General features: G+C 39.2%; 5 protein-coding genes and 1 long non-coding RNA gene across 11 annotated transcripts in view; 1 reads left to right on the top strand and 5 right to left on the bottom strand.

The window, feature by feature from the left end:
* LOC101796539 (meteorin-like protein) overlaps positions 1–8,078 on the bottom strand; it is an 8,280-nt gene extending 202 nt beyond the window's left edge. Inside the window, exons 1-4 of one of the 3 annotated variants that reach the window (XM_027471621.3) lie at positions 7,943–8,078; positions 5,658–6,067; positions 4,174–4,233; positions 1–1,908 (exon numbers count right to left, since the gene is read on the bottom strand). The exon at positions 1–1,908 is cut by the window's left edge and continues 202 nt beyond it. In XM_027471621.3, coding sequence (XP_027327422.3) covers positions 1,592–1,908; positions 4,174–4,233; positions 5,658–5,991 — 711 coding nt within the window. In that variant the 5' untranslated portion in view covers positions 5,992–6,067; positions 7,943–8,078 and the 3' untranslated portion in view covers positions 1–1,591. Of the gene's footprint in view, positions 1,909–4,173; positions 4,234–5,657; positions 6,068–6,316; positions 6,556–6,934; positions 7,165–7,942 lie in introns of those variants that run through there. The other 2 variants (XM_027471618.3, XM_072025587.1) reach the window with 2 other exon arrangements.
* Positions 8,079–10,660: 2,582 nt separating this feature from the next.
* On the bottom strand, positions 10,661–25,859 carry DGKE (diacylglycerol kinase epsilon). 2 transcript variants are annotated; one of them, XM_038165569.2, is made up of 11 exons: positions 24,825–25,859; positions 23,008–23,167; positions 22,547–22,666; positions 21,486–21,629; positions 19,433–19,590; positions 19,107–19,158; positions 18,856–18,969; positions 18,396–18,467; positions 17,689–17,816; positions 16,731–16,842; positions 10,661–11,990 (listed from the first exon to the last, which is right to left on the bottom strand). In XM_038165569.2, the coding sequence occupies exons 1-11, from the start codon at positions 25,286–25,288 to the stop codon at positions 11,883–11,885; spliced, it is 1,632 nt and encodes a 543-aa protein (XP_038021497.2). In that variant the 5' UTR covers positions 25,289–25,859; the 3' UTR covers positions 10,661–11,882. The 2 variants fall into 2 exon arrangements, with proteins under 2 accessions (XP_038021497.2, XP_005012317.3); XM_005012260.6 differs by having other exon boundaries at positions 11,981–16,413; positions 24,825–25,852.
* A 1,718-nt stretch (positions 25,860–27,577) lies between these two features.
* C19H17orf67 (chromosome 19 C17orf67 homolog) lies at positions 27,578–35,543 on the top strand. Its single transcript, XM_038165572.2, has 4 exons — positions 27,578–27,731; positions 28,424–28,524; positions 31,549–31,688; positions 33,308–35,543. The coding sequence occupies exons 1-3, from the start codon at positions 27,677–27,679 to the stop codon at positions 31,663–31,665; spliced, it is 273 nt and encodes a 90-aa protein (XP_038021500.1). The 5' UTR covers positions 27,578–27,676; the 3' UTR covers positions 31,666–31,688; positions 33,308–35,543.
* Positions 35,544–62,687: 27,144 nt separating this feature from the next.
* LOC106014785 (uncharacterized) lies at positions 62,688–68,598 on the bottom strand. The gene is made up of 3 exons (XR_001186355.5): positions 68,413–68,598; positions 64,617–64,714; positions 62,688–64,336 (listed from the first exon to the last, which is right to left on the bottom strand). It is a non-coding gene; the product is annotated as an uncharacterized lncRNA (long non-coding RNA).
* Positions 68,599–103,728: 35,130 nt separating this feature from the next.
* Positions 103,729–106,065, bottom strand: NOG (noggin). The gene has a single exon (XM_005012255.5). The coding sequence runs from the start codon at positions 105,041–105,043 to the stop codon at positions 104,372–104,374; it is 672 nt and encodes a 223-aa protein (XP_005012312.1). The 5' UTR covers positions 105,044–106,065; the 3' UTR covers positions 103,729–104,371.
* A 19,571-nt stretch (positions 106,066–125,636) lies between these two features.
* On the bottom strand, positions 125,637–265,110 carry ANKFN1 (ankyrin repeat and fibronectin type III domain containing 1). 3 transcript variants are annotated; one of them, XM_021267303.4, is made up of 22 exons: positions 264,343–265,110; positions 258,632–258,698; positions 257,421–257,657; positions 196,169–196,303; positions 193,163–193,243; positions 190,810–191,011; positions 182,618–182,828; positions 178,197–178,391; positions 176,582–176,695; positions 165,838–165,935; positions 164,249–164,339; positions 162,227–162,334; positions 156,036–156,135; positions 154,673–154,805; positions 153,940–154,056; positions 149,491–149,706; positions 147,203–147,369; positions 145,637–145,787; positions 143,665–143,833; positions 140,017–140,183; positions 136,576–136,792; positions 125,637–134,377 (listed from the first exon to the last, which is right to left on the bottom strand). In XM_021267303.4, the coding sequence occupies exons 6-22, from the start codon at positions 190,993–190,995 to the stop codon at positions 133,581–133,583; spliced, it is 3,237 nt and encodes a 1,078-aa protein (XP_021122978.4). In that variant the 5' UTR covers positions 190,996–191,011; positions 193,163–193,243; positions 196,169–196,303; positions 257,421–257,657; positions 258,632–258,698; positions 264,343–265,110; the 3' UTR covers positions 125,637–133,580. The 3 variants fall into 3 exon arrangements, with proteins under 3 accessions (XP_021122978.4, XP_071881775.1, XP_071881776.1); XM_072025674.1 differs by having other exon boundaries at positions 258,636–258,698; XM_072025675.1 differs by lacking the exons at positions 257,421–257,657; positions 258,632–258,698; positions 264,343–265,110 and adding an exon at positions 239,091–239,283.
* Positions 265,111–288,358: the final 23,248 nt, after the last annotated feature.

The raw sequence follows: 288,358 nt of genomic DNA, 5'->3' as shown, positions 1-288,358 counted from the left end.
AAAGATTTTCCCCTGCCAAAGCTTTTTGTTCCAGCACTTGGAAACATTTGGGTACCTCTCTACATGTTACTGGTGTCACAACAGTGATCTCAACTCCATGCAATGTATGGAGACTACAGTGAAACAGAATTAATATATTCAACATCCACAAGCTCTAGTAATCTCTTCATTATGGATCACCGATTGCAGGAATTTCATGTTACTCATTACAATGCAGACAAGCCTGCATAGCTGTGGATTAAATCACTGGATCACATGCACTTCAGAAGTATGTATCTTGTATGATATTTCAATCACACTGGGTTATTTCAGGTTTTCAACCAATTGTTAACTGAAGTACCTATTTGTTGGAAAAAGAACACATTGTTTCAAAGGAACAATGCTCCATGAAAGCTAATATTAATTATAGTATTGATGCCATTGAAAAATCACTAAGGACCCTTTAAAATGAAAAAAAAAAAAAACCAACACACACAACAAAAACCACCACAACACACGTTTGCTATGTACAAATATAGCAAATATACAAAACAAGAAATGCAGTACCTCTAATCTATAGTAGTTCCTCTAATCTATACCAAGACAGAGATATCTCTCACATTTTCTCTCACATCTACAGTGCAAATACCAAAGAGTACCCCATTTAAAATCTCAGATGTAGCAGTGATCTCCAGCTCTCAAAAGCCATGTACTTGGATACCCCTGTATATCCTCTAATACTTTCCAAGAGCCAATTCTCTTAGCTCTTTCCTATTGTGCACTCAACAATAACTAGAGCTAGCTGTAGATCCAGTACTATGAAAACCTACTATTACATTCCAATGCAGACAATGCTACGACCTAAACTTCTGATTATTTCAATGCATTTCTCGAAGAGCTTTCCTCATCTGGTAATGATACCAGTTCATATGAGCTTAGTGCTGTATCTCTCATTTGTCATGTGGAACAAAATCCGATACTATCAATTATGCTGAAATCAACAGAGAATTGTGGAATTACATCAGCTGTGATCCTGCTCCAGAGGGTTAGTTAATATTTCTACTGACATACAGAAGGTGAAAAAAATGGCAAACCTACCAATTGTTTGAGGGTTTAGTAACAAATGCTAACTATGGTTTTAGCTATAATCATAGGAATGTGGAATGATGAAGTGGTGAGATGCCCAGAAATGATCTCGTAGTTAAGAAGATAAATAGGAATCAAATGGAAGGGAAATCAACTGGAGATGGGTGAAGAGAGGAAAAAAAATAGAGAAAAAGCACATAGTAAGTGCCCAGAGTAAAGATGGAGAGAATATCTTAATACTGAGCACTAGCTGCCTTCTAACTACAAAACAAAGATAACCTTTTCAAAATTCACAGTTATTTTTTGAGGCAAAGAGGATTTGAAGAGGGAGAAAGTAATGCAACCCAGTTTATGGATTAGTGGTCAAAGTTTACAGGGCTCACAGAGCCATTATCTCCAAGAAATTCTCCAGGCTCCTGTTTTGGTGAAATTGTTAGTTTTAGCCCTTGGTTTTAATGCTGTTTCAGATTCAGTATCCAAAAACAGGGCCAAACTTTTTCAACTCTCACGTCCTGTGTTACTCCTGTCAATTGAGCTGAAACTCGCATGGGTTGGCTCTTCTTTCTCTGGCAGCATGGTAAATGAAACTGAAATCTTTAAACCGAGGAGCACAGCCCAACCAGGCTTCGCCAAAATGTTCATTTCCAGTGAAAAGAAAATCTCCAGTTCCCTTCTTCACCTTGCACTGTAGCAGGGTTCGTATAGGGCCTCGCCATTCACCACTTGCTTCATCCTGCTGGAAAATTCTGTTTTTCTGTCTGTAGACTTTCTGGACGTTGACATCAACCTGTGACATGTGGTTCTCAGAATCGTGGGAAACATTTCGGATAGATCCTTTCACCACTAAATGTGAAGAAGACAGGAGTTGGTTATGGAGCAGCAGGTAAGTAGCTCATGTATAAGGAGCTCACTGAATGAAATAATTGGAGAAATAAATCTGTTGCATGGCTCGCACTGCAACCACCTACAGGCAGACACATTTCTGAGCATACATTGCTTCCTGTACAAAGGACAGTCCAAAGCCCGACACAAACAGTGCTATGTGCTTGTAAGCATGCTTTATAACTGCTCAAATCGACTACGCTCGCGAAGAAATGTATAACTTGTTTGATAATGCAAATCAGCAGTAAAGAATAAAAAGCACAGGAAAAGAGGTCAGCTCAGGGATTCAGTTTATGTTCCAAGTCAAAGACTGTCACAGACTAAACTCCTTCCTGTCTCCACAGGACTCTCAGTTTTCTTCTTTGACAGCAGTAAAATAAATTGATTTAAGAAGAATTAGAATATGACTCGATTGGGAAAAATAAGAGCTTGTTAAACACTTTTCATTTAAATGTTTGAGGTTTCTTCCCTCAAAAGAAAACATTATCCATCCAGAAAAAGATACTTTCAGAGTCAGTGAACAGCATGCAGAACTCTTCAAGTAACTTTATTTTAATCCCTATTTAAAATCACATAGATTCATGTACCTCTTTCTCCCAAAACAATCCCATTTGGGCTTTGGGCAACTGAGGGGTTGTCAGTGAAACTGGAACTTTGCCATACTTCTGCCACAAAACTCTTTCATTCAGGTACAGAGAACTCGACAACAGATGAAACAGAAAGAACGCATTTCTGAAATTTCCAAGACCTTCCTATCTAACTCAATTTCCAAGGGAATCCAGGATTTTGTGTAACAGATGTCTCTGCTCTCCATCTCTCTCTCTAATAATTTTTAATCAGATGCATCCAAGTCTATTGACAAGCTATAATGCACTTGTTCTTGGTGCTCCAAGTTGCTCCTGCATTGCTCAGGGCCTAGTGACAGAAGACCTCGTCCTGAGATTAACTATAAAGCCCCTATTCACTCCCAGTGTCATTTACACTTTCATTAGCAGCTATTTTCTCTAATCAAAAAAGTTGATGATAGCGATTTGTGAGCTCAGGGCAAGGAAGTCAGGCCATAAATAGAGTCAGTTCAAAGGGCTATTTCTTCTGGTCTGTTGCTGCTCTAAGTGTAAATGCTCCCCATTGTGCTCTGGGCCTCCACATCTGTCAGTCTCTGGTTTTTCAGGCAGTACAGGGGAGAGTGCCTTGCATGGGAACTGATAACTTCATCAAGTAGAAACAATGGGACAGATTGCATCAATTAATTTAGATGAAGAAAAATTACCAGCTAAGGAACATTATTTAAGGGAAGCATGCTCTATGCTCTGGTTTTGTGTTAGCACAATGATGCTGGGGTGTGAGAAAATTATCTGTAGTGTTTGAAGTACAGCAATCTTTAGGAAGAAGTAGGAAAGCAGTTGTTTCGTGTTTTCTTTTAAACACTGAAAAGAAATAAAGGAAATACAGCTACAGACTATATTTACACCTGTTCATAGGCACATTTACAGCAATACAATTGTGGCCATGCGGAGATACAGCTCTACAGCTTCATCTTTCGGACTTCTGTCTCTAAGAGGCACAAATTTTAATTTGTAAAATTATGGGAATAAAACAAATAGCAATCCACAGGGAGAAAAAAAAAAAAAGACAGTGATATTGCAATTGAAGTAAATAAAATAGGAAGAGTTTTTAATGTACCACCAAATCAGCATTTTAACTGCTTTGTTTTCTCATCAAGCCTGAAACTGAAACAGTATGTCACTGAAGGAAGTTGAAATCACCTGAAATCCTTAGCTAAACTACAAACAACTCACTACTTTTGTAGAAAGAGAACTAGGAAGTGTGCAAATTGTGAGGGAAAAGAAAGGACATATTCATCATCTGGGAAAAAATAGATTAAGGGAATAAAAAGGAATGTAAATAGGATGCATCGTTTGTGCATACGTGTGTTATCTACAGGCATGTGACTTTGTGAGAGTCAGCAGTACACTTGTGAGAATTACTTTTAGCTCAGTTTTAGATCACAACCTTTCTGCCTGCAGGAAATGAGGACCTTGAAAGGAAGCTTCTCCCTTTCAGGTTTCCTTCCCCTCCCCCAGTTCAAGTTGTTTTTCACAAAGATATTTTCCTTCTCAGATCAGGGTGCATAGTCATGTCATTACTTTAAGAAATCAATCAAATAAATCCAAATAATCAATATGTATTTATAAAGTCAGAATGACTTCTCTTTAGTCAGCTTACCAAAATCACTGCTGCAAATAGCCATAAGAAGTTCCACGTTGTCACAAGGACGGCACATAGCTTTAAAAAAAAAAAAAAAAAAAAAAAGCCAGTCAGTTACGATACAATACTATGCCTCATTGCTAAAGGGTTTGACATTGACACATGAGAGGAAATGGGGCAGAGGTACTACTTTAAACAGCATTATGATCAGACAAAACAAAATTCTTGTTACGCAAACACAACCAAAACAATGAAATAAGCACAGAGGATTTCTAATAGTCATTGAGTGACAACATGGCCTGACAGCCTATAATCCCTTTAACAACTCATCAAACATGCAAAAGATATAGCAGAAAACATGAGCACCTGGCACATTGCTACCCTCCACCATTTTTGAAACAAGGAAAAAAAATAGGCATCTATGCATGAACTGGGTCCTATGATGACTTCAAACAACACTTAGCTCCACAGTCATGAATACTCTGGTATCGCTTACTGAAACAACATTAGCAATCCAGCATGGATGTGGTTGAATTTTAGTTATCCATACACACATTAGATATCCTGCTTGTTATTGAAAGCTCCTGTATCAAGTATTGAACAGTCAGGCCAACAAGCACTCCCTAAAATAAGTGTGTTCCTCAAGTTAATGCCACAAAGCTCTAGCAAACAGCAAAGCTATGCAAAGCAGTGGCCTGAACAGGTTAACAAAAGGGATATGACAGTCCAGAAGTGCTATGGTTGCTCTTTTATTTATTCTTTCCCTATTTTACAGGGCAGTTGCTTACTATTGTAACGTGGCTTGAACGCTCCCCTTATTTATCTGGCCTTGGTTATCAGGTTTGACTTAGATATTATCTACTGGGGACAGTGAGGACACAATGGCAGCAGTACGTGGGTCCCAACCTTTCAGAACCTGAATTGAAATGAGCCCTCTTCATACATCAATTGGGGGGGGTGGGGGGGGGGAGAGGGCACAGATGCACATATGCACATAAATGTTATTGAGTGCAAGATTTGTTTGTTTACGAACAGGAACAAGAAAGAAAGGTAAATGAAATTTCAAGCAACTTAGGTGTTTTTAAAAGATTGAATTTTCAGTGACCATCTTGGGGAGACCAATTCTTAATGAATTTAAACTTCTCCTAAATATGGTATTTCGACTCCTAAACCACACAGATGCTCTTTGTGACAGTACCTCCCAGGGGCTGGAGTCACCCTGATTGCTCTGCATATATCCACGGCCAAGCTAGCTGCTAAAGGAAGGACTGAGTTTCTCTTTATAATGCAGAATTTGCTCCTGTGCCTACCGGATGCCCCTGACAATGGAAATCTGAGCACACATAACTGGTTATACTGCACCCCTGTAACACTGTGAGCTGGCAGAAGGATTTCCCTTGCCATGACAAACCCCTTCATCCAAACCAGCTTCTGTCACTATATACAGATGTGATCTTGGATCCACCCCAACAACGGAGCCCTGAAGCAGACCCTTCTCTTACCTTTGACCAGTGTCATCTTTTTGAAGTCAGGGCCAGCAGCACTCTGGTTGCCCAGCAGCTCGTACTGGAAGCTGGCCGTCCGGTGGCTGATGTCCTTCTGGGGGCTGGCCTGCAGGAAGAGGGCCACTCGTTGCGGTGTGTGGGCACTGAAGCAAGACACGTGGTGGGGTCGAGTGCCTCCTGCCTCGCTTACCACCAGATGTAGCCGCCCAGCACGTTCCACGTAGATGCTGGCACCCTGGAAGTCGCTGGCTGGCTTGATGCAGACGGTGGTGTGCTGGGCACTGGACAGGTTGGGCTCCAGAACGACACGCAGGGCTCGCGCTGGGTACATCCATTCCAGGGAGCCCTCAGTGCAGCGCAGGTGGACCTGCTCCACTGCACGGGAACGGGGCTCCCAGCTCAAACCACTGCCAAGACAACACCATCAGTCCATCACTAACGATATCCACAGCACAGGTGGAATGTCCAGCAGTTACCGCCCAGAGGTAAGGGTGGTGTCTGTGCAGCTAACACCCTCCAGCTGGGCTGCCTTTCCTCCCCAGCCTCTGAGGACTTGCTGCAGGTGCAGCCGCAGTGCCACGGGACCGCTCGCACCTGGTGCTGCACCGGCTGCAGAAAGGAGCCTCAGCCCCCTATGCCCAACCACAGGTCCACACCTGGATGTTTGCAGCATCCAGAAAAATATTAAATTCCCTCCGTGAAACAGCAGCAAAAGCTTGGTGGGCGGTAGGTCTTTCTAATCTCTCTGGAAAATCCCACCTCGGGGCAGGTGAGAGCACGGACTCGCAGTAGGAGCTGCACAGCTTGTGGTGTTGTGTCTGAAAATCAGATTTAAAAGCCTACATTTTAAAGTTTATTTATTTATTTATTTTTTAATGCTGCTGGCAGGAACTCATCAAGAAAAATGGTTTTATTGGAAGCAGGCTGAGCACCAAGCCGGTGCAATTTTGCTGCCTTCAAGAGAGTTACTTCTGGCTGTACCGCTCTCAAAAACCCCACCGAGCTCCAGCAGCAGCCCTGGCCGAAAGGCACCGACCACGCCAGGCGCTGTCCCCTCGGTGAGGGCTCCGCCAAGCATCCTCCTGCGGAAACGCCGGCGCTGAACCCTCCGGCGGGGCAGAGCCGAGGCTCGCAGTCGCCTCTCGCCACACGGGGCCGGGGCCGCTCCCGCTGCTGCCCCCCCGGCCGGGCCCTGAGGCGAATGGCGGGTCCCTGAGGCGAACCCCGGGGCCGCGGGCTCCCACCTGCCCTGCCCCTACCTGCCCGGCTCCTACCTGCCCCTCCAGCTGCAGTAGTCGGCGGCACCCGGCTGCTGCCCACCGGCCGCCAGCAGCACCAGCAGTAGGGCCGGGAGGAGGCCCCGCTCCGCCTCCATGGCAGCCCGGCCGGCACCCCCGGCGGACAGACGGCGCGGCCGGGCCGGGCCGGGCTCTAAGGGCGGCCGGGAGGGGACAAGGGGGGGGTCCCGGGACCCCGCCGCCGCCCCCGGCCCCGCCGCGAGCACCCCCGAGCGGCCGCAGCGCCCCGTGCAACAAGGGCAGATTTGTCTTTCAAGTATCTTAACGCCATCAGTAACAGCTTCTGAGTGCAGTTCAGGAACAAACACAAGTCGTGTCACTGTAATCAAAGCAAACAGCGAATGATTGATGGAGATTCAAGAGTTTAACTCCTGCTTTCATTATTACTTTTCAGGGGTCCGCGCACAAGAAAGGGTGAGGGCCTGCGATTATCATACTAAAAGGCAAGCCGGGCCTGCCAGTAATTAGATTTCTATATGCATTGCACTTTCCATATTTTCAATGAACGACATGGGGAGCTGCTCTTTTGCAGGTCTGAGAGACTGAGGCTCTTTTCTGCGGCTCTTCAGCATGGAATCGGGATTTTGCAGCAGGGCCGCGACAATGGGCCCCAGCGCTGCTGGGTGGCACAGGCGAAGATCCGTGCAGCATTGTCACCGGGGCTCCATGGCCATCTGTTACCTTGTGGTGAGCAGCACGCTCTCACATTGCCCCCAGCCGCTCCAGGAAACAGAGGCAGAGTTTGCACCTTCACAGCTCTGCACTTACGGCTTTTCCTTAACAGGAAGACATAGATATCCTGAAAAAACAGTTTTAGCCCTCAAATGCTGAAAGCTAGACTACTTGAACGTTGTTTGGACCCTCACACAACCACTTTACTTTTCATTATCAAGTATTTTACAGTTTTATTTTTATTTATCACAGAGCAGATAACCTCAGCCTTGACTTGCACTTCTCTAACACCCCGCAGCTCCCCACACCTACCTGTGATGTGACTCGTTACACTTCAGGCAAAACTGGCTCAATCTGGTGCTGTGCACAGTTCAATCCAGCAGTTCTAAAAACATTTAAAAATGCATTAAACCTAGATCTTGTATTAACATAAGTGTCAGTGATCCTCAGTGCTCTGTGAAACTATTGTCTTACCACATAAGAGAAAAACCTGCTATCTATGCTTTGACCCAATCCTGAATAGGAAACAACACACAAATAGTCTTTAAAAGGTTTGATTGTGGCATAATCTAGGAGCTAAGAGGCCAGAGCCCATTCTCTCTTTTGTGCAAATTAGATCAGGGAACAGAGGAGAGGACTTGGGGAACAGAACTGACATCATGATAAAGAGCCCCCCCAGGAGGATTTATTCACTTCCAAAGGCTCAAACTAACCCATCTGCTGCCATCAGGAAAAAGCATTGAGCCACTTGATCTCTGAACTTCTTCCAGCAGCAGTTTTCCCTTTCTGTGGAAAGCACTGCATGTGTTTTTGCTGACTTGTGTTCAGCATCCCTCCTGCTCCAGTTTATGTTAATACCACGTAACACCAAAACATCTGCTGTTAAAACCCTTATCTGTAAAGAGCAATTTCTAAATAATACAGTTGTACCTATCTTCCCCTTTAGCTAAATAAAAACCACACACTGTTCTAATAACCCTAATAACTAACGACAAAGGTAAGATAGAACAACTGAGACATTTCATTTCACTACTAAAGTCTGTGTTTTTTAAATTATTTTAAATGTTTTTTAAATGACAAAATATCTATTATAAAGCCATACGAACTCAACTTTTCCCCTCAGGTAAATACCTCCACACAGTACAAAACCCGTCTCCTTCAACCCTGTTGTAACCCATTTGAAAAAAAAGCTACAGAACCTTTTAAGTGATAAAATAAATTGTTTTGTAAGATTCAAGCAGGAAACTGCTAGCCATTATAAAAACTTGTGAATGCTTACCCAGGAAGGATGCCCCATATACACAAGTAATAGTTTATTAAAAAGATGTAGCATGCATGCTACATAAGAAGCTGCTGGTCCAGCTCTGCAGCCCAGCACGTTGCCTCAGACAGAATGAATTTTAATGCTTTGGGCCATTTATGTGCTGAATGTTTCAGTTTATTACCTGTAATGAGGAGGCTTGCTGAACAAGCATAAAGGGAAAGGCAGAAACTGAAAGAAGCTTATCATACACCAGCCCCCTAAAGCCAGGCAGCAATCTTCATCACTAGGTTGTTATGGATTCAAAAACTTGCATTTGCTTCTGTGCATAGTGAGGAACAGAAAAAACTGAGTTTAAATATTTTAATCCATACACTTTAGTCTACAGAGAAATACAGTACAAATAGCAAGACAACAAAAAGATGCATTAGGAAATTTAGTAACAGAGTCAGTACTGCGAAAAATCTATAGTTGCAAACTTCTATGAAGAATACAGAGTAGATGTTTCTCAAAAGAGCCTTCTGGGAGCTTAAGACACAAGAAATAGGCCACAATACTATTGACTAAACACAAATGTTTTCTTCAGTTTCACTTGTGTTAAGGTGGAGTGCTGCCACAGAACCTGATGGAGCCTATAGACAAAGCTTGGCCCAATTACTCAAATACTACATATCACCCACATGTAATAATTTGGGTAAACCTGTCACATTTCACATGTCAATGCTAGTATCACCTGCTTCAGTAGTAAGGGATTAAGCCAGTAAGAGCACAAACAAAGCAGCGTTTTATGCAAAGTTCTAGAATCATACTTGCTGTGTGTCTACACAGCAAATAAGACATTTCCCAGCCTTTGCAAGTAGAAGTTGTACATGAATACCTCCTTATCCTCCCATTTCTACCTTCCTTCTTTTAACCAAAGAAAAAAAAATGTATTTGAAAGCAGCGTGATGTAAAGAAAAAATGTAACAACTTTTGTCTTTAGAAGTTTGCATTGGAGGTTCAATATTATGCTGCCTGGCTATTTCTTTGCAAGCAAGATCTCATGCACGTTACTGCTACGAGCATTCAGCTTTGCTCTAAGATTTTGTTTTCTGAGAAGAGAGGTGGGAGAGGTGCGAATGGCTTTTGCTGAGGTTGGACACTAAGTAATACATGTGTGTTAAACTGCACCATAGGGAAACAACTGTTCTGTCAAGTGCAATGATCATTCCTGCGTTAGGGCTCTGCAGCAGGGAGAAAACAAAAAAACCCAACAAAACAACACATGAAAACAAAACACCAAATCCCAAATGTTATCTTGGTTGAAAAAAATGATAAAAATTCTACCTTTTCATCTATTATTTGCATTTCAAGTTCATTTTTCTCCTTTAGTGCAATTTCAGAATATGCATAAACACATTCAATGCAAATTCCAAGTCACAGCATCACAGTATTTCCAAGCTAAAGAATAACTTTTTTTTTTTTTAAATTTTAACATGCTGGTATTTTCATTTAAGTAGTTATTAATTTAAAGTTACAGCTCTTAAGAGTCACATTTTTACAGTATTCTAATCACTAATTACTAAACAGAAATAACTAGTATACATATTGAAGTTACAAGCTACAAAAATAAAAATCCGTTCTGTTTAACTATAAAAATCCTATAAAGAGAAGATGGCTGGAGGTACTCGAAGGATTACAATAGTTGGTAGCAGACAAAATGGCTTTTGAGGGATGTAAACTTTGAAGACACAGAATGCAATAAACTCACAACATTAGTTCCCACTTACTCTTAAGAAAAAAGTGATTTATATTGAAATCTGCAAACAAGTTTCAAATAAACAAATGAATTACATACAACAATAGGAGTATACAGCACAGTAAACAAGGTAGCATTAATGAAAAACAAAGTAAAATTTTGAATACATTCATACTTTCAAACAGTAAAGACCAGAGCCTCAGCGAAAGCAAGTCAGCATAACATCACTAGGTTTAGTTGAGGCATGTGGCTTTACTCCAGCCTAAAGTCTCTCCCTGAGATGTCCAAAACCTGAACTGGGTATTCAGCATTCTTAGTGAGATATTTTGATCTGCCATGCTTTTAGAACTGCAGCCTAAACAATACTGAAATAGTGAATGTGTAAATTCACTCAATCTATCTAATTGCTAAATGAAAATGTGGTCTCATTTCATTCCCGTGTTCAGGAAGCAGCTACAGTTTCTCAGAAAAGAAGTCAGAACGTTTTAAAACAAGTGTTTCACATTCATCAGGATCAGTGATGCTACTAGCATGTTTAAATCTAAAAAGATATCCTAGTCTATTCTTAACCAAGAACAATCTTGTTTCTTTAAAAAAAAAGAAAACTGCTAATACTAGATACGAAATACAGAACAAAAAAGGATTTTCAGTTAGAACACATGCAAAGATTCTTAAGTGTCCTACTCTTATGTGTATATTAACCAGTTAGGCTTCAGTGCTGCTCTACCAAATGTATTTGTTCCTATGTAAAAAAGAAGCATTGTAGCATTGATACTGTTATGCTGTTTACAGCTAATGTACAGTGCTTTTTTTTTTTTAAACCAGTTAGATACAATAATATACACTAAAAAGCTGTGAGCATCAGTTCATGTAATGCAGATCCAGAAGAAATTGGCAGAACCTAAACCAGAAATTACTAATTCTGAGAACCTGTGTAGAAAGTGGAGATTCATCCCCAGCAGCAAAAAGCAAAAACTGTACTTTCAAAATAGGTCTGTAGGACAGGGAACACTACACCTGATGTGCCCATTCTAATATTCTCCAGGTGTCAGTCTGAGTAAATTAGAAATTAAGGTGACTGGAAAGGGCAAAAAAGGTGAGTTACAAATATGCTGTATGAAACCATTCCAGTTTGCGTTTCTGACAAACCAGCTGGCATAAAGTATAAAACAAACAGAAGAGAAGCTCACTATCCTGTTTCAGCAGAGTTTCTGACACTGTCCCAACTGATGTTTTTAGCTAAAGTATACAAACTAAAAATGAGAAGTTAAAATGACTGAGGGGAAAAAAGTACTTACTGAATAGCTGCAAATTCTGTCAAGACAAGATGTACCAAGGAACAAACTCCCAATCTGAATCAGCTGAAATTATATATATATTTTTTTAAAACTTTTGATATAAACATCACTTTAAGATGACAATTTTCTCCAAGCGTGTTCAAACATGGTAGCATTTTCTTGTGCAACCAGGAGAAACTCAAGTCTGCATTCCAAGAACAGTACTTAAAGCTTCTAACTATAGTAAACAGTGTTCCAAGTTACTCAGTGCCTAAGAAAAGCAAGACCTGAAAACACAAAACTATGAAGGGGCAACAGAAAACTGAACATACATGGTTATCACATGCATAAATTAAGCTATACCATCTTTACATTAGGAAAACAAAATGCAATTCATAACAGAGCTGAGAAAAATATTCAAGTTTGAGCATAAGTTCAAATTAATTTGAAACAAATCTCACAATTGCAGTAGAACGAAAACAAAGCTGAATGTGGTTGCCATCCACCTCAGCTGTTTTTAAAGACGAAGAATGCACCTTTGGACTTCAGACACCTTTTTAAATAGTCCATACAAGGATAAAGATACAAAAGGCAGGTGGTATTTGGAACAGTTTAACCTTGCTATGAATTGCTCAAAGTAGAGGATAAAAAAAATGTAAAAACAAAACCTATGACAAATCTCTATGCATATGAAAATGCACACACATACCCCCTCTCAATGAACACGTAAACAAACTAGCTTTGAGTAAGGCAGGAAGCTCACGCACAGAAAGACTCTCCATATAAGTTAAAGTTTGCTGTTTGCATTTCACAGGATTGAGAACCTACAATAAAGGAAATTATCAGCATCTGACCAAACTTCTGTTAAGGTAGCCTATACTGCAGTAAAACTTAAAAATAGTTTTAGTGAATTCATTTTTGAGTGCTTGACAATATATGTTATTATTCACTCTATACATTTTAAGCAAAGTTATACTGCACGAAGACTGCCAGAAGAAACTATTCATTATTTGTCACTATTTTCCCCAACATTAGTCAGTAAGAGGGCATGGGAGAATATTTCCACACAGGGCATGAGCTCCAGCTGCAGAGTACCCTCTTCTGGGTAAAGGACGTACTGCAGTATTTTCAGGTTTCTGATCTGTTTTCAGAAGAGCTATCTATACAGTTGCTATTTGTACTGGTGCTTTATGCACCTACAACATTAAAAAAAACATGTAGCAGTTTTAAAGCCACAACACACATGACAACATTAAGCAACTACAGCTATATTATAAGTTAGAGAAGTTCATTTACGTCAGCATTAGAATCTGGGAGCCTGTGTACTATGTTTGAGCTTTCTCAAGTTGGACTAATAACAACTTCAGGACAATTTGCAACATACTGGAAAGGAGGACACATGTAAATCAAAGGATGGTGTGTTGGACACAGCAAGACTTCCCAAAGACTTCCCAGCAGATTCTAGTGCTAACATCGTATGTTTAAAAAGATTTTTTTTTTTTGTCATGCATATGACAATGATATAATTATAATAGAAGGATGACCACACATCTGCTTAGGAACCGGATACTTACAGAATATTCTCCATACCATAAATACAATTTTACAAGAGGCTTTCCATGCCTAAAAAGGCTACACATGCTGTCTACCATTTCCTGCATTCACCAAGAGTCAAACTTTTTCACTTCCACATGCAAGATGGGGATGATGATCTGTCCAATACAAACAAGACCATTTCTTGGGGGTTCTCCCCCAAAAGTGCTCAATTAGATACATTTGCATTTCCCAAAGAGTATTTCACACATTTAGGACTGGATTCATAACAACCTGCAGTAAGTGTGAGGATCTAGTCTGCACAAACATAGTACAATATCACTGGTACACATTCAGGCAAAACAGATGTGGAAAAGTCAGCTCACCGACTGGAGGAAAAAAAAAGGAAGCTTTCAAAGTCTTCACGTCACATATTTTTCAGGATGTTGGGAGTTTAAGAAGTGAACATTTTGAACTGTTAAAGATTCTTAAGATACAAAATAATTCGAATAATCATCTGATCAACTTTAGATAGCTCTTTAAACTGCATTCTGAATAGTTTAAATTAAGTATACAAAATACTGCCCTTCATAACACATACCCTGCTTTTCCAGAGACTTGTCAGTTGTTTGTAAACAATAGTTACATAGCACAGAACTTAAGTATTTTGGGGATGCTAATGCCTGTAAATTATCCAAATAAAAATAAATAACTAGAAAGACTTTTGAAGCTACAATACAAATTCAACCTCCATAACAACAGCAACAAAAGGTTAGGATACTGGGTTTATCTAACATTGCATGTTTTTGTGTATTTTAAATACATTTTATATAGACTTAACAATAAATTTGTCCTCTGTATTTACATACTATAAAATAATTAAGATGAGGTGTGGGAGGCTAATGAATATGGAATTTACAAGTGGCTTCTGTTTTACAGTTCGTTACACTCTGGTCACATATCCAGACAACTAAAAATTCACTGGCAATCAGTAGTATTTTAAGATCTAGCACGTACACTTTCTAGAGTGAATACCATCAGTTTAAAAATGCTCTCCAAAGATGATTACAATTGAAGATTCTAAAAATACTGACATTTCCAAGGCTTAAATAAATTATTTTAAAATATAAATAGTTCCTTCACTGTTAATGCAAACTTTGTTTTATAGATTGCTGAAAAACAGTTTCATTTTACAAAACCTAGAAACACAATCTACCCAATGGTTTTGCTTTCAGTTAGCATGAAAAAAAAAAAAGTGACTGGGGCAGTTTGACAAAAGCAGCAACATTCAAAGCTATGATCAATGCCCCTCAACTTCTCTTATGATCTTAGCTTATGCAATATACATTCAGCGTAAATTCTCTTCTTATTCAAGAACTCAACTGGACTTAACTGAATTATTAGTTACAAACCTCAAAATCTTAACTCACATGTCTCACGTGCTGCAGGCTTAAAATATCTCTAAGGGAAAACTAAAAAGGAAGCAGGTTTTTACTTCTGTTAGACATGAAGATGTTTTTACCTGAGAAGCTTGGAACCTGAGTAGCTTCAGATATGTCAAATTGACCGTTTACTTGTACTGGTGTGTGTGTGTTCTTAACCTTTACTACCATGATAGGCCACTAACCTTTTCCTGGCCCAGTATTCATATGAGAAATGAAGATTCAGGCCGAATTATCTTTGACCCCCCTAAGAGCCAGTTAGAAAACAAATTTACCCTCCACACACATCAAATGATACACGTGAACAAAAGAACTTGCTAACCTCTGCAAACCTCTCTCTCAATCTCCACAATTCAAACTGAAACAGTTAACAGACTGACTTGCTATTGATTGTTTCCAGGTAACAAAGCGAGATCTTTAACAAGCCTCTTAAAAAAAAAAAAAAAAGAAAAAAAGGTTTGCCAGCTATCATTACTTCTTTAAAACCGTCTTTAAAACACAGCTAAAACAGACAGCTCCAGGTTTTCTTCCAAGAAGCCTCCTCTAGAACTATAACATGTTGCTATTTACAAAAACTAGAATTAATCTCTTGCTGACTGAAGCAGTCAGTCACAGGATCATTCAGTGCAAGTCATGGTACAATTACTTTGATGTTGTATCTTGGGTACTCAGGAATACTCCATCTATGGCTTACAAAGCCACTGAGAAAGTCATTTGCTAACAGACCCTTTCCAGAAACCTTTGGTCCAAAACTACCTTTCCTTGCTAGCTGCCTTTCCAAGAGCCCCCACATCTCCACTCTCCCAGTCAGGCCTACTAGGTATGTACTGCACACACAGGAGCACAAAAAAGTTTGTCCTACTTCCAAGAAGAGATGGCAGACAGGACCAGCAGGCTGTTGACAGAAAAAAAACAGCCCACATTTTACTTGGTCTGTTTTTCTGTTCTGGAAGCATTCCTGGAGAAAATAACAGGTGGAAGCAGGCTGAACTCCAACTGTTCCCCTTTTCAAGGGTATCAAAACTTATGCATACTATATTGTATATGTGCAGAAGATCTGATTCCACAACAAGGAAGGGCTTCTGTATCTGGTCCTTCCCTGACAGAGTAACTGGCTCCTCAGCTAGAAAGGCTGGGTACCACTATCAACCTAAAAGGCAAAGCAGTTGTGGTAATTCAGCTGTGAAAGTTTTCATGAATGTGAAAGCACGGCTTTTTCCTCGACCCTAGTTCATTTACAAGTATGAACCTTACAGCACAATCCTTGATCTAGGTTAAGTGTTCTCAGTGCTTTTAATGGGCTGAAGTTCTTCTTTGTATTACATTACATTCCACAACATCTATACCTCTTCATCTGTCTGTTCTCTCACATGCTCTTGCTCAGACACGCTGGAAGCATCGTCATCTGTTTGCTCACCCGAGTGATACAACATCAGTGCATGTGTCTTATGAGTTATGGTAACAGTGCATGGCCCCTGAGCCCACGGCTCTCCATCCACCTGCATTGGCATCTTTGAACTCTTCAAGATCAGCTAGTATTAAACAGAAGAACACACAATCACAGCAGTTCAATGTAGCTCTGAAGATACCTTTTATAACTACAACGTACTGATGTTGCACAGTTCGAGACTAGCCAGGGAGAAACTTAATACATAATTAGTTGTACTCATAGGTTACCAACCACAGCAACAGAGGATTGCTAATTATAACATAATTAAATTTATTACGCAAAAGAAGCATCCTGCTCAACTGCAAAGTGCAACTTTAGAACATACAGCTGAGTGCTTGAAATTGTATGCTGTGTATTGAAAAAAAGATTAGGGAAAACAGGTTTATAAATAGTACTTACCCTTACTGTATGTGCCTGCCCTAGACGAACAGGATTTGCTAGTTTCACCTGAATCTGGGCACAGTGGAAAGAACCGTGAACTCCAACAACCTCCAGAAGTCCATCGTCATGTCTATGAATTAAGAAAGCAGACCTTTTAGTGATGTTCATGAACTCTGAGATGCCCATTCAAATATTAGTCTTTTCTCTGTTACTATAAAAAAAGACAACTGTTAATCTACAAATGTTTGAACTATTTATTTCCCGGTGAATAAGTCACACTGAATAGGAAGCGCAGCTGTACAAAAGCAGGCCAAGTACAGAGCAATACTCTGGTTGGTACACCCTACACAGTTACTGGTGATCACAGATATATTATTCTCCTAGACTCGAAGTGCATATTTAAGGCCTTTGGTGGATTTCCACTTCAGAAATTTGAAAATTTTTGTCTTGCTGTCTTTTTAGGCAGTTATTAATCCACAGGAAAATATTTTAATTGCCCCCACCTTTTTTTTTTTTTTTTTTTAGATTTTGGTAAAGAACTTTGGCCAAATAATTTTAGAAATGCAGCCTCATAAGCATTTTCTAAAGAAGGAAGTCACAGGAGGGCAAGTCTCATGTGCCCACAATTCAGCACTGCTGCAGCCAACTTATATCCATTTCAGACTATAAAAGAACATGTCTTAATACAAATTAAAATTTAGAACAATAATAAGGTAACAAAAATTTGACTTCCATGATGTAAGTATCTTCTACTTTTTGAAGGCTATTTTCAATAGTCTTTTCAACTCTATTGCCTAATCAGGCCAGACATTTTGAGAAGGTCAAACCTGATGCATGGGATGCACTTAGCTCTAGTCTCTAACAAAAAGAATCCTGACTTTCAGACAAGACTTATTACGTAAGCATAGCCTAGTGGGGGGAATTGTTTACACTACAAGAACTGTTAAAAAAAAAAAAAAAAAGAGGTATTGCATACCTTGCCAAGGGATAAGGTTCATCACCCATTCCTTCCCAGAGCCTACAGCCACCTCCCCAATATCCAATGTTCAGGACAATGATGCCTTCCAAATTGGGCAACTCAATTCTCTCACCATCCAACTCTAGCTTTAAAAGACAAACAGAAGTTAATTACCATGAATGAAATTCAGTACTTCAACATAAGCTAATTATTCTCTTTGTCTAATAGGCCTCCACTTGAAGAAAAAAACATCTGTGAGCAAAATCGGCCCTGTACAAATATAATGTTTTCTTTCCATACTTAAAAAAAAAAATGATTTCTGACTTCACAACCTGTAATCAGTTTCTGTTAATAGAGAAAAGAAAAATGAACTGTCACTTATTTAAGTCTCTAGATTCTACTACAGATTTCATCTACTACTACAGATTTAATCTCAGTATCTGTCTACTACAGATTTCATCTCAGTATCTGTATTTGAACTCAGAGATCTGAGTCAAGACCAGAAAAGTTTTTAGTAATTTTCAGTAAGCTCGAAGGCATGAATTCCACAAATAAAGTTGCAGATAGCAAAGAAGCCTGGAATATCAAAAAAATTCCAGAGTCCAGAGCTATCTCACACAAGTATCATGTAGATGTAAACTGCACAGTTTTTTTCCTTTCCTTTCACAAGATAAATTTCTCTACTTCCCTGACTGTCCAAAGAAAAAGCAAGTTAAAAAACTTACCTCAACTTTCTTGTTAAGATCTTTACATTCTTGTACTAAGCAGTCTTTGGTTCCATAAAAAAAATAAACAGCCTGCAAAACAAACAAAAGGAAAGAAGAACAGAAAGGACTGTTAAAAGAGACAGTTAGTATGAAACCTATTTTAAATGCTCATGTATAGTTATGGTTCTTCAAAGCTTATCATCTAAAATACATATGTAACATTTGCACAAGGAAGCTGTGCAGAGAAATTATATCACTACAGTTCATTAATATCTGAAGACATTTTGTTTCAGAGTAATGCAGTCCCTGACTAAGAGTCCTAAGGGCTGAAAATCCAATAGAAATTAAGATGAAACCAAGATTTAATTGCAATAACTTCTGTCACACTATGCAGAAAAATAATCATGCTGAGTCTTTAAAAATAGCCTTCAGTCAAGTCAGCAACTACAAGGTGAAAGTGTCACTTTACCGAACATACCTTATTAATAATTCTGCTGGAAAACAGAGACGGAGTCTTCTCACGATGAGCATGGAAATTTAAAGCCATCAGAGCATCAGGTCCTATAGAAAAGTAGTTGTTCATTGTGAACACCTGTAAGAGAGAATTTCTATTCATGACCTTCTGAAATATTATTAGGATTTAAAAGCCACTATGTTTAATGGGAAGTAGGTAATCAGAAAATGATACAGATATTCCACAGAACCCATATTTATAATCACAAGCCATACCTTTGGTTTCCTTAGGTTATAGTATCCTTTGTTTGTTACCTGAACTTTCCATCTGAAAAACAACAGCCATTATTTAGATGCATGGCAGGCAAACTATTCTCACTTAGTATCAAAGTTGTAGTTCAGAATCTCAAAAGATTCAGATTTAGCTACACTATAAAAGAGTTAAGCACTTCAAAAAAACTAAATGAAGACTACTTTTGGACCTCAGTTATTCTGCAGTTCCCTAATCCACTGTGTACTTTACATATACTGCTTTAGTGGCGTAGCAGTAGACCTACAGTAATATTTGGTTAAATAGAATTTGTCTTTTCACTGTTACTTACCTGTCTAGTTTGATTCCATCTGCCTCCATGACATTTCGTAAGATTTGTTCTACAGGGACTTCTCCAGCATAACCCGCACCCCAGCCCAGTGTATTAGACAGGTCATTACCTGTTCCCAGAGGTAAAATAGCAACTTGTGGAATAAAGCGTTCTTGCCCCTAGGATACAGAAACACTACATATTAGCTTTATTTTTAGCATAATTTTCTACCTTCTAAAAACAAATGTTCAAGTCTGACAAACAATCTTCAGATCAGCTTGTTACATAGTGCAGTACAGCTGGCAGTATTAGTAGAGCAGATGGCCCATTTAAGTACTTATGGTAGTGATAATGTACAGAAAGGAAATGTGAAACCATTGTGAGGAGAAAAATTAAAAAAAAAAAAAAGGAAACAATGCATTACTGATACTCAACAGAGCATCCCCTCAGAAGAATGAAGCTTTGGAACTAGAAGCAGAAGCCTGAACTTCTCATCCGATTTCCTAATTTTCTACTTGTTGCAACCATGGGTATGAGTAAGTTACTAACAGTATTATTGCATATACCTCTGGGAAAGTGCTCTGCAATGAATGCTAAGAGACAAAAAGAACACACACGGCTGTGGACCATAATAAGCAACAAAAAGGCTCTTAGAAGATTGATGTTAGTTCTAAAAAAACTGATGCATGTAATACTAGAGCATTTCAACTGTGGACAGAAATTCACACACCCAAAGTAAAGTCAGTATCTAAGTTTCTGAATTGCAATAAACACACACAAATTTATCTGTCATGAACAGATTGAGCAGATGATAATTACCTCTGATCACACAGCAAATATCAGAAACAAACATTCAAAACAGCCACTTTAGCAAAGATCTTTGCCCTCTTTACCAGAGAAGCATGAACAATTGTTTCAGACATACTATGACCTTTGACATTCAGCTGTGAAAAATACTTGGAAAATGTAGCATTACGGTTACTACTTTTCAACAGGAGGTTTCTGCCAGGCAACCTGGATTTGAGAGTCAAGATAAATGAAGGGAGCACAATCTACTGCTGATAATCTTAACAGTATCTATGTAACTCCAATGCCTCAATTGAATATCTGTTTTCTTTGCTACCAGGTTTCATCAACTATATTGGCTCTGGGGACAATATATCAAGTTTCCAAAACCAAATAACCACATACCCATATTAGTTAAGCTTTATAGTTCTACTTTGTTCCATTTCCACTTTATCGGTACATAAAAAGTCTCAAAGAAGCTCAATTTGATTGTGCATGGAGTTGTAATAATGGCCTTCAACAACAACATTTCATGCATTAACATGAAAGCAGCATCAAAAAAATAAAGCTTCTAAAAACGCTGCAATTGATTCACAGCCAAAACAGACAAAAAAAGAGATATTGATAAAGGAAGACATTCTTTTATCACTAGAGAAAAAGATTACTAGGTAAAGTACAAGAGCCCTGGTAGTTCTTTACTTTCAATCTTCTCATGGGTTCTTAGCAGTACTCTGTAAATTGGATTATCTTCCCTTTCAAATCAACATATTTTTTCTATTTGTTGTTAATGGATCAGTGCAGACTGATAGGTTATTTAGAATACACCATAAGTAGTAAAAGCACATTACAGCCCTCATTTATGCACTGGCAATATAACCACTGTAGCTGGCAAAAATTACGAGGTTATTATAAAAGTGCTTTGGGATAAATAAACAGAGCAAGTCAGCATTACTAATAATGGCTACTGATAGCAAAATATATCTGTTTAGACAAAGAGGAAAGAATAATGTATAAAATACTCTGCATCTGTTCTTTTCTTGTTCTACAGAAAAGAACAAATTTAAATACATTTTTAATTCTAAAGCTTTTACTTATTTTTCTGAGCTACATGAAAAGATGCATTATTACAAGCTGTTTTTGCCCTGATAAGCAATTCTGCAAATATTTTTCTGTATGCTTATTCAGGAAGATGAAAAATATAAATGCAGGTAAAAGACTAAAGTGTAATAATTCAGCAGCTCCAAAACTCATTTCACCATAACATATCCTTTCATTTAAAGCACAATACCTTTATCTTCATCTCATCGATTGCATCCAGGACCCAGCCTACTGTACCATCCCCACCACAGACAAGAACCCTGACAGCATTGCAAGGCAGTAAGGTACAAAGTTGGAGTGCTTTAGCAGGCGTAGTTTTGCTTAGATCAAAAACCTAGAATAAAGGAAAATAGAGAGTCTCATAGGTTCACGAAATATGAGTCATGATTTGCCTCGTAGATAAACAACTTCAAGATGTTTATTCTAATGTAAAACAAACATTCTCTATTTATAATATTACATAAGCAATTAAGCTGTTTTGATTTTTATGAGCAGGATGTGGCCTGAAGTCACAAAATAGCTTCAGCTGCTTCACTAGGAATAAAAGCCATTGATAAATCAAGCTGACCAAGTCCTAAGAAAAGTCTGTATCTAGTAACATTTTCATGAGTTTTGTTAAGATGAAAGGCTTCAGATAAAAGTTACTTTAAAATATTCAGGATACAAAGAGGTTTATTTTGTAAAGCCTTACTGGGATGTATTTAAAACAAATGTGTAGTGTTTTCTGTTAGTCTGTATTCTAAGATTCAGTTTTAAACTTCAAAGGGAGAATATTAAGGTACAGCCAGGAAATCCAAGGAACAACTAATTGCCTTAACGTCAACATCCTGTGCCATCTCAAGTGGACTTTAAAGGGAAAGCAACAGCACAAAACAGCAATTGTAAACACCAATATTTTCACAAGTAAAGTGAGGATTTAAACACATGTTCCAAATTAAGATTTAAATATTGCAATTTCTAAAAAAAAAATATTGTTAATAAGTACATGACTATCAAAGCAGAATTACTATGTGTATTATTATAAATAGAAAACTGCACAACTATTAAAAGAACCAGAAAAAAAACATGGAAGTGGGGGGACCTCTGAATTTTTATTCTGCACACAACCTTATTCTTTCTAAAACAACAAACTGCATGAATTTGTTTCCTTTACTGACCTTCCAGAAGATCCTACTACTATTATGGAAGCAAAGTGATGCTGATTCTAACTTAAACTGTTATTTTGTTATAGTGGTTTTTCACTGTAATTACCTGAACAGGGTTCAGCAGAATTTTAAATTCTCCCAGTAAAATCTCACCCATGTTGTTTCCACTACGAGTATTAGCCAGTACGATTACTGGGATCCAGTGTTTTCTGCCATAAGGTACTATCTGCAAAAAGATGACGGTAAGTCACATAACACTGCATGTTTGAAAATGTCTAAAGTCTTGCTTCGTAATCAGTTCCCTCCAAATGCTGAAATGAGGAAGTTACCAATTAGTCTGATGTAGTCAAAACAAACAAATACTTTCAACACAAAGGCTGAAGATTTGTTCTACAGTGCTTGGGAGAACAAATGCTACAGTGTTATAAACTCATTTTTTGTTATGTAAAAAAAAAAACAAGCCAAAACAAAACTTCCTACATCTTTATCAAGTTTTCCAGTTTCATTAAAAAACAGAAGCAGAAGCCAGACAATACATTATAAAAACAAGAAGCAGAAGGCAATTACCTTTTCATAATCGGTTCTTTTGTCTTTACGTAGCTGGTTGACTGTGGACAAGTAATATGGTGGAATAATTAAGTCTTTGAATTCTCCAAATGTACATTCCTCAATCTTTAAACAATCCAGCATGCAGTCATCATGTACAGTGCACTGACACCATACACATCTGGAAAAAGAAAAAACAACTGAAATCCTCACACAAATGACACAAATTTTGCTTATGTATTTTAGAAAGAGAAACTAACTTCTAAGAACTACTTATGTTTACTTGTACTGTTATAAGTGATATTTTAAGCACATTTTAGAGAAAAGCATGCATTCTCTGGAAGTTGCAGCAACGATGTATTGGCTACAGAAAATTACATAACTTGATCATGTCCTCAAAAGTCTAGAAAAACAGTTGAATTTGTTAAAATAAAGATACCAGTTTTAAATTAACTCTGACTTTTGGTGTTAAAAATAAGTGCTACAAATACCGTATTGCACTGTATGCAGCAGTTACACTGAAAGCTTGGATGAGAAACTGAATTCCTATCCATTCTTGGAAAGCACATACTAGAGTTCAGTTTAATAATTTCAAGTGTTACTAATACCATGAATTGACTTTGGTGATAAATTTCCCAAAAGTGATAATACCCGTAGGTCTGAAACCTAAAAGGTTACATGGTACTGAGCAAGGCTTATGGGATTTTGCTATGCAAAATTGCTCAGCTTTTTGACCTACTCTAAGAGCTGCCCTGCAAACAGACTAGAACAAGAGGGAACACTGCAATACCTCCTGCCAGCCTCTGCAAAATGTTAATCTTTATTTGCTACATCCAAAGCCTTGGTTTAAGCAGCTGTGAAAGCTATTTTTGGAGTCCTTCTGCTTAATCCAGCACACAACTAGAGAAGCGATGATACTTGCCCTGTACTGTAGACAGTGACTATTGTCAGCTATTTTCTGCTTCTTTTCTCATTCTTCCTCCTTTTGCTTACAGAATCCTGTTCCTTTCCTGCTCTCATAGACATGCTCTCCCTTTCTCAAGGTTTTGTTTCTGACAATATGCTCACGTATAATGGAATTCTGCTAACTTACCATGCAATTTCCCAGTATCACGCAAATGTAGAGCAAAAGCAGACACCCTTTAAGAATGCAGAGGTCACACTCTACGCAGGATGTGCACCACGACCTCTGTGTTCTAGCCTAACATGTCACTATGTGCCATGCCGACAACTTTACAAGCAGCCTTGCTAATGACAGTATGAGCCTTTCAATTTCCTAAAGCTTTTTTATCATTCTTACTACAAACCGTAACAATGGATTATATTGCAGCAACTTTTATGAACTTCCTATTAGCTTCTTTTGAGCAGCCTTAAAAAGGTAAAAAACAAAAACAAAAAGCACCAGTTATAGGAGGGTTGTTTGTTCTAGCTGCACTAAGCAGATGCCAGTTTTGCAGAGATGCATGCACATTTTGGCAATCTGAAATGCGCACTATGCCACTGAAATTGCTCAGGCTATTCACTGTATAAACGACATGTGTGTTAGATCCTTTTTAGGTCTGTCCCATAAAAACATAAGCTCTCTTCGACATTGCCTTTTAGAGGTAATTATACGCTAGCTAGCACATCATTATGGAGAAATGCAAGCAAGACAACAAGTAGACCGAAGATGCAATATCCTGCCCGTAACTTATGAGTCAGGTAACCCACAGGCACCCACTTCATTTTAGGTTCTCTCAAATTGTTTTTGTGGCGATGTGTTCTTAAAAGACTGCAGTTAATTAAACATGGATGTAGCATCACACTTCCACATACAAAACCAAACTCCCTTGCAGTACCTGTAGTCGCAGAGTTTGGGCTGTGTGCCACACTGTTGTTTGCATACCACACAGTAGCTGCAGAGTGGGACGTTGCCTCTGATCCAGTGATGCGGCATAGAGCTGTGGGCTCTACCATCGCTCCTCATCATAATTTCCTTGCAGAGAAAGTGCTGGTCAGCCTTCTTTAGGCATCCTTCACTGACACGCAGCCCACAGCAGTTGCAGAAAGCACCCTGGAGGATGTGCTGAGCACACACGCAGCAGTAGGAGGGCTGACCAAAGAGATCGGTGTAGTGCCAGTCGTGTTTGCTCTTGCGAAAGATGTCACGTATCAGCACCTGCCGCCGGGACCGCTGGAAGCTGCACCACAGCGTGATCAGCACCGGCACGATGACGGAACACAGAGTCCAAAACACCAAGCTCCAGTCCGCGACGACAGAGGACGAGGAAGAAGAGCTGCTTCTGCCCTCCGTGCCCGCCATTCCTCGTCCAGCAAGGTCTTCCCAGCCTAACCCCTCAAGAAGACAGCCGGGCGAAGCCGGGAACGGCTGCCTGGGCCCAGCAGCCAACGAGCAGCTTCGTGAAACATCTTCTAACCCCTCCCTCAGCACCTCCGTGCCCTCAGGGCCGGCACCCAGCAGAGGGATGCCGCTGCTGGCCTCCTATCAGGGGTTCTGCCTCCGCCTAGCACAAGGCCGTCCGCCCCCCGGCACGGAGCCCCCGGGGACTGCGGCTCCTACGAGGGCCCCGCGCCTCCCCTCAGGCCCCTCGGTGGGGGAGGCCCAGCCCCGGGCCGCCCCCCCTCAAGCCGAGACCATGCGCTGGGGGCCTCCGCCGCCGCCCTCCAACCTCCCTCGCCCCGTGCCCGCTTCCCTCGGCTGCTGGCGGCCGCTGCTGGCGGCGGCGGCGGCTCCTCGGGGCCGGGGCCGGGGCCACACGGGGCCGAGGGGCTCCGCTCCGCGCCGGCGGCCGCCGGGGATGCGCGGGGTGCAGGAAGCGGAAGCGGCGGTTCCCAGGCAACGGGCGCCGCCCGGAAGTGGGGCCTGGCCGCCACCGGCTTTGTCGCGACTGTCGCGACTTGTAGAAAGGGGCGGGGCTTGTCGCAAGTGCCCCCCCCCCCCCCCCCCCCCCCCCCCCCCCCCCGACGCTGGTTCGCCCTTCGCTGAGTTTTATCCCTTTGTTCGCAGTGTTTGTCCCTTCGCTGCCCCACCCGTAGCGGCTCTTTGCTCATAAATTCTTTCACGTGGTGCTGGGAAGCTTTCCCGGGAGCAGTTCTAAAAATAAAGCAATGGTTGCTATTAATAGAAACTACAAGTTTTTTTCAGCTATGACAACAAAATACTTCACAGTTACTTAAATCCATACAGTACACATCACATCTCTTGGATTTTAGGTTGTCGGTACCTTAAAACATGCTGGAAATGCACGCACTGCACAGTTGGACAATCCTCATGTTGACATTAACATGAGTTCCGTGACACGATGGGATACAGAACCCAGGAATTGTCCATTGTTTCTTTCAAGGCCCAACTACTGAGCTGCTCTGCTTTGTTTTCGTCACCTAATTCGACTCTGGTCCAGTCCTCACACCTGTGGCACCCCACGTTAGCTCACGGCTCACAGGCTGATACAAACCAACGTGGTACTGACATCAGCAGCTGAACTTAGCCAGCCCAGTGAGCTGAGGAGAGGTCTCTGGTGTTCATTGGAGCCCCTGGTGTTCACCAAAGCTGAGCTCACCCTGCAGGTTTCTGGTCGAGCGGCACTGACAGCACCTCAATCTGACCCGTCTGTCTGATTTCCTGAAACTTTCTGTTTCTTAGTATTGTTGCAACCCACAGCTTTCAGCCAGGTTTCGCTGAAACTGACTGGTTTGCTCAGAAGCCTGTGAACACAGAAAATGCTGCACAGACACAACTGCTTGAACACTGCTTCTCCACGGAAAGAAAAAAGGCAGAAACAAGAAGCCCTGCTCAGGGTCTAGGCTGGCAGCCTGTGGTGCAGCAGGGATGTGGATGTGCTGCACCTTTCCCTCTGAGGGGAAAGGCTACTTGCTCATGTCCTTTGTATGGGAGCGGCTGATGAATTCTGACTGTTTCAAAGGATATATTCAAATGGATGTGTATTTATTTCCCTACAATTTGGTGATGCTGGTGCCCTACGTCCAGAATAGTGCTGCTCAGATGTATGGCCAGTGACATTTCTGAAGGTAGAAACTAGCTCTCTGGAAACATCTGTTAAATTCACATTCATAGTTCACACTGTATTAAATAGTGAGGTCATTTATAATCCCATTTTCCACTAACTTGTCCTGAAAAGAAGAATTATGTGAGTTTTCATTTCTATGATTCTATTAATTTGATGAAAATCTCTCTTTGTATTTCCACAGTGGTAGTTTGGCTTTGCTAGAGTTAAATCAGGTTAATACATACTTCTGTGCTGGAGTAAAGTTAGAGAGAGGAATTTTTAACAAAAGGCCCCTTCTAAGATTAGCATTCAGTAATAGGCAATTGTGTCTTTTAAAAAGGGATTGTTTTTTTTTAGGCACCTGAAACCATGGCTTGCTATGCTAAATGAAAGGTAATGTGTCCTATTTTCACAAATTTAAAATATCCAGCATAACTCAGAAACCTGAAGTGGAAAAATAGTCTTCTATTTTCTTTCCCTCAGGAACAGAGTTATGCTGAGAATGTTTGAACAGATAATAGCCATATTCAAAACTTCAGGCCAGATGTCTTCAAAATCATACTATAAGTCAAATTAGTTAAAGCATAAACAAACATTTGTGACTGACGTAGCTACTTCAAATAGGCTAATGCCTCAGTCAGTGTTATTCATTTTGGAACAGACTGAGAGAAAGCAGAATCAAAATGAAGAAGTTACTTGTGTTTATCTTCTTTCTGGTCCTCATGACCACTTTTACAGGTAGGAGTTTATATAAAATAAAACTGTATATGTATGTAACTATAGAGTATAGCTGCAGAGCATATTAGCATAATATTAGTAATTTGTATTTTATTATCTTCATATTTCATTTTTAATATTTAACTATTTTTATATTACAGGCTTGACATGATTTGTTTTTTAACAGTTGTGCTACTGTATTAGATATTCTATTCTCTGCATTAGCACACTGCAGTCATTTATTTTAAAACCAAAATGCTTTATTTTATGAGCTTACAATTTTAATATCATTTTACCAAGGTCCTGAAAGTTAAATGTTCAATTAAATCTCTCCTTTGCAACAAATTCTAACTCACTACTTAGACAAATAATTCTAAAAAGTAAAGCAATGCAGAAAAGAACAAAGAATTGGAAGAGTTACGAATGTTATTGGTTAGATGGTGCTATTATATTTTCTCATTTTAGATAGTAACATTAATATGTACAGTTTGTTTCATACTGATAGAACCAAACTATAGAAAGCCCAAGTTAAAAAAAATGGTTTAAAATTCCACTAATATCGCCTGGAATGCAATATCCCCTGGGAAGGGGCTGTAATGAAAGGACACTTTGTATATAGACAAAAATAAGGTTTGGAGACATTTGGTTTTACAACTGACAGGTAAAACATTAACTTTATCATAATTTCATAACTAATTTCTGCTTTTCCTTAGACACTTCACCAATTTTGACTGAAAAGGAAGCCAAACAGATTCTGAGAACTCGTCGTGAAGACAGACAAAGAAAAGCTGGTTTCCCTGATGAGCCAATGAGGGTGATTTATGATATTTTTAAATTACATTAACTATATTAAAAGAAAGAAAGAAAGAAAGAAAGAAAGAAAGAAAGAAAGAAAGAAAGAAAGAAAGAAAGAAAGAAAGAAAGAAAGAAAGAAAGAAAAAAAGAAAAATGTGCTTAATATTAGATTTCTATACATGTAATTCTAAGCAGTAAGTTATGAATGTCACCTTTTAAAGCAGCTGAACTCTGCGAAATATTAAAAATCTCCTTTGCATTCTTTCAATTACTGTCACATAGCATTCTGAAAGTGCTGAACATTGCTCAGGAAGCGTATGCTTGCAGAACGTGGAAATTATTTATCACGGTTCAAAAATGCCGATTAAATTATTGAGAAGAAAGTGGCTTTTCATTTCTAGAAATGTGGAGTTCATCAGGTTGTTCCTGAAAAACTAAATAACAGGAAATGTCTTCCACTTACAGTACATTCTGCACTCAAGGCAGAAAGGAGATGCAGGTGTCAGTGGTCAGTGTGGAGATTGAGGTAGTTTTAAACTAGCTGTTAAAATCACTTACTTTCATTCACTTTTATATGAATGCTACAGATTGGATAGTTTGTTACGGCATTGTAGGCATTTTTAGCTGCTAGCTTAATGCAACAGCATTATTTTTTCAAGTAATATTTACATTTATTAATTTCTAAACTATTTTACAACAAAAGAAATAAATAAAAGAATTTAGAAGGCTTCTGTTTTACTTGCTTTGACAAGATGTAACATATAATTCTGCACTTCTCAAGAGCCACTTAAGGTATTTTAAAATTAGTGCCTATTTCTTTCCAAAGTAAATAAACTGTGCAAGAATTACATGGTTCTGAAGAGGCAAAAACCACAGAAGCCAGAAAGCACACAATAGATTGTGCATGTATGATGAATACAAGGAGCTCAGTTTAGCAAGGTGCTGAATGAACACTTCTGAACTCCATAGGGCATGAAGAGCGCTATACACCCATAGGGCATGAAGAGAACTATATACCTCCCAAGACTGAGCTCACTGTCTGCCAGGCTTGTGGAGACAGCAAGTGGTTTTCTCTTTCCTATAGTTAGTGGCTGGCTATACACCACTTCTGATGTACGTACTTTGTCAACCGTGATGTCCAAAACAAATCAAAACTGTCACAAGAATATTACACTATGCTTGTTAACAATCTTGTACAAGTAATGCTATACAACAGAGCCAAGAAACAAGTAGGCATGGGCTTTACGACAGCCGACAACATTCAAGATTGGGTTGGTTTCCATGCTGTTGTTAAGTAAGCCTTGTAGTTTTCACAAATTGGTGGGAATACATCCCATCCATGCTTATGTTTGGTATACCCCCAAGATTACATAGTACATTATATAGTAAATATCTTAAATATAAAATAACTAAAACAGAGAAGATGGATCAAGTTACATTCTGTATTACAGGCAGTTACACTTGTACATGTGGAGAGTAGAGGGAATTAAGGCTAGAGAAGCATTTGATTACTGACCTCTGCTGCTATATCCTGGCCACTTTCCATCCTACCATGATTGGACTGGCATACACTTTGTTGAGCTCTCTTTTGATGAGAAATTACAATTGATTTTTTTTTTTTTTCTATACAGCAACACTCTCTTTCTGTAAGAAAACCCAAACACAAAGTATTTGTTTTTCTCATTAAATGTCAAGATTTTCAGTAGAAAAGGAAATATCTTTCAATAAAAAATCCATCCCCCCTGCCACGTTGAACATAGAGATTTACCTCTGTGAATGAAGGGTCATGGCCACTGTATCCCTGTGCACAATTCTACCACAGTCTCAAAGAGAAAAACTGATTTTGCATGGATTCCTTGTACAGAATGAAGTTAGTGCTGGGATGAACCTGCCTCTGTTCAGCTATTTTAAGCAAAAACTGTTTGTACTAGGCCAGATCATGCTGAGCTAGGGAATTTAATTTGCAATTCTTTGTGAAACAGTTTGACTTCCACAGTGCTGTTTCACTAAAAATGCCTGTTCACTTACAGACAACAAGATTTGCCATCTCTTATTATTTAAAAATGTCATTTATGATATTAGCATATTTTAATCTTCCTTTGACCGAGGCCCTACTTTTATCATGTAGCATCTTCATGGTCGTATAGTCCTGTTCTATTCAAGTTCATGATGCAGCTTCACTGAGGGTTTTGAGCCAAGTTCCTTTGCATGGTGAGGAACACAGAGCACAGTATACGGCAGGACACCAATGCTTCCTGCTGCTGTTCTGTGCACCAACCCTCTGAGCAGCTCAAAGAGCAGAGAACTGGATGACAGCAGGAATACTTGGCCACTGTAAAAGGTTTACACTACAGCTTCCATTGCTACAACGCTCAGTGTGCTAAGCAATGGGGTACATTTTGAAAAAAATATATATTATATACACAAAGGTTATAAGCCCACATGTATTGAGACTGTAACTTTTTTAAAAGCAAATTTTCTTTTTTCATCAAGTTTTTGGCACATGGCTCACTTAATTTGAGTTGTTGTTGCTTACACCATAAAACCTATATGTTACTATGGGAAATTCACATTACTTATCTATCACACAAAGACCAATCAGCACTGATGGATAGTGCTTACTGGACCCCCTCAGAGAACTGCCACATGATCCTGTAAAGATTTAATGTTTTTTAATTAGCAGGAATCAATTTTCAAAAGAGGATGCAACAGACCTGTCTGTGAGACTCCTTCTGTACCCCCAGGACCAACAGAGGTTTCTGTGTAGATATGCCAATAAGAAATGTGCATGTGGAATTCTTAATTTATGAATATTATTGCAAAATTCATGCTCAATATGTTTACTAATATGGCTGCTGATGTCAATCATTAAGTATTGCTACATTGGGACAAACCGACTCATAACCTCATTTCATTATGTTTGATAATTTTCAGGGGTAAATTCATTGCTCTTATAAATGCTGTAAAATTATCCTGGTTCATTGGCCTGACATCAGACCTGAGTGACTGCATAATTAAATTACATTTTCTTGTCTTTAAATAGGAGCATATGCTTTACATCCAGCGCTTGGAACAGAGATCAGAAGAACAATTCCTTGAACACTGGTTGAATCCACATTGCTTCCCACACTGCAACAGGGATTTAGTCCATCCAATCTAACAGTTTTGGCTACCCCGCAATTGGTATATAAATATATATATATTTACAGTGCATGCTTTTTTTTTTTTTTTTTTTTTTTTTTTTTTTAGAATAAAGGCAGAACCATGAACTAGAAGAGGAGAGAATAACCAATGCCTGGAGGAAGCACCTTGCACTGAAAGGTGTCTGGCAATAGAACGGAACAGTGGCAGGAAACATGAGAGCTTCAGGCATCAGCTGTGTCCATGTAGTTCTGTTCATATTAATAAAACATTTGGTCATGCATTTATCTGCTATATGGATATAAGTTGTTGACTGCACAATGTTCTTATTAACATTGCTTGACATTGTTCTGGTTTCTTTCCTGTCTGCTTATGCTTTTTTTCCAACTATTTTTCATTTATTTAAGTCTTGTACTTGTTCACTTAACTTTCAGTAAGACTGTGGCAGGATGAAACTCATAGTCTTCATCCTTGAGATATCTGAGATACAGTCTGACCTGCTAAGAGTTGAGCTTGTTCTTCAGTATCTCATCTGCAATAATCTGCTGACTGCAGATTTTTTTAAATGATTTTTTAAATTTAATTTTAATTTTTTAAATATTTGAATGCTTAGTACACATGCTGGTAAGCATTAACACAGAACATTTTCATGGTGCTTGTATGGGTTACCAGTTCTGTTTATCATTTTCAACATCAGTGTAATAGACAGCGTAATTTGCTTTACTGCCTCTGTTCATCATATGCATCATAAAATTAAATGGGAAAATATACTCCAAAGCGCAGCCAGAAAGCAGACACCACTCATAAGCCTATTGGTAACAATATGCAACATGCCAATAGAATGTCGTGCACATTAGGTTTGTGCTATGGTCATCCTATTTTTTCCTTGTGTATTTTGCACGCAATTATACTTATCACTACATTCAGAAACTGTGAATCTGGGGTGGATAAGACAGGTATAAGCTTGTAAAATACAAGTATTAATCCTAAACTCTTCCAATTCCTAATGGCTGTTTTGGATGCCAAAAAGGAAGATATAACCATGTTTGTGTATTTTTGTAACAGGATAAGCCTTCCCCCTAACGTTCTCTAAACAGACATGAAATTTGTCACTTAGAATTATCACCATAAAGTGATGCTAAGGAATTTATGAAATTATGTTAAGAAATTAACTCAAAGTTAATTTCTTAACATAAAAATTGCAGATTCCGGGCCATACTTTAAAAAGCACTTAAGCATTAAAATACAGAGGTGGTATCTGTCAGGGCTGATCTGAGTCGAAAGATAGAAAGTTCATCTGCTTAAAATTCAACTAGGCATCTACCTGTACTTGTATGTATCTAAAGTTCTTTGAAAACTTGGATGTTGGGGTAGGCTTCAACGGAGCTACGCTAATCCACAGTAAGCCAAAGGTCCGACACTTATTTAAAAACAAAACCACAAAATTCCCAGACCTTAGCCCGAGGAGGTAAGTTGGCAGTTTTCAAAAAATCTTCCAGCTGAGACACAATTGAAAGCTGGCTCACTTCTACCCAGCTCACAATGAGGTGAAGAATTGTTAGAAAATTGCTTAAAAGATTTGATGCCCCTTGTATGTTATTAGTGTGGCCAATCTCTCTGTGTTTTAGTTATATTTTCATTTTTTTTTTTTTTTTCTGCAGGTCTCTTCATGGTCACTGAAGAGGATACGTATTATGATTGCGTTAAGGACAAGGTTATTCCCGCATTGGCTATGTGCTCATTGTAGAGTTGAATCTCTTTGCAATACACTACAACCCTAGTGATATGGCAACACTGCCAAACATAAATGGCTAGATATATTATAGACCAACATATATATTCTACCAGTAGGGAAATCAGGTATTGCATGCACAGATAAATAAATTAAGGGTTTCCTACAAGTTCTGAGGTATGGGCAAGGAAAACTCATCAATTAGTCCTCAAGTAAAGTGAAGGCCACCTTTCTGGACTTTGGAGGAAACATTACTTATAGCTTTGTAGGTTAAAAAAAAACAAAATTGTAAGAAGACACATTTATGCAACACTGATCTATGTTTCACTGCCTGATGAGTATTTCATGTATTACTTCATAATAAATGCTTGGTTCAAATATATTTTCAGATTATTTTGTTACACTACATTCCCATACTCTATGCTGAAAAAGATCAGTGGAAGTGAAGTATTACAAAGTGATATCTTTTTGTATTGCAAGTATTTCAAAGTGACGACTTCCCACGATCAGTAGGTGAGAAGGAGGAAGGTGTAGTATAACCATTTTGTAGTTTCTGTGTACAACTTTTCCTACTATTTTATAATTCTGCCAGATCAGCCACATGTATCCAGCCATCCCTTTTCTTCCTGTGTGCCTTTAAAACTTATGCCTTGGTATAGAATTTCTTATATAGTTAAACATATGATACCTGCAAAACAACATAAGAAATGTTTTGGTGGCTTTTACCTGACAGTTACAATTTGTAATGGCAATAGAATTAGTTATGGACAGAACAAAGTAACTTTCAGAGTTCTTCACTGCAGTCACACTAAGAGCCTGATCACAAGTAACAAAATAAAAAACAATCCATTGAAGATACATATGATAATTACTGCATCAACATAGCATCTGGTAGGCTGAAATAGAACAACTGTCCTTCCAGTAAGACAGCCCTCTTGGATGACTCCAAGGAAATAATTTAAATCTCAAAGCATCAAAGGCTTACTTTCCCCTAATGTCAAGATGGAATCATAGATTAAATCTGGGAGTGTAAAAAAGTATAATCAGGCTGCTATTGTGTGCTTCATTTATAATACTCTAAGCCACATAGATCTCAATTTGCATATCTCCATGGAAGTTAACATCATTAGGGGAAATCCTGGCTCTGTTTTCTCTTGCTTAGAGAAAAAAATCACACCGATCCCAATTATGCCAAATTTCACCCAGTGAAAGTCTATTTAAGTACTTGTCTGAAATAACAGAACACCCACCTAGTTATATTCAGTCACAGGTTAGATAATTAGTAAGGTTAAATTGTAGCTGCTAGGTCTACCTCAGTGACACTTAGCTAATCTTATTGCAAATGTGGAATTGAGATTATTTACTGTTTTTAAGGATTAAGGGATCTCATATGAATCTCCATAGAAAGGCTAAGTATTACTATGCCTAACTTACAAGAAGAAAACTAGGAATAAGAATGAAGTGCTTACAGGTCCCTCCCTGTACTGTGCTCTCTCCCACTTTGTAAAGAAGAAAAAAAAAAGATGTTGTTAGTATTGTTTACCTCACATTTGCCTCAGGCTGATTGATCTGGCCAACAGGCTAAAGAGCCAACTCACATTTGCACTCAGATTCAAATCAAAACCATTACAAGTGTTTCTAAAATTCCATCATTTACAACTCACAAAAATAAATGCTGTCTTACAAGTAGCTGCACTTCTGTTCTGTGGTGGAACAGATCATTGAAGTAATTCCTGATCCGTCAAAACAAGGACAGCAAAAACTGTATAAGAAAGTTGGAAACTGAGAGAGTAAGGGGATAAAGAATTTAATCAAGATATTTCATTTTAAGACATCCATCTGTTCTGCTGGATTTAAGAAGCCAAGCTCTCCATTCATACAAACTAATTTAGGCCCTATAAGTAAACAGAGAAACACTCCTTCAACCTAAATAAGTGTATTCAAGGACTAGCTGAAAGTTTGTATTTGTCCATGTCTGAAATCACGGGGAAAAATGATAGACTTCTTCACATGCATGCAAGCCATTAGCTTTTCTGCTGGGTGAAGATTTTTGATAATCTGTATAACACTAAGTCATTAGAATTTACATCTGAATGCCATGAGAGGGTTTAATATAATGAGGAAAAAAAAACCCAAAGAACAAGTGTTCTGCAAGTTGTATGCAGAGGATGGGAAAATTGGCAGGGTAGTTGATTTCCAAATTCTTTTACAGAAAAGTGTTACAACAGACTTGGGAAAATCTTTCACCTATGAAAAAGATAAAGATAGCATTAGCTTTCATCACTGCCTGACTTGCTTTATATTTAGTGTCTGATAACATTGTCTCCTTTCATGTGAAAAGCTGTCCACTAGATGCCACTGTTTCTGCATAAAACTGCACCACAGCCTTCAACGGCCATTTGACTCGAAATATTCTGCATCCCTCCTTCTCCCCTCTTGATTTTTTACTCCTTTTCTAAAATGTTCAGGTCAAATGACTGAAATTAAAAGGAAAAAAAAAAAAAAAGACCCTTTAGCAAATGGTCAATTTTTCTCCCCTTTGGATCCAAGATTGTAGTGAAAGTGGATGTTACTGTAGTGTCTGCCTCATGATATGGGAGCACCCCATTACATCATAGAAAGAAACATTTGGAAGTTTTTACAGCACACATTGTAGAGGCTTGTGACTTTTTACTGTCTGTCATTAAAATACTTACACTAGGAATGGATTTTTGTGTCTGATGTTGTTTTTCACTCTCACAATGACTCTCATTTGATCTATTTTCAGTAACCCCAAACTGTAAGCTGCAGACAAATTATATAGTGAAAGCATCACCCATTATCTTACTACCTTTGTTATCTTTAGTAGCTTAGGGGACTATGTGTTAGGTTTTGTACCAAGCAGTACTGAAAGATCAGTCTATGCCCAGGGCTTAAAACGTAGTACCCCTCTTAAAAAATGGTAGATAAATAATATCAACTTTAATTTACATATGCAACAACCCAGCAAAAAGAAACAAAGGCTGAGATTTTAAAAGCATCAACTTCAGCAAGGCCAAGACTGAAAGACTTCATCAAAGCCTGATAAGTATTATATGAAGTAGCTATAATATTGCTGCTACGCAATTTGGTAGTTCAACTAACTGGTTATTTCCAGAAGACCACCTTACCTTGCAGAAGAACATGCACTAGAAGAACTTAATTACTAAGACTGGTATTTCCAGAATGGTCACTGAAATCAAGTCAATAACTTTGTTTATTTGAAATCCACTTTCACAGTGGTGAAGGTAATGAAAAATGCAGAATTAAAATTACTGGTTCGTAGTTAAGATGATACAGTACTTGCCCACTTCTCATGGAGGCCAAACAGGTGAGTATACTCTTCTACCTAGGATGGCAGTACTACTTCTCTGCAATATTTCTGAAAAGCAAACATGAAAGAATGAGATAAAGCAAATGCATATGACAATTTGAAATGAAATAATGTGTATGGAAATGTTTCCCTGCAATACTTTGGGGCTTTTTTTTTTCCCCCCAGTAGTTAGAGACTTGTATTGAATGTTAGAATCTGGTTTTGAATGAAGACTTGTGTTTCTCTGTTTTGATGAATGAATACAAAAGCAACCTCTGAAACTGTGAAGGGAAACTGGATTGATTGAATGTGACCACTGAAGTAGGAATCTAGCTTAGATTCTCAGAAAAAACAAACAAACAAACAAACAAAAACTTATTTAATGTCTACAGAGATCAGAGTGGACTTCAGAAGGTTATCTGAGCCTTTTATGGTCTACAACAAGTAGAAAATGTTGTGAGAACTATGTGTCTTGAGATTTCTGGTATGTGATTAGAAATGCTGAGTGATCTGTCTCCTTTCCGGCATTTTAATCCTTTTTCAGGACTGGGAGTAAAGATGTGTACTAAAATGAAAAACAGTAAAAACAGAAAAGGTTCAATGAACTTTGAGCTGATATAACTATCTTTATTGTAGCAAATAGGCAATCCAGCACAGTGTAACAGTGTAGGCTCAACACGAAACCATAGAACTTCTTTTTTTTTTTTTTTTTTTTTTTTTTTTTAGGGAGGGAGTTGTTCCAAGACAAGTGACATACCCTGTTTCCAATTCTGATATTTATGGCCATTTCTAAGGAGGGCCAGGCTGAAGTCTGGGGGCAAGAGGTAGCATGGGACAACATGGTGTTCCATAAATTGCTGCATTCAGCTCTGCTGACCATGCATGTACATTTATTCATTTTTCAATTGTAAAAAACACAATTTCAGTCTCACGGGAAACAAATCTGCAACAAACTTCATATAGAAGCAAAAACAAAACAAAGAAATAAATGAATAATATTTATATCTATGTTTATTTATGTATACAAATGTTTACAGATATTTTTATGTAGTTTAAGATACAGAAATTAAGTTTATGTTTTAACAGTGGATGGATCTGAATTGCATCTCAGCATTCCAGATGCAGAAATTATGGTTTTCAAGAGCCTTTTCTGCCCAGAGTTATTCATTCTCAAGTCCTGAGTATTTGGATGCATTTTGGTGAAACACAAAGTTTTGCTAACATGAAATCTACAGCTCTGGAGGGGATTTGGCAGACGGTTGGTGTTTGGTGTTTTAGATAAGAGCCATAGCAGAAACAAAATATTTCATTTTTACTTTTTCTCCCTCCTTCTCTCTATTTACCATTTGATGCTTTAGAGATGCCCAGGGAAAGTGAGAAAAAATGTTTTCTATTTCATATTGCACAGCTGTGGCACTGCTAGAGAAAAAACATTTTAAATATTAATATGGCTTTGGGACTAAAAGCATTTCTAAAAAGGCACTTCAATGCAATGACTTTCAGCAAAGTGAACAGTCACAAAAATAGAGTCAAAGATCAAAATCCCTTCTGCTGATAGTAAGGCAATTTATTTATTTTTTGGTGGATGCCTACAGAACTTGTTATGTGTGATTGTATCAGATGTTATGTGTGATTGCTTTCTACCTGAGTAAAGAATAGTTCATAGATGCAATAGTTTATGACGGCCTCTGGAGTCAAAAACATCTTTTTCTCACCTCAAACTTTTGGAGTGAAATGGACTGTCTCAGTTCTCTCTCCATGCCAGCTTTAGTGAACCGGGAATACTTCAGCACAAGTTAGAGCACAGCCTCTTCCACCTGCTAAATTCTGTAGTTGTGGTTAACCTGCAAATGGAGACTTTAGTGTTCTTACCCAATGCTACTAATGCGTCTAAGGGTGTATACTGTGGTTATCTCATTTAGCTCTGCCACAAGCCAGCCTGTGTAGTAATCATGCCAGCTGCACCTTGAGGTCACCCACACCAGTGGTACTCACAGTACTTCATCCCATCCAAAAAAGAAGCAGGGGTTTCCCTCAATGAAAACAGCTTGACAGTAGATTTCAGCAGAGGATGTTGCTTTAACTTTGTCTAGGATCCATCCCCAGGAGGCAGGGTTCTAGCACAGACAATACAGTGGGCTTACTAATGGCTGCAGCATTATTTATGCACCTAGACTGCTGACATACCTCCAGTTCTGCTTTGAAAAGGAATCATCATCCTTCATGGTCTGAAATTCATGGTTGCCAGGGGGCAGAAAGAGGCTACTTCCATCATTTTGGTTGCTCATCTATTTCCTATTTACCAGGGATGACAAATGTTCAAGCCACCTAGTTAATTTATTCCCAGGCTTTTAATTCTGCTCCGTGTGCTTTGCTGTCGAAACCACACTCTCTCAAGAGCAGGTCTGAAGTGAACAGCACCTGTGGCTCCAGTCTTTCAGTAGCAGGACACACGTGCCCAGAACAACTCGCCTAAGCAGAGAGAGAAATGGATTACAGCCCTGTGTTACACACAGTAAATCACTAGCACAGACAGAGAAGCACAGAGACAACAGAAGTACCAAAACAAGCTTTTTTAAAACGTGACTTTTTAAATTAAATAAGACAAGGAAATATATGAAATGACAGCAAGGTCACTTTTTCCTTAACTGTTGCTCCGATTTAAGCCCGCACATGTCTTTCATTTATTTTCACCTTTGCTCTTTGGCTACCTCAGACTCGTAGGAGATGGTTAAAAAGCATTATAAGTGGAAAAGGGCTACAAATGACTCTAGGTATTTATCAGCTTATGCTAGTTTTGGTAATTTCCTTTTTTTTTTTGTAATTCGTTTTCAGAAGTGCCTAATGTTCCCTATTAAAACTCAAGTTCCACTACAGCAAGCAGTGTACAAACGTCTCCCTGTATAATGAGGCTACATATTATGTAGGCAAACTTACTAACTGTAGATTGCAGTGCTTGGTTGTATTCACCCACGTTGTGACAGTGCTGATTAGATGTTGCAAACAATTGTAGTAGTTACTGAAAATCAAGATCAGCATTTACCATAACATCAGCATTCCAACATTGTTCACTTCATTTGCCTCATGATCAGATTTTACTGCCTACATACCTCTCCTTCTGATCTCCTTTGCTATCACACAAACAATGCGTGCCACTGCTCAAATTGATTGTTATTAGTCTGGGGTACTTAGGAACTATAAATACATCACTTCAACTGGCCTAAAATTTTTAGGGTGGAATAATGAACTGCATGATCTACACATATTGGTAAATAAAGTAACTTAATTTTGCTCAAATTAGCACTAAGTGTTTGCATTTAACTGAAAAGCTCCATAAATTCTATGTTCTTATTTAGAAGCGTCAGCTAAAATTGAAGATGCAAACATCCAAAAATCCAAGCTCACATTAAGAAACCATGTGCCACTCAATGAATGAAGACCTAGCCTCCCCAAACCCAGGAACAGGGCAGTCTGCATGCATGCGGACATGGAAAATTGCTTTGCCAAGGTTTATGTAAGGAGAATAGAATCCACAATTCTAGAAGTGTCATAAAGTTTGACGTGCACTTCAAAATGTGTGCCTGTTTCAAAAGCATGTTGGAACAGTTATTCTCTCTGTCCCTGATGAGACAGAAATGTCTTTGCTTGCAGCTTTAATGCCTACTCAAGAGGAGAAAAAAGGGAATTGCACTTTCTGGCATTTTGGAGAACATGGGGCAAAGTTGGAAAGAATCCATGTGGAAGAAAGCTGAGGGGGTGGGATAGGAGGGAGTTAGGGCTGGAAACAGAAGACCTTTCGTTGTGCTTTGATTGAATCAGGTGAGGCGAGCAGGGACAAACAGAGGGCTGGTTTCTGAGAGCACAGAGCCCCTGCCTACGGTCTGTGCGGAAACAGTCTCTCAGCTTTGCTCTTTGTTCATTTGGCTTAATTCAATCCGGGGACAAATTGCAGTGAAACTGGGTGTGTGTACGTGCAGGCGTGCATGTGTGTTTGGGGGGGTGGGTGAATGGACAGGAAGGCGGACACAAAAAGCTGCCCCTGTGACAGGGCCCAGGTCTGACACACAGACCACCAGTGACCCTGCTTACACTGGGGCTGCTCAGCACAGCTGTCTGCTCATCTGTCTGTCCATCAGATGGCCACAGCCTGTCAGGCAGGGGGTCAGCCCCCCGGCATCACCTGCCTGCCTCACAACCACCTCGAGTGAAGGCATCGGGCCTGCACGCGGCTGTAAGCCTGCCTGCCTTGTGTCACTGCGCTGCTCCGACGCGTTGAGCAGAGTAAAGACAGGTTCAAACTGACAAATGAACCCCAAGAAGGTTTCCACTGCCATAACAGGCCAAACCAAACCTGTTTATGGGACAAAGGACTTTCACGGTGAGACTGTGCCAGACGGGGAAGCCTAAGGCAGCATGAAGTCCATACCCTCATCTTCTTCCTCCTGCGCTGAGGATCTCTTGGCCCACACTAGCAGTGCCTCCTTCCGAATCTCCTCCAGAGCTGTTGTCCTGTCTCACAAGAGGAAAGCAGATGAATTGGCAGAGAAGGGGCAGTGGATGCCAGGCTGAAGGCACCGAGGACCTGTCTCTCTATTGCATTTGTCCTTTGGTCATCTATAGGGCATACATTATTCCCTCTGGAAGCCCCTGAGTTATGGTCCATGGACCACTGGGAAGAGATCTACAGAAAATAGCTAGCATAGCAATCTCCCTTTTAGTCCATATCATACCAAATGAGGGACCACCGGAAATTTTTTTTGAATGTACATTTGTTTTCTCTGTTGCTAAAATAAGACTCTCACAGTTATATACAAATACCAACAGGCTGATGTAAAGAAGACCCAGAACACTGAGTTTATTGGCTTTTTTTGTGTAGTGTGGGAGTTTACATTGTGTTGGATGGTTCTTCAGTTTGATGTTGCTTCTACTTCAAGCATTGGGAACTGTGCTTAAAAGGAAAATGGCTATTCTAAATTAACTGATTTTTTAATTGCCTTATGTTGCTGTGTCCACTTAGCTCCACTGTCTGTGCATCTTTCTTTGTGTTTTGATATATGACAACAGTGCAGAAATACAGCATTATGGGATGTGAAGTGGCTCAGTGGAGGAGGATATAAACCAGATGTGTAACGTATCCAGTGTGTGCTCAATGTACCTCCTGTGACCTGTCTAGAGATGATACAAATACAATCATTTATTGAGACAAAAAAATGGAAATTAGCTCCGAGAGCAAGGAGGGAATATTACAGACCAGAGCAGCTCAGAGAATACAAAATCATTTCAGGCTACCAAAAAAAGAAAAGGAAAAAGAAAGAAACATCACAATTTTTCTACAATTTTGTAAATAAAAAGAAGCTAAGTGTCTTCCCCCCATATTTTGATTAAAACCACAAAGACAATTCTCTGAGGGGACCTCCAGTTTGTTTCTTAAAATCTTTTGTTAAATTATATGTAAATTATCTCAGACAATGGTTACAATAAAGCTGCAAGCCTATCACCTTTTGTCACCTTACGTTTTATCCTAATAGTGCAAGCATCTCCCACAAGACCAGACTTTAGTAAAATGATACCACTCCCTATGACAAGTCCTACCAAATTGATTTCAGAGGTTGCATCTGATAATAAAACCTCATTTCAGGATGATTTTTTTCCTCCAAGGGATTTTCGCTTGAATTGCTAGACTCATTTGTTATAAACCTGGATAAACTGATGTCATGGATATCAATGGCTGCTAGTCTCCATTACAGCACAGGAAAAAATATGACCTATCTGTGTAATAGTTTATACCCAAATTCTGCTAGAGTTACCAAATGGACTGGTTTGTGGAATACAGGGATACTAATGTCAGCAAGTGTCACCAACTCTTGCCTATTACAATTGAAGCAATGGTAGAAGGATTTGAAACCGGCCACTTTTCATTGGTATTTGGAGAAATGTTGGTTTGTTTGTTTCAGGCAGTGGAAGCTGCTGGCATCTGAAAGCAGGCACATAAGGCTGTCCTAGAAACAACTGGTGCTAGCTCACAACTGCAGGTATTAAAAGCGATACTGGATCTCAAGACAGGTCAATGTAATACCTTTAGTCCAAAATTCTACCTCATTAATACCTTGTCTACCCCCTAAAGATTGTTTTTCATTAATGAGATTTTAGGTTCCTTGGAGCCCATGTCTCAGAGGAGGCTGAAATGTGGGGGGTTTGTTAAGCTGTTTTGCACCAGACAAATGGATTCAGAAAGGTGCATCAAAGCAGCAATAGTTGTCAGCAGCTCAGTGATAAAACTGAAACAAACACAAAAAAGGTGCAAAAACACTGGCCTGGCAGATAGATGTCTTTCCAGGATGAGTCCTCATTATTTTGTTCTGTTACTGGGTTCAATCTTCCTCTTTGTCTGCACATTGCTGGTCTCAAGTCTTGCAATAATGTGCACAAACAAGTTTATTTTGATTTTTTTTTTACAGTCCCATTGTATTAAAGAAGTCACAGATGCTACAAAAGGGATTATTGTCATGAGCCTGAACCTGCCCAGCCTGAGCAGTGGCTATGAGAACATTTCTCTTGTGACAGAGTTTGGGAGTGTGAGTTTTCCCTTTCTTCTCTCACCTTGGCCGCCGGCACGGCAGGTCCCAGCAGTGGCCCTCCCTGTTCCCACACAGACGGGTGGGCTGGGAAGGGGAGCTGAGGAATTTTGGCTTGGCACCCCTCACGTACCGAGGCAGCCAGGCGGCAAGGAGGGGAATGCAGTCGGAGCCAAGCACAATGCGAACACGGATTGCTTCTTTTGGAAAGGAGCAAACCCAGGAGCCACAACTGAAGCACTGCTTTGCTGTTGGGATAACTCAACCGTACACTGCGTTGCCCCTAAGTCAGTCCAGTACAACTAGGACAATATTTCACTAACTTGGGAAATGATCTTTGGGCCGTGTCACAGAACTGAAGTACTCATTGTTTAGATAGTTTGGGAAAAAATACCTTGTTTTTCTTTGGTTGACTGGTCTCTGGAAAGTTGAGGATGGCATGCACATTGTGGTAAAGAGGAAAAATGAGCACAAACAAGGAATTTGAATTAATTTGACACACTGGGAGTAGTATTGCTGGGAAATTGTAGAAATTGCGAACTGTAAAAGAAGGCAACACAAATAACTCTGTTACTGCTGATGAGATGGACAGAGGATTCCCAGGACAAAGCATGGCTGAAAACTGTAAAGTGCTCAGTGGCTGCTGAGAAACAGAAAGGTGCTCCAGCAAAAGGAGCAGAGGAGTTACCCAGGAATGTGAGAAGTTCACAGCCTAGCCTAGATAGTTTCATCTGTGTGGCTTGGATGCTGCTAGTCTAATCAGGCTATCCTTCAATGGCCCTTTGGGCTGCTACTGAAATGCAGTTCTTCCACTCCCTCTTCCCCCAGACACTCATTTCTGTGCTTTCTTATGCCAGCACAAGCATTCATGTGGCTGTACTACCCTAAAAAACTAATTATGCTTTTTTTTCTTTTAATTGGGTTGATATTCAGCTGGATCAGTTCTGTGGTCCAGCTCGCTGCACAGCCACATAAACACTGGTGCCAGACAAGAGTGGGTGAGAAAAGTGACTGGGTGCAGAGGAAGAGGGGAGAGAGGACTGGAACCACCCCTTTCAGCAGCAGCCAGATTTATGCCAGATTAAAGTGACCGTGTAACCGCAGCCTCTTTGAGTAGCCCCCTTAATTTCATTTGGGGCATGTGAAGAATCAGCTCTTACTCCTACCGAGTAAGAGCAGCACAAGCAGGCTTTTATCATCTGATAGGCTCACATTTGCTAAATTTGTGATGTGCTCCATGCTCTGCCAGAATTTTTGGAAGGATCTGTGGCAATTACAAGGAAACCCACCTAGGGACAATATCATTCCAGTGTAAGAAGGCTGGTATGTATGCAGCCACTTCAGCAGCTCCATCTGCTATGAAAGCAAATGAACTCAAGAGCAGACAAGAACTGATATGTGAAGTTACAGTGTAAGTCTGACTGCATAAATTAAAAGGACGGGAATGCAATGGATTTTGAATAGGTTCTTTCACATGACAGTGTTCTCCTGGAATCAGAGGGCAGACATTGCAGAAAAAAAGAAGCTTTACGGTGTTCTGAAATAAATATTAGTATTTTTCTTAGCACAGAGGAGTTAAATGAAGTAGCAAATCAAAACACATGTGTGTATGTGTGTATGCATATACATTAGAGACAGGAAGCATGGACTGTAGCAAAAGGGGATTGATGCAGAATATCGACTAATAGAGAACACGGACAGAATATTGACTGTGTTACAAATTTTCTGCTTTACCCAAGTTGCCTTCTTTCTGGGCTGGAACTGGCAGACATGTGAAGGTCTGAGCTTCCAGCTTGGAATTTCAGCTTCCCTATGCAACCCCCTGCAAACCACTTTGTGGAAAGAGTTTTGAAATGGTGCACCAATGCTTCCCTGAATCAGCTGACAGCCTGCAAGGAAAAGTCTATGGGAAGAACAGCTACGGTCATATGTTCATTCTGATGCTGGGCTAGGTCAAAGCCTCAGGTTAAACGGCTCTTGTACATACCACCAGGGTTAACTAATTCACTGCTCTTCAAAATAGATATAAAAATAATTGGTTTAAAGTTGTGTTTATTTGTTATGTCTAAAGCAAACAGAACTTATTTTGAAGGCAAAGCCTGAAGAAACAACACTAGCTGTTCACCCAGAATTCAACCCCGAGATTTTGGAGTTGATGGGAGGACCTGGGAATGCAGAATGTAGTCAGCACTGGGCAAGGGTAAGTATGAAAAGGTTAATGCTGGTGTTTAAGGCATTCATTGCCTCCCCAGTAAATCTGCATCTGATAAATGGTTCTTCATAACCCAGTGTTGCTTATAGATCTATAAAGAGGCAAGTGTTAATTTCAAACCCATGCGTAAAGACGTGGGGCCAGTTTACTACCCAGTCTGCCACTATCATTCTCCCCAGTTGAAATTCTGGCTTGTGATACCATGAGGTATTGTGAAATCACAGTTACCAAAATAAAATAAAATAAAAATAAATCCATTTACATCTGTACTCACTTGGATCCTCCAGAAGGAAAAAAGACTTAATTTGCAGTAAGGGACATTTGTGGACCATCTGCGCATTTATGTACTCCTAATTTGCACCATTCTGATTCATTCACAAAACATTGCTCCTGCTGATGTGATGGGTCTTGGTGCTGCCTGTGCAAGCCAATGCATTAACTTGTTGCCTTACTGCTGCCTGTTCGGCTACGAGAATTAGAGTAAGAAGTCATTTTAATGCTTTCCAGTATACAGATGGGGGATTGACTTAGCTGCTCCAACATTATACCTTTGTGTGCCATTTCCAATAGGAAAGCACCACACCAACCCTTCCTGTACCCGCTTAACTGGTGGCCATTCATTTTGCTGAAGGAAGACAAAATATTCCCCAAGCAGAGGCATCTCTCAGGCTGAGGATAGGTGAAATGCTGAGTCCAAACTTCTAGGATTTAAACCCCTCTCTGCTGGTCATCTGGAAATGTTCTTACACTTCCAGACACAGCAAAAAGACCAGGCACCTAAATATTTATGGAAGCTTCTTGGAGAATTATGAGCCCGACCACTTCTTCCCCAGTGTCATTACAGTATGCTGTCTGGCCCTGGAGCGATGGTAATGGTTCCCCTACGGGTGACATTGCTGATGCTTTTGCAAAGTGCTTACTTCACTCTCAGTTAACAACTGCTCCGTTCCCTGGGTGGCTGGCAGCTGAGCTCTCCAGCCACCCAGTTACAATTTAGACAATATTTTTGCAGGAATCATAAAAGCAGAATAAATCAGGATGTGTTGAGATCCAAGGACTCCTACAGGGTCTCCAAGAAACAGCATAATGCTATTTTAGGTCACTGTAGTAATGACACCAGTACCAACGCTGGTAACAGAAGTAATTCCATGCCCAGTCTGCAAGAGACTTAGGACTATTTATAAAACTGCCACCTTTAAAAACTTTCCATCTGCCACTATGAAAGTAGCCGTGTCTCAGAGTGTTTATAGAGAACATTATTTTTTTTGCTGTTTTCTTCATTTTTATTTAGGATTTGTACAGTTTATCTCCAATTTTAATGAAATGCTTTAGCTTTTCTGATAGTCTGCTACGAGTTCTGCTCTTAATCTTGTAGGTGTTCATTTGATTTTGAGCAACTGAATACTTTAAGCTTCAGTTTGTCTTCTATTAGTGTAATTTCAGCGACAGCTTTTAGGTTTGTTCTTTCACATTTATTGATTACAATAAATTTATTAAAGTTCGGAATTGTTTTTCTTTCAATAATAGTACAGATCAAAAGCACTGCAAATCCAGTCAAATTGGTTTTCTAGGAGGACATGCATGTTAAAACTGAATCAAGGAAGCATGTTTTCACTGAAAAGATACCTCTAATTCCCTATAAGCTGAATTCTTTTGACATTCGGAATGGGATATTTCTGGTATAGTTTGACTACAGCCTTTTTTTTCCCTAGGCAATTACTTCTGAAGCATTAACATGTTTTCTCTGCGAAGCTGTCCTCTCTCAGCTGACCAGTCCTTCTCTTATAAGCCTGGTCCAAAGCCTGCTGAGGCTGATTTCCATTCCTTTGACTCAGACCCACCATCCATGTCTCCCAAACTTCTGCGACAGTAGAAATTATTCACCCTCTAACTGTCTTATTAAATTTCAGCTGGTCTTGGCTACCAGCCTGCTCCAAGGGTTGCCTTGTCAGGTTGCTTGTTTACCTTCACCAAAACACCAGAAGTAGTTTAAACTGAAAACATACCAGTTTGGAGTTTCATGCAAAACATTCAGTCTAAATGAAAAGAATGATTTAAAAGAAAAATACAGAACGCTGCTGCAATCCAGTGTGTCTCTGCCATCAATAAAAGATACAGCTAGTCACTTCATTCAAAACAAAACATGCAGTCTTTCAAAATACCCTCCCCGATCAGACCACCAAAGCACTTAGCTTCTCTCCTTTGCTCACCAAATATTTTTATGATTTTCCACAAGAAACAGCCAGGCAAAATGCTAATAACCACTCGGCGAGTATGGGAGTACATCATGTCTCCAGACACCATGAAAATAAAATAAATCACTAGAGAAACAAAATTTTATACGGCTTGTTTTTTAAATCATGTTTTTTCTATAAGGCAATGGTGAAGAGAAGTGTGAACCAACCTAGGGAGCAAATGGCTATTCCTGCTTAGATCTTGGAACACTGTTATTATCAGAAGAAGGCCATCTCTAGAAGCAGCCAAGATGTTTAAGATCACTGGCCATGGTCTTTAGAAACCCTTTAAAATCAGAATGTCAACATTAATGGCTGTATCTATACTAATACATAATATGCACAATTTTAACAATGAGGGCCATTAATCACTGTGGTATCTTATCTAGGGATGAACAAGATTCCTGTTACAGTCTCTAAATCAAGACTTGGCATATACATGTCTGTGTCATGCTGCGATGTAAAGCAGAGACTTGAGAGCCATCTTAAAACCACCTAGCTCATACTGACATGAGGCCAGCATAGTGCAAATTAATTAGGCCAATTCATCCAGTTCTTACTAGGGTAAATCAGACCATCCAGGGTTCAGCTGGACTGCTCTCTGTCCCCACCAACTTGTTTACAGCTATCTAGGTACCTTCACTCTTCCCGTGGTCTCCAGTGGAGATGTAGCCTGGCTGACTTCCTACAGGACGTGTTAAAGTGCCACTGGATGTTCTGGGCTCTGTGGAGACACTGCTGGATCATGCTGACAGCCTGGTAGAGAGCCCTTCTCCAAAGAGGACACAGACAAATATATCAGCACTACCACGGAGATCACTCAGTGATACGGATAAAAATTTCTCCCTCTGGGACTGGCTCTGGGTCCCCCCAGACCCCACTGTGGTTTGTGAACTTCAGGCCACACAGGGAGCCAAGCCTGTGACCTTCCTTGGTGTCAAGGTTCACAGAGAAGCAGCTTCCTGGGACACCCGGTGAGGCGCACAAAGCCGTGTGCCTTCATGCCTCGTTGTGCTTCCAGCCTAAGCAGCGTCAGCCAGTACCTGGGAAGTTCCCTTCTGCCTGTTCCTCCCCAACATTGCAGAACAGACTCCTATTTCAGCATCCATTTCTATTAATACACACTGGATATTCCCCCCCCTCCCTCCCCAATTCTGTCTTTCAGTGCTTGTCCTTGGCTCCCCTTACCAACCTGCAGGACAAACTTTCTGCCTCTTCTGCAAGGGCCTGAGCCCAGGAGCCGTGCCGAGCTGGCACAGCAGGCACTTGAGGAGTGGGAACATTTCAATCCCACTTTAGGATTTGCCACCAGAAAGCCAGGCACACACACTGAAATGCTGCCCATGCAGTACCGCAGTGTCTTCTATAAGAAAACATGGATTTCTGCCACTAGACAGACACAGCAGCTAGTAAGCTATTCCCTGCATTCTTCTATCCCCCTGGGCACCCTGTGTAAGGGAAACCATTGATGCTTGCCATCAGATAGACACACAGACTAGTAATAAAGTACCCATGATTCACTGCATTTTTATTCCTTGGGGTAGTTCTGAAGAGGGAGCTACTGATTTCTTACTTATGTTTAAATGATTTGTGAAGGGAAAAAAAAATCTATTTTATAGCCCGTGCCGTTAGCCATAGGGGAATCTGTTTTCTGTGAGCTCTGTATTTCATGTGACAGATAGCTTTCCTCTAATCACTTATCTTTACTTTGGTTGTTTTAGGAAGCTCGAGTTTTCCCTTATCTTGTAATTTTGATCAGTTAAAAGTTGCTGTCTATTGGGTGAAACATCAAAGCCCTCCCGGTTTCTGCATTTACTCATTTCAAGAGGAGATTTCCCACCATGAGGGACAGGATCTTTAAAGCCTCATCATTTAAACACGGTAGCCCTCTCCAGTCCATACAATTACCCTAATGATCATGTAAAAGCAAAGAAGATGAAGAGAAACAGACATGACCAGTAGGCGCTGCTGCTCACAGCTTCCGAGCTCCTGCACAGAGCAAGCCCAGCACGTGTGGAAGGGAACTGTCAGGGGAAGAGCAGCCAGGACGCCCTGTGCTGCCAGCCCTGCGCTGGGGAGGCCACAGCCGTCACCTCTGTCCTCCAAAGCAGAAGGCCACTGCAGGTTCTGCTGTAGCCAGGGGCTTGGACACCACAGAGAAAGCCACAGCGCGGCAGCCTAAATAAAGATAGAGGTCTCCACGTTCTGCCAGCAAGGGGAATCCTATTCCCAAGACAGACTGGAGCCACATCATTGCATAATGCTCTAGAAAGCACATCATCTCCTGGAACTCCCACGGCACGGCACGACCACAGGGCATATTTTGGTGAGTGGTGTGAATATGGCCCTTCTTCGCCATTTCCTTTCCATATTAGTCACATTTAGTCCTGCTCTGCTTGCTGCCTCTGGAAGCCTAGCATAAGCTCTGCGTCTGGTCAGGGAAGAAAGCAAGCAAAGCATTTTCTGTAGGCAAGAATCCACAGCTCAAAACCACCTAATAATACGTCTCAGTTCTTCCTGACTTGGTAGTGTCTGTGCTGGAGAGGCCAAGGTTTGGAATAGAAGGAGTTGGCCAGGACAAAAGTGCACTGGCAGAGCTCTGTGGAGGCACTCACGCAAATCCTGCCCACACTACATCTGGATCCATCCAGGGCTTTCATGATCACTGGGTTTGCCAACCTTTTTTTTCTTTTTAAAGCAAACAATCAATAAAGGGAGAGAAAAAAATTAAGTAGCTGCTTGGCCCGAAGTTTGCTGCTACTCAGGAACTTCCCACATTGTGCTAAGTGAAAGCAAAGCAGGAAGTGTACTCGTTTGGGGCCCAATTCGCACCCAAGTCCTTGGCCTCTGCAGCATCTGCTCTTTCAGGGAGGCTCAAATGCTTGGATGTGGCTGGTGAGCTCTTAAAGCTGCTGGGCCAAACAGGCAGAGTTCAGGGCTGAACTGGCTGAGAGGCAGCCTGTTTCTGTGCATTTCTCAGGGAGAGGTTGCTGACAGAGTCCTTCAGGAACCCAGGCTGGAAAGCTGTTGTTCACACAGGGCAGTCCTTCTGATGATCAGCAGTGAATTAGCAGCTTTCTTCCATGTGCTAACATTTGCTACTGCCACTGCAAGGTAAATGGCAGCCCGGCACTCAGCTCTCACAGCACAGCACCCACACCCACATCACACCCACAGACTTCACTTCTACCAGGCTGCCCAACCAACCTTCAAACCCCTTAGCAGGGAGGACTCTTTATTTGACCGAATTAACGCAGACTAATTTATGAACCACCTGGGGCATCGCAGCCTTTCCTGTTGTCTCCAGGCAGGTTTCTGTGTTACCTCCTTTACCTTGAGAGGACAGCCTGAATCTTCATCAGAGTTATCGGCACACAGAGACCTTATTCAGAGGACTCCTGCTTTTAGGACACAGAAGCAGACACAATAACTTTCTTGGTGAAGGTGCAGATAACACCTTGTGGAACAACAAATTCAACACCACCAAATATTTCAAATATTTCTTCTGTATAGAAATATTCCTTCTCCTTGCTGCCAACTGCTTACCATCATCTAACTTCTGTGGGAACAGCCTCCTTTTCACAAGGCATAATCAGTTTGTCTTTATGGGGCATTACAGTAAGAGTTCTTCTGAAGATTATCTCTTATGTGCAAATTATTAATTCAAGGTAAAGATCTGGAATCATCCAAGAGACACAGAGGCTGCCTGAAGCAGAGGTACAGATCCTGGAACGAGCAACTAAACACCTCATTAACTGAGTTTCATACCAGTTAGTCTGAGTGACTGAATATTTCCAACACAATTGAAACCGTGGTTCTCTGAATTAATGTTATTTTTAATAAAAGGAGGCGTTGAGTTGCCTTCTTTGGTGTGCATTGTGGAATGTTTCTAACTTCGCTACCAGACACGGCTGCATTTGAGTGATATTTGTGAGGCACTTGGAGAAGAAATGTGCTATATAAAATTAGAGATTATGCCAAACCTCAGCGTTGGATTAATACATCTGTATGAATTTAGAGGATGAAAAGCCATCTTCCATTTGATGGCAGGGTGTCAAATTCCATGTTAGTGTAAACTGATGCAGGCAGTTAATTATAACAAAGTCATTCCAGTTATACTGACAAAGAATCTGACCTTGGTCCATTTGCCTGAAATGAAACAACCAAAATCCTGGGTCTGAACATGCCAAAACTCTGTATTTAAACTGGCATCTTAGTTTTGCTTTTTGGGCTTATTTTTGTTTGTTTGTTTTAAGATGGATCTTCTTATAGCAATAATATATTGCTATACAAATATACTGCAATAAATACTAGCAGAGAAAAGTCACAGATCAGAAGAAAATATTATTTATAAATTACAGAATTTTAGAAATATTATTTTTTTTTCAGGTGAAAGATTTGTATGCTCACCTGAAATTGCTAAGTGAGCACATATGGCAGTTCAAAGAAAGAGTAAGTTTCTCTTCAACACTAAGGAATTAATTTCATGTTCTCAAACTCTAAATATATCCCTCCCATGGTTTGGTAAACGGCACACTGTGAAAACTCACTCCCTGCTAGTGCGTGAAATTAGGATGCTGCAGTCCAACAGCATCGATTCTCCTTTGATTAAGAAGTGAGCAGTGCAGTAGCACTAGTATCTCAAGCCAGATCCCTTCTGCTACAGAGGACCCAGCTAATACAGACCTCAGCAAACAGATCTGTGGGACCATTTTCAAAGTGGTTTCAGTGTCTCACTGGGAGATTTTTGCTGGCTAAATTAACAAAATTCAGAGCATACATTAGGTCCGTGACTCCAGTTAATGAGTCCTTTGTTTTATTAGATGAATGGGTAAGAAGGGTCATTTTCTAATACACTTTTTCCCAGCAGAGTAAAATATCCACCACTGAAAACAGCCATAGGCGATCCATTATTTTTTATATTACTCATGTAAGTTGCTCCTTACAAATAATGAACACTCATAACTAAGCACTGCTCAGAAGAATAAATGACTAACCAGATTTTATCAGTACACAAGCTAAATTCAATGATTTATGAAGAAATCTTGGTCCCGTCTAATGGAATTTTCCCAAAATAAATTCATGTAAACAACTTGCCACAAAGAGGCAGTCAGTGCTGGTTGGTATGTGTAAACAGCTTTAACAGTTGAGAATATAATCTCCTTGACTGCTGGGCAGTCTGGGGAGATTCATGCAGAGTCTCCGTTCAGAAAACCACGTTTGGCTCTGATCCTCCTGACATCATAATGCCACCCATTTCAGTAGTTTTTAGCAAATGTTACTGTCATCATAGATGGGCAGAATGATTTTGCCTCTCAAAGCCAGCACAATTTTTACAGTCCTCACCAGAATCTCAGGATGCTATTCATGTGTAGGACTAGTGGGAGGAGGTGAGAAATGGAAAAAAAATCCAACTCCTGAATAAATGTATCACAGTGTGTTCAGCTTCCAGGGGTAGATTATCAATACCTTTTTACATCTTCCTAGAGTCAAGCTGAAAGTCCATTTCAGCTGTATTAATGGGTTGCAGTCATTCTTAACATGTTTCCATGGGAACTTCTGTTTTCATGGTCTCTAACTGCAAGGTGAAGTCAGATATTTGATAAATTATCTCACTGATGTTAATTAGTCCTGCTGGAAGATAACACTGAAAGCAACGCCTGTAAACTAATCTCTGTGAGTGGCTCAAACCGATTTGGACTGGTTCCCAAACAACCTAAAGCTCAGTTCTTTCAAACTGAACCACACCATTTACAAAGTTTGCATCATTATCAAAAATGTTTCCTTCTCTGCCTTAACTCATCCTTAAAAGCAACACATCACAGACAGCATCGGTTCTGTTAGAATAAGAACCAAAAGGGAGCCTGGCTCAGTACCAAAACTGCAAAAGACAGTTAGCTTTTGCTAATAACTATTTGTAAACATAGCATCATTAGCTGTTTCTTGGGGATGAAAGCTACAGTACAGCATGTTCCACTGCTCAATGGAAGAAGAAATCCTACACTACACACACAGATTTTATGGGCACTAATAAGTACCTTTTTTAGCTTCGTAGAACTTTGGAGGCTTTCTACATTAGCCTGGTTTCCCAATATGTCTGCTAGGTGGATGAAGACTGGTGTATTTTAAAAGGGCCTAGTGATTTTACATGCCCCTGCTGGGTTGCCTAACTTGTGCCAGCCCTGAGAACAGCCTGATAGCTTGAGGATTTCCAAAAATCTGCTGCTTTGAGGTATCTCTGCATAACACCTCATCAGTCTCTCCTCAACTCTGCTCAGTGACAAAAAACCCTCCCCAAACCCTCCTTGCTCCTGAAGTTGTCGCTGAAGCCAGACAGGGTGCTTGCTCATAGAGATGTAAGATTTAATTTTCAATTGGAACCAAATGCTGCTGGTAGATGGTTGGTGGTTGTGATCTTGACCGGGAGGTGACTGAAGTGGTTCTTATGACTTTTATCATGTAACTCTAAGTTAGACCAGTGTCAACGGAATCAGTATTTACTTCCACTGCCTCGCATGGCCACCCGATCAGCTTGCTCTCATGTGAGTTGTGAGCTGTTTTGGAATAGATTTGCTTGAATATTGAACTTGTCTCAAATTTTAGGTTCATTTGGTTAAAACAGAAGGAAGTCTCTTTAGCCACCTGAATTAAAGGATATTATCCATGCATGGCTTTTACATTAGAATAGTTTCATTTTGAAATAAGAACAGAATAGTTCAATTCAATCATTGGCACAAAAATAATACCACTATCAGATAATGGAGACTTCCTAGGAAAGATATACCTGATGTCAGACAGCTTCGTAAGTAGGCCAGCAGCCAGTTCTAATGGAAAAACAGTCTGTGAAGAATTCCCAGCATATTATATTCCCAAGCTTTTTAGAAGCTATTTTCTGGCTAATCAAAAAACAGAAGCTATGTCTTCAGCAGATATAGAATAACACCCTTGCTGAAATACATCAGCTCAAGATCTGGCCCACAGCATGTATTTAAGATGTTTAGCTACACTTGAACTCAATTCTTTTTTTTACCCACCTAGCTTTAATCAGGTGTGACTGCACTTGAAGTCGATATGTTCAAGGCAATGTGAATGAAATGGGAAGTGAAGACAGATCAGAATGGTGGCAATTTACAGTGACTTTGCTGAAATGGATCTGTCAGGAGTAAGGCAAGAGAGAAGTCACACCTCTGTGCCTTGCACATACCGTTTGCATACCCGTTGGCCAGCTTATATCCTAGAGCTCAGAGCACTCCAGACAGAGTGGGATCAATCAGCCCTCAGCTGCAAGGCATGCAGTGAACACATGGAATCAGTGCCGTTAGGTTTAAAGCATTCTGTGCAAACATGGATTAATCTACAAAAAGAAGTTAATGAAGCATGAAATGCGAGTGGTATTTTTGTAGCATCTGGGCTAAAGAGGACTGTAACTGTGATAACTTTGAACCTCCCTCTTGGAAAGCTCTTTTCCTAGTCTCCTTTTTATAAAACGTTATTTGAGGTTGTGTACATGTATATGGAGACATTGTACTCTGCTGAGAACTGCGGATGTGCACTAGCTTAGTTTACTGATGCAATTATTTCAGTCCCTTTACAGACTATCTGCTAATCTTAATACTATCCTGAATGATTACATGTAAATTTATGATTAACTTTATACATAGTGTATACACAGAAATAGCACCAGATCTTCAAATCATTTGGGATGCTGATTCCACAGATAACGGATCTTTAGTGTTGGACAGCACTGAGTAGCATATTGGACAGGAAGGCAGGACATAGGAGTGCTTACAACTGTCATCTAAAATGTAAGCTTAAACTTTTATATTGCAGAACGATATTAAGAGTTGATAAACTATAGTTCTAAAGATCATCTGTGACTTGGGTCCTTATTATCTGCATTTTATGGTGGTAGAGAACCTCATCATATACTATAGCTCTAAAGGGCAAGTTGGAATTTCTAATTTTCTACTCAAATACCCAACTCCCTAGGATCTTTTGACATCTGCAACATAAACACCAGTGCTGTCTTCACATCTACAGTGCAGCGTGGCTGAAAAATTGGTAGTCTTTAGCCACTGCTATCCCTGGCCGCCAGTGGCCATGAAGGAGTGTCTTTCACAGCGAAACCTCTTCTCTATAGACATGAGTGCCTTTATTCTTTTTCTCGCTATCATAACTTAGCCTGCAGCTATCAGTTAATTAATGACCCGTTACAGTTTCACACAGAAGCCTTTTTGGAGAAATCATCCTGTTTATACTTCCAAGTGGCCACTCCCGCAGCCCTTTCCTCTATCAGTAGCCCCACTGACTGGTGAGTAAACGACACGGGACCGAGCCCTTAGGGAGTTAGTTTTGGAATGAGCTGACAGCTTGAGGCAGTTCACTGCTTGGTGTGTTAACCCGATTATGTTTGACATCTGAGGTCAGCTAGATCATTGGAAATGTCCCATTGCTGATCTTCTGAGGAGTCTCAGGGTTTCTCTCCCCTGACAGCTGGCTGTTAAACCGCCTGTCATAGATGCCACAACCAGACAAATCTCTTCCTGCAAATGTGGTCCCTGGAGCTGCTACTTTGTGCAATTGTTCCTTATCTGTACACAAAGTGTCTTGCTTTGTCTAATTATTGAGATGGCACCAAAAGCTATTAACTATAAATTCAAAATCTTAGACTACTTATCTGAGCTAGCAAGAAGATCAAAGCTTCTGCATGTTTTACATAGGTAGCTGAGTATATAACGTCACTGAACAGGAGAAAAGCAGTCTAAAAAGGGAAAAGTCACAGGGAATGGCATATATTGTTTTTTAGCATATGTAGCTTTTAATACTTGTCTTTCTCTTACAAGAAAGAAGAATTTATTTCCTTATCTATACTACTGCATTAGGGCTATTTAAAGCAAATTCCAAGGCAATGCAAATTGTTTAATTTAATTTCCATCCAACTAGCAGAGCAGCCATGGGGAACTCCAGGATAATGACACTATTTTGAAAGTCTTAAAATGCAACAGAAAACTCACTGAACTTTTATTTTCCTCCAGTTTGCCTCCTGATATTTATGTCCTTAGGGAAAGCTTGGGTCAGACTATAAAGCTTTTTCCCCCAGAAGTACAGGGGCTACTAGAAATGAAAGCAGAGATTCTTGTGCATCCACACGAGACAGGGCTCAGGGCTCTAAGCAAGGCACCAAGCACTGCTGGACTTCCAATAATGTGAGGCTGTGGATGCCCCATCCCTGGAGGTGTTCTGTGAAATGAGTTTATGATAAGATTGACCAGCACTGTATTGATTTCAGCTGCGTGATGCTGATTTACACAAGGCAAGACAACAGTCCCTGGGTAGTCTGGGAAGCAAGAACCTTGCTTCTGCTCTACGCCCATGGCAGGCCTGCAGGCCAGACACCGCTCACAGCTGGACGTATATAAATGTCTCGGTGTCGTGGCACAGCCTGCAGGAGCTGCTCCCAGGCCTTCTCTTCAGGTTCTCACTGCTGTAGGCCTGGACACCTCCTGTGGCTTGGCCCTGCCATGCCCGTACTGCGTGCAGCCAGGCGAGCTGGGCTGCTCCGTGCTCAGGGGTGCGACACGGCAGCGTGGGGAGAGGCTCAGACTCGTTGAAGGGACTCGGGAATCCTCCTGGCTGGGCTCCAACCCCAACTGCATGCCTGGGCGGCAGCTCTTGTGCCCTGGGGATGCTGCAAAGCAGAGCCTGGCATGAGCAATGTGCGGGACCCCGCTGGTGCTCCTCAGAGCACAGGCTGGAGGTGGAACAGCTCCACGTGTCAGGTAGGGGTAAGCCAGAAAATTGTCCCCTACTGCTAAAACCACCAGAGGCCCCAGGAAAGCCTCGTGTGGGTGGTTGCAGCTGGCCACAAAGTGTCGCTGTTACCCCAGATTTTGGAGCAGATCACTCATCTTTCATGCTACAGCGTTAGGCAGTTGAGAACACAAAACAACTGTCCCCTTAAAATGAAAAATATATGTATTTATCTGGTATCATCTCTTTGTCTTTCCTTTAAAATGCCCAACTTTTTCTCCTCTGTCCTCCCCTCCTCTTTTCTCTTGGGAAACAGGATTCCTAAGCTCTGCTTGGAACCAAAGTTCAGATTTTTTGGCAGCGAGGAGGGACTCAAATGAGAGCTAAATTAAACCTTTTCAAAACTTCCCCAGCCAGCCGGGTAGCAGACAAGAGGCACATTCCAGGACCATGTGGGAGATCTGAGCTGAGGCAGACAGCAGAGGCAGAGGTGATGCTTCCAGCTCGCGCTGAGGTGCCGACCCGTCTGCACTGCCCCAGCAGAGCCCACACAAGGTTCTGTGCTACCGTCCCCACAAAAGTAGGAACCCCCCCAGATATTCTCCTGGCCAGGCAGAACGTTTGTTGATTCCATAAAGCACAGTACAGCAGTGGAGCAGCACACTGGGATTATGGGGTGGATTGATGGAAGTTTAGTACAGATGACAGTGAGCAGAAGCAGCAGCGCTTTCAGTCCGGCTGCAGTCTGAATTTGGGGACAACACGGAAGGCCACACAGAAAAACCCAACAGAAGCAGGCATCCTTACGCCTCCCTGATTGTCTGTTCGAGGCTGCTCAGAACGTACAGAAGACAGGTTTCTGGTTGGGTTGTGGGCAATGGCATCCTCTTGCCATTTCTGTCCTGGCTTTTTTAAAGCAGCTTTGAAGCAGAGCTGAGCAGCACATCCAGCAGAAGGAGGGTTTGAAGAAAAACAGCAAAAAATGTCTTCCTAGAACTGTGCTGAACTTCTGCTGAGAATGCTTAGAAAACTTCAGCTTTGGGAAATTTTACATTTTGTTACAATTTCATAACAGTAGGACATTTATTTGGAAAACATAGAATTTACTGTTTTTTTCTAAGCTTTATACCAAGATTTTCCCCAAGATCAGAGAAAGGGACTCATTTCCATCATTTCCCCATCATTTTTTACACACTGGTTCACTGATTTTTTTTAATCAGTGGGATGGAAACGTTTCATGCAAGATGGGGTCTCACTGCACAGGGGCCACAGCCACATTACACTGACTGCAACTGAGCCACACCTGGGCATACCAACAAAGGAGCCGGTCTATTTTATCCTATTTTCATTGTCTAAATGTTTTTGTACGAACGTTGGAGAAGAATCGCCATTACTGGCCGCTAAGAAGAGGCCAGACAAGCATCCAAAGGCTTGAGGTTTCAGAGCAGGCAGAGGAACAGGACTAGACTCTTTGGGTGTATGATTCTATGGCAACACCACAATCTCTGCAAAACTGTATGGTTTGTTCCCAGAACCATAAATCTAGCCTGGCATCATTGGAAACTCAGTGCTAGAGACCTTGGTTTAATTTCAGATTTACTGCAGTAACCAAAACTGAACAAAGTAAGCCCAAGTCTGAGCCTCCTACCTGAACCTGTGATTTGTGGAGTGAAAGTTGTTTGCATTTTCTGGTACTTACAAATTCCTACTGGATCAGAAATGTCACAATTGTTTTATGTCATGGCTTACAGAAAAAAACAGGAGCCAGAGCTGTTGCCCCAAACAAACTCTTGAGTCTTAGTCTGTTGGTGGGTGATGAAGGAATAGTGCAGTGCACTAATTTTTGTTGAATTATCTAATGTCCTCATGTAAATGAAAGACTGTAGTGTCAGGCAGTAACTGAGCCTTTAATGAGAACATTAATTTCTGCTCTATGATTCAGCATTTTCCTTGATGGTCCCTACCAAAGTTAAGAAGGGCAAAAATATATGCAGCTTTTTATTGACTGATCCCAAGCCCTGTGGAAATGTCCTTCATCTTTAAGAATTAAGGTTCCATCAACTACTGTACCAGTAAGTTAATTAAAATGCATTTACTTATTTTACTCAAATTAATCTATCCAGTTTTATAACTGAAGTCATAGTCAAGTCCACATGCCATTGCTGAACTCTTTACTCTTGGGGTCTGCATACACTAAATAAATATTGGATTCCTAATCAATAGGTCCAAACTAGTGAGTGCCATAAGGCTTGCTGGTCAAAACTGGCATCTCACCACACTGTCTTAAGGCCACCTAGAATTTGAAATTACATTTTAAAAACTGTGTTTAATTTTTACCACATTTAAAGTAGACAATCAAATTGTCTGCAGTAAAGTGTATCTAAAGAGTTCATACCTTCCACTTGAAAAAGCACTGGACAACCTCTTAACGAGATAAGAATCTAATTATATATGTTTAAAATGACATTTAGAGGCCTCAGTACTTTTCATACTCGGTCTCAGATCTTAGAGCTGGCATCTGTTTCTCCTTTTAGTTAAGGAAAGGAAAGACTATTTACATATTCTTAGGAGTATATCTCCAATTAAATCTTTTTCAGAACTGCACTCTCAACATCTCATATTAAGTTTCTTGGCAGACAAGTATCTTTTTCTTTAAGAGATTTATTTATTCAGTTGGATACTTTTTTTCATCCTTTGCCTGGGCATTTGGAGTCTTCAGCCTCACCATCCTATAATTAGAAAAATGACCCTGCTCAGAAGTTTTAGAGCTCTGCTCCAAAATTTATTCACCTTTTTAGTGATGTGGCTTCATCTAGTGACTGCCCTTCTAATAATCTGCAGCAGTAGAGTGGAGTAAATTTAATCAGGGATTTAGAAATTGATGTTATTGTCAAGGACCAACAGCCAAAGCAAGAAACCAGATCACCGAATGATAAATAAGACTTCCACATTTATCATTCAATGAGAGGGGAAGGTGGGTGGGAAAGAAGAGCAGCACAGGGGAAATGCATACTTGTGGAGGACTTTCAGAAGTCACAAGACAGTCCTTTTATAACAAATCCCTTCTATCCAAAGGAAGCATAAACACTTATTTCTACCCCCCAAACCATAGGTACTGTATCCCATTTCCTAGCTTCCCTAATGAAACCTGTATGTATTTTCTATTTAGTTTTCAGATAACGGAGCTGTCTGCTCAGGTGTCTCAGCAGAGACCAAATGATTATATTCGACATCAGCTCCCCGGCGTCTCATCCACCGCCTTCACAGGGTAGAAGAACAGAAGCATATTCTCACTTCTCCAGATATCTGACAAAAGGATGTCTTTTGCAACATGCCAGGAAAGTCAGATCTGGACTACTTTGGACTAGAGTAGGAAGCAGATTCCAGAGTATTTCAGACTCCTCATAAAAGATACTCTGTCAGCACCCTCTGAGTAATGGAGCGGGGCGGATTCCTCCCCCTCTCGCAGTACTGCTGTTGACATCAGCGCCAGCAAGACTCACTGGGTCTGCCCTCGGTGGCACCACTGTGAATCTCATTGACCTCTGAGTTATTCTTCTTTTGCACAACACTGGAATCCAATTTACCAGAAATAGATATTCAGGATTTAGTATCTAAGATCAGTAAAGAGAAGCAGTCTTTGGCCTGTTAGATCTAAACTGCATTTCCTTGTTATAACAAAAGTCCAGATTCAGTCCAAGTCCTTGTTAAGTCCAGGCTCAGCGTTGGTAACACTTCGCTGGTATCCAGCCTTGCCATCCGTACAGCACACAAGCAATGCTATCTGCATTTTCTGACCAATACATGGAGTTCTCAATCTGCCAAAGGTACCAGGGACCAGGTTCAGGTGTGCAGCCTCCATAGCTGTGCTCCCTTCACAGGGGGGGGCCACCAGAGCTACAGAAAAACACGATTCCAGTATGCAGCTGTATAGCCTATAAATCTGACCTGCATTTTCATCAAGGACTTTTGCTCTGAATCGCTCTCGACAGGAACCTCTCTGTTCCCAGCACAGCAGAATGACCATTTTGGTCAGCCCTGAAGTTCGACGAAGTTTTTTCAGCCACTCCCCAGCTCCTGCTTTATGGGAGCGAGGAAATCTTTGTGGTGCTCAGGGACAAACCAGACCACATGATGTCAGTTTAAAGCAAGTCTCTGGCTAAAAACAACAACAACAACAAAAAACAGATTAAACCCCATGACCAAAAAGTCAGCTTGATACAATTTATCATTTGTTTTATGTAAGCTCTGGTCCACAACCAGGAGCTGGAAACCCTTGCCTCAATGTGATGCAGCACATCGATGGCCTGTTCAGAAGCAGGAGGCCTGGAAATAAGCTGTGAGTGATCGGTGCTTTTACTTCTCTTCCTTACTGCTGATTTCAGGGCAATTCCCTCCATGTTACGAACCAGATGAGATTCTGTCTCCAGAGCAAGACAGAGGCTGTAATTCCACCCAGGGGACGGGGTGTGGTTTGCAGACACCGATAAACCACGGCACATCCCCTCTTGTGGTTCATGATGTCATTGGAATGACTCAATACAACTACAGCCTGTGTCAGTCTGCGTGTATATTATTCTACTGAAATTAAAGCTTTTGAAATAGGAGCTTATTGTTTTTAATAACTTCAGTTATATAATTCCTTTCTCATGTTAGTGCTTCAATAAACATTTCTCATGTTAAATTTTACTCCAAACCTATCCTTGCCAGTTTTAGGCTCAGAGCTGATATATTGGAATAATCCTCTTCGTTTTAAGTCCCACAGACACTGCGCTGTTCACATGATGTCATTCTGTGTATATTCCTTCATTTACTACTGGTGAGTCATTATTATCGTAGCTAATAGAAAGAGGATTATCTCTTTATTAAATCAAAGGCATGGCATTTTGTTGTTGGTGGTGGTGTGCCTCCTTGATTTTTAACCCTTTCAATTACATGAGTCAGGATTTTTCGTCATGGGCCGCAGTCAGGAACAAGAACACAGCTGCTGCTAGAAGCTTGCAACAAAGCGGTCAGGGAAATTAAGGTGCAATTCCTTCCTCAGTCATAAACCTCTTGGGTGATCTTGGGTAAGCCACTTGGAACCAAAGCAGCAACAAGTGTCTAAGTCTTTGAGAGTCAGGATCTTAGTCTGACACCTTTTAATTCATAAAATTAATTTGTACCTCAACGGCAGTGTTATGATTATAATATATTACAAAGGCAGCAGCAACACTCATAATAAGGCTTTAATATAAATGAAGTGATCACCATTGTGACAGTCAGAAATACGGCTAGCTGTGAAAGATGTACAAACTCTACCATACAGTTCAGGAAGGCAAATATTCATCCCAGTAATCTTTTCTAGGGAGCAGCTCTCAAGCAATAGAAGTTATTTTTCAGAAGGCTGCAGAGGTATGAAGAACTAAAAGATTAGCTGGAGAAATTAAAAACGTCTGCATTTAATACAGAACCAGTGAGAAACCTGATTTTTTTAATAGGAAATTTCAATGCTTAAAATGTTTTCATTCTAAATTAAAATGACATATTTTCCCCAGGAATCAAGATTTCTAAGGCCTTCCAAGATTTAGAATTAGCTTACTATTTGGCTTAAAGTTAAATCATTTCATTTTGGCAAAGCAAAACCCATTTCAGTACGATTATGTAGAAACAATAAGGTACCGTACTAAACGTGAATACATGTTACTGAATATCTACACTTCCAACCTTAGCATAAACTTAAAACCTAAACATTAATAAAAGTGATAAATTCAAAACAAAATATTTCAACTTCATAAAATCTTCCCTCAAAGCCAAGATGCTTCTTTTTCTTTCTCATGGAAAAAAATTGCCAAAATTGATACCCTCCCTGGAGAAGCATTTCAATGTTAGTGAAACTGCATTTATCAGCAGAAAACTGCTCTGTCAAAAAATTTCAAAGAGCTCTCTAATTTAAACAGTGATTGCTGCTGCGATAGAAACAAAAGCTGTCCATTTGCACTATTGCAAGAAGAATGATTCCAGAAAGCAGCTCCTAGACCGGTGATATCTCTTTACAGTAATCTCAAAGTCTCCATGAATGGCTGGTAAGGAGGCATTAGAATGGCCTGCCATCAATCGTGGCTTTCTCTGCTTTAAAGCAAGAGATGCCAAGTCAGCCATCACCTTAGAGGAAACAGCAGCTGCGGGTAGAATGCACAAGATTGAATGAAATCCTACTGGCACATTTCCTTCTCTTATCTACCCTGAAGCCCATTATCAGACAGCGGATTATAATAAAGAACACAAGGTTGAAACAATTATCCATAGACGCATTTGAGGACTCACAAATCTGCTAATGTTACTAACAAGCTGAGTTACCCATTGCAGAACACTTCAGCACTCCAGACGAAGGCTTAACTGTTAATGAAACCTAAATCTCAGCTCCAGAGATAAATTTCAAGCTTCTTGTGGCTTAAACCTGGAAGCCAATACATCACGGAAACTTTTAAGAATTATCTAAAGAACAAATAATGTTGGTAAGTCGCCATAATGAAATCTCGATTTCATGTCTGAGGGATCTAAGAAGCCAACATATTGTCACCGAAATAATTTCTTATGTTTTTGTGATGGCATGCCAAAATCCACCGTTAAAATACTGTGGCAGTGGTCTCAGAACCAGGATATGAATCCCTTTAACAGGAAAGAACAAGCTTCTGGATTCCCAGCCTTACCAGTATTTTAGTGACCGGTGTCAATCTGATACTGAGAAAGTAAACAGCTTTAAAGACGCATGTCCTCAGAATGATGCCACTTCAGTAACTAGGAGCCAGGAAATCCAGGTTTACAGTTCACTTTTGTAACAGATTTCCTTCATGATGATGGAAAGGTTTTTTCCCTAAAGAGAATTTAACTTTAAAATTATATTGAAGTTATTTTATCATTATTATTATGACACTATTTATAAGAGGTGCTTATTTTGGAATAAGAACGCCTTTTCTGTTAAATAGGTGCATACCATTTTCAAAAGAGCATATACTAAATGGGAAAGAGTGGGGGAAACAAGGCATTCTTATTCCAGAAGTTATCCAGCCAGATCTGAAATGGGATAACTACAGTGGTATAGACAAGCTTTGAGACAAGCTTATGAGACACCTTGGGCCCAGGCCACAAAATACCTTGAGGATTAGGGTCCAGACCTTGAACTTGACTTGATACTCTTGGAAAGCTGGGGCAGAAACCGATGGACAATTTGGTATTCTCATTGCAGTGGTTCCTGAGGAAGTGCATTACAATGTGATCAACAACAAAATCTCTGTCCTTCAGCACTCTATCTGTACAGTAGGTATATGTAATGGGGATAATAGATATCATACATATAACCAGACGCTACAAAAGGTTTTTGTCAATCATTTCTATTTAGGCTGGAAATATCTAAAGATTAATAAGCTTTGTGTATTACAGAAACACTTAAAGACCTCTTGATGGAAATATACCGATAATAAACTGTATCTTAACAGATGCTTTCTTTAACAGACAACTGTACTGTGCTGAAGAAACACCGCACTTAACCTTGACTGCATAAATCAGTCATAAGAAGCTATTTCCCCATCTCCCGATTTCATATACAAACGTAAGGATTTGTGTGAATGTCTACAAAACGTATAGGTAGACACCATGCTGTACTCACACAAGCTCACAGGGAGCTAAGGCACTCCCCACTAGAGGGGGAAGAAGAGCAATTGCTTTGGCTGAACGCATGAAACATAACAATCAAAACCACAGTCAGGAGAGTAACATACAATTCTAAATGGAACTTGAAAACTTGAGAAGTCATTTAAGGGAACCACATTAAATGCTAAAATGTTTAATGGGACCCATGTGTCTCAGGCAGAGAAAGAGAGTGAGAGAAATGTAACAGAGGAAATCAAGGAGACAATATGTCTGTGCGACTTGTTCTAATTAGGGGCACAGTGCTGGTGAGGATCATTCATTATAATTTAGTTAAATCTTTAGCATGGCAAAGGCACCTCTGTATAGTGGTATAAAACAAAAGACCCCCAGTCATAAACCAAGTTAAGGCCCATAGAACAGAGGTTAATTTCAGTCATTTGTGAATGCTAAAGGCAGTACATCACATGAATACCAGCACTTCTTTATTACCGCAGAGTTGTGCTCCAGCTAGCAGATGTCTGCAAATTTGGCATGTGGGGGGTGGTACTGGGGAGGGCAGTGGCGCATTGTCTCCAACTTGTCTGTCGCTTAACTGAGTAGATCTGTCTGTTTCTTTTAGCAGGGGTGGGAAAGGAGTTCAAAGAAAGAATCAAAACAATCCATCCATCCAAGCTTTGGAATATCTGAACTGAACCCAAATATCACCAAGCACTTCCCAATCTCTGCTTTGAAACAAGAGAGCGGACGATGATTTGCAGCCGTTTGGGATGATTTACACGCACGCAGCATGTGTAGCACTTACTGCAGCGTTATTTTAAAACTTATAAAGCATCAGAAGGCTGAAGGGGGTCAGGTTCAGGTTTGTGACACCAGCTTGCGTCACTGCGCAGCAGAGCCACAGAACAGCTTCGGCTGCACTTCCTCAGTGCAAATCAGGGCCACAGCAGACCCAATTCACATCACGTTTGCCATTGTGTATTTCAGGAGTAATTCTATCTAAATATGGGTCAGATTCTTAGCTGGTGTAAAGCAGCTGAGCTGCCTGCATTCCAGTGCAGATAAACTAATTCACACGAGCTGAACGCCGGCCCAGCAGAATTACGTTGCTGTAAATCCAGTGCAAGATCAGAACGGAGTTAACCTGGGTTAGCGCTGGTGGAACTGAGAACAGAATTTAACCCACAACATTTTGACACCGTTCCAAATATTTGTAAAACCCATATTAATTTTGAGTGTAAATGTGCCAAATTCACCCTGGTGTCATTCAGAGTCCAAAAAAATTACACCCTAGGGATAAATTTGGCTCTGCATATTTAATCTAAGTACACGGCATCATCCCAGCAAGGAAAGCAAATGAGCAATAAACATAAGTTTGCTGTTGGATGTTGTCTCTCTGCTCCTCAGCTTTCTAGTACATTTTGTTTTTGGAGCTTACTTAAACGAGCAGTTTATGGTTTGATCAAGCCCTAAACAGGAAACCTAAAGGGTTTATAAAACATTGAGTGTTCTCATTACAACTGACCTAAAAAACTCCAAAGCGGCAATCTTCCTTTCTATTATACCTGCTGTTACTGTGACGGGAATGTTTTCTAGTGGTTAATGCAGACGTCAGGGAGTCAGCACTCTTGAGGTCTGACTCTCAGCTTTGCCACTGACTTGTTGTGTGGGCTAGGGGGAATCATTTAAGTCCTCTGTGCGTGAGTTTACTTATATGGTGTGGGACAATTAATGATCGCCAAAGGGCTTTGGGTTCCTCAGATGGAAACAGAAGGGTTAGTGTTCAGAAGTATGACAGGAATGCCCTCCCCTTTTCTACGTGACATTAGGGTAACACACTAATCAAATTACACCATAAAATAGCCATAATAAACATTACAGTACCATAAAAACAACAATACTACTGCTAAGGCATAAAGATAATAATACAGAGTTATTTATAAAGCTGCTCACTACAACGTTGCCAGGCACCTTAAACACAAATCTGAGTACATCTTGGACCAAAACTGCTTTTGATGCAAGTGGAACTTCACCGAATTCTCGAGAGCCACTGCTCAAGCAGTGCGGATCAACACGATGCAGCTCCTATTAGGGAACTCCAGTAGGTTTCACCAGAAAAAGCTCTGGCCACTTACACACTTTCTGGATGAGAGCAATAAAATTCTGATAAAGAATACTCAAAAAAAATAAATAAATAAATAAAAAAATTGAAAACATAGATGAATCGCCTTTCCCTGGCTCTAGAGCTCCAATCTCCCACAATTTTTGCAATAAGGTCTGGAGGCAGTGCTCTTCACTGTCTTCTTCAAATGCAGCGAGTTATTGTGCTTCTTGCACTTGTGTTGCTGTGAGATGGCAAGGCCCCTTTTTGCAGGGATAGAAGAAATCATACTGCAAAGATGGAGAGTCAAGGTTACCAGCTCACAATTTAGGTTTAGGTCTCCCCAGTATCTAGCCTTCCCCTGCTCCTCCCAGTGCAGAGGTTACCAGCTCAAGCTGGCAGCACCTGGCCAGGACAAGAAGCACAGGACAAGGCCACCACAGCAAAGAGGGGGAACTGGGGGCATAGTAACAGGACTGAAAGTCCAGTCTCACATTGCATCTGCTGATGCCTTAATACAGGCGCTTGGACAAGTCACAACATAGTCTATTTTAAACTAATTCTGCCTCCATGTGCCTTTGAAAGAGGGATTATGAGAGCTGATGTTTGCAGAGTATTTCAGTGATGGACACCGCTGCGTGCTGTGTTCCTTCCCCAGTGACTATTAACTAACCACTTCACGGTGCTCGAACTCAATGGGCCTGTGCTGCCTTTGATCCAGGCAGAAAATATCATGACTGATTATTTTATTTAAGACTTGATGAAAGCAATGACATGGGCTTTTCCAGGAATTATTAAGCCATGTATACATATTACATTGCCTAAGCTATACTATTTGGATGGGGAGATACCAATCCCAGATTGATCTACAGGTGTGTCCCAACCAAGTTGCTCGCTTGCTTGCTGCCTGAGTTGCGAAGTAGACTATTTCTAATTAGAAATGACCAAACATGAATTGACTTGATAAGGTAACTTGAAAGCAATAAATAATACAAATCTTTGATGTAAGGGGCAAAGTAAGTGGTACCAACAGGAAGGCCATGATTTAAAATAGCAAGAAATACCAGGAATTAGAAGCAGGTGATTTGTCTAGCTAACCATTAACAACAAAGAAATGACGTAAAAACTGTTTGAATTAAATGAAAAGAATCTGAGGCTCCCTTTTCCAAATGAGGTAAATGTACATTAAAAAAGCTTTTAACCTGTTTGAGTAGGTAGACGATCAGTTCCGGAGATGAGTCCTATTTCCAGCTTTCCTATCAAGCTACTGCATAAGCCATAGCCCCCTGTACAGCTCTTAAAAAGAAAACTCCAATTCATTTAGATCACAAGTTTGAACATCAAACAGCCAAGCAGAGCTGTGATAGAGCTACAGCCAAGGAGCACTACAGGGTAGCTCAAACAAGGAGAAAAAAGCCCAGAACTGGGCTTAAATGGAGATCCTGGAGCTGTGGGTGGAGGGGGGAGTGTCCCAGGTGAGGCTGGTTGGGACAATGCAGGCTTGCTGGTGTCCTTTGGGGCTTGATGCAGTGAAACATTTGATGTTTTTGTTGGGGGAATTATATAAATCAGAGCTCAATGAAAAATAGGCTTATCCATTTTGTGTGGGAAAAAATAGTATATCTTCTTTTTTCCTCTAAAATTTGGAATATTCAGGGATATTTATCAAGTTAACAACTGGCTAAGGAACAGGAAAAAAAATCTCATTTTCATAAAAAAGTACTGGTGGTTAGGATGTAAGCACTCTTTAACCTATTTATACTGAAATTAAAAATAAATCACATTTTTTTTTTGGAACTGTACTTTTTTAAACAATCCTTTGTTGAAATGGAAAAGGAAAAAAAATCCTGGCTTCTTTATACTGGCTCCTATGATAAAAGGTATGCTCCGATCACTGGCCTCTGAACTGGATACAGGGCTTCCTGTGCAGCTCCTGCCAAACCGGGAATTCTCCCAAACATGATAATCGTTTGTTAGCAAGATCATTACACCAGCTATTTGTAGAAAAATCCCCTTGCTCTAGATAGTTTACAAATAATTTGATTGGCAAAGTGGTAAGATTTATTAGAACTACAGCCTGGTATTTCAGCTGTAATACAATCCAGTTTTGTCTGGTTCCTCAACCTGGTCATCAGGATTCTGGTCCAGAATAAAAGAAAAACATCAAGGGGAGGGATGGCATGTCCTAAGCAAAGCTAGTGGGAATAAAGATAATAAAGCCTCAATGTAGAAATATTAGCATACACAACTGGTTGACTGAAGAGATCTGTACCACCCAGGAACAAATGTTGTGTTTTCCAACATACAAAAGAACGTAAGTAACATTTTCCATCTTGGCTGCTCACAGTGAGATATTCGGGCAATGTTCAAAGTGACGCAGTTTCCCAGATATCTCAGAGGAGACACATGTTTATGAAAATCATGGAAATCACTATAAAGCAGGGCACTTTAAATTATGATGCCTAACTACAGTGGGAATCTATCCCTAGGTGTCAGCCTCTGGAGGTAGACAAGCAAGATTAGAGCACAGGTGGGACATGATCTTGCCTGTTGTAATGTTGGAGAGTACATGGAGAGTCAAGCTAAGCTTCTGCCCAGCTAAATAACATACATATGAGTAAGACCTTGCTCTCTCACAAGGTTTGGAAACACTTTACAAGCATATATGAAAGCTGAGGTATAATGAAATGTTATGATTTAACCATTTTTAGACACTCTGAAAGTGCCCAGACTGGAAATATAACAGCTTCAGCTGCTAAGCATGTGCTCTAACCAAGAGACAACTGCCACCCTCCGTTATCTCATCAGCCTGCTCGGTCTTCTGACCTCCTCTGTGTGGCCGACCATCATCATTTTGGGGCTGATAACGTAATGCTGTATTATTAACCACACAGTAAGAGTAGCGGTTCAATTGTTCAGTTACAGGTATCAACCAGATCTCCAGTCCAGGGCAGGTATCACTGTCCCTGGGAAAGACACTGCTGTTTGATCTTCAGGTGTCAGATTTGGCTGCGTGGGCCAGAAGAAAGCGTCAGCTGTCTGTACAGCCAGCAAGGTTGTGTGGTGTGTGCTGCAAAGAACCGAGAGCCAGAAGTCCCGGCTCCGACTCCGCTGAGGACTCGCTGTGTGAGTTGAGGCAAGGCTACTCTATCATTCTTTTTGTTCTCGGTAGACTGACTGATTCTCCCGTTGAAATCCAAGGGAGTCTGAAAGCATTTAACTGCCTCACAAAGATATGTCATGCGATCTAACATTCTGAGCACAGAACTGGGAGCCAGGAGCTTTTAATGGTGCCTGTAGGGATTGGAGCCAAATCACTTAACCTCTTTGCTTCTCAGCTTCTCATCCATAAAAAGAAAACTATGCTTGTGTTGCTGGCTGGGGTTTTATGAGAGTTAATTCATAGACCTGTATGGAAAATGATTCCTCCTCTGCTGCAGAAATGTAAACTTTTTATTTTAAAACCCCAAAAATGAATAGTGTCACCAGAAACTGAGAGTTTGTAAACAGAAGCTTAAATTTTTGGCTGAATTGTTCTTGAGGGAAATATATTTCTCCTGCAAAGGCAGATCTCCATTGTGAAAAGATGGCTTTTTTTTTGGAAATTCAATTTTCCACTGAAAAAACAGTTTTGACAAAATATTTTTGATCAGCCCTAACATAAGCGAGCCATTTTGCACTTCGAAAGTGCTGCGCTTGCAAAATACTTAGCAATCCTCCCATTGACAGCACACCCAGTGCCAAATAGTTGTATTCCCCTTAGCACAGTGAAATCATCAAGTACTTGCGGCTGATTTGCATCGTTTTTAATTTGTTTGAACAAGCCGGGCCAGATCCTCAGCTGGAGTCAATTAGCAATGAAGCCGAGGGCAGAACGCTGCCTTGCACCACGGCAAGCTGCGGCTCCTCGCCTCGGCACGGCGGCGGGGCCGCTAGAGGGCACCGGCGGGCGGGGGTCGCCCTTGTCCCCGTCCCCCCCTCCCCATCCCCGTGTCCCCGCGTCCCCGGGGGCTGTGGCGGTGCCGCCCCCCTGTGCCGGGGGCTCCCCCGGGTGGCACCGAGGGCTCCCGCAGCTGCCCGGCCGGCGGGGCGCGCGTCGCGCCGCTGAGCTGCTAAGCTGTCAAAAAGTTTCAAACTGCTCCGAGGAGAGGAGCCAATAGAGCTGCTGAAAAACCTCATTCTGTACGGGATTTTTTTTTTTTTTTTTTTTTTTGCTTCCCCCAAAACTGCGCGTGTGTTTGCGAGCCAAGGCCGGCGCGCCGGCGAGGCTGGGAGCGCGTCTCCTCGAGCGCACCTCGGCTGTCCCGCGCCTTGCAGCGAGCCCAACGCGTGGCTTTCCGCCTCGCCAGCCTCTGCTGACGACAACCTGGGTGCTTTGGTGGCTGCTGGGCTCCCAGAACAAATTGCTGCGTGTTTCGGGCTGCCTCGCCAAGCTTTAGCTCACGACGGTAGGTTACTCACGCACGCCTGTTCCCATTGAAGTTAATAGGGGAGCATTAGCCTAGCACGAACGCAAGCGGGCTGCCTGATGTAATGAGCCGCTGCTGTGAGTAAGGCGCTCAGCAGCCAGCCTCTAATTAGAAGATGCCTGGCTACTTGGGAAGAAAAGAAACACGGTTTGTCAGGTCAGGAGAGAAAGGCTGCCTAGGTTCATTGCGTTTGGGGGGATTCTGCTAGTATTAGCGAAGGAGGCAGGAAGATTTTGCTGAAGTCTTCCCGAAGTATGGACACTGAGTCTTAGCTGATAGTAATAGGGAAAAATAAAACAAACAAAATAAAACGCTGCCTGACACTAAATGCAGCTCCCATCCAGATGCAGTCTCTTGAAGGACTTCCAGCTAAAGGCTAGAAAGCAGCAAATAAATACATCCTTCCTCCTCCCCCCAAAAACATTTTTGTTCTGCCTTTATACAAGCCTAGCTTCATTGTGTAGGCTTTATACTTAAATTTTGTAAGATCTTGGTTTGGTAGCTCTTAATTCTTCACACAGATTCCCAAATTCTTGTAATGATCTGTGTGGCTGGGCCTGTGACTGCAGAAGCTAAGCATGGCGTGGTTGGGTGGTACAAGCTCCCTGTGCAGCTGAAAGGCCAAGCGGAGCCTGGGACCTGCACTCCTGGCAAGCTGAGCCCGAGGAGGAACCAGCAGGCCCAGCTCTATGGCCACAAGCTTCATCTTGTGGTCCCTTCCAGTCCCTGACAGTCTGTGATTCTGTGATCTGACAGCTGCTAACCTTCAGTGCCATGGTTGCCCTGGCACCAGGCTCGTGCTTCTGCAGCAGGCAGCCTTCCTTCCTTGTGCTGCTCTGCCACCTTGGGCTCTGAACAGTATTTTTTTGCTTACCCTGAAAGCAGCACGGTGAGAGCTCCACAAGGGCTTCTGCTCTGCCCAGCACTGGGGGTTTTCTCCCGGGCTCTGTGGGGGGCTGCAGGTGAGGGCTGAGCCCACTCCTCGCTTTGCCCTGCAAGTGCCACGTTGCTCAGGTCCTTCAGTGCCTCCCTTCCAAGCCCAAACCAGAATCCACAGCTGCTCCCTGCCTCTCAGAGCTGGGCTAGCATCAAGCATGGAGATCCTTGACGAGACGTGATGGGAGGCACGCAGAGTACACTTGCCATGACACAGGGGAGCCGCCCTGCTAGGCCTGCAGGACAGCAGTGGCAAGCCCAGCAACGGGAAGGCAGCAGGAATGTGGATGTGGTGCGCAGGAACGCGGCGTGTATGCAGCCGTGGCTGGCTGTCACTCTTCCTCGCCACTTCAGGAGCCTGGCACAAGGCAACTACCACCAAGGCTCATTTGAATAATTCCCACATACATTCCAGATGTTGACCACATGGCCTGCTTTTGTAAGGTTTAAAAATAAGGGGTGGGGGAGGAAAAAGGGTGAAGCGTGTTTTTTTTCTTCAGTGTCCATATTTGTTTTCTACACAGATGTTTGTAGTTGCACAGAATAAATAAGCATAAATCAGCCCTCCTTTTTCTTTATTTTTTATAAGTGCACTATATGATTCACATGGATGGAACCTGCACACAGCTCAGCAGAGATGACAGAGCTAAGCCGCAGACTGTTGACATATAGTAAAGGGCGATGTATTCTTTTTAGGGACAAGAAAATCTTAAAATAACCACATTGATCAAAAACACAACCAAGGCCACTGCTGCTCCGCTCCCTCCCTTTTCAGGCAGGGAACCGACCCTGTCTGTCTGTCCACGCACCATGTCCATCCCGCCTTAGGCCAGGCTGTGCCTTATGCAAGGATGAGGCAGCTCTGCAGGGAGAGGAGATGCTGATGTATGAGGGCTGGGCCCACTGCCCGCATGCACAGCTCCTGCATCGACAGCCAGGTCCAGGCTGGATGTGGTGCTGCAGCCCTGGGCAGTGAATGCTTGGGGAGGTGAGCTCAGGGAGGTGAGCTCCTGCTTCCCCCAGGAGCTGGGACGGGTCTTCAGTGCTGCTGCCAAAGGCAGGCTGTTAACAGTGATTAAGCTCAGCTCAAACACAAGAGAGAGATTCCTTTCCTCTACATGCTCCCTTCATTCCCAATTCTCTTTTTTCCTCCCCAATTCAACCTTTTGTAAGTCAAAGATGCAAACCAGTATCAGAAGCTTAATGCTGTAGAGTGGAAATCATTTCCTTCAAGACTGCAATACTGCGTCTCAACCTGGAGAGGGTGGAATGGAATATGACAATATCCCTGCGTGCCACCTCCCCGAAGTACCGTCTCTTCAACATTTATAGCACAGGAACCCCCAAATGGTCCTTTTAATAACATACACTTACTACTTGCATTTTCATTGCTCTTTCGCATACCAGCAGGGTCACAAAAATGTTTTGGCCTCGGGAGCATTAGCTTGCAGGGGAAATCCCTTTCTTCCCTAGCAGTGACTGAGCCAGTGGCAGCTGATAAAAGCAGGGGCAGGGACCAACATAAGCACAACACTGCAGTCATTATCTGGCTTCCTCCTCGAGTTGCTAATGTAACTTTTATGCTGAGATGTAGCTGCTGAGTGCAGAAATGGATGAGGTAACTGTGCCATGAAGGTGGAAAAGGATGAAGGCAAGCCCTGCCAGCTGCGCCATTTCATCCTTTCTGCTACAGGCGGGTTAGCCCGGCTGTGTTTCTACAGTGGCAATTTTTTCTGGCCACATTCATTCTTTTAGGGGCATGTGAGGCTCCAACATTAACAGCTCGTGCCCAACACTATCAGCAAGAACACAATATTTTGACTAAAAAAACCCTCTGTTTTGCTAGAAGTACAATGTGTTCTTGATCAGCTAGAGAAGACCTACTTTAAGCTCTCATCCCATTCCTCTCTGATTCTTGGTTCATCTGCTTTGGAGGCAGAAAAGGTTAAGACGATGCTACTGAGACTTGGATTGCTCATCCTAAATAGCCTGAGAAAAACTAATGCTTGGGCTGCTCATACAGTCCTTCTCCATCCTGCTGAGTCCAGTAAATAAGCTACACTATTAGTCACTGTAAGTGTGAGAGTCCCTTTCTATATAACAACTCCAACCACAACTTCTCTAAAGACATTTTAATAGGAGGAAACTACAAAACACAACCGAAACCGCAACTTCTGTCAGAACATTAGGAAATAAAGGTCATAACACCAGTGATTTTTAAAATATATGAATCATAGACCCAAGGTCTTTCCATGAATCATAACAGAAATGTGGAGTGGTGTGGTATATTTCACACACACACACACACACGTACGTGCACACTGGTACTTACTGCTGTTCTCTACGATGAACGAGATGTCTCAAGTCTGAACTAACACCAAGGCAAAAGGGGTCAGAAAGAGCTCCCCGTGGCCATTCAGCTAGCAGCAGTATGGCTGAAGGAGGGGATGGGAAGACAGGCCTCTCTCTAGAACATCAGGTATTGTCTCCCCTTCCCAACACAAAACGTTCAGCGATTCTATGACAGTTCTATGGTTTGTCACAAAATACAACCAGGAGAGATGCAATTAGGTCTGGAAAATACCACGTTGCCAACATCAGACTAGATACACTGGAATTAAACCCTTCAGATAAATGGATGGAGTTAAACATAGATCTTCATTCCCTCAATGGGGGGGATTAGGGTATAAATAACACTCAACAATATGTAAATTAACCTATTCCAAGCTCCTCAGCCTGGGCTGGAAGTGTGTCTGACAAGTTGGGAAAAAAAAGAGTCAGATAACTCCTGCAGAAAGTTTCTGGTATCCTCATTTGTTAGAAGACTTCTCTGGTGAAGGCTGACTGAGCTGTACCACTTACATTCAACGTTCACACTTCGGGATTAGCATTCACCTTATTCAACACAACAGCAATTATGACTCAGAATGGGTAGATCAATCTTCATCACTTTGGGTATATAGCCCCTTTAGGCACAGCCTCAAACAAGGGGTTCAGCGTTAATCTCACTGTCTTGAAGATAATCCCCAGGGCGCTCGTGACTCAGAGACACACCTCTGAGTCACTATTCTTTCATTACTTCCTCTTGCTCCTCTGGGGTAGAAACTTACTGCTGGTTTACACCAGCAGCAAATTACAACATCCTGCTGTAACGCTGACCTTGCCATTTTGGCTAGTGACTCTAAAATTAGAGCCAACATTCATTCTTCACTCTACCTACTGGAAGAAGGAAGTCAGTTGATGAGTGAATCCTGTTTACTCCATCACACCCAGATCTGAAGCTGTAGGGTAAATTTTCTGAGTAGCCCAGTTCATTGCGATGGAATTATCTATCTGTTGAGTGATGCAATGCTCGGTCTTAGGTAGGATGGCAAAACATGGTTTATAGCTTGTGATCATAGAATGAGATTACATGAAAAGCACTTCAGTGTTGCAAGATATAACAAACACCTATTATAATAAAGACCTAGGAAAAACTAGAAAATAACAAACACTGGGCTTTCCAGTTTGCAACTCACATTGGCTATGAGAACTATCAAAAATTGCATCCATTGAAAGTAAGCTTCTTGCTTTCATTCTCACCTGAAACAGCTGAAATTCAGAATAGCTCAAAGTGACACAAATCTTGACTGTATCTGAGATCAGATCTCCATCACAGACCAGTCCCTAGAGACCCAGGGTAGAGTTTTATTTAGCCAAGCCTGAGAGGGAAAAGCTATCTTTCTGTGTCACGGACTATCACCACTCTAGCAGATGCCACTGAATCTATTTCCTTCAAAGTAATGAAGTGAGATTGTTTATGTGAATGTTTTCAAAGAGCTGAACCTGCAAGGTCCTGCTCACAGTTCAGGAAATAGCAGAATATAAATCTGTCCAAATCAGCCAGGCTCATACAAAATTCAATACTGGAACGCAGCGACACCAGCAACATCTTGTTCTTTTGGTGTAATGACTGTTGATGCTAGGATTTAGGAGGATTATGTCGATTTAGGAAAAAGAGGGGAATATTAATATACAAAATTGTTAAACGTCAAATCAAATCCTTTAATAATGTGTGTGTCTGGTTGAGGATGGGAGTGCTTTCAAAACTAGCTACAAATATTCAAGAAATCCATTTGGCAAGTTCAAACAAATAGCCCAAATCAATTATACACGCAGTATTCTTAAGGGGGCACATTTTCAGCATAGTATGTGGAAAATTAAGCCCTCTGCTCCCATTATTGTTAATGGGATTGGCGCACCCAATTTCTCATTCACATGGTTGTAAGTTTAAAGCAAACAAACAAAATTATCACTCTGATATAACAGAATGTTTTCATATTTTCCAGTCTTTCCTGCATAGTATAAATAAGTTACTTTTGTGTTTTTGAAGAAATCTTAATGCGTACACAGTGGGTTCCCTGGCTCTACACATACTCAAATGGAGATGGAAGAGTGCAGAAACTGTTCTTGACAGTTATGTGGAGAGCTTCAGAGAAAAATTCAAGCTAGAAAATAAGAACTGTATTATGTGGGAATTGTTAAATATTAGCACCTACTCTTAAGCATTGTTTGCAGAACAAAAACAAGTCCTTCTGAATTTCCATGTGCAAAAATCTGAGAAGAAAATGAAAAGCTAACAATTCCAGAGTAACAATTAGTGTAAAGCTACTGGATAAGCTTTAAAGCTCTGAATCAGAGGGATTAGAAGCCAGTTATCTCACGTTCCAAGCAACTGTCTCAGCTACCAATCTACTATTTTGAAGTGTGTGGAAGGAATGACTTCTTTCACTCTGTTTCTTCGCTTTTGATCTGAAATTCCTTCCTAAACATCAGAATGTTGAATTAAAATTAAGTCTTTCCTACTCAGGAATCTGTTTGGATAAACTGGTATCGCTCTATGGAAAAATAACGATTAAGACAGCTGCAGCTAGTGCTAGGCCTTGCTTTTTGCAGAGCACCCATGTCACACCCTGAGTCAGGAATCCCTGCAGTCTCTCCACTGCCTGCAGATCACTGTGGCGTGCCTGTTTCTACTGCCTGGAACCGCACAGATCAAGCCGACATCCTTAGGTGCATCTAGCTGTCCTTATCATCACAGCAATGCATGGGCAAATCTGATTCCATTTTTTAAATAAGGATATCTGTAATGCTCTCATCTGCCCAACTGTGATTAGTTGGATGAAAAGAGATCAAATTCTCATGACCAAAACTTGATGCCTTCCTGCAACAAGTCATGCAGCACTCTCCACTTTGCAATGTTGCCTGTTGGTATGTGTTGGACAGCTGTGGTTCTTTGCACCAACACCCATGTATGTCTCCAGACTTCTTCACTGTAAGTGTACTATTGCTCGAAGGATAAAAACGCATTGTCTATTACTGTTGGAGTCTGCTTCACAGTTGAGTGCTCTACAGAAAAAGCACTCCAGAAGGGCTCTGTGGACTTAGCAGAAGAGCTCTTCAAATTCCACTACCAGAGTTTTGTTCCTGATATTCTGGCTACCTGTTCTATGCTGAGCTCCTATGGATTCAGCTTACAGCTTAATTCAGCCTCCTCATTACACCTGTGTAGTGCAGTGGACAGGGTACTAAGACATCGTTAAAAAACGTAAGCTCTATTTCTGGCTTATTTTCTCTGTGCTGCCATGTTCCCTACTCCCTCCTTCCCCTTCCATACATGAGGTCTTTTGTAAAGCTTCTCATATTTTATTTTACCTATCAGCCAAGATCCTTTGTAGCCAGGTGAGTGAACTTGCACCAAATTATCACCAGCATTAATTGATGAAGGACTAGACCTCATAAGCAATGCTTTATGTAGATCAGAATTACTGAAACTACAGTGACTACTTTAGTGAAGGCACAAACTATTGTTCGGACATCTTCTGAAGCTCACAATGAGGAAAGGGCAGGGAAGGAAAGGGAAGGGAAGGATACAAAAATTACTTAAATACCATGTGCTTCAGTTTTGACTCAGATTGTTTAAGAACAGGGTGTAAAGCTAAGGACTGGTTCCACAGATGGTGTAAATTGGCACAGATCCGTTTACTTCAATCTGAGATGTGCTCCTTAAAGGTCAAAACACCTGGAGTGTGTAAATAATTAGGTCTGTGGGTCAATAAAACCTGCCAACTTGAAGTAGCTGTTGGGCTCTTTGAGTTTAAGCCAAACATTGACTATTCATTGGAGAATGCTCTTCATGCTTACTGTGACATTGGTGCTATTGCAGGGAAATATTTTCTGATAGTCAGTCTTTACACTTTCACAAGGAGCAAATGTTTTTTTTTTTTTTTTTATTATTATCATATCATGAAGATTATTCTTCACTTACAAGGTTTTACATTGAATACACACCAGTGAAAGCCAGGAGAAGTGATGGAAGGCTCTTCATAGAGCTCTGCCATGAGCAATTGTAAAGCCCATTAGCAATCAGTGCAGACGACATAACGTGCACCAGGAAATGAAATCTACAATGTCAATTTTTTTTACTTAATTAGAGTTTTCCTTAAGATACTAAACCTACATTACTGGAAGATTCTTTATAAGCAATTTACATAGCCATTGTCTTGCGGAACATGGTATGAATAAAGGCAATGTGTAATGATTATAGCTTAATCATTGTGAGATCCATATATTCCAAGCAGTATGTGAAAGTCATTTACATAATGCCCTAGAAATAAAGGTGCTGTCTAGTAATCTGGGATTTTAAGGCTAAATATTTAAAAGGGAAAAGAAAATGTGGGAACAATATGTATATTTTTATAAAATATGTACTTGCAGTAACCACATTGCTATTTACTGTGGATGCCTACCTTGCCTAACATTAAATATTCACTGGGAATTCTATTTGTGGTCAGAAAGACATTGCTGCATTTTCCACATGTAAATAGCCACTTCTCTATGAAGTGGCCTAAAATCTGCGCTGAAAATAATGCAGTAAGTACTTCTTGGTACCACTGGTCCAAACAAAATCTTGCAATTCATGATATTCTAATGAGCATCCCGCCTCTGCTTTAAAAGTGCAGGTGTGTCCCCTACCTCAAATCCCACTACAGACCATCACCCTACAGAAGCCAGTTTCATGTGCACCCTACTCCTGTGCCAGCATCGATCCTGGTGTCTGGAGAAGACCTATCAATTACTTCTATGTTAGTGGATCAGCTTGTTTTCAAAAAATGTGTCAGCAACTGTTCTTTATTGGCCTGACCCTACAGTATTAAACAGCATTACTTTTAATCTCCATGGACTCTCATTAGTCTTTTCATTAGACTTTTCATCAAACTTTTCATTAGACTTTTCTGGACTACCAGCACTCTCTAACAACAAATAGCATTAGCAGATGAACCGTCTGAGGCTTGGCTAATTCTGGTCAAGCAGCACAGACATTATTTATACACTGCAGTTTATTTCTCTTCACGTAACTGTAGCATCATTTCATTCTGTCCAGAGCCCCAAGAAGCCTTTTTGCCTTCTGATGGTAATTTATATCTATTACAGCATTATGAAGCATTCGAGGAAATGATGTAGCTGACCCAGAATTATAATTTCTTTTAGAAAAAAAAATATATCTTACAACAGTTTATAAATATTTATTGACCTATGTTTGCCTTCTTGTCCTAAGGACTGTGTCCAAACGTAATAACCACAGTAGTGAGAAATATATTTTTAAATATAAAAACTGCAGATGACTATTCTAATGTCTTCAGGTAAATCCCAAGGCCAAGCCTTTATGTATAAACAGGAAGTGTTAAGAGGGCTGGCAACTCTGCTAATAGAAAGTATGTGCTGAGGAGAGGGCCTATTTTATAAAAATGTGACAGGCATGTAAATGAAATAGAAATGAAATGCTGAAGACTGTCACCACTAAAAGTGCTTTTGAAAGAATTTTTTAAAGGATTGGGGCTAAACTCTGGCTACGGAAAATTTAAGTTTAACTAATATTGCTACTTGAGATTTTATCAGCTGAGGGATGTGTCCGCTGTCTAAAAATAGGAAAAGAAGGACCAGAACAGCTGTCAGGGGAATTTCGCTTTCTAGAAATGCTCTGTTGTGACAGGCACCACAAATGCAAGATCCTTCACCAGATAGTAAAGTCTTTGGGATGTCTGTGAGAGAAATGTCAAAGAATGAGCAATAGTCAATACTATGTGTTCAAAATCATACTGAGTAAAGCTGAGCTGTGCACCTTTCAGAGCTAGTGTAACTTCGTGGTTTTGGTATTGATAGCATTGAAAGCTGCTTGGAAAAATGCTATGAAGGTGGAGCAGAGTGTAGGGTCAGGGCAAGGTTTCTGAAGATGACCCAGACTTGTGTTACAGCCACGAAAGTGGAGGTGCATTTCAGGCCTGACAAGGAGTGACTGGGCCCTACGCTGGTGTTACAAGCAGCTATTCCTACAATCACTTCAGGTCACCTTGTCATAAATGGCCTAGTATTTGTCATGAATCACTCTGAACAAACAAAAAATAACAGCACTCACAAGGAATAGCCTGTAATGACTAACAAGGGAATCTATTTTATTCCTTGAATTTCTAAGGCATGCTTTAATACAGATAGATTAGGATAGACTGATTTCTAGCTGCTAATGCCTTGAGTCAAGTCTCTGTCATGGTTACTTCTCCTGCCTTCCTGCTTCTGAAGCTTTTTGACTTTCATAGGCAACAAATGACTTCAGCACACACTTGACTTTAAGAAGGTTATTCACACCCTTGAGGTTTTTCAGGTGCTGAAACTCCAGACCCGCTCCAAGTGACAGGAAGGTGAGGCTGCTCTCTGTTTGCTTGGGTGCCAAGCACAAGGCTCCTGGCCCAGTTCTCCTGATGCCAGCACAGCACCATGTACGTCAGCACCAGAAATACCAGATCCGTGCCAGCCCCTCACGCTCCAAAGGAAATTTCCTCCTGGGCAGCATGTGACAAAACAGCCACGCCATGTGCCACCAATATCATGTGAGCAGCCAGCCCTCTCTTCAGGGTAAAATAGGTCAAGACCGAGATGCCCTGGCAGAGCCACTCAGGGAGGTTTGCATAACACCTACCCCCCTGCATCTGATTCCAGCCAGCATGATTAATCGCTCACTTTCATGAGCAGTAAATTTACCCATAAAATTTAATTAAAAAGAAATCTGTAAATGCATCCTTAAAATAAGGCATAAAACAAATGCCCATTAAAGAAGTGACATAAACACCCACTCAGAGCTTCACTGGGGAGTCAAGGAGGAGGGTTTCTTTCTTTGTTGCTGTTCTGTATTAAGTTTTTAAATACTGTTAAAAATAAGCATCAAGAACTATTGTTTTGAAGGGGTAAATTATACACCTTCTGAAAGAGGTCTCTGTCAGCTCAGTATCCCAAACTGAACATGCTATTAGGCAGACTAAATAGTAGGCACAACACAACTTTGTATCACCGGAGACCTCTCATATATTTGCCTAGAAGCTAACAGACTGAGGTGAACAAGCCTTCTCCCTACTGTGTTTTAAATAATAATTACATTCCTAGGAGAATTCAGCCCCAAATGTTAACTGTTCCAGGCAGTCTCTCCAAAAGCAGAGGAGCCAGTGCTGCTCTCTAAGTGCTGCCGTACCCAGGAGAGGTGAACGGTGCAAGAGCTGCTCCGCAGGGCACCTCTTCACACCACTGCTGTGCAGGAGGGGCTAACCTGGGCTTGCTGTCAGGGTGGTGTAACGGAGCTCTGGTGTAACGAGGACGAAGCCACCAACATAGTTAGGAGACCTTTTTGGCCCACTTGCCTCTCCCCCCACTCCTGAAAAAATCACTGAACTTTGTACTGCTTGTTTGTACTGCTCAAGACATCTGCAAAATAAACTTTTTCATAGATGATTTATATCCAGGGAAGTTAAAAACAAACTGACCTTTCTCATCCATCAAATAGTCCAAGCTTGTTCTTGTATCCGATTGCCTACTTAAAACATCTGAGATTGCTCTTTGTTACGCATGGATATGCTTTTGTATGTGTCCACTTATAGAAGTTATGGGAGGAAAAGCAGTGAGGGGGTTTTGCAAGATGTTAGGCCACTTAGCAGATGGAACTGCTGGGAAAAATCACCAACTATTTTTCTGGAAAAATAATGTTACATAAGCCCTTCTGTAACTTTTGCTGTTTCATAAGTAACCTGGCAAGTTGAGTAATTCACATTCTGGGTATCATTCTAAAGAAATATTTCTAATAATCCTCTCTGTGTACAAAGCAGTATTGCCTCATCCTGGTCTGGCATTTAATCTACTAGTTACTATTTTCAGAAAAGCTATTTCCAAATCCAAATAAAAACAACAATCTTGCACTTACATAGTGCCTTTCATCCTAGAAGATTCCAAAAAGCTTTGCAGAATTAAAACAAAACAGACATATTGGGCACAAGGGTGGCTTCATTCATCACTGAAATGCAGCCAGCTCTGGGGTGAAGCATGGTTGGTAGCAACAGCTCTGAGCAATACTCTAGAGCAGGGAGTACAGACTGCCTGATTCTCTTCTTCCATATCTTAATGCAGCTACACGGAGTTTTGTGATGTTATTTGTCATTTGCACATGATGGCAAACATGCCAGGCTGTAGCTGAATAGCAAGTGGAAGGAAAACTTGTCCACATTCATTGCACTTTCCTGTTCTCCTGGCCCCTGAAATCCAGAGATGTTACTGCTCAAAAGCTGTCAAGAAGGGAAAAGAAGCAGAGACTTGACAGGCTCCTAAGCGAAACAGCTAAGATAACAATATTTAGACATCATCCCAGTAAAAGTCATGCACAAAATAAAAATTCAGCCTGCATTCTCTTTTACATGGAGCTTTGTCTGCCCAGACATCTGCAGCCCACCCCGGGCAGCACAGAACTGGGAAGGTGTACTGAAGGCCAGAGGCAGCAGAATGGCGTGGCCACACCTTCTGTTGAATCTGTGATCTTTGGGATATCCTTGGCGCCACTCCAGCAGGGGCAAGCTCCACTATCACTGGAGCAGTGTGGGAGCATCTGAGAGGCAGTCGCCCCCCCAGACCTCACCTGCAGTTTCAACACAGCCCGCTACCAGCTCAGGGCTACCTTCAGCACCTGCCAGCGCATAGAATCAGAAATCTCAGCTCCAGCACAACCCTTTATAACCAGAAGGCTAAGGCCCATTTTCTATCCTGCCCAACTTGTGCACGCATGCACACACACACACACACACACACACTTACCAACTTGATAGGGAAATATTCTGTGAACTTTTTTTTCCAGGCTATTTTTCTGCTGCCTCCAAGTGTCACAGCATAACTCAGTCAGGCTGTACCAGGATCCAGAGCTGGCCATATTATAATCTCATTTAAAGATACGAAGCCATAATTAGTGAACTCTGAATAACCATTCTGTGTTATGATGTCTAATTCTTGTCTTGGCTAATGCGAATACAGGGGAAAGGGTATAATCTTATTTATATGTATCAATGAACTGTATATATGTCTTTACGAAATCCCTGCAGTACTTTTGCCTGCACAATTTAATCTGTGTCACCAAAACTGCACATTAACTGCTTATACTAAGTTGTGCCTTGATTAAAAAAACAGAAAAAAAAAGAAAGGAAGGAAAGAAAAAAAAAGCATGAATCTTGTTAACCCTCTTACCAGGCTAATACTTCACTGAAAATCCCCTTGGTTGTAATGGGTTTTTCTTTTATACATACTTTATACTGCACCGTATTACAGTGGCTTTTTATAAACACAGCACATGAGGGTAAGAGCTGGAGCCTCAGTTAGCGCTTTTTTGTACCCTAAATCTCTACCAAGACTGTTATGTAAATGCTACTATTCTAAAAATAAAAACAAAACAAACGATCAGGGAAATGTTACATTATCACTCCACATACTGGGCTATTGATGGCAAACCAGGGCAAGCTATTTGTAGGTCAAATAAAACTCCTTACAAAAAGCATCCATCTTTACCTGGTCAGAACTGCCTCACCACAGTTTATGGCCCGAGTTCAGGAAGCCTTTCAAGTGTATCTTTAAATATACGGCTGTTGTATCAACAGGTCTTAAAGGTTATACCTTTTTGAAATTTCACTGACTTTAAATGGGATCTTAATACACGCATAGGTGGTTTTTTGAACTGGATATCCATGCTCACACAGATACTGGACATAGCAATATGCTTAAGACATTTACAATTTTGACTGTAAGGAAATTCATCATTCCCAGCTACCCTTGCATTCACATCTCTCCTGATACATCCTATGCTGACAGTGCTTACAGTAGTGTCTGTGCTACACCATGTTTCCAACAAAGGGAGCAAAGAGAGATTAAGTATTTTTTCATAGATTTTAGGCCAGAAGAGAATTTTTAAAATCTCACTTACTGTAAAGCACAGCCCAAATAACTGCATGCAATGGAAAAATCATTACCAGCAGCTTGTAGAAACTTCAAGGATGTAGTTGTACCCTTTCTTAAAACTTGCAGGTTACCCTTCTAAAGAAGCTGCTCACGCACCCCTCATTTTATGGAAATTTGCTTGGGCAATGTTTTGTCAGGTACTTAGTGTAATTGGGAGGGGGAAAAAAGCTATAATAAATCTAGGACTATAAAATCAAGCGTCATAAATCAGTTCACCTTGATCAGCTACTGCACTCAATTACTCCAAATGATTATGTTTGCTCCAGGTAATCCTTGCTTTGGCCTTCAGGAACTGCGAAGGAGCAGCCGATAGCTACTTTTCTCTCTCCTCTGGATGATTTTGCAATGATTAGGAGATCCCCTACAGGATGGGATGAGCTGCTCTGGACAAGGATGTTTTGCTGTCCTCTGAATGGGTACAACCCTGTAGTACAGGGACTGAAAACAGGCAGAGTGCAACTGTGGATGCTCATGCAGTGGTGGGCACAGAAGTCCTGGGCAGTGCTGACAGCAGGAGGAACCACAGCCACTTCTGCCTAGGCACGGCTCTGACACCAGCGTGAGTCCACACTTGACTTCCCCAGGTTATTTTTGCTGTGAAATTGTTCGCTAGCCCAAAACACTGTATCCGACAGGGAAAAGCCAATGGTTTCCAAGCTGTCAGTGGAGCTGTCAGAGGTGTGCACCCGTACTGGTGTTTTACTGTGTGTGGCTGAAGATTTGTTGCTCAGTTATGATGGTGACACTAACAACAGCCTTCAATACCCTTGGTGAATTCCCTGGAAACATCTAGATATGTGTCAGCTGCATAACGGGAGCATGCGCAGCAATCTGGAAAGTACTTCAAAACCCCCACACTACGGTGGTGGCCAAACACAGCAACCACAAAACAAAGTTCTCTGGAGCCATATAATTTCCCTACTACTTAATTTTGTACTTCTACCATTCAACAAACAAAACCCACTGAATATGCTGCATTTCAAAGACATCAATTTAATTGTATCTGTTAGAGCTAATTAGGTTTTGTGTTCAAGCAGTCCCACCAAAGACTTAAAATCCCATCTGACTGGGCACTCTATAAAAGCACAGCACCAGACCTGAGCATTTCATAATGTCGGATGAACAGTGAACTGCCTGAGGAATGCTGTAGCTGAATTGAAAATTGAAGTGAGCTCTCCCCAAAGGCTGGTGTACTCTTTTTGGAAGAACAATAGGTACCTTCCATTCCGTACTGAGCCCGATGGCATAGACCCATCTGTACTCTGAGTGTCATCTCCTAACTGTCCTGGGAAGTGAAAGACCATAGCTGGTTCTTTTCTCAGTTTATGGGAGATAAAAAAATCTTTTCATAATGCTCATGGAACTTTCCACAAGCTGAGATATTCTATCTGCACAGCTATTATTCTAGAAGAAAATACTTCAGGCATTTTCTTAAAAGTTTTAGCGTTGTTCGCTCATTTTTCTTTTCTTTTTGCCTTCAATTCCTTTCTGTAATAAGAATAAAAAAAATCCATTCAAAATGGAACATTTTCTTTAATCCTACAAAGAAGGACTATAATTGATTCAACTATAAAATTTATAGGCATGGAATCAATGCTTATTATAGTCAAAACATGCCAGGTCACTTCTTTGTGGCTGCTTTAAAGCTGTTCCGTTAAGTATAATGTTAAGTGAAAATACTTTAGTCTAAACATGAAAAGGTTAGATTATATTTCATCTCTACAGCTCTGCATGACTGTTAGTATCTGATTTCAGGGTTTCACACAGAAGACCCTCCATTGTTTTCTTTGTACCTTCTCTCTGGGGCAAAACTAGCTTGACAGTCAGAGTAAGTAGCTGCTATAATGTAGATACTAATTTAATTGGGAGCTGTATTATTCCTTAAATAGTTCAGTCTTTGTCTTTTCATTTTGATGGTCATGAAAACAGTAAAAAATTGAGTATGAATAGAGCTTAACCATGGCAATGATGGCAAATCTTTTCAGTCCCTTAATTTTCCTGTTCTCAGACACCTACCTTCAGGGCTAATTGAAACGATGCAAGTGTTACATTCAGCCACAGACACTCCTGTAACTACAGCTCTGCTCTTCTGACTGTATTAAACATTTCTACACACTTAGATTTTGCAGTTAATCTACTAAACATTTACGCAAACAATTTTTCTAAGCAGCACAGTGTTTATAACTCTTCAGTTGCCGTAAAATAGTACAGTAATATAAATCTAATTGTGGAACATTTAGTAGTTATATTTATTAGAGCAAGATCCAGACAAACAGAGTAGAGAACCTCAAATTGAGCAGCTTTCCATTTCCTTACTGCTTTGTTATTTCACCTTCACGGCATGCCTGGCTTAGGTGTAAAGCTCTGAAACTAAGCTGAGGCCAGCTTGTGGCTACACGGTGTGGCCGTGCTCTGATGCAGCAGCATCTTTAGATTTTAGCTCCTGAGCCAAAGTTTGCTCTTGGCTCAACAGGTGTAATTCTTGTTGAACCAAGCAAGAATTCCACAGATTTAAATAAAAACAGCTCTTGGCCCATTATGCACTTACATACACTATGCCCAGGGGCCAAGACACATAGAGCTGACAAGTGATTGGGGGTTCCTCAAGAGCGTGAAGCTTTACTACAGAGGACTTAAATAAAGCAGTGTTTCAGACAGCAGGGAGCACATGCCAGTTTCATTTGTCTGAATTTCGTCACTCAGAATAAAGGCCCTTAAAATCAATAGTCACTTTCCAAAAAAACAAACCTCCAAAATTATAAATCCAGCAGTGTCAAAGCCTAAATAAATACATACGTCAGCTGCCAGGATCCTGGATGTCAGTTTTCAAGGCATGTATTGCCCCAGACTAGTCTGTAAATAATTTTTATTTTTATTCGGGACTTTAAAACCACATCACTAGGGGGCTGGACTTGTGGTTCTTCATTTGCATATTCTATGTTTTGACCTAAATTGAGTTAAATGCAGAGGGAGAAGAAACGAGGGTCAAATTTCATTAACAAAATAAAGCAACTCGTGTGAAATCAACGTCTAGTGATGGAAAAATATGTGACCAAACTAAGCCCTTCACTGGTTATTTAACTAAAACAAGGTCTCCTTAATGACAAACACTCCCATCTTCAACTGCATCACAGACACTAATGGAAAATCTTGGCATCTCTCATTGTATGGGAATACGAGGCAGAACTGGTGAGGACTTTTTTCTGCCATCCCCTTGCCAACTGTACATTCCATCTGACTGAGAATTACTGATAATTTTTGGCAACTTCGTGGCTACAGAGGACTCTTCTGTACAACTATTTATTTATCCAGGACTTCAGGAATTTATTTTTAACAGAACTTTAAAAAATGCTGTAAACACAAAATACGCTAACTGTGTTAACAAAAGGATTCCTACACCACTCTTTCTTTTTTTTTTCCTTTCCAAGCATGCTGTGGGGCCAAGTTGCTCGGTTGGTGTAAGCTGGTAGAGCTGCTCTCCCTGTGGTGGACGCCTGCCAAATTTACAACAGTTGAGGATCTTTCCCAGTAAAGCGAAATGTGTATAAAAATCCAAACAGAAGAGAGTATTTAGATGTATGCATATTCTCTCCTTAGTGGTGGTACCAGGGAGCCTTTAACAGCCATGTCCCTGCAGCTGCATAAGGGGCACAGCCCCTTGCATGTGACAGCCTACAGACAGGGAACAGGCTGAGGACATTATTCCCATTTTACAGAAGAAAAGCGGAGGCAGAAAAGCAGTTGATAGATGACTGAGAGCATCTCTGAGGCTGTGGTTGTGCCTCACTGGCAGCCCGCAGACCACCTGAGTGCAGTGGTTGTGAACGCACCTCGCAAAGCCTGGTAACCCACCAGGCACTGTGGGGTCCAGCACGATGGAGGCGCTGCTCCAGCCCTCCACGGGCTGCCCCTGGCCACAGCCTTGGCCTTGGGAAGTGAGGGAAGGAGGGAAGGAGGAGAGAACCGCAGGCAGGCGGCACGGTGTCTGTGAGGAGGGGACAGCAGTGACACGGAGCTGAGCTTGCTCGAAGTGGTTTTGAACCGCCTGTTTGTCAGCTGGCTTTTGTCTTCTACCAAACCAGACAGAGCCGACTCCAGCGGAGCCCTCGGCCACCTCTATCGGGGCACGCAGACATCCCCGGTTGGATCGTGCAGCTTGTCAAAAGCCTCTGACAGCGCCGAGGACGGAGCTCTGGCCTCCTGTGTCCCCATCCAGAATGCAGCCTCCTATTCCCTAAATGTCCTGGAAAATCTCAGGACCAGATTAGAAACTATTACTTTCACCACAAAAAATTCAGTGACAACTTTTTGGTTTTCAGTGACAGAAAGCTGAAATGTTTTAGTTTTGAACACTGTTCTTCCCCTCCGCTTTTGGGTACTGAAAACCAAAGAATTTTTACAAGCAAACCTGATTTTTTCCTGGTTTGAGCAGAAAGCGTGCTACCCAATCAGAGCCTCACAATATTTTCAGAATCTGAACCTGAACATTTTCAGATGTATTCCCGACAGAAAAAAAAAAAACAAAACAAAACAAAAACAAAACAACAACAAACAAACAAACAAAAAACAGCCCAATTTTTGACAAGACCAAGCTTTCATTAAAAATCACAGCAGAGGAGGCAATTCTCTCCGTTTCCTTCCCCTTTGCCACCAGCCCTGTGGGCAGTGCGGAGGAAGCACGGGGCTGTCCAAGCAGCACCTCTCAAGCACGGCGTTGGGTGTCCACACCAAGGTGCCTTGCACGCAGTGGGTTCACCAGCCTTGGCCTTCTCAGCCTCAGTTCCTCGGCAGCTCCCTGCCTCCATGGGGCGGTGGGTGAGCACCGCCGGGCGCTGCTGCAGGACACGGCGGGTCCAGTGCAGGCAGGATGGCTGGGCCTTACCCCAGCCTCTCTGAAGGGTTGGGCCGTGAGGTTTTTTGCATTCATTTAACTTTCAAGGACTCCTGAACTATTTTTGGTGCGTTGTTACAAAGTTTGAGTGAAAATTCGGAGCAGGATTTAGAGCAAATAAGGCAGTAAGCAGGCGGTTAATGGTGCTCTGCCTCTCCTATGCTCCACTGCAACCAGGAACACGAAACCCCTCAGCCAGGAATCCAGCTTGTCTACCTGACTTGACTGAAGCTGGGCAATAGAGCTGGCTCTGCTTTAAATCTCCCGTGGTCAATTTGTAAGTCAGTCAACGTTACCTTTGCTTTGAATTAAGAGTACATGCACAGACTATGACTGAAGCTCAGCACAATAACCGAGCGAGCCATGGCTGCACCAGCACATGCCTTAGTGCTGAGTAGCATGGAGGCTGGCTCACACGGGGCTGTGTCGAGCTGAAGCAGGAAGAGCATTATTTTACAAAGGGGGAAAAAAAAAAAAAGAAAGAAAATTTCTCCTTTAAAAGATTTAATTATTTTTAAATGTAAAATAAAATATCCATAAAGTAACCCAAAGAAATTAAATGTTCCCTTTGAGGGAAATTCTCTCTTTTAAAAATTATCCCTTTTTCTAATAAACTAGTAATTTATGTAATCCATATAAAACCACTAACACTCATTCTTCTATTTTTAAATAACATTGGAGAGTTTTCCCAAGGCTTATTTTATTTTTATGAGAAGGATTAAAAGTCATGATGGGCCAGATTCTTCCCCACGTCTATCTGCTGACAAGTAACACGCTCCTGCCGTAATCCCAGGGACTAGCAGCTGCGGATGCGTCGATGTGCCTAACTTACACCACTCCACTGGCTGCCCGGGAATAATAGCAGGCTGACAGATTCACTGCTGCGAATGCAACGCCATCTGATCTGGAGATTGCTGAACAAGCCATAAATCAAGGGATCTTTATGTCTCTAGACAAACATTTCCAGAAAAACAAGGCTAAAGGATCTCTATAAGGAGCTATTTGTCCTATCCAGTCTTAATATTTTTATTGCTTCACAACGAGCCTGCATATGGTGATTTGTCTAGACTGCCCAGATAGAAGGAAGCTTTATCCTTTCAAAATAAGTTCACGCCGCATCCCTATTTTTTACCCAGAAGAGGACGATGGGAAGAAACTGTGGCTGAGTCCCCATGCTTCCTGGGGCTCACACTACCACGGTTACTGGTGTGCCCCAACACATACCTACACGTGCAGAAAGCACAACCCATCCAGAATTAACCGCACATCCGTGAATTAACAGTGCTTTAGTTTTGGATGCAGTTTAAATCTTGTATTAAGTGCAGCAAGGCTCAGTGAATGCATGGTACTTGTAACAAGACAGCATCTTTGTGCAGACACAAAGCAAGGGAGCACAGCATCCTTGCGCCACTCAGATGAACGGTGCATGAAGTCTACTCAGATAAGCAAATCCCTCCTGCTCACTCAAACTTTCCCTCTGCCCCTTATTTCTCACTCAAATAATTCAGATGTTTTAGCCCTTCCAGACAAAAACTGGACCTCTAAATTAAAATGTCATCTGTTAGTAAAGAAACCAAGCTATGTTTTTCATTCCTGAGAAAGAACTCACTTATGCTTATAACTATAAGTTGCTAGTGATTAAGCAACTGGTATATTTTCACACTCATTAAAAGAAACATGGTGTGTTCGCTTTTCTAAGAAAAGGCATCTTGTTTGTAATACTGTAATACATTGGGAACACCTTCTAATTGGCTTCTAGTGCCCCTTGCCAAAATTCAGACACAAGTTTGTTTATTTACACAAGGAAAAAAATAAAACATTGTATAATTAGTTGAGCAAAGGACTCCTAAATTCAGCAACTCGGAGGTATGCAAAACTGACAAACTTTTTAAGATTCCATTTTGGTTTATGAAATATCTCAATAGGTAGCCCAGACTGCATCATGGCTATTGTAGCAATGTGCTGCTCAATGTGCTGTTTGTGTCGAGATGGAAAACTTTGACATGTTTGATTTTTATGCAAGTCAATTAACTTGTTTTTTAAAACTGTAAGGGCATGCTTTGCAAATAAGATTACTTACTATAAATTATGAGAACATAGGGCTCCATTCAGACAAAAATGTTACACACCCCTTACACATGCATAAGTCTGCAGAATATAGTTCTGCACCCTGACAACCTATTCAGCTAGGGGTAGGAGCTTATTTTGGTCTATTCCATGGGGGCCTTCCTAAAAAGATATGAACAAAAGGGGATAGAGACTTAATTAGAATGTCTCTCTACACCCCACCTTCCTTTGCACCACCCAGGCAATTCCTACAGGCCAAAACCTCTCCTTATGTGGTGAAGGAAGAATTTCTTTTTTCAGTTAAGTCAGCCCACAGCAGAATTAGCAATGGTATGTCCCCCTAACCACAGTACAGACAGACATTTGGCCATTCCCACCTGTGAGTTCTGCTCTCAACACTCACGCTTAGGCATGGTCTCTTGACTGACTGCAGTCATGTCCATCTGGTAACATAACGCCCATTGTGCTTGGCCCCAGCTCAGATGGGACCCTTAAACCAAGACAGCAGGGAAAAGCTGTCCCTGGAAGAAATGACATTGAGCAACAGAACCGACATGCGACCAGCACAAGTGAAGATGCCAGGGGTATTGCAGCCGGCAAGAATCGTTTTAATTTACTGCAACAGGCGCTTAGTAAAGACTTCTCACTTGCAAAACAGATTCTTCGATGGGTGCACGAGAGCTCAGGATGTCTATTTGGCATTCAAAACACAACATAAAGAACTGCAGATATGTACTTGGGGCCTGAAGGCAACCACAGTGCCAATACATACACAAAGCAAATCCAGAGACAAGTATGAGTCAGAGAAAGAAAAACTGCAGAATTTTGTCCAGGTCCTTTCCACTTTTACACATGCAGAGAATCTCTACCTAAGCAAATCATCCCATTGATTACATATGTGAGGAAGAATTACTTGCATGGAGAAAGGTTACTGGATCTGGTCCCTGCTCTATACATGTTGGGATAAAAAGCCAACTCTTACTAAGTCCAAGATTCGCTCCTATTAGTTCTGAATATTAGGTTAAGGCACAGGAGACCACACAGCAGAGTGCTTTGTCTTCCTTGCCAGTCTGTCTAGGTAATGAAGTCATTTTTATTTGAGTTTGATGTGAGATTGTTGGTTCTAATTTAAAGTCTACAGCACAGATAGTCTGTAGTGCAGATTACTCATTTCCTTGAAATGTCTTTTACCTATACAAAAAAGTTGAAAACAGGGAGAGAAGCATGAGAGGATTAAGGGACAAATGGCTCACCTCGTCCCCTGGAGACGTTCTGGGAGAACCCTTCCCCAGCCTGTTTGCTATTAGAGCTCATTTTCAGCTTTGAGTGGCAGCTTCTACCCTTCGAAACAGTTACGCGCATTCTCGGGAACACTTGTGTGCACATTCACATTAAGAAAATGACATTCAGTCAAAAGACCTTCCAAAGTTAGATTCCCATTATTGTGTTCAGAATCAGGGAAGATGCTGGTCTGATTCGAAATCGGCCATGTCATGTACCAGAACTGACCTGCCACGTAAGGAAAGATACCTCCCATTCATCAGGAGAACCAGCGTGGCTACGTGCCTCTGAGCAGCCTTACAATGTCGGGTCAACTGTTGTTACTGGCAAGACACTGCTGTGGAAAGGCTGCAAGAGAATCAGGGACTCATCACTACCAGTATGTGTTGCTATGGACACCATTGAAGAAAAGCAAAATCATTTGAGAAGGAAATAAAAGACTCTTTTCCACCAATAGTGACAGGCACTCTAATAGGTTAGTGATCCTGGTGGAATGCTAATCAACAGCACATAGAGAGTTGGAAGTCATGCAACTTTTAATATGCCTAGCGAAGGAGTATAGAAGTAAATTCATGTAATACATGGCTATGCACACAGAATTTATTCTAATCCTTAGTAGTGAAAACACAGGCATCAAATGTTAATGCCACGGATAAATCAGATAGTATTTCTGTCTTGCAAGTCTTTCCTCTCCAGGATCTCAGCTGCAAGCCACATCCACCTGAAGAGCTCATCCACACAGTCCCACTGAACCAAACACTGAAATGGAGCTGGACTCCTTGCCTGCACAGAACTGAGCAGCTTGCCTGACACCAGCAAAGCTCTGCTGATTTACAGCAGCTATGGATCTGGCATCTCATCCAAGCTGTGAGACAATCTAATTTTTCCATTCCTCACAGCTCTGGTGGATAATTTAAATAAGTGCTTGGAGGCCACCAAAAATAATATATTTTCAAAATTTTTGGTGAACTGAAAAGAACTACTGGCTTAGGACTACACAAAATGTTGTGCTCAATCTTATTGAGATGGGATTTTTGTCTTATATAACTTTAAAAGGAATGGATTTTTTGTAACAGAATTGAATAAGGACTTTGAAAATGTAAAACCATTTAAAATTAAAAAAAAATAAATCAACAGGTAGTACTCTGAAAACATCAAAACAAAATATGTACATTAACAAACAAATAAACAAAAAAAAAGTTTAATGATTTCCAAGCTGGAAAGCAGTCACATTTTTCAGCTGATATGAATCTGTAAAATGTTACATTGCCACTAGGTCACCATTTTTTGCCCCAGGAAAACTGTTAAAAATATTTTTCACAGCTGTACAAGTAGATAAATCCATTGACCTCAGTAACATCATTCGCACGAGCAGGGCCAGGAGCATTTACGGTTTTAACAGAACCTAAAGTACTCCAAGCAATTTACAGCAGAGATAGAGAAACAGAGACATTTTCTTAAATCTAATTCAATCTAATTTCATTTGCAGTACAATGAAACGAATTCAAAATGCTAAGAAGAGGGGCAAGGGTTACAGAATAAGCTAGAGGGTTGCTCAGTAAAGGCTAAAGGGCAGCAAAATAATTTGAAATAAATATTTGATTCACACATTGCAAGTACTTTAGCAAAAATAATGCTCAAGAGTATCTGAGGCAGGAAAAAAATGGGGGTGATTGCAATAGGTCTCTTTAGTACCTGCAGTAGAACTATTCAGGAATTCAAGAGCTTCAGATCTATTATTCAGTGCCATGGTAATTTTTTTTTTTTTTTTTTTTGTCTTTCAAAGAAAATTAGATTTACTAGACTGTGCTGCCTATGTGTCTGTATTCTCTCTCAGTTATGAATATTAAATTCCTGATGGTGATAAAAAAAAACACACTATAGCTATATTGGGAAGAGAGATCTAGTAGCTCTGCACTATGAAGGTGAGATGAAGAATAAGCTCAGCTCTTTTTAAAAATTGGGGAACTACCTCAGCCAGTGGGACAGCCGGACAGGCTGGGATTCAGGACATGCCTCTCGGAGCGCAGCTCGGCTTACTCAGAGTTGATGTCACCTGGCTTGCAGCGCGCAGTAAGACAACACGCCCCAGAACTGGGAGGGTCAGGGTAGTGCTGTCCAGGTTTGGCTCCAGATCGATTTGGCAAACGAGCTCCAGAAATTCGCTTTCAAGACATAAATCCACAGGAAACCAGGTTTCACATGTTCCATGGCTTAATATATTATAAATATTGCTATTTCCCCTCAGTGTTCAAATTATTGTTTCCAATGAGCAGCGCAGCAGGTCACTGGAGGTTACAGCAATAGCTGGCCCAGACTCGACCACAGGAAGACACCTCGCACACTTGGGAAATACATACGTTGCCTCCTGCTCTGACAGCAAGTCTGCATGGAAAAGAGAAGCCTCCTGCTGCTGCCAGCCAAGAGTTTTCTTCAGATCAAGTGGCAGCACACTGCACAGACACTACAGATCCTGCTGCAAGATACTGACAGGGATTGTTATGCCAGGTATTGTAATTAGCAAAATACCTGCTGTGTTCGGCCCCTCAACACCACTGCTTTACACTACGAAGTGACCAAAAGAGTACCTTTAACTGCAGACTTTCATGTCAACTCTGGCAAAATTGCAAATTGCAATTCCTGGAAGTTCCTCATGAGTTCAAGAATAGGCAGTATAGCTTCAGAATTCATTTATTTTACAGGAAAAAAAAAAAAAAAAAAAAAAAAGGTGACCAAAAAAACCCACATTTTGCTTTGCTTTTACAGAAAGCTAAGGAAATTCCATCAAGCTAAACTCACAAAAGAAAACTTGCAATTTCATAAAACATCTGCTATTTGGTCAAAAAATATTTTAATCACAATATTATGACCACCTTCAGGGAGGATGTGCTAACAGACAAAGAGAAACTTCAGTGACAGCTAATTACTCTGCTAAAGGCAGAAGACTTTTAGGCAACAAGAAATAGAAAAAGGGACTTCTGAAAATACTTCATTTATTTTATGAGACTGAGGTCTCTGATCAGTATAAAATAACTGCATCAAAGCGGATACATCTATCCACTCCATCTGCAGGAGCTGATGGAGAGCTGAACTAAGAAGGGAGGGGACTTGGGCACTCCTTCAGCCTGTGACGGCAGCACCCACGCTGGTGGGAGGCAGGAGGAGGGAGAAAAGTGAAGAGAGGGTAATGCTGCCTGAGCTCTACCTCCCCCATCCTCCCTTTTTCCCTACAAATCCATCCTGGCAGAAGACATGGCTTAGAATCTCATTATTTTGCTTTATGATTTCTCTTGCCTGTGAGAAACTGTAAGTCCACTTCTTTTTCTTAGGGTTTCAGAGTGAAGATTTGGAAATGGGATTTTCTGCAGCTCCCAGGGAAGTTATGTACCTAAATCCCACATTTTTTAGTGTGCATCTATTTCTGTCAGCTCTTTTTGATTTTTTTTTTTTTTTTTTTGTAAGTCTTACATTAACCAACTACAACCTTCACGGTATCAGATACAAACTTCAGCAGTAAGGCTACATCTGTTGTTTTTCACCAAGTGGAATATAATCATTGACTCCTACTAGGATGTGTGAATGTCAGCAACCAAAACTCAAAACATAGTTGTTAGTTTTTTTTTTTTTTTTTTTTTTTTTTTCTCCAGTAGATGTCTGATTGTTGAATAAGATGCCGAATCTTACACACCCAGTCCTGAAAATGTTAACCTTAAAGTCTGTTGGCATCTCTCAAAAGCTGAAAAGTAAGAGAAACCTAGTCTGTCTGTCTGAAAAGTTTCATTCAGATTGCTTTAAATATTTTGTGGATGATTACAGTCTGAACATTTGACTACATGCCACTTCATTAGACTTACCCATTTTTTTGTTCATACCATAGATGGGAAATTAAAAATGATCTCTTTAAAAACTCTGATATTTAATTTCCCATAAGATATGAGAGATATTCAGGGCAGTGTCTGGAAAAAAATTAGGATAATAAGGTGTATAAATCTCTGCTTCATTTGAAACAAAGCATAAAAGCCAACCCCACATTAATTTTTTTGCTGAAAGAACTTCAATAAGTTTTAAAGTAAGTGTTTCATTTACTGCCACATGCCACACATACATGGCAAACAGTTTATACAAACCACAACACTCAGCTGTTCCTGGTTAGGTAAAACAGCCCTCCCCTGAACACCCAAGCTGCTCGCGGTTCCCTCGGGACTCTCCGCTGTAGGGTGCTGGGAGAGCTTTCATAGAGGTTTGACTTTAATCGGGTGAAGAGTCTTTCAGAGGAAGTACTCATGAAGCCCAGGTTGAGTGTGTGGTTAGGGTTTTGTTGGCTCAGACCAAAGTGCTCTGCACGAGCTATCACATGCCACTATCCCTGGCCTGGTGGTCTAGCAGTAATGCCTTCTGTGCATAGTTCCTAGTGAACCTCGTTGACTTTTCAGCTAACTAGAAGAATGCTCCACCGTGTACACATGCAACGTCAGATCTGGCTCCAGGAAGCTACCCAGTGAAATGGAGCTCTTCACACCCTTCTGAACCCAACAGCCTATGAGCAGACACAGCAAGACAGCGAATAGATATCTTAGAGTTCCTAAGGCCACAAAAAGATTGGTAATGTAGCACTCGAACTTAATTTAGGATTTAACTATAACTAAGATAGTACAGCTTATTTACAAGACTTTCAAGGTTCGAGTCAATGAGCTCATTTATTGTGCATGTACTACCTACAAAACAAAATTTTAGCCACTTCTTCCAAAAGGACGTGATGAACTTGGAAAGGCACTCAGCTTTTAAAGATATTACTTCAGTTGTCCTCACTGGCCTATAAAGTCCCTCAAATAATTTGTGCATGTTAACAATTATATATATGCACTATTCTTTAGTTTTCTGTTTCTGTATGAAAGACACAAAGTGCCCTTGGAGGGTCAAATCGATGCAAAGGTCAAAGTAAAACTGACTAGATGTGTAGTATCTCTCAAAGTCCAAAGCAAACAAGGAGTGGGAGTGAGGGAAAATTATTTTCTGCCCATTTTTCACTCACAGACAATATTATGAAGTGTTTGGAATACCAGAAGGTTCATTTTGAAACACAGGAGTGATGTTTACACCAGGCCTTATATAAATATGTGTTGGTTTTATGTACTTGTTTTTCCTAATACTTGAAGTTCAACTCAGCTTATGTGCTGCTGAGAAAAGGTGCTGGATTTTTTTATTGCACCAAACAGGTACAACGCAGCAGCTTGGCAAGCATGTTCTGAATCACAGCCTGCTCCATCCTTTATTCAGTGAAATGTGTGGTAAATGAGCTGCATGACTGGAGTGCTATGAAAGGGTAACCTCTACCCTGAGCCCGGCAACGTTGCACCGCCTTACCTAAAGCAGACCAACCCAGCAAACAGAATGTAAGATTAATTTACTGGAAAGTAATTTGCACTGCACTGTGTAGCAGACACTCCTGATTTAACAGCAGAATAGGCCCTTGCATTTGCTGCATCCTCCTCTGGACCATGGTTTGCCATCCAAGCCAGGTAAAAAGATGCCAGGTATAGGTCAAGTATAAAGATATTACTGTGTGAGAAGGAAAATGCTATGTACTATTATTGTTGTGTCCATGTAAGGGGCTATACTGCTTATATTCTCCAATGTTAACCCCCACCCTCTGCTCAAGCAAACAAACAAACCCCCCAAACAATACACCCTTATTGCTCCTAAATCACAAACACAGATCAAAGGTCCTCGTTCCTGTTTCATTTTGCTCTTCTGATTGAGAAACCTTGCAGGCATGTCAGTTCTGGTGGTGGCTTTGTGATCTGGATCCCGCTTGGTAGGATCTACGCTGAGACCAACAACTCATTCTGCACAGCCCACGATGCAGGCATCAGATGACTGTGGCTTTCAGTTACTACCTCTGGACCGAAGCCAGAAGCCTAGCGGTGAAAAGCTCTTTATACCATTACCAATCCCTCGAGCCACCCAGTCCTTCTCCATTGCATACAGGTTTTTAGTGTTGTGCCTTAAGAACTGTTCTGGTTCTGAGTAACGTTCTTTGTGATGGGAGTCTTGCTACTCCCCCTCTCATGAGGGGAAAAAAAAAATACAAGGAGGGAGTGTGAAACCTATTTTCAAACTCTGTTATGATTATCTGATGCAGCTCGCACTCTTGGACTCTAAGAGAGAGATGAGAGTCCTGGGGAATCTCTGCCTTAGGTGAGGAGCTGAGATGTGCGTGCCTTCAAGCTCCCCTAGCTGGTGGGAGCTCTTGCAGCTCTTGCACCGGTGCAGCCACACAGTGCCAGAGGAGGCCCTGACAGGGATGCCTGCTCAGCTTTCCAGGACATCTGAAGGCTCCCCAGGCATACGCACATGCGCAGGTTGGTCTGGTCCTGAGCACTGCCGCAGACCGACACTTAATGGCAGCATAAATACATCCCAGAGAGGGCAGAGGGCTCCACCAATGAGCCCCCAGAACATCTCCTCTCAGCTGCTTTCCACCCGCAGTATCCACCTAGAGAGCCAGAGGCTGAGTACTGCCACCTCTGCAGAGCCTCTCCTGCCGCTCACAAAAGTGAGAGGCTTGCTGTGAAAGCACCTGTGCAGATTTCTCTCCCAATCCCGTTTCCCTCCAACTCTTCAGAAAGCACATCACATACAGATGCAGCAGCTTTTCCCGGCACAGGACTAGCTGCAGGAGACTTAACAGTACTACATTGGTACCCAGCCCTCACGAAAGAGCGCTGTAAGCTGCTGATCCTGCAATAACACCTCGAAGGATTTAGAGTCTTTAATGTTGATTGCTGAATATTTCTGTTCCCCTCTGAACCATTCCAACAGTTGTTTCAAGTGAATGTATTCATTCCCTTCCTTTTAACCATTGGAGCTTCTTGCTTGGTCTGGGAGCAAGGAAGAGGGAATGAAAGGGTCTCTTCAAATTTGCTGTAGCTGCTCTCTTAAAAGAGAGCATTGACATAGATTCTGCAGCTCTCGCGTGTAGTAAGGCTCCCAGAGGACTTACACGCACAGAAAGACTGCAGGATCCTTGTGGGTACTGCAGGAAGAGTGTGGCTATTCTCCTCCCCACGCGATGAGAGTATCGTATCTATTCCTAGCATGGATCTACCAGGTGGCAGCATTCCCCTGCCAACATACCTTTGGTTTGGCTTACCTTGAAAGCGATGATGTTACATTATATGATGACGTCATTATATTTATTTCAACTTTCAATGAAGATTCCTGGCAAACCTCCGAGCTGGAATATCTTCTTTTTAATGGATCCAAGATCCAGCCAACATGGTGCAGATTACATTTATATAACACAACCCAAGTAAGGTGAACTGCTAGGAATTTTTTAATGGCTGTTGACATTACTAAATTAAGATTATTTCTCTGTTAAAACTATGGAAGAGGAAAAACTTGTCCAGTATTTATACAAACACTACTGCTCTAATTTCTCGCTGTGGTTATTTTTGTGATGACTACACCATGCAGTCAGGCAATCTCGAGAATATATCTTTGTAGTGGTATTTTGAAAAGGATAAAACAAATCAAATATATTTTTTCACTTAAGTACAAGTGCAAGGACACCACCCTTTAATGGCATGTATAACAGTTTTCTGAGTTGGTTTGTTTTCTGCACACTTTCTGGACTACTTTTGAATGAGCTTATTACAAACTTTTGGACAACTTACCTCTGGTCTGTATTTTCATCCTTTCATCAGCCATGTTGCTTTTGGCACTTTCAAATTAGCCTACAACTCCATACCTTTCAAGATGTCACATGCTTTTTCTGATAAACAGAGGTATAAAGCATTTGAGAATGCTGCATAAGCTCCTGCTCTGCACTGGCAAAGATAATGCCTTGGGTGCTAAGCCCAGTACCACCAAGGAACCCTCCCCAGACAGTGGGGCTTACTCTACCAGATTTTGAATTAACATGCGATAAGAGAGCACACATTATTCTGGACAAAACTAGCTACAGAGACAAAGGAGGCAAGTCCTGTACACTCCTCACAAGGAACTGCGGCACATAGGTTAACGGACTCACCCGAGGTTACGCATTCTGTGGGGGAGGTGGAAATGAATTAAAATTTCCAGCATTACACTTTAAGACACTAAAATTGCAAAAGAAACCGAAGAGTAACTAAAAGCTCAATTTCAACCTTTCCCTTCTTTTTTCTTCCCCACAGTGGTCTCTGTGAGGTCTTATGATGCCACTACAAAGATGAGCAAACAAAAATTGGCTGTGTTATGAATTGATTTCAATTTAAAAGAGCCATAATTCAATTTTGCTTTAAAAACATATTACAAAATCTAATATTAAAAAGATTTGCATAGAAACATTCATCAGAAAGATATTTTATTTGTTTGGCTTGAAACACTTCCACTACAAGCCAAACATTTCAACACTAGGGCAGGAGGACCAGAAAGTGAACCTGACCAGAAACAACAGTGAAAACTACTCGTTTATTTTTGCTCTACCAGCTGACAAAATTTAGTTATTTATTTTAAAAAAAAATAAAATAAAATCACAGGCCCTGTGGATAGTGAAACTTGATTTTTTTTTTTTTTTTAACCCAAAATATTCTTGTAAATGTGTTAGTACCGGGGCATTACTAGTTGAGAAAGGCTGTATGTCCATACACCTTCCTGACTGAGTGACTACCAGGTTAAGAAACCAGACAGATATGGTGATAGATTACCACCAACGCACTTATTTGACACTCACATAACACCCACAAACACACACATCTCTGCACACGTGAAATTTAAAATCCTCAAGCAAACAGGCAGAGGTGGTTTCCAGATGAAGCCTCTGTTTGCCCCATTGCTCGAATCACAGACAGATAAATCACTGGGTGAGTCCCTCCCTATGTAGTGGGAATATTACTTTAGTGAAGTTTGCTAATGGGGCAAAGGACCTTGTATTGTAATCCAGTGACATTTTCAACCTTCGGAGAACTTTTGTTGACATTCCCGAGTCCCTGGCTGCCATCCCAGCATGAAATAGTTTCTGTTCACATAATTCTCGTGTTTACCAGTCATGAAAAACTCTTGCTTTTGGCTTTTTTTTTTTTAAATAAACTTTTTTTTTTTTTTTTAAGTGAAACTCTGTCTAAAAAAATATTGGCCCCAGGCATAGAAGGTTTTGCATAAATTCATATGTGATGAATGGCTGATTTTAATGTTATTTGGGTATTTGTCAGAACCTAACAAATATACATGGTAATGGTGGTTCATAAACTTAAACATCTCAATATCCCCTTTCTTCTAGAAATAAATTACGTTTGTTTGCCCTGCCTGGAGTCCTAAGGTAGCCGACATTAGGAATATTTTAAATGTGATCATCCATCCAGCATGTCTTTCAGGCGCCACGAAGATTAAATGAAAGAATCATAAGATGAAGGTCTTTAACTTTTAATCCTTTTACAATGAACCCTTAGATAGACATGGGGGCAGGGTGCCTTCTATGTGAGTAATAATGCCTCTGTTCCTCTTCACTAGGTTAATGAATACCCTAAATGTCCCAAGATCTGATTTTTTTTTCAAACTATTGAAATTAAAAGCAAAGAGACTGATGGTAAAACGTACCGAAAGTGTGCGAGAGGGAATGAATATGCATTCAGAGATAGGCGGCACAGAGAACGCAGGGCTGGGCTTCGTCAATGAAAGACCCGCGGGTTTACAATAATTAGCATAGATTCGCTGGGAGTTTTTTTTTTTTTTAAAGTTTTTTGATTCCAAGATAAATAAGGAAAAGGCTTTCTGCACTGTCAGGCAGCCTTTGAAGAGCACGTGGCGGGGCTGTTTGTGCAGTTGCTATCTCCGAGATCCTAGCGGCGGCTCCGGCAGCGCGCACGAGCCGAGCGCTGCGCTCACAACGCCGGGGCCTCCCCGCAGCGCCCAGCGGAGCCCGGGGCCGGGGGCGGCGGGGCCGGGGGGCGCCGGGCGCTGGAGCCGGGGCAGCGGCGTCCCGGGCCGGGCCGTGCCGGGCCGTGCCGAGCCGGGAGGGGCCGGGCCAGCCGGGCCGTGCCCCTCCGGACCGGGCCGTGCCCGGGAGGATGCCCCGGAGGCCGGCGGGTGCCCGCAGGGTTCCCGGGTTGCCTCCGGCCGGGAAAACTGTGCGAGGATCAGCCTAACGCCGTGTGCCCGCTGCAACCCCCCAAAGCCCAAGGGTCAAGTTTCAGCAGTGTCCCACCACAATGGTAGGTGTGAAAGACACGTGTCCCGCTGTAAATGAAATGTCAAGCGGTTACAAAAAAAAAAAAAAAAAAAAAAAGCAGCAGCCCGAGGCCGGCGGGCGGTGCGGGTCCGCCCCAGGGGCGCGGCGGGCAGCGGGCGGCCCCCAGCGGGGCGAGCGGGACCCCCCCGGGGCGCTGCGGGGCTAGGGGGGGCCGGGGGGGATCTGCTGCCCTCCGGCACCGGCGCCCGGCACGTTCCCACCCCCCCGGCGCCCAGCGAGGGGAGAAGAAAGTGTCCCGTGTGTGCGTCCCCCCCCGGGGGCGGCCCGAGCAGAGAGCAAACAGACTGCGGACGGCTCGTGTTTTAGTGGTTGACTTTAATTCTGCGCTGCGCTTTTACTACAGGGATATAAAGAATAAATAGCAGATACTCTTCATTTACATAGGATTAAGTCATTCAAACTGTTCTCTCTATTTACAATAACGTTGTGCTCTAGGCGTTTATTCTTTTTTTTTTTTTTTTTTTAATCTAAAGTCCATAAGGAGGAAGAAGAAACACACACACACACACGCTTTCCGTATAATGGAAAATAGCTTTAAAACGTTTTCTTATCAAAAAGTTTGGTTTGTATTTTTTAATCCTTTTATTAAAAAAAAAAAAAAAAAAAAGAAAACACACAACAGCAACCCCAACCTACTTCGCCAAAGCGAAGCAACTTCTCTCTGGAATATAAATACCAAAAAAAAAAAAAAAAAAAAGATACATTAGCAACGATCAGGGTAATAGTCTTAAAAATACAGTAGACGCTGATTATTTCACGTATAATACTGACCTTTTAATAGTATATTAAAACGGTGCCATATATACACACAATATACATTCTCCTACACGTTACAGTGCATTACAACGTTAACCAGAAAGCAAGTGTCTTTTATTTTTGTTGCAGCAAAGGTCCACGTGAGTCCGCCAGGGAAGGGGCGAGAAGGGCGAGCGGCAGCCCTAGCAGGAGCACTTGCACTCCGAAATGATGGGGTACTGGATGGGTATCCATGTGCACCTCTGCCCTCCCCGACGCTGGCACCTCCACCTCAGGATCGTTAAATGCACGGACTTGGCAGGTTTGCAAACCATGCCTTCTGGGACTGAACAAGACCTTTTACTGTAGCAGCTGCCCACTTTGACGTACCGGGGCCAAAAGCGGCTGCCGAGATCGTTCCACGTGTATAGGACCGGGCAGAAGGTCTGGGACCAGAGCCACATCTGCAGCTTCCTGCGCAGCTTCTTGCTCAGCCTGTGCTTCTTGCCCGGCTGCAGCCCGTCGTAAAACTCCAGCCCTTTGATTTCGCTGGGCATCGCTCCCGAGGGTCTCTGCCTGAGCAGCAAGTCCAGCTCGGCTAGATCGTCCACCCCGAGCCGGTCCTCGGGCAGGGAAATAGCCATAAAGTTAGGGTCGAAGTGTCCGCCCATGAGGTTCCTTAGCAAGGTCTCGTTAAGATCCTTCTCCTTGGGGTCGAAGATAGGGTCCGGGTGCTCGATTAGATCCACCAAGGGCAAGTTGTCGCTGGGAGCCGGTCGGATGTGCAGATAGTGCTGGCAGGCGCCTTGCTCTAGCCGGAGACCCAGCAGAACCACCAAGGCGTATATAGTCACAAGGCACTGGGAATGATCCATCCTTGGGAGACCGGTGGGGGGGGGGAGAGGGGGGCTGGGTTCACCAAACGGCAGGGGAAGAAGGTGCGAGCAAATGCATCAGAAAACTTGTACGGGGATATCCAAAATAGCTTGTCTTTACGGGGGATTCCCTCCGCTCCCCGCGCCACCAGCAAAGACGGCCCCCGAATATGCCAGGAGAGCAAGCCCCCTGCAAACACTCTCTCTTGCAAGCCTCTCTGTAAAATTTCTCCTGGTGGAGCCGCTCCAAAATTCTGCCGCTGCTGCTGCTTCTCTTCGCCCTCCCCGGGCAGTGGAGATGCCGCTTTTTGTTGGGAATTCTGCTCGCTGCTGCAGCTCCGCGTTGTCTGCCCGTGCGTGTGGAAGAAGTTGTTGCCGATTCTTCCTCTCCGTTCCTCTCCGCCGTTCGCAAAGCAGCCTCCTCAGCAGCAACAGCAGCCACGCACGTTGGCACCAGTTTGTCTGCTTTGCAAGGACCCAAAGCCTTTAAATTTCCTGCACTTTCAGCTTCATCTCCATGGAAACCACAGACTCTCTTCTAACCCACCCCACCCCCCTTAAAAAAAGAACCACCACACACACAACGCAACCCCCACTCCCACAAAAGTCCAGGAGAGCTTCCCCCTTCCCACCCGGCAGACACCCTCTGCTGGGGAAGGCTGCAGGCGGGAGCCGCCGCCGCCTCCCCCCCGCCGCCCGCCGCCGCCGCGCCCCGGGAGATGCTGCAGGGGCTGGGGCTGGGGCTGGGACGGGGACGGGGGCAAGGACGGGGGCAGGAGCAGGGCTAGGAGCAGGGGCAGGGGTAGGAGCAGGGCTAGGGGTGGCCTTGGCGCCGGTCACCCCATGGGCGCAGCGCTGCTGGCGGCGGAGCGCAGCCTGCCCCGCTCCTGCTCCCCTGCCCCGGCCAGCGCTACCTGGCCGCCGGGGAGGGGGGACCGGGGGGGTCCTTGCTCTAATTCCCACTGCGTGCCCGGCCGGGGGGCCGCTGCCGGCACCTTCCCGGGCGGAGCGAGCCCTCTGCTGGCGGCGCCGCTCCGCTCCGCACCGCGCCGGGCACGGGCAGGGCGAGCGGGGCCGCCCCGGGCAGCGCAGCCACCGGCACAACGGGGAGCCCCGAGGAGCTCGGCTCGGCCACAGAAAGCGGCTCCGGGAGCGAAACGGGAGGCCGGGGGAGGCGGCGGGGAGAGCCCCGGGGGTGCCGGCGGTTCTGCGGGGGGCTGGGGCCGGGGGCTGCGCGGAGGGATGCCCCGAAGCCCCCCAGCACCGGCGGCAGGAGCGGGCCCGCGGCCGGGGTAAGTGCCCCTCGGTAAGGGCAGGCAGGCGGCCGGCTGGCAGGGAAGGCTGCTGAGATCTCGGGACAATCGCCTCGAGTGCTCGCATGCCGCTGCTGCAGGCGCTCGGGAGTCTGAGTTTAATGGGGCTGAAGCTTTGCCATTTCTCCTAAATTATGTATGCGTTTGTTTAAGTGTTACTCTTCAAACTTAGGGTCTTAAGGAAAGCAATGTATAGACTGTATTAGCCAGGGTGAGCTGTTTGTCTGAGTTAACTGTATTTTTGACACCTATTTTCACTCCCTAAGCTAAACTTCGTGCAATGCTGCTTTAAATCTTACTTTTGTTTATTCCTGAGCAGGTAGGGCATTTTATAAACCCTACAGGACTGAAATAACTGTCATGAAAAGTATGGAAAGCCAACCCACGCTCTGCACTGGAAAAGGAGCCTCATGGTGACACTTGCCACTACCATGTCAGCGCAGGATCTGCTGGAGTTTTAGAAGGTATTTTTTCACCTAGTAATTCAGGTCTCTACCTTCATCCAGAACCTGATGAACGTTCATCGCTGAAACTTGGCATTCAACTTGTCCATGTGCAAAGGGAGAAGCCACACCTCCAGTCTTTCAAAATAAGATCCCCCAAAATTCAAGGAGCAGCAATTGACCAGGAAACGAAGATGAACTTTGTGCTGGATTTGGTCTTCAACTGGATGTGACTTGGTTACTTAACTGTCTGCCAGCAGGACACAGAGGTGCTCAGGTCTGCACAGACCCAGCAGGTTGCTCAGGTGCTGCTGCTTCTGGCTCAGGTTCTCCATGCGGGTCTTGGCCTGTTCACGTGCTGGTTCCACTCCTGCCTGCTGGGAGATGCCTCTTGGAAGCAGGTCCTCTGTCCCAGAGCTGAGCTGGTGAAGGTCTGTTCATCCCCTCTCATTCCTTCACCCTCCTTTTTTTGGTCACCCCGCAGGACAAAATGGAATGGTGTTTCAGAGCCTAAGCCCACACTCAGCACTCATCGGCTGATCCACGTCCCGGCAGCGGAAGCAATGCTGGGTTCTGTCAAGGAACAAGGATGTGAAACCACCGATGTACCTGCTCAGCTGCGCTGCTGCAGCACCGCTCTGTTTTGTAGTATTGCCTGGTGTGCCTTATTTCAGGAGGGAGAGGTGGTGAGGATGGGCGATGAATCCTAGCAAGGGGTTAATGGTTTTTGGGTTGCCTGCTTGTCTGGCTCTTTCCTCACTATCTTCCTTCCTCTGGCCAGTCTCATTTCACAGGGAGAACTGGAACTGTTTGGGGAGGGATTTCATTCAGGCTGTGACTTCTGACCAACTACAAAAATGGGAATGTGCAGTGTTATGTGTCCGAGGAATAGAGAAAGCGTTCCTCTTTGGATCCCCTCCTCCTTTCTCCTTTCTTTTGTGAGTCTTTGTTGACACACTTCCACTTCTTTCTAAAAGAGTTCTATGAAAGTAGTCAAATATTAGGTTGGATCAGATTGTTTTCCCAATGAAATTACTGCGAAAATTTGCTACTGGTACGGGCCAGTTCCTCTTCGTTGTGTACATGGCGATGCTGGCCAAGGAAAAGCTGGGAAAGGTTGTAACCTGTAGCTCTCTGCAAATGTTTGGGAATTTGCTCTTAAACTACCTTGTTTAAACAAAGGCGCAAAACCCAACAATAGGTTAAAGCACAAGTGTTTTGAAGAGAAAGCAAAAATTCTGAAGTTAGAGTGTGATGTCTTGTATTTCTCCTTTAGTAATAAATTTGGTTTTACTCAGCTCAGTTAAAAACACTTTTTTAACTACCAGTCTCAGAGTCTAAAAATAAAGCCTATAAAGCTTGTGTCCTGTCTGCTTCATGCCAGGTGTGTGTTTAAGATTCTAATTCAAAACCACGCTCCCAAGGAGGCACTCAGAGCCCTTATGCTGCTGCCCCCAGTTGCAGGTAGGAGGAAGGACGGACAGGCTGCCTCCCACATGGCCTGAGCGGGGCAGGCTGGGGCCTGGGAACTCCTCCGGCACAGGTGCCTGCGTGGGGAGCACCACGCTCCTGGCGAGGCTGCGAGAGCTCGAGGGAAGCAGAAGTGACAGAAGTCGCTCGTGGCCCAAGAATTTCTTGGTGGAATGGCTGATAGCAGGACTGGGGAAGAGCTGCCAGTAACAGCTCTGCCAGAAGCCTCTGGGTCAGAGGGAAAAGAGATTTGGATGCCCATCAAACGGGTTCAGTGCAGGGTTTGCTGAAAACAGCAGTAAATGGAGCTCAGAGGTAAAGGGCCTGATCCAGACTCTGTGTATGATGCCAGCCCTGCCTGGTATAGGGATAGAGGCCAGCGGCTCATAGAGGCCTTAGCTGGTCACTCTACTGGCAGTGGAGCATGAAGCAGAGGAGGAAACAACTCCTTTCGCCTCAGCTTTATTGGTTCTGGAGTGCTGACAGTAGTAAAAATGTGTTTTTTCAGTAGACAAAGCAAATACAACTTTCAAGGCATGCAGGAAGCCAATGTGGGCAAGGCTGAGATACTGCTTCTGCAGGGTCACATCTCTGATGAGGAGAGAAGAGGTATGCAGCCTGCCCCGTTAGGACTCTGGAGGCACAGCTCTGAAAACACATTATGTAAGGATCTGATTTCAGTCCACAACAGCAAGGATGCACAGAAAGAACTCAGGAGAGATTTGTTTCCCATTAAGTCTAAGGGAAACGGCCCTCCTTACCCACCCAACCCCGTGCTCAACACCGCCACGCTGCTCGCAGCGCATGGGCTTGAACCAGCCTGGTCTGTAAGCAAATAGCAGGGAGCAAACCGCTCAGAAAGTAACAAACCACCACAACACCGGGATGAGAAAGAACTATGCCAGGTGCACTTGGAAAAGCTGTGTCTTCCTTAGGAGAGGAGGCTTCCTTACAACCATCCTTATTTCCCTTACACCTGAAGATTATTTTAACATAGATCATGAATTCCTTGCCTCTCACTTCTTATTTTCAAAAACACGTTGGCATATGAGACGATGGTTTGTTAAATAAAGCAAAACCAGCAACACAACCAAATAAATCCTCTGCATAGCTCTCATGCAAATTTCTCATATGGCTTTGGGCGATACATTTCCTAGCTTTCTGCTTTATTTGTAAAGCAGGAATGCCAGCCCTTGCCTCTTTCACGGAGATGCTGGAGGGCCTGATTAGAGTAAACCTGTATCAGTGCAGACGAGAGTCCAGTATCTTAGAAAAATTACAGAGGAAATCTGTGACTGATAGAGCAGACAACTGATTTCAAATATTACTTGTATGTCCTAGTTAGCTGCTAGACCAACTCCCCGTCTCTTTGTCACACCCCTATACATTTTGTAAGAGACTGCTTAAGATTTCATTTTAAACTTTTTTTTTTTTTTTTTTAAACTGTGAATCCCTAAAATATTTCCTAAGGAGATGCACAGACATTTGATGTAGTTCATATATGCCACATGACATCTACCCAACCCACATTTTTAGCTGTTGCAGGCCATGTGTGACCTCACCCAGCAATCCATGCACCACTGCTCCACTGCTTCCAAGCTGCATCCGCTAGTCCAGAAAGGGTCAGGGAGATATAGCCAGGCCTTTGAAACGCAGTGCTGCATTTCAGGGTACCTCACTCACTTCTCCTTCCCCTTCCAAATTCGCGAAAAGGGCTATGGAATAAGGATTGTTTTAATGGACTACACAATGCTAGTAGGTGATCAGCTACTCTGAAAGAAAACAGTTATGGATCATACGCTTTGGAAGGTAAACATTTTTTTTTGAGAGTACAAAGTTCTGCCCTGAAATCCCAATAGAACAGAAACAGGGATGGATGCATTTGGCCAAGAACCTGTATCTGCAGTGATAAATGGTATATAAATAATGTATTTTGAAACTAAGCTCTGGAATGAATGTTTTATAGCGGAGTAAATCCTAGGGTGACTGATGCATTAAAGCAATAAAAAGGAAAAAAAAGCCCCCCAAATAACAAATACAAGTTATTTTTTAGTATTCTCCAAGTACAGCTATATGTAAAGAACAGACGTGACACTTGCCAAATGTATACATTTCCTTTTTTTTAAAAAAAAAAGGACAGCTGTCAAAGAAAAAAAATCCTGCAAAGTCCTTACAGACCTGCTCTATTTTTCTCATTTCATGATTTCATGTCGTTCATGCTCTTCAAATACCATGCCTCCCTGATTCTCAGCCCGCTCTCCTCTTGCTCCTGCATTTTTCCTAAGGTATAGACTTTTGTCTTGAGAACAGGGCTTGTGCATTCATCTGCTGATAAACTGTTTATCTTAGCTTTTATGAGGGCGCCTTGCTGCAAGCCAGCCAGAGACAGGATCCTGGGTGTTTGTCTTTTTTTTTAAAAGAGGGTCCGGGAAGTGGCGGGTATTTATACCTCCCCTTGGCTCTATATATCATGGGAGGTGGAACTCCACTGTCTCTGTCTCTCGCTTTTTCTCTCAGCAGTGTTTTCTGCCGTAAATCTGAATCTCTCAGAACAGTTTTCTTGGCTGCAACCCCACTTGGAGGAATTAAACATTTTATTTATTTATTTATTTCTGCAAAAGGTTCGCAACAGAAGAAACCCAAAGTTTTTTTAATATTCTCCCCCTCCTTTCACCCCACCTAACCATCCTGCTTTTTGTGCCAAATATTAACATCTCAGCAGTCAAGAGAAGAGACCGAGCTGGCTGAGTGTCTCGCAGTTTACAGACCAATTCATTATGAAGAGAGAGGCCAGTGGGAGAATTGGCAAAGATGAAACAGAAACCAAGGCATTTTTTATGTTAAAAAATGACACTTACATTTACAAGCTATGGCTCCTGACGGGGATTTGATTTTCCACACAGGCAACGTTGTTTATCCAAACAAACTCCCTGTTGCAGCATATATTACACATATACACACATGACAAGTAGGAATGTATTTATCTTTTTTTTTTTTTTTTTTTTTTTTTTCTGCCAGCTAGCTTATTAAGATAAACATCTACAGAGGTAAACCAATTTTTTATTATTCCTTTCTTTATAAAACGGCAAAGACAACTGAGTGACAGAGATTCAATGAAGCAAAAAATACAGCAACCCCCCAATCAAGCCCTGTGTGCATGTGAGTGATTCATTGATGCCAGCTACCGAATAACCCTGATACATAACATTTCCCACCTCTGATATTTAAAAAGACCCTCTCGCCCTTTTAGCACCAATGGAGCCCTTGAAATGTTTTATTGCTAATTGTCTAATGCTATGTGATGAATGGCTGCTTGACTGAAAATGACAACCCCTTTTCTTTCAACTACTTCATTTTCCTGGCTCCAGTGGGGGCGAAGAGGAAAAAATAAATCCGATTACATCATATTTAGCCACTTCGTTGTGAATGAAGGAAAATTAAACTTATTTTAAAAGTGCTTCTATCAACTAAGCCCAGAGCCCCCAGGTCCCCTGAACTCAGAAAATGTTGCCTCAGATACTGGGGCAAAATGTTCCAAAAGACTCACGGGGTTTGTGGAAGCACAGAATCCCAAAGGCAGGGTCTAAACCTGACCAGAGAGCCAGGGGAAGCAGGATCACAGGTATATTGAACTCAGAACCCCCTGACCAAATCTAGAAGGGCTGCACTTTGTGAACACAAGAAGTATTTTGGCTACTGATACTCAAGAAGCACATGTTTACCCCAATATCTATAAAACAACTGACTACCATCTTGCCTCAAGAATAAATGCAACAGAGGAAGGTCCTGCAAAGTAGAAATCACTGCTTTATTAAAGCACTGATTTAAACATCCTTTAAATCTGCTCTGGCTAGGAATTTGCAAGAATGAAGGATTTTGAATAACTAGAAAAAGATTAAGCTGCACGTCTATCCTCAGCATTTCGTATGTACCATTTCTTTTCTGCTTGTTATGCTTTATCCCTTTAGGGAATCTGATCTCTTCAAAAAGAAGTAGATCGCCATGATCAGCCGGAGTTGTGTGCATAACATTATCTTTGCAGCCTCCACAAAATGTCACGAAATACAAATTCACAGTTACAGGGTTGGCTGTGAAAAGCTGTTATGTTCAATGGGATAATTTTCAAAGGAACTTGTACCTTTATTGGCAAATGGAAAGACTTCCACTTTCTCTCCCACATGATGAAACAGACATACACATGGGGGTTTCTGATTAATTCAGATACAGAAACAGACACAAAAGAGACATATTCCAAACTTGCCAATGTTCAGTAGGAACCTCTGGGACATGTTCATTTGGCTTGGGAGTTTCAAGTCTTTGCTTGTGAGGGCAAAGGGACCCAAGCGAGCAAAATAATGAATCTAGGCTTCCCAGACACAGATCTGACATTTGCTCTCTCCCTCTGACTCAGGCTTTGACTGGGTTCAGGGATTAATTAGGCCATGCAAACGAGTTAGGTTCCCTCTTCTGGCAACCTGGTCACGTAGGGAACCCCTACCCCTCCCCTTCCCCACACTCTCCTTCCCCATAATGAAGCATGACTGTAGTAAAACAAGTCTTTTGATGGTGCCTCTTCTCATCACTTTCAAGACAAACAATGTCTCAGAAGCCCCCCAGCTGCTTTTATTTTTCTTATATCTACAGTTACATCTTGGGTGTGTTTACTCATCCTCATTAAATATGTCTTCCCCCCATCCTTTTTAATATCCTTCCTTTATTGCAGCTTACACAACACATCAATTATAGCATAGAGTTAAAAGCTTTTAGAGCCATTTTGGGGGATAGTGCAATATCCCACAACACCACCATCTCTGAAAGAGAATTGACACGGGCTGTAGGACGAATATGAGATAGACACCTCCGCAGCAAACATCTCCACAGCAAAGAACGAGGTGGTTCGCAAATTACTAGTATGCTCAGAGCAAAGCATCCTTTATGCTTAGTCAACTTCCTTCAGTAAACTCGAGTGAGGTGTTTGGCTTTTTTAACCATTCAAAAATATTCACAAGTTTACTACTTTCCTCCTTTTAACACAGGTACTTGGAAATCCTATGCTGGCACAGTAGGAAGAAAGCACCCATCACAGGACTAAAAAGCAGCTAGGCTTTCACACATACACCTTGGTCTTAAGATCATTTTCTTTCAAGCAAGGTTTAGATAATGACACTTCAGCTGAAGCTGCTGTTCAGTGTGCCTTCTGAAGTCACACTGACTTTTAAAGGACTTGTTTTCACAACAAACACATCAGCTGTTCAATAAGATGCCAGGCACAAATTTGGTTTTGTTCTCTCTACGACTACACGTGCACGTGTGCACATGGGTGTGTGTGCATGCGTGTGCAATTGCTTCCCACGCAGGAACAGCCTCTCCGTTACTCCCATTCGTGATGAGATAACATGTCTTTGGAATAAAACTGCGTTTTTATTTACGAAAAGATCATAACCAATCAAAAAACAGAATTGCCTTGACAGCACTGTAAGTTTCACAAGAGTTCTGCATACTTTGAACATGAAGGTTAACTTTTGTAAGCACACGGAATGCTTTAACTCAAATATTAGGGATTGATTTGGACAAGTGATTCGAAGAAGAGACCTGCCTTTGTGACAGAGAAAGTCACACTGCTGCATTTAGTGTCTCATGGCAGAGCTGCCTTTTTATGCCACTCTCATTTAAGATCTCCCCACTTTTCTCATCAAAACAGGAGGTGAGAATAACCTTGCTCTGCAGACCCCAACCTCAGTCACTCATTCCAGGGGCACAACTTGGCTTCAGGCATTGGAGTTTGCCTGTCATCATTCTGCGTTAGCTCTCTTCAACAAATAAATAAATAAACAGCCTTCCCCTTGTGTGCCTGGGCTTAGCTCTTGCCCGGTGGCTTACTGCTGCAGGACCGGAGCAGGGTGGGGGGCGAGGTGGGGGCTATCGCCCTCCAACACCGGGAACCGTTTGTAAATTACCCTAAGCTTCCCTTAGTCATTATTCCATTAACTGCCTCTTGGTAGATCTGTCAGTAACTAAGCTGGGTCTTATTTGTAGAGAATCAGAGGCTATTTGCTGTACTAAGTGAGCCATGAGAGCGAAAGGGTTTGGGATTTATTTGTAATTACAGTCGGGATTTTTTTCTTCTCCTTCTTGCCTGGACCCCACTGGTACTTTCATTCACATTCCCTAAGCTGACGCTGGCGCCAGGATCACAGGCTGGCCCTGTGTTTATGTCATTGAGACTAGGACAATATTTCAGTGTGGAGCCAGACCGCAGGGATCCACTCTATAAAACCCTCACTAAAAATAGACAGCCGCCCTGCCCCCAGGCCCGCGGGCCGCCGGCACCCCACGAGGCGTGCAGCCCTCGGCTGGGCCCAGCTCGGCCCTCCCGGCTGGGCCCCGGCAGCCCCCCGTCCCCGCTCCCACCCTGACGCTTCCCCCGGCCAGGGTCCTGCCCACAGCCCCCCCAGATGGCAGAGCTGCTCAGGCTGCAGCATCCTGAGGCCCTCCCTGCACCCCGCAGCAATTCGCGGGTGGATGTGGCACCTTGGGGTGCCTGGTACCCCCTGCTCCCACAGCCCCAAGCCCCTGTTTGGCTGCAGTTGCTGCCCAGCCCTGCTAGAGCACTGCGCAGGCTGAAATTTGGGCCGGTGAGGGATCCCACAGCTGGGGTGCTGCGGCTGGAACTGGCAGAGAAAGAGGTACCTGAAAGTATCGGTGCCTGGGACGCCTCCTCTCCCTCTGCAGCTTGTGAAGGCGTTCAGAGAGACCCCAGCAGGACAAAACTGGGTCAAAGACTTCACCTCTGTCCGATAAATCTTTCCTGCGGCAAATTAAAAAAAAAAAAAAGAGCTGAACATTTCCATCTCATAGCTGTCAATTTTATTCAAAAGCATGAACCGGGGCAAATCATTCAGCCTTTTCAATGCCAGTGGTGCGTGATACCTCAGCTTGGGAGGATAAATGTAACCAGTAAAGTGTTTATTGATTAGTTCAACAGCTATACAGACACGATACAAGGCACTTAATGCACAGATTTTCAAGGTAAGAGCCTGATCCTGCAGCTTAGATCCTGGCACTGGAAAGGGTTTCATTCCAGAAGCCTGTGAAGGGAGAGAAAAAGTTCATGTGGATTTTAATGGGCAGCAGAGCCTTTCTAAAGACAGTAAAAAGCAATCAGGTCTCCTGATTCCCTCATATCCCCGTTTGTTCAGTTGCTGAAAACGCATACCCAAAGGCAGCAGCCGTGTGTGTGCTCACACAAGCAGACATCCAACAGAGGGATGCTGCTGCCGAGTGCCAGTGAATGCCAGCCTCCCGGGGGAGCAAACCGCTCGGGGAACAGCTTTCTTCCAGATCCCTGCCATTGAGTCATGGTCTTGGCACAGGTTGTGTCCGTGAAGCCAGCAGGAAGCAGACCAGGCATGCACACTTGCTCAGAGCAGTGGCAACACCACGGTGTGTGCAGCGGAGAGCCAGATGCTGAGCTGTGATGTGGAGCAGCTGGAAATGAAGTCGGGAGTTTGTTTCTGTTGAGGACCCTGTCTCGCCCTCTCCACCAAAGCCCATGCTGGCTGCTGCTGTCCTGCAAGGCTCACTCGAGATACAGGTGTGGACAGACACTGCCTGAGCGGAGGTGGTCGCGTTGATCTATGACAACCGAAAACCAAACTTGGGGCTCTGAAACACCAGGTACAGCTTTAAAACCCTGCTGTGCCACACCAGGTGCTGCTTGTAATGACATTTCAATTTGATTGGCTTCAACTATGCCATTCACTGGGCACTGGGCAAACAAACCGTTTTGTAAAAGGAGATAAGACTATTGTACTGTGGGCTAAGAGCACAGGAAAATAATGGCTCTTTGCTGAAAGGCTGCTTTGAAAATCCTCAAATCATCATGAACATGAATAGAGCAGCGTGCGAGGACAGCTGTGGTTTTGGAAAGAGATTTATCAGAGACTTTGGGAAGAGAATTCTTCAAACAAAGTAGTGCACATTTTCTGCATTATGATATGTGTACTTGACACTGGCTCTGTGATTATTCTGTCAAGTTCAGCTTCTTCTGTCAGTGGTTCACTTTGTTTTTTTCAGCTAAAAGTACTAGGTGAATAATGGTGCACTGTAATCAGGATCCCTCTGCAGCAGGCACTATGCTTGGACTGAAGGGTGGCTCAGGTGCATGTACTGGATCACCTCAATAGAAGCCACAGATAAAAGGTGAGAAGATGTAGGCATGCAGAGCACTACAGAACTGGCTTGCCCATGGTCACAAAACAGCAAAACCAAGAAGAGGGCTCACTGCTTAGAACAAGTTCTTAACAGCAAGGTGTTGGCAGAGGCAGGCTGCATGGCCTCACGGGCTGGAGAGCATCTCCTGATTTCGTTAGAGTGGAAGTTATCCATCAACTAGAAAGGGAGATCCCAACCAGAGCCACATGAAAGGCAGTGACAGAACTCCACAGTGCTGCTAGCAGTGGCCTTATCAACTGGCACTGAATATGCACAAATAAGAATGTAGCTCCAAAGAACAGTTGTGCACCGTGAAATACCGCTTGCTCTCTGCACAACTTCTCGAAGTAATCCACACAGCAAGGAAATACTGCACGGACAAAACATTGTTTAGAAGCAGCCTTCTAAATTTAACACAAGTGCTGCTTTTGGAGGGCTTCTCACGGTTTTATCTGAATAGTCACCGTTTCTCAAACACCAGTCCTGGGGACAGAGGGCCCTCAACATCCTTCAGTCCGCAGGGTGATATATAAAGGAATGAAGCTGAAGGGCCTTTGTGTGAGCATGGAAGAAACATTTTTGATAATGATAATATTTTGATAATGTTAATATCAGGTTAAATCAGTGGGTACACGACAAAAGGAGACTTGCAGAAATAAGACTCTAATTTGTTACAGGAATTAGATGCCAAGTAGTGAAGGAACCAGAGGATTGCAAGAAGATAAAGGCAACTCTTGCAGGACCTGAACATCACCCCAGCGCAATGAATTCTCTCCCTGTGTTCTGCCAAAGAATCCCAGCATGGTAGCATGTAAGCCACTGAAAACTTTCCACAGGTGGCCACTTAATGTGTGTGTCTCATTTTCTACAATGCTTAAGCTATGCAGCCTCAGTTGGGACGCCATTCATAGCAGGGCACGCATCCACAACAGCTGCAGTTCAAGCCAACTGGAGCTGTGCTTTGAACATGTGAAGTACTGATATGAAATATCGGCTCCTAGGTGGCTTCAGTAAGCACACCCACAATTAGGGGATATGCAGTAGTTTTGTCTTACTTCCCCAACCATAACAATGACATCACACACATGATGATACTATTAAGATAACACATACATATCCTTTCAAAGATTTATCCTAGTATCTAAGAGCTTGGACATGGACTGACCATGTTTGGTATTGGACAAATGCCTACGAAAAAGCAGTCCCCACCCTACAAAAGTCTACAGCTAAGTTAAAACCAAGAGGCATCACAGCTATGAGAGGAGAAAGACAATGAAACAGTGCTGTATGCTGCTCTGCTTCAGCACACCTATGCTTGGCTCAAGCATTTTGCAAGTAAAACAGAAAAAAAAAAGTTTTAAAACAATGCTTAAAAAACCTGTATGTACTGTGATAAGATACAGAAAAAACTTGTACAGCCCATGCACGAGGCCTGCACTCCACACATTTTGATGAACAGTCTCTTTCAAAAGTCACTGCTGTGAACTGCCAGTGAATCTAAAATTTTTAAAGTGCTGAGGCTGCCTTCAAACAGAAATGATCACATAATTAAGAAGTAAAAAAATGCCTTACATATGGTATGGAAAGGTAGAGTGAATTGAATTTTCCACAGAAAACAAAACAACGTCTCTTCTTTAGTTACTGTTCATTCTTTGCATTCCTACCTGAACAAACCAGTCAGATATTAGAGCCCAGTATCTCTCAGGCCCTAGGGATGCATATTAGAGGGATTGCTCCCACCACGAATACCTCATGTGATGGCTTCCTTGCCTAATTTGAAATGCAAGCATTTATCTTAATTTGAAAAGGAAAAAAAAGTTGTTCTGAATCTGAAGATCTCTGCATTCTCATCAGGTGAACAACAATCAGAATTTAGCAATCAGCTGGACTTCATACATATTTTCAAAGTATTGCAGGTATCTGTTGCAGGAGCAATCTGTGGACTCCCCTGAAACAAGTTTATGGAAATGTATTCTTTCAAATCCTTACCCAGCCCTTCTCCCTACCCTCTACCGTTTCAGAACAGGAGTACATATACAGTTCTCTCTTTTCCTTGGCATCTGGACAACTCTTCTACTGTCACTGCCCTGTAGTCCTCAGCTGGCATAAGAATTCCAAAATAAATGAGTGTGTTGTAATCAGGAGAAAAATATTGTGTCCTTGTGGTGTTGATGTTTTTGCAGCTAAGCTTCTCAATGGCCACCACAAGTTGAGCTGCATATTTCTTTATAAAAATATGCTTGCATTGGTAACTTGGCGGGCCACTCGTTGAATAGACATTTAGCTACTTAACTGCTTACTGTGGCCAACAAAGTTCTGTTCAAGAAGCTGAACTAGGGAAGAAGAGGCACCTTGACGAACAGTACACAGTTAGCAAGCAGGCAGTCTCTATGGCAAGCAGTGAAGAGTGTTTTATGAGTTTCTGCAAAAGCCAAAGGCTAATAGTGAGAGCAATATATTATAGCAAATGTCTTTAAAGAGACAAAGATACTGACTAAATATCTTCTAAGTCTAAGCATGTTTAAAGAAAACACATAAGCAAAATAAACCCCGGCAGATCATTTATAAATCTGCCTACAGACAACTAAAGAAGAGCATCTGAGGAAGGGCATGAGTCAATATTCAAAACCAGCATGCAAGCACTTAAAGGTGTGCTGCTATGTAAACTCACACTGCCTGAGGAAATGTATGACCCACAGAACTAAAAGGGCAGGGATGGGATTTTTAAAGCACTCGCTGTCAGCTTCATTCTGCCAACTTCTAGCCCAGTCAAACTAAATCCAAAAAGGCCGCTCTCACCTGTGTTCATCTCTAAGAAGCTCCCCTCTTAGTGGGGCTGTTCAGCTTCCAGTGTCTTTCACTTTCAGAAGTGAAGTCCTGTCTCAACTTCATTTCCAAGTGCAAAGTCCCAATTTATTTGTTCTGTAGCCTTAGTGCTCCTGTAAATGTTTTTGCCTGTCCCCCATCAACTCACACCGAGGTATCAGCAAACTCTGCTTATTTGCTCTTTCAGCCTGTGCCTTCTTACCAGGCTAGAGGGTATGGAACAGGGTCAGCACCGTGTATTTGCTCAGGCTGAAAGATTTAAGTAAAGATCATGCAAAGTGCCAATAGTTTTCCAGTATCCTTCCCGCAGGTCTCAGGGAATGCCAAGTTCTCTGGCTGCTGACTGCAGCAGGCTCAGCAGGGAGCTGAAGGATTTGCTCCCCAAAACAGGGAGGCTAACACACAGGCAGTGAGGTCAGTCACTGCAGCGCTTGCTCCCAGTGGAAGAGAACATGACTGGTCAGAACACCTACTTGCTCCCTGAACTAGCCAAGGTCCAGACTATTTGCAGTATTTTCCAGCAGGGCTCTGCAGACTGAGACAGGGACAGAAAGGACAGAAGGACAGGTACAGCCCAGCTGCCCAATTTTTTCCATAGCTGTTATTTTTATTACAAAAGGGCAGTTACTTTTGTGAAGTCCACAAAATGCAACATTAGTAATAAACTGCTAAGCATCACGTGGCAGAATTTGTGGAGTCTAAACCTTTTGAGGGTGAAGTACACCTCATTTCAGTGGCTGCTAACATGCAGGTTATTAGACTAATTAATAACGTCTATTGAAATAATTTATGTATGAATTAAAGCAGGAGACACCTGTTACACCACCAAGACTAGCTCAATGTATTCTGAAAATACTTAACATCAAAGGTACATTGTGAAGTTATAAGGGAATGGGGACAATTGGTTCTTTTTCCACTAATCTCATATTAAAGTAGGGAATTGCTACACTACATCATCCAGTATGAGAAAGTATTCAACGGGTATTTTTGAATTTAAAAAATGTCCCAATACAAGAGACATTTTCCAGGGACAAAGTTCAATCCATTCCTCATTTTTTCTTACCACTTTGCACATAGCTGTTTTAAAAAAGCAGACCTTGGGCCCACAAACTGGGCTAACCACCTGATTTTTCTTTTAATGACTTTTTTCATTTCCCTCATCTTTCACAGAAATTATGAATAATACATGCATAAGGCCAAATACAAACTATTTTGCTCCTCATAAAAATTGTTCATGGGAATACATGCTGTGGTATATGTATCTTATGGCAGATGTATTAAAAATATTTCTAGAGATCATCACAAGCCCTTTTTTTTTTTCTTGTCTTTCCCTTACTTAAAAAACTGTATCTGGGGGTTAATTAATTTTTCCATATCCAATCAGAAATGTGAATTTAGAGAAGCAGTTCAATGCAAAGGGCACATTGATTCTCAGTAAAGTTTCCACAACAGTCACTTATACTCGCTACTTCTGCTCAAAACTTCAGTATTCAGACACTGGGTCTCACAACGCAGTTTCTTGTCAATGTTAAGGCACCTTTACAGTCTGAAGCATCCATCTCACAAACCTACACACCGAATAGGAGCTAATAGCTCTTAGTCACCTCTTAGTTAAATGAACTAGAAAGAGTTGCTTAAGTATCTTGCTCCAAGCTATGTTTTCCAATCCCTGAATCATTCTTATAAATCTCTGCTGATCCTTCTGAACCTTCTGAAGTCTGAACAGGACGAAATACTTTATTATGCATATTAATATGCATTAACATGGACCTGTATGTGGTAAATCTGGTAATTTGGCGAAGAATTAAAGTTAAAATAATTCATTAAAACACAAGTGGAGGAGACATTTACCAAGAAAAATACCAGTGAAAGGCATTAATTTGCCACTTCAAATGAGATTTTTAACATGAAAGCTGAAAACTAGATTATTGACGATTTGGAATGTAATCAGGTAGTTGCTGCTCAAGACAGCTGACTTCTCTCCAGCTTTCATGGCTTCAGTGGATGCTAAAGCGAATCCTCAGTTTGTTTTTAAAATTAATTGCCAAAACTAAAATATTTTTCTCAGCATTGGTTGAGCTGTTTTTACGTAAATTGATTTAGCAAATAATGTAGAACTTGTTGAAAGTGAAGTAATAAATCTATTTGTCACAAAAACAATGGACCTCTCACCAGCTTGCTCATTAGTGGGCCCAACAGCATGGATCTCATTGACTTCATACTTGCTCCAAAGTAAAAATTATCATCAAGTACATAAAGAATATTCTACTCATAAATGATAACTAAGGCACTTTTAGTATTATTTTTTCAATGGATTTTAAAGCTACAATACCAAGCATTGGATGAAATTACTATAGAGACCTGTGCATGAGATAATTTTCTTCTGAAATGCTCCTTTTCCTGATACTGTGGGAGTTTGCTAAGCTTTACCTAAGGTAAAATATTGCCATACAAACTCCAGCTGTGTAAATGTAGTTTTAAAAGCTTGTTGCATTAAACTTTTATATTACTCTAATTTTACTTAAACTCTTACCCAAATCCTCCCTTTACAGATGTAGATATCAGAAGAACTGTGGTCTTTGAAAAAGTCCAGAACTGTATTTTCTATGCATCACCTAGTTATATTTTAGCAAATGATACAGTTTCAGTAGCTGAGTCCTTTGAAAATGTTTAGGATCCAATGTGAACACAAGGCTCAACATAGAAATAATTATTATCTGAGATCAAACATGAAAGAAAGCTCAATTTCTTTCCAAGTACAATGGATTAATGAAGGAGGAAGTCAATAGTGCTAAATTAATCCTGAAAGTTAAAAGCAAGGATTGCAATGACATTAAGGGTCAGAGATGAGTTTGACCTGCTGTGGCCATGGCTATTTAATTTAATTAACATTTACATTCTAAAAAAAAAAACACCATTTGCAAGTACTAAGTAATATGGTAAATATGGAACAAATTATCAGCAACAGCAGGGGAGATTTAAAATATGCATCTTGAGTTTGGAGTCACTCAGAAACCTGTGGTGATGCAATCACTCAAACAGAGTAATCTTTATGAGTTTAACTTTGCCAAGAATGCATGTACAAACGGTGTTCCAGAGGCTCATTCAACGCAGATGACACACAAACTGCCCCGGATTGTCGACATACTTCATCCATGTGGGCCCATGCCTGAATGTTTTTGCACTTCAGGTGTTTTCTAGTGACTGAGAGCAGTGGGTTTTGATCTCTTTCGATTTGGAAAGCTTTTCTAAGGCAAGATGTGGATCCCTGTATGGTGAATGATGGCTGGTGGCCATGGCCATGAGGAGATTGAGACGCAGCGACTCCATGTTGAGGCGCTGCGGTGACACCCGCCAAGTCACCATTTCTCTCACGAACCACTTCATTTCTGTCAGAAACCACCACCCCCGGGACCACAACGAGCCCTGAGTACAATAACTACCTGGGGGGCAGCAGCCAGGGCAGTTGGCGATGAGGACGCGATCCACACAGGCCAATTTCTTGCGATGCTCCACCATGTCCAGCGCACGGCCCGCTGTCAGGCTGCGGCTGAGTGCCCTGGAGCTGTGGAAAACATGGGATGTTTGTTCCTTTTTTTTTTTTTTTTTTCACCCCGCTCGTTTATAGGTACTCGAATTAGCCCCCCGCAGAGCCCGTTGGCACATAAAACGACCCGCAGGGTGCCCGAAGCTGAGCCCGGCGCCACCATTACCTCAGGCTGCCCAGGAGAGGGCGCGGCGCAGCTCCCGCCCGCCGCCATTTTGTGAGGGCGGCAGGCGAGGCGCGGCGGGAACGCGGTCCGGGCCAGCAGCGCCTCAGCGGCCACCGCAGCCATGCGGTCAGGAAAATCCTGTAAAAAACAACGTGTAAAACGTGTTTTTTTTTTTGAGCTGCTGCGGGTCTGCTGGTGCCCGAAAGGCCCCCCGACTGTCCACACAAAAAAGCGTTATCTCACTGCATGTTTGCTGCTACAACAGCAGCATAGGCTTTGGGTTGCTCAGGCGTAACTGTGGCTCTGCAGAGCCAACCCAATGGGTGTATTTAGTAGCAAACTAGTTAATAAGGTCATACTGATTAAGGCTAATAAAAATACATTCCTCTTTAACAAAAAGTTAAATCGCAAGGTGTATTAAATTGGTTTGGGGAGTGATTTATTTATGAGACACAGCAAATGTTAAAGCGTAAGGTAGGCGTCTGGTCTCTAGAAGAGGTCATAGCTGTATTTGTATTGAAGTGGAGCTCTGCAAAGCTGAGCAGCAAAACTGGCTTGCCGTCAGCTGACCTGCTGCCCTCGGTAACGGCCTTTTGTAAAATTCACATCTCTGGGCATTTAAGACAGGGTGAGGCATCCTCAAGCTTTGTCCACTCCTGAGCTGCAGCATGCAGCAGTGTCCTTTTTACCTAATTACCACCTGTGAGGATAAAGTCAGAAATGTTCATCTGTTGTCAGGCTAAAGAGTCAGCTGCAGGAGTGTGGATTCAGGCTAGGACCATGAGCACATGGTAAAATGTTCGTTACGCAGTTCTATCCAAAAAGAAAGGTACAGCACTGCTGAAATCATGCAGGGTATGTCCACCTCTGTGAGACACGGTGAGAAGTCAGTACCTGAAACAGCCCCCTCCAGCTGAGCCTGTGGTGCACGCATCTGTAGTTGGTGGATCTTACATCTGGAGACAAGCAGCGTGTAACTCGTGTGTTGGATCAGAGCCAGGGTTAAGCCCCCAGTAGTCGAAGCTGGATCCCTGGTAGCACTCGTGATGGGAGGTCAGGCGCAATGAAAGAGCCCTAGTAGTTTGAGAAGGAACACACCAGCACCTCTCCTGATGGGAGGTCAGGCGCAGTGAGCAGGAGGGCCCCCCTCGTGCTGGCAGCTCCGTTCCAGTGCTTGGCTGGACTCCAGAAGATTAAAATAGAGCCTTAGACTGTCCCCTCGGCAGCACTGCCAGCCAGAGCCCTGACAATCCTGGAGTTGTACTCAAACGTGAGTCCCGCGGGAGCGTGGGCTTTACCCTAACAGCTGAGGCACTGAGTAGGTCGAAGCCGGCAGCCTTATTGCTCTTGTGACTCAGACTCAAGGAAGAGAGGGATCAGGATGGAGCCACGAGAGAGAAGGGGATCAGAATGAACCCACAAAGCACAGAAGGGGGAAGAAACAAGTGTACCCCAGAAGAAAGCTTGAAAAAATCCTTGTTCTTCCGGGGCCAGGTTCAAAGCACGTATAGCCACAAGAATTGGGTATTGAACTATTCAAGCTGAAGTTCTGATTTAGCTCCTTTCTGTTACCATTTCAAAGAATAAAAAAAAAAAAAAAAAAAAGCCAAACAAAAAAGCAACATTTTCCTTTGTCAAGCATTTAAAAAGTAGTATGGGAAAAGGTGAATGCCATACAGGGTCTTGTGAAGAACCTCCAAATAGGTGGCAAAATCTTCTGTGGTCCAGAAATGATCACAGCTGAGGGGAACTAGAGCTACATTCCTGTACATATGTGACTAGTATTAAGCACTTAAACAAAATGCTGGATTTTTAGAAATATGGAGCACTCCTGAGTTCTGCTAAAATCAACCGCAGTGGCAGATACTGGCATTTCTCTGAGAAGGGTATTTCAAGCCAGGTATCTGTTATGTATTTCTCATCACTTAATGTAGGTATCCACACTTAACATGTTTTGCTTCAGTATTTTCAGAAAGCGATTACAAACAGCAAACACCAGAGAAAACCTTTTGGCACTGCCTTTTTTTTTTTTTTTTTTTTTTTTTTTCTTTTTTTTCCTGGGAACTCAAATTTAGTTGACTGGAATTTCAAAACCATTTATTTTGAAAATACCACATTGTTTCAGTCAAAAGAATGCCCATCTATCTCACCAAATTCAAAGATTCTATTTTGATTCTTTCCAAAAATAAGCATTAATATTTACTGGTAAAAAAGACTGGCTTGTCTTTAAATTGACTTTACTGTTAGTTTATAAAGCTCAAGAATTGCTGTTCACCATTTTTTTTTCTCTGCAATTGAGTGTGTATGTGAGTGGAAGGAGGGAGGGGATATTACCTGATTTTTTTCCCCTGAATTATTGCTGTAATAAAAATCAGAATAATTAAATCTGTAATTCACACAGATAGTAACATAAATCCTACTGATTAATTAGGACTAATTAATTAATATTTAATATTTATTAAAAAGCTAAGAAAATAGAAAACAATTAGTAGCTCCTTTCAAAATGAACATATATTTCTTTGAGATTTTAAACAGTGGTCTGGGGAAGGAAATGGTGAAGCTTATTAATAAAGATTTTTTTTGTGTGTTTGCAAAATAAGCAAGCAAAAAAAAATCAAACCCCAAACTTTTATTTAAAGACAAAATTAAAAAATACATTAATAGTTTGCTCAGAGAGATGACAGTTTATATAAGTTAATACATTTGAATGGAACAACAAAATGGTTATCTTTTGCTGTCAGAAGAACAAGTCAAAAACATGCCTATAAGAGTTTTTTAGCTTCTTTCCAGTTGGTTTAAAAGCGTTTCAATAAAACAGCATAGAACACAGAGGCAATTATAAAACAGCACTGTCTGCAAGAAACCATGGCAAACTTGCTATAAAGGTCTGTAGGAATCGCACTGTTCACCCACTTATCTTCTCATGGAAAGATAAAATCTTAGCTCTGGGCAAGCAAAACATGTGAACAACCTGGCCCTAAAAATGCATGGTACATGCGAAAGTGCATCAGTCATTTAAGTACATGCACACAATAAATCCTTCTCTTGTGGTGTTTCTTGTAGTTAATTTCATAGTAGTACTGTACATGACTAAAGGCTCACATTTGTTTTTCTCTTGTACTAACTTAGAAAACGTGGTAACAATCTTAATGTTTTGAAATTAAAAATCAAGGAAGCAGAAATGACCGACAGTCACATTTTATCTTACATTTTAAGAATTATTTTGCTCTGTTGTTTAACTCCACTTTGGCTGCATTTTAGTTCAGATATTTTCCATGTGTGAAAGTATCCACAGATACTCCAGTAGGATGCTGTTATTCTGAAGCTTGCATTGAGTTGGCATGTCATGGCTGAAACACAAACATTCATCAACATTTGCATTACCATATATACTTCTGCACAAGCTATGGATAACAGACTGATGCTGTAGTAAGGATGCTAGCCAGAAAATTGTGTCCCTGCTCTGTCACAAGCTCTTTGTGTGACCTTGGGCATGTCACTTTTTCCAGTTATGGCATTATCTGTACAAAAGGGAGAACAGTGCATGAAACATTGAAAGGCTCAGACAACATGGCAGCTAAAATACATTTAGCAACCTGCCTGTCTTGGAAACAAAGTGAACAATTACCCCAAGCAGAATCCCTCCAGTGTCTCTGCAGCATTCAAAATGGGATTGTTCTTATTTCTCTTGCTTACATAGAGTAACCCAATTTTATACTACATTAGAAATGTTGCTGTGCTTTTCTTTTCCTTGTATAAGAATATATGAAAAACAGAATCACAACAGAAGAGCATGTTTCGCTTTTAAAAGGTAGTTGCCTCAGTAGGTAATATCTGGGGTGTTTCTCGACTACAACCAGATTATATATACCCACAATACCGTATGTTTACAATGTGGCTTGAAAGCATAGATTCACACCAGAAATAAACAGCAGATTCTGTCTGGCTGTCATTGTAAATAGACAGCTGAAAGCTACAGAGCCTGTATGAGAGCCTTCAGGCTTAGAAAAAGAGGGCTCAGTCTGTCAGCCTGCAAGATTTTTATGCTGCTCATTTCTTTGATGTGAAGATGCTTATATGCCAGCAACTTCTTCTGCAGGTATAATACACAGATTAGAAAGATGCTGCTTCAAATACGACTACCCAGATATCACTCCTGTAATAAGGCATTTACATTTATATAAAATGATTTTCAATTTCTGTTGATTTTGATGGGAGATTGTTTTCACCCACAAAGTCTGGAAGCCATGCCCATTCAATTTAGATTTCTGACAATGCAGATCAAAATCAAAATTTGGAGACCATATTTCAAAGCTTGGCTTTAGAAAAAAAAATATTTTCCAGTAAAAATAAAAGAATTCAGAGAAAGAACACAAACTACAGTCAGATTTCCATTGATTGTAAGGCTCACGTACATGGATACTTGATGATGGTCAGAACCTATTTAAAAAATACAGCTTAAAGATTATACAGAAGTACACATGGTATTTAGGATTATGTGAATGCATAGAGTAGCATTTGTTTTTGTTAATGAGAGAGAAGACTTGAAGTACATGATTTTAGTAGATCATAGGAGCTGTAAGAATGCAAGAGCACTTCAGATCTTCTAAAGCTTAAAAGAGCTAGGTTTCTATGATATTAGATCAAACAAAAAATTCTGTTAAGAACATTTTTATGACAATGATTCACTTGAATAAACCTAAGATTTCTTTTACCAACCAATCTTTTTTCTAAAATAGTATTTAATATCTGAAGTTATAAAAAATATTTGTAGTCTTGAAAATTATTTTTATTGTCTATTTTATGTACTATACATGCCTCTTTCAGGAATTATTAAAGAAGCATGAGTCATACGGCACTCATTTACTCTTGGCTCATGGCCATCCTCAATATATATTTTGCTATTTTCAAACCATTTGTAGGTACATATGCATGAAAATATTGTTGTGTCAAGTCCCAAGATCACAGTTAGCACAGCATACATTGTTCATCTATATATTTACAAAGTTTTAAAGCACATAAAATTGTGCATTATTATGTACCAAAGTTTAAACTTTAACATACGCTTGGTTGCATATATAGCAACAAGTTACAATAAAAATCTGAACAAAGACAACCAATAAACAGCCAAATTGCTATGTACAAACAAGGCAGGAAGCAATTAAACACTGCCTTGCACATTTCACTTAAATTACTTTTTCTCTGAGGGGAAAAAAACAAACAACCCCTCTTGCCCTCCCTCAGGCCCCCAATAACCCTAAACAGTCTTCATTTTTTTCAGTGAAATAACTGGAACTCCCATTGCATTCAGTAGGGGATTCATTTGCATAATATGGGAGAGAAATTTGGTCCCTACCACAAAACGTAGCAGTATGTTATGCCCTATGTGTTTCTCTCCCAGTACCACACAGCAGCAGGGTGGGCTCGCTCTCTGCGCCCTTCTCAGACAACAGTGTCTTTGACATCCAGGGGAATATTCCATGAGATAAAAACCCTTTTGTCTTCCTTACACGTATCATTTTTTACACCAGTGTAACTGTGTTGTTTTTATGATGACTCCACTGATCCAGATCCTTGGCTGGTATTGAGCCAGCCTTGTGAGTGAGTGGAGCTCTGCTGATTTATACAAGTTGATGAATACCTGACTCAGCTTCAGTGGAACTACTCTTGATTTACACTGGTGCAAAAGAACCTTGAATGAAGTCCAATGAGAGCAGAATTGGGCCCAAACTGACCTTTATATAAAGTAAAACACAAAAAGTCTGCATGTTTACCTTAACATCTGCTTAATAAATTACTACAATTCACAGTTTGAAAGTAGATCAGTTAGTGCTACACCAATCACTTTTTCTTATTTTAGATCATGTAAATTGTCAAAAAAATAATAATAATTAATAAACATAAAAATCTGTTATTATTTGATCAACAAAATAAGAGGTTTTATGTAGACTAGTCACAGAAAGCTTAATAACACTTTACCCTTCTATAGGATGACTGGTTTAAAGGCTAAATCTTGCCCAAGACACTGTGATACAAAAAGGCTGAGGAAAATATTCTAGCGTGACTCTTACAACACCCTTAAAACACAGTATGAGAGACAGTAAACTGGGTAAGAGCTCCAAGCTAGTAGCATCTACACAGCTTCCAAAAGTATATGGGGCCTGCTCCAAAGTCCAGTAAAATCAACAACAAAATTAACAAAATCCTAATGAGTTTGGAAACACTTAGAAGAGATGCCTGTAGTTTTTGTCTGCACAGACGAGGGACAAACTACTGGCCTGAGCACATTTCCAGAGTATAACTCTTCAGCCCACTTTGGGGAATGTTGCTCTCAGTTTTTGCAGAGAATATACTGTCCAACAGCTCTGCTTCACACTTCTGGGCATGATTTAGCCTTATGAATTCTCCCTCATGAAATCAGAAGATAAATTATATTTAAAAATAAAGTATTCTAGCTATTTAATGTTTTGCTGTAGTGGAAAAATCAGAGACCTACCTTGATGAAGTCTCTGTTGTCTGAAAATTCAAGGCCCCTTTTCTAAAAATACTTTTTGCTGATGGCAAAGTTCAACACCTCAGAGAAATTCAGAGTAAGTTTCCAAGTTGTATACCATATTTTCAAATACACTATACCCTTGTTGTTAATAAGGCTGTATTGAAGTTTTACGTAACAGTCATGAGCCATGTGTTTGAACACCTTAAAAGAGTTGACCAGCAACTTAATGCATTTCTTTATACCACACGAAATGTAAAGATGCACCATCTCTTTCCAAAACACTCTAAACATAAATGTTCAAGATAAAAATTATATCCCTTTGCACCCCCTTTAATGCCTGTATTTAAAAATATGCATACTTAAGCAATGAAGCATTAATTTATAGATTTCTCTGTGTGTGCCCTTATTGTATAGAAAATCAAATTGTTTATTAATATCTAAAGGCAAAGCAAAAACACATGCAACTATGGGAAATAAATGCTTTTTAGCCACAGGTACCTTCAGGCAAACTGTCCACAAGCGGTCTGCCTTTTTGTATATACAAAGAATTGTTAGTGTAAACCTTGCTGTTTACCTATATCTAGCTTCCTACCAGAAGAAACAGGAATGTTGCAGACCACAGGAGATATATGTCTACTGCTTTTTTGAAGGGTTATAATATTTAAGCACAATGTTTTTTTCTGGCCAGTCAAGTCATGCCTAGAAATTAGGAGGGACTGGGTTCAGCCTAGGCAAAGGTAAACTGCCTGAAAAACACAGGACAAAAGTTCTGTACCAAGATGTAAGAATAAGAAAGATACATATCCAGAAGTTTGCAAAACCTAAGTACCCACTTTACAGCTGAGCTTCAGCTGACGTAAGTGGGTACAGACTCATTTGAACGAGCTGTTTGCTGACTCACAGAATTCTAGTATGCTCTGGGCTCTGAGCCTCAGTGTTTCCTGTGTCTGTGCAAGAATCCTCAGGGAGGGACCCTAGCTCCAGTTGGAGGGAGGATTCCTAGTGATTAAAGCAATGGTTTAGGTTCTTAATTTTAAATTGATTCCTTACTTTGAGCCTTTACTCTGAGGTCTACTCAGAGCAGTCACTGAATCCTTCTGTGCCTCTATGAAGTGGGGATAAAAGTGCTGAATTTCACAGGATTCTTCTGAATTGCTGTAGTTGCTTGTGAAACATGAGAGTGATCTTCCTAAGAGAACCACAGAAGTATTATGATTAGTATTATGACAGTGCTTGAAAGACATCTCTTTTTACTGTCTACATGTATTTATTTCTGGGTGTTCATTACTATTCTTTTAAGGAGCTGCTTTACGCTGACTCACTGAATAGGCAGGAATAGCAATTCAGAACAAAGACAAATATTTCTCTCAAAAGATAACTCAGTACTTTATAGACAAAAGTATTTAATGCCAGAACTATCATTTACTAGTTTGACTGTTAAAACTTTGGAAGAGCCTCAATAGAATAAAGGAAGTATGCCTCATTGGACATCACATAAACACCACTTCCATATAACAAGGTTAAAATAGAGATGGTGTAGACTGTGTCTGGCATTTGCAGTCCTAGATTCAGATTCTGTCTTAGCACTTGCAGGTAGGCAAAGTTATGATAAGGTCAAGCCCTTTCTGCCAGCAAAAAATCCAGCTCTTTATTAGATACTTGACTACTTCTGGAAAAGCCCAGCACCAGGAGTAGATAACAGATTTTTACATCCTTATCTACCCAGCAGTATATACCAGTTCTTCTGCTGTAGATTTTACTACTTCTTGCCCTCACTGTTTTTTGTTGTTTTATTTTGTTTTTGTTTTGTTGGTGGCGGTGGTATTTTTTGTTTTATTTTTTCCTGAAGAGCCAAAGCAAAGCAAGGTGGGTTTCATTTTAGGAACATCTTCTTTTATCTCTTCACTTTCTGCAAAAACATATTGCCTCAGCATATTGTTATTTTTATTCTTTAAGAAACAGTTATATGGCAGTTTTTCTTAGAGGCTAAACAGGTTAGGGGAGCATGAGCTTGATGCTGTATACTAGAAAACGACGTAAATTATTTTGACTTCTGAATACAACATAGCTCTGGCTCTCCCTGGTAAAGAGCCCTCTGCTGATGAACATAATCTAAGGTAACAAGCTGTTGCTGCCTTCAGTGACAGTAAAACATCACTGTTTGGTGCTATGGTTTGTGAGTTGGGTTTTTCCCGTGCAGTTCCATGTGGCATAAAATGCACACTGTGTGTCCTTATAGCTGCAAGTTGGCACTGACACTTCTGCTCCCCCCATCTTCTCACCCACAGGAATTTTCAGTATGGGTCCCATTCAAAGCCTGTGGAGGTGAACGGCAGTCTTTCCATCCTCACTGAGAACTGGATCAGGTAATGAATAGTTTTGGTGCAAAAAGTTAACTTCCCTCTCCCCAAAGAAAGAGAACTTAAACATGTAAATCCCTTATAGAAAGTTTTTGCCCTTATATCACTGCAAGGACTCTTCTTGGCTTCTGCATACTGACCAAGCATGAAATAGTGAATAACATTTATTTTTGAATTTATGGATTGAGTTCACAGGGATTTTAATAGCACTGGGGTTATGGAAGTGCTATTTTAATAAGGACCACAGATCATGGGCCCAAATCCTTACCTTCACCTCAAGGACTTGTAAACTCAACTATTTAACTCAAATCTCTTTATTGGAGGCCTTAGAATGTATCCACCTGGAGGCTGAAAAATTGAAAGGTAGAAGGCTGCACAAACATGGAGTGAGGGAATTTAACCAGCAGGAATGTGGCCTATAAAATTAAATTTCAAGAACTGTTTAAGAAAAATTAAAGCTTGTGCAACAGCTGGGGTTTCTCTTTACATTAGTTCATTTCTCAGTGACTCAAATGTTATGGTTCTCATTCATTTTTGAGATCATCTTCTGTGGTACTGTAAGTCTTATTCTAGTTGCAAAGGACAAAATCGTGACTCATTGCGATCTGCCTCTAAATAAACATGGAGTACTAAAACACCATCTCCTACCCTGCTTATGATATTAATATTTATCAGTGGCACAAGTAAAAAATCTTAGATTCAAACTGCACCCCAAATTTCCCTAACTGGAATTGCCAGAATATACCAAGTTCAGACATAGTGATCAAATACCCCTGAATACACACTGAATATTCAGGACCAAAAGTAGGTACATTTATTTCTAATGTCTGCCTGAGAGTGCCTGCAACATAAAGAAATGTACTCTTGTGTGGTGGGCAGCAGAAAAGACCAACCTTCACTTTGATCTTACATAGACCATGCATGTTATTCATTCAGAGCTCAGCTTCATTCTGTCTATTCTTGACCTCAAAGGTTGACTGCCTTTTAAGCCTTTAAAATAGCCTGCCACCTTATTTTAAATCTGAGCTCCTGAGGAAAAAGATAAAAATAAAAAAAATGCCCACTCCTCAAACAGTGTGATAATTATTATATCAGGCTCTGGCAGCATTCAGAGATGGTGCATGCAATGTCAGTGATAACTTTTGAATTTTCACTTCTCTGTAACTGGCTAGAAACTCTGGGATGATTGTATTACTAGACCAGTTAGCACTTTAGTTACATGCAACCTATATATATTCAGGAGGGCTGAGAAATAGAAAAAAATATAGGAAATGGTGGAAAACACGTTAATAGAATATTAGGACACAGTCCTAACATGAGCACACCAAGGATGTTACAGAGTCTGCTACATTGCAGTCAGAACCACTCGTGCTTAAAATTTTACATGCTCGGAGATAGGTGAAAATCGAGAGAACTGCAAAAACTGATTACTAGATTTGCATCCACAAAGTGTTCTGCTATGTGGTGACAGGACCCTACCTGCAAAACTGCCAATGCAAATAATAACGCTTGCATCATGACAGATACCGCTGTAACACCAGATATCTGGTGATGAAGTCAAATGATTAGGATTCTTTAAAGTGACACAAGTTGCCATTTGCAGAAGCTGGATTTTTACAAGTGATTTTCAAAGTATGGCCCTATTTGTATGATGCTCAGTATCTCCTTGTGGAACAATGGGAAGCAATGAAGAAATCTGGGGTTAAAGTGTGCTGCTGAATACTTCAGAGACAGCAGAACCCAACTGATCATCTGGATCCATTTTCTGTTGCATAGCATTGTGCACATCCTTATGTTCTACAGATTGCATGCTCGCTCCCCAGGGATTGTCCTCTTCACTCTGAAGTGTTGTTTTATAAGGTTCCACATATATACTATGGACATTCTGCCTTGATTCCTCATACTTGCCTTTCCCATCTTCTGGAAGGCTGGATGCATGAGGTAAGAAAGCGCTCCGAGATCCATCAATGGGAATCTGTAACTGCTCACTGGAGGTAGGTTCTTGAAATAAATCTGAAGATCTCATGAGATGCTGAGTATACACGCCTTCAGACAGAGAGGCAGACTGTGTCTCGCTGTGCACACGCAGCCAACGATGGTGCCTGCTGAAGTAGTTGTAATGTTGATGTTTCCCTAGCTTTTTTTTCCCTAAAAAGCTCAGTGGCTGCTTGGAGCTAGAGGACTTGTCTATGCTTTTTGATGTATTCCCTGACACTGTTAGATTGCTCATATACTCTGTGCAATGTTCAGCATTAGTATCAAAGGCACTACATTCTGTCAGGCCTTCTTTCAATGTTAGGCAAGGCTTCATGTCGTGGACTTGTAGAACATCAGGTGCGCTACCACCCAGGCCACTGCCTGCCTGCTGGGATATGTCATGTGAGGAGGAGTAAATCAAGTCTAATTCTCTGGGGCTTAATGCATCACTGGAGTCATAGTCACTGTCAGTTGGAAGGAATACTTCAGAGCAGCCTTCTTCATCTGAGCAGGGCTGGGAATCTGCAAAAAGAACTCATTAACATTAAGAAGACGAGCACAAGAGAAAAACTGCTTACCTGTCATTTATGTATTTGTTTTCTTAATTCAGAATAATATCTACAATCCTGAAAACATACATTTGTTTCCTCTGCAGAATTTTGTATGGGCCTAGGTGACAGAAAAGACAGTAGTCAGGGAGTTTTTAATGATGTATTACAGAGGTGGTGGCAGAATTAAGAAAAGCAGAGAGGATTCATTTATTCAACTAAACAGAGGAAAGAATTTGAATTTGAATTGGGATTAAGTTCTGAAAGGAACTGTTTTCTTTTACCTTACCTTCACCAAATTTCACAGAGATGGCTATTTAGGAGACAAAGAAAATCTAATCCAGGTTCTGGTTTTATTAAAGGTGTTGGTTGAGTTACTGCAGATTGATACCTTCTAACTGTGAGTACGATGCAAGTGCATTTATGTACCAGAACCTTGAGGCAAGGCATGGAGGTAGGTGAGCAAAACTACCTTTTTCCCTGTTGGCTTAATTTTGTATGTTCACCTCCAGAACAGACACACACAATTCAAACGTGAATTTGTTGAAAAAAACTCACACTGGCGTTGAAATCTCTTCTGTCCTTTGGCTACTGAAAGATCAGTAACATAATAAGTAGTGGCATATGTGATAGAACAGATTAATGCTCCATAGCTGTGGGTAGTTTGTAATAGATCCAAAGAAAAAACCTGTAGATTTTCTACAATGCTGGCTATTCACTTTGACCTAGTGTAATTTACAGTATAGTGCAACAATAAAGAATCAGTCCCATGCAGGGCAAGATAATGCTGTAGGTTACATGGTGCCAGAGCTAAGGATTATTCTGTGTTCACGGTCTGTAATACAGGGAAAATTTAGCACAAGGTGCTGAGAAAGAACGCCACCACATAATGGAAAGAATCAAAGCACAATAATCTTTGGGTTTCTTTCTTTCTATCTTTCTTTTTTTTTTTTTTTTTTAACCTAGTCTAATCAGAATAGACTTATATTTTTTTCTTAACTGTAAAAAAGTGCCAATTTGAAAAAACAAAATAAAACAAAATAAAACAAATTATTATTACCAAAACAGTCATGGTTGTTGTATAATGCAGCATCTATTGCTTTTGTTTCTACTGTTCCACTTATTCATTGCTTATAGACAGCTCAGCAGAATAAGGGCTTTCATTTTTATCCAAAGTCCTTCTTCTGTTAGCAAATTATGTGCTACTGTTTAATTTGCTTCATTTTTACTTGCTGTGATCTATTTCTTTCATCAGTTTAATTTTCCAGCTGTTCAGAGAAGCAATAATGGCCAATGAAGTAGGTATTTATTTGTGTAATTTTGTGTTTTAAAGTGCTTGTCTAAAGCACAGAGAGCATTCTGATATGTGAAAATGGCTGTTGAATCAAACTGGACCACTGGCACTAAAATTTGCTCTATTAAAACAAAGCAAGAGGAGCATAAGAAAGAATTGCTCCAAAGCAGAAGAGTTGTCAAATCACGGAAAGAAAATGGCTATATTATCACAGAAACAGAAGGTGACAAATGGATATTATGGAAAAGTTTGACTTAGATTCTGGACAAATTGTTAGAAACTGTGGTAAAGAACAGACAAATATGTGAGTGATGACAAAGAATTGGTAGCTTTTGTTTAGTAATTTATGGCTCACCAATCTAGTAAGACTGTGAACATATGCACAGTGTAAGAAGCACTAATATGCAGGCATCCTTCCATCTCTGAAGAGCTTTTTGAGAAGATTCTTTACCAAAGATTCTTAAGAAATGAAGCTGTAATTGAGAAAGAGGGAAAGCCCCTGCCATATATTTATAGCGGATTGTTGCTGAAGACAACAAATGGAATAGGCAGTTTTCACTATGGATGGACTTTACTAATTGTAGTAAAGTCAGTGACAGAACATTAAATGATCTGGAATAGTGGGATGACAAAGTTGGCTGATGATGAGCAATTATTCTGAGTAGCTGAAAGCAAAAAAAACAACAACAAAAAAAGATTGTAAAGGCTGTAGAAGGATCTCAAGATAGTATGTGGCAAATGATTGGTAAATTGATTGTTAAAATAACCTTAGCAGGTATTGGAAAAATATACTCCTTTTATAAAATGAAATTCAAGAACTGTTATAATTAAAAGTGAGTTCAAATATTTTGTTTGATGAATAAACAAAATTCTCATACCACTCACAGCTTTTCTCCTCTGGCTTCTAGCCTCAGGTGAGGGGGGTGGTGAAGGAAGACAATCTAGATGTGAAGAGGTTGAACTGATTTTCTTTTGAGAGTGTTCTGAAAGATTCACAAGCTTCTTTATTGGTAGGCCAGCTGCTGGCTGCTTGTATCTGGCATACTGCAGTGCTTCTGTGATCCATCTCATTTCCCTCCAGATATCATCAATTTGCTTTTGAGGAAAAAAAGAAATGATGAAAAACTACAATTAAGTCTGCATATTAATTTTGTGGAAGTGTGTAGTTTCAAGTGCCTAAGTAGGTGAGTAGTCACTGCCAACAGACAGCAAATAAGCAGGCTCCCTGACAGGAGACTTCTGATTTTAGATGGTCTGACCTGCCTTTGGTTAGGTGTTTTTTCTCATTCAGAACTGCGAGGTCTGCATAGGACCAGACTTTTAAATTAGGTACCTCAACTAAGAACTTGTAGTTAGGAGGGATGAATCTAGGCCTAAGTTCTGACACAGAAAGAAACGATAACCATCTTTTGATGGAGTATAAAGTTTGACTAATTTTGTAGTCATTTTTTTCTTTCTTTCTTTCTTTCTTTCTTTCTTTCTTTCTTTCTTTCTTTCTTTCTTTCTTTCTTTCTTTCTTTCTTTCTTTCTTTCTTTCTTTCTTTCTTTCTTTCTTTCTTTCTTTCTTTCTTTCTTTCTTTCTTTCTTTTTTTTTCTTTTCTGTATTGGAATGAAATCAAGATGTCTCAAGGATTCTTGTGAATCCAGGATTATGTTCAAAAGCAGAATGCTCACGTCAAACCCTGTTTTTGAACAGAAGAATATATGTGCACGTGTATATGTGTGAAGGGCTGCAGCAAACTTGTGAGACAAACTGCACGTCTGTTCCCTTATCTTTTTAGCCTGTATGCATTTTAACAGTATAAATCTATACTAGGACAGTTCTAACTCATGCCTGTTGATGGCAATAAGAGACAAGTGCCTAAATCAATGTCAGGATACAGCGTTAAGTATCTATGCAAAGATGCTGTTTAATGTGCGTCTTGTGAGTCTTTGATAATGAAGACTTTCAATTTCTTCAGGCAATTCAAGATCTTTGACAACTGAGTAAATGTTGCTGCAATCAGTGAATGAGATAAAGCTGTGAATATAATATACATCTGCTGCGGTATTCTTCCAGAGCTTCCCCTGTGCCTCTCTTCTTGCAGAAGCTTCTGCATTTAAAGCAGTGAGCCTTCATATTAATACTGCAGTGTTTAGGTAGGAAACTACCTTGCAGTTATACAGCCTATGTTCTGCAAGAATATAAAGGGTAAAGAGCCTTGGGTCAGTAAATGGGCAGGCAAAAGTGAGTGGTACTTTGTGCATTGAGTATTATCAAAAGGGAAATAACTGAGGAATCAATGAAAAAAGGAGACTGAAGGAGACTGTAAACTGATATATTCTAAGACCAGTTTTCCAGCACATCCTCTTAGCTGAAGATAATTTTTCACAAAAAGCATATTCAAACTGTAGATTTCTTGCCAAAGGATACTGCAGATTAGCCAGAATAGCTAGGGTATTTCTTGCAGAGCCCTGTTAGAGATAGGATAACTGGATAGCTATTTTAACCGAGTACATCCATTTTTATGGAGAGGTGAAATCCTGGCTCCAATGATGTGAGTGCAAGCCTTGCCAGTGAGTTAATTTGGGCTCAGAATGTATACCAATAAGAAAAGCAAATGGTTCATCCATTATCTGCTTTAATTTCAAGACTTCAGTGTAGCTCCATGAATAAAATACAATTGTGTGACCAGTTAGCAAACTTCTCACATATTTGATATTGGGGATCTTATATTTTCTTTCTGTAATCCTCCTGCAACTCCAAAAAAAATCATACTGCTTCCAGTTTATGAAAATGTAAATCTTGTTGGTTCTCTCCCTGATGCCACTCTGTAGTATCTTAAAGTACAATGAACCAGCCCTTTTAATGAAGTGTGGTTCTTAAATAATTTAGGAACATTTGAAGCATTACGCCCTGTAAATTGCAGTTTAACTTCAATTTTAGTTTCAGTCATTGTAAATTTCTTGTGTTGATGACTAACATTCTGGTAAAGATACTGATTATCTTATGTGCTTCTTACCTGCTTTTGTTGTTGTTGTTTTTAAAAAAACTTTTTAGTCGCCCTCTGACTCCTTTTCAGAACTGCATTTATATAGACTCCCTTGCTCTTTACAATGTTTGGTTTGTGTAGTAACTTCAACACTGTCTTAGATCTAGGATCACACAACTGCTCTCGCGGTTTTGTGGTCACCACTGAAGATTGCGGTATGTGGTGGGCTGAGATATTTTTGCCAATAGGTGGAATACAGCTGGTTTTCATTTGAGAGGAAATCTGACAAGGCTAATACACTGTCACAATAATTCAGCACAAAACACTGAAGTTTAAAATATTCTCCCATATTTTCCCAGCGTATATATGTGACTCAGACACCAGAGAAAAGGAACATAGGACTGTCTATGCAGTGTATATGTACATACATTTATTTTTGATGTGAAGAGTAAAAATTTCTCAGATGCTCCTGCACGCTGGGGAGAAACCAGATTTTCTAGGTGTGAGAATAGGAAGATAAGAAGGATGGAGATAGTGGGGATGTGCAAGCACAATTGTATATTTCTCTCTGCTCCCCTGCAGGTTAGCAACAGCTCTAAAGTAGATGAGACAAAGGCAATATGAATTCAGAAAAAGGAGGAACAGAAATACTATCATCTTGTTCATAATTATGGAGGGCCAAACATGTTATCAATAAGTGGTTATCTTGGCCCCTATTCCAAAATAAAGTTGCTTGTATATTAAGAATATAGAGCTGTAAACTGATCTGCACCTCACTTGTAGCAAGCCAGATAACTGGGGGAGCGAGACAGTATTTCTGCACGGTGCTGGACAGACGTATGAATGCTTCCAGGGTTAGCTTGCCATCTTTAACACAGAGCTGCTTTCTTCCCTCTGATAATGTTGATAAAGATTTTTTCTGCAACCTAAGTTGAATTTTCATTTTTATTTTTTTTAATTGGCAATTTATTGTGGTGAAAAATATCCTCAATCCCCTAAGACAGAGAAAAACTATTACCCAAATGAATGCCATGTACTAGCCAGGCACTAGTTTACCTTGCATTAGATGAGAGTGAGTTTTACAAGCAGACTGACACAGTTCTGTATAACAGTCTAGTATGACTGTCATTTGATTTTACCCGTAAAAATCCTTGTATAAAAGCAACAACTAAGAAAATCATGTTCTGGGCTTGAATTTCATAAAAGTAGAATTGCACTTTTGATACAACTGCTCTTTTTATGATGTCTGTAAATAATTCTCCATTTAGATTTCAAATTACAGCCTTATGCAATTTTTAAGAAAGCCACCTTAAAACCTCATTGGAATAGTCAGAAACAGACTATTACCTGTATGTAGTCTATAACTTGCTGGTGTCTTTGTTTGGCTGCAGCGACTTCACTGTCTGAAATTGCTTCCCTTAGGGATTGCTGGGTTTTCAGAGAGTCCAGCTCTATGACAGCAGAAAGGCGGCAATACAGGCTTATAAATTTTTCCTTGTAACAGCAAAAATGAACTGTGAAAAGACCAAGTGCAAAGGAAACACTTATATTCTGGTTATGAAATATGAAATCCTTAGCTTTCAGAACACACATTTTATTAAATGTAATTACTAACTCTCTGGATGAGTTACTTTCAGCTAGAAATAAATAACACAGGCTCTAATTCTCCTCTCATTTACACTGGACTTACTCTGTTACTTCATCGATTTCAAAAGAGTCATTTCTAATTTATATCTATCTGAAGGGATAATCAGGCTCTCAGTATGCAGCTGCAGAGGCTATGTTGCCCATGATAGCTTAAATCAGAAAGGCTGTTTTTTCTGAGGCTCATCATTTCTTTCATCAAGCAAGCAGTGACATGATTGTAAAACGGAATCCACCTTTTTGTTTGTTTGCTTGTTTTTAAATTGAGTGTTTCAGAATGAAAATACTGTTTTGGAAGGTGATAACCTTCTTTTGGTCTAGGCTAACATAAATCAGTAACTCAAATGTAAATGACAGCATTAAAAGCATTTCAGTGGTATCACAGTTTAAGTGAAACAATTATAACTTGGATAGGTGTTATCGCATAGCATCCTCTGAATTCTTGTGCAAAAGAGTAACACAGAAAGCTCCAAACTGACATCTTGCTTTGTGTCATTTGACTTTGGGGTAGCAAAGAGCTATGTGAGCTATCTGTGAAAGAGCTAAGGGACAGAACAGCTATGAAGCCACGGAGCTTCACAAATGTTAAGTTACCTGGCCTTTTAAAGCTGTATTAGTCCAGAACCTGCATTTGTTCAAACAGAACTTGCCAGTTACCTCTGCAAACTGCAGTATAGACATACGAATCTTGCTGAGGGAGAGCAAGTTTTCAGAAATACTTCCCCATTCATTGCAAGCATACAGCATGATCTTGTTATAGCAGTGAATGGCAGCTGGATTAATACTGCTAGTTTTCTGGATTGGGGCATGATATTTTTCAGGGTGTTTCAAACGCAAAATGCATACACTCTTCTTATCACAAATATTAAAACAGAAATAAAAGCAGTGCCCCAGGTCTATTTATTCCTTGCAAACAACATAAGAAAAATCAAGAATTTCTCAAAATAAGAAATCTGATCACAGATCCATGATTAATGTAACAATAAAGGCCTAATCTGAACACAGAAATCCCACCAAAAAAAAAAAAAAAAAAAGAGAGTTGGAGAAAGAATTCTACCTTCTGGTTTCCCAATGATGCCTAGATATTGCAGGGATCTAGTCTGAATAGTGTGTGGTCTTACAGTATATATGCCATATGTGGTGGACTCTTGAGTGAATTACAGCCGCGGTTTCAGCTTCAGTGCTGAAGTCTCTAGCCTTTGTGGTTTTAAGTCAGACCCTTTAATGTTACTTTAACAAATGTTACTTCAACATAGTCTTTTGTGGTTATGCAATTATATAGTTGGTAGCCACCAGCTAATGGGGAATGGAAGCTTCTAATATTTGAGATGTGAATCACAGTCACTTTATAGAACATCAGGGATACATATATAATAAGTCATATAGAAAATGTCATCTGCCTTTGGCCAGATGACTGCTTACTTTAAAAATAAATAAATAAATAAAAGAGGTAAAATTCAGCTTTCCATACTGTTCTCTGACATGAATTGCTTCCCCACTGCAGCAACATTGCTAAACAGAAAGGTCTGCACCCAGACTGATGTTTTAGAGATTACTTTGTTGCATGTTTATCAGCACCACATCATCTCACTTGGTGTCTTTTGATTTGTCAGCCCAGTGAAAACTGCCTTCCAGAAGTGAGAATGGCTCCTGCCCATGGTTTATGTACCACATGATGGGAGTTAAATAGTTTGCAAGACCTCTAATACAAAGATGAATTACACCAGAGATGAATATACTTTATGCATTAATTTGCACAGTGAATGCAGTAGTCACCTCTCATAGGGAGAAATAATATGCTGAATACACAGAGTCTTAACTGTAGACCTCAAGGTTGCATGTCAAGAAGACAGTAAATCTGGCATTAGGGCACTACAGCCACATCAAATGCCACAGCCATGTGACCCAAAGCACTGAACTAACTCTTTGAGTTCAATTACGTTAGTTTTCTGTTGAAGAGATAACTTTTCCACAGCAGACTATACACCAGCTCACGTATTGTCTGTCTGTACCACTCATAATTTTATGGCAGCTCAGCTGTCATCTGTCCTCCCACAACCAGGATAAAAACCCAGAGTTGTCATGGGCACCACTTTGTGTGCTCTGGCTGATGTGATATAAACACAATCATATGTTTCTGCTTGATTCAAATCAAATTTGGGCTGCTGTATGATGGTAGGTCACAGATCTACTATGATTACAGAACCACAGCTTTAGCTGAAAGAGCCTCCATTAATTTCCAGCTACCATTCCCCCTCAGTGACTCTACCAGCACCCAGCAATGATGTATAGCAAATACGGTGGTGATGGTAGTGGTGTCACATAAACACTAGACAGATATATCACTGAGAAGCGAGTTGCCACTAGAGACCTATTCTGCAGTGGCTCCTTGTATACTGTCTCCATCAGTTTTGGCTCTTACCATTCTCTTCTCTCCAAGGCAGAGTAAAGAAATGACAAGAAGTTTTACAGGCCAGAAGGAAACAGAGGAGACTAATACATAAGGCTCAGCAGTCCCCTTACTCATCATATTCTTTCTAAAAAGAACTATGAAGTCTTTGTGGGCTGCTTTCATGTGGAGCCTTTCTTTACTCTGTGGACCAATGAGAAAGAAATGAGAAATAGAGGAGCTTAGAGATGAAGCATCTTCTGCTTTCAGTTAGACAGTTGTAAAACCCTGTCTTGGAGGATTCTTACCTAGTCAGCAATGCAGTTCAACAGGAGGAGCACTGCACAGCATGTGCTCCCTAAAGAAGTAGATTCAAGGCCAGTACTTTAGCATTTTTCACAAAAACAGGCTTTTCTTGCACCACAGCAATAGGACTAAGTCTCCCGTATTTATTTTTTTTTTCTTTCAGAAATCAGAAGGAAAAAGATGACCCTGACCTCAGAAACTCCACTCAGACCTTTCACAAAATTGTGAGGGAGTCAGACCTTGAGTAGGACTATCTGTAAGCAGGAGCTGCAAAAATCCTCCTCTTCAAAACTGGTTATTCTTGTGACAGTTTAGAGGGATGGTTCTTTTTTTGCATCTGCTTTTACACTCCAAACTTGCCATATTGAAATTTTTTGATTCTGTTTTTTAAAGAACATCGTCTTCCAAATAAGCTTGTAGACATACTGGATAACTGTGGGCTTTGCTCTATGCATTTCAATAACGATTGCTACAGTATATGCTTTAACTGCTCTGCTCCCTCTATAACTTGTACACAGTTATAGGTAGTGTTGTTGCCAAAGCCATCATGTGATTTATTGACTCTCCACTGGGACAAGGGGGAAAACAGATACAACTTTGTGATTTTATTATAAGGAGACTGGGTTAATATTTCTAGGTGAAGCAAGCTACTATACCGAGTTCAAACATCTGAAGAGGGAGGTTAAGAAATCCTGAGTGTGGGGTGTAAGGATTATTCTGTCCTGGGGCAGTGCAGACGTCGTCTGAGGCGGGGAGCAGGAGAAGAAAGGAGACATTGTGACCCAGTTCCAACACCTCCTGTGTATACAGACGGAAGTGCTTAGCCTGTAGAGGGACACGCGCGGGGGAAGAAATAGGAGAGAATTACAACATGGCACTTATATAAACAACACCCCAAATGATATAAAACATTAAAGAAAATTTGCACAACATCAAGCTCGGAATTTTTATAAAACATAAATATTTGGGGGGGGGGCTCTAAATGTGGGTTCATGTCACTACATAAAATAAAGATTTAAAGCTGCAATGTTCCACATTAAAACAACACACACAGGCATAACCCCCCTGAAAACAACATTTATGTTTCTTATTAGGCAGAAAATGATCACATGCCATGTGCTTTTCAAGATTATGATTGCATAATTATGTGAAAACATGAAAATGGATTCAATTAAAAACCTTTAAGATTCAATTTAGGGTTGGTTAAGAGAAATATGCAGCTCTCCCTCAACATAGCACTGAAAAGGTTTAACAAGTGCTGCAGCAGGAGAAAATGGCACACACAGGATTTGGCCTGAGGCTGCTGTATAGCTGCTGTGTGCAGCACTGCATTTTACTCTGGGTATCCAACAGTGTCACTGTCCATGATTCTGTTTACCCCCAAAATAATAAAAATACCTAAGTAAATCAATACCTAAGTAAATTCAATTTATTAACAAAGAATTTTGGTCCTGAATCATCAAAACATAACTGTTTAACTGCAAGGCCATGTTTATGGCTATCCCTCATGCACAATAGATAAACTTAAATGCTTGGCTGAACTGTAGCCTAAGGAACAAATTGCACATTGATTTCAGTACTTTAGTACCTAGCTTAAAAAAAAGAAAAAAAAAAAAAAGAAAAAAAAAGAGAGAGAGAGATGCACAAAAGCTATAACATCCAAGAAAATACACTAGCATAGAGACCTCTACAGAACCCTATTGAATTACTGACTGACCACAAGGCAGCACACCATCTGTCTTAATTTTGGATTTACTTGAATCTTGGCTCTTCATAGGCTAGAAGGTGCAGCACTGATGGATTCCCTTTTAAAAGTAAAGCCTAAACCTTTCAAAATCAAGAAATGTAGAACCAGATTAATTTATTTTAAGGCCACATCTTTCTAGCTGCACAAACAGATCTTGAAGTGAAATATAAAGATGATTTACTTCTACTGTAAGACCTCTTTACCCTTGTAGACCAAAATAAAATGGAATTCATGTAAACAAGAAACAAACTCCTTAGCTTATTTTTTCATGGATCTTTCACATCATAGATTATCCTCCCTGACTTCTTTATTTATTCACATATGCATTTCTTGTACCTAAATGTAAAGCCAGAAGCCAGATACCTCTCCTCACCCACAGCAATCTGGAAATCTGGAGCTATGTGTTTTAGAAGACTTATGTTTATGTGTGTGTGAAAGAATTGCAAAGTGCTGTGTCTTCAGCAGGCCTTTCACCTTCAGTATTACATCCAAAGGAACAGTCAATTGCCATGCTTCACTGGGAAAATACCTGTCTTTCTTTGCCAGCTGGGTGAAGGTGCTCACAGCTACTAGAGTTTCATGAGAAAGCGTGCATTTGCACCTGCCCAAAGTTGCACAAATATGCTAACAGATGCAAAAATAGAAGCTTTTTAAAAGTAGTCTCTTAATCCTTATATGTTCAAATATCTGGGAAAATAATTGTTTACTTGAAGGTGTTTTTCTCCCTCAGCTAGGGTAATTGGATAGAAAGCTTCTCTGCTTTTCTTTTCTTGCAACCTTAACATTTAATTCCTACTTGAATGTTACACTGTTTGTAGTTTTTAGTTGTGCTCTTAAGAATCAGTTTTTAAAAGGGTGATAAATACCACAAAGGAAAATACCTGATGCAGAGGTAGATTGATCTGTTTAAGGAGAGCTTTCACTGCCATCTGGAGCTCATACAAGAACAATTGAGTAGGGCAGTCTGAAGTATGATCCATACTTTCCACAGATTCTGAGCCAGAAAGTGTTTGGATCCATTCCCACTCATCTCTGTATGTTGAGTTGAGTTAAAATTAGAAATATAACAAAAGTTCAGTGCACAAGCAGGAATTCAGTGTATGTGGGATCTGTTGATACTTTAATCCTCATATAGCAAAACACTCTAAAATTGTGCAATCCTGATTGTTTGTGGTTAAAAATGTAAGAAAAGTTTAATTTTTCTAGCACATGTACATCAGGCTGAACATTCCTTTCTAACATCTGAAAGTCAAACTGCCTTTGAAATATTTCACTAAGACTTCTAACTCCAGGGTTTTTTTTTCCACATATTTTATTCCATATCTACTATCATATTTAAAACAAAAACAAAAAACATAAAACACATGAATAGGAAATGACAACAGTGACAATTAGCAGGTTTAGTTTCTGTGGCAAACTCTCTTGTACCCACTGGAGCCAAAAAACTTCCTGGTTTTGTTTTGTTTTGCTTGACATATAGCCATTTTAGACCTGATAAACATACGGATCATCTTTTTAAGACCAAATCCTTAATTCACCCTGCACTATTCAATCTTGAAAGGCATCCAGCACTGAACGATCAAGAAAAAAAAGTACAAGAAACCCCACTGCAAGATGAGTAATATATGTGGAACAATCTGCTCCCAAATAAAGATCTGATCTTAAACTCGAGAGTCAAACATTGTTATAAACCCTGAAACAGTAGGTTTCATATTCCTTCCAAAATTTTTGTTAGTATTAACTTCTACATTCTGGATATCCTTGTTATCCATATAGATATCCAGTTCCTCTTTGAATCATGCAAAATTCTCAGCTGGTTGCTGAAATGGTATGGGATTAAAAATATCCACAGAAAAAGGGGGGTGGGGGGGGAGACAAATAAAATATGTTGCCCACTCAGCAGGGACTAGGCACTGGAAATACCTGCACTTGCCCAATAGATACAGGAAGCAGTGGACAAATGGAAAATGTGTTTTCTGGTGCACAGTAGTTCAATGGCTGACAGCATTTGTCTAAATAGGCTGTATGTTTGCTGTGTGTTAGTGAGAAAACAGATATTACATGAAAGAATCCACTGAAGAATCACCAACACCAATACCCCTTGGTCAGGGAAAATTAATTTCACGGAATTCACTGGAAGCTGAATCAGGGCTGCAGGCTATGATCTTCCCAAAAGACATATAGAAGATCATTACCACTGTGCAAAATGCGAGCAACCACAGAATACTACCCTTAGAAACTAACGGGCTCATATGTATCTTTTCTGGATAGGCCTTCAGAATTGCTGGAAACACACAGGTGCACCTGCTTAGTTCAGCACTGATCTCTATTGTACACACCTGAGCCACAGTCTGCTGGCAGCTACAATTCTCCAACGGCAAAATTGCATTAGACTTAAATGTTCTCTCTCTAAATATATGCGTGTAAATACGTGTATATTCACTTACTTGGAGACATTGCCGTTGTCTCGGATTTTGACATGACACAGGACATTAGGCAACTTCTGCAACACGAGAACTTTGATTTGATCCACAGAACTGCAGAGTTTAAGGTAACCCAGATACAAGCCAGGAGGAAGGCGTTGCTGACTTCGTTTGTGATAGGAAAGTATGTCCTGTTTTAAGGGAAACAGTCCTATATATAAATAACATTTTTATTTTTTTTTCCACATAAGAGGAAGAGTTTGGGATCAAAAAGCAACAAATGCTTTTATAGCTGTCTTCTTGTTTCAACAGTGCTCCCAATTCACAAAGCATTTAAGCACATGCTTAAGTATATAAATAATCTCTGGTAGTTTGGATGCACTTGGACAACTTCCTGCTCAAAACTATACACAGGTTCCTAAAGCTCTTTGAGGCACTAGCAGGCATTAAAAACTGAGACCTCAACCTTCTTCAACTGTTGGATTTAAACTAGCTTAAACAGCACCCACCTCTTGTCTAACCATTTCACCAGTGAGCTGGGTCAGGGAACTGTTTCAGGAAAAGAAGCAGTTGTTTTTCAGCCAGGTCAGTTCCCTGGTTCACTTCTGGTTTGTAACTAGCACAGATGGAGCAGAGTGGCATTGGGGACAAGCTGTCTGCTGGGAAAGGTGGGACAGAGAGGCTGCATAAAGCAGTACTGTCACCGAAATGCATGTAGAGTCACCACCTAAATCTCTTGAAAACCCGTTCTGTATCACCTGCTATCAACAGGAAGATCTCTGTAATTATAGGAGTTGGTGGTCTGCAAAGTTAAATTAATGGCTCTGTTTTGTGAACAAATATTTTCATCAACAAATAGAGCTCAGAAGGAATTAATACTGATGGTGTATTTGCTCAAGGCAGGAGAAGTTTTTAAGGCTATGTATAGCAGTCCCCAAGAAGCACTTGTAAAAAAAATGATGTCTGCTGCCATCCTACAAATGTGCGCCTCTGCAGTGGGTGAGGATTAAGACACCTGGCCATACGCCTTCACTCTTGGAACCATCAAATTATCTGCCAGTGCTATGCTTGGCTCTGACCAATGCAATTAGACCCTCATTTTCACAAGCACTTCATGAGCAAAATACCCATTCGATGATTAAACAAGTAATACAAGAAAGGGTGGGCATTAGATAGGAATGTGTAAACCATTAGGGGAACATTTTTTCCACTAGGATCTCTGTGGAAATCTGATCAGGCCTGTATTTTGGGTTTCCTAATATAAAACTTTTGCCCAGATTGACATTTTTCTACACCTTTAACACATTTTAATACAGAAAATCTAACATAGATCAGGTAAGTTTTATTGTCTTTTGGAAATTTTTTAACGTTCCTAAAACCTGGTAATACATATTTTGATTGCCTGTCAGTTTCCGGTACCAAAAGCACAGTCTCTGCCCAAGAAAGTGCCTCAAACTCAAAAATTAACCACAGTAGTCATTGTCTAGCTGAGGTTAGAAAAGATGGGAGTAAGACAATAATTTGTCTTGTAATATTTTGGGTAACTACGCCACTCAGTTGTAGAGAAGACGGAGGCTGGCTACAGATATTTTGTGACAAATAAGTTGCTGTTACCTACAGAAAACATATGTTAGTCTTACTTTGAACTAAGAGTTTACAAATACCCTGACTCTTGAAGGGCTGAAAACCCACGGCTCTCAATGATGTTAACTGAAATGATAATGCTAAACACCCTCTAGGATCAATCCTTACCTCAGTATTGTTCTAAATGTGAAGTATGGGGGCATGTTATATGGAAATTAAAGGAGAGCTATGGTCAGTAAAGAATTTTTTAGCAACTATACCAGGCTCCAAGGAACTCTGAACCCCACAGAACAAGTTTATTAAGTAGAACAGTAAGGTTTTAAACTTAGATTTAGCGTTAAGGTTTGAATGGAAAAATCTTATGGAGTGTAGAAATTTTAAGTGTCTGTATAGGTGCTTAAGAACATCACAGAGAATTTTAAAGGTTTTTATATCCCTTGCTAAGGAATGCTATAGCATGGCTTCCCGAAACTGATAGAAACTGTACCATTCTTTGCTAGGACTTTGAAGTAATTTCTTTAGAATCTCATGGATATTTTACATATTAAGGATCTGATCCCAGCCCCCTTGGAAGTAATATAAGTCTTTACTTTCAATGGGAGCCTTGCCATTAGTTTTATTGGGCACTGGATTAAGGCCTAAAATTCTACAAGACTCTTCCAAAATCAGGGCTCTGGCACAGGCTTTACAAAAGCAAATAACATACAGTAAGAGAAGCAAAGCACTACCTGGATTGTTATAAGCAAAATGTCTAACGCTGTTGGCTCCTCTGGAGTTGAAAGGGATTTCCTCTGGCTTTGTAGTTTGGATACCTGCATCCATTTGCCATTAAAAAATGAATAAAGACTCTCCACTTCTCTTATAGTAACTATCAGTATGTTGCCATGTCGATCCTTGATTGGCTCATAAAAAACTCTACCTAGGTTGTGAGTTCCCAGCAAATTCTAGAAAAGAAGAAAATTATAAAATGAATGTTATTTATCACATATCAGGAAGATGGTATTTTTTGAAACTTCATTTTGTGCTCACTGATGTCAGACCTGTTGACTTCAATAGAAACTAGACATATAGTCTTTCTTAAGCCTTTGCCCAACAGTCACATCATTCAGTGGCAGAAAGAAAAGTTTTTCTCTAGGTTGTGTTAGTGGATTGAATTTTGGTTTTTCATGTGTATTTGGTCCAGTAGTGTTTAGTCCAGCATTTGATGGAGAACATTAAACAGACTATTATGACCTGATATCTTTGTAAAAGGACACACTGCAAAGTAATTCACCTATACTTCCCTTTTGTGCCCAGTTATATAAAGATAAAGGATGCAGTTTTCAAAAGCACTCAGTGTTGGTCTAGTGTTGATTCCTTTGGTATCAATGAAGCCCTTCTGGTTTCAGCTTACTGAAGAGCTAGATGCATGCTCAAATAAGAGATGCAGTGCATATCAGAGATACAAAATTCTTCTTCCATGCCTACATCATTCATTTTGGAGACTTCAAATGTTTTCTGGTAGGGTCATTAACTATCATCTCCATTTTCTGCTCTCTGTTTAAAAAATATTATTTTCAGCAACAGAGGAAGAGGCACTCATGACTGCATTGAATGTAAATAATTTTGGAGCTGAACTGTGGGGTGTGTTTATGAAGGAACACAAAGGAATTTGAAGAGACATGGACTCTTTTTCTCTTATTTCAGATACCAAGAATGTGCTAGACAAACCAGCAGAATCTAACATACTACCAAGGCAAAGCTCTCCAGGAAAATATGTGAGGATTAAAGAAAAGTAATTTTAAAAGACTCCACATAAAATACATATTTTGGTCAAAATCCCTTTCCTCACACAGTAAGGCATCTGCTTATAGGTGCAAACACACTCAATCCAGTGACCAGCCACTGAAGAGATTCCCAGATGTCTTAAAGAAAAATGCCTAACATTTAAAATATGCTCATTACTTCAGGACTTTTCAAGAGATCTACAGTAAGCTGGATAGGGATGGGGGTTGTTTAAAATGAGAACCTGAATTCACAATGTAGCACACTGTACATTTAGGGAAGTGCTGTAACTTTATGACATTGTAAACTGATAGATTATCCTGAATTTATTTATCTGTACTTAACAGACAATATTTACTTATAAACTTAATAGTTAAATTATTTATAACTTCTAGGTTATAACACAGTGGGGCACAGTGACTGCCCTTTATGCAGCATAACTTAGCTACTTTAGCTTTATGCATCCCTCTCCAGAGCACACTGTTGATGTCTATATACCACATCCTCTTTTTCTTAACTGCATGTTGAGGTTAGCCTCCATAGCTGAGTAACACTGGGTGGTTTGGCTATACATTTTGTATTAATTCATGTGTCCACAGATGGGACAAATCATTGCAGGTAGATATTTAGCCATCTCAGTTGTGATGTTAATTTAATTACTGCAATATAAGATAGTGCCTAGATGGAGGCAAATAGATCTTTGCTGTCATTGATGATTGTATTAAGGACATGAAACTGTTGGAGAGTGTCCAGAGGAGGGCTACGAAGATGGTGAAAGGCCTGGAGGGGAAGACGTACGAGGAACGGCTGAGGGCACTGGGCCTGTTCAGCCTGGAGAAGAGGAGGCTGAGGGGAGACCTCATCGCAGTCTACAACTTCCTCGTAAGGGGGTGTCGAGAGGCAGGAGACCTTTTCTCCATTAACACCAGCGACAGGACCCGCGGGAACGGGGTTAAGCTGAGGCAGGGGAAATTTAGGCTTGACATCAGGAGGGGGTTCTTCACAGAGAGGGTGGTTGCACACTGGAACAGGCTCCCCAGGGAAGTGGTCACTGCACCGAGCCTGACTGAATTTAAGAAGAGATTGGACTGTGCACTTAGTCACATGGTCTGAACTTTTGGGTAGACCTGTGCGGTGTCAAGAGTTGGACTTGATGATCCTTAAGGGTCCCTTCCAACTCAGGATATTCTATGATTCTATGATTCTGACTGACAGTCCAGAAAAAAGAATGGGGACACCTACTCATATACTAAAAAAGTTTTGTGTCTGCTAAGCTTGGCATCCCGTCGCTTGTGTTTTGGTTGCTTAGTTGTCTAGTGGTAACAGCAGGAAAATTACAGTCCCTGTTGTCTCTGAATCCACTGATCTAGTCCCTTAGCAGCTGTATTATCACTGATCTTTTCCATTCTGTCCTAAATTCCTGTGGAGTCAGACTGTTAACTGCCTCAATAAAATGTATTCAACCACATAAACTTTATTGAGATCCTTCCATTGGTGGATCCCATTAGGCCACACACTGTTAAAGGTTGGCAGGTCGGTGACAATCCCTGTGTTCATCAGGGGACCAAACTAACAGAACAAACAATAAGGACAGTAAACTTGCCACAAATTCAGCAGAGCAATATACCACATGGGCACATTTGCTGTATCTCTGTGCTTCAAGCTCTGCTCTTAACATCTCCGGTAGCAAATAATAATGCAAAGTACTAGGAATCTTGGTTATCTCAAAGTGCAGTCCATGCATACTAACAATGCTCTGTTACAGGCAGCCTACACAGAGGGAAAGAAACTGAGCTAACCAAAGGAGTCTGTGCTACCTAGGCTGAGCTAACCACACCAGAGGGACCTTTCAGCAGATATAGTTAAAACTGTCTCCAGTGAGAGCTCAAAGGACTGACAAGCAGCTGCTGCTTAACACAGGTGGTCCTTCAATAAAGGTACAGCAGACTGGCATTCCATGTATTTCGGGATACTTTGGGGAAATCAATCAAGACAGGTGGTTGCCCAGGAAGGCTACTCTCCTGTACAGCTTACTTTGCCAAAAGATGTAAAACAAACCCCACACGGATATTCTTAATAATGGCCACAAAGTATCTGGCTCTCACAGCTGCTATAAAATCTAGCTTATTGCATCGACTGGCAATAAGAGGGATGGCTGCATGGCTGACACATGAGCCAAGCAATATGAAGATCTTCATTAATTCCATGACTGCACCACAGAGTTTTCTGGGCAGCTTTGGTGACTTCATTCAAACAAAAGGTAGTAGAATGAGGTCTGGATATACATTTTCTGTAGGAATCATGCCCACGTCTTTTTGAAAATGTATTTTGCTACAACAGTAAATACTCATAGAATCATAGAATGGTTTGGGTTGGTAAGGACCTTAAAGATCATCTAATTCCAGCCCCCCTTCCATGGGCAGGGACACCTCCCACTAGACCAGATTGCTCAAAGCCCCATCCAACCTGGCCTTCAACACTTCCAGGGAGAGTGCATCCACAGCTTCTCTGGGCAACCTGTTCTAGTGCCTCTCAGCCTGTCTTCAGAGCAGAGGTATTCCAGCCCCTTGATCACTCAGATTGTGTCAGTATCACAGGTTGGAAGGAAACCAGGTCTCCTGAGAGTCACTACCATGCCTTAACGTGATATGAATGTGCATGTAGTGCTGCTGTCCCTACCATCCTGCTGAGGGGTCAATGAAAAATCTATGCACCACTTCACCTTTTTTAGTCTTTGTTTTTAAGAGGCTATACAGGTTTCTGGTTGGTTCTCTGCACAGAGGTACACCTCAGATTCATTCATACTGAACGACCAACCACAACAGCATAGCCATACTGTTGGTCAAACAGTGTTGCTCTGGCCTAGAAGCTGTTCTCGAGTAGTTTGTAAGCCACAGATGAATCAAGAGTCATGTTCTGGCAACTTCAGCAGTCTACTTGTCCTTCCTCTACCTGTCCTTGGTAGATTTTTCAGAATCTACCTGCTATTATAGGAGTCCATATAGCACAAAGGAGTGCTAAATCTTACTGAGAGTTTAAATGCTTCACAAATATATTAATAATTAATAGACTTTCTAAGAGGTTTCTGAGCAGTGAATTGTTCACAGGATTGTAACCTGTGAAGTCCCAATCTGCAAACCCACAGCACTATCTGGGGTTGTTATTTACTGGTTCGTATCTGTTTCTTCCTCTGCCGCTATTGTTTCTTTCCTGTCTTTTTCCTACTATTACTTCTAATAGAACTGCGTCCAGCTGGCAAGACAAACTCAGTAGCTCACTTCACTGTAGATAATAACCCTGCTCCAAAGAATAGGCCAGTGCAGAGTGATGAACCAAAGGAGAGCTGGCAGTACTTTCCCTTAGAGATCAGAAAGTCACTAAATTAATAGCTGGAAATATGCAATGAAACCAACCTGTAGCTGTGCTGCTGCAGAAAGCATCTTTTGCCTGGCTTGAAGTGTTGTTGATGAGGACACGGATATAGACATATTCTGCCTCAGCCATCTGATGTCATCCCACATACAAGACAACTGCAAAAATATGTCTAGTTCAGTCAGTTTTTGTTCTCAGCATTTACAAAAGCAGAAATGAAACTAAAAGCACTTTGGACTTAGAAAAATCAGTGGATATTGTTCATTTAGATTTCTTGTGGGTGGTAAGGAGTTGCCTAGATAAACGGGAAACAAACACAGAAATCATTCTGTAAACTTCATACACCTATTTCAATTGCATTTTAGACTACTGTTTAAAATTGATTTACTGTTCTTTAGGAAATTAAAAATAGTGTGAAATTAGGAAATGTAAAAATAGCTATACTGAAAGATGATATAACCCTAATACCAACTTCAAAACCTCTAGTTACTATTTTTTTTTGAGTTCTCCCTCTAAATGTTCATAAAAGTTTTATGTTCCTAGTTTGCAATCACTGATATAGGATCGTGCATTTAAAAGTTAATTGTGCTACTGTGAGTGACCCAATCAGAATTTAACACATATAAGGGTATGTGAAAATTACATTTTGACATGAGTGAAAGGTAAAGCACTTAATCTATTAGCTTTTTAACGTGCTCAGAACAATCAGCTAAGGTTTATGCATGGCTAGCAACAAAACTGTAGAAACAATATAAAAAATTAGGCTTCCATTACCTTTGTGAACCACAGGAAATCCTGCATAATTGAACTACTGTGAGAGTCATCAATTTCCACAATTGGGATTTGATCTTCATTGGTTACTAATAAATTGTCTTTGTAAAAAAATATAACAGATAAGTAGAGTCCCCTAAAGAAACAAAAGAAATATTGTCAAACAGCTTTCATGTCTATTGATATGCGTGCCAAATTTTAGCCAATTAATCATAGAATTTAAGTTCTGAGGTGGCAAATCAAATCATCTGGTCTTTTGTGTTATATAGATCATGCAACTTCAACCAGTGAATTCTGAAAAATATTTGGGAAGTTTATCACTTTAAATGATGCGTGACTACAAGAATTTAGGGAATTATGAATCTGTGCAAGCCAATGCCATCAATGCCATCAATTTTACTAAGAGTTTTGCCAGAGTAAACGGTACCCAATGGGGGGGGGGGGGGGGGGGGAGGGGAGGGGGGAAGATGTTATGCCCTCTGGAAATCAAAAATTCTACCAGAACTTTTTTATCATTAATGGGCTTAGTTTTGCTCTCATTACTTTAGAGTAAATCTGAAGTAACTCAGTTGAAATCAGGAGGGTTATTATGGATTTACATTAGTGTAATTTAGTGTAATTTGGCAAGCATATCTGCAAAACTGTTTATAGAGATCATTCCTTTCAATATTTACCCTTGCAATTAGTTGCATACATTAAGTAGTTGCCTTAGGGGATTTAAAAACTCTGGAGAGCTCTTCTGAAAGAATCAAACTCTTATCAAAATACAAAGAAGAAAAAGCAAACTAAATACTCCTGGCAATGAAAAAAGAAATAATCCAGTCTAAAAAAACCTTCATTTGCTAAAATTATCAAGGCAGAGGTTTGTTCAGGTCACACTGGGCTGCAAACCTAGCTAAAAATGTTACAGAATTCTCAATATGTTGCTTGTGGCCAGTGAGATATTAGTATATCTCACTATATTAGAACATGTTATCTGAGCTCTGCTTTTTATATTATGAATGAAATAAATTCCATGGTTTCCTTACTGAGCAGCAACAGATGCAGTACTTTAACAATACCTCACTAGCTGTAGTGTTGTGTTTGTATACAATATTTCACTCTGGTAAGCTCAAATTCATTTCCAGCAGTAACAATCAAAGATTGCTAATGATTTCAGTAGCAATCATTAATCAATTTCAATATATTCCTATCAGATGCATGTCTCACACTTACATAATTTTATCAGGTTTATTTGGATTGATAGTTGTTTCACTGGGAGTAGAATGTACTTACATCCATTTTTAATGTGCTGTTCACTACTACATAAAAGCAACAACTGCTAGATAAAACTCAGAATGTTTGGGAGATAAAATGAATGACAAACCGTTTCAGAGTCTTCACAAATTTGTTCGATGAATGAAACAGGTGCTTCAGGCTTCTGGAGACAGATTGCTTGCGACCAGCATTTTGTAATTTGGAATTTTCTGAAATGGAAAAAAAAAAAAAACACCAAACAAAACTAAACCCAGCTTTTACATTTCAGTTAATAACACATAAAGAACCTTTATCTCTAGAACCACAATACTAATACTAATCAGTTGGTGTCCTCTTTATTCCTTTCAACAGACAACACTTAGGAACATACTCATATACAACTTTTTTTTTTTTTTTCTTGTAGTTTCATTCTCTTAACAATATTGCACATCAAGCAGTGTTCTTAATTGCAGCAAATTCAGACTTGGTAAAATTGTTGTTCTGTTCCTAGGACAAATATAGCTTAAACCAGTAACACATACTCTTAGTGTTCAGGATGGATATGAATTTTACAAGTGGTCTCAAAAACACAAGAGAATCAAACCATCAGTCAGCATTTTAGGATAATGTAATTCCTCAACATATGTCCATGAGACCTGCTTTGTGTCTGCAAGGATCTCTGGACCAGCTCTCACAAGCGAAGAACAGACTCAAAATATAAATATTTGTCCAGTATTCTTAAAAAAAAAAAAAAAAAAAAGTTGTGTTTTGTTTATATATTACATAATTTCTTATTTTCATGAATTTCACTTAATATATTTCCTTCTCTGATATATATGGCTGGAGTTTTCTTTTAAGTCAAAGAAAAATCTTCCAGTGAAACTGAAACTCTTAAGCTCTGTAAAACAGCTGTGACCACCTGTATACCTGTAAGTGGTTTTTAGAAGGTATGCCAATAGATGGCAGTCAGCAACATGCACTGTAAAATAATATTAGTATTGTCAGAAGTAGTTGTATACATATAGCTTGTAAAAAGAATGGGTGCTTAAAACTTTTTTTTTTTTTTTTTTTTTTTAATTTTTAAAAATCTTTACGTAAAGAAAAATCTAACTGTGAAATTGCATCTCAGTCTTCCAATATCTGACTGATTTATCTTTATTTGGAGGAAGTACAGATACCCATCCAGACTGAATCACCAAACATTTTGAGGGACAACCCTCTCCAGTAGGGGAAAATATAACTCATGAAAGATCTTACAAGAAAACTATTTGTTGAAAGCTGATAATCAGTCTGCTTAGGTGTATTCCGAGTAACATATTTCCCACATACCTCTAGTGCAAAATAGGAGGTGTCTATCTGTGTCTCCCTAGCAAGTTCTAATTTGAACGTTTAAAGAACATCTAAATTTGCTCTTGTCAAAACCCCATCTGTGGAAGCACTCAACATATTTTTAAGTGATGAATAAATTTGCACCGTAATTTGCACATTGAAAACCATAAAAAAAGAAGACACATTGTTAGCATAATTACCACTCTGCTGAACAGCAAGTACAAAGAGAGCAAGGTTCTATTGGGGGTGAAATAATACAATTCAGATGTATGAGACCTATTAGATCATCAAATCCATTGTCTTTCCACTGCAAACTTGGTCTCCATGGCATATTCTTAATCTATTGCTGCTCCTTTGATGCAACTGATCTTTGTTTTCTTTGTCTTTTTGAAAAAATAATTTGTTTTTCTATCCATATCTCCTCAGATCATTTTTATTTTACTCTGAGCTGTCTTCAATATATCACAGTAATGTAAACCAAATGCTATATGAAAACTCTTGTCTTACTGTTTCCTTCTTCCAAGGTTAAGACCAATTTAGGAATATAAATTTCATCCTAATTATGCAATTTTCTCCTATATTAGCAATGGATGGAATAGAAGAGGAAATTGCTAAGAGCAAAGCAACATAATTCTGTATTAAACACCTAGAGACTGCAGCATTACAGTAAGAGGGCACATTACCAGTGAAATATATGTTATTGGGCTATTCAGTGGTTTGGGTTTGGTCCACAGCTTCTTTGAAGCCAACAGCAAAAGACATAATGCAAAACTAGATGGAGACTGTAAATTCTTCTACTTGCTGTTTGCTTTTATTTTATAGTACAGTATGTCTAGGAGCCAAAAAACATGGAGCCGAGATTAGAGTATACTTTGGATCTATAGGAAATGAAACTTTAACAGTCTGTTATTTAATTAACTAATAAATATCAGAGTAACCTTTTTACAGCAACACCAGTAACAACAAAATAAGTCAATACTAATAAATGATAAGGTAGAGCTGTGAGCTCTTTTAATAGTTCAGAAGCAAACATATATTGGCCAAGATTAGAGAAGTTCCAGTGAATATATTTAGATCAGAAGCTTTCACACTGGACAATTAACTATATTTAGCAGTTTTTCTCTTGGGTAAGATTTATAAATGTTTCTTTGCAGTTCACTTAAATACAACAGATACTTAAGCAACCTAAGTTGACTGTGGAGGAATAAGAACAAAGTTGCATGCTCAGCCTGCTAGCATGCATCTGCTCTAGAGGAATGTCTGTTATGCCGTGCCATTTCTCCGAGAAGGAAGATCATCTGGAATTCTTTGTCCTATCTCTAGACAAACGGGTGCCTCTCCTCAAGTGGGGCAGATGTGAAGTAAATGGAATTACCTCAGTGCAAAATTATCTGGGAAGAAATCTTAGCCCCACAGATCAGACAGCCTGTGGAACAGCTAAAGATCATTAACGGTAACACTGAATAATGAAGCAAATTAGCACAAGAGGAGCTAGATCCCACTGTAATCCTAGTAGAGGGCACACAATGGGATTTAGAGTTTTTACTAACAGTGCAAGTTTATGAAAACACATGCAATAACTGGAAACTTCCATGAAAAAAAAATACTCAATTTAAAGCTACATAATTTTAGCGGTGCGGACAACTGACATTGGGATAATATGCACAGAGGCATAATTCCATGCAGAAGTTAAAGGCATACATAGCAGACAGACACCTCAGTAGTTTAAGATCATCATAGATTCCATATTACCTCACCTCAAAAAGGAATGTCTTTCAAATAAAATTCTGTATCTCATGAACAAGCTATAGGCATGATAGTCATATTACTGAGTGGTGTATTTTGGAGTCATGCTCATAAAGTCATGATCAACAGCTGAAATTTTAACTTCTTAAATTGTCTATCTGACCTTCTTAGTCCATGGCCAGGTTCTTCAGACTCTTTTTGTATATTCTCAAAAAAAAAAAATATTTAAACTTTTAAAATGTGTCATGGAATCAGAAATCCTTCCTTTTGTTAAATGCAATGAAAATAGGCTCTCTGATTGTGAATCAAGTTATGATTAGAAAAAATTTATTTCACTTCTGTCTTCTCTAGTAAATACATTTCAACCAAATTACAGAAAGAAAATATCTGGTAAGCATTTTACTGAAGAGTTGGGTTCTTTTCTTAATGAAGCATCACACAATTGCTTAATCCACTCAGAACTGTTTAGAAAGAATGATCTACAAGCAAAAAATACTTAAAAAATACATTTGAAGTGTTGCCAGGACATACAATTGTAGTAATTCAGTTATGATAGTCTGTAGCATGGTATTATGAAGACAAATGGATGACTGTTGTTTGTAATCATCAGGGTTTTCCAGAAGATTAAACATATGAAAGCAAAGCTTCCTAAGTAATTCCCTAGGAGATTTCATCATATCACAGAGCAGGTTCAAAAGCAACAGCTGATCTAATTCCAAAAGCTCTTAAACTCACTGTACATTCCAATGTATTCTTCCTGGTATTTTTGTAAGCTTGTTTTCTTTAGTCCCTGAAATGCAAAGCATAGGGGAAAATGCAGGCTTCAGTGCAAAGTCTGAATGAACAGACCTTAGGAAGAGATGTGTGGAATCTGAGCGATTTAACCCTCCCAGATCACACTGGAGCACTAACACACAAACTTTTTCATGTAGCTCTTGCATTATGTGGCTTTTACCTATGTTATCCAAATAATCTTAGACCTTCTAGATGGACTATCCTCTCCACTTTTTTCACCTTTGCACTCCTCCTCCACTCTTGTTCAGCCAGCCTGAGCACCATGCATGTGATATCCTGCTGAGGAATCACTTAATGGAAAGCCAAGGTGCCAAGGTTTCAGTTTTGAATGTCTCTGTCTTCACTTAGCTTTAATTCACTGCAAATCAGTGGCGGTAAGCAGATTCAAGCAATTTCAAGCTATTTATTGACATATCTAAAACAAATGAGGAAAACAGAGGTTACAATATGCACTTTCTCAGAAGAGTGTGGTAAAGAGAAGCATGGTAAAAACTGATTAAATGTATAAAAAGCATATCCACGCTGATTTCTGTCCATGACAGTCAAAACAGGCTTCTGTATTATATTAAATGAAAAACTTTATGGGAGCTTTTCAGTCACACACAATAGCTTATCTCAGATCCTTGATCAGATTTCTCAGATTTCACTAAGACTGACAAATAACGGAATCAAATTTCAGAGTCAAAGTGATGTCATAACTGTCATAACTCTTACTTTTTCTGCCTTTTTTTTAATGTCTTTATTCTTTTGCAAATTACTGATATACAACAGATTGACATTAGTTGTATATTTAAGGTAAGTTCGAAAGGGTCTCCTATTATGTTACAAACCTGATTTATCCAAAATATACTACTGTATAATGTTAACATTACAAGCAATTATGAGATTTTTATTTTGTTGGAGGTAAGGGTGTTACTCAAGCTGATTCCACAGTGTAGTACTACCATATGTAATTTCCCACATCCTCTTTCTGACATGCAAGAAAATGTTCTGAGCTAAACAGATTTTCTATATTGTTGTTATTTATTATTTAAGGAAAAGGAGTTAGGAAATCAGTAACAGAATTGTCTGTGCTTTGCTTTGAGACTGGAGTTAATTTCTGGAGCAGTGGTATTTTATAAGAACCAGGCACTGGTGTCAAATTCTTAAAAGAAGGGATTTTCTGCATGTTGTTTATAACTGCTTCTTTTCTGGGCTGGAATGTCAGTAAAACAATTTATACTAAGAATATTCTCAGATGTTCCATCACTTATTCTCTGTTGACTAGGAAGGTGGCCTGAAAGACCTGAGATACGTACTAACTTCAAAAGGGAAAAACTATACCATGGAAAGACTTCTTTAATAGCATGAAAAAGCTATGTAAGAGATAAAATACATCACTTTATTTTCACTACCAAGGCCACCTGCAAGTGATAATGCTTGCATGGATTTTAATTAGAGAAACAACATTTTCTTGCAATATCTCCTTTCCCTTTCCAAGCAACATAGCTGAATAGTTTAAGTTGCTATGGTTACAATGGGTTGTGGCAGACTGTGGATTGTCATGATTGTGGTATATTTGCACATAAAGAACAAAGGCCGCATCTTTCCAATTCAGCCACATGATTTTAGCCGTAAGTATTTCTGTGATTTTAAATCAATTGATGCAGCTTGAAATAACAGTCATACTACATGGAGAAAAATGAAAACTTCATGGTAGTTCAAGTTTTCTGTTTAAAATAAGTTCCTTTGCAATGAAGGATTATTCCAGTTAGAAGTTTATTTTAAGAAAATAAATAGCACTTTTCAACAACCCATATAGAACAGGAGTTTTTATATATTCTTTAAAAAGAATGCCAAGCTGTTGCCTTGGCTCTTGAACTATTAAAGGCACAGTCTGTTTCTCATGAATGAAGAGCAAAGAGCTGGCTGAGATTCGAGCTCTCTCCCAGTTTTGATCCATTCTATTTGAAAATGTAGCAATCTTATCTTCCCACTGCATTGTGCAACTATTTTTCATTATAGATTGGCATCACATCCAGTGGAGTACTTAGTGTCTTCCATTTGGAGGCAGCCAAGTCCCTCTTTTGATCCAAACCAGTTGTTAAATGTCTAAAATATTTCTTTATATGAAAAAAAAAAAAAAAAAAAAAGGAAAGATCCTTGGAGCATTTTAGCAGAATCCGGTGTAAAACTGATTTGTAGGAATAAGCAAATCAATAGGTGCATAGGGTACAGAGGGAGAAAGGGTGTGTCTCTGCTTGTGCACATTCTAGCTTTCAGATGTTTTCATCCAACTAATTTCAAGGGTTAAGAGCAAGATAGTATGCTAAAGTGATTCCAGATGGGCCAATATTAATATCTTTCTTTTCCTGATGAATGAGAAGGTATGACCTAGTTAGAGAACTGCTAAAATTACAGGCGCCACGGAGGCTTCAGCTGGTGCCCTACCACATAGATATTTATCCTTACCTCTGCAATTATAATGCTGATGAGCTGCTCGAACCTGCTGAAGGAGACGTTCCAGGGCCTCAGTGTGTCCCCTGTGCCGAGGTTCTCTTCCACTGCAGTCTTTCCAGTCTATTGAACAAAGGAAATAAACAGGAATGAAACACAAAGGAGCAGGAGAAGGTTTTAAAATATTTTCTTGCCTCTGATATTTCTGGGCTTTATGGGATTCTTACATCTGGGCATACAGGAGAAAATGACAGTTGTTTTTAAGTCTGCTGTTGTTGCTTATACAATAAGCTTCCTTTGCCTTGTTCCAGCTAGGTAATTAATCATAATGATTATTAACAAAGAGCTCACAATCACCTCCCAGTAGCTCCTGTAGTGAATGACTAGACAATAGCTATTTCTCTTTAGTACATAAATGGCCTCTGCTGCTTTAGCGTCAGAGCTGCTCTCAGCCCGTACCATCCCGACCCTCTCAGTACCTCCCTAAAATCATACTACTGCTCATTCTGCATTTTGTTGAGGCACCAGGACGCTAAATAACTCTCCTGCAGTTATAGAGGGAACTTCTTGCAAAGCAGAGGTTGAACATCTTCCTACATCCTGAGTTAGCTCTGTAGCCACAGAAACACACTCCGAGCAAAAGAATTTCTGAAAACCTACACCCAGCAAAGACACCTGAATGAACAGTTCCTGCCCTGGAGTCTACAGTCTGCTCAGCACTGCACTCAAGAGGCCAGAAGCTGCGGTTTCTGTCCCGCATCCCCTGAACCTACAAAAGTGTTTCGCTGTTATTTTGCTGCTAGCTATAATCTGTCTAGCTTTTAAAAAGTAGACAATCCATTCACAAACTGGAGGATGAAACTGTGTCTATCAGATAAGAGCTTTTTTATTCCAGATTTGACTATTTTTATACTTTAATTGTAATAAATAATATTACACTACAGTTTCCTGACTCAAAATAATGGTGGATCAAGGTATTAAGAAATTTGTCTCCAACGGAGTTATCCACATAACCAAGAGTAGAATTTTCTCCCACGATTGTAGCACATTTTTGTTTGCAAACAGAATATTTCTTTAGCATAGTTTTGTCTTTATTCTGTGGTAAACAAGAGCAAAATTGCAGTGAAATGGGACAATGGTACTGCAAGAGCCTTGTTTATCCAACCCTCTCCATTACCACCATTGAGACTAGGTACAGCTTGCTTTATTTTCTCACATTAGCATGCAAGGTTATTAAATTGTTACATTAGCCTAATAAAAACAAGTGCTAATGCAATAAAATGAAAACTCCAACTTTACTGCACTAATCAATACAAGGAAACTATAATATGCTGAGCCATTTCAGCAACGAACACTAAGCCTGGAAAAGTGACTAACAATAGAATGTGATTATAGCAGATTAAAAACTACAAACAAAAATTTATAGCCCTAATGGAATCTGAGAATACCTGCCATAAGTTTGAAACAGAAAAAAGGCTTTTGGGTGTCTGGAACATTTTTTGTTTATGGGCTAGATTCTACCAAAACATGTATCCATACTAGAGTATTTTACATACTGCATGCATCCCACAGCTCCACCAACTTCAGAACTGAAATCTATAACAATGGTTCAATGGATAGGATGTATAATGCTACAAGATAGAAGACAAAATATGATATGTGCAAGTATTTTGGTTCTACCAGTTGGAATTCAAGTTTTGATTCTTTATGTGCTTACAAAAGAAGTTCCATAAAACCGAACTCTCTAGAAAAAATAAATGAAAGTCAAAAGATTGCTTTTTTTGGTAATGTTAGTGACTAGAGGACAACGTTCTGTTGAAGGACTGGAGAAGAATAAAAAATAAGAAAAATGAATTAACATGATATTGGGGGGTAGTGAAAGGAGTTCAATTGTATTTATTTACTTATTTTACTTCTAAATGACATGCTAACTAAATCATGAATTCCAGCAATTTTTTTTTTCTTGTCTTTGAAGAGCCAGAAATTCTGACAGCAACATGAATAATCAAACTGGGAGTGCAAACAAGCTCAACCTACTTGAAGGAGAAGCATATGCAGGAGTAGATTTGCGTGGAGGTCCCCATCCTTTCATGTTGTATGCTGAAACATGAACGTAATACCTCTGACCCTGAAAATGGAAACAACTGGAGTCAAAACTTACATTTGACTCAAAACCTTGGCTGTTATAACTAGAGAGCAGTCCCTCCCCAATTTCCTTTGAAAATCTCGTAGGGGTGTCAACTAATGAACCATAACAGATGGAAGAATAGCACAAAGATTTCAGGGCAGGTGATTTTCAGAGGGTTAACAGAACACATTGATTCCAATTGACAAATTGTAATTTCTTCTACCACAGCAGAGTCCTGGGAACAATTACTTCAAGAGTAAGGAGGTCTCATTTCTCCTTCTTGCTACAAGCACAGCAGCTGAAGAAGCTTCATCTGGCTGCCACTGAAATCAGTCAGACCTTTATCACTTATCTTGATGTGTAAACCTAGGCCAATGGAAAGTGCTTCTGAAAGTTTAGTTTTCATTTACAGATGTTATATACTCCGGAGATTATAGACAAACACATCGTAAGCACTGTTCTTAAGCATGTCTAAGAAATTGACTGTGCAAGTTTGCTTGATTTTTAACTTAAGAAATTACTTTGTTTTGTTGCTGGAAAATGAAAAGCAGAGGAAATGCATATTGTGGCTCAGCTCCCTAGCAAACAGCTTGACAAATCAAAGATTTCTCCAGAGAAAAGGCTAGGAAAAAAATATTTATTTATATATATATATATTATTCTATTACATAAAATTGGGGTTTTATACTGTGCCCATTTCTTAGCCTTTAATATTAATTCTCCCATTTTGAGACCCTATGTATTAGGGCCCTGGACAATGGCTTTTGAAACATGCCTCCCCCTACTATAACTTTGTAGGTCTGATTCAGTGTGCAGTGAGTTCAGTGGAAAGACTGAAGTTCAATGGATGCTGGCTTGGGCTGCTGTTGATGTTTCCAGTGGAAATAGTTGTGTGTATTTTAAGCAAGCTTCATTTTCATCAGGTATTTTGTGAAATCAAATTTGCTTACACAAATGGTCCTGAACAGGCGATAGAAAGAAGGTGTTCAGGCACATGGTCTGAACTATTCTGGTTGAGAATACATGTGAATATTCATGAATTTTCTCTATTGTTGACCCAGTTCTTATCAGCGTAAAATAAGTATACAAAAATAAATAACAAAAATGAAAATGACTGCCATCAAATGTGCTCCTGAAAGAAGCAGAAGAGAAAGAAGTTATTTTAGTTGTCTGTCATTAGAGTCAGGACTAGATCTTTCATGAGCCTTTGATCTGCACTAAGATTATCCTGTGATCCAGAAAACAGCAGCTTTCATTCCAACCCTTTTGGCTCTACCCTAAGCATGACAACTTATAAACCAGTTCATGCTGTCTGTCTATTCCTTTGTGAATTTCAGATTATGGATACCAGACATATTATGCTTAATGACTGGAACTTGCTGTTAGAAGAAAGGCACTCTGCAGTTGTTACAACAGGCATGGATGCAAATTATCAGTGCCTTTTTATCACTGGGGCAGCAGGGGGCATCAAGATCTAAATGAATCATTTGGCACTTACTGTTTTGAGACCTGTGATGGAGCACCTCAAAGACTGAAGATTATCCATAATTATTTCACCAACCAAGGGAGAAAAGTCTTCTGAACAGCTCCATTCCACTAGGAAACAAGTAGTGGGAACAAATTGAATAAGATTACAGTCCAAGAAAAGAAATCAAAGTACTTTAATAACTTCACAGGTTAACTTTTCTTCTAGCAGTTTACCATTCCATGTGGATACTAAAAGTCCTATTTAGCAATAATGTTTAGGAAAACTTTATACAATAATTAAATTATAACTGCGTGTATGAGAAAGAAAAGCAAAATATTGCTCAAAAGCTTTTCAGGAAAGAATGCTTAAAAATACACTGCAATACAAATCACATTCAGTCAACATTTGCTCTCTGTTAAACAATTTCCTTTTAAAGAAAGGGAAGCACTGGAAAAGAGTAGGTAGAGGATTTGGACCTGCTAATTCCATTAGACAGTTTATATATCAAAACCAACAAAAAGCACAGTTTTGCAATAATATTTGCATAGATAAGCATAGGCTTAGAGTCCTTTGGGTTCCACAGGACCACAAAACCGTAATCACCTAGCCTTGGCTGCTCTGTGTAGAAATAACCAATTGGATAGATTCAACACTGACTATTCTCCTTGTTGATTTCAGTCGGCTTTGGCTCTCTTGTCCAAGCCTGGTCCTGCAATGGTCACTGAAATTAGAGTTCTGAAAGGATCTATGCCTTGTCTTGTCCACTTTTGAAGTGCACTAAGTGGCTCTGGGCTGGCAGATCCCTCCCAAACTGTTCTGCAGCATGAATTACAAAGGGCACCTTCACCAAAGTGCTTCCATCAACTTGTACAGACCACAGTTGTTGTCCAGTTTCTACTTACAGGGTCTGAAATGACCATCCTGCTGTCAGTATTCTTCCTCATTCCTTGCAAAAATTAATGTGACTGTAAAATAGTATCAAACAGACCATGAAAAGCTACCACAAGTTTGTTTTTTTTTAAATACATGCAAGTGGGGAACTGATTGCTGCAGATAAGAAAACAATCTCTCCTTCTTAAATTATATTTTTGTAATGACAGCTACCAGGATTAGAGTTAAGGTTAATCACCAAGTCATACCTCTGTGCTTTAATAACTTGTACCTTCAGACTTAAACTTTCAGGCAAACCTATCAAAAACATAGTGAAATTCATCTCTTAATAATTCTACTGTAGACGGGGAAATCCCTGCGACTTTGTGAATGAGCAACCCATCATGCTAAATCTTTGCCTCCTTTCCAAGAGAGTGTTGGGAGAGACTGCTCTGGTAGTAAACAAAAAGTATCAGCTATCTGTGTAGCTCTGAAGTACTTGGGACTTTAAGAAAGAACAAAAGGCTGGGTGCTTCAGCAATGTAGAAGTTCAATATAAAAATATGCAAGTATAAAAACCTGAAGATGAAGAGGGTCCTTTATAAGAGCCTAGGAACAAGAGCTGGTCTTGTAGAGTGTACCAACTGTGCTGTAAAGGACCTGAGAGCTGTTGGGTGAATTAAGGATGGAGCATGTTCCAGTCCTGTTCTGAACACCCCAAAGGCCTGCTTTGTCATGAACACTGAATGTCTTCGCTGTTGCGGCTTTCCATCTGACACTTCACGTTATGTCAGAGCAGGGGTTTTTTGTGTGTTTAATATATTGGTGACTATGTGTTTTAATGAAGGTGCCCTGTATTCCAGAGCTAGCAAATGCACGATGTGTTGCTGCGGTAGCCAAGATAAGTAGTAATTTTTAAATAAACAGCAGTATAAACAGTTACATAAAACTCATGTAAATTGCTGGCACATAATTTTAGACTGGCTTAAGTTATGCAACCTACTTGTGGCCAAGTGTTTTTTTTTTTTTTTTTTTTTTTTTTATACTCAATTCATGCACTTTAAAATAAAGGGGCGAGTTTGTTTTCACCTGTTTCTTTCCCAGTCACTATATTTCTGTTATATTGAATATGCCTTAAATGGCTTATCAGACAGACAAGAGACAAAGTGGTGGTACAAAATACCTCCTGACGCTTTTGCAGATTCATTCAGGAAAACACCTTCTCCTGAGTAAAATAAATAGCCCAAGCCACAGCAGAATTTGTCACTTCACTTGGCATTTGTTTTTGCTTGCACTTAAATTATTCACTGAATTGCTGAATAGATTAATTAGACCGAGGGACATAACTTATGTTGCTAAGTTGATGGGGTTTACTGAATAGTGTACTGAGTCGGGATTCTGGATTTTATTCTTGCATTTGCTGCTGACTTGCTGTGTGACTTTGGGCAAAGCACTGTGCCACTATGACTTAACCCAGACTCTTATTCAGCAAGGATTCTCTCTCCTTCCTTTCCTCCCTGTGTCCAGAGCCTAGGATGAAGGACTCTGTGATCTTAGCTTGTGTTCCCAAGGGTCTCTGAACAAATAATTGCATTGTTCAATAGCTTCCTTTGAAATGTAAAACTGAAAGAGAGCCCTAATGCCAGAAACCCCTTCACATCATCTTTTTCTGTCTGCTGATCTTTATGAAATAATAATAACAATTTATACTCATAATGTCTTACCAATTTAAAGCAACAAGACAGCTAGGAGGAATCAATGTGTTGGTGTACACAGCATCACCAGCTCAGATGGAGAAAAACATTCTTGATTTTTTTTATGTTTGCAGTATTTGGTCAGCTCCTCCTAACTGCCTTGACCTGCCCTTCCAGACTAAATCAGAAATGGATACCAATTTTTGCAGATTTGAGTTCAGGCTCTCTCTATGCCTCTCAGAATTTGGAAATTCTGCGAAGAATGATAGCAGGGAGACAGGTTATACCAGCTGTACAGAGTATTCACAGAGATCCCAGCATAATGCTTCCACCAGGAAAAACAAACAAACAAACAAAGATTTGGCACTGAGGAGTTTTGATGTATTTCCCTGTATCTCCTGTATCTCTCTCTCTCTCTCTCTTTATTTTTTATTTATTTATTTATTTATTAATACTCAATTCGTGCACTTTAGAATAAAGAGGCAATATGGTCTTCCAATGTGGCCAATGGTCAAAAAGCTACAACACAACTTAGCATTATAATAACAGCCAAGATTTGTGTCTCAGCCCTGGTATGGCCAACATCGCCCAGTCTGGCTGTGAAAAGAAAAGTGGGAGAAAATACATGCTAGAACTGTGAAAGGGGACTGGAGAATAAATAGGGTTCTTATGCAAGGACTTCACGCCCTAGGAAGGTATAGCAGCCTTGGCTCCGATTCTGCAAATTTCCACTCCCAGTGGGTACATTTCACTCATGTAATCTGTGCAACCAAAGCCAGCATGGGAGTTTATGAAAGTAAGGACAACTCATTTGTGTGAAGCAGGCATGGGTTAGGTTCAGCTTCTTCCCAAAACATAATACCTTAAAATCTAATTAAAAGTGAGTAGTTGGGCAAATGCAAACAAATAAGTCATCTATCAAAATGTACGAGACAAACTGGAACACTGCATAGCACTGTTAACAAAGAAAGTAAACACGCAAACCCTAATTCAATTAATCTGCTTAATGGGATTCCACTGCTTTTCCTCTGGTTCTCCTGTAATATATTTTTAAAGAGGGACATTGCTGAATAGATGTTAATTACTCATATTTAAGGCTTTTATTCCTTTATAAACTAATCCCTACAGTAATTTAGAGATTTTTCACCACTCCCTAGCACTGCAGCCAGGTGTCACAAGCAAAACTGTCTTGATTTGTAGAATTTTTACTTAATTTAATTTATTGCCAATTAATCTATTCACTAATTCAGATTGAGAAGAAAGAAAATATAAACAATTAAGCAACCACTTAAGCAAACACCCTTTCCCAGGCTCAATTTAAGCCAAATACTTATCCACCCCTTTCCTAGTATCAACTTCCCTTGCTTCCACCAGAGGGTTATACTCAGCAGTGGGGTTTTCCATCAGTTTCAGAGCCGTCTGGGCCAGTTGTGAGCAGCACCCTTCAGTTCCTGGCCTCCTCCGACACCCACGGCCCCTGGCTACCAACATCTGTCAATATATGCCTGACGCAGTACTCAGGCATGAATTAGTGGGTGCTCATGCGTGAGCTAATTGGGTGCTCAGACATGAGTTATTAGGGTGCTTGTGTGTGAGCCAGCTGGGCACTCATTAGTAAATTAATTGGGTGCTCATGCATGAACTGATTGGGTGCTCATGCATTAATTGATTGGGTGTTCATGTATGAACTAATTGAGCACTAATGCATAAAAACAGTAAACCCTGCAATTTATGTTCAACACACAAGGTAAGAGCTTGAAGCAGATCCAAAGACCTGATTCCAACTTTACGTTTATTTATCAGTTCTGTGGGTCTGATCTAATCACTAGAGCAGTACCAAGTTCTGGTTGGAGAGGCAAAATGGCTTACTTTTAGACCCTTGTAAATGAACAAGAGAAGTCCATGATGGATCAGAGAAGACTTCAGACAAACTGGTGACTAGGAACACGTTGCCACAATCCCTTTAAGATATTCTGTTGACTTATCTATCTTATTAGCAGCTTATGTTGGTAAGTCGCCAGTGAGGAAGCATTTCCAAACCCATAGATCAGAAGATCTGCTAAATGGGGAACCTTCTTCATGAGAGAAACTGAAGGCCTTGTGTTCCAGACCTGCCACACTACAGGAAATTCACCTCTTCTACGCCCTGTGTATAAACTAGAAGCTCTAATGCTTAGCCATGTACAATTCATTGTTAAAATTACACATTAATGCTAGTAAGTCAAAGCAAATATAAAAAGTAAAGCAATGTCTAAAATTCAGCAACATCAAGGTATGAGCCTTTTTCTTAGACACCAAAGACAGACAAAACCAGAGTCTATATGTCTAGGTTTTCCCACAGCCATTCGTCTTGGGCTGCTGTTTAAAATCATTGTAAAACACAAAGCAGAAGGAAAGAATGACTGGACTGAGTAATTGCTGTCTGATCAACTACATTAGATAACTACACCATCACTTAGTAGCTAATCCAGGCTCAAAGGTGCTTTTAAATATACAGCAAACAATGTAAAGTTTAAGAACTATTTTTTAAGTTCAACACATGCTACAAACCTTAACAGGAGCTAGAAATAGAAAGGTTTGTTCTAACTTTTATACATTTTTATACTTGCTAAGCATAAAAATAGAAGTCAAATTGCACAGTCCTGTTAGCTACCAAAATGTAACATGCAAATAAAGTGCCCAGGAGACCTAATAAAATGCCATAAATGAACTACTGTAAAAAATATCAGACCACACCTATTCAGCAGGATAAATTCAAATGTCTTACAAAGGAAAGTATTTTCTTTCCATTTTATAGAACAAGAACTGTTTCAGGGGAAAGAAAAAGTTTCAGAATATACAACGAAACTTTGAATAATAAGTGAAAAAGGTTGCAAGATCAAGTTGAATGCAGAATGGTAGTCAATTCCACTATAAATTGGAACAGGATCAAGCAGTGATGTAGCATCTACTGTTCGAAGATGCATAGGTAATACTGTTAAAGCAACGCATTTTTGTACCTAAGATTGCCTTCTGCAAGCATTCAGTTCCATAACCAAGGTTCTTCTGGAAATCAAACAAAGCAGAGGCTTGCTGTTTTTGCCTTTGATACTACTATGTGAACAGTTAGTTGCCACCAAAGTGAAAAAAAAAAAAAAAGCTGGAGATTTTGTAAATATATGCACTCAAGTCTTTGTGTAAACTCTACCTACTAGGCTAGCCAGATCTGTCTGGAGCCAAACCCACTGTGCAATACTGGATGGATCACTGCAGGAAGCCTGCTATGGAACAAACCTAAACTCAATCAAACATGGCAATTCAACTACTGATAAACAAATCAAATACACAATTATAAAGCGTACAATATATGAGTGTTTGTACATGCTTGCAGGGACAGAGACAGACACAAACTGACAAGATTATTTAGTTGTGAAAGTACTACTCTTGAATGTAAAACATGCAGAATCACACAAAAATCATAGACAGTTTTTGTAAAATCTTTGAGGTTTTACTCACCAAAATGTTCAATGAAAGACTTCCATTGACATAGTGAGATGTCAGTTAAAAATCTCAAATACTGACTTTTTTGAGCTACAGAACACATATCCTACAGGCCCAACCTGGCAAATTTTCTCATTTTATAATCTCATTTGTTGGCCCTTAATGAAAGGTGGCTCATTTAATCCTTTGATTAAATTTCATTTGATTAAAGATTTCCAATGATACCACCAAATTCCTGGATAAAAGTGCTTGCCTATAACTGACATACAACATGTGGCCATCCTATAGCAAAATACTGAGGCTAATGCATTTCTAACTAGGACTGAACCAGCAATTTAAAGACAATTTAAGTTACTCTAAAGCAAAAAAAATCTGAAATGAACCACAATTGCCTTGGAGGAAAGGAGGCAGGAAGTGACTTTGTCAAAATTTAAGCAAGACATAACTCCCTCTTTCCTGATTTAAGCTGTCTGCCTCTTATTTTTTAGAAAAGTTACATTGACATAGAAAATAAAAAAATCTTCTCTCCATCCAACAGAAATCCTAGAAGGCAGCTGGGCAATCCAGACTAACATGAAATATTCTGCTAAAATAACAAACTAAATAAAAAGGTAACAAGGGCTAAAGCAGCCTAGACAGCTTAGCATCACTATCTGGAAAATAACTTGGCATCCAATTCCACAGCTACATCCAAACAGAGAGAAGATCAGCTCTGTTTGCTACATCAAACATGTCTCAGATTTTTTTCTGTCTTCCTCTCTCTTCAAACATAAATAGTTCCAGGCTCTTAAATAAATTAGCTCAACTTTGGTTATACAAGCTGTTTCATTTTTCTCCAAAAGGGGATATAGATGTTTGTTTAAAAATGGTAAATAAAATATAAATGGAGATTTTCCATTGCATAGTGGTCCTTCCCAGTAGGTAATGTTCAGCACTGTGTCCATTTTTCTTTCTTATCCTATACTTGGGGATCAGACCACTACTATGACTATTTCTAATGGAAAACTCATGAAGAATAGTATGCAATAAGACAAGGTTAACCTGTACTTATTGACTGTAAAAGAAAAATAAATACCAGGTTTAGAATATATAGAAAATAAGTGCAATAAAATTACTTATCATCATAAATTGTTCTTTTAATTAATCTTATTTTTCTGTGTGTATGTGTTGTGTGGAACCTGTGAACCCTAGAAAGACAACCAGTCTTAGGAGTTCTACCAAGCACTTACTAGTCAGCTCAACAGCTCAAATGGAGATGTTTCTAGGAGTCAAGTAGCACCTAAGTGGATTATGTATTTGCTGTGGTTTTTTTTTGTTGTTGTTGTTGTTGTTGTTGTTGTTGTTTTTTTGCATCAAGATGGTTACTGTAGCATACCTCTAGGGTAAAAACGTATCATGCAGTAACAACACTTTAAAAAAAACATTTTATAAAAAGATCCACCATAGCTTCAAATGGTGGTGTTATTTTTTATATTAGCATGGAACATTTTGATTGTGTTTACAAAAATGTAAAACTAAAGCAGGTCTTAAGTACTTCCATGATGGAATGTAAAGTTTGGCTTTAGGGCATGATTAACCAAGGGCATGGGTTTTTCTTCTCAGTATTACAGCGATGCTTCACATCCTTCCTAAAACTGGCTGGAGTGAGGTGTCTCTGGCTTTGAATCTTTCTGTAGCATGGAGTGGATTATTACTATTATTATTGATTTATGGTATGCCTGTCTGCTTCCAGCCTCAAAACACTTTACTAAGTTACAATATACATTGGAATTATTTCACATCAGCCACCACCACGTTGTAGCCTTCTCTGGAGGGAAACTGAAGGGAGCCATTAGGATGGTGCCTGCAACATTAAACAACAATCCAGGAGAGGAAGTAGAGAATACTCTGGCTCCTTAAAGCAATGGCTCAACAGAATGCAGTCACTGAACTGCCATCCAGCTGGGACACCAAAGTCAATACTCATTCACTGTGTGTGGTTAAAATTAAATCTTCTAATGAAGTGAGATGGTTTTAGTGGTTAGAGAGTGAGTGCAAAGTATTATTCTCCTGTATTATTATTTGTAAGTCATACAGCTAACAAGGGAAAAGATCACACACAGGAAAATAACAGACAGTTAGATAATGTTCCAGGCCTAATTTCTAAATGACATTTGAGCAAGTAAAATTTGGAAAAATATGTTAAAAAAATACAGAAAAAAAAAAGGAATTGGCAGCTTCTCAATGTTTTTAGGGAACTAAACTAAACTGAACAGAAGTGATGTCAGTTTTCATCCCCTATAATTCTGGTCCATAGAAAAGAACATTATTAGCTTCTGTTAATGAGCAGGTATTCCCTACACACTCCTACAAATGCTTCTGATTTTTTATTTGCTTAGAAAAAGAAATGGTAAAGTATTGAGCAAAATAAAACCTAACATTTTATTTCTGTCCCTGAATCAGCAAAATGCATAGATTATTTATTTATTTATTTATTTATTTATTTATTTTGTATAGGAGATTTATACATGTGACTGAAAAGATCCTCAGACAATGTTATCAAGCTCTCCTTTCAGGGTAATTGCTAGCTGGTTCTAATCATTCCTACAAGAGATCATTTGAACGTTTCGTTTTATGACCCCTCAAACTAGCACACAGAATCTCACTCCATAATGTAATAAACAATTCTACAACCAGTGCTTAATTAATTCCCGAAAGTCATCAAAAGCAGCTATTAATGATGTTTCTTTTTATCTAACCATAAATATGTGAGTCTCTTGGGATAAAGTATTAAAAAAGAACATTCTGGCAGAACTGTCAACTTGATAAAGCATAAAATGAGCACCAGTGAGGGTAATTCAAAATATGACGGCAAGGCTACCTAGTCTGATTAGAAAGTTAGGTCAAGTTGGATTAAATTTCTCTTAATGTTGTGCTTATTAAGATGAGGACAGAACAGACATGGTGTGAAATAGACAATCCAAATGAATAAGCAAGATAAAATACTACAACATTTAGAAACTGGTTGTAGTATTCTGATTTAAAAATCAGTTCTATATGGGAATTTGCTTTATTGTGAAAATATCAACATTTACTGTAATGAGAATATGGACAGTGTTTCAGGGTTGTTTAAAACCTGCATATCACAAAGAGCAGGCTGATATTTTCAAGAGAACTTAAATGTTTCGGGAACCCAAGTATCATTTTCACAAGTAAATCTGGCAGTAGGAAGCCCTTAAATGAAATTTAGTTTCCTGGCAACCCAACCCATTGTTGAAAATTAGATTTAAGCTCCTAAAGGGCTTTGATGTTTTTGCAAATCACACTTCCTGCAGCACTGCACAGCTGAATAGGTGTAATACAGTAATTTACCCTTCTATTGAGGCTATCAAGAATGGAATCACTTTGATGGTTTTAGTGATGTCTGGCATTTTGTTTGGTTTTGTTTTTTCCCTTTGCACTATGAAAAAAATAATTCTGGGCATATCCAGTGATGACTGGCATCTGTGATTGGAAATAGAGAGAGAAGATTGAGAAGGCACATGCCTTTTCCAAAATAATCTTATGTACTCCTTTGTGTGCTTGTGCAGTGGAGTCTGTTTGGTAGCATGTTCGACCTTTGGAGGAACTCCATGAGCTGTTCGGCACTTGATGGACTGCAGCTTTCTGAACATCTCCTGTTGAAGCAATCGTTGTGACACCTACACTCAGAAACATGAAATATAATGGTCTGGACCTAACCATTATGGTTCTTACTACGTGAATGGAAATCCAAGGTACAAATACCTATAACAATGAGGTTTTAGTTATTAATACAAAGGAACAGATACAACAGGAAACGTTGAGAAACACAGTTGAAAATAATTTCAGACTCTTTCGGGCTCTGCACTCCCCTGGAGTATGCAAAGAAGGCCTCAGATCTTCAGGACAGTGCTTTCAGATCTCTTGACCTGTGGAAGTATGCAAGCTCCTACTGAAGATGAAGGCTGCTGGTTGCTGCACTTAACATCGAAGACCTTACTGTTCCAGATACTTTAGAAAACCTGCACGTTCCTTTAAAGAGGAGTTTTTTAAATTTAAATTTTCTCATTTTCATATTTGTTTCAATCTTTGGTAAAACTTTTTTTTTTTTTTTTTTTTTTTTTAATATTGGGATTTTCTGTGAAAGAGAAATTCTGTTTTGCAACCATTTTCTATTCAACAGAGCTATTCAGATGAAAGCATTTTCCTATTCATTCCACTTTGCAACTAACTGGTGCCACCCCATATGTATTGCTCTTCCAAGAATGATGTGGCAGCCCTGGAATAGCTAATTAGTTGGGCTGTATAATGCCTCTGCCAGAAGTTTCAGCTTCCAGAGGCATTCCTTTACGCAATGGTAGTGTGGGTTTGGCATTTGCAAGGATACACACAGTTTCAGAAGCCCACAGGCACCAAAAGTTAGCCTGTGTTTTATAGCTGGCTCATCTCAATCCAGTCACTGAGCTGATGTCCTAACCACAGTAAGTCAAGTAAACTCCTTCAAAGCACTCAAGGAGAAAGCTTTTGGTTAATTTATTTTTCCTTTTTAATAAAAGCTTGTCTTTGAGGATTTTTATTATTTTTTTTTTTTAAAAGAAAAATTCAACTACTACAGCTATTTATTGTGAAAATTATTAAATTCTAACATTTCTAGTGAAAACACCTTTCTCATTTGGCCCTCAAATTTTTGTAGGTTGTTAAGGTAAATGAAAGATGTTTAAATCCAGTACCTTTATACTTGGTCACCACAGCTGAGTTGACACTCAGAGGTTCTTGGAAGGTGACAGTGAGTGATGTACTGCTTGTTACCATGAGACAGACATTGGTTGGCGCCTCAGGGGCTCCTGGGAGAGAAGAGAAAACATCAGCTCTTCATCACAACAAATCCTATTCAAACAATGTTTCAGAGTCTTCAAAGAACCCACTGAAAATCACTCTGCAATTGTGAGCTTTGGGTTGTAGGTGTTTGTGTTGTAGGTGTTTGTGTTCTCTGCCTTTTGAGAATTTTAATTAGTGCTCCTGCTAACAATATGCTGCAGACACCATTTGTTTCTATCATGCTTTTTGGCTCCTTTCAGTTAAAAATATCTTCCTGCATATATGTAACCCAATAAAACAGATTCATGCTAATTATGTCAATGAAAAGCCCCTATAAATCTCTTGGGGTGGGTAGGAGGAGAGAGAAAGGACAAAACCACAAAGAGCTAATTAAACCTTTATGGTTTCACTAACAAATGCAAATATATTAAATAACAGAAAACATTTTTACATTATTGTGATGCAGAAATTGCAAATTCCACAAATGTTTCAGTGCGGTAGTTCCAAAATACATTTGTCAGTTGAGACCTAACATTTTGGAGAAAAATAAAAAAGTTTAATTCACAGAATATCAATCATACTCAATTCAGAAATCAAACAGAATGGCATTACTTACTGCTGGAGCCGATTTTAAAAAAATCATTATACAAACTTACAATACTGCTGCATTTGCTATATTTAATGTCTAATACAAGGAGCACTGCATCTCTCTAGAAGTAATCTTAAAATACAATAAATTTGAGAAAATTTTTTGTAAGTACACATATATAGAGATGGCTGCAAAAATGTTTATAGCAATGATTATATTTCATTTAATAGGAAACGGCTAAAAGATCTAAATGTGAAGCAGTTCAGCTATGTTTACTCCTTCCCATGGGCCCAAATTCACATTTATTTTGGGTAGACTCACTTGCAGAATGGTTTAAAGTGGCCCAATCTCTGACTACACTGATGAAATTTTGTATGTAGATGCCAACAAAAAAATTACGTTTTCATGGTTTTATATGAAAAATAGTCCTTTAAAAAAGGTATTTACAACAACCCCATTATTTTAAAACAAAAATATTTTAAAAAATCAGAATAAAACAACAGCAAAAAAAGACTAAATGTTCCTCTCCCTTTTTATCCACATTCATATATTTTTCTAATTGTCCTATTTTAAACTTTGATTACATGAAATGAAATCCAGAAGTAAACGTGAAGTGAAAGAAGAGGGACAGAATCATTAGATTCTGAACCAGGAGTTGTGGATCTATCTCATCTCAACAGTTTTACATGGCCCACTCCCTTTAGAAGCTGTGTGCTTGCTACTCTCAGATATTTGTTCCTCTCTGGTCCTAACATCAATTTCTTTCTCATTCTGTGCAAGACTATTTAATTGCGTATGCCTTAGTTTTCCCATCCTAACATTCATCTACTTCACAGCAGTGCTATGAAAATCAGTTAGAGCACCCTTTCTCAACAAAGGCAGTGTTCTCAGTTGTAGAGTTCTTGTCTTGAACTTTGCAACTATTTTCTTCTACTTACTAGCATGCTCGTAGCCTGCCTTCATGCGCTTGTATAGCCTGTATCTCCATTCCCAAGCTTTTAGTTGCTTCTCTTTTTCTGTGTTGTCTGTACCAAGGCCTTCATTCATCACCTGTGCAGACAATTCAGTAACTCGCTGCTGGGCTTCCTGGACCAATGTACTCAGATGCATTGACCTGCTTTCCATGTCAACAACTACCAAGAAAAGGGAAAAATAAAAAATGGCTTGAGGGACTCACATGACAAAATTCTGGCCTTATGAATTCCAGCGTAACCTATGTAAGGTCAAATCTTTGAACACTCTGCCTTCCAATAGATATTTTATCATCAGCTTGATTGGAGGTTGGTATTGGTTATTGATAAACACATACAATATATAAATCTCTACAAAAGAGATCTAATTGGAAAAGTTAAGAATGAGAACTTTATGCTTAAGGGCCATGGCTGGGAAACAATGGCTCTCTTTTCAGGTTTTTCTTGTGCCTCAGTTTTGCCCATGTAATATCTAATTAGTCCTCTGACAGGCTTGACAGATAGTGAGCAGTTTTACATGTGGAGATTGTTATTCACCAGTACTCAGAATAATTTTAATTCAAAATTTAGCAGTCCAGATTGCCAGTATGAACTATCGTGTACTATATAAAGGTAAAAATGACAATCATATTGATTACAAAACAAAAAAGGTTTGACCTGAACCCAAGTCCACAAAACTGCCCTAAACCAGCCCCTTGATTATATAGAGAAATGTGATGAATCAAGCACTATTTTCAGAATTGCTCTTAGTCTGAAATTGTTTAAATCTCTTTACAGATTAGAAAATAGGATTTGTAAAGCTACTTAATCTGAGAAGAAATGCAACAACTAATTTGATGTTCAATATGCAGGATATAATGTATAAAAGAAGGAATTCTGAAATCACAGAAAATAACTATTCTCTGGTGTCTGGTAATTTGCAGAAGAATTCTGAAATAGTTTTAAAAGACTTATTTATCCAAGACTCTTCTCTGGCACAAGTCACTACTCTTAGCAATAGTGTGGTGTTGCTCTCTAGGGACAAGCAGGCTGTTAGTTTCCCGAAGGTTTTTGTAGGAACAGCAGCAGTGTTGCACAGGCTGCACTGATCATTTACTTGCATAAGCCAACCAGTAACAATTTCTGGAAACATCAAACTGTGCCATATAAGGGACTAAAACTCTGACTGGCTTTTGACATCAAAACACTCTAGACCAAACTTCTTGTTCAAAACAGGGCCAGCTACAAGGTCAGGCCAAGTTACTGAGGGCATTACCCATTCTGGTCTTGGAAACTTCCTAGGACAGAGTCTTTACAACCCCTCTGGGCAACCTGTTCCACCGCTTTACTGTCCTTATGGTGAAAAAGGTGTTTGTTTTATCTGGTCTGAACCTCTCTTGCTTTAACTTTGCCCGCTGTCTCTCATTACAATATCACAATTGAATTTTATTAGATCTAAGTATAATGCTACATATTAATGTGAAAAGTACCACGGGATCTTTAAAACCACAGGAGGAGAGTGAAGAATTACTCAACACCTCTGACATCCGAAAGGTTGTTTTTGAAGAATGTTTGTTTCTTAGACTTTGCTTTCAGAAGCTGGCTTGTAGCCATCCTTCTTGAAGTTTGATCATTCTTCATACAGACATCAGAGACATATGGCCAGGCTTACTGGAATCTGCTGGTATTCTCTAAACTGCTGTTTACTGGGAGGCCAAAGGTGACGGGGTTTCCTGGCTTCATGCCTACAATAAGCATGCAACACATCTGATAGCACAACAGGACTGAGAAAGGAGATTTTATGTGCCAGAACTTCAGGTGATTGTGAATTGGCATTGGTTCAATTTCTCACTGAGTATCTGTTCCTCTCTGATCGACAATTGTCAGGTCTTGGAAATGTGTCAGTTCAGCCACTGGAAATTTTAATCTTATTTATATTTAGGTTCACATGAATAAGACTAGCCATATATGATGAATAAGGATAACTGAAAAGATTGATAACAGTAGACTTCGACAACAGCAAATGTTTTTCCTCCTCCCTGCTAAATTAATATTTTAAATGTTGTATTTTCTGATCCTACTTTAAGAGATTTTGGGTTCTTGTGGAGATTTACACAGTCTGAGTTCCATGTGGAAATGAAGATTATAGTTTTACATTCTATTGCTTTATCTGCTCTTCTGCCTATTGCAGGCAGCAGTCCAGGTGATACAGCTGGAAACTATCTGTCCTTCAGATCCTCTTTTCTACAGCATTGAGTCTATAATGAAATTTCAGCTGGGTCACTGGTCACTGATGCCAGAGATTTCTCTATAGGAAGTTTTCAGCGTACACTTGCAATGGGGAATTTCTTTACCTTGCAGTCTCCCAGGTCTTTGTATTGGTGCTATATAATCACTTAATCAGATTAAGAGATACTTGTGTCCTGTCCCAAAACTGCTGTGAGTCAGAATTTTACCTTGAAATCCCCCCTCCTACTGAGCCTGGAGAAGTCTTTCTCAATTGCTCACCACTCACTCACCAGAGAAATGAAAATGCTCCTACTAGGTGCTGAATCATGTTCTTGAAGGCCCGACATCATACAAACAGAATGGGTTTAATTCTAACAAGTTTGGTTAAATAGAAGAAGCAAAGCAGAAAGACTAGAGAAAATAAAGTGGCCACTGTCAGTTTCACAAGAACAAAGTCATATACAAAGCTGTTCCAGACCTTTGTTTTGAGTGCTGAAAACAACTTTTTGCATTTTGCTCTTAAGTAGCAATCATAAATCATTAAAATAAAAATAATAATAATTAATAATTAAAAAAAAAAAAAACAACAACCAACAATCATTTGCTTTTTATTGAGAATACTTCAACCTTTATTTCAATCAGAAAAGCTAAAAATCAAGATAAGTGAAGTGGAAATTTGGTGGGTATATTTTGAAATGGAAATGAGGTGGTTATGTATTCATATTCTCTGTGTTCATAGGCATGTTTGCATTAATTACAGGAAATGAATACTAATTTATGATTGCCCCTGCTCGCCATCAGACTGCATTTATTTACAGATGAGGTCAATGAAAAATTAGTTTAGTCTTTTTTACTGCTGTTTAGAACACTCAAGACTGTGTTTTCCTCTAGATTTGTCATGGTTAATGAATGTTGCTTCAGCAGTCAATCATGTACTCTAAATGCTGTCACACTTTTTTTTAAAGCCTCAGTCATGAACCATGACAGAAAAATAAACAAATAAATATAAAACTAAAAAACTCTTTTCACTGAGCAGCTACACTATGCAAAAATCTCCAGGGAAGGTTAAAGGAGGCCAGAATAAATGATAATATAAGTGCTGTGGACATAGAAAAGCAATAAAGGTGTACCAACACTGAGGGTCTGGCAAAAAAACTCAGCACACACACACACGCACACACACACACTCCAGTGAAAAAACTGGCAATGTTAGTAGCCTCAAGGTGCAATTTCCTGGAGCACTGAGATTGACATGCCAGCACTAAATGTTGTTAATTTAACTAACTTCAAATTAATGGCAGAGTCTGCAGTGGCCGAACCCCTCAAACACAGTCTCATTATAGCCTTGCTGGGAATGTCCTAAATATAGGCATTGACAGTTTGAAACAAATTCGCATACAACATTGGTGTATTTTTAGACATAAGTAAGGCGTCAGAGTTTGTGTCATGGTTTACGGTTGATTAATTGGGTTGGTAAGTCACCCTCCAGCCCACAAATTGTGCATAAAAATGCCCATGAAGGAATACAAAGGACAGTTCTATAACTACAATATGTAGTTATAAGCAACAATGGTATTCCAGTAATGCGTGAAGGCCTATTTTGTGCTTAGATATCCTTTGGTTCTGTAGAACTTTGAAGTCTCATTTGACTGCAATTTTAGTCCATTTGAAGAATAGGGATGAGGAGTTATGAGCAGGAATCTGAGGTAATGGAAATGTTAAATTTCAACAAAATCATTCTCCTGAAGGCAGCATAACCAAGACCAAAATAATCAAAATAAACCACAGCCTAGATAACCCATAATCCTTTCATTTTTGATGACTATCTCCATTTTCATGCCATGATCTTGTATCACTCACTCACTCAGTACCCGTTTCTGTGTTTTTAAAGATTTCTTCTCAGCATTGATATTAACTCAGCTGCCCCTCCATTCATTAGGTTATAAATTCAACCTGATTAACCAGTTGGTGTATCAAAAACAGCCTGCTTTGCACACATTCAACAAAGAGATATTTCTGCAGATGTCCTCCAGCACTGTAGTGCTATTGCTGGTATGATTATCTTCATGATAAAGCCAGTCAGATTTTGTGTGTAATGTAATTAATTTCCTAAAACAATAGCAAACCTAATCTCTTACAGGCAATTATCTAAACCAATTCAATATGTGTACTTTACTTACAGTGTGGGCTTTCCTTTGCCCCAACGTGTAGAAGAGTCCTAGCAATAGGGACGTTGTTTGTCAAAATGGCAATATCCAATGGAGTTAGTCCTTCACTGTTTGGTGTGTTCAGGTCCAGTTCCTCCAGTGTGTATTGATAAAGAAGAATCTGAACAGCATCCAGATCTTGCTGTTCTACGGCCTCAAACATAGCTTCATTGCACTGGAAATTCTGTGTACCAATAAAAAATAAAAATAAAAATAAAATCAGTAGAACTTTCCAAATGTCACTATTTTAAAAAATAAATGGGGAAAATTTGAGTTTTGAAAGATTATTATAAAATATTGAACCTTCAGCCCCATCCTAGGTTCAGCTAAAAATATGGAAATCATTTGCAACAAAACTGAACTTGCTCTGCCTCTGGAGTTGTGTACTTAAACTTGGTTCACGGCTCTAGGAAGATTAAGATGAGATTCAAACCAATCCAAAACAAACTTGCTCTTATTTAGATACCTGTCCTGTAATTGAACCATATAAGAAATATTGTATGTTTTTGATGTGGAACTGGAAGAAAGACTATGATTTTGACAAGGTGTTGGACTACTTATTTTTTCAATCTCTAAATTTAAAGTTAAAATCTGGGGTATACAAACTCAAGTAACCAAAATTCAAATCAAATAAGTCATTCTGGAGAAAAACTTGCACAGGTGCAGTGTAAGCTATTAACAGGTACTGTTCACTCCAACACTTCAGTCATTTCTAGGTGCTTATGTTTTTGCATGTAACTTGTAAATGGAAGAAGCTTTGAAATGCATCATCTTTAAATAAAGTAGAAATAACTATCCAGTGAGCATGTTCAGAAAAAGTGTGTCTGATCAGCAGAGAACGTAAGCATAAGCATAAGCATAAAGGAAAGCAAAATCAAGAACATATATGGCAGCAGCTCTGAAGCAGAGAGATCCAGTGAACCTTTTTCCTTACCAATGACAAGTATGTAAAAAAACTGTAAATACAAAGAAACCTATCATTTCTTAAATGAGCTGGGAGAAGCAGGTGCAGGAGGCAGGAGGGTAGCATGGCCTGCAGGTTTCTGTTATGAGAACATCATTCTGGAGCCTACAGTAATGACATGTTATTTGCCAAGATTCTTTAAATTCCTTCCCAGTGCCCCATTGCCATAATTACCCAATAGTGTGGTGGCTTTTTTTTCTCTTAAGAATGAGTTAGTAGAAGCAAGAGGCCCAGCTAAGCAAGGAGGGCTCAGCATGTGGTCACATAAAGGAACTGAGATCTATGTAGGCATATCGTGCCAGAAGGCGCACTAAAGAAATGTATACATAAGGGACAAAGTAATCCAGATACATTATGTAAGCTAGTTTCCTGTATTCTGAAACCCGCAATGGAAGAACCACAGTGACAATCATTTTACAATAATATATATATATATTTAATGATGCGACTAAACTCTGAATTGAAACCATCTTCTGCTGTGATTAGACATTAATATTTCAGCCATATCAAAACACCTAATTTTCCTTTTTTTTTTTTTTTTTTTTAAATTAATGCAATTTTATCTGGCATTCCCCTGCCTAAATTCTGCCTTAATTGAAACAATACTTTCTGATAGAGCACTGATCTGTAACATCTTTCCTTTTCTCCTGAAATACATAGTTTAATGGTTTGCAAGTGGTTCTGAAAACTTGAGTCCACAGCTACAATTTGGAACTTGTTGAGTTAAAAATATCCTTAAACATTTTGTCTGAGGCCTGACAGAAATCTTTTGGTCTCCTGCTTTGCATGTGAAGCATTCATAACACAGTAAGAAATTGCAAAATGATGTTACCTTAAAAGTTTTAATATGCTGAATATTAGGGATCAGCAGAACAAGTAAATATAAATAAGATGTACCCCAAATTTTCAATACAGATAAATGAGACATCTATGTTAGAGAAATATCTGAGGATGAAATGAACTTTGCAGCAATAAATTGAACCTAAGGAGACTAGCGCAGACTTGGAAATCTACCTTTTAAACAATTAAATAGAAAAGGTAACTCACTCTGGAAGAAGGAAAAAAAAAACTTCTGGCTCTTTGAAATTTCATTGTTATGGATACAGAACTGTGAAGTGAAAGACTTTTCATATTAATGATTAGAAAAGCAAAATATATTCACCAATTCTTCAAAAATATTTGTCTTATCTACCTTCTAAAAAAGCATTAATTTCATCTTAGTTTACACCCATTTCAAATTATTTTCTTACTGATTTTGGAACTTTTCCTATACTGCTGTATTATGAAATAAAGGGGGAATTATGCTTCAGAAGCATATCCGTGTTGATGCAATTAGAAAGCAAGCAAAATCATATTATTCTTGCAATTCATCACAGATAGAAAAATTTACTTAAGAGTGAATTCACAGATAGCTTACTACAAAGGGAATTGATTGAAGTAAACTGAATGACTGCATTAGTTCCCATTTCTATCAGTTAAGTTCATTTGAGGAAACACTGGCAAACAGCTGGGGAGTAGAAGAAAAAGGTAGCACTGATGATATTAATCAAAGACAGCCTTGTGGTGGGAGTTCAGGACAGGAAACTAGGTACGTCTCAGATCAAATATTCACTTCTGTGGCAGTGGGTACATGCACAATTTCTCCCCTTTTGGAAATCAGAATAGTCATCCTCTTTTAATTGACCTTATGATTATGCATAAAGTTTAAATGAGTAAGCATTTGTAGAACACTGCTGTAAGGGCTGAATACCATTATGTGTCTTTAATTCCAATTCTGTGTGAAACTCAAATCCTGTACTATATCAGAATTTTTTTGCGTTATACAAAAACAAAATAGAACCTGTTACATAATAATGATAAAACCATAGCTAAAATCAGCATTGCAGCTGAAATTAACTCAGTGATATGGCTGACAAAAGCATTTGGTCCTTTTCCAAATATTTACATATACTTTAACAGAAGAGTTTTCCTATCTGAATGATTCCTGTGAAATTATTTTCCAAACTTCGATTTGACTTGTTATTTTTGGATTATTTGTCAAGATTTAGACCTGCCTAGATGTCTTTAAGAATGCATCTTCAGATTCTTGATTGCCAAACCAAATAACTGAAGTATTTCTGAAGTTTTCTCCTTAAGTCACTTGCTGAACAAAATCTGAGCACATGCTTAAGTTAGTTCCTTATAAATACTCTTGCCAGCAAATCTATTGGCAAGAATATTTCACCAAAAATGCAAAGATACAAGAGAATTTCTATTTCTTCATTTCATTAGAAATCTGATTGAAAAAGCTGCATTCATTTAAAAAAGAAACAGAGCATGACGTTTATAACCTACTTCATCCAATGCAAACAATTCTGAGACAAAATTGCAAATATCAGGTTTTCCAAATGAACAATTCAGATGCAACCAATAGTCTAAAATATGTTGGCACGTCCAGTGACTTCAGAGTGTAAAAACATGGAATTGTGATATGACGTTTCTAACTAGGCGTTCATGTATCCCTTGTCCACATAGTAGCGCACATCTAACCGTAACAGACTTATTTCAGTCAAAAACCATCCTCATGAGACAGCAAAATATCTACCACATTTTCAGCCATGCTAGTAAATTGTCCCATTTGGAAATCTGCACCAAGCCCAGCTCTCCAAGCCTAGAAAACCTTCTACAGTACTCACTCACTTTTCCACAACTATTTGCTTTCACATAAATAACAAAAACATATTTGAAGATTATATTGTTTTCTGCAAAAAGCTGATCATATTCTATATATTAGACTCTAGAATTGCAACATTTTTTAGACATTTACAGTCCAGGGGTAAGATGTAGTGTATTTAGTCCCACATACTGAGTTTCAGTCCAGTTGATATTGTCACAAATACTAAAAATATCTTCTAAATTCTGACTTCATTTACATCTACTAAGTAATTTATTCTGCTCTGAAAAGACAAAACCATTGAACTCAAAGTGAAATTGAATCACATTTAGAACGATCAGGTGTAGTTTAGGGACAATTTTCACATTTCTTTTTCCTTGACTCAGTCTTGTAGCCTCTAATCATTAGCTAGACAGCTGTGTTATGTGATTAATTTATTTAGGTGTTACACTAGTGCACAAATGTATATACTGAAAAGAACTACAGTATTGCTTTGCAGTAAGTAATAACTATGTTCCAGTAAGTGATTCAGTGCTGGAGTGTTTAGAAATGCAATCTTATGTAGCTTAATTAAAATGAAGTACCCCTTTCAAGATATTTGCTCTAGGTTAGCCTGAAAAAGTCTACTGTGCGCTACTGGAGTTGGAAAAAACGTTAAAGTAGTTTCTGCAAAGTCTTGTTTTGATAAACATGAGTTCAAGAATAAAGCTATTTTGGGACATTGCTATGTCTGCAGCAAGACAACAATTTACTGAATGGAAAGTGTTGCACAGCGAGAGAGAATGGAAAGAAAACTCTTCACTAGCCAAAGCTGAAAGAAAACAAATTCTAACAAATGTTGTTCACTTGCCTGGAGACATGATTTTAGTCACTGACTTGCCTCTGTACCACAGAAACTCAATGATTAGAAAATACAACAGCTAGCAACTTAACCTGGAATATTTCCACCCCTTCACTAATTGCTTCATTGCCATTTATTTCTAGGGAAAACTGTAAAAAACCAAACAAACAAAAACAAACAAACAAACAAAAAAAAACAGGCAGAATAGACAGAATGGGTTTTGAAGCCTTTTGAGTTCAATGGGAGACTATTCACTGACTGTTGCAGACACCAGCTCAGACCCCATACTGGTTATACCTAGTGGTGCCTGTACCCTCAGTAGGTCATCAGTGACAAAAGCTGTGTCACTCCTACAGCAGTGTAGTGGTTGAGAGGAAAAAGTTAACTGAAGTCTCTATTCCATTAAACTACCATTAAAAAAGCAACGCATAATTGATTCTTCTCATTATGACTGATTGAATAGGCACTTCCACAGCCTGATAGTTCTGCACTGAAAAGGGGAGAGAAGTGGGACTGTAAGTATATAGCTCTGTTGATAACAGAGGATTCACAGATATCACAGAATTTCTAGGTTGGAAGAGACCTCAAGATCATCGAGTCCAACCTCTAACCTAACACTAACAGTCCCCACTAAACCATATCCCTAAGCTCTACATCTAAACGTCTTTTGAAGACTTCCAGGGATGGTGACTCCACCACCTCCCTGGGCAGCCTGTTCCAGTGCCTCACAACCCTTTCAGTAAAGAAATTCTTCCTAACATCTAACCTAAAACTCCCCTGGCGTAACTTTAGCCCATTCCCCCTCGTCCTGTCACCAGGCACATGGGAGAACAGGCCAACCCCCACCTCTCTACAGCCTCCTTTAATGTACTTATACAGAGCAATAAGGTCACCCCTGAGCCTCCTCTTCTCTAGGCTGAACAAGCCCAGCTCCTTCAGCCGCTCCTCATAGGACTTGCTCTCCAGGCCCCTCACCAGCTTCGTCGCCCTTCTTTGGACCCGCTCAAGCACCTCGATGTCCTTCTTGTAGCGAGGGGCCCAAAACTGAACACAGTACTCGAGGTGCGGCCTCACCAGAGCCGAGTACAGGGGGACGATCACCTCCCTAGCCTTGCTAGTCACAGTGTTTCTGATACAAGCCAGGATGCCGTTGGCCTTCTTGGCCACCTGAGCACACTGCTGGCTCATATTCAGCCGACTGTCCACCATCACTCCCAGGTCCTTCTCTGCCTGACATCTCTCCAACCATTCCTCTCCCAGCCTGTAGTTCTGCTTGGGGTTATTGCGCCCCAGGTGCAGGACCCGGCACTTGGCCTTGTTGAACTTCATACAGTTGACCTCAGCCCATCAGTGCAGCCTATCCAGATCCTCCTGCAGAGCCTTCCTACCCTCGAGCAGATCGACACAAGCACCTAGCTTGGTGTCATCTGCAAACTTACTGAGGGTGCACTCAATGCCGTCATCCAGATCATTGATGAAGATGTTAAAGAGGACCGGCCCCAGCACCGAGCCCTGGGGGACGCCACTAGTGACTGGCCTCCAACTGGACTTGGCTCCATTCACCACAACTCTTTGGGCCCGGCTATCCAGCCAGTTTCTAACCCAACGAAGCGTGCGCCAGTCCAAGCCAAGAGCAGCCAGTTTCTTGAGGAGAATGCTGTGGGAGACGGTGTCAAAAGCCTTGCTGAAGTCAAGGTAGACCACATCCACAGCCTTTCCCTCATCCACCCAGCGCGTTACTTTGTCGTAGAAGGAGATCAGGTTCGTCAAGCAGGACCTGCCTTCCATAAACCCATGCTGGCTGGGCCTGATCGCCTGCTTGCCCTTCAAGTGCCGCATGATGACTCCCAAGAGGATCTTCTCCATGAGCTTCCCTGGTACTGAGGTCAAACTGACCGGCCTGTAGTTCCCCGGGTCTGCCCTCCGGCCCTTCTTGTAGATGGGCGTCACATTTGCTAGTCGCCAGTCAGCTGGGACCTCCCCCGATAGCCAGGACTGCTGATAAATGATGGATAGGGGCTTGGCCAGCTCCTCTGCCAGTTCTCTCAGTACCCTTGGGTGGATCCCATCCAGCCCCATCGATTTGTGGACATCCAAGTGCCGTAGCAGGTCACCAACCAGTTCTTCGTGGATGGTGAGGGCCACATCCTGCTCCCCGTCCCCTTCCACCAGTTCTGGGTACTGGGTATCCAGAGAGCAACGGGTTTTGCCACTAAAAACTGAGGCAAAGAAGGCATTAAGCACCTCCGCCTTTTCCTCATCTCTTGTAACTAAGTTTCCCCCTGCATCCAGTAAAGGATGGAGATTCTCCCTAGTCATCCTTTTTGTGTTGATGTATTTATAAAAGCGTTTTTTGTTATCTTTAACAGCAGTAGCCAGATTGAGCTCCAGATGAGCTTTGGCCTTCCTAATCTTGTCCCTGCACAGCCTCGCTACATCCTTATAGTCCTCCTTAGTGGCCTGCCCAATTTTCCAAAGATTATAAACCCTCTTTTTTCTCCTAAGCTCAAGCCACAATTCTCTGTTGAGCCAGGCTGGTCTTCTTCCCCGCTGGCTCATCTTTGGGCACATGGGGACAGACCGCTCCTGCGCCATTAGGATTTGCCTCTTAAAGAGCGCCCAGCCTTTCTGGACCCCTCTGCCCTTCAGAACCGCCTCCCATGGGACTCCACCAACTAGTGTCCTGAGCAGATTCAAGCCTCATCAGTGTGCTGCTCCTCAGTCTTTGGGCTATCCTCATTTGTCATTTCTCATCAGTTAAGTATGACAGAAGATCCCATATTTGAAGGAATACATAACTTGAAGTGTGTATTTAGAGAAACACTGGTCAGAAGATATGTTAACAGACTGGCATTCATTCAGTCTAGATGTCAGTCTGCTCTGGCATGGTCCCCAGCACTAGTTTGTTTTTAAATTTCACTCAGTTAAAAACTTGTAATTCAAAAGAAAAAGGCAAGAAGGATAGTAGTGAGAAAAGATGACCTAAGAGATCTTTTCCCACAGTTCACATTTAAATAGAGGTCCAAATTCAAATGATCTCCAAACTAAAGGCTGGAAACACACTGCCACAAGAGTACAGCTGTTAGCTACTATGCAAAGGTCATTGCTCTTCATAAGTGGAGAGATTGAAGGATGTGTCTGTTCTTCCTACTTATGGAAAAGGAGACTTTATTTTGTTATGGCAATATCAACAGCAGGTTCATCTTGCTCCAGCAAACGTAAAAGATTCTGAAGTGCACTGAGCTTATACTGTTATTATTTCAGGAACATCACATTGTTTAAAATCTGTGTGCTGTACGTTGTATAATTTTACCAGCACTGGCATAAATAAGAGTGTTATCGAATGTTAAGACCAGCAGGTGCTTACATGTTTTCCTGTACCAGCACTAGGGTGCCTGGCTCTGTTCTGTCACTAGTGTAGAGGACCCAGGCTATACTGGTCCCGTGTAATCTTTCTCACTACCTTATCTAGCAACCACCACCACAGTCTGTGACCAACCCTAATGCTAAGTCTTTACTCCTAATATGAAACAACACCAACATAAGGCAGTTTTTCTTCAGCCTTCAGGAAGGTCAGACACAGGATCATAATTTTAAATTTGAGAAGAATGCACAGCACTAGTCAGAGAACCAGCAAAGTAAGATGAGGAAAAGTGTACAGATTAATAGGAAGGAAACTAGCAATTTGGTAAATATCAAGTAATTACCATTGAGGTCTTACGGAGACTGAGCCGGTCTGATCGAGCTCGGAAATATGCTTCGTCAAAGGATGTATGACTGCCCTTCAGCTTCTCTGACAGGTTCCGATACAACCGCTTTGCAGCATTTGGAGAAGATGGCATGCTGTTCTTCTTAGTCTGAAGGAGACTTAAATTATGCATTTGCTGTGTCATTTTCACCTAGTAGTTCCTAGAAGAAAACAACAGCTGTTTAACAAGGTTTTGCTACACTAAAGTCATTGATCAGAACTGTATCACAGAAACACATTGCATGATTTCTGTGGCAAAAATCCTTTTCACATACAGTTTTTTTCACATACACTTGGAAGCATATTTCTAGGCCTTTTCAGTGGCAATTCACTCTTTAAGGATTTAGTCCCATGGATATCTATGGCAAGGCAGAATTAAGGATAGAAAAATAGACCACTGCAGAAGTATTTCCTAATTTGTGTAACAAGGAGTTTCATTTAATGATGGAAATGGACTCTTGACAAAGTGAGTTCTGGTAATGCAGAAAACAGGCTTTATAAATGTTACTGTAATGTTAGGATAACTGGTACATAATCTGCATTTTGACAGAATGAAACCAAACTAACCGAAAAGGAATACATCAGGTTACTGAATTTTTGAACTCGTCAAGTGACTTAAGGTTGACACAAGCACAAGCAGGGCAAGACAGGTGGCTGAGAGTTCCTTGCTACAGAGACCGCTTTTTGTTGTCAGAATTTTGAGGAGCATTTTGCAGGGGAGAACCTGCTCTGTAACTAGGACTCCTAATGCATTAAGTTATAGCAAATAAATGAAAGAAAAACTGTTTAGGTTCTGTTGTAGGCATTATGAGGAATACATGGATTTTTACTTTAAACTACTGGGGCCAAACGGTGTTCAGGGCACTGCAAACCAAGACCTTACATGCTATATTTTACAGTTAAAATAATCTGGGATCCTGAGTGCTGCTGTTTACAGTTCCATACTGAAGGAACTGAATTGCATCCTCAGGGATGTCTCTAAGTGAGAAAGGTGACAAAAATGCACCATTTTTTCTTAATAGTAAACCTGGCTACTCTTTCAAACTATCTTTTCCTGTAAATAAGCTTTAGATTCTTCGTACTATGATACAAATCCTGTGACTTTGTTGTTATAGTCTCTCAGCCTGCATGTGAGCAAACCAGACAGCAGGACTAGAGTCTAATTGTTATTTACAATCATAAAAGCTTTCTTTACTAAATACTCACCCTGCTGTTGGACCTGCTCTTTGGCATGAATTGGTTCCTAAGATTAAATACACCACCCAGATCTCATAAGCCATCTACACCTTCCTTTCTCATTTGCAAATATTGGTGAAACAGATATCCTGAGTAAACATATCTGAGGAAAAGTAACCTCATATATTCTCCAAGCTCATGAGGCATTGGAGAGAGATCAAGCCAACATACTTATGATATGTGATGAGAAAATTTTGCTAAATTATAACAGTGCGTGCAATCAGAAGACAGCAATGCTGTGTGAGTTGCATTCATGAAACTAATATGCAAAAATGGTTATAGTAAGAAACAAGCTCTCTGGGACTCAGGGAGCAGCAGTACTAGGATGATTTTGGACTGTCTTTCTCCGAGCTTATAGAGGAAAGGTAAAGTGAGGCTCACACACAAGCAACTCAATTCATCCTGCGTTTTATTACATGTGTTTCTGCAGTGACTACAAGGACATCTCCTCATATGAAGCTTTTTATTCACTGCCCCCAGCAATAAGCCTGCATAGACTAGACAGAAAGGCTTAGTGGGAACCAAGGAACACAGGGAAATATGTTTGATCAATGTCTCTGTAATGAGAATGTGCTTGTTAAAGTCACGTAGAGAAAACACTAGAATTAAGATCACCAACTTACAAATGTTCCAAGAAGCAGTAGTATCATTTGGAACCATGTTCTGGAATCTAAGTACATCAGACCTTACCACATGGAAGTTGCTGGTAAGTGCTGAGTTTCAGTATTGGACAAACTTTGAAGGCAGCCTTTTGTTTTAGAGATGTATCAATGGAATAAGTTGGAAGTATAAACATATAAATAAAATGTGTTTTAAAATGGTCAAAAGATTTCATTCACATGTGTCTGTTTAAAATAGCTTCAATAATACAATTTATTTTCAGATATTTATTTTAAAAACTTTAAAAATAGCAGATTACCAAAGGATCTTCATCTTTGACTATTCCATGCTATTACCATTTTAAGAAACTCAGCAATTTACCAAAAAGTAATGCATTTTTCAGAGTAACCCTCTCATAGTTTTTTATTAGCATATAGAACTACAGATCATCCCACATAAATTTATCCTCCTCTTACCTTAGTTTTCACCTGGGTGAAGCTAGCATCAACCAAAGACTTCTTTTCATCAATAAACTATGCTCAAGAATCAGTCCCAAACTGTAGACAAAAACAGGCCAGTTAATATTATAGGTATGTTTGTAAAGAAAGTTTCAATTTCCCAAAGCCATTTGATTCCAAGAGGGGAGATACTGAACACCAAATTATCACACTTATAAGAGCGTATGAGAGAGAACAATTTGCAAACCTAAATGTCATCAGGACATGGACTAAAAAGCCAAGTAGATCCATCCAATACTTAATTCAAATATACCTCAGCATACACTACTTTGTTTGCTTTGGGATTTTATTTTTTACACCAAAAGCAACAAGTTTGGTACCTCTGAATGGCATAATATTACATTATGGAGAAGTTACAAGCTTCATTAAGCCCACAGGCCAATATGGAAATTTACTGAGAAGCTGTGTAGGCATTTAGTAAGTTTACATTAAATAAATTAGGCTCACCCACTTAGTAGGGCTTCTCATACTTATTGTGGTATTACTAAAACCAAACAACAATACATGTTATTAAAGCTAACACAGCTTATGCCTTTATCAGTCCACCCTAGGTTATTACATTTTGCTTGACCAAACTACATGCTTATCAACTTCAAGTCCCTAATTTTTCTGTGGAGAAGAGTCACTGAAGAGACTTATTTACATGGAACACCTTGACAGAAACATTTTCTTTTATGAGGAGGATTTATCTTAAGAGAGTAAAGCACCTCTCAGTCTTTGAACAGTTTTCCAAGAAATCTGAGGGTTTGATAATCACGTCTCCCAGTACACATTCAAAATTCAGTTTGCAGGTCAGTTCCATTTCAACATGCATACTGTAAAAAGAAACTTCTAAACATGCTACAGTTCTCTAGGAGGTTACTGTAGTCTCAGGACCAAAATAAATTTAGGTATCATTAGGCTTCTGGCCTTTGTCTCCAACCCTGGAAAGCCTAGCAGCAGTTTAATACCAAGTCTGCTCAGGACTTTTTTCCATGGTGTGGACTACTGGTCGCGTTGACTGTACCAAACCTTACTTTGACTCCAGGCATTAATATCTCTGGGGGTTAGCAAAGTCCTTCCCACCATGACCTGGTCAAAGACACGGGATGTATATATTCAGAATAAAACAACAGAGTGTTACTAAGCATCTGAACAATGACTTCCAAGGACTGTAACAATAACATTTCCATATTATGTAGTGAACATTTCTGAGTACAGAGCCAAAGCAATTCCTTAAGATTAGCATAAAGGTAAGAAGGGGATTGAATCTTTTTAAGTCTTTTTAAAAATGTTTCTTCAGTCAAGAGCAGGTGGATCTATAGAGAAGCTAGATAAACACTGTAAGAGCTGCAGCTATTCAACAATACTACAGAATCGATGCACCAGAAATGACTTGAAAAATACAAATATGCATTTTTGTATGCTAACCATCAGAACCCTGAAGCAATGCATGGAATAAACACAAAAAAAAAAGCAACAGCTGGCATAACGTAAGGCAAATGCACTGCGTTCTTGACCACTGAAACAGCAAGATGCAAAACACTGCTGAAGATTATCATACTTAACATACATATGCTTTCTAGTCACACACAAGGTATGGAACAAAAAAAAAGGAAAGGTGAATGTAAGCTGCATATTCTGGAAAACTTTCTTTAAGTATGGTCTTATTAAGCTGTAAAAATGACTCCTGGGGGAGCAACTGAAATGAGATCGGGTAGAATCAGGAATAAAATACATAATAATAAATAAGGAAAACAAAGACATATCAACTTCAAAATAATAATAAAAAGCAACAGAATTATGTAACTGGATGTTGGCATTTCATTGTTATAGATGCATGCCATTTTGCAAAAGCAGCTTTATTCTCCTTTATGTAACTCATGCCCCCCTGCCCTCCTCCCCACTCCGATGTGAGGACACAGTCTTTACATCACCAATCAAGTGAAATCCAAAAACATGCATCCACTGAAATAACAAATTCTGCCAGCGAAACATGCTTGACCTGAGCATATATCACTGTGACAACTAATATTGTTACAGTACATCAGACAAACAGTTTAGAAACAGGTGATGTCCAGAATGAACCCGTTTGAGATTTTCATTGATGGAAACCTCTGCACATACCTAGCACCAGTCAAAATGAAACCGAGAAAGGAGATCTCAGTATGGTTCAGAGCAGCCCTATGTGTTCTCACTAGCATTCTCATAGCAAGTCCTGAACTACAACAAGCATGTTACAAGGTTTCTCAGTAAAGGCCAGAACTATACAGACTAACAGGAGCAGCTCCTCATATAACTGGTTGTTAATTAAATTAGCACTAGCTTGCATTGCCAAAAATTAAAAAAAAAAAAAAAAAAAGAGGAGGGAGGGGAGGGGGACTTATGGCAGTGCTTCCAGGAATAAATAACCTGCATTCCTGGGGAAAGTTACTGTACTATCCTGGAAATAACCACCAAAGCACAGTCTCATCTGCATAACTACCACTCTGTTAAAGTATGCACCAAACCAGTGACAGAAGTCTTCCTACACACATTTCATGCTGCACATACGGTAGCTTGATCATTGTGAGCAGATTTCTACTTCCACTTATAAGCACTGAAGTAACCTCTTAATTCCCTAACAGCAGAGTGTTTTAAAAGTCAAATTCAAAAATAAATATTAATATGTTCTCCTTGTAAAAGCATTATTTTGATTGGTAAGTACTGACATAATATTCATGTCCTTTTAAAATCAGATTGTTGAGAAAAAAAGTCTAAATTGTAGATCACCGTCTGTTTCATGTGGCACAAACATGCTGCACTGTATAGACAGGTAAACTAGAAGGGCACAGCATAGCTGTAAAAGAATTACCTTTAGATCTTAGGAAAGCAACAGACAAGAAAACACTCAACACTATACGTATTCTTAAATATGTTTATTAAACAATTTTATTCTTGAACTAATAGTTAACAATATATGTGTGAAAAATAAATTTGACTTACCAGCTTAGGCTATCCAAGGCAAAATATGAACAAGTTGGTGGTAATTGTCCAGTGTCTTCCTTTAATGAATCACATTGGCTTTGCTGTCTCTGCTGGTTCAGCCTCTGGGCAGAATGAGTAAACCTCTTCCTTATACTGCATGAATGATCAGAAATGAAACGATTATTGCTAGCAATTGGTGTTAGTAGCAATTACTGAAGTACAAGATGACTGACAAGCTCTCAGAGCAAAATAGTATTTAAAGCAAATAGTGTTGTATCACAGGTAAAATATCTGGAACATTTGGTGCCTTAACTCTATACTGTTTTACCTCTGCAGCTATAGGAATGACTAATATCTAAAGCTCTTGCCTCCGTAGTCAAAGATGCCATGACTTCTGTATGCTTTTAGCTTGTTGCAACCCTTAAAATTGATCAGCAGCACAGCATGCAAGTAGAACAAATAATTACTGCCAGAGTAAACAAAACTGCAATTGTAATTAATTTGCCATAAAGTATGATCAAAAAGGCATTAACACAGCCATCTTAAAGCAGTTAGTTTTATGTTAAATCAATAAAAGGAAAAAAAGAATCACAGTTCTACAGTGTGTCCAGTAATGCATGTTGCATGTGATGTATTGTTTCTTTTTTCTTCAAGCAAGCTACCACTACAGCTGTCTGCAATCATAGCAACAAAAGCAGCAACCATATCCACAGCTATGGGACATCTGCAAGATCATTTGAAAGCTCCCAGCCTGAGCAAGTTATGCTTAAAAAAAGATTACTAAATGAATAAGATTTTTTTTTTTTTTTTTTTTTTTTTTTTTTTTTACTGATGCCTACATTTCAGCTAAAAGAGATCCTGTAGCTTTAACATATTTGTGTTAATGCCTTTCAAAACAGTAGAATGGTGATATTTCAAAATACCCATTTTTTACAATTGGGCAAAAAATACTAACACTGGATCCCACAGAAACCCACAAAGATGTTAGAAAGTCAGAATACGGAATTTCACACAGCCTCAGAATTCCAAAAATAATGTAAGTGATGGGCAAAAGTAAACAACCATCTAGAAACTATTAACCTCCCTGGACAGTCCACTAGGTTCATGTAATTGGAACACTCCTGTCTAATACCTGGCAGCAGAAAAAAACTGACATTTTCATTCCTGGGTCTGTCATAGCCAGCTACAGAAGAGTGTTTTTTTGTTTTGTTTTTGTTTGTTTGTTTTTCATTGATGCTGTTCTGTGGTTGTTTTTGTTTGTTTGTTTAATTGTTTTTAAAGAGTTTTTAAAAGTTTTTAAAAATTGTTTCCATTCCAAACAGCATCCTTTTGCAAAAATAGCTGAAGCTAAAATCTGGTCCTTGACCAGACATCGATTTCTCATTGGACTTGAACTTCCATACTTTTTAGTCTATACTATTCTATAGTATACTTGTTACTCTATACCTTTCAAAATCAATCTGGATATGAGTCCTTTTTGAGGAAGATATTTTCTTTTTGTGTTTATATATATGTGTGTGTGTTTGAAACCATGCATATATCCACTTCAAAGGCATATGACAAGAATATTCACAGTCCAAGTATACACTTGCTTTGCTGCAGCTGACACAAGGTGCTATGACAATATGCTACATGCAACATTACTTTTTCTGTGTAGTGACAATCACAAGCTCAAAGTGTACAGGATTCCCTCTTTTGTCCTGCTGTTTCTGAGGATCATTAGTCAGCAGTCCGCAGGACAGCTGACTGAGCTTACTGCTCCCTATCAACAAGAGAAAGAAGGGAAATCTTTCGAAACCCCCTGAATACCACTTTAACAGTGGGATACTACATGGAGGAAAAAAAAAAAAAAAGCTGAAAATCTGAAGTGTCTAAGCATAAGCAAAATTAAATAAGCAAAAGCACAGAAATTGCATTTTCAGTGCTGTTCTGAACAGGGATGCTTCTTCGGAGTCAAAATCTCCAATAGCAGTTTTTGGACTGCATCAACCCGCTCATGGAACTCTCTCATGAGGAACTGCCCAGCTATTTTCACTAGAAAAAGCTAAAATTTGTTTACTAGAACTAGTCGATTCTTAAACACTCTCTAGCAATTTCTCATTGTGTGTCAATACTCCCCCTTCTCTCCTTTGCTTTCTCCTTTCAGCATGGAGGAAAGTAAAACTTTTGTGCTTGCTTTTTGCTTAGCACTTCTCTATTGCTACCAAGTACAGCTTAGTGGAATACTGGAATACAAGACGTTTTCTTGCCGAAGCAAGAACTTTAAAAGATATTTTGTTTATATCAAGTAAGCATTATCATTAATCTTCCTGTCATATAGATTTAAGTTCATTGTTAAAGTGTTCAAAAGCCAGAAGAGAAAAAACAACACTCAGTAAGGTAAGAGAGTTAATAGTAAGTTTACCAAACGATAAAACAAGAAATTAGTTACTAAAAGTGATGGCTGAATGTATCCAAGTCCAAGCCACACCTATGTGCAGTTCTGGAAATGGAAAAGACTCAAAGATTTTGAGAAAACACCCCCCTGTGTTTATGATAAATCACATGTAAGCAGACCTGTTAGCCTGATCTTGTACAGAAACCTGCACATTCATAGCCTTTGATGACTCCAGGAGATGATTCAGATGTCAGCCATTTATTATTTCACTTGCCTATATTTCATGCTTAATTAGTTGAGCAGAAAATGTGGTTTGCTGTACTAAAACTACTTATTTAAACAACCTTTTGTAACAAGTTTTCACTCCATACCTGATCACTCTACAGTTTACCTACCTGTAGCACACACCATGAGCTGATTCCAGAAGCTATTATTTTCACTATTCCAAAAGCTGCATATTATTATTATGAAGATGCGAGTTTAGCAGTACATTTCCTTTGAAGAAACCATGCAAACTGGCTGATTAACCAGCACATTTACCAATATATTTACCCTTTAATCTCAGCTTTATATACAACAGATACTTTTGGCAGCTAAGCAGCACATTTTACTGGCCATTAATTCCATTTTGCAAACTGGTAGTTTCTTCTGGAGACAAGCAGCATTTCTGGAATGAGGGAGGCTATTTTCAGGTGGAGGGTGATAAACTCGCAGACTGTTCTGTACACTCACAGGGTGGCTGGGAGACACTCATTTTCATTTCGTCAATCAATAGGTGGCAGTATTCACCCAGTTCTTCAAAAGCCTGGTGTCCATGGAGCAGCAGCCACGCACAGGTATTATTATTACTACACTGTCCCTAGCAAACATTGTCCGACACTTAATTGCAGATGGTAGGTCAGCAGCGAGCACATTCTCCCTATACAGAATCTAACATCCCTTTTTTATATATCCTTGCGTTTCCACTCTATGTGAAGAACATGGAGTGAAAAACACTCAGTAGACCAGTGGAGTCCAGAAATGGCTTTTGAAGTTTGGACCCGAGAAACACTCAAACATTTGGAATTTTAAAGCTTCACATGGAGCTTGACTTAACTTCCCAGTCAGTCGATGGCAAAACTCATCATTTTTAGAGACAAAGCTGTATTTTAGGCTGTTAATAGTCCCCCGAGAAGAGCTAGCGCTCCTCAGACATCTAACCTGGTTTCCATGCACTGCTGCAGCTGGGATCAGGCCGGCAGATCACCAGCCTGGGAAGAAGGTTCTCTGGCCTCCCTCCCAAAGCAGCATGGGCAGGCCAACTCTGCTCTCTCATTTCAGAAAACTGTGACTAAGAAGGTGGCTAAAGCGTTCCCTGAAACCAAATATTGTGGTTTCTTTTTGTTCCCCCCCTCCCTGACCCCCACACAGCCAAAAGCATACTGTGGGAAGGGGAAAGCCCTACCCCACCAACAGACCAGTAAATCTTGCTGTATCTTGCTCTGCTCCCTCGCTTCTTCTTTCTTGCATAGTTTCATATATACATAAACTACCGTAGTAAATTCCAGCTCTGGTTTTGGCAATATCTGCCCCTCTGGCTCTGTGTTTACCTATCATCTTTCACACATACTCTTTGGCCAATTTGTTAATTCTCTGTCCTATTCCTTGGTTTCTTGCGTTTCCTCAAGGACATTGATCTGAGTCTTACTGTTTCACTAGTTCCTTTAGCCAGTGTTCTTGATCCAAATCCATAGCAAATAACCTATTATCCACAGAGACACAGAAGTATTCAGTATTTTCATAAAAAAGACGAATATTTCCCAGTTCATCAGTCATAGATGTGATCAAACTCAAGAAATTCTGAAATTGTGAGTGAAGAAAAATAATTGTGTTTGGACTAACTCTAGAAAATTTCCCAATGAAATAATTTTTCCCAAGTGTTTTGAAATATTTGAGACACCCGTGATGTAAGCGACTAAAAGAAACTGAGCTTGGCAGCCCCAGCTCCTCCAGGCTGCCTGCCTTAGCCGTGGTTCTTAGTCTCGAGTCCTCTCAACCCACCTTGGATTGCAGCACGGCTGGGCTCTGCTGCAGGGCTGAAGCTGGCAGAGCCACCAGTATGAGGTGTGCAGATTCCCAGTTCTACAGGAAGGATTGTGGAGGCCAGGAGGCCTCTGGTTTTGGGGCAGCCTACATGACAGCAGTGCCTTGGAGCCGTGGACCCTGGCTGCTTATATTTCAGAGTACCGTTTCAGATGAACTAGCAAGAAACAAGAACTGCTTGGTTAGAATTCTTTAAAGATGGCGTGGCTTTTTGTTGGTGGTGTTTTTTTTTTCTTCCTCTAGTCTCTTCAAATGGAAAATTCCTGAGACATTTTAATCCAGGCCTGCAGAGGAGCAGAATCAGGCCTGAAGCTACAAAACACTACTTAGTCAATTGGGATCATTTGGAGTGTAAGTTAAGGTAAACAAAGATACATTAGCATAAAAAGTTCATCAGATCCTTAAAGATATTACTGTTTGAAAGTAGGAATCTAAGAGCAGCTGTTGTTGCCCTGCATGATCCACACACAGCAGAGCTGCCCACTAGCAGGGCTTGGAGGAGATGCTGCCCGCTGGGAGAACCAGCACAGGCCAAAGCGCCCTTTGCTAATGGCTCCTGCAATTGCTCTCTGTATTAGGAAAACCTGAACTTGCACAAACACATCCATCTTCAGAAAGCTTATAAAAGTACATGCGGGCCATTAGACCTAGCTGCAGATACTGCTGCTCCTCAGAAATAAATTACCCAGCTGAATATTGTGGAAATAATGAAGTTGTCAGCAACAACAGCGCAACTGTGATGTTTCGTCAGTCTCATGTTGATTATGCTATCTAGTCAGACACTCCATATAGAGATAATTTATGCCATGTATTGTTTGGCCATGACTACTCCCAGCTGCACTGCATTTAATCCAAGTTATAGCAGAACATTTTACAAACAGAAATTAACAAGCTTTTCATAGCTGGCAATTTCTAGATTAGGAATGAATAAAGAAAAAGTAGGATTTACCAAAATTGAGCATAGAACAAAGCTGCACAGAGGCAGACACATGATTCCAGAAAAGTTTTTGTTTGTTTGTTTGTTTTAACTATAAAGTTTCATACTCCAAAGAACAGAATAATTTTAGGCTTTGACATAGTCACTAGAAATACCAAGACATACCTAAAATATATATAGACAGGTTTCTTTGTATCTTTTGTATGATTACAATAATTAACAATCTAATTACTAATGTAAAGATTATTCTGAAGATAAACCTTCTTCAAAGCTATTTGCATTGGAGCACTTATTATAAAACTAAACACTATGCATTTGACACACAGTGACCCTAAAGAAGTTCCATTGTTTTTCATGCTGAGCAAAGAAACAACTATGATAACAGAAGAACTATTTCTTACTATTCTGTGAACCCCAAACATTGTTTATTGCACTAAATGGATGAAGAGCAGCTTGTGTGTCCTGATAAAAGCACAGATCTGTTTAGGGGCAATGATCTCTAACAAATATTTTATAGTGATAAAATCAGGCATTTCAAAACAACGATAAAGTACCATTTCAGAAAAGCTTTGACACTGAGGACAAGTAGAAGGAGCAGGGGGGTTATTTTCAAAGCCTAACATTTACCTGGGGAGAATAATCTTTCTGGATCCTGATAGAGACAGACTATTCCAGATAACAATTCAACCCAAAAGCCTATTTCTCTGCATTACTGGAGAAAGAACCACAAGGAGATCTGTCTCACTAGACCAGCTTTTATGAATAGCCCCATGGGCCATCTGTAATAGAGAAACATTACACTTGCTGGCTATGAGAGTTTTGCACAGGCTGGAATTCATACTGCAATCATTTGGTCTGATGTGACTGTTCATTTACATTTCAGTTAGAATGAAAATAACTCCAAGGAGTTCCAAACCAGTGTCTCACAGGAGCAATACAAAAACCTAAACAGAATAGAAATGATTGCTGTGAAGTAATTCCAGGCTTCCCAGTACAATTCTATTTCACATTGAGTTGAAAAGCACATTTAAAACATTCATTTTTGCTGAACATTTATGCTAGCTTTCAAATCATGAAGATTTGAGTTTTACTACAGAGGTAATTTACATGCACATAAAAGAGTATTTGTTAAACACTTCTTAGAATTTACAGAGACAAGGACATATGATTATGTTTACTTTACACGGGGTACGAGGCAGAGCAAAATCTGTGCAAAGCTCAAAATACATGACTGTTCTTTCCTCAAATCCAACAGCTCAATAAAAGTAAAATAAAAATGCAGGAAATGCATCCAAATCTTTCCTGTATAGAATTCAGGAGATCTGTAACATTATGCCAAAAATCATTACTTTTTTATTGCAGTGGTGGCTTTTAAAATATGTAGCAGTTAGAATACCAGTTCATGAAAATATCCTCTCATCACTTTCCTTAAGACCTAAAGCTGATGAATCTGTTTCCTTTCAATTATTTATGTCAACCTCTCAGTAAGCAATAAACATTATTACTAGTCCTCACTTTGCTGCCACTTGAATCAAATCTCTACCATCTCAAACCAGAACAGAAGAGAAAGTGGTCATTGCTCTCTAACAACCACATACTACTTGGAAGGATTTGCTTCGCAACTTCTCTTTCATTCCTCAGTCTTCCCCATGTCCTGACTAATGCAGCCTTCAACACCAAACATTAAAAATGATTCTGAAATAAATTCCTACTTTTCACCTTTCATGACAGGTTGCAGCAAGTCATTACTCTGTTTTCTAGAAGGTCAAACAGAATCTGATTCAGAGCATAAGACTCTTGGTTTTATTTCCAGTCATCCTTAAATGAGAAAGAACAGTGCTGGCTAATCTTGGGGCAGAAGGTGCTTACAACACAACAGTACTCTGGGTGGCACGGCCTGCTCTGTCCCACTCTGAGCTGGTTCAGTCCCCTGCTGAGCTACGTTTCAAAGTACCTTTGTTCTTCAACTTGTACTGAAACATATTAATCCTAGAGTGCAGAGACATTGGGTGGGAAAGCGTTCATGATACCAAGCTCACTTACCCTACAAGCTTACTGCACCAATAACATTTTGTTAGTTACATGTTCACTTCCATTTCAGGTACACAGAGCAAGTAGAAAAGAACATTAGAAACTGACTTCAGAAAGTATAGAAAAACTAACAAGCTGCTATAAATTACTACTTTTTTTTTTTTTTTTTTTTTTTTAAATAAATATAAATGAAGTACTTAGAAAGTGCTTGTACATCACCATCCAGATATTAAGTTAGCTGGAGTTGTCACAGAAGACAGATGGGGAGAATAATTTGCTGTTGTGTTAAAGGATTGAACATTGATTTCAAAACAAGGACTTGTGGTCCAATGAAACAACATTCTCTGCAGCCAGAAGTGCTAATCTGACTTCAGCTGAATTGAGTTAATAAATATTTGCAAAAGCAGGCAGCTTAGCTGGCTTAATTATGAAAACACTTGCTTTTCACCTTTAGGAATTCATTTCCTCCAGGGTCAGAGTTTGGTGGTCTTACAGCTATCACACAAACTTCTATACAATTTGGAATGATTAATGACCTCTGTTCAGAAAAATTATGAGGTGCTATAAGGAAAAATTAAGTGAATGCACACAATGTGAAAACTCTCATTGAGTACATTTTCTCTGCATTATTTTATTTTTATAAAACCAGGAACATGTTCTGTGAATGTGCACTTCATGGATAACAAACTTACAAACCTGCACAGAGGTAATATCTTACATGGCAACGTAGTCAGTCTCTCCTATGGGCAGATCCCTGAGTTCTGCTGAAATATTAGATGCCAGATAAGAGAATTCTGCAGCAGTTCACACAATGCAGATCTTTTGAATGATTACAGCTGAGAATATAATTTGTCTCTCTGAAGATATTGTTCTGGGCCAACACTGGGCTTCTGTTCACACTTCAAGACAGGCACTGGTGCAACAGACTCCACACAACAGCCCGTGCTGCTGCTCAGCCAGCAACAGAGCTACAGATTTGAAAAGAGAAATTTTCTTTGTGATTAGTTTGTCTTGTACTAAAACAATTTGAGGAATATTGGCAAATATACCTGTCCTGTGCAGAAAGAGCTTATTTTTTCCCCTTTTAGTGGTATGCTATTTATCTCCTAAAAGATGACCACAGTCACTTGTTATGATACTATTAACCAAAACCAACTCTATGTTGATGGCCATCTGATAATTTAAGAGTTGGTAGCAACAGCTTTTTAGGTAGAATAACTGTTTCACTAAGAGAAGAAAGAAAGTCATGAAGTTTGATGAAGAAGTTGAAGGTGCAAGAAATCGTATAGTTATATTGCATTAATACCAGAAAATTTGGTCATTTTTCCAGCTTTATCTGAGTTTCTTTTTTTCCAATTTATCTATAAACAGTTGAATGATTTTAGTATGCAGCATCCTGTCCAGTAGGCTTTTGGGAACAGTAAGGAAAATAATACAACTGGTTACTTCTAGCTGGTATAATTTATACAGCCCTCATGAAAAATGAGTCCAGGCTTTAAAGTGAAATGAATCTTCTCTATGTGCAGTTCCACAGCTCCAAGCAACATGCTCTTTGTTCCATGATAGGGGCTCATATTTGCTAATAAATATCAAGCACCCCTCTACGTCAACGCCTTTTGAGATATCTGTTAAAGATCTGAGTGGTTTGGAAACTACCTTAGCTCTGTAATGTTAGGTTTGGATAGTGGGAATATTTCATTAGGGTACAGATATGAAACATCACTGCACATGAGATGTATCTACTCTTTTCAACTTTAAATTCAGCTATTAAAACAGCTAATCACAACAGAAACACTGCTCCTATCAAACTTCGGCAGTACCGAGCTACTGCTGTTCAGTGTTGTCAATCAGTTGTCAAAACGTAGAAGAAAGCTGCTCCTAAGTTCAGATAATATTTCCAATTATGTGCATGGTGCCTATTTAGATGACAGTGTAAGAATTAAATGCCACTCACATACCAGAAATAGATTTGAAACGTGAAGTTAAATATAAATGAGAGTTCACAAATACGCAACAAAATTAAATAGTTAGGACTGCAGTGGTAAGTTTTGAATTTGCAGTAAAAATTGCCTGAAAGATACTGTTTTGTGAATACAAGCTACAGAGCAGAGAGTCAATTCCTTTAACTTTCTTTGTTCTGCCAATCCTGAGAAGCATCCAAACTGCATTTCCAAGCAAATAATAAAATAATAATAAATGACTTCTCATAGATAAGTAATGAACTTTCTTCAAAAAGCAATGCAGAAAATAATTGATCTTTAGATCCATACATTCTGTTCTGTTCAGGAGAGGAATTTACCATAATGAAAATTACTGTATCAACACCATCAATACTTGTCTACCCAAAAGAGCTAAAATGAGGGGGGAAAAGTGAAATACGCACCATGAGCTACAGAGCAACTGTATTTCCCCAAGTACAACTACCACATAAATAATTTTCTGTAAATATCACTTGAGAAAACTGCAAATAAATTCCAAATAAAAAGAAAGTTAAAATTCACCCAAGTGTTTACTTCAAATTATATCACCAACTAATTATCAACTACTGTTTTTCAATATGGAATAATTAATACAACTGAAGAGCATACACAGATGGGTGAGAAAATTAAACTTATGAGTGAAATATGAAAGTCAGTGAAGTCAGAGTAATTAGAAAGGAATTTTATTTCATCAGATCCATATAAAAAACATGAACTCATTTTCACCTCTGGCTCTAAGATCACAAAACAGCCTACTACCATATAAGTTGACATATTTCAAATAAGATGAGATTTTACAGTTATTAATAAGGAACAAACGGAAACAAAAAACTTTTCTTTAGAATTAACAGGTCATGATTGAGAAGGTCAAAAATTGGCATTTGCATTATCTGTGCGGTTTTGGAAAAAAATAATGCTGTATTAAGATTAATCGATGCAAAAAAAAAAATCTTCCAGAAACCTCAGTTAAGGGCAAATGAAGACCATTGATGAATCAGAAATCATGATCCAAAGCTACTGACCACCATTAACTGCAATAGCATTTGAGACAATCAACTGTTTCAAGAGTTTTAATTGGTTTAATTATTTTGCTGGACCACACATAAGACATGTGGAAACATTTTTACCTATAGATGGAACATTTTGCAACTTGTTCCTATTCACAGCTCGTCTATGTTCTTTTATTGGCATATCTTTCACAAAATTCAGACACCAAAGCTAAAAGCTTCTTTAACTTCCATTGATATCATCTTAGCAACAATAAGCAGCTGTCAGGGAATCAAAATGTACAGCATCCACCTAATACTGCTTCAGAAAGGCACTTATTTTAACTATTGAAGCACATTTGGTTTTAAAATTGTAGATGTTAAGAAATCAAGGAGGAAACTTATATTGTATTATTCCAAGATCCAGACCAAGATGGAAAGACAAGATAATAAAATAATTCAGCACCAAAGGACAATAATTCAATAGAGAAAGGATAGATTAGAGCAAGACTAAAATATGTGAATGTCATTTCAGTGATGGAAAAATCCCATGCCTTTCAGGTTGCTATACTTTTAGATAACTCTTACTAGTTCAAATGGATACAATTTCTGTTAGTAGAAGAAATCTATCCAGTTTCACTTTTGCAAGTCCCAGTAGATGTATGTCTGAATCATCCAATGTGAAAACCTTAAAAGAAGTGGTCCAGGATGCATCAACATATCTTTATAGAATGGGTTTGTGACAGTGTCTGGGAAAGGAGAAAGATACATGGAACTTCTAATAACTTGTGAGCATACTTCCTCGATTACAATAGCATTTTGTAAACAGCTGAAAAAAATAGGACACACTCCCCATTGTCATATTCTCTTACAAAAGAAATAGCAATTTGCTTTTGCTAAAGCCAAACAAGGTACAATTATGCAGACTTTATGTAACAAAGAAAGCAAAACTAACATATTGTATCTTGAAAGTATCAACAAACAACACAGGATCTCCACAATACGTACATGTAAAGCATTTTTTCTTTTTGGAAATCCTCCAAAGTCTCATGCATTTGGCTGAAGCATTACCCGCAAAAAGATAAATCATACCCTTTTACTGAAAAGACAGACAAAATTTTCAGTAGCTTTTGAGTAATGAAAGAATATTGCAAATTGAGAAATCTGTTCAACCTGCAGTTTTACATTGCAATTCAGCAACTGTCGATATGAGCCTAAAGATGGCCCAGTTATTGCCTGTCTAGTTGTAAGGTAATAGCAGACTCATCTTTTTTAAAAACTGCATCAGGCTTTCTAAGGGAAATATTCAGATAATTGTTAGATTGTTACATTCTTAGAATATCAGGATCTTTGTTGTCTCTTGGCTTTGATGGTCACCTTCACTGCAACAAGCCTGGAAAATACAGATCTTCAGAGCATGGAGATAAATGGTTCTGCCAGCTCTTCCTTTTATTTATGCTTTGTATTGAAAGATCAGAAGAATGGTGCATTCAGTAAGCATTCTCAGAATTCTCAATTCATGCAAGCAATTATTCAGAAAACAAAGCTGACTCTTACCCGGAAAAATGTTCTTCTGTCAATTTGCAACAAGCTAGTTAAAGCAAAGCAATTTAATAAAAACATAATATACATAGAAAAATTTATTGCAATGATGAAATTGCTTTCTTGCATTTGGAATTACATGACAGCATTCTTAAAAAAAAAAAAAAAAGAAAAGAAAAGAAAACATGAAGTCTTTCACACTAACACTCTACAATATAAAGTAATAATTCAGAGGACTAGCAAAATCATAGAATCATAGAATCATAGAATATCCTGAGTTGGAAGGGACCCTTAAGGATCATCAAGTCCAACTCTTGACACCGCACAGGTCTACCCAAAAGTTCAGACCATGTGACTAAGTGCACAGTCCAATCTCTTCTTAAATTCAGTCAGGCTCGGTGCAGTGACCACTTCCCTGGGGAGCCTGTTCCAGTGTGCAACCACTCTCTCTGTGAAGAACTTCCTCCTGATGTCCAGCCTAAACTTCCCCTGCTTCAGCTTAACCCCGTTCCCGCGGGTCCTGTCGCTAGTGTTAATGGAGAAAAGGTCTCCTGCCTCTCGACACCCCCTTACGAGGAAGTTGTAGACTGCGATGAGGTCTCCCCTCAGCCTCCTCTTCTCCAGGCTGAACAGGCCCAGTGCCCTCAGCCGTTCCTCGTACGTCTTCCCCTCCAGGCCTTTCACCATCTTCGTAGCCCTCCTCTGGACACTCTCCAACAGTTTCATGTCCTTTTTATACTGTGGTGCCCAGAACTGCACACAGTACTCGAGGTGAGGCCGCACCAGCGCAGAGTAGAGCGGGACAATCACCTCCCTCGACCTACTAGCGATGCCGTGCTTGATGCACCCCAGGATACGGTTGGCCCTCCTGGCTGCCAGGGCACACTGCTGGCTCATATTGAACTTGCTGTCTACCACAACCCCCAGATCCCTCTCTTCTAGGCTGCTCTCCAGCGTCTCATTGCCCAGTCTGTACGTGCAGCCAGGGTTTCCCCGTCCCAGGTGCAGGACCCGGCACTTGCTCTTATTGAACTTCATGCGGTTGGCGATCGCCCAGCTCTCCAACCTATCCAGATCCCTCTGCAAGGCCTTTCCACCCTCATTCGAGTCCACAACTCCTCCAAGTTTGGTGTCATCAGCAAACTTGCTCAAAATACCTTCTATTCCTACATCCAGATCGTTTATAAAAATATTGAAAAGTACCGGCCCTAAAATGGAGCCTTGAGGGACCCCACTAGTGACCGCCCGCCAGCCTGATGCAGCGCCATTCACCATAACCCTTTGGGCCCTGCCCGTTAGCCAATTGCTCGCCCATTGTAGGATGTTTTTATTTAGCTGTATGGTGGACATTTTGTCCAGTAGGATCCTATGGGAAACTAATAGTACTGTGGAATGACAGCTCTGATGAACATGCAAAGTGTTGGTTAATATCTTATCTTGTTAACTTTGCTGCTTCAGGAACGAACTCTTCCTGATCACCATCTAGATGAAAACATCCATTTTTATCGACTTAATTATGTTAAGTCATAAACTTAAACCACAACATTAATTTTATAAGTGGTGGAACATTTCTCTCACAACAGAAAAGACAAACTACCCTCTTACATCCACTCTTCAGCCTCTAAATGAAAAGGGAAAAGATTGATCAGATGAACATAAGAGCCACATTCATGATAAAATATACAAAATTATCAGCAGAAAGATGTTACATATTTATGGTGTCCTCAAGTAACCTTCTGTAAATCTGTGTAGTATATTGTTACTTCTAAGATTAGGCGACTGAACATATTTTTGCTCCAATTTATATAGCAGGTATTCATGCAATTCCATACAAGTTTGCTAGATTTTTGGTATTTGATTTTAATTATTAGCAGTCACTCCTTTAAGCTTCTGAAGCAGCTGAAATTGTGTCCATTCTAAGAAATAAAGCAAGGAGAAGGAATCTTGCTTCAAACTATATTTTATGCTTTTATGTCCTTAGGGCTTGTTTAAGTTAAGATTCTTACAGGGGAACCTAAAACTTCTATAAATTATTGTGAAATTTAGATAGACAAATGTCACTTTCCCTTTTGTCATTCTGGAGTTAGAAGGCAGGAATATGAAAAGGGAAAAAGGCAGTAGAAAGGATTTCTCAGAAGGGTTTCCTATTTGTGAAACACGTGGGAATTTATCTCAGGAGGTAGAAAAAACTAGGCAGATGAGTCAGGCCTTTCACAGATTGCAAGATGAGTGGCAAAGGCTCTCACAAAATGCATTTGCTGCTTCTTAACATAGATACATATTTCTTTAAGTGGCCTCAAGTGTGTGATAGCAAGCCACAGGTCCACAAGTAGGCATAATACCAAAAAAAAAAAAAAAAAAAAAAAAAAAAAAAATGGAAGGGATTTGCACATGTTGAGGCTAACCAATTTGAAAGGCTAAGTTTTATTAAAGACTTACACAGCCATTAAACCTCATGTGACTTCACCACAGCCACTTTCCTAGAGTCAGCAGGAAGAAACTGTTCTTTGAGTTCCCTGGTGAATGAGACTTGATAGACTTTTTAAAAATTATTACTCTTGTTTTGCCCACACACTTGCAACTTCACCCATAATAATCCCCCTCATGCAAACTACTGCAAGGTAAATTAAAACCACGTTTTCAGTATGCATACACAAACCCAGCAATCTGCCTCATAGAGCAACCATCTTCGTGCATCATAAAGGCACGGACTGCTTTGTGACAGTCCCATGGTGTTCTACCATTTAATATGGGCCTTTTTAACATGCTGTCAAAATTTCTGTGTCATGCAGCACATGGCATTGATTAACATCATTATGCCCCAAAGCCACTCTTCAGCATCAGAATTGATATTCCTGATAAACAGGTGAAAGTGTTGTGCAGAATGCAGTGATTTCCAAGCACATATATGACACCACGACTGAAAGCACTGTCATACTGGCTATCTCCTAGAGCCAGATGAATTTACAGAAGTCATCTTTCCACTGCATTTAACACTAACATATGTGCCAATTCATTCAGGCCTCAAGAAGGTAGTTACTTCATTCAGCACCAGAGCTACAAATTGATTAATAACGATTTGTTTTTAAAGTTGTTGAGGAACACCGATTTACAACTTACATGAGCAGTAACTCAAAGTTCTTCTCTGAGACCACAAGCAATTGTTTAAAGACAAGTGGAGCAGTTCTGACAGATTGGTTTGACTCTATAGTGCTATAATTAGATCACTAACTTGGTAAGAGAAGTTCATTTCATCTTCTCAATGCAAACCTGCTGCTCAAGAGTTTTTTAATTACTCTTTGTTCTGCTTCTTTCAGAGAAGAAGTGTAAATATGGATTGGAAGATCACAAATTCAGTGTGCAATGATCAAAACTCAGGTCATTTTCATATTCTTCTTTAGTCAGAAATTCTACCCTAAGCCTGAGAAAATTACCGATGTTGATACTCTATTTTGAGAAAAAGGCTTCAACTTTTATGAAGATCTTTCCAGGAGAAAATGTATATTAAGAATCTCTGCTTAGCTGTTATTTAGGGTGGTTGTGAATGCACCATATTGACCACCCTATGCCAGCTGAAAGACAATCTCGGATGAGAAACAGTAGCTTAGAATATCCTGCAGCAGACAGAGAAGTCTAAAATAGAGAAAAACGCTACTGAAATCTTTATGCTTTTAAGATACGAGTAACAAAGACTTACATATCCTAAATAATGATCAACAAGCATAAAAATTTCATCTCTCTTCTTGGGAATCCTAAGGAACATGAATAAACCCTGAAGGCTGTTGCAGGAACTCTTGCCATACCATATGAGAAAGCTTTCTTTTATCCCGATAACAGACAAACAAGCTGCATTCATTTAGAAAATTTTCCAGTATATCCACAGTTACCTGCAATTTTTTAAGCCATTCAGTTGTTTAATTACCAGGTTTAACATGAAAAACTGTCATTTAGAAAAATAAATTAAAATCAGTTAAATTTGTCAGTTTCCTTGTTCGTTGTTCCACAATAGTCCTAACTTATGAGTGGTTATTCCCTCCTCTCTTCAGATCATTCTTTAAGCCCTCTCATCAGGATTTCAAAGTTAGATGATCAAATGTGCAGAGAGGCACCTAATTTCTCACTGGCACTTCTTAAAGCTCCTGACTAGGTCCACAGTGAACACTTTTCTTTCTATCCCCCTGCCCCCGTCCTTTTTCTGGCCTTTGATCTTTAGAAAGCACAAATGCCATTACAGTGAATAAAGTCATAGCCCACAGAGTCAATCCCCTGCTATTTACTTCTTCTCCCTGCCCCCCCATCCCAGCCAAGACTCCAGCACGACCAAGCTAGTTAAGTTGGGCTAAGATACAGCAGCAGGTATCATCAGCACTGTGACAAATGAGAATCTGTGTCAGGGGAGACTGTTTAAACAAACAGTTAGATGCTTGGGAACGCAGACAGAAGACCTAAGATCTTGCTCTTTTTTCTTTTTCTTTCTCCCTCCGTCTTCAAAACAGAAGATTAAGTTTGCTGTGAACATGAGCTGATGAAAAGAATTCAAATAGCGCTTTGAATAGTGCCACTGGGAGTGTCACAGGAGAATTACAAATTGCTGCTGGAGACACCAGTCTCCCTTTACAGAAAGTTAACATAAAAGTACACATATCTTCTTTCTATAAGGTACTAACTTGTAAATTAACCTTTAATGGAGTATAAATGATGTCCTGAAAGAACTGCTTATGCAGCTATATTTATGATCTAGAAAATTGCAAATATTTACAAGATTATAGGTGTTAATGGTCTGTCAAAAATGTTTGTATATTGTACATACATTAAACCTCGTTTTAAGACCACCCTGCTATAAAGACCACCCCATTTCTTGTCCCATATAGAATTTCACTTTGATTCCATATATTCCATCCCTTATAACAAGGCTAGGCCCCAGCACACAACCAAAGCACTCTAGACAAGGAACTCCTCCATGGGATCCACTTATTTCAGTCTCAGCTCCAGATGCTCTGCACAGCTCGTGGCTAAACATTATCACTGCTGTTTGCTTTTGGTAAGAGCTGGAGAACATCCTAAGTTGCTCCTATCCTTGTGACACACTCCAAAGGCCCAGCACTGCTGGAGGAAGCACTCTGATGAAGGCTTAGGAGAATCAAAGAGCACTTTGCTGTGTGTGCTACAAGCCATGTCACCACCCTACAACATCACTGCCTTAGTTTCCCCAGCTTGATCCAAGCCAGCCACGCTTTTTAACGAATCTTCTTTAGTATCACAGTATCCTCATCTGTATTTACTGTTCAAACATAAGTCATCAATAAAAAAAACAGATAAACCAAATCCCACTGCCTGGCCTCTCTTAAGACCTCTGCTTCCAAGGGCTACTGCTGCTGTCTACACAGCAGGTGGACCAAGCAAGGCCTTTCATCTAGCTGGTAGAGCAAGCCCCTTTCCCTGACCCAGCACTTCTACAGCAGCCCCCTATTCCCCACAGCTCTCTCCCAGCTAAGCTGCTTGTTGTTCTTTTATCTCACCACCTGGGTGCAGCTAATTAATTACATGTGGGGCTACACACCCAGCTCCTTAATACAATATTCTCTCCCAGTGGCTCAATAAAATTCAATTTTTGCATTTTCTACATTCAGGTCTTAGGTCTGAGCTTTCTTTTTCCAGCAAGTTCACTATTTAAACTGTAATTTACCTAACAACCATTTTAATTGAGGTGAAATAAAAAGAAATTTTAACCTTTTGACTTAAGAGTAAAATCTGTGTTTGTTTCTGATTTAATTTTCTTTAGTAAACAATTATTAATACATCATCTCCAAATACAACTTTATTATAGTGTTAATAATTTCAGTAAAAGGTATTTAAAGTATTTGTTTGCTATTCAAAGTGAGAGACAAAATTGTCCTCTAATCTATAACAGTTTCTGTTCTTGGCAACTGAGTACCTTTCTGTAACAGAAATCTGATAAGAGAGCCAGATTTCTGAACTTAAATTTCTCTTTCTGCAAACATTTTCAAATAAAACAGCTGGAATTTGTCAACTGTGATAGTGAGACTTCAGAAAGATTGAAGTTTGAATTTTGAAAAAGGAAAAACTTTTTTTTTTTTTTTTTGAAATGTGTTTAACTGAAACCAGTTTCTTCCCCCCAAAAATATATTTTCATGTACATGCTTAAGAAACATCAGTATATTCAGGCATAAATATAGCTAGGAAAAATGAATATTTTAGGAATAAATACTTGGGGGTCTGCCTAGGTTTTATTGCAACAGAATATTTTGTTATGTAATTTATCATTTGTTGCATGTTTCCTTGCTCAATGACTGAAAAAAGTTCTCCTTTAGGGTAAAAAATGTCAAAGGGAAACTTGAAAAAGCACTGCCCCCACTGACCTCATGCACATTTTTATTGATATCAAATTGCTCATATCTTTTTGCCTTGCCATTTTCATTTTTATACTTGCTAGATTAGATCTTCAGCTGAGGTAAAATGGCATAGATCTAATGATTTCAATGAAGCTACGTGAGCTGAAGATCTGGCATTAATTATTGGGGATTTTCTTATATCCAGTGAGATAGTGTAAAAGCATTTTCTCTTAACTTTGAAACAGAACTATCCGTAAGGTAACTATTGAGATATGTATTAAGTGATCTGCTATTAGGAAAACATTAACTTCTAAGACCTTACTTAGATCTTCAAATTATCTAATTATTTTTATGCCATAATCCTTATCAAGAAAATAATAAGGATTCTTTGGTAGATCAATGAGACCATGTATTGCACAAAAACACTGTATGGGTCATCCAGCTTCTAACATATATCTCTCATGTAAAGCAAAAGCTGTATGAAGTCAGCATTTATAATTCTGATTATAGAACAAGCAAACCCTCCACACAATCACGAGGCTGCGTACCTGAACTGCAAGTCCTCTAATGCTAGCATTCAAGGTCAAAGACAAAACTCCAAGATCTGCTTGACTGGATATCTGAGCTCTTCATTTTCTCTGATTATCAGAGCACTGTGCTATAAAATTCTAAGAATATAGTTAGATTTCTTGCTGCCAATAGTCATACTGGAAGAGTGTTTTCCAACTGATAGATGGAAACATCTTGATTTACCATATGTATTTATTTGTGACTTATTTATATTGTTATGATTTTGTTCCAGAATTTTTATTTAGAAGCTCCAACTTTGGTGTCTTCCCTCCTGATACTTATCCAAGGAGCGATCGTGGACTTTAAATCAGTTTTTAGATGATTTCAACAGTATTTAAATATCTTTGTGGATTTGAGCCTTCATGTTCCTGCATTTAAGATTTTCCTTGTGTAAAAGAAGAATAAACAATACTTCTTTTGCTCTCTGTGTCTATGTTCAGACAGTAAATTCTTTAAGACAAGAATTCTGTTAATAAATGTTGGTTTAGTGCCTACTACAATGGGTATCTGCTCACAGTGGGGTACTACTATACTACTACTACTACTAAAAAAAAAAAGGTAAATATTACTGACAGTAAAAATACAGCTCATCGACTAAAGGTGCATGAAAAGAATTTTGTCCTGTAGGACATCAAAGTTCTTAAAAATTCATATGTCAAGTATTGCCATCTGAACTAAATTAGTTTTGTAGAACTAAGATTTCATGGCAAATAAAAATAGTATATCATCTTAATAAAAGCATCATGTGCAAAGGGAAAATAAAAGCAAGAAAGATATAATTTTATAGTACTTCCACAGTTCTTCTTACTCTGAACTGAAATTCAAAACTACCAAAAGAAGCAGCCATCAGCAGCCACATAATCAATCTGCTGCAAAGCTGGTGCTGGTCTCCAACTCATTTGATACAAAGGACAGTGGAAACAATAGGAAAGTTTGCAGGAGTGTTGTAAATAACTTTAATGCTTTGAATTGCAAAGGGTAAGCAGCCTACCAAAAGTATTTATCAAAGTCAGATTGGAGGAAAGAAACATCACCAAACAGAATAGTGCAAGCCAGATGCTTGGAGATTAAATGGGGTCAAAAATGCAACCCTAATTTTCATAACATCCTCATAAAAATTCACAGGAAACTGCTTTCTGAACCTGTTATAGAAGATATTTTTTGAAAGCTAAAGTGGAGCTGCAGGGTGAGATTCTACCAAATAAGATCAGAATTACAGAGGAAGGGGAAAACAACCTGTTCATTAAATAAAACTAACAACATGAAAACCAATACAGAACAATGGCTAAAAGTAGCTGACAGTTATGTCTAGACTTGTGAGACCAGATTTACATCTTTCAATTTACACTTGCATTGAAGGTTCAGATCAGAGTCAGATCTTTAACCCCTTCAATGAAGGAACTGGAATTATTGCATACAAGGGAACCAACATACTTGACTTTTGTGAACTCTTCAGACTTGCCCCTAAAAAAGGCTTTTCTAATATTTGCAGCTCCTTTCAACTCTATGTCACTCCCTCTTTATTACTGCACACCATCTGCTGAGCAAACTGAAATCACATAATTGAAAATCAACATTATAGGGATTAAAATGAATGTTATTTTTAGAAGTTACTTAGAAGCATAAAAAAATGCTTAGCTGTATTGATGATTTTAATCTCTTTTGTCTTTGACAGTTCAAATTTCAAAGAAAGTTCTTACAAAAATTTTTAATTTTTAATCTGTTACACAATGGGTTGGGGAAAAAAAAAAGATTTTCCTGTCTAAATTTCAAATTTAAAAATATTAGACCAACATGTTCTTGAAATTCTATGAGACCTTCCAGTTTGGGGTAATTTTTATCTACTTTAGACAACAAGATTCAATTAAAAACCTGTTAACCTGTTATTCATCTCTAAGAATTATTATGGCATTCAGATGAGTTGTTGCATATGTTAACCTAGAATTTTGAAGCAAGTGCAATTGCTTTTTTCTTGTAGAACTAATAATAGAAGATGTCACTATTCTTATTTTCTCAGTGGGACTACTGACTGTGTAAATCAAAATACAGAAAACAAGGTCACTCAAATTTTATCAATGAGAACTACCAATCAGTCAGGCTAGTGGTGCACAACACTCAATTTCCATGTGAATTTCTAGAGGTAGAAGCATTGGTAGGATGTTGTAGGATATTTAGCCAAAACTGCACTTGCAGTACTGATAACCTGTATTATCATTATATTAATTCATAACTCAGAAAGCAAAGAGGGGTGTAATAGATAAGGAACTGAGGGGAGAATGTGAGTAGGGGATTGGATCAGACTCAGCATATAGATACTGTATTTCTTCCTCACCCTTCAGTAATGAGGTTCTTCAGCTTCTTTTATATGAACACAGATACTAAGGCTAGGCATAATACGCCAGCACTGCTCTTTTTTCTATAGAAAACCCAAGTCTAAAGTCCATTGAATATTGTGGAAGATGTCCCAGGTTTTTTCTATGGAGTACAGACTGTAAAAGAGAGGATTTTATTTTCCAGGACAAAATAAGACGGAGTCTCCTCACATGCAGTGCCAAAATACCAGAAGCCTGAAAAAAGTAAATCAAGGACATATTATTCAGTATCTTTTAAATCTAATGAGTGCTAAAGCACACTAGAAATAAATGGAAACATATTTTTAAAGTCCTTATCACGCTCTTTAGCTGCCATTCAAATACTCATGAAAAAGCCATCTGACATTTTCACTTACCACTACCAGTTCCTGTGCCAGCAGGACTAGGACAATGCCCAAAGCAGTGACAGGCATTTAATTTCCAGGCTTTGATACTGCAAAACAATGCAGCAAAGAGAAAGGAAAACTTAACAAATTGGTTGACAATTTTCTTTTAGACTCTTCCCTTTCATTTCTACCATTCCAATTTACCTCCTGCTGACTTGCAAAAGAAACACAGTATAATTAATTTGCTTTAGTGGACAGTGGAGGAATACGGAATGCAAATATGGGAACCATAGCTCTGGCATATTTTGTCTGACAGTTTAAACTGTAATTATTATCTGCCAACCATTTGCACAAAAGTGTAATTTTTAATGCAAATGAATTCTTGGAAGAGCAGACAATGAAGTTTCAAGCAATGAATATAGGATAACCACATCTGAACATACTGTCTACACTCTTTTTGTAAACATAAATTTGAATAAATTGATATATTGATAGGACGTGCAGTATAAATAAACCATGCATAGGAGTGGCTACGATGTAATTTTTTTCTATCAACAGTTAAAATATCTCCCATGCTTGTAAAGCTCATCTTTCTGCTTCTAAAGAAACAAATTCTGTATTTCAGAAGAAAAGTCACTTTGTCATAAAAATGCGATTGAAGCACAAGTTGCAGAACGAGATATTCAAAGCTGCTATGATTGTAAAGCATGGCTGTTTAGTGTTTCTGCAGCCTAAGGATGAGTCTATATTTACAGCTGCCATGCACAAGTGTGATCTGTGTATCACACGTACATTGTCTAACACTTCTGTAAGTCATCAGACCTAGCACACATGTTCTGCATAGACTGTTCATGATCACATTGCCCAGTCTGATATGTTTGATTAATGCGCATGCTTGAAGTTACTCTACAACACATACATAAAGGCTGTAGCACGACAAGAACTTTCTCTGAATGCGGAGATGATTTGAAGTGTTTCTACTCTCTCTCACCTCCACCTCTCTCCACAGAGCAACCATTCAGTGCCCTGTGTTCTGCCACACCAACTGTTTGTGATTGCAGCTGTTTCAGCTAAACATAAGACATAGCCTTCCCAGGTTCCTATAATAAGTCCAGATTGAAATACTTACACATGTGCTGTGCAACACCTGTGCAGCCAGCTCAACACCTTGAAAACATCATGTCAGACCTACTGTATGGGATACAATTGTTGTGCACATGGGAAACAGAGCAAATCTTCTGCGCGTGCAAGGAAAAAATACAGAGAACTTGTGGAGCAGGTCAGATGCTTCCTGAAAGACTTGACTTACTGAGTGAGTGCAGCAGGAATTGAAAGCACATGTGTAGTGGGGCAGGTCTGTCCAAAACTTCCGGAAAGTGTCAGCTCTATTGCAGGCAGACAGCAACTGTGCAGTGCATGCACTCTAACATTTCTTGAAAGAGCCATCTTACTACATCAAATATTGCAGCACAGGATGTAGTCACTGATGCTCCAGTTGGCTTTCTGTGTTACCAGAAATTCTAGGTAAATGATCTTCGTAGATATGTTCATAGATAAAGTTTTTATTCAGAAAGAAGAAAATCTGGAGATGTGGTATTACATATTTCTTCTTCAGTAAACTCTGGTGTGAAGAATTACATCCTGACTGAAATCCTTTAGTCACCATAACAACTGTATATTAAAACAGTTGTGCCCAGTCTGACACATAGCCATTATATAAGAAGCTACAAATTCACCTACAGGAACTGAGAGATGTATACACATGTACAACAGGACAATATTTCCTGTAACCGTGGGATGCTTCATCTCCCTTTTCTACACTCACTGCTGCATAAATGAAGTAATCTAACTCCTCCTCCTTTCACTACAGCCTTGCACAGTTGCATTTTATTTAGAACAACAAGTCTGACTTTCTCCTTTTACAAAAACACCTCAGCTTATTGGAAGAGGAAGAGGGTTTCCAGGGAAAAGACTCCTCAGAGATTATGATTTAAGCTTAAAAGATAGTATAAGGAGTTTTTTATTCATCTCAAGACAAAAAGAGGCTGAAAATAGGTTTCCTTTCAGAACTATCCCTAAATCTAAAAGCCTGGCTGCAGAGACCACTAGTCTATCACCCATCCCACATGCTACCCCTCTGTCTGTGAAGCAACTAGAAATGCAACTTTAAATCTACATGTATTACATGTACATGTATACAAGAAACAAAAAGATGAAAAAATTGTTATTGTTATTTGTGCTTAATGTGCTATTTTGATGCTAAAATGCAATGGAATGGTGCTCTCTAGATATGACTAGAAAGCTGACCTAGGCTTGCTTTGTAATTTGCTATACCTGCACATTTAACTTCTTTACTTAAAACTTTGGTGGTGCTTATTGTCATGACCAGGTAGGTGGGCTCAGGTTTCAAGCAGTGGTTGAGCTTAAGAAATAACTAAGCACACAGATGGAGAAGCAGTGTGGAATACTGGATAACACACTGGGTTTTGGAGTGAGGAGACTTCGTTTCTATTCTTGTTATATGACCGTGACCAAGTCGCTTCCTGTTTCTCTGACCCCTTCCACCCTCATCCATCATCTGTCTGCACAGCAAGCTTGCTTTCTTACTTGCCATACCTAATAAAATAGGGCCTCTAGGTGATCCTGTAACACAAATAATATCTGTACAATACTTCTTGCCTGTGTTTATTACATGTTCCCTCTATGCTTGTGATTCTAGAGATGGCAACGTATAGCCTTCAAACCTCCAGAATATGTTATCATCATAATTCCCAGGGGCAGAACTTTCTTACAAATAAGTGAACCATTAATGATGCCAAAGGCTTTTTGTTTCATCTGTACTCTCTAAAACTCCTAGGACACATCACATGCAATGATATTTTCAAGAATCAGTTAATGTATTTTATCTTACTTATCTAAGCGTATGGAAATGTTGGTTTCTGAAAAAGTATCAGACTACAGCATCTGGCTACTATGTTTTATATTTTTTTTAAACCCACAATTTAATACACTGTAAGCATGATGCTTCTTTATCAGGTAGGCTTTGTTTTTTACAGAAAAGGCCATCAGGACTTACTGGAGAATTTAATTTGCTCAAACAATTCGTTACCTTTCTGAACAATGCAAGAAGGGAACAGAACTTATGCTCAAAGTAAAATGAATAAAGACTGAGCTAAAATTTTTATTACCACCTCCTAACAAATCTGAACAATAAGAAAAGTGGAGAAAAGAGTATGAAAGGGAAATAGAAGTTTTCACCATTATCTGAAGACCAAAAATACAACTTTTATTACACACACCCATAGCTATCAGCTGCCATACAGTCTTTTCTGAGCTACATGCCAGCTCTGATCAAACCGTAGAACAGCACGGATAACAGCTGGCAAATGTAACACACACTCCCTGGTTAAAGTTCATGTCATCGGCAGAGTAAAATGCATAGCGCTAAACCCTAAAATGTGTTTAGCGTTCTGGTCTTAACCCTGGAAAGCATTAAGCTCACAATTTTCCTTAACCCCTCAGAAGTCTAGGCAGTTCCATTGAAAACAATGAGACCACTTAAATACTAAAAATTAAGTGCCAGCTCAGGTAGGCTGCTGGATCGGGACCAACACACTTTGCAGATCCAACCACTAATTCACATCCTTGTTTTCAGCTGCACGCCCTTAGATCACCAAGCTGTACAGCGCCTGCTACAGCTATCTGCAGGTAACTGCAGAAGCACTACTTTTGTAAAGGGTAAATCATGTTGCCACGATAAATTCACGTAACAGGGGTTAGCCCTCAGTTAGTAGTAGCAAGACCAAGTTTGGTTTTTATCTTAAATTTAATAAAAAATGTATATTTATATATATATAACGTATTTATATAACAAATATGCAACTCTAATAAGGTTCTAATATGTTAAATCCTATTAAACAAATTATAAAATAAACTTAAATAAATAATACAAACCTAAACCTAAACTAACGACAAATCTATGCTGAGCAATAAGGAGATTATATCTGTTAAGTATCCCCAATTACATAGACTGTAATAAATAATCATCAACCATCCATCTTTCAGATGGAATATATGCATTAAAATTATTACTAAATAGTGAGACAAGATCATTTTTTAAATCAGCGAATGTCTGTGCACTGCCCTGTTTGTGACAGGGTTTCTTGAGGAGAGCTCTCTGGGTGTAGGTCTGCCCCCTCCGTCAGTCTGACACATCCTCAAAGCATCAAAGTTGCTGTGGATGTGCTCGTGAGCTGATCTGCATATGTACAGTACCTATGTACAGGGCTTTGAATGTTCAGGAATCCTGAAAAAAAAAGTAGTTCAAACTCTATTCATTCTTCTCCAATGAATTCCCAAGTGAAACTAAGTCAGACTCATGGGTAAAAGTCATGGTTTCATATGCTGCCCATCATGTCTAATGTTTTCTGTTTGGATAAATACATTATAGATCTTACTAATCTCATAACTGATTATTTTTATTTTTAAAGTATAATTTATCCTAAAGTTTACTACTTAATACCCCATTTAAGCAAATGTCATGTCTGGAAAACTCATAACAAAATCTCTTCTTAAACATGGCCTCTTCAGAACATAAGACTATTTTACATGTTTGCATTTAAGAAGTAGAAAATAAAGCTCGGCACAGCCATTTAATGGGAACAATCTTAAGGCTTGTCCGCACAGGAAGTTAAGCTAAATTAGCTGAAAGGTGTGAATTTAAAGTGCATTACGCTAAAGTGAACTACGGTCACTTTAATTCTGAATGAGAACATTCACACCAAGCTTTAATGCACTTTAACTAATATACTTTAAAATCATATCTTTAGTTAATTTGTCTGAACTTCCTGTGCAAACAACTCCTCTCTAGCACTTACTGAGAGCCACAATATAGATTGATGTGGGTACAGTTATAAATATGCCTATTAACCTTAAGACTCCAAGTCAGTAAAATTTGGGACGTGAAATAAAAATAAGAAATATGTCCTTGACTGAACTTCCTAGTGAATCTCAAACATGTCATGAATTTAGCCCTAAATTGTATAAAACCATAATACCAACCCAGAGCCATTTAAAAAGAAATACTTGGGAATTGTAACTAATAATATTAATAATCTATTTCTGAAACAAATGAAATGGAAATTAATAGAAAAGAAAGCTGTATTTTATTTATACACAGCATTGTACTGAGACTGACCAAGAAGGGCTAAATATAAAAGACTTGTGTTTGAATTGGTTTAAAAAAAAAAAAAAAAGCTTCAGATTGCTTTCTTTTCTGAGGGATGTCTGAATGTCATGGTTATAAAGGATGCTTCAAATTATCCTGAGAAAGCAAAACAATACTTTGCCTCAGATAACCTGCAAAATCAATACTAACCGTGTTTCTGCAGCCACTGCTCAAGCTAAAAAACCTTTTCAGAAGCAGCTCTTGCAGAAAAAGCACAGAGATATACTTAACATCCATGTATATTTACAGAGTGACTTAGTGCTCTGACAGACCAAGGAACAATGGTCTGGCATGACAACCAGCATTCAAAGACTGCTGCTGTGCTCTGCAGATGAACATGTCAACTTCAGCTACCAGGAGTCTAGCTTGGAGAAAAAAAAAAAAAAAAAAAGAAAAAAAAAAAGATGCCCTTTGCAAGAGCAGAAAAATAATTTATTTTCCAACCAACCAAGCTAGCAGACTGACACTGTGTGTCCTCAGCACACAGGCAGCTCTGGATGCAGCCCCACATATTCTCAAGGTTACACAGGAGTCTCCTGATTCCCTTGGTAGCTTGTAAGTCTCAAAACATTTCTCTTCCTCCAGTAGCCAATAAACAAAATACTTTTAGTTCAAAAGGGAAAGATTAATAGTGTTGAAATCTTTATTTAACTGATGACTTAGAGATAGTGGCCTTTGAAACAAATTTTCTTTAAAAACGGACTGGTAAACCACCAGTACTGATGGTTGCTATAGCATAAACTTTTTGTAAAAACATGATGCTATTCAGCATACATTTTTTAGTTTATGAGTTGACAGAAAGCTTGAAATGATTCAAGCACTGGATGTTCTGATCTACTAGGCTACAACAGAATAGAGATAAAAAAGATAACTAACAGGTGATATACAAATAAGTATTTGCAATAGCATAAAAAAACTATTTAAGTTAGCTCACAGAAGGACTCCATCAGATAAAAGCTTCCTTAGTTGCATTGATAACTTCACTCTTCTGTGCAGTTGTACACAACCTGCAAGCATTGCATTAACACCAGTGGCAGCGCTATAGTTATTTACTGCTCAACAAAATGTAAGAGACTGATGTTCTTGCTCAGGCTTTCTGGGGCTCTGTACTACATATTACAAAACCTACTCAGTGACAAGAGTATCCAGGTTTGTCTGGTATCTTTTTCTGAGTGCAGGCTGTTGCTTAGACAACACACAGCCTTATGCTTTGAATCTCAGTTACAACCACTGATGCAAATCTATCTGCTTGTAGTTCCTCTCCTGTTTTCTGCTTTCCCCTCACCAGGCAGCCCATCCCCTGTTCTTGAGCACTCAGTTTCCCACAGCTCAATTTTCTGCACTTTCTGCTGCTGGAGCTTTTAACTCACGGTTCATTTTCAGGATGAAAGCCAGTCACAAAATTAACTCTCATACATAAATAGAAAGGCTAACCATTAGGCTGAGAGTCACATTCAAAGGCAGAGGGAATGTGTGTGGCAAATTGGAGCTATTTGTCCCATAGCCCCCGCTTGTGCAGTATTTTACTCCTCTCACATCTCACTCCATATCTTCCCTTAATTTACAACATGTTCTCTTCGAAGTCCTTAATTCTGTTGTATGTCATGGAATAAATCCAGGAGAAAAGGCAATTGTTGCTTCTGCCAGTACTACAGCAAATGCAGATACTCTTTACAGAGATGGCCTCTTGGTGTTTACTTCGGCACTGGGCACTCACCAAACCAGAAGGTCCAAGATTGTAAGTGAAAATGTGTGGTCACTTCCTGCTTGTGCAACACTTCACAGTCCTAAACTTTTGGGGTCACATCATCTTTCTTGCAACTTTCCCCAAATCAGACTGCCAATATGCTTTAGGCATTCTATCTGAGCTGAAGGTTGGTCATTTTTTATTCTCAGCCTTTTAAAACCATGTTCATTGCAACAGCCTCCTAATGTGCTCTTTGCTTGTATGATTAGGAAGAAAATATCAGCTCCATCTTAAGGTTGTTAAGTCTTTCTCTTCCCCCTCTCTATAGTTTATGCAGTGGGGAAGTTTGTGTTTAACTTTTTAATTGAAAAGAATTAAAAATAAATATACAAGTAGTTTTATAATTTAAAAAAATTTAAATAAAAACCTAATTAATCTCATGATATATACAATGGAGACTTTTGAAACTATTTCTGCTCTTTCCCATATTTCTGACAACCCAGGTTTTAACCAAACCATAGGGTTACTTGAAGGAGGGATGCAAACGACAATCCTAGATGTCTTTCAAGTAATCACATGAAGTTTACTTGGAAGAATAAAACTGGCATTTGCAGTCACACTCCAAATGATCATTGCTGTTTGTTCTGTTCGTGGTACAGACATTTGATACTCAGTTCATTTTGGGAAGGAGTGGGGGTCAGAAACAGATTGTTTTGCCATTAATTAAAAGGAAGTCTTCATTTAGTGAAGCAACCCTGCCAGAGCAGCCCATAGAAGACTGCCCAGGCTTTTACACTAAGCATTTGTGCTTTTGCACAAGGATAAAGAAAGGCGGTGTAATTGCACACTGAACTTCTACATGGCATGGCATAGCATAGCAGGAGTTAAAAGGGTTTCTGTTTTTGTGAGGAAGCACCCTTTTTCAGCCAAAAGCTGGAGCCTGTATTCTGCAAGTACTCTAGTTCAGATGTTATCTCTGTCCCAGAAAGAAAGCAAGGCTATTGCTCAGAGCAGGAATAATGCCCCCCTGAAGTTAACAACATAACATTGCTATCAGAAAGAGCAGAGAAGTAGGAGCTGTATTCAACAGGAGATCCAGACCTTGCTTGAACTAGGCTGACTCAGTGCAGCAGGGACAGTTTACTCTTTTGCTCAGAGATATAAGAGAGGGATGTAATGTAATCTACAGAAAGTTGTGCATTAATCTTGATCATCCCTGGTATCACATCCTAGAATACAGGAAATCCTTAAAATAGCAAAAACATTAAGAAAAAACACACCTGATGTATCTAATTTGTCCCGTCAAGCCATGAACTAAAACTTTAACTTCAGTGATTATACCTCAGACATTTAAATGGTTCTAAATTATAAGTCTAGCAGAAGTATTTTTCTAATAATAAGCCATTAATTCTGGCAGTTTCAGACTGTCTGAAGCTAGGTGCATAAACTGTAGCTGCATCAATCAGTGCTGTGTGTCTGGCTATTTCAGGCATTCCTTGTTAGTGTAAAGAAAGAACAGTTTGTGCACCAAGCACAACAGCAGCTGAGATTCCTGTTGATTGATAACTAAATGTGCCGTAGTGAAAATATATTCAGATAGAGCTGAAGAAGCAGGCACAGCAAAGACGTAATGGGGGCGGAGGAAGGAGAGAAGAAATTGGCCACAACAGGAAATTCCTTCTCACGAGTCTTCCAACTAGCTGACAAGATGGATTTCATTCCTGCAGGTAACAGCGCCTTTATATTTAATCTTCTCCAACATCTGTAACCATGCAAATTCTTTACTACTCTATATGCAAGCCCAATTACTGAAAAATTATCCTTGCTCTTCAGGACATTCCTCCTGTATATTGGTACTATTTCACATACAGAATCCACTGATATGAACAAAGTCTGTGTGTAAAAAAAAGCATATATATAATAGGAAGCTTTTCTGCCAGCTGAAGAATCGGTTATAGATCAGAATGAGAAAGATGGAAATTTCTGAAGTCTAAAGTGTTGTATTGAGATGCCTGTAGTATTTATTTACAAAGAGCCAATGATTTTGCTGTTAAAAATTGGCAGAAGTTCACAAATGTCACAATATTTAAGCTAAAGAACCTTATTTCAAAAGCTTTAAATATCTAGCTAGGAAAAGGAGTATTTTCTGCTGTAAATGTCAGTATCAGTATTATACACACTGACAAGTAAAACTCAACTAATTTGCCAGTTTGGTGAAAGTTTCAATTTTGGGGTTTTCAGCCAAATGTCTGTCTGAACTTCTGAGCTTTGACAACCTGAAAAACAAGCTAGAAGCTTCAGAGCAACAGATTTCCACCATTTGCAAACTGTGAAAACTGAAAGAAAATCTAGGCTGTAAAGCTTTGACAAAATTTGGCCCAGATCCTGATTTCATAAAGTAGGTGAGCATCATTACAGCAGTTAGTTAGTAACACAACATTAGAATTTCGTATATATTGGTCTCTCTTCTAACATTCATTCAGTCAATATGAAGAGCCTTTTTTCCTCCTATGCAGTAAAATATTAAAGTATGTACTTAGGTCTAAACAGATGCAGTCATTGAGTCAATAACATAAAAAGTTTAAAGTGCAACAAATACTTACCAGTGAGATAGATACTGCTGTAATGAAAATGCCATGCTGTTAGCATTGCTAGAACGCATAGTGAGGAAAAGATGACACCCTGCCTTCATTTTAGGTACCTAAAGTGGGAGTAAATGCTTGCTTTACTGTCAAAGGAGCCAGGCAAGCATCTCCAAAGAGTTACTAAGATTAGCTAAATTTGGATGTTACCTTCCTCCATTGGGGTGAGTCTGGGCCACCCTATTTTGCTAAGCTAAGTGGTGCACATATCTTCTGTATTGAAAGTCAGCTACAATCCAAAGGATGGAACCCTGGATCCACAGGTATATCCAAAAACAAATGTTTTTTTTTTTTTTTCATACTTAGATATATATTATGACATGCAGATTTATTTTATTTTTTATAATAGCCGAACATTTTAGATGTAGTTAAACAAGATACTTGAAAGCTTGAGCCTTTATGAGTAAGACTTCACACAAACATTTCTACCCAATTGATTAATCTGCTTATATTTATGCATGGGCTGAAATATCTTGGTCAATTGATACCTGAAAGGGGAAGAGCTTTGTATACAACATCAAGGATGTGATTTTAAATTTTTCTTGTGGTAATAGCAAAATTCAGAGCCCAACTTTCCAGCAGAGAAAAATGGGAAAATAACTACATTGAATTATTTTTTACCCTGAAAGACAAAAGGCCCGTAGGAACACTTCCTTATCAAGACAGCTTATTTCCAGATGTCAGTTAAGCTTTCATTCTTATTCCAGCTCATGACTTTGAGTTTTTCTCATTTTTACTTCTAAGTTCCCTGGCATTATTTTCTCTAATCAGTTGTGAAAAGCACAAAATAAAATGATGCAACAGAGGTTTATGCTCTTGAGAAATCAGCCTCCTGGAGTGACAGCTAAATTAAGAAAATAAATTTCTTGCTTTGTCTTTTTCTTGGCAATTTCCATATAAACTAAAAAGATACCGTTCCCCAGCCAATCAAGCCACACCATTCTTGGAAAAAGAACCACAACATTCATTTATATAAAAGAATTTGTCTGGAACAAACTAGGAATGAAGATCAGATTTATTTTTATTTCTTCATGAGTTTCTTGCATGACTAATAAAGGGGCACTACCCTATTCCCTTTGAACAAAGTTAACTCCAAGTTAGCTTCCCCTCTTCAACAAGATAAAAAAATAATATTAGTTGATCAGTTGATTAGTTGATCCCCCCTAACTGGTGAAGAGGGGCAGAAAGATCACCTTGTCTTCCTCTCACTTAGAGGACTCACTTGGAATATTGAATCCCATTTGGGCATAGCACTTCAGACATATTCCACAATGATGGGAGGAATTGTACAGGAAAAAAAGCAAAAAAGCTAGGGAAGATCTAGAAAATGTAAGCTGTACAGAAAGATCTGGAAGAATTAAGGCAATATTTAAAGGCATGAAAAGCTGCTACAAAAAGAAAGGCAGTAATCTGATCTTATTCATAGTGATTTGGGCAAGAATTAATGGCCTTAAGCAGCATTCAGAAAGGTTCAGGTTGGGCATTTGTAAAGGCAATAAAGCATGTTAGCCAATTACTTGTTTGACTGTTGCACTGCAATATTGAAAATATTAAAGAACAGGCTGGATATAAATGTCAGGAGCGACAAAAGTACAACTCCTCCTTCACTGTCATAGGCTAAAACATTTTCTAAACGATATGAAAAACACTTAGGGCATAATAAATATATTTAGCTGAAACATAGTACAGGGAATGGGAAAAGGTCCAATTTGATAAATTAGTACAGTATGGCAGTGTGAATAAAAATATCGATACATGAAGCAAGAAGCTGAACTCTCAACAGGAAGCATTGAAGAAGGAGAGCGCTATATCAAGACATGCCTTTCCTGCATACAGTATAACATAGCTTTGAATGATGCCTCGAAAGGATGCTGGAAACAGACTCAGTCTATTTTGCTATTTCCCTTTTTCTCTTCTGTCTCCATGTTTCCCATTTTGCAATGAAAAGCTTTCCTTTTCCCTTTGTTGAAACACTTTTCTGCTTGCAATAAGCTTGCCTGGTGCAGAAGCAGGTGCAGGTGAATAAGACATTTGCTCCTATTCACTAGAGGTAATGAATCCAGATAAACCTATGCAATACGCACAGGTAAACCCTTGTATGCCTGTGACTAGGGCATATTTGTGAGATTATGTGTTTCCTAGAGGCCTCTAAGAATGAAGGCTGTTGTTACTGGATGCTCAGATTTGGGGAGAAACATCCCACTTTGCAAAAATATACTACTGTGACAAAAAAAGTCCACTCAGGAAATGGCCCTTATATTTGACTGTTGTTCAAATGGCAAGATTATGCAAAGGGGCCATTTGGATTTATAGAGGTTCCCATTACAGATATCAGACCAATATGTTCAATCCTTAAATTTCAGAATGAAAAGTCAAATAAAAATTCATAGGAAAACGTAGCATGCTCAGGTGCCTGACTCGTGTGAGCCAGTTTTTATGTTTGTATTTCTAGTTGCAATGAATGTACTTAAATGAGGCAGAAAAAATGGCTGTGGAGCCTTTAGGTCCCACTCCTATATCAATAGCACATTGCTGAGGAACGAATACTTCAGTACACTAGGATGGGATGACATAAAAAATCCTCCCATCTTCCCCCCTACACAGTGACCGCACTTAATTTTCACAGCAATTAGCAAATACTTTAATTTTACCACTTCTTCCTAAAATGTCTGACCAAATGTACCACATAAAAGCCTTCCCAGTGCACTATCAAGCAGACAAGGAAAAAATAGGTAAAAATAGCATTGCTTTTTCCAAATTTCCTACAAAGTTTAGTCTGATGCAAACTGGGGTGGTCTGTCTGCCACCAGTGATTGTCTTACAGACCATGAAACCAAAAGCATGAAGTTGGTGACAGTCTATTTTTATGTTCCTACCCATACAAATTCGGTCATAGCTTCTTAAAGGATGCGTAGCTGTCCTCATTTGAACTTGTAGGAGATCCTCAATATTCCCTTTTATGGATTTGGTATCCTTAATACCCAGCCAGATGCAAAGCTTTTTTTTTTTTTTTTTTTTTTTTCAGTTTTGCAGTCTGGGTTGCAAGCTCTGCTTCTGTCTGTTCATTTATTTCAGTTTCCTTTTAATAAATGTTGCATTTGTCTGTGCAGGAAATTACTGCAAATTACACTGGGACATGAATTTACAGCATACCAATTTGCAGTAATTCCCTGTGTTAATCCACTCCCCATAACCCAAATCCTTAGAAAGTGGAATAAACTGTCTTGTACTTACTGAGTGTTCAAAGTGACCACACAGTGTTACTGCATATGCTAAGGCACATAAACTGACACCTCAGCTTCCTTTGCAGCAATTTTTCTATTAGCTATTTAATATTTTATGTGACATTTCAAAAATATCTTGAGACGTGTATTATGTATCTGCTGGTGTCTGATTTTGCAGGTTAAAAATCCAGTTCTTCCTGTATAGATCTCGGAGTCCAACCATTACGTTGAAAAATGAAGTGACTGTCCAATAAATAAAGATTACTAAAAGTCACTGTTTCAAAATACTGCTTGTACAGAAGCACAAGCTGTTTTTTTTTTTTTTTAATGCCTGCTGAATTCTCAGCACTCCAGAGATCACTGTCACATATACGGTGGAAGCCATTGCTACTGGATATAATAAAACACTGTACGTAAGAACTTCTAAAAGCTATTCATTCCTATTCAGATTTAGAAAATTGAACCATTAATGATGAATTTCACCTTTAGAATCATATACAAACTATTGGTGTTTCATTACGGAAAGGAACCAATTAATCTGTTTTTCTCTATAGCCTGTTTCTATAACCCTGTGTCAATTTGTATTACCATCTGCAAGAATTTCCCTACTCACTGAAAGACAAGCACACCAGAAGAAGACTCCAGTAATTCTACTTTGAACAAAACCAAGGTGTCTCTCTCTCCCCAGCCTTCTCTATTTACTAAACATGGTGCACATCTTGTGTAGTAGCACTCAGTTACTAAAAATGACAACACAAATTTAGTAAAACTGAAAGTTTCCACCAGCTGAAAACTGGAACTTTACAAATGACCAACTGTTAATGAATATTTTTATCAACTCTACAGAACAGAGAATCATGAACAGAAACCAGAACTTCCAGAAGGAAGAAAAAGGTTGGATCTATAAGAGAATTCTTCTTACTCTTCTAATACAGAAGTATGAAGAAAAAAGGAAAAGTATAGAGAGATCATAATTTATCTCTATAGAGAGACAAAATCTCTCTATAGAGATAGAGAATTTATCTCTCTATAGAGATAAATTATGATCTGTGTAGATCCTTAATGTTATAGATTTTGGAGTGGGGGAAGGGATACATGAGAGCATAATTAAACTTTTTCAAAATAAAAGAATTTAGTAATACATGGAAACATGGAATGGAGTTTTATTATGTTTGTAACCACACTGGTGTTACATTTCAGTTCTTGTGGGGAATACAGGTTAATAACTCCAGTCGGAAAGAATATTGTTGTCAAGTTTAAGGACACAAACCAGTTACTCTGTACCCTGTACAGCAGACAACATGAGACATTTCTACTATAATCTGCACTTGGTCAGCTCTAAAATATCTAATTAAAACAATTATTCTAGACTTTAATTGTTTATTTTTATTACTATAGTATCAAGAGGCCCTTGCTGAAACTGGGGCTATATGTTCTACAGACATTCAGTAAGAGAACTCTTTCCTCTTCGAGGTTTCAGTACAAATAAGTCACAGCAAAACAGTGAGATGAAGAGATGATAGTTACGTGTGATTATAGTAAGCAGTGGTAGAGACATGATAAACAACTGGGCCTGCTTAGTTCCATTGCAATGCAGTGTCTGACCAGTTGTATGTCTTGGGTTTTGTATATAATTTCAACCTTTTCTTTATGGACAATGATAAAAGAATAGCGAAATGAAGCATGAGCTACTGCATGCCCAGCTGCAGTACTGGATACTGGAAATTTCATGATTCATATCATGAAGACCCTATGATTTTCAGTACAACATCTTTCCACTGTAAGACAAAAAACACATTATCAGGTTCATAAAAGAGATATCAATATAAATAAGCTAATTAATTCTCCAAAACACCTTTTGGAAGCTAAAATCATAGCTCATTGATATCAGCCAAAAAAACTTGCACTAACTTCAAAGGCTTTTAGATTATATTACTTTTCCCACACAGAAAAAAAACCTTTATAATATTACATTGAAATACCACAATACAGCTAAAATCCTATTTGAGGAACATAGTAGTCTAAGTAACATGGACTAAACAATCTAGCCACCTGTTGGGAAGCCCATCACTGCTGAAACCAGGTCCTGTAAGGCAAGCTTTATGAGCAGGATAAAAGTCCCTGTAAAGTAGGCTGGGCACTTTGAAAGAAATATGGCATATTACATTTTTTTTGATACATGCATGAATCAGTCAGTGTCCTGAAAGAAGCAGTCTTTCTTAACTCACTGATTTAAAGCAAGAAAGACCCAATATGCACACTTACTTATTCAGACAGCTGATCTTGATGAGGCAAGATCCATGAGTAAGTGTTTGCAAGAGTAAGTCTGAGACACAGTTCATAGATTGTACTGGGTTTACAACTAAATACACAACAGCTTAAATAAAAACTCTGAAACTTCACATTTCTCAGTAGCAATATTAAGCTCAGCAAAAGTTTTCAAATGAAAAAAAAAAATCACATGCAGCAAATATGCTTGATCTCAAAGTACAGGTTCTCGGCATCATACCTAAACAATGCATTACCATCACCTTTCTTCTCTCTACAGATTCCTGCAGGGGATTTCATTTATAAATCATATAAAATGTTTATAATTAATCATCCTTTTAAAAAGAATACCAGAAACCTTAACAGAGTTCATAACAAACTATCAGGCAGAGAACTATCTAATACCTATAAATAATATTTAGATGCAAGACACAAATGGTGGATAGAACCACATACATTTATCTCCCACTTAGCCACCTCTGACTGCAAAGGCACACTGTTCTGTGACCAAGTAGCCATGTAGACTAGGAGGTCATAGGCTAAAATATTTTTACTTTGCCCATTGCCATCCTCCTGTAGATTCTCTACTCTCTCTATCCCAGTTCCTTCTTTGCTTCTTGAATCATAAGTATAAATATAATCCTAGCTCTAATTTTAAGGCACAAGAACCAGAATGAGGACTGGCAATGCTCAGTGCAAATACTTTCCCAGCTCTATTACTGTATGCCTTGGGTGTAAATCAATAGCTATAGGAAAACGACAGCAGATATCACTTAGAGAAACTCTTTTGCAGTTTTTGCAGTTTCTGTTTTGTTCCTTCAATAGAGTAGTAAAGTATTGCTGCTGTTCAATGGAGACAACAATAAGAGAGGATGGGAGATGTCTGGAGCAATAGTTACTACCAAACTGTGAACAGCCATTGGCAAAATGAAAGAAATTTCAGCTCCTCCAAAATACTTTTTCCCTCCACCTTGTTTTTTTTTTTTTTTTTTTTTTTTTTTGTTTTTGTTTTGTTTTTTGTTTTTTGTTTTTTGTTTTGTTTTGTTTTGTTTTGTTTTGTTTTTACATTACTCAGAATCCATTATGCTCTCCAAAACTTAATTTTCCTATCATCTTACAGAGTTTTTAAAATTCCTAAAACGTCATGCCTGTAGCAGTAGTAGCAGTGCCTCGGTGAAGAGTGCTAGGATTATACAAAAGGAATTATACAATGGAGGTCACAGTTAACATAATCAACATTACCTAACTAGACATGGGATATTTTATGTGTCAGCAAATTTGGTTTTTAAGAGCTCCTAACAACCAATCATCTAGTTTAAACTCCAACTCAAACAAAGTAAAATGCTATGTTGATTATTGTTAAAAAATAACTTTTTGGCAACTTATTAAATAGAAATTGAATGATCAACTTCATTCATAAGCCAAAAAGTATTGTCACACAAGACAGAATCCAATTAAAATGGCATTTTTTTTCCATATCCTTTTGCAATGACCATGTATCAAATTTTCCATATATAAAATACCTAGTGATATATATACTTTTCAAGTGGTACAGCTAGCTAAATGGTAATTCTAGTTCAATGGTAACTTCTGAACAAATTTGATACACTTTATTATAATAATTTTTGAAAAACAGTTACAATTTAAAATATTATTATGGAAACTTCAAGCACTAAGATCAAACATTCAGTGAAATATTTCAGACTTTGCCCTTTGCTTTTCAAAAGTGCACTGACTATATATGTAGTCGGTTTCATGACATATTATTTTAGTCATTAAAATGTAGGACTTGAAATCCCTATCCATTTCAAGTGACAATCTGATCTAAAACTTACTTTGGCTACAACATTGTGTTTCAGTCTGAATATATAGTGTCCTTTTCCAAAAGAATTTGTTACTCCCCTGGTGATGCATGATAGCTATTGTATAATCTTGCACTGCCCCCAAAAAGAGAGGCTATAGAATCCAGCCTATACAAGCGGAGATTTATGAAGTGGCAAATATTTGCTTGAGACAATTGCTGACCTCAAAGGAACATCTTCAGGAGAACAGGCATGCTGAGCGTTGCCATATGATTCACACAAGGATTAGCTCTGAACAAAAGCTGCAGCAACTTTGTATTTAGAAGAAACTTGGATTCAGGTACATACTCTCAGCATGACTCCATGTGAAATTTAAATCCAGAGATCATTAATTTTGACACTGTCAGAATGCAAAAGGAAAAGGAGACATTAGCCTTTTTAAGAAAAAAAAAATTAAAAAGGTGTTTTAGGAACCTTCTGCAGATCTCTGTCTTACTCAGCTCACTGTCTGTCTGCCCTTAAGCAGGAATCTAATCCCTGACTCAGTGCCATTGGGTATGTGTTTCTGATATGTTTCTGGGGAAGGCAAGTTTAGACTTTAAGTTCATACTTAACTTCAAGACACTCCTTCAAAAGGCACTCCAGACTTTCAATGCTTACTACTATGGAATGAATTTGATGTGAATCAAACATGAGGTGATCCTTAAAACATGGGCATGAAGATGACACTAAAGAAGGACACAAAATCAGTGAAGACTTTTACAGGTCTTGGCTTTTCCTTTTTAGATCAAAAAGAAATATTTCTAGAAACAGAGAAGAAAGGATAGTGAAGTGATAAAACATATTTATCGTTTATTTTTAAGACCATGCCAAATTTTTATTTTTTTTTATTATTATTATTTTTTTCCTGCAACTGTCCCAGGCAATGCACTAGAATCTGAAGGATAAACCTATGAGTACTTCTATTAAAATTAAGAATAGCTTCCACATAGTGATAGTACAAAAACACGTTTATGTACTTTCTTAAGATGGTGCTGAAAGTATAGCAAGAGAAAGGAAAATAAAGGATTCTACGCACTGAATGTAAGAATAAGAGAAAGGGAGTAAGAATAGGCAACATCTACAAACAAAAACAGATAAAGAAGTAAAATCAGCTTTTCATATGATGGGAAAAAAAAACAAACTCCACAAAACCCATGACTTAAGAATTAATAGAAGCAAGTGATGGCAAATGAGGGTGTGAGGAAGTCATACCGATTCTCCTTAGGGCTGTCCATTAGGAATCTATTGATAACATTCAAGTAGAGAGAAGAATCATTCAGTCTTTCCATACGTATGATATTTGTGAATTTGAAAAGGACTTCAAGACACAGGAGGCCTGGTTAGCAATGCGAAGGTATGAAGGCACTAGATTTAGTTCACCTTAAAAGCCAGGTTGCTCTTGTGGTTCTTTGGAGAGTTTGTCTTCTCATCAACATGCAACAAGCTAAACCCATTGCTGCAGTGTTTTTAGAACTGCTGTAACCTATGTCAGCAGGAGTACGCTAGCATATACTACCATAACAACTGCATTTTGCTCAGTGATACAACATGACTAAAAATGATGTCAGGATATGGAAAGATTTGGGGTGCTTTGTCTACTTTCAGGGCCTCCATCTATATACACAACAAGCTGGGATATTAGTTCCATGGACTCATCATCTCTCTAGCTATGGTACAAAGTTTGCCATGTAGAGGTACCCAGAATCAGTACTTAAATGATACAAGAATCAAGACTAGCTACTTTGCTGAACAGCTGCTACAGACTGTATATGGTAACTAGTGTTGGCTTCTTAAATCTTTTAAGGCTCTGAAAATTCCAGACCAATTCCAGGATTAGAAACAGATGTGTAAGAGCCATTCACAATTCCTAGGTTTTCTAGCTCTCCCTAGAAAAGATTCTGAAAAGTTTTTACAGAAGAGGATGCCCTCTGTCTACTTGCACATGATAACAATGTATTTCAGCAATGGATCAGGTGAATCTTGACAGATTGCTGGGGGCAATATCACAGCAGACTATCACACCAGTCCTTGTTTCAGAACTACGATATAAAGTCATGATCTATGCATGAACTGATATATGATTTACTTTTTAACCAGAGGTATCTTGGAGGAGTTATGGATGCTGCCTTTTTAATGAATAAATCAGACTGAAAAAAAAGAATTACTCACATTGTAAGCCTTGCCTTTTACTTACTGTTGAAAAATCATAAGCACATAAAAATGGTAAAATCCTGAAATTTAATCCATATGTGATTATCCTTACTAAAAGCATGAAACTTATCCAAACTCTTGGCTGCCAGCTGCATAAATAAGCTTCTCTTAACTCTTCCTATAGGCCAATTATCGTTCATTTGTTTAATCTTTAAGACTAACATCCACTTTTTCTCAGTTTCAGCTTATTGTATATATGTATCCGATATGTGAAGCACTGAGGAATTGACATAGATGTTAGTAGCAATCTAATCCATCTCTACATCAAATCCTTACTTCCAGTTCTAAGACATTTAGCTCTTTTGTAGATTGTTAGAGTTCTTGTTATCTACTTAGTTTGTGGGTGAAGTGATCCCTTCGTATTACTTCCTTGTCTTCAGATTTCTGGGGAGGCTTCGTTTATGTTCACAGTGTACTTCAAATGCTTAGATGAAAGGCACAGTAGAACTACTAATAGCAGTACAAACATTAAATCTGAAGTAACTCAAAGTGCCTCTCAGTGGCTTATTCATACGAAATCACTAATAGCAGGTCTGGCAAAAGAACTGACATTTTTGTTTACCAGAATGAAAATTTTCTACCCAAAAAAATAGGGTAAGTGACCAACAATGGAATTGTAGAACTAGACACCAAATGGAGGTGGGGGAAACCAGAACATCAATCTGTAATAACTTAAAATCTTTTCTTAAAAAAACTAAAAGGATGACACAAAGGATGCTCTTCACCTGTTACAAGTTTTACATACTGAACTATAATTTGGGACTCAGACACTGCCTGCTAAATGTAAAATATTTTAATTCTGTACTTCAGCTGGTATAACTGATTTGTGCAGAAGTACTGTTTGAAGTAGTGCATAAAAGGAGGGTAACAAAAACACAGAGAGAAAAAAGAAACAATTACTTTCAATTATACTACATTATTGCCTTCATCATTATTCAGACACAAAAGCTAACATTGTTCTTAAAAGTGCAAACATGGCAATTCTTTCTTTAAATTGGAGCTAAGAGACAAATTGTAAATGATCATGCAAAAGGGAGTGTTATGACCGTTTGAAGCTGTGCTCATTTAGGAAATGCTCAGTGGTACTAGGTGCTGTACAAGTACATAACAAGTGATACGCAGATGATTAGCATTGCCAAGGAATAGGAAAAGTATTATGAGTACATAATTGACATGACTGTGGATAGCTGATGCATGATAATTCTGCAGTGACTGCACATGTAGTTTCCAATAACTATTTTTTTCCTGCAGTAATCACATTTGAAATTAGAGCAACTAAGTTGCCTGTAGTGGTAAATGCATTCAATGCGACATTAGGAGATTCATCTGTAGGTGTGGAAAAAAAGGAAGCCTGCATCCAAATGATTTGTATGCAGCACCGTTTGTCAAAATATGAATTCAAATGCCTGAAATTTATTTCAAATGTGATGAAAAATTATGAGCAGAGGAGACAAATTCATCCCTTATGTGAGTCTCCCACAAAATAACTGGCTTAAAATTGGATGAATTCATATGTCTCTTTTTAGGTAAAATGATTGCAAACTTACGGACTTTGTGCATTAAGCTTTTCAACTGACATTGGCAAGAGCTCTTGTAATATGTAACACCTCAGGGACAGCAGAACAAGCGTTTACTTCAAAACACTCAGATTAATTTCCATTATTTTATAATATGCTGGACTTCATTGAAACACAGCTACAACTTTACCAATGCTACAGCTATTTTGAGGGAAATGAACTGCTCTATTTCTGTAATTTATACACCATCATACACATTTTTTAATGCATATGCACATATCTCCTGTATCTGTAGATATTGCACCATGAAGAAAAGCAACTTGATCGATCTACAGAAAAGTTTAGTTAAATCTTCAATAAAACAGGAATACTTTATCTCAGATTCTGCACACATTATCATTAACTTCAAAAGCAAATATAATTTTGCCAAGCAATAGGGTATATTTCTACAGTAGTTCACAGTCCTTTCAACATCCTCATGGTGTATCATCTCCATTTAGTGGATGGGGAAGGAAAACAGACAGGTGAGCTGACACGTCCAGGACTATAAAGGAAGTCAGTAGCATCCTAAGGACTAGAACCCAGTTGTGCTAATGTTTTAAAGCCCTGAATTGCTAAATGCAGACATAGGATCAAAATGGTAAACAAGGTAAACATCACATTAGAACCCCTCTTTCACTGGTAAGTGCTGGACGCTTCTGGTTGCCAGCCAGTAAACTTTCCCCCTCCACAGCATGAACTCTGATTGTGTGCCAGTTCACTTACCCATGATTATCATTTTTTTCTGTCTGGTGAGCGTGGAACAATTGCCTTTCGAGCACTGGTTAGCTAGAGACGGAAGAACCGTTTGCCTCCAGCCCAGCTGTCGGAGTCTCCATGCAAGATGCTGTGCAAAATGTTGAGTTAAAAGAAAACACGAGTAGGGGGAAAAGAGAGCTCTCTGAGAACCTCCACATGGTTCCTGTTGCTAAGGGAACCACTCCCTTTGTCTGCATAGGTTAAGAACGGCTGCTTCGTTTGGAGTCTGTCTCTTAAGTACCGAAAACAGCACAACAATTTCAGGAAGAAAAAACCCTCTGGAGTATCTTAGGACCAGAGCAAAAAATGAAGATGCCTAGGAACTCTTACATTAAAATCAGCTATTAATAGTTGATTTGGGGTGATTCCAGGGAGGCTGTAGATCTCATCTGTGCCATCTGATGGGACGATATACCACACTAGACAGTTTAATTTAGTTATTGAAATCAGCTATTGGGATTAAGGTAGGTGATTACAGCAAGACAGATCAAGAAACCAGATACAATTTACTACAGCAAATAGAAGGAGATCAACAGCAACAAATATAATCATTTAATAGGTACTCACGACAGACTATAGCAGAGAGATGCCTTTACTTTCATAGGCTCCTATGAAAATCCAAGCCAGAATCCTTAACTCTGTTCTTGGTGATTTCTCTCTTTCTCTGCTGCCTCTCTTCCCCTTGGGCCAGCACTGCACTGTCTCTGTGTTCCTAAACCCAAATATTTAAGAATTTACCTTCTGTACAGGCCATTGGTCTCAGTTCGATTCAGCATATGGAGCTGGGAATCCCTGTTTTGTATCTGTGTCCCTCCTTGGTTTTAAGAAATATATCAGGATGCATGCTTCTACATAAAGGTGAGTTTGGGCTCATATAACAATAAGATCTAATAGAAATTGTTCTGAAGGTTATTATATCGGGAAGATAAACACCTGGAATCTAATCTCAAACTTTCTGTTTACATTCAGAAAATCAGCCTTTGTATGAAAACATACAGTAGAATATGCATTACATAAAAACAATCTCTCTCTCTTTGAGGTGACATGAAAAACAGTATCCCAAAATACTGTGACTGTTTTCTTTTTCTGTAGTTACTTGTTTTTATCTTAATATTATGGGATAGAAATTGCCAAAGACCTGGATCCAGATCCAGATTTTCAAGCATAGACTCAGTCCCTAACACATCCAGAGAACAATCACAAAAATTCGTAAGGTCATGTCTGAATGAGCAGACAAACGTTCAACATCAGAAATGATGCACTTCTGTATGGAAAACAAATTTTTCTCATTCCACCAGAGAGCACCTGTGAGTGCCTGCAACAGTGGAGAAAGGTCAGAACTAGTTCAGTCTTACTGTAAAGAGCCACACTTCACTTTATGGAAGGTAGTTCCTGAGGAAAGGCAGTGCCAGTGTTCTTCTATTTTCAGAAGAGTTGATTTTTTTCCCCCTCAGTCAGACTGTTGCTCTTAGAGAACACTAGTCAGATAACAGTACGAGATGTCTTCGCTTACACACCACAGTCCAGCACTGATTCTTTGACATAAAGGCCTGAAGAATTCAGCTGTCACTTCATTGCACATGTTGAATTGTATTTACAACATGATATGTGTTGCTCCCCCCCCGCCTTTTTCCTCTCACTCCAATGACTCAAATAAAGCAGTCGAGATTGCTTTGTAGAGAGGCCTTTCTACTCTCCTTTGCAAAAAGATTAGGAGATTAGAGAGGGCAACGAAGAGTTCAGTTTAGGGACATCAGAAAACATCCATTAATATGCATGTTTCTGTTGCATCATTTTTAATAAGGAACAATTCATGTGAAACCAGTTTAAAAGCTTATGATTTTATTAATTCTAAAAACCCCTTTCAGAGGGTTAATTTGAATTGCTTGATCCTGTATATAGACATACAAATATCCCATTTTCACCTCCTTATTGCTAGACTGTTGCCAAGGTTAATGCAAGTAAAGAATATTAGGATTCTGTGCAGCCACAGTAAGGGAGATGACAGCTTTTAGGTCTGAAATAAAGTTTCAGCCAACACACTTTTTACTCACTTTCTTCTATTATTAATACTTGAGTATTTTGCTGATCAATCCCATTTTATTGATTCAGAATAAAAGGGCTTTGGGAGAAATTTCAGATCACATTGAAATTTTATGAAAGAGCCAGGGACAGTATCAGTTCAGCTCTACTACACAATGCCTTCTACAAAAAGGAACCACCCATGTTTGTTTTTTTTTTCCCTTATTTTGACTAAGAAATAAATTTTATCTGTTTAATAGCAGTTTTAGCATCTTATACAGGAAAGATATCCCCTTGCTTTGAAGAACATTTAACATTTTCCTTTTATTACAAAAGCAAGAGTTTTCTGGTGGACTGGTAGTTGGTCTGAGACTTGATGACCACAACACCATTTTACACAGAAGTGGAATTCTACTCAGGAACTTTTTTTGATGAAATAGTAAGAAGTTTATCTATTACTATAAATCCAAGCTTCTCAAAAGCTCAATTGAGAAATTAACTGCTTCAAGTACTGATCTCCTAAAGAGTCTGACTTTGTTATGCTAATCCAAGGTATTAAGAATAATCAGAAAAGGAATTCATTAATGGCTACTTGAATCAACTGCTTTTTGTCTCACACGTGAACACATCCCCCTGGTCAGAAATTACCTAACACAGTGTGATTGAAGTTTATTTATTTACTTACATATAACAAGCAACTGAGCAGTTTGCAGTGCATGAAATGAGGCTATGGAAAAGTACACTACAGTGCTCCTGCTTCAGGGACCTCTCAGACAGAACTACAGTATATATGCCTATTTTCTGTTCATTATTCAGCAAAAGACATTGAAACTCACTGCCCCCTTAGTCCCCAGACTGAAGTTAGTGACCAAGACAGGATTGCATGACTTATTTAATGTGTCCTAAGAGGAATTTTTAACATAAATATTTAGAAAACTCTAAAAATATCATCTTGTTTTGTTAAGTATGCAAACACCTTACCTGTTACAAATATAGATCTTGTTATGCAATGAAAAAGAGATGCAGAAGGAACTGCTGATAGCCTCAATGACAAGAGTGCAACATCCAGTTGCACAGGAACCAGAATTTCCCTTATGAGGAATTTTTTTCATATTCCCCAATTTTTTCAGTTACAACTTGGAATGAAAATTCCAACATGAGAAATTTTCCATAGGAGGGTCACATTTAAAAGACCCTCTATGTAAAAAAAAAAAAAATAAAAAAAGGAAACTTTACTTTGAATGAACTGACATGGATTTAAATGACCTGTGAGAGTATGTGTATGGTTGTATGTGCATGTATAAGGTTTCTTGTCCACTTTCGGGAGCCCAGACTCCCATCCTTTGTGGCAGTCTGCCAAACAGGCCAAGAACGTGAAGAAACTTGACTTTCTGGCTCTATTCCAGGTGAGATGCCGGGGAGCTGAGAGCTGGGAAAAGCGGGCGAGCTGGCAGGAAACCAAGCACATTTCCATCAAAAATTTCATTGGAATAGACATTTTCATGCAACGTGTTAGGTTTTGGTGAACTGGCATTAGCTGAGAGAAAAATGTTCCACTGGAAAGTTTCCAAGTTGTTCTAGTGCTGAGATTTTGACACCTGGACCTCCTATTTTTCATTCAGCTGGAAAAATGGATTTCTATTTCCCAGTGTCAGGCACAGAGATAGCATATATTTCATAGTGCTACTGATTGTCTGAAATTATTTGCCCTGATACTGTAAAAAGAAACCTCATTTTGCCATACTACAGCAAGTACTGATCTTCCAAACCTAGATTGATATTGATCAAGAATCCTTAAAACTAGGAAAGGCCAAACAAGAGATGCAACATCTACTCTATTAAAGAAGCTTTGAGTCCAGGTTGCTGCAGGAATTGGAAGTGATGCCTGGATGCCACTTTAACTAGTGAAGAGGGCAGTTAATGTAGTGTTAAATAATTGGGGGGGGGGGGGGGGGGAGGGGGGGGGAACTACTATGCAAGACCTCGGATAAACCACCAGGTGTCTGTTACTTTATATTTTATCTTGCATTTCTTTTCCTGGGTAGGCTTGCACTGATGATGGGAAGAACATCTTTTGCACTGTGTTTAGACAGAATCCTGGTCTTTAATGAGAACACAAATTTACTATTAAAATAACTGATGATAGCCATGCTACTTTGGATATTTTGCAAACTTTCTTTGCAATAGTACTTGAAAGAGATGAAGCCATATAATCTGGCAGGTACTTCTAGAATGAAATTCTGGCGTTTGTCTATTCACCCTAAATAGCTCTACTGAAATCACAAGGTGGATGAATACATTAAGTTCCTTTAAAATCTGAATAGAATTGTTAAAATTAAACATTTAGCGAAACTTATCAAGCAATATATAACAAAAGCTTATCTTATTTTAATTTGCAAGTGTACAATTTTCTGAGCTTACTAAATTCAGCTTTGTCACCAGTGGAATACTGCAAAACTGGACAGTCTCTGCATGCTTAGCTTTTGAACCTGTCTCTCAGAACGTTTATTCATATTAAGCCCCATTCAGGAAGTGATCTCGCTGGAAAATCTGAGCAAACAGTAGCACAGAACTTCCAGGCTCAAAAAGCTAAAGAATGTTCTTTTCCCCCCTTTCGTCTTCTTTTAAATGAATTTAGTGCTTGTGAATCAGATCAACAGCCCTAAAGACTGAAGGTTACTGTGTATGCACAAGAACACAGCTATTTTCAGTGTCCTGACACTTATCTACGTTTACTCTGTTGCAAGTTTCACTGACCATCTTGGGCATTAATAGGACTTCTGAAACCTGCAGGTAAATAATTATGGACCACCTATTGTATAGGCTGTAGGAAGTCTGAAGCAGTGATAGGCGCTTCAGCACCCTGTGAAAGGTGTCAAAGGTTGTTGTACAGACAGCGAGCAAACAACCTGGACTCTGGACAGAAAGTTGTAGTATAGCTAGCCAAGAAAAAATAGTGAGTTAAAGGAAATATTTGATAATACCCTTGTCTAGGGCTCAGAATTGGATCTGCAATTTGCCTAGGTTATCTGCAACCTGTACATCCAAGTCAGATGCAAATCAGAAATATTTAACAGAAACTCAGTGAAATCACCAGAGTGAGAACGACAGCCTTCAACTTCACACAGTATCTGGCCTCTGATAATGTTCAGAAGGCAAAGACCAGTGCCCAAAGCAGTGCTGAGCTGGGTTCTGTGGTGGTGGAAGATGTCATGAAATAACTGTTATATCAGAACACAGTAACAATTTTATTATTTTCCCCCCCCCTCATTTGCATTGTCAGTGTAAGGAGAAAAGTTGCTGTTCTCTTCATAGCATTGGAAGAGTAAATAAGATTATGCCAAAGTGTGTAAAGCTCATTTTAACTGGTATCTGAACAGATCAGCCAGAATCACCAATAACCAGCCACAGTTAATTGATGCACTAATTTATCAGACAAGCTTTTAAATTCTCATAGCAAAAAAATAAATTGAACATCCTAAACTCAGCTGAGTACTAACTTGTAATTCTTACTATTTGTACTGTAGGAGTAACCTTCAGTCACTAGCAATCTCAGTTTTGAGCAAGGGTACCAAACTTGAGTTAAAGCCAGAATTAGACATATCTCTAAAGAACTGCTGTCTTGTTTCTTTGATACTAGTAATGAAATAAGTCTTAGTTAAGTAACCAAATATCAGTTAATCTTGTGCTGTATACAGTAGACTAAATCCCAGTCCTAGACGTATCACAGCAAGTCTTAAGGAAGCCTGTGGACATTCCAGTAGCTTGGTGAGACACAGTTAATTCAGCTCAGTGTCTCTGTTTTTCTTTCTGCAACTTTCTTGCCCTGTTTGCAAGGGTAACTTCTCTCATTTTCAAAAATATGAAACTCCTTCACCTCCAGTTCAAGAAGGTGTCAATATTTCTAGACTGTGCAGCTACTTTCCTCAAGTAAAACTGACAAAATTGGCTGCAATAATGAAGATATTTCCCTTCCCACTGCTGGTCTCTGGCAATTTCACTATACTTGTATAGTCTCATGGAAGTCTTCTAAATCTCAAACGAGCTCATTGTTTTCTATTCAAAACCCTCAGTTCTGCTTCTTTCTACTGAAATTTTCAAAAATATTCATGTAAATCCCTTGCAAAAGGAAGAGAAGATTGTCTGCAATTTCTTAATATGTAAGGATGATTGTAGGAGTCACTATGGCAGAATCATACGCACTAAAGGAAAATGAAGGAAAACAAGTAGAACTCCCAAGGCAGGCAGGCCCAGTTAAATTAAATTAATTTCCACTTAATTTTCTATACAAGAAAATGATATGTATTCCAAGCTTTCTAAAATTGATGGGAGTCTATCAAAAAAAAAAAGTATTTGCACTGAATTAAGAAGGCATAGATCAAATCTGTGGATACACATTGATCAATATCTGAAAAAATATTAAAATTACTTCAGCCACTTGCAGCAAATTTAAATGTCTAAATAACAGCAAAGTTCAGTGATAACACCATGAGTGAAATTGTCCCAGCTTATTTAATTATTCTCTTTACAATGAGCAAGTCTCTCATACTATATTCAAGTTTATATATAAACACACACACATGTTCAGACTACATTTACTGTCCTATACGTGAGATCTCCTCACTACACCTATTTTCCATGTTATCACTAAGAGCATTTCCAATGTCTGTATTTGCTCTGATAACTCTGGATATCATTGTCATGTTTTCTTATGCCCTTGGGTGAGATTGATTCACACCTGTCTCTTCTGCTGCTATGAGAAAGTAAACAGCAGCCACAAAGCTGTCAATGAATTGGATTTCTTTTTCTCCTGTATGCATTTAATCTTTTTATCGATGTACCTGAGATAGATATTTTTTTTCAGGCATCCAACTCATGTTAATAATATATGAACCCTTGGTTTGTTTTTGCAGAGTATTTATTCCTGGTGTTGTGTTCTTTCCAATTTGATTAAGGCAGCTGAAGAACAAAATAAAGCAAATCAACTACATTTAATCCAATAATTACAACAAATTCTCCAAATGTTAAACTTTTAGAGAAGCAAGCTTTCTGTGGGTGCTCCCAGCATCAAGCACACACAGGTATACTCCTTTCTAGGTCTCATAAAGGCAAGAACTCCCAAAATTGAACTTCACCCACACCAATCAAAATGCCACTCAGCTGCTGATTGAAATATCCTTCATTCAAATCAGAGTGAGTGCCTTTAATGGCTACCCAAATGGCTGTCAAATTAAATAAGAAACAAAATGCAAATAAATTAGCATTCCTAGCTACTGATACACTATAAATATTTATGAGGAAAAAAAGATGCTGTAATTTCAAATGATACCACAGGCCTATTTTGTACAAACAGTTAAAACAGTTATACATGCAATACTGTACTTTGCAATTTTTTTCCATTTCACATCACCATAATCACCTAATAAATATTTAAATGGACCCATTTGCTGTAACTATAAAAGAACCGTGTAAACTTGTTGTCATCTAGACACATAAGCCGCAGTGGAGTCAATGAATTTCAACAGTCACTTAATATTGCAAGCCACAAGCTACCTTAAACCTGCCAGCAACTGTCTGCCAGGAAGCTACTGTAGCACCACGGCTACCTCCTCCAACCCAGGACACGAGATTCATTATGAATGCTAGCATTGCTACTCTAATTAGGCCTGGGAGAGGTTTAACAACCATGCTACAGTCTTGCTGCTGACAAATATAAAAATAAAGCCTTGTTCAAATTAGCAATGTGAAGTGAGAAGGCCTAGAAGCAGCAACTGTCTGACCAGTAGTGAAACAGTTCTAATCTATAGTGAGGTTATTTTGCTTCATAAACTGCTAGTATGTTACCTGCAGGAGGTCTCCCTGTAAAATGAATTATAGTAAGCTATATGTGATAATTAACCGTGCATTAGCAAATATCTTGAAACAGGGGGGCTCTGTTTTCTCTGTATTTTGACTAATAAAAGCATGAATTTGTTCAACAAATGATCATTTAGGTTGTGGAATGCTAAGCATATTGGAAGAACACAGTAAGCAATAGAATATTGTAGGTGGACTAACAGTTTCCTTACAAAAACAGGCTGTTTAATAGGCTGGCTCCATACTACGTTATTCACAGTACTAAAAACCACAGTGTTGGGAAGACAAATACAATATACATTTAAAATAATATAAACCTTGTACTCCTATTTACTTTAAAAATGCCATAGATGTGACAATAAAAAAAATCCATAAGCAAACATTTATTTCAGAAAGACAAAATCCCAAATGACTCTTTCCAAAACGTAAACAGATAGTGAGGCAATTGGTATGGTCATCTTCTCTAGAGGGGAAAAAATGCAGCTTGGTTTAAAATAGTCTACATCATATGAATGTGAAGTGAGGAAAAAAAAAATCTTATTAATTTCTTATGTATACTGCTTATCACAATAAAAATAAAGTAGTACTATAATTTATTTTAGTTTCATTTACATCTTATGAAAACATGTTTGACCACAACGCTTTATTGAACTGTGACTGTACCAGCTATATTCTTGGCTGTGAATCAGGGGTCAGAGCAACTTCAGCATATACAGGTTGACAATCTGTGCCTCTTTATTCATACTGGATGGACGGGAGCTGAAGCCTGCAAACATCACAAGCTGCAACTCTTCTTACTACAAGCAATCTATTCTTACTGCAAGTAATCTATCAGCTTTAACCAGATTCTGTGTAGCAATGACTAACTGTAGGGCGGCATTATCATGGGAAAATACGAAGTCCCAGTGTTACTGGGATGGACTGCACATAAAAAGACAAGTTAATTTAAAATAATGTTTTAATTCATACATGTCAGCATTCAGAAGTCTCTCAAACCTTTAAAATCTTTCAAATTTTTGAAGTGTTCTCTCACTAAATCTATGATAAGGCCAAGATCAAAATAGACGTCTCAGCTGTATCTCCCCATTTCTTCCCAGCCAGCGCAGCTCTCATCTGCCCTGTAACAAGAAACCTATCTGAGGTACCAGAGCTTTCACTTCAGCATGTTGAGTCTATTTCAGTGGAGGTATTGATTTCTGAGGCAGGGGCTATCCACAAGATGCCAGAATTATAAACGCATAGCAGACTTCCAGTCTTAGAGCAAGAAAAAATAATCAGAATAGTGTTATCTAGAGAAAACTGAAAGGGCATGACTCTGCCATGCTGTGATACAGCCAAGAGTAAGAATGCATCTTTTTTCAACATCATCTTGATTCAACCAAAGGAAGTGGAACTGTTGTTTGCATCGTATCTTCTCCTTCCCAAACCCATCTCACACTTCAGCTCTCACCCTCAAAATGACCTAGAAAATATCTTCAGCATTTCATTAAAATTAAAATTTTAATATATAGCAGAAACCAGGGACTCCACAGAAACACCAGTTTTATGACACATCACAATTTTCTCAGTTAACTGCTCAGTGTAAGCTATGTAGTTGCCTGTCTCTTGATCCAGCCCACATGAACTAACAATATTGACAGCTTTTCCAGTGCCCATCTTTCTCTACTACACAGCTACCAGACACTCTTCACTCATAGACTATTTGTCTAATTAACAACATTAAGTTCCATTCAGAACAAGCATTGCCAATCCTTTTTTTTTTTTTTTTTAAAAAAAAATCCTAACAATTGCCATTTCAGTTTCAGATGTAACAAATGTGTTTTATAACAGAGTATTTGTCATTTATTCTGCTCAAATGGTGCCTGTTGGTCTAATAAAACACCCCATCTTTTCCTTCAAATTCAAGTCACATGGCACTATTAAAGACAGGGATATAGACTTGGATAAACAATAGACTTTATTATATTACATCATGGGCATAGAGTGGAAGGGGAAGGAATGTGGATGGCATTTTGCCTGCAAACTATCCACTTTCCCCAAGTGACCAGGACATGTCTGCTCTCTCCATTTTATATGTGCTACTTTCCACTTCTTCCCAGTATCAAAGTCAATTTTCCCAAACTCTTGCAGATGCCTTTCTGCAACTAACCCATTACTTTATGTTGACGCCTTTCTCCTACTAAGACACTTCTATATTGCTTAGTATTGGCTTTCAAATATCTACAGAAATATTATTTTTGGCAGCTTGCATGTATATATATATCATATGTAAGACATTTTCTTTTCTTATAGTTAAATTAGAGTTGCCATCAAATTATAAAAGACATGTCTACAACATTATTTAGAAAGCATAAAGAAAGAAAATATGCATATTTCTTCTAGAATAATAAAAATAATTAAAAAATACTACAAATGGATGGCAAGTGCTTTTTTCTTTTTTTCTTTTTCTTTTTTTTTTTTTTTTTTTTTTTTTTTCCAAAAAGTTCTCTCTCTCACTTATACTATGGCATGATAAAAAATTGTAAAAACTAACTTGCACTAATTTGGCTATCATTATATTCCTTCAAGAGAGTACAGTTTTTGTCTTAATTTCAAAAGTGATGATCATCTGAAAAAAAGAGAAATGAGCTTGAGATTCTATGTTTTGCCTAAATCTCCTTCATAGAGTTGTGTATGACCAAGAACAATTTAAGAGCCTTTTTTTTTTTTTTTTAAATGCTTCTCTCAGTCAGCCACTTTGAGAGTGGCCACAGGTATCCATATTATTGCAGTTAATCAAGTTTAAAGTCCAGTAATACCTTTAATTTTCAAAAACAAAGACAAAAGCCTACAAGTTGTTTTTATAATTTATGCACTAACCTTCAGCTCTCTAAGGTAAATGAGAACTTTGAGAGTACTATGCTGCATTTTCTCAAGTGAATTACAATTATAGATTTCCAGGCAGAGGGTAAGATTGCCCCCTTTTGGAATTTTTAAGCCTAGCAGTCTAAATAAAGAAAGGTGCAAAGCATTTCTGATGTCTACACAAAATACGCATCTCATTGGGGATTATTTGTGCTTCATACTGTTGTATTCTAGTGTTATTTTGTATGTGGCTTCACATTCCTTATTAAAGAAATAGGCAAGAAAGAATTCAACTCTGCTTGCCAGCAACCACAAAAACAAAAATTCTAAAGTCAGCTAAAGGTAAACATATGGAACCCTCTAAGGAATGTAGTAGTAAAGATGGAACATATGACTTAGTTCTCCCTTTCTGTGTTCTGTAGGACAACAGTATTGGAAATTCACTTCAGAGACAGTAGTCTATAATTACCATGTAATGTAAAGTAGTATTCTCTGATAAAATCCATAAAGATCTGAGTATTTTAACGAAGAACTGTAACTACTGTAGTAGTTGTTAGACAATTTAATAGCAGACATACTTTAATAGCAAAACCACTCTGGTTATACTGAACTTTTGTTTATTTCTAAGTTGTCAGTTTTAGTGCCTAAACAATAGTCTCAAAACTAATTTCATCAAGTTTACTAGTTGTTTTTTTTTTTTTACAGAGATGTTCATGACTACAAACAGAAAATGCACAATAATTAGGAGTCTGGATTGAAATCTGTATTTTCATGACTTTTTTTTTTTTTTTTTTTACAGTGCAATAGTGCTAAATACACCATTAGAATTTACTACTGAAAGCAATGCAATTTTTAAGCATTTATTACTTAGTAATACTCTGCTAATAAAACGTCATTAGACTGTTGCTTTACCAGTATCTTCTTGTAGCATCTAATTTTAGAAAAATAATCTTTTCTAATTATATAGCATATTACTATTTTTGTTTCAAAACTGAAAAATATTCTGAACTTGTTTCAGTTCAGAGTTTGTTCCACATAGCTTCGGCACTATGGTCCTAGATCAGTATTTCTTACTTAGCTTTGTGTGGCTGGAATCCTATGACCCATACTATGTCTCATGTCCCATAAGGGTTTAATCTCAAGAAGGAAGTGTATTAGTATGCCTTCAACTGACAGTAACTTCTCAAGAATTTATATGGCCACCTGACAAACAGAAGCATGGAGAGATTTCCAAATGGAGACAGATTGACAAACTAGTATAAAATGGCAATAAAATAGAAATAAGCTTTAAGGAGAGCTACATTGATGTATCTCATCATAGCTGAAACAAGAATTCTGTTCAAGCAAAATAAGAAGAGCCGACAGTCAGTAGGCCACATTAAATGTGCGTGAAAATACAGAATTTAAGCTGTGCAATTCTGCTGAAGAGCTCATTGCCTAAGCTGTGTATGCAGTATTAAACAACACCATGCCATTCAGCTGTTTCAGCACCAGCCTCCAAGGAATACAGCATTTGTTCTTCCATCCTACTACAATCACAATTATATCACCACACACTATTACACTATTGTCTTCCAGTAAATTAATCATAATTCAGCCAGCCAAACCAAGATCCTGTAGTAACACTGGTTTATACAAAACAGCATGCTTGAGCATCAGTACTGCTCTTGTACCCTGGGCACAATGTTATGGAGCAAAGTTCTTGTATATAATATAAAAATAACCATTGTTACTTTTTTCCTATGGTTAATATTGTAGTATTCTTACTGTCTTAGATATCAAACTTAGATATCACACAAAGCATGTGATGAAAATGATTTTAATCATTTATGTGCACATTAGCTTTTCTTCATGGTAAATAGGTTATAACAATCCTGAGGATTAGATGTAGTACACTTGTATGTTTTCAGAAAAATGCTGAAGGCCCAGCTCTAAGGAGTATAATTCACCATTACATAAAAAAACACCAAGTGTAACAAGATGAACAGCAATGTAACTTTCCAGACTGTTTGCCCAAGTTGTTTAATGCCTTGTGTATTTCTGTTGAGGAAAAGTCAGAGTTTAAGTTGAATTATGTCCTTGCTGCTTTCAAAATACTTTAAACAGTTACTTAAACTGCAGTCAGTGTGTCATGCATTCCAATACAGAATATAAGAATCTATGCATTTAGTGTCACTTTAAGACTTCTACTTAGAATTTTCCTTTCAGTGCCATAGAGTTAATCATAAGGAAGGAATGCACACTCTGATCTTGTTAATTAGCTTACTAAGTACGGCTTCTAAGGAGATCACTTTAATGTGTCCTTAAGGATGCTTGAAAGATGTTTTATTAAGAGAAATGCTTGGTTTGCTTTACTGACACGTTCACTGGACCAAAATGTTGTCATTAGGTAATCTGTAGCTATCTTGATGTCTATGTATGGAAGAGGAATACCACAGCAAAACATACATTTTGTATTTAATAAAATCTGTGGTTATTTTATAGTGACTAGAAGTACTATACAAGGATATGGATAGAAGAAGATTCACTGGTGTTTTCAGAAATTTTAAATTTGAACTTTATAGGGCATGCTTTTTTACATATAAAGGGCATGAACCACTGCTCTGGATTTGTCCACTCAATTCTGTGCTTTTATTTTACCTCTAGGGCAAAGACCTAAGGGGCACAGGAGCACAGCCAACTCCTCTCACATCTGTGCTAGAAAACTTTTGTGCAGCATGGTTCTGCCAATTGCAGGTCTGAGTCCTGCCTTCAGGGAGAGTCCCCCTTAAATGTTTTTGGAAAGTTTATGTGAAATGTGTGACATATTTGTGGCTACATAGGTGACTGCAAAAAATATATAGTTTAATCTTCACTGTCATTGTACGACTATTACAGAATATACAGGAGCTTAAGTATTGGTAATGGAGTGTAGATGCTGGAGAAACCAGTGACCAGCAGACCCTGGTGATCTGAACCCAGAAGAGTATGTTTTCCTACAGCTAAAGTCTACAACGCAATATTGAGCAGAAGAATCAATCAGTCTGCACTGTGGTCTACACAGCTCTAGTTACTAATGCTGATAAATTTCAGCATAACAAATTTTCTCTGGCAGAAGTTAATTGAGTAAGTAGTGCCTGGCACATGGGTCATGATCCTGGCTAAGGATTCTCGGTTCTACTGCAATTAAAATAACATTAGCTAGTCAATGTGTGTAAGTCATTCCTTTCAGGCTGATCAGAAGTTTACAATGTTTGAAATAATGTGAGATTTTCAAAAATGCCTAAGAAATTAATGTGCAATGCTCCTCTGACACACAGTCAAGTACAGGAGTCATAAGCCACATCTACTTTGTGCAGTTCATGTTCTGAGTGTCATTGACTGCATATTTTGAGTGTCTAGGTAAGTTTACATGTCTATTCCACTGCAGTGCAGTGTTGTATAAATATACTACAATACGCCTCAGAAATAGTCTAATTCATTTTAGGTCATCCTTCACATCAATGGCCTTGCTAAACTGTTATATTGCTAAATTGGCCTTGCTAAACTGTTAAATTGTTAGAATACGTTCTCAACTTTGCAGTGTTTTAATATAGATCCTTCCCATTTTGTCACCAAGTTGTCATTATGGCTTTGGCCTTAACACAGGCAATCTTAACTCAGTATACTGGGAGCTGGAGTGGGAGGTTGGTCAGAAGTACCCACCTGCTGCTACCATTAGGCCTCCTCTGTTAATTCTTCAATAGTACATACATTAGTAGGATCCTACCTGTTTGTAGTTATGTACTACTTATGCTCTTCATTCTGTTTCTGTGTTCTAAGGAATTGTGGAAGGTATCATGCTTAAAATAAACAATGTTCCTGCACAGCAGTTATCACAAAGGGAAGAGTGTTACTTGTAAGACAGTTAGGAATTTTTGTTTGCTTATTTGTTTAAAAGGAAAAAACTTTCCATGATAAGCAAATCTGCTATGAAACCTGACTGAAATACATGCCAGGCCTGATATAACGCAACAGAATCTAAGAATTCCTAACAGAAAATTATCTGAAAATATTTGAAAAGACTCTTTGTAAGCATAGAAGAGAATGCTTATTATGTGCTTCCGTAATCACATATTTCATACAAAATTAGAGTCTGTTGAGTAAATCCCAAAGCAATTTATGATTTCTCAATACAATTCCCACACTCTGATTGTTCTTCAGGCAACTAAAAGACTGTGTAGCACAGAAACAGCTGAAGACAGGAGAGTGTTTTCATCTGACTTACTGGTGAGGTTCCACCGTGCTTTATCTAGTTGCAGACAGAAGGAACACTACTGGGGCCACAAATGCTGCAGACCAGCTGTAAGAGATATACTAAAAATTTTGAAAACAATGTTATCGACACAAAGCTTTCTTGTATCTCTAAAACACTAACTCAGCTATCTTTCCTGTATCTACAATCCCCTACATTTTTTCTACCAGCACTTAAAAGGGGTCTAACATTGTTTGTAGCAAGTCTTTTAATCAGCTAGGTAATTTCTATTGGGTTACAAAGCAGAAATTCTGTATAAGTGGGAGAGAAAAATAATAGAAAGATATCTGCATCATTATTATGAGGTACTCTGAAGTGAAATGTCAGTTCTAAGCATTTTGATGGAATACAAAGTGCACTAAAATAATGTACACTAGCAAATGCTAACTGAATACTAGGCCAAATATGTGGCAACTTGTCTGATAAACATCAAGTTTCTCTACATGCTTAGGGAATGCATCACTTCAAAGAAGGATGAAGGCTATTCTTCGGTGTTAACCCCTAGCAGACAAGTTTCCCTTGATTCCTAAAGATCGTTAAGACAAAGCCCTTGGAGCAACACTTTTCTTTGTACCATTCTAAAACTAGTTCACTTGCAGGTGAAACATGGAAACAAATACTGTATACTTTCAACGTGACTTCACTTTATAACAGGCCTTAAACTCTGAACTGCCAAATTTGACAATAAAGACTCCTATCTTCCTTTGAGAACTGCATTCATGAGTTACTGAGAGGACCAATTCCATCTCAGCCAGTAAATTCTTTTGGCCTCCATTCACTTGGGAATGTAAATTCTGTGACTAGGACTAAGACTTGTTAGTTGTATTTTCCTGACCAGAATATATCCAAGTTTCAGAATATTCTACCCTATTCATTCTTCTATGCAATTCAGAAGAATTAAACTAACAGGAGTACTGACTCTTATTGAAAAGATAGTCTTTACCTGGAAGTGAATTTCATGGATTTAGCACTGCATTAATAGCAGATATTTATATTTTATTCAATGGCTAACATTTAACTCAGAATCAGAGGTCAAATCTAATATTCCACTTAGAGGATGTAGTATCTAAATTGTCTTTTAAACAGAGCTAAATTTAACCTCAAAATACTATTTTTAAACAGAAGCCAAGTATTGCTGCTAAACTTTTTTGAATAAATTATACAACGGCTCAACACTGATTCACAAATGGTTTCCAATCACTAAAAGGTTATTTACCCCTCTCTCCCCCCCCTCCCCCCTCCCCAAACAAATAAATAAATAAATAGCTCTACCTATTTCAAAAGAAATAAATGTTGTTCTTTACCTTTTCTCATCCTTGATTGGCCAGGCATCAGTCCTGGCTGCTAAAAGAGTCAGGAGCATAAGCATGTTCCAACAGATCTAGTGAAAGTGTAGTCATTTGTGCCAGAAACATACACAAACACATTTAGAAATATGGTTATCCTGGGAATTGAAATGACCTCATTGTACCTCATTGAATCTTAATCCTCATTTAAAAAATAGTGCTTGGGAAATTTAATACTTCATATAATAATGGCATTCATATTTTTATTGAAAAGTGATGAGATTAGAATTTTTTCAAAGATACTGAAACCTAGATCTCTGTTTCTTAGAGTGAGCCACCATATTCCAGATGCATAGTTTTTAATATTAAAATTGAGAAATTAATTAGCTATGTAATTTCAAACTAGCTGGTCTTCCTTTAAAAATATTCCACAAAATATTTTTGGTGCAACCATCTAATCTGATATTTTCTTTGTTCTCTTGGAAGATCTGAATTTTTCACTGAATCATATGGTTGCTTCAGATTAGTGTCAACCTTAAACAAACAAACAAACAAAAGAATAAAGTCTAAAATAATGAGGAACTAACTAGGGATGTTCTATGAACAATAAAGGCAAGAGATCCAAGACAGATCCTGTGGAGATTAACAATAAAGTTTTAACCCACATCAGAAACATTTCAGTGAAGATGGAGTGTAATTGGATATGCCATCACATTGAAAACAAAGGAAACAGGTATTATTTCTCAAGTGATTTGCTAGCTGCTCTTCTGCCATAGATTGTATCAAACTCAGTACAAAGTTTTAGGTAAATTCTTTGGAGACTTTCTTTACTGTGTGCTTAGAACTGTTAAGCAACCTCAAATATAAGAAACTAGTATCACACTATTGAGTATGTTGAAAGAGTATAGACAAGGATGTCATGCTACTTCCAAAACAGTCAGTCAATCAAATCGTAACATGTATATGCATAGTAAGTTTTTTCCATTAGAAACAGCAGTCTCCACGAGACTATTTAGTTACCTGAATCACAATTTATCTAGAGCCTCTGAAAAGATAGAGTCAAATCAAATTCTCCCAAAGGAGATAGACTCATGCTAAGTTATATCACTGTTTTTCACTTCAAAAAGGCGTCTTAATCAGTTCATGATAATACATACAAAAAATATAGAGTGGTGCAGTGCCACACTTCCCAATAAACATTCTAAAAACATCAATTCTAAGAAATGTTGCTATAGCAGACTGTTAACTTTGAATTAATTGCTAAATATATTGCTTAGAAAACATAATGAGAAATCATTGCAGGTTAATTTCAGAAAATCCAGATGACCCTTTCTTAATTTATTTTTCCTGGTGGTCTGAGTGTGGTAGCAGAATACAGAGTTCCTTAGTCTCTTATTGGCTAGAGCTGATTTGTCCTGTTCAAAACTGGTCCCATGAAACAAACACACACACACCTGTTTGCTGAGAACCACAATAAACAAAAACTGTTCATAAAAAAAATTTGTTTCAGACTGTCATAAAACTCCATGCAAACTTATTTCAGGATGACAGTTTTAGCACTGAGTTTGCTCTTGTGTGAATGCAGGTAAGTAATTGATATTATAGTCCTGTAAGTTGACTCTTGAAGAAAACAATAGAAATGTAACTAACTCCATAAACTGAAATGAAAAAGCTGGTCTTAAATATTATGATTAGTTGCTTATAAGTATGTCCCATTAAAAGATATTGACCACACAACCAAAGTACCAGTGTATATTTAGATCAAAATGTTTGTGTATACTTGGAAGGCAAAATAAAAGAGTTTTCTCCCCTATAAATATTTGAGATTCCATTCTTCATATAAAATATTCTATCCACATATTTAGAGAATGGGAAAGAAATAATCTGCCTACACATCATATTAAAGGAAATGCACTTTTCATTCTTCAAAGACAAAAAAAATGTGTCCAGAAATGCATATAGGAATCTGCTCATCAGATAAGTGAGCTATGTACGAAATCGTTCAAAAATACTTACAGTTTCTGCAGTTCATTTTCCCCCTCACCAGATTACTCTGCTTTTCATTTCTGCTGTTATTCAAGCCTCAGCTGAAACAAAGTTTCTTTGACAGGGATGCAATTCCTCAGAGCTGCTTTGTCTGTCTGCAATTCCCTAGATGAACACTGCTCCAATAATTTACATCACTATCGGAGTTCTGTTGCTCCCCTAACACAGGCAGTGCGTTGGCTCTGTCATCTCCCACTTACGGAGCTTCTGAGGGAAAGAAACAATAGATGAGAAACAGACAGCTGATAGTATCCAACTACTCAAAGAAAAGCAACCTGAGACCACGAAGTAACACATTAGACTGTAATGATATACCATAGCATGTCATCTGTCCTGCAGTAGCATTTTGAACCCCCAGAAAAAAAAAAAAAAAAAAAAAAAAAAAAAAAAAAAAAAAAAACAGCAAATATTGTTAATAAGCTAAGGGTGGACCAACACTGAAAAACGATTTTTAAACAATTGGTAACATGAATATAATGGCATTCAAAATCTGTATGTTACTTTAAAATGATATTGCATTTTAATAAATGAAAGAAATCTCAATATCACATTATAAGAACAGCAAAGGATGAAATAATCCTGACAGATACTATGTCTCACTTCAGTAAGTTATATTATATTACTGATGTTAACACCATATCGCAAACAATAGCATTGTGTGACAATCACAAGCAGTGCAACTATTTGTGTAAATCTTCTTTTTAGAAGAAATAACAGGAAACAATTATAGTGTGCCAATGAAAGGCCACCTTACACAGCTTCTTAAATTTATTCTAGTGTACAAGAACACAATTACAACTTCTGTGGAGAAATAGTGAAACAGGTGAACAGATGAAACGTAACATGAAGCTGCATGACAAGCTCTCCAAAGCAAGCAGTATCCACAAGATTTAGCTATATGAATCAATGACAGATCCCACAAGCTTACTAACTTGTACAGTGGCAAATTTCAACCTATGTAAAGGAGTTCACAGAAAATTTATCAGATGGCTGAGTTTGAGAAAGTATTTCCATTACGGTGGAGAGTGCTGATAGGAATTTAAATCCCCATTAGAAAATAATCAATATACCAACATCTATTAACAACCACTAAACTGCTGGAAGTGGTAGTTCTGTTACTACTTTTTAGAGTTCAGTAAAAGTCTTTTTAATAGACAAAACTAAACATTTTTAACACTTACTTACAGCCTCCTCTGGGATGGCATATACTGCTGCCGTATACTGCCAACTCAGCTCCACTTCCTGACACTGTAAGTGAAAAAAAGAAAGAAATGTCAAACTGTGGTAGAAGAAAAGTTTAAGTGCATCGATTCTTTTTTCCAAATTGGAATTTGATTGCAATGCTTGAGATAACACCATTTGAATAAGAGGTCATTACTGTTTTGAATTACAATCAGCGAACTGGGATTTCTGCCCCCCACCTCCTTTGCAGAATGCACAGTATGAGAATCTTGATATTTGAAGCATTATTATAAGGATAAAATAATCATTTAAAGACAGAAAGCACATAACAATGTTAATCCAATAATATTATTAGATTTTTTAAGAAAAAATTCCAACACAGTCCTCCACAAAGATAGTGCTCAGATTCCCGAAATCTTTAAGGACACAAGCAAAGGTATTATGGAGCCAGAGTAGAACTACTTATTACCATGACTGATCACATGGCTGTGTTGGAGAGTAAGGAGATAAAGTAATTGTGGTTACAAGGTTTTAAGCTTTACCTTCCGTGGAAAAGCCTACCTGTGAGGTATTCTCACCCACCTGGCTAGATGGTAAGTCAGAAGAAAAGTGAAGAAAAAGGAATCTGGTGGAAATCTCATTGTATTCAACTCCTCAGTGAAAGATCTACTAATGCTATGGGCTTGTAGGTTCCTGGCAGGATTTCCTATGACTTTAGACAATCCTCAGAAACAAAGGAATTACACTATTTTTAAAGCAGCTACTGTTGATAGCAATTCCCTTTGGATCCCTACTTTCATGTTTCAGCCCATACTGCGGCAGGGACCCTCTGCTGACACAATAAAATACTTGAGTCAGTGTTTTCCTTCCCAATCTTTCAGCTGACCTAAGCAGCTCCTAAGGCTAAAACGACTCAGCATTGTAGCTAGATAACATTTTTTTCATTCCTTCCTAAAGTTCAAATAACTCACAGACAGTCTTTCAATTCTTTCGTGCTCAAGCTTCAGACTCTTTGCAGCAATCTGGCTCTCTTGAAGTACCAACAATTCAGCTTTACTAGGGTTCAGAAAACAATGAGTCAGACATTGGCATCCAAAGAAAGCAATCGTCTCCTGCTGGGTCTGTCATTATCTAGGAAGAGTCTGACAGAAATTCTTAATTTCTGGCTCCTGTGCCTTTGCCATCCAACAGTATTACTAACCAGAACTAATCTTTCCCTTTCCAGACACCTCCTGGAAGCCCACCAGCTGCAGCAAGCACTCCAGAATTGCCTAAATGGGTTCCAAACCAGACTCATGTACTTCTTTAATTAACCCTGAAAACTTTTTTTTTTTTTTTTTTTTTCAGGGCTCACCCATAACCTTAATTTTCTCAAATATTAGCAAATTGGGTATCAGAATTAGTGAGACACTCAAACGTACTGAGATAAAACCAAATTAGGTATTCTCCATTTTCTGAGTTATGCATTTAATTTGTTTCCAAATGAAGACAGGAAGTTCTGCCAGAGTTTGTTAGGTCTCACATACTCTGGACCTCATCAACAGCCCCAGAGGTTTTTCACAGATTAAAAGGGGAATTAGTGAAATGTATCGGTATATATAGCTCATTTATATCACCAGTCCCAACAGTCCCCCATAAACTCAGTATTTTTTGCAGAGGTAAATATAATCCGCTGAATACCAGCAGCACCACCTTATTCAGGACATTGTTGCCAACATTACGAAATCCTAAATCAGTCCATCTGGAATATTTTCCCTGTCAAAAATAGCAACACTGGCTTTTGCTTAGAATTCAAAATTTCTGATCAGTTTCATGAACATCATTCTGTTCCAAAGATGGGGAAATCAAGTCACAAGAAAGGTACTGGCTAAGCACAAGTACCCAGTAGCTCTATCACTTGAGGCAGGAACTGAACCTAAATAAAAACTGAGAACTGAGATAAACCTGAGATCACCACTCAGTGTCTTACTACCCATCCTATCCAGGCAGCTAACACTGCTCCACATCCTGATGTAAGTTAAAATTTCATCTTCAATGGACAAGTTCAAAGCTCTAGCAGTGAATAGCTGTGTGTGTCTTCTGCATACGTCCTCACTGGCTCTCAATTATTAACTCTGCTGGAGCATCTGGTCAGGGCTAGCTATTTTTGGCTGGTATTCACAGCTCCAGTTGAGTAGGCTCTGGCGAGTACACCTGGCAACACTGGCTCAGAACAACACTAACTCAGACACACAACACAAACAGGAAGAAAGGGAGAGAGAGCCTGGGTGTTATTGATATAAGATTGTATTTTTACTAGGCTAATATATAGTGTCTGCTCATTCCTGTGGGTGTGTGGAAATCTCATTTCACAACGTCACATTCCTGAAGAGCACAGTTGGCATAATTCAGATAATGCACTTTAAACGCAACTTGCATTACCTCGTCATTTTATAAACTAGACTTTGGCACTTAAATAAGTGGAGGAAAGTTAATCTCATGGAAACATGCTAGTTTCAATGCTGATGATAGTTCTGCCGCCATCATTCCTCCTATCAAGCAAACCTAATTGCTTTGTTTTTGTGGGCTCTTAGGCAATAGCATTACTATGAGTGGAAAAAATAACAAAACTGACTGTGCTGACTTCTGATCAATCACCACGTAGCCTTTGAACATCAGACTTTTAAGTGTCTCTTCTTTGCCAAAAAAATTAATGAGCCAAAAATAAGTACCAAAGGTTGGAACCAGCTCTGTCTCAGCTGTATTCTATACCACAGTCACACTAGAGGATGAGGAAAGAGAGAAAAAGAGTGAAAGAAGAAAGCAAAGATTAGTAATAATTGCATTATGACTTCTTTTCCTTCATTTTTAGGTATGAGCTACAACAAGAACCATATGAAACTCCTGGTAGCCAAAGTGCAACTAGGTCACTTTAGCTTTCATCAGTTTCAAACAGACTAAAAATTAGGAATGAACAATAAACAGTTCAGCATTTCATACACACATAGAGCTAAACAGAAAAAGAGTCGGGTAAAGGAATTAGCTTTGTATCGTACGGAGTTCCAAAAAGTAGCTTCTGGAATGGCCCAAATTGTCTTTTAGTTTCCCTTTGGATCTTTCATTTTGTAGATCCTCGTGTATTTTTGTGAGACTGCTGTTGCACTGAGGGTTTCTTCAGCTTCAACTGTGCAGTACAATATTGCTCCATAAGTCATAGCTTCAGATCTAACACCTGCTAGCTTGCTTTAAATGTACCATCACCTCAATTACACTAAAACTTTGATATCTGCATTCATTACCACCAACTGTTTTAATTATCATAAACAGGATGCTGTTTTTATGTTTTCCTAGGATGTTGTAAAGACAAATTCATGAGATGGAGATTAGATATAAATGTCATTTCATTGTTTAATGGCCTGAATATAGAGAAAGCAATTTATGTTGCAAGCTTAGAAACTCACTTCTTACACTGGACATTTTGCATCTTGAAGCCAGACCCAGTCCAAAATAGTTTGATTGATAAAACACTTCATTCTGGAAAAAATATCCACAAGGCTTTTGTTTTGTTTTCCATTAAGGAGAAAACATACATTCTAATGTCTAAAAATATCACAAGGGATTATTGAAGTGACCCAAAGGAGCATGCTTTTTAAATCGTCCAGATCTTATCAAATTCCACTACAAACATATAGATTTTTAAATTATTTTTCAGTAATATTTCAGCCTCTTCTCCATGTATTTCCCAAGATATTTTTTTGGCAACAATAAATTTATTTGGTTTCCTTTAACAAAATTGGCAGAAGCACTCTCAAGACAAATTAAAAAGAACCATGCTGACTGAAGTAACACTGTCATTATCCTGCCAGTAAGCCCCTCAAACCTAGAGGTTGTGGTAGAAGAAAAAATAAAATAAAATAGTACAAGCAATGACAGAATCCCACAACTTTTGAATAGGCCAGGTCAGAATAAAACTCCAAGAGGAAATCACATCCAGTAGGATGATATTTTTGAGTCATGTTAAGGTCAATACTTTCAAAGTAAATAAAATCAAAAACTCTGTAGGTTTGCATTTCTTAGGTAAAAAACTTAGATCATGATTTCAGCAAGAATGGCTTAAGGTTCAATCAAAGGTTCAGAATACAAACTTGCAAAAGCCAAAAAATTCTTTTGACTTACATAATGTTTTACTTAGGAAAAAATAAAATCTGAAAAAATTCAGAATGTCCATTTTGTACGTACTTTCCACATGAAGTGTCTTGCCTTTTTCTGACTGAAATTACTATTGGATTTCCACATTCCTTTATAAACAAAAAACTTAAATCTCAAAACGTATTCTACTATGTTTTTTTCAATATTGAAATTTGGAGATGGATTAGCTAGCCATTCTCATGTCACAGGTAACTCTTTCACAAACTGGTATGAAATACCAGTTTCGGAACGATTACATCCTTGCTGCAATGAGAGGAGGACTTGGGACCTGAGGCCTTGGATGCCAAAGCCACCATATGCAAGGTCACAGGACTGGAGAGTTACATTTGAATTGCCACTTCTAGTATTTGCCACTGTTCCACATTATATTATACAGCTGTTTCAGAGAGCTATTGACATAAATATTTGCACAAACAACACAGACGTATGCATAAATATAATCTTGGTATGGGAAACTGTCTGGATGGTTTTCTGACCATGTACTTTTTAGGCTCATTACCTCGCCAAATACAGCACTGGCATTATTTGAAACAAAATTTTTAAATGTGGCCATCAAGTGGTGGAAGTTCAAAACTGCATCTTAAAATCTAAATTTGGCTCTGTCTAAGCCAAATAAATGACGCAAAATCATGTTCACAAGAAACATTTTTTGTGATGGGAAGTATAAGGAGTATTTCATACCAGGTATTTGGGGAAAAAGAATTAAATAAAAATAGAGAATGCAATAAGCCATTTTTGGGGTATCTAAACTAGACTAAAAAAAATAGTTAAGTAAAGCCATCCTTGTGCATCAGAGTATAAAGGCAATTACCTATGGATAAAGAAAAAGATAACCTTTCCTAATAGTCCATGGTGGAAATGTTACTCCTTCCCCCAGGATATTTGCTACTAGTCTTTTCTTAAAAGAGGAGGAATATTGGAGTAGACAAACCACAGCGCTGACACACTATAGCAGTTCCTTTTTCAAGATAGCACGAAGAACTGCAAGTTGCTTCCATACTCAGATCTCCTACTGAGGGCCCTGCTCATCCACAGTGACCATGGAAGTAGTGATTTACAGACAGGTACATTTACATTAACCAAGTATTTAGTTGCAGTTCTAAATACATATATATATATTTCCATCAACTACTCATGACTTTAATATACTGGAAAATCTGCTCTAACAAAAAGATTTTATTAGTAGCATATAAAACAAAAGAGCAAAGGGAACATTTCTTATATAAAGGACGTATATGAAACTGCAAAGAGTTTGTTCAGATTCCAACATTCAGCATAAAATCCAAATTGTTATAGTTATGTCTGAGTAGAGAAGAAACTTCTGGCGCAATTTATAAATCAACTACCAGGCTTCCTTGTTCAGCAAATTAACTACCTCGTTAAAAGCAGAAAGAGAAGGTTACAAAAGCACCTTGGGGTGAATATAGTTCTGGACAGGACAGGAGTCTTCCCTCAGCTAGCAGGAGAGAAACTTTCCCTCACATGAGAGGAGAGGAGAGGAGAGGAGAGGAGCCTTCCTTACCTCAGGTGACAGGACAGGAGCCTTCCCTGAGGTGAGAGAAGCTTTCCCTCAGGTGATTGGAGAGAAGCCCGCCCTCATGTGACAGGACAGAAGCTTTCTCTCAGCTGACAGGACAGAAGCCCTGAGCTGACAGGACAGAAGCTTCCTCTCAGGTGAGAGGAGAGGATCCTTCCCTCAGGTGACGGGAGAGAAGCTTTCCCTCAGATGAGTGAAGAGAAGCCCTCCCTTAGCTGTTAGAACAGAAGCTTTCCCTCAGCTGACAGGACAGAAACTTTCCCTCAGGTGAAAGGAGAGGATCTTTCCCTTAGCTGGCAGGAGAGAAGCTTTCCCTCAGGTGACAACAGAAGTCCTCCCTCAGGTGAGAAGAGAGGAGACTTCCTTACCTCAGGTGAGAGGACAGAAGCCTTCCCTGAGGTGAGAGAAGAGAAGCTTTCCCTCAGGTGAAAGGAGATCTTTCCCTCAGCTGGCAGAAGAGAAACTTTCCCTCAGCTGACAGGACAGAAGCTTTCTCTCAGGCTAGAGAAGAGAAACTTTCCCTCAGGTAAGAGGAGAGGATCCTTCCCTCAGCTGGCAGGACAGGAGCCCTCCCTGAGGTGAGAGAAGAGGAGCCTTCCCTGAGGGAAAACGCTGAGCACTTTGGGCCAGACAGCACCTCAGCATTGTGCTGAGGACAAGCTGGGAGAAAAGAATTTGCTCTCTATGCAGGAAAGTTTGTTTATAAACTCTGCTTCTTCCACTTTTCATGACAACTCAGGCAGGTATACTCAAAACAGCCTGTCTGACTCAGACTTTGTTTGCAGTAGCCTTCATGCTCAATAGCAGTGCTATTATGCCCGCCATCTTACCAACCTTGTGGGGTTTACTTAGAGAATTCTTCTGTCTTGATGCTATAGATTTTCCTGAAAATTTTATCCCTGCCAAGTTCACAATCATCAAAACTGATGCTCCCGGGGGGAAGAATAAATTGGGATGGCCCAGAGGACTGGCGTTAGTCATGTCATATTGTACACGTACTAACAGATTAAGAGTGGGGTCTCTCAGATGCTTTCACTTGTATTATTTTTAGATTTTTACATTTTGTGCTTTTACTGGAGAAAAGCACTCTACCCTTTTTTCTGGCTTTTCTGTAGTTTGCATGGGACTAACCAAAAGCTGCATGAACAGTGTATTCCCATCTAACACATAGGTTTTCTTCACAAATTAAAGTGATTTAGCATATGCAGCTAAAAAGGGGGAAGAAGGGGCTGTGGTGTCAGACATGCAGTCATTGCCAAAGATTTCCTTTGCTAAACTGTTGTTTCACAGATCTGGTTGCCAACATTGCATGGAACAATGTTGGGAGGAAGGAAATCATTGTGTTCAGCTTTTTCTGCCATTGCTTGTAAGTTAATTCCCTGGGGCTTTACAGGGACAGATTCTAGTCCAAACAAGAAGAGGCAAGTGGATATCTGTCTACAAGCAAAGAAACCAAGGAAGAGATTTTTAGTGAATTTAGTAAATACTGTAATCAATGGTAATTTATAGCTCAGAAATCAACCTCTGATTAATTCCCCAATGTTGTTTTGCTTTCACCCCTATTACTTTCTTTTAAACACACCTCCATCCAGATAAAAGCTTCTTTGTAGTATTAGTTTATTTAGAGATTTCAACATGTGATGAAAAAGCTTCAAGTGGGAGAAGCAGAACCAGCTTTGGATCCAGGCAAATTTTGCACTCACCAAAACAAGTTTGAGCCAAATTTAGTAGTGCCATATGACATGCTCTTGGGGAGTGAGAGGCTGGCTGTAGGCCCAGATCTGACAAAGATCTTTTGCACATTTTTATCTTTATCCTCTGTGAATAGTCCCAGTGATCGTTCTGTCAACCTGAAGTATTAAAAAATCATCAGGCTGGCCTGTAAGATTTAAAAGATGTGGTCTTTAAACCAAAGAACTATTTTTTTTAAGAAAAGGTATTTTTTAATTTGCTTTCTGTTTACTGAGCCTTAAGGAAACATCTGTGTCATGTTTTCCAGTCTTTTTCTGTGCAATGACAGCACTAGGAACATTTTTTTCCCCAAATGAATTTGGAGGTTCTGCAGATTTATGACTTTCAGAAATGGGATTTTAGGCAGATGTCATACATTGTAAGATTCTTGGTAGGAACTGAGAGAATCAGCTGCATAGTCAAAACAGCACTGAGTCACTGAAGCACTTGCTTAAGGCTTACAGAATCAGGGCCTTGGATCATATCTTCTTTGAGGTAAGAATTATAATTGCACTGTGTCTAGGTGATGCACAAGCACTTATGTGTGTGTATACCTTCACTCTTCTGGTAACTGATCTATGTATCTGCTTCAGTCTTCTCATTGCATTAGTTTTGGTCCCTCACATAGCTGGTCCTCTTCAGGTACCAGTGACTTAAAGACAATGACAGGCCTATGACAGACTCTCTTACCATGTAGAAATCACTGGGGGGAATGAGGAAGATGACAGAGTCAGATTTTCCTTCATAAAGACATGCAGGGCAGATATCTTTTGGAAAAAGCCAGTATACCCACAGCTCTGGAAAATACTGTGGAATTTCTCCAGATAACAACCAGATAATTAAATGGTCTGTAAATGAGGACAACATAATTAGTGTGTACTTGGAAACAAGAGAGATACTGGCATTCAAAGCTTAATATTGATAAATTTTAATTAAATATTAAAGCAGCTTAGGGGCTGACCTAAAGTGTTGGCAGTGAAATAAAGCTAAATCTAAGAATGTTTGTTCTAGAAGCAGCACTTTGCAGCCCCAGCTAAGATCAACCAATACTGCTACAAGGTTGTACAAAAAGCACAAGTACTTCTGTCCCAAATATCTTGATGTCTTAATGAAATAGAGTGAGTTTTACACATGGATAAATATAGCATAGAGAGAGTGATTTGTCCCTGGTAAAACAAAGTGTTTATGAGAGAAGAGCTGAATATAAATTCCAAGATTGAAGGGTATACTTCAGCTACAAGAGCACTTTTCCTTGCCACTTTTGTGACAATTCACTTTGTTATTTTATAGTGTAATAGAAATATTTTTATTTTAGTTTCACTGAAGAGTTCAGTTAAATACATATTTACTTCCCCCCCCCCCCCCCCCCCCCCACACACACAATTTGTCTCTATCCACTCCTGTCTTTGTCTGTGAGTCTATGTCTAAGGCAGGATGAGACTGGATTATCACAGAGTAAAACAACGCTGCTGCTAACTAGGTTGGTTCACATTTGAACATGGACAACAAATGTTGCAGGCAGGTTGAGTTTCATATATTAAAATTCCTAGCTGAACTATTAAAATCTATTTTCATAAAAAACAAACGGACAAACGGAAATGAAAGCAGGTTTGTCTGCCTTGCAAAAAAAAAACAGATAAACAGTGAAGCAGAGCTCTGCCAAAAATCTCTGTTTCTATGGGCAGTGCTAGCAGATAAAGTTAATGAAGTGTCAAAATTATTCTGTGGCAGCATCTATGTCTTTCCAGACTGGAAAAAATGTATTTTCCTTTGAAAGATACTATCTTTATCCAACCTCCCTCTAAACCTAATTATTTATAGATTCTAATTACTGATTTCCCTATACTGATCCCTCCTTGCGTACACCCCTCTTTTGGGGGCAGAGTATAAGCAAAAGTTTTGCAGCATTTTTAGGGACTCTGTGTTAGTGCAGCCTCAGCACTGTCCATAGGACTGGATAGGTCTCAGTATAAAAGTGGTTCTGTGCATTTTTCTTTCAAAAGATCCTGATTTGTTAATTCTTTCTCAGGAAAATAAAAATTTCACTGGAATTCTTTGCAAGTTTTCTTGAATCTAAACTACTTTGGATAAACTTACAGAATAAAAAATACCTGTGGGCTACGAGGCTTGTCCCAAAGCTCATCAAACGCAGAAATATCCTTTGACTATAAGAACACTATATTGTATTATTGAATTCATAAATCACCTAATTCCTTAGCTCATTATAAATAACCAAAGAATTGTTTGGAAAAGGTGTCTACTAGGTAAGGCAAGTGCGATAGGAATGAAAAATAAAAATATTTATAGATTTTTGGCTTCATCTGATCCCTTGTGAGGAGACTCATTCTAGGTTCTTTACAACTATTGAAAAGAAAGTCTAAACATGTTTTGAAATGCAAGTCATGGTCTCTTTCAGTATAGTCTGCTCTGTGTAGACAGAACAGTCATAAATGGTTTCTGGGACAGCATATTTAGTTTAATTGCTGCTTCACTCAACGAAACCCTGATAAAATCCATAATAAGCAAAGCAACACTCCATAAGCTTTTTTATGGTTGCAATATATAAAAATCTCCATTTGTCTTGCTGGCATTATTTATATGAAACCTTCTGCTACATACAGGTTAGGGCTTAATTTCAGAATTTTATGGCCTCCCCTGACTAAACAATGCCTCATATTGTAGTCATTTTATTAAAACAATTGGAATATGATCCCATTGTAATTTTATATGATGTACTTAAGGAATAGTTTTCTACTGTTACTGTGAGGGTGGCTATTGATTCTCAGTTGCTTAGCGTTCTGATATACGTATTTATAAGTATACTTATGCACACTTTTAATTGGGGCCTGGCTACTTGCCAGAACATACTACGGTTGATGATAAAGGGGATAAATTTTACTCCTATAATGTAATCTAGTCAAATATTGTAAACAACCCTTTAACCTCAGATCTTTGAAAACACCTTAAGCCATAGCTCATGTCACCAGCAGGCAACCTTGAAACCTGCATAGAAAGTCCAATTGAGTACTGCTAAGGGCACTGAAATAGTAAGACTGCTGATGAAGGGATGGAATGAAATACAGCCCTCTGCCCAAACAGATGCCGTTGCTTATTCTGTGTGTATACCAGGGTCAGAAGTAGAGATGAGAATGATGGCTGGTAAAGATGCAGTTAGAAAAGTTTTAGGAAACACAAAAAGAAGTCATTACAAGGTGAGAACGTGAATTATTGCATTAGTTCAATCACTCAGTTGGGGCTTTTGAAGCAGCAGTTGCAAATTAAGACAGTCAATCCCAAGTTTTAGAGCAACCCATAGCTACTACATGCAGTTCCCACATTACTACGAATGAATCAACTATAGTCTTGGTCATTGCTGCTGATCTCTCAGGAGTACTCATCACCTTGAAGGAGAGAGATGAACATAAGCAAAATTAATTTCTCCTTTAATTTTGGAGAAAGCTGGAGGTAATTCTTACTTCCAGAGCTTGTTCACTGTAGGTGAATAATTAAATGGTATGTCCCTACTTCCAGCCAAGAGAATTTAAATCAGCTAAATCTGAGCTTCAGAAATGTAAGATAGTATTCATGCAGCCAAAAGGCCATACTGAAACCAGCATAGTTTGGCTTGCAAATGTGCAATGTCATAGGGAATACGAAGTGGTGTCTTTAATAAAATCAAGTAGAATGGGAGATGAGCCTTGCTGCGATTCTTATGAATTCATTGTTTTCAGCTTTGGGGTATGAATTGTGTAAGAAGGCATATTTAAATTGAACTCTGTATAAGCTGCTTTAATATAGGCATTGAGGAGTGCTGATCAGTGTTTTCTCAGATGTTGTTTTCATATGTCTAATGTCTTCTGCATATAAAAATATTAGTGAGTAATTTTATGCTTATTTTTAATATGAAAATTTGGATTATTTGATTGACAAATTTTATAGGTATTGCCTTACTGCCCTCTGGCGTACAGGGATGAAATAGGCGTATGACCAACGCTTTATAAGCATCTGTTGTTCCTGTAAAGTTATCACTGGGACAGGTCAAACTTTGGCTAAACTCTTTGAAAACGAGAATGAACATACAGTGTTTCACTTCATTTAGCCCGTTTTTTTTTGGTATATAACATCTTTTCACTAGCTATGTATTAGTATGTAGACCTTTATCCCTGACTAGACACATAAGTGCGTGTGAGATTAAAACATATGTGATTATTGTAATACCACCTCAGTGCTTGCTTTGAAAATCTTTAGTGTCTCCTTTGATGTTTGTTTTCAAAGCAGCAGCTTGCAATTTCTCAGGAAAACTGAATCTCATTGTTCAGAGATGCAAGACCAATGGCAGCCTGTCTCACTGGATCAAGTTTTTGCTGCTCCTGTGTAACCTAAGCCTGGGAAATCCTGGGGCTGTGCGTAGTTGATCGGTGCTGAGCATCAAAGACAACAAAACACATCATTTTTCCTCACAAACACCCCTCAAAATGAAGACGTTTGGAAGCCATATGCATCTGTTCTTTCCTGAATTAATTTATCTTTTTCCAGGATTTGTCTTGTGGAAAAATTAGAAATTCCTGTTCAATCCTCCCTTTTCCTCTTATACTTTAATACCATATATGAATGAAACCAAAGGTTGGGAATTTCTTAAAGTTTTGAAACTAGGGGAAAATGCAGTTTTGTCCAGGTTGATTTTCTTTAATATTTTTTTAAACCTTACACTTAATATAGATATTTAGCATAAAGATTCCCCATTGCAGATTGTACATAGCTGGAAGTGTGTTTAAAAGATGGTGCATGCCCACAAGTATGAATTACAACAAGCATCCCTTTATCCTATTCTTGCAATACAAAGAAACTTTCAAAAGTATATGGAATTTATGTTAATTTCTTGGTCTTTTCTCTGCTTTCACAAGAGGAAACGCCACACAAACTAAAAACAAAGGTCATTATCTCCAAAAGTATTTTTAGGGACTTTACAATACATGTGAGGAGCTAATAAAACTATTAAGTCTTTAAATATTTTAAACACTTTTCCTTTGGCAGTTAACAGGAATTAGGTACTTTTTTTCTATATGCCTCTTTATAGTGTAATGAGATGCTTTTCTTTAGGTGCCTAAAGACCTATGAAAATCTACTTCTCTCAAAGTCTAGAGTTTCGGGTCAGACATAAAGGAAATGTAAACTAATTGACACAGAGACTAAGAAATGAAAAATGAAAATCACTGACAAGATTCTGCAACACTCAGTATGGTGGGAACATTTAACTGCATATTTTAGAATAAGTGAGTAAAATAGCATGTATATAGGAAAAGCTATCTGTGAAAAATAATAATAATAATAATAATAATAATAATAATTCTGCAGAAAGCTCAGTGAAAAAAAATGAATTTTCTCCTCTAGAATCTCTTGGCCATCAGAGTGAATGCAAATCTTGTGATTAGGAAAAGGAAATGCTGAATAAATGTAGAGGGATTATATTGTCTTTGTATTTGGCTCTGGTGATACAACTCTGGAAATCTCAGCCAGGTTCAAGAGCCATACATCTTAAAAATTGCTGTGAGTCTGTGCAGACTTATGTTAGAGCCACAGGAATGATTAAAATGATTACTAAAAGCTGCTTTAGCTTGTGGAAATGATGCATGTTAGTGTCTTCATGTGCAGTGAATTCCTTTGCCCTTTCCTTTATCCCTCGATGCCAAACTTTTCCTCAAAAGGCTCAGGAGCTACTAAATTTAGGGATTCTGTAGGGAAAACAGAGAGGTCCCCAAGGTGACAGCAGTAGAGGCATGAAGGAATTAAGCTGAGAGGGAACGAAGAAAGAGGGACTAGAGAAGATGGGCTCTGATTAAAAGAGGAAAAAACTTGACAAAGGGGAATTCCCAGACAATGAGGAAATCATATTTGAATTTACACTGGAGAGCTTGGGGGAGACAAATATGAATAGATATCCATTTATTTCAAAAGATATCGTAGGCTCTTACAAACATTAAATTAAATTGTTAATTGTTTCACAGTCATATTGTATAAGCCGTGATGTAACAACAGACGGCTTAAATATAGGAACAGAAGTCTCCTAAACATTGGAGCTGTTTGGTTTTGGATTGGATCTTCACTCTCCCAGTTTTGCTTGGATAGCAGTTTACTTAATAAATGGATGATGGTCAGATTCTTGGTGATGCAAGCTAGCACATGTTAGGAGAAAAGAATGGAAAGAAATCCCAGGTGTCCTGTTGTTTAAGTCCTAAGCAGACAGTATTGTCTCCTTTATTCTGGAGCTTGTTCTAGTAACAGCTCGCTCTGACTTTTTAGAAGGCTTAAGATTCTAACTCCCTTTGGCAGTTCCAGGAATACCACCTTGTATTAATGATCTCTAATGAGGGAATATTTATTATTATTAAGTGTTTGTTTGAGGAATATATTCCACATACATGTGAAGACTGATTTGTGTGCGTATCACCTTCAGAGTGAAAAATAAAAATATTATCATGTCCTAACCTTTTTTTGAGAGGTGACATCAGCAAATTAATCCATGATGTTCTTGTAATATTTTTAAAGAGGATCCAAAACCAACTGAAAGCACAAAGATAGCTTTACTAACAGCTCCTACTAAGATTAAATATATATATATAAATATATATGTATATATCTCCCAAGACAAAATATACAGCTTCATATAATCTGCTAAAGAGAAAAGTAAATATTTTGCAACCACAAATGAAGTCAAAGCATAACGTTGTGGTGAGACTTAAGAGGAGTTAACAGACCAAAATGTCTCATTATTTCACAAATTATAGCAGCATGAAGAAATACTCCTTTAGTTTCAGGATACTTAGCTCTGTTTTATGAAATAAAAATATGTGGTTAGAACAAAGCACTGTTTCAACTCCAGCTCCGGAAGCTGGCTTAACTCGGTGCGATAGGTGGGCAGACGGCCGTGTGAGTGACACCAAGGCTGCACCCCAGGTACAAGAAATGCATTTCTTTCTGCCCCAGCTGGCACGCTGACAGAGCTTCTTGCACAGCCCAACCTTGTGCCCAAACGAAGGGGCCAGGCTTTCTCAGGCAAGGTGATACAGTTAGCGCTGTGGGTTCTTAGTGCTAATGGTATGGATTAAAACATTAAGGATAAAAATGCATTTCGTGGCCTTGACCTGGTTTGTAGTGGATGCTGGGAGCCAAGTCCTGCCCTCGGTTACACCCTGTAGCTCCCCTGAAGCCCGTAGTGGTGCCAAGTGTAACTGAGGGAAGAATTCAGCTGTTCAAATATGCCCGTGGTTACCAAGCCAACTGGCAGCAATTGCAAGGGAATAATAGCAGTGTTGAGGGCAAGAACTGAGGAGCCTTCGCAGGGCGGTCTGGAGATCTGCACAGTGCTTGCCTACAGACTGTCTGGCCTCCAGAAGTCAAAGCTATTAGTTTTTCCTACTTGCTCAAACTTACTGCATGCATAAAAAGCCTTTCACTGGTGAACTCTGATAAATGCCCACTGTCTGGTGCTCCTGCAGTCTCATAGTGTATTGTATTTGCATCCTTTTGTTTGTGCCAGTCCAAACCTTGAAGTTTGGAGTAGAGAGTAGGTCAGAATCAATTTCTAAAACTTCTACAACTTCTAAAACTTCTTCTAAAACTTCTAAAACAGTGAACCATTAATGTTATTAACAAAGACAAGCTGAGTAGCTTCCAGGTTACCTATGACACAAACTCATTGTCTTGCAGCAAAACTGTTTAGTTATTTAGTGTTGGTGTTGCTCCAATAAGCTTACTGGCTCATGCAGCACCTCCCATCCAAAGAAACAAGAAGGGATTATTTTCATTTCACAGATGAGGAACCAAGATCTTAAAGCATTTGTCTGAGATGACATCAGAAGAAAGGACCTGAATATCTGGTATCCTTAATTGTAGTGCCCTCCTACGCTGGTTGTTAAACGTTACCAGCCAGAACTACAGTAGCTGTTTGTGGCCTTGCTGAAGTCGGGGAGCTTTAATTTTTCAGTATAGAAGATTTTTTGACACTGAATAACTTGAGTTCTAGCTTTTAAAATAAAAAACAAAACATAACAATCATTTTATTGGACAAGTGGATTCTTTGAACCCCTGTTCATATAGCATTAGCACCTACTATTTGGAAAGTGCTAGCTTCACCAGGACAGATTAAAATCCCCTGGCAGCCATTTCTATTCAGTTTGATGGACAGGAAACAATAAAGACATAATGAAAAATCAGATGGACTGAACTAAGAGGGCCGAACAGTTGCAGGCAGAGGGCAGTCTTTGGGTGAGCAGGGAGGAAAGGAAAAAGTGATAAAACCAAAAAGTGTTCAAAAGTGTACAAACCATAAACCCACCTCAATGCCAAAAATGATATTCTTGATGAATATTGTGACAAGAAATTCCCTGTTTGTCTTGCAAGGACATCATGAACTGGAACTGCTGCTGGAAGTCATGTTTATTGTTTCATGTAGAGCTAATAGAAGAAAAGTAAGCCGTGAAGTAGGGAGGAATATCACTCTAAAACACCAGTGAGACCCAAACAACTGTTCAGTTTCTCGTGTAAGAGAGGCACTGCTTTTGTGCAGTTCTCTACTTCCTCTCTTTCCATAAAGTTTGAATTTGACAAATGCACTTGCTGATTTTTCATTCCTGCAGAGAGTGTGAAACACATCCTCAGCCTTAATCAAATACAACACTGCTGTTCTCTGGGAAAGAAACCATAGCAGTGACAACTCTTTTATGTACAGTTTGCATGTGGAAACATCAGACTCATATAAAGCCAAACTGCATCAGAGAAGCTATTTTTAATTTTGAATAAAGAAATTCATGCCCACTTTGTTTTGATTGATGATCACTTTGTTTTGAAAAGTTCTTTAGACAGGAAAATTATTAAAAAAGAATCAGATGAAATATCCACATATGAAACAAGTTGAGATAAACTTTCAGTTGAGATCAATCTTTGTTGGTTCACTTAAAATATTAGAAAAGTTCTGATTTGTACTACTTTACAGTTTCTCTTCCTTCCCATTATGTACACATGCATTATCATTTGAAAAAGGTCTAAAATACAGTAAATTGAACAGGAAAATACAGGGATAAATGCACAGTGAGACATTAAGTATTTCTTAGAGGCACTTTTGTTCTGTGAATGCTATAACTAAGAAAACCGTAATCACTGTAATCGTTTCTTTAAAGCTAAGCATGCAGATCTTTCCACTTTCTCTGGGGCAAAATGAGATTAAATCTTCCCTGCAAGAATAAGTTTCTTCCACCTCCACTGGTTTATTGCAAAGTCTGCTACTCCTGACAATTAGTGCAATTACACAAAAATAATTTGCACTTGTATGGTATTAAATATAAAAGATATCAAAGCGGTACTTCACAAGCAGTACACAAAGACCAAACCTACTCTTATAATGCAGCCATTTCTAGAACAAAGTATAAAAGCAACTCTCTGCAAGAAACAATATACATTATTATTTAGAAGGTGAAGCAAGAGATTATTCACCAATTCAAATCTGAAGGGAATGTTAAGTGGGAAGTCTGCAATTGCTGAAGTAAGGATTGGCAGCACATTAAGTTTACAAGCCAGTTTTGCTTATCTAAAGCACCTTCTTTCCAATGAAACAGACCCAGAATTTGAAGGACCGATCCCTGCAATATCTCAAATTTTGCCTCAGTATCTTCTAGGCAGCTGATGTACATTGTGTTGAAAGACAATACCTTAGGAGAGCAGAGGCACAAGGCACTTGGGTGTAATATGATTCCTTTCTAATTATACTAAAAGATCCTATGTGTTCATATGGATGAATGTCACTTACTGAATCACTCCTCACTGAAGAAATTGTTTTAATAATTTTCTTTTTCAGATTTTGACGGGAAATTAAAATTATCTTTCAATAAAAAAAAAAGAAGGATGGAAATAAAAACTACCTTTGACACCCCCCCCCCCCCCCCCCAACTTTTTTTTTTCCTACAGGAAGGGGAGGATTGAAGGAAAATACCATATTTTAAAGTATGGAAACTGTCCATTCCTTCCCCATCCTTCCCCATCATCCTGTTAAATATGAAGAAGGGTGGTCAAAGTGAAAACTGCCATTTTTGAGAGCTGTGTTTAAACTCAATACTCCCCTTGTTACTGCAGGAAGAAGATCTGAGTCTCAGGTGGCTGACACAGTCAGAATTACAGGGGAGTCAGAGGAAGTAATGATGATTTACATCACCTATAAGGCTGATTGTTGTGGCAGTCTCTTCCTTCCTTCCATCCTTCTATCCATCTGTCTTTCTGTCACTCCAGTCATTTCTGTTCTCATCCTGGCATCTGCATATGTTACATGTAGAAGCCTCTGTTCACACAAAATGGGCATAGGACAATGCGATGCTGGAAATATAAAACATGCTGTGGGATATGGTCTATCAGTTTACCAATTTCCTGCAGTCTTCCTGGGGAGAAAAGTAACTGAGATTCAGCAGAGATTCAGCATGATCTAAACAACAGTTTGGAAGATGGGCAAGGACAAGATCTATTAGAACAGCTTTCTAAGTGTATGCCCTGAAATTTTAATGGGATGTTAGGATGTTAATATGTAGGTGTATCTGTTTGTATCTGAATTTTAAGTTATTTAGTCATCTTCCTAAAGTGGCTTATCTTTTCATAAATACACACTTTCTTACATTAATATGGTTTTAAATGTTGATTTAAAAATCTTTTACTGTCAAAGAAAGCCTGACCACAGGATGTTTTAATCAAACAAGTGTTATTTTCCTTAGAGTCACTAATGAGGAATGTAGAAGCATAGAAAACTCCAGGGAATGGAAATGGTTATTATAATCATGCTGAACATAATAGGACTGTTAATAAGTGTAGAAGACAGTGTGGTATAATGATCCTGGTAAAATATAATAACATTAATCAACTGCTGCAGAAAAGCCAGTTCTGCAAGTATGATGAAAACCAAGTAGCAATCAGCTTCCCATGCAAAACATCCTTCCTGACAGATGCAGCTCAGGAAACATTTTAAATCTGCAGACTGCTCACAAATGTTCTGATCTAGTCAGAGAGAAATTCATTACACCGTACAGAACACACATGCACATTCTGTGATGTAGGAGAATCACTTTAAAGTATGCCTTTTATTCCAATGCATTTAGCTGATTGGCAAGGAAAAGACAAAATATTTTTGACAAATTTCAGTAATTTTCATATTATTGAATTTACTTACAGTGAGCGTGAGTTTACTGAGTTGCAGCTGGATTTTTTTCTGCAAAGAACGCGCTGATATGCTTCGTTCATGTGGAACATCTGAAATGAATAACAAGGAATGGATGGAATTTTCAAGAGAAAAAGAAAATAATAAAACGCCCACCATAAAAAATAATTATCTATAAATAATCTCAATCAGGAAAATCATTACCCCTGAGACAATCCAAGGCTGCCTTTTTAGTAGTTCTTTCCCTTGTGACAAGAGCAAACTTTCCCATGCCTCAAATCATTTTGTCTATTATTTTGATATAATCTGAAGGAAAGCCATCCTACCATTGTAACATGCTCCATTTTTTCAGTCTCCTATAGGGATATTTCTGCATATTTGCTTGGTAGGACTCACTGAGTTTAGAATTGGCAGTTACAATCTTTCAGGTTGTTTTTCAGATTTTAGGCGAGCTATTTCTATTTTGTAGTCGAGTTCTTGCTTTATTGTCTTCTCACGGTTGATTTATTTTTGCTGGTGTCTTCTTTTGAATCAGCTTTTCCAGTTATCATCCTACTACCTAGTTTATGTGACATCATTCACGTTGTAGAATAAAGGTGTTGGTCATTCAAAGAGGAAGTGAAAAAGGTCCCATGAATAATAGTGCTTTTCTTCAGGAATTGAAGATTTCTTTTTCTGTTTCCTTGCTGGAATGACCTTTCCTTTAATCTTGTGAAGTAGTCTGTCTCAGTCTCTTCTAGAAGCTGACTTTAATAAGTCTGATTTGCACAGAAAGCTGTTTCCTATATGCTATAGCAACCTCTCTTTTTGTATTATACCTATCAATACAGTCACAGAACAAAAGCGGTTTCAGGTCGATCATTAGCAGCTCCCAGCACCCAGCACTTCTACTTCAGTTACTCAGTTTCTTATTCTGTTGCTGTGGTTGCAACAATAGGAAATTGTTTGACTTGAAAGCAAATACTCCTCTATTAATGTATGTCAAGCTTATTTTGACCATAACTTAAGAAAAGCAAATACTTTCTCTTCAGTGGGAAATAATTTTATTTTTTTTTTTTTCCTTTGGGGTGGGGGGAGTAAGGTGGGTGAGTTGTGTACATTGCAAAGAAAATAAAAAGCTAATGGGCAGGTTTTTAGGTACTTTTTCACTCTTTGGTACCCTGGGGTGAGATGTATTTTTTTGCAAAGCCAGGAGATTTGTAAGCCTGCTTTGAGTTATTGACTGTGTGGGTTTGTACTGCACAAGGAATTCCAGTAATAAAGCTCATTCCTAGCCTACGTTATTGGTTGTACATCTTTGGCAGATGCTAGAAGATGTGAACAGATACTGATCCTAGAAAGTGGTAAGTATTGTCTCAGACAAGCTTGTATGATGACTTGCATATGCTTAAAGATGGGAGAGGGACCAGAAAAGGGAGGAAGGGACCAACCTTAGAGGTCTTTGTACAAGAGGGTCATTTATATACAACATCACTATGTCCTTTGATAATAAAATGGAGAGGTAATGATTAGCTTGTGGAATCGTTGTAGCAGTGATTCAGTGACTTGCAGGCTGAATTGTAAAACCACAGCTTTGGCTGTTGGATAGGAAAAAGACTAAAGGATGCCCCAAACAGTAGGCACATTCCTATTTTTACAAAGTATACCACTTCAGGATTGATTTTGTGTTGTTCTCACAGTCAACAGTGCAAAATTATCCAGAGCATTCCACTGTTTTTGTTGTTTTATGAAGGATATAAGAGGTTACTCCAACGCAGGGCAAAAGGAAATGAGGATTTGATCTGTAATCTGCTTCTTATAACACCAGAGAGCAATTGCAGATCTCACCAGCACTCCTGTTTAGTATTTTTATTAAAATCAAGAAACAAATGTTACAAATTTGGTTTGGATCTTACTGTTTTTAGCATTCCTTTTACTATAGGATGAAGTTGGATCAAAGTCCATTTTGCTAGTTGTTATTGTAGGGTTATTGCACATTGCAAGGCAGAAGTAGGTAGAAATGGATTATCTTTGAACAATCCTGAAAGAATCTCAATGGGCTGCTTTTCTATATGCTCTCCTAGAAATTACACTGAAGTACTACTCTCACTCTAGTTGCAAGACTCACATCAGTCTTTTCCTGCAAATGCTTCAACTCTGCATGGTTCATGCTAGTCATAAGCCAAACTTAAAGTTTTCTTTACACAATTTGAAGTGCTGGCCCAGAATTCAAACCAAGAGCCTCATGGACTTTAATAAGTTTCGGATCAAGTTTTAAACTATTTCCACACTAGTGTTGGTTTTGTTTCTTTTTTTAATTTCAAATTTCCTACTACTGCACCAGTAACAATTGCAGATGTCAATAAATTTAAGATACCCAGTGCTGACAGCTGAAGTTATTTTAATTGCAGAACTAACACTGCTCAGAGTCTGTACAGTTTAAATATGTTTTTCCTTCAGCATCATTTCTATCCAAGTATCTTATCAGCCTCCAGAAGCTGGTCTCATAAAGCAAGCACCAAATCTTTAATTATATTCTTTTCATTGTGAGTCAAAGGTCTGAATTTTGACCAAGAAATTGTCAAAGTCCCAAATCTTGACAAATTTTTACCATATGGTCTTAGGAAAAGCTTAATAGGAAACCATCTGTAGGCCATCTGAGTGTTCTGCTATTTTTTATTCAATAGAGTGAAAGACAGCCCTATTCTGGCTAGGAATTATTGACTTATTGAGCCACTTCACTCCTCTGATGTTGTCTCTGAAGATAATAGTCTTCACTTAGACATTCTCGAAACAGTTTCTACCATGTTTCTCGTCTGATTTTGGAGCTTTTCCATTGTTAAAATCTTACTTTACTCCATATAAACAGGACAGATCACAGTGCCATAGCAAAAGTCACCATGTCACTCAGCTGTATCCTTGGTTTCATAGATCAAATGATAGGAAACCTAATCCTTTTATCTAATGCTCCCACGTGTCATATTAAAATATTTGTTTGTTGCATGACAGAGGCTGAGTCTAGTTCATAGCACTAGATGGCAGTAACTTATTACACTTCTCAGTGAAATCTCAGTGTGTCATTAGTTACCTGCATTGAGAAACGTAAACTAAGTACAAAATAGAACCAGATTTATTTTTTTTCCTGACTTTGTTTTGGTCTACAAAACTGTTGATCTAAGCTGATCACAAAAACCATTTCTCATGCTGCATAGAGCATACTTCTCTGCAAGGGCAAGCTAATTCCAATTCCGCTTTTTACGTGCCTGCCAAGAAAACTGTAGATATTGTTAGTTCAGACCCCAGCAAAATCAAGCATCTTTATGAATTTCACTGCTAGGCAAATCTGCCACCATTATATTAAATTATGATTAAATATAGATTAGATTAAATATTAGATTAAATATTAGTTAGATTAAATATGAGATAAATATGATTCATGTCAATGGCATAGCATAAAAAAATGTAATTTCAGCTAGTATTGCACGGAGATGATCATCAGGTGTAAATTGACATAACCACGCATGATTACCTGTTCTTACTGTCCAAAACAGATGTGATCTGTTAAATACTTTTTTTTTTTCAGAAGCTTCAGTCAGTATTGTGCTGTTATTGACATGATAGATGTGTTCACTTGAAAGATACAGAGCTATGATTGATTTAATAAATCTTATCAATATCTCTTATCTAATATCTCTTATCAAAGATGGATTTTTGTCTGTTACTTTCACCAAAGTACATCTTGACTGAGGACTAAGAAGACTTCTCTTATTTATTGAGGCAAAGATTTTGCCTAATGTGTGAATGAACTCAAGTGAGGTGTCCTGAGCAAAGGTTCACCCAAAGGAAGGCTGTAGAGTTGACTGTAGGCTGCATACTTCATGATAAAGTCAAAAGGTCTTGCAGGATTGTTTAGTGGCTAAGCTTATCGATCCAGAAATCTAGAGTTTTGCTTCTTGTTCTGCTGTTGACTGAGTACATCACTTTATCTCATGTTCTGTCTTTAAAATGAAAGTAATGATATTTAACTGTTTATGAAAGCACTTTGAGATAGGTTAATGAAAGCAGGGTTTAGTTATAATTACTGCTGACTATTAAGTCATATCCTCTTGTTTCATTTCAGCCATAATGAGGATTCAATACCTTTCCTTGTATTTCATTACTGTGCTCCTTGAGGCAGAATGGATACATCATGAACAGAACCAGTAAGTCACTTTACTTTTATGCTACATTTTCTCCCTATTTTTTTTTTTTATATATATAAATAGAGTCTTTACAATATAAATCTCTTTAGAGGTAAGCCCTTATACATTTTTACCATGAACTATGTAGTGACATATGATGTTACTTACATATATGTATGTATGTATATCCATATTTGAAAGAGAGGGAGAATAATTTAAATCTTCCCAGTCTCCTTTTTCCTCAAACTAAAGTGTTAGTGCCAACATTTATTCATGGATGAGAACATGCTTCAGTCTGAGATACTGGTACTATTATACCTCTGAAAGTTTCAGTGAGAAACTGCAAACTGCAGAAAACTTTCATGAGTGGTATTTTGGATGTTGCTTAAAATTCCTCTTGGTCTACATTTAAGATGTAATGTTTTTATTTTATAAAATCTAAGTGGAATATCTGTACTCTGATCTTCTAGATCAGATTGGTTGCTATTTCACTCCATGCAAAATTTGGTGATGTTGGGACTACTTATTGTGAAATGTATTTATTATTCATTAAGCTTTTAAGGATTAGCATTTATTTCAAAATGTGAATTTCAGCTTCTCTTGAAAACACACTCACTATGATGGTGCCATTTCAAGCAGCCTATGTAATGAATCAGAATAATATTTCTTCTAATGTGCAAAGGTTTCTGGTTGCTTTGGAGAGAGCTCACTAATGAAAAGGTTGGTTCAGGCCAGTACCTCAGTTTAAAAACAGTTTTTACTGAAAGCGGAGTTTGGAAGGCTTGAAGAATAATGAGAGGGTATTACTCTGCCAAGTGATGACAACATGCAATAGAGAAGTCTTTGCCTAACCCAGACATTGCTCTGCATTGCAGATTTTTGTAATATCTACTTGTTGCTTAGAAAAAGAACCTGAGGATTTGATCTGTAATTTCAATGCTCTGAGTGACTTTGGATTGGGCTTTAAGTATTTAGGCATTTCTGTTCAGCAGCAAAATAAATAATGTAGAATCATAGAATCATAGAATATCCTGAGTTGGAAGGGACCCTTAAGGATCATCAAGTCCAACTCTTGACACCGCACAGGTCTACCCAAAAGTTCAGACCATGTGACTAAGTGCACAGTCCAATCTCTTCTTAAATTCAGACAGGTTCGGTGCAGTGACCACTTCCCTGGGGAGCCTGTTCCAGTGTGCAACCACCCTCTCTGTGAAGAACCCCCTCCTTATGTCAAGCCTAAATTTCCCCTGCCTCAGCTTAACCCCGTTCCCGCGGGTCCTGTCGCTGGTGTTAACGGAGAAAAGGTCTCCTGCCTCTCGACACCCCCTTACAAGGAAGTTGTAGACTGTAAAAATGATTGAATGTCAATATGTTGTTTTTTGGCTACAACATCTATAATTTAAAATAAATCTTTATTATTTGTCCTTCCAATCTGCAAAAACCTTAGATTCATGGAATTTCACATTATGAAATTTTCTTTCCCCTGTAAGACAAAACCCACCAACCCTTTTCTAGGAAAGCCAAATAGCACAGTGTCGTTTCTTACACTGCTTTGTTCACTGCCATCCATGGTCAGCATTAGTGATCTACTGATGCTGGTAAAATGCCTGTCCTGTCTAAAGAGCTGTGAGATGTGGGTGGCTGTAATTAGCAGTTGTCAGCTCCCATGAGGTAGGAAACAACATTTTAATCTGTTTCCCAGGCTGTGATGAAGATGCTACTAATGCATTTACATACTGTGAAGCTAGAGAGGTAAGATCTCTCTAGGAGCAAAATGGTATTGCTCTTACTGGTGGAGGCTTGAGTTAAATAAATTGTATTTACAAAATAATGTGGGGTGGAGGAACATAGCCCAATTCAAGTTCACTGTTCCTGTAGTAAATTTCAAATAGCAAAGGCAGCTAAACAGTCCAAATCTACTATGTTTTCTTTTCATCCTTTTTCTTTTTCATCCTTTTTTTTTTCATTACTTGCTTTTGTATATGGCATTCACAAGCAGATTTATTGCTATAAATAACATTCTCTAAGAGGCATAAAGCAAGCAGCATGACATCTAGGATGTCTTTTCCCAATTTTTTTGTACACCCCAATTTGATGTGCACTGGTAATACGCTTCTTTGGGGAATTTCAGAGTTCCTTGAAACCATTAAGCTTTGGTGTAGTAATTAGACCCATATGAAAGATGGTGTGAAAAGAACCACACAAAAATAAAGTGAGCCTTACAGGAACATAGCAAACCAGCAATCGAATTGAGTAAATAATCTCATTTACCTCTGCTGAATCTAAAAGCTAGCTTTCTAACCTTACGTGAGTTAAGCAAAAAATTCTTAGCTTTATTCTAGCTATTTTTTCAAAGATTTGTCTCTACGTCCATGACCTAAGCAGATTTGTTTTAAGGCTTTGATTTTAATAAAAGTTGAATTATTGTTAATAAATCACTAGATCACAATGAATTTTATGCAAATTGAATGCACATTACAATCTGTCTTTGTAAATGAAGGCAGCAGCAACCAGTTGCAGGTATGGTATTGGGGATTGCATTTTATTCATTTGATTTAGAATCAGCCTCTTACTTTGCAGGAACCAAACACTTTTACTTCTAATTGAGAACATAATCTGAAACTGTCCAATGTTCAGCTGTACCATATAGCATGAGATTGAAAAGCAAGGTTTTTAGGAGACATAAGAAAATGCTTTAGATGTTGCCTTTTGCAGTACTGCAGGAAAAAGTCATCCAGGATAGATTATGGAGAGAATAAAATATCTGCAGAACTTTACAGGAAGTTTCCTGTCTTTGTGCACAATTTGTGTGAGGTTTCACAGCCATAATTTTAAAAAGCAAGAAGCAAACACTTGCCAAATGCAGAGAAAAATGGCCCCAATTTATCTCCTTTATTCTCAGTGGTGCCAGTGTCTTAATTTATCTTAATTCCTATTATACAGGAATTCAGTTCTAGTTTGTATAATCACCATGAGGTGTCACTAAAGAAACCTGATAACACAGGCACTGTTTTAAGTAAATGGCAAAATTACAGAATGCTTAAAACCACAATTTGCTTAGTATGAAAGAGTAATTTACAGCCCTAACATGTTGATTGGAATCTTATCTCCTGAGGAAAAAATACTTGTAGATTCTTCCCCTTTGTTCACTATTAATGATTCACTTCAACAGGGAAAGATGACATTTTTTTTTTAAAATCTATTTGATGCATATTGGAAAGTGATTATGGAAATGTGACAAGTTTCTAAGCAGTATTCATTTTGCTCTGTGGGGCTGGCATAGAATAGTGCCTAATGGTAAGGCACTGTAAGGATTTAGTAAGCATAAACTCTGAAGCGAAAGACAAATAGGTGAAATACAGAATTATGAGCATAGCAGGAGCTTATGTGCAGACTTCTCTGTGTGGCTGCTGTGTCACTTCTTGAAAGAAAGGAAGGCTAGGGAATGAGTAGACATCAGAATTTATGTCTGTGTGGAGATACTAAGAGATGAAGCCAGAGACAACCAGGTACAGCTCCAGATTTTGGGATCTTCAAAGATCAAGATATGTCACACCTGACAAAATCAGACTGGTCATTCAGAACTGCTACTGGAAAAAAAGAAATCAGACAAAATTTTCATTTGCTTAAAGAGAAAATATGTGGTGAATTCAAGGTGGGGTGAAACGAACACTTTATATTAATCTTAGCAGTTTTGACTAATAATCAGCTAGAAGTTAAAAGAGTAAATGAAGAGTAAATGACATTTCACCTCTTTTTTTTTTTTTTTTTTTTTTTTTTGGTAGTAATAGCAGTAAATAAAAGCATGAAATTGAAGGCTTCCTTGTTCACATGGTGACCAGGAAAAATTCAGAAGATAAAAAGAATGTATTTCTTTTGTCACTCTCAAAGTGAACAGGAACTGAAAAGAGAGTAGATGGAAGGCAAAGCAAACTCCCACTGATTTAGTATAGGACTTCACCCTGTGTTTATAGCAGGCAGTTGCAGACTGTAATTAATAGATCTAACAACAAGGTTGACAGCTCATCATTTGGCTGAGTTTCATGATTTGGGAGAGACTTAAAACTTTCAGTTGCCAAATCTTAGTACTTGCTTGCTTTTCAAGCATATTTCAATCTTCATGGTTAAGAAGCTTGAAAACAAATTTTCTAAGATAACTATTGTCATATGACAGAAATAGCCATTTGGCATGTGCATGTAAGGATGTTATTAGAATAGTTTTGAAGGTATTGCATTGAGGATTCTGATTCATTGAGTCAGTGAAACTGCACGGTCAAATTTCCGTATAATACATTCACCAGGATTTACCTCTGTGTATATGAGTGTTTGAATTTTCACACAGACTCGAGTGAGGGTCCTTCCTAGGAACCAAAACTCCCAGCTCAGCATGTGCCTCTCCTCTGTGTCTTCTTCAAACAATGGTTATATCCTTTTCTTTTTTTTTTTTTTTTTTTTTTTTTCCCACGGACAAAATTGTTAGATTTATATTTTAGCCTCTGAAATTTGTGAATTAGCCAAATACTTTTTTGTGAAACAAAACCACTTTTATTTTTTTTTTCTGGTCTTCTTCCAACCTCCAGTGAAACATCAGGAAAGTATCAGGAAAAAGGAAACAAAATGTTGATGTGACTTCTCAGATAAAAAAATGATACTGTGTCCACATTGCTTCTATTTCCCCAAATCCCTGCCGTTGTCGTCTGCACAGACCAGTAAGCTGTGTGTGCCCAGTGGTGCCCTTGTTTGTTACGCTGTACCTATGGCCCTTTCCTAACTCTTTGAAACGTCTTCCTCTTCTACTGTGTTTGGGTACCCAGTTTCCTGTAGTCTTTCCTCACTATTAAGCTCTATTTACTGCCCTTTTCCAGGTGCTGCTTTGCCCTCATTTACTTCACATGCATGCCTTTCTGTGCATAGGTATTTTTGTTTTCCTTCCCTTCTGCCACATTTCAGACTCTGTAATCCTGTGCTTGCAACCTCTGCCAGCTGACACACCAGACTGCGTATGCAAGGTCATTGTGTAAGACAACAAGGCTGCCAATTTAGCAGTATCATCTGCTGGATCAGAACACATGGGTTTTGTTTCTCAGTGTCCTTAAGTAATCAGTATCTGCCATCTTAAGTCCATTAAATAAATATGTTATTTCCTGTGCAGATGCTGTTAGTCATCTTGATAAGTCTACTAGAACAAAAGTTAAGACAACCACAGATACGTTTATTCATATCTTGTAAAGTCCCTTTAGTTTCCCAGACCGTAGCCTTCCAATACAAGTGAAGTAGAATTTGAAGTGAAATGGTGGACAGAGTTGCCTTACTTTGCAAATGCTGGCTTCGAGATGGGTGTTGAGTTTCTTATAAGGTATTACAATAAACAGGTTAAAGAGATTAACATTTGTGTTCCTGGACAGTGCTGCCCTGCTCAGCAGCTCTTCTCAGCGTAGGCAGATTGATCCAGGTCAATGGGGAAAAGGGCAGGATTCTTCTAACAGTGCTACCGAGAGGGAAGTAACGCTGGCAGCAAAGCCAGGGTTAAAATCCTTAAACACTGGGGGGGAGGGATCTTTCCACTGCTGCTTGTGCCATACAGCTGTGAGGGAAGGAGAGAATTATTTTTTTTCTGCAGATTGAACACTTTGTTTTCTCCACAGTATCAGTTGTTTTTCAAAGTTGGAAAAGCCTGTTAGTAGCTGAAAGATCTTAAATTTGTTTCACAAAAGTAAAATACCGTTTTCCACGTTTTTCCATGAGTGTTGTCCCAGTTTTTCCTCCAAAACATGATTTCTTTTTCTCACTGTTATCTTTCTCTTTGTTCTTTATATAGATCTTCACTAATTTTACATTTAATAACAAAAAAATGTAAAATGGGAGAAAATGAAGTGGGGAAAAGCTTAAATATTCTGTATTGGCATTTGAAACCAATCCAATATTCCTTCCAGTGTGTTTCAAAACCTAGACAGGAAAATTTGAACTTATTCCACTGCTTATTTGTGTACTTTGCCACCTGACAGTATTTATTAGTATTTGGGGAAAAAAAAAATAATCATGCGACAATGGAGGTGTTGTAGACAAAAACACCACCTTGATGGGCAATCAGCAACTGACAGAAATCCGAAGTGCAAGTTTTAATATTTGTCCTTTTAACCCACCTAAGAGCATGTGACATTACAATAGCCTTCTACAGTACTTGCAATTTCCTCTAATATCCCCAGTGAGCCAGATGAGCTCTGTGGATGCTTGCTTCACTACCAAAAATAGACTGTGCTACTCCAGGTAGCTGATACTTCATTCATTTGATCTCTCTGCTGTAGAAACTATTGAATGCATATTAGTAATACTGAAGAGTTCTAACAGGAACCTTGTTTATTTTCCTCCTCATTTGCTTCTGTGGCCAATGAACTTATTGTGCACCCTCCAACCCCAAAATACTGTTTGATGTTGTGTCTGTGGAAAGGAAGGGTGGAGCAATGCAGGTGGTTTTTTTGTTGTTGGTGGTGGTGGTGGTGGTTTTTTGTTTGTTTGTTTGTTTTTAACTTTTTTAGATATTTGGAGAAAACAGGAAACTGCAAAAGCTGAAGCTATCTTATCTAGGGAAGAATGCTCTAAGAGCTTGGTGTTTCCATAACAGTGCTAAAATAATACAGGTTTTCAAAGTCAGAACATGAAATTTACTGGGACTCTAGCAAATATGTTTGTTCTTTGTGCAGTTGGCACAGCAAAAATCTCAAAATAAGTCTTCATTTTGGGAACAAAAATACATCCAGAATTTTTATAATACAGTAAAATGCACAAGAACTGACAAGCAGAAAAATAATAAGTAAGCAGACTGAGATCCTTGAGAATGATGTTTGTGCTTCACTCTCCTGAGCAGGAAGCACAGCTAAGTTGGTAGCTCACTGGGCTAAGATGTCAGAAGGTCAGATCA

The sequence above is a fragment of the Anas platyrhynchos genome, chromosome 19 (genome assembly GCF_047663525.1).
Source record: "Anas platyrhynchos isolate ZD024472 breed Pekin duck chromosome 19, IASCAAS_PekinDuck_T2T, whole genome shotgun sequence".
NCBI classification, from domain to species: Eukaryota; Metazoa; Chordata; class Aves; order Anseriformes; family Anatidae; genus Anas; species Anas platyrhynchos.
This window is presented reverse-complemented; position numbering and strand designations above follow the sequence as displayed.

Excerpts from the sequence above, each read along its gene's own strand:
- DGKE (XM_005012260.6), bottom strand. The coding sequence starts at position 25,288 with ATGGCGGGCACGGAGGGCAGAAGCAGCTCTTCTTCCTCGTCCTCTGTC. Across the intron at positions 21,630-22,546 it reads TTCTGCTGAACCCTGTTCAG|GTTTTTGATCTAAGCAAAAC; the intron begins GTAATTACAGTG and ends CCTTTATTCTAG. Across the intron at positions 19,591-21,485 it reads TCGATGAGATGAAGATAAAG|GGGCAAGAACGCTTTATTCC; the intron begins GTATTGTGCTTT and ends TCTGTATCCTAG.
- C19H17orf67 (XM_038165572.2), top strand. The coding sequence starts at position 27,677 with ATGAAGAAGTTACTTGTGTTTATCTTCTTTCTGGTCCTCATGACCACT. Across the intron at positions 27,732-28,423 it reads CCTCATGACCACTTTTACAG|ACACTTCACCAATTTTGACT; the intron begins GTAGGAGTTTAT and ends GCTTTTCCTTAG. Across the intron at positions 28,525-31,548 it reads TCCCTGATGAGCCAATGAGG|GAGCATATGCTTTACATCCA; the intron begins GTGATTTATGAT and ends GTCTTTAAATAG.
- NOG (XM_005012255.5), bottom strand. The coding sequence starts at position 105,043 with ATGGATCATTCCCAGTGCCTTGTGACTATATACGCCTTGGTGGTTCTG.
- ANKFN1 (XM_021267303.4), bottom strand. The coding sequence starts at position 190,995 with ATGACACAGCAAATGCATAATTTAAGTCTCCTTCAGACTAAGAAGAAC. Across the intron at positions 162,335-164,248 it reads TGCATATGCTTCTCCTTCAA|ACTGGAAAGACTGCAGTGGA; the intron begins GTAGGTTGAGCT and ends TTTGTTCAATAG. Across the intron at positions 145,788-147,202 it reads GACAACGGCAATGTCTCCAA|AGATGAGTGGGAATGGATCC; the intron begins GTAAGTGAATAT and ends CTCAACATACAG.